Source organism: Salminus brasiliensis, chromosome 7, assembly GCF_030463535.1.
Source record: "Salminus brasiliensis chromosome 7, fSalBra1.hap2, whole genome shotgun sequence".
Classification (NCBI taxonomy): Eukaryota; Metazoa; Chordata; class Actinopteri; order Characiformes; family Bryconidae; genus Salminus; species Salminus brasiliensis.
In genome coordinates, this window is record NC_132884.1 from 28,687,948 (window position 1) to 28,952,303 (window position 264,356).

At 39.8% G+C, this 264,356-nt stretch overlaps 12 protein-coding genes across 21 annotated transcripts; 5 read left to right on the plus strand and 7 right to left on the minus strand.

The window, feature by feature from the left end:
- The first annotated feature begins 8,724 nt into the window (after positions 1 to 8,724).
- Positions 8,725 to 16,125, plus strand: krt18b (keratin 18b). The gene is made up of 7 exons (XM_072684443.1): positions 8,725 to 9,226; positions 11,251 to 11,333; positions 11,951 to 12,107; positions 12,892 to 13,056; positions 13,202 to 13,327; positions 15,511 to 15,731; positions 15,828 to 16,125. The coding sequence occupies exons 1-7, from the start codon at positions 8,795 to 8,797 to the stop codon at positions 15,850 to 15,852; spliced, it is 1,209 nt and encodes a 402-aa protein (XP_072540544.1). The 5' UTR covers positions 8,725 to 8,794; the 3' UTR covers positions 15,853 to 16,125.
- Positions 16,126 to 19,404: 3,279 nt separating this feature from the next.
- On the plus strand, positions 19,405 to 23,880 carry LOC140560187 (fidgetin-like protein 2). 2 transcript variants are annotated; one of them, XM_072684444.1, is made up of 2 exons: positions 19,405 to 19,528; positions 21,433 to 23,880. In XM_072684444.1, exon 2 carries the CDS (start codon positions 21,444 to 21,446, stop codon positions 22,293 to 22,295), a length of 852 nt encoding a protein of 283 aa, XP_072540545.1. In that variant the 5' UTR covers positions 19,405 to 19,528; positions 21,433 to 21,443; the 3' UTR covers positions 22,296 to 23,880. The 2 variants fall into 2 exon arrangements, with proteins under 2 accessions (XP_072540545.1, XP_072540546.1); XM_072684445.1 differs by lacking the exon at positions 19,405 to 19,528 and adding an exon at positions 19,732 to 20,640.
- A 6,331-nt stretch (positions 23,881 to 30,211) lies between these two features.
- Positions 30,212 to 97,266, minus strand: scn8ab (sodium channel, voltage gated, type VIII, alpha subunit b). Of its 3 annotated transcripts, none has more exons than XM_072684449.1 (27): positions 97,130 to 97,266; positions 87,219 to 87,556; positions 78,692 to 78,811; positions 77,958 to 78,046; positions 75,289 to 75,417; positions 71,724 to 71,815; positions 65,938 to 66,162; positions 65,474 to 65,537; positions 64,915 to 65,056; positions 64,563 to 64,769; positions 63,928 to 64,206; positions 59,564 to 59,917; positions 56,648 to 56,780; positions 56,283 to 56,521; positions 54,910 to 55,083; positions 54,116 to 54,472; positions 52,479 to 52,955; positions 45,274 to 45,391; positions 44,170 to 44,324; positions 43,236 to 43,409; positions 38,268 to 38,390; positions 34,961 to 35,245; positions 34,712 to 34,765; positions 34,218 to 34,355; positions 33,952 to 34,056; positions 33,580 to 33,850; positions 30,212 to 32,924 (listed from the first exon to the last, which is right to left on the minus strand). In XM_072684449.1, exons 2-27 carry the CDS (start codon positions 87,498 to 87,500, stop codon positions 31,768 to 31,770), a joined length of 5,943 nt encoding a protein of 1,980 aa, XP_072540550.1. In that variant the 5' UTR covers positions 87,501 to 87,556; positions 97,130 to 97,266; the 3' UTR covers positions 30,212 to 31,767. The 3 variants fall into 3 exon arrangements, with proteins under 3 accessions (XP_072540550.1, XP_072540548.1, XP_072540549.1); XM_072684447.1 differs by lacking the exon at positions 71,724 to 71,815 and adding an exon at positions 72,078 to 72,169 and having other exon boundaries at positions 59,597 to 59,917; XM_072684448.1 differs by lacking the exons at positions 71,724 to 71,815; positions 97,130 to 97,266 and adding exons at positions 72,078 to 72,169; positions 94,990 to 95,181 and having other exon boundaries at positions 59,597 to 59,917.
- Positions 97,267 to 102,834: 5,568 nt separating this feature from the next.
- LOC140560189 (thiol S-methyltransferase TMT1B-like) lies at positions 102,835 to 106,494 on the plus strand. Its single transcript, XM_072684450.1, has 3 exons — positions 102,835 to 103,397; positions 103,873 to 103,958; positions 105,657 to 106,494. The coding sequence occupies exons 1-3, from the start codon at positions 102,903 to 102,905 to the stop codon at positions 105,802 to 105,804; spliced, it is 729 nt and encodes a 242-aa protein (XP_072540551.1). The 5' UTR covers positions 102,835 to 102,902; the 3' UTR covers positions 105,805 to 106,494.
- A 3,268-nt stretch (positions 106,495 to 109,762) lies between these two features.
- LOC140560190 (thiol S-methyltransferase TMT1A-like) lies at positions 109,763 to 113,663 on the plus strand. Its single transcript, XM_072684451.1, has 3 exons — positions 109,763 to 110,318; positions 111,549 to 111,634; positions 112,508 to 113,663. The coding sequence occupies exons 1-3, from the start codon at positions 109,824 to 109,826 to the stop codon at positions 112,653 to 112,655; spliced, it is 729 nt and encodes a 242-aa protein (XP_072540552.1). The 5' UTR covers positions 109,763 to 109,823; the 3' UTR covers positions 112,656 to 113,663.
- A 1,942-nt stretch (positions 113,664 to 115,605) lies between these two features.
- On the plus strand, positions 115,606 to 120,569 carry LOC140560191 (thiol S-methyltransferase TMT1B-like). Its single transcript, XM_072684452.1, has 3 exons — positions 115,606 to 116,230; positions 118,492 to 118,577; positions 120,274 to 120,569. The coding sequence occupies exons 1-3, from the start codon at positions 115,706 to 115,708 to the stop codon at positions 120,419 to 120,421; spliced, it is 759 nt and encodes a 252-aa protein (XP_072540553.1). The 5' UTR covers positions 115,606 to 115,705; the 3' UTR covers positions 120,422 to 120,569.
- A 2,756-nt stretch (positions 120,570 to 123,325) lies between these two features.
- Positions 123,326 to 131,318, minus strand: atf1 (activating transcription factor 1). 2 transcript variants are annotated; one of them, XM_072684453.1, is made up of 8 exons: positions 131,148 to 131,318; positions 129,377 to 129,483; positions 127,797 to 127,916; positions 126,382 to 126,479; positions 125,655 to 125,788; positions 125,323 to 125,499; positions 124,906 to 125,053; positions 123,326 to 124,768 (listed from the first exon to the last, which is right to left on the minus strand). In XM_072684453.1, exons 2-8 carry the CDS (start codon positions 129,473 to 129,475, stop codon positions 124,624 to 124,626), a joined length of 921 nt encoding a protein of 306 aa, XP_072540554.1. In that variant the 5' UTR covers positions 129,476 to 129,483; positions 131,148 to 131,318; the 3' UTR covers positions 123,326 to 124,623. The 2 variants fall into 2 exon arrangements, with proteins under 2 accessions (XP_072540554.1, XP_072540555.1); XM_072684454.1 differs by lacking the exon at positions 131,148 to 131,318 and adding an exon at positions 129,725 to 130,608.
- An 847-nt stretch (positions 131,319 to 132,165) lies between these two features.
- dip2bb (disco-interacting protein 2 homolog Bb) lies at positions 132,166 to 176,611 on the minus strand. Of its 5 annotated transcripts, XM_072684456.1 has the most exons (40): positions 176,287 to 176,609; positions 153,498 to 153,569; positions 152,473 to 152,628; positions 151,997 to 152,122; positions 151,175 to 151,444; positions 149,284 to 149,430; positions 148,370 to 148,387; positions 147,844 to 147,963; positions 147,512 to 147,709; positions 147,138 to 147,229; positions 146,542 to 146,652; positions 146,178 to 146,301; positions 145,238 to 145,347; positions 145,035 to 145,137; positions 144,812 to 144,876; positions 144,274 to 144,367; positions 144,070 to 144,189; positions 143,822 to 143,936; positions 142,931 to 143,070; positions 142,453 to 142,589; positions 142,242 to 142,322; positions 142,016 to 142,143; positions 141,565 to 141,679; positions 141,194 to 141,395; positions 140,858 to 140,970; positions 140,701 to 140,724; positions 140,407 to 140,487; positions 139,776 to 139,899; positions 139,557 to 139,678; positions 139,312 to 139,423; positions 139,097 to 139,206; positions 138,797 to 138,927; positions 138,216 to 138,384; positions 137,319 to 137,489; positions 136,958 to 137,019; positions 136,514 to 136,571; positions 136,336 to 136,410; positions 136,066 to 136,240; positions 135,602 to 135,725; positions 132,166 to 135,488 (listed from the first exon to the last, which is right to left on the minus strand). In XM_072684456.1, exons 1-40 carry the CDS (start codon positions 176,369 to 176,371, stop codon positions 135,236 to 135,238), a joined length of 4,833 nt encoding a protein of 1,610 aa, XP_072540557.1. In that variant the 5' UTR covers positions 176,372 to 176,609; the 3' UTR covers positions 132,166 to 135,235. The 5 variants fall into 5 exon arrangements, with proteins under 5 accessions (XP_072540557.1, XP_072540558.1, XP_072540559.1 ...); XM_072684457.1 differs by lacking the exon at positions 148,370 to 148,387; XM_072684458.1 differs by lacking the exon at positions 140,701 to 140,724.
- A 1,430-nt stretch (positions 176,612 to 178,041) lies between these two features.
- On the minus strand, positions 178,042 to 185,801 carry atf7b (activating transcription factor 7b). 2 transcript variants are annotated; one of them, XM_072684462.1, is made up of 12 exons: positions 185,723 to 185,801; positions 184,750 to 184,825; positions 184,370 to 184,466; positions 184,031 to 184,170; positions 183,463 to 183,603; positions 182,348 to 182,502; positions 181,892 to 181,985; positions 181,691 to 181,810; positions 181,413 to 181,508; positions 180,415 to 180,603; positions 180,214 to 180,316; positions 178,042 to 180,016 (listed from the first exon to the last, which is right to left on the minus strand). In XM_072684462.1, the coding sequence occupies exons 2-12, from the start codon at positions 184,795 to 184,797 to the stop codon at positions 179,835 to 179,837; spliced, it is 1,365 nt and encodes a 454-aa protein (XP_072540563.1). In that variant the 5' UTR covers positions 184,798 to 184,825; positions 185,723 to 185,801; the 3' UTR covers positions 178,042 to 179,834. The 2 variants fall into 2 exon arrangements, with proteins under 2 accessions (XP_072540563.1, XP_072540562.1); XM_072684461.1 differs by having other exon boundaries at positions 183,463 to 183,618.
- Positions 185,802 to 187,832: 2,031 nt separating this feature from the next.
- Positions 187,833 to 205,204, minus strand: larp4ab (La ribonucleoprotein 4Ab). Its single transcript, XM_072683067.1, has 17 exons — positions 204,894 to 205,204; positions 199,867 to 200,008; positions 199,046 to 199,159; positions 198,844 to 198,934; positions 198,584 to 198,720; positions 197,747 to 197,850; positions 197,112 to 197,222; positions 196,813 to 196,866; positions 194,508 to 194,714; positions 193,856 to 193,959; positions 192,883 to 192,924; positions 192,126 to 192,317; positions 191,483 to 191,531; positions 191,212 to 191,391; positions 191,010 to 191,113; positions 190,342 to 190,516; positions 187,833 to 190,008 (listed from the first exon to the last, which is right to left on the minus strand). The coding sequence occupies exons 1-17, from the start codon at positions 205,005 to 205,007 to the stop codon at positions 189,619 to 189,621; spliced, it is 2,310 nt and encodes a 769-aa protein (XP_072539168.1). The 5' UTR covers positions 205,008 to 205,204; the 3' UTR covers positions 187,833 to 189,618.
- Positions 205,205 to 207,326: 2,122 nt separating this feature from the next.
- Positions 207,327 to 209,731, minus strand: pfdn5 (prefoldin 5). Its single transcript, XM_072683068.1, has 6 exons — positions 209,649 to 209,731; positions 208,841 to 208,943; positions 208,400 to 208,431; positions 208,120 to 208,194; positions 207,903 to 208,008; positions 207,327 to 207,660 (listed from the first exon to the last, which is right to left on the minus strand). Exons 1-6 carry the CDS (start codon positions 209,712 to 209,714, stop codon positions 207,581 to 207,583), a joined length of 462 nt encoding a protein of 153 aa, XP_072539169.1. The 5' UTR covers positions 209,715 to 209,731; the 3' UTR covers positions 207,327 to 207,580.
- A 1,126-nt stretch (positions 209,732 to 210,857) lies between these two features.
- On the minus strand, positions 210,858 to 224,885 carry espl1 (extra spindle pole bodies like 1, separase). Its single transcript, XM_072683069.1, has 31 exons — positions 224,805 to 224,885; positions 224,399 to 224,704; positions 223,430 to 224,149; positions 222,750 to 222,839; positions 222,488 to 222,599; positions 222,251 to 222,378; positions 221,970 to 222,163; positions 221,554 to 221,796; positions 221,317 to 221,461; positions 220,690 to 220,855; positions 220,344 to 220,483; positions 220,084 to 220,218; positions 219,802 to 219,918; positions 219,223 to 219,391; positions 218,977 to 219,105; positions 218,681 to 218,837; positions 218,493 to 218,602; positions 217,041 to 218,281; positions 216,226 to 216,625; positions 215,966 to 216,118; positions 215,356 to 215,569; positions 214,828 to 215,021; positions 214,546 to 214,673; positions 214,002 to 214,124; positions 213,732 to 213,875; positions 213,360 to 213,521; positions 212,253 to 212,357; positions 212,010 to 212,125; positions 211,838 to 211,921; positions 211,570 to 211,734; positions 210,858 to 211,354 (listed from the first exon to the last, which is right to left on the minus strand). The coding sequence occupies exons 1-31, from the start codon at positions 224,883 to 224,885 to the stop codon at positions 211,153 to 211,155; spliced, it is 6,573 nt and encodes a 2,190-aa protein (XP_072539170.1). The 3' UTR covers positions 210,858 to 211,152.
- Between the last annotated feature and the right edge of the window lie 39,471 nt (positions 224,886 to 264,356).

The following is a 264,356-nucleotide window of genomic DNA, read 5'->3' on the forward strand; positions in this document are numbered from 1 at the left end:
AAAGGCACTATCTTGGACCCTTCCAGCAGATCCCAGCAGATGGCAGTAATTTATTGGGTCAGGATTTGGTTGCGTTTCATGGATCAACAAAGCTCTAGTACATGAATCAGACAGGTTTATGTAAATCTCCTATTTGTGCATTGTTGTGTTTGGCAGATATGTTTACATTTCATGGTTTGATTACTTATTTTTAAAAACATATAAATGTTTTTTTTTTAATGCAGTTTAATTTGCCATTTGAAGCAGCACATTTTAAGCATTTAGTAAGCAGAGCATTTAAAGCCGGCTGCATAAACACTTTCTATTATACTATTATAGACGTTGTCATGGCAATGTCATGTCTGTTGCGAGGTTGTATCTCATAAACCCGAGGGAGTGTTAACAAAAAAGAGGTGTGACAGTTTTACAGCAATGAATTCACTGGTCAAAGCTCAGTTTAGGTGTGTCACCTAGTTTATGAGTATACTTTACTACACTCTGAACCTTATGTCTACCACTAGACATCCATGGTACAGTAAACCCTTACAGTATATTTATAATACTGTACAGATATAGTAATATTGTTTTTAATGAAGAATTTGAAAATGTATCACCATTGCAGTTTATTTACATACTTGCCATAATGTCCACATGCAGATAGCAGTTATGATCAAACACATTTATTTATTTATTTATTTTTGTATTATTTTGAAGTTATTAGAAAACCAAGCTTGGGCTATATAGAACCGTACACAAAATGTTTTCCACCCATTTGAAGAATTGAGGAATTGCTCTGTAAGTTGAATATTTAGCACCACTGACTCAGAAATCACAGAAAACTGACAAAACATTTGTACAAAAAATGGATTTCACATGTAAAACAAACAAGAATGGTGTGTTCATATCTGTAATGTAAAAACATAGACAGTGCAGTCCTGGTGTATTAGATGAGTGACATTGTTTGTAATACTATCACTATGTGGTTAAACTGCAGAACAAAATATGTATATTGAAGATTATTAAATGTATTATTAACAATGTATTACTAATTTATTATTATTATTATTATTATTATTATTATTGTTGTTGTTGTTGTTTTTCTTCTTCTTCTTCTTCTTCTTATTATTATTATTATTATTATTATTATTATTATACAGCTGTATTCATCTGGGCAGATTTGAGCTTTAGTGACTCAGTGGTTCATAGCTGTGGTCCCGCGCCTGCATAGCTAGTCAGCGCCTTACAAACTCTACCTTTAAAGTGTTGAGGTGGGTGTGTTAGAGCTGGAGAACACTAAAATGATCAGGGTAGAGGTCCTCCAGGACCAGGACTGAGAAGCACTGCCATGTGTTACCCGTACTGCCAGTGCCGGCATAAAACCAGTAGAGGTCAGCAAAGCTGAGCTGAGTCTCCAACACACCAGAGACGTCTTCACGTTTCAGTTGAAACAGTCTAGCACCTCTCTGTGGCCGGGAACAGTCCTACACAAGCCCACTTCATTCCACCCCACACTCTATTACAACACATCTGTACCTAAACCAGACAAATCTCTAACTTCCTTACTGAGCCCATTTCACCATGTATGAAGCTGTCACAATAAAGTCGAATGTTCAGTTACAGTGATGTGTTGACATTTCTAGATGGGCGTTCTTTCTTCTTCTTCTTTTTCTTTAATAAATGTTTGTTCTGTATTGGTGTCTTTATTTTTTGTGCTTGTTTCTTATTTGACTTCTGTTATATTGATTTACTAGATTACGTAACTATTACGTAACTAAGCTAACCATTTAAAGTAAAGAAGCACAGAATCTGTACAGACTATAGAGCCTCTTTCTGTATTTAAGGTAAAATAACATTTGGTGAGCATCAGATATCCAGTGCCAGGGGCATCGTATGGCGGGTTGGGGTGGTTAGGGCGATTCTAGGGGGCTGTGACTGATAGAGAATATATGTTTTTGGGGGTTGTGGGGCCCAGTGCAATAGATTTTCATGGGGCCCAAAATCTCAAAAAATATCATATCTGGTGCTCACTTACTATATTTTGGTGCTTGCTAAATAGCATCTAGTGCTCACCAAATTATATCTGGTGCACACAAAAAAACAACAACAACAAAAACTCAATGCACCCTATTTGGTGCACTTGTTTCCTAAAAAGAAATGATGGAATATCTTTTCAGATGCTCTGTTTAAAAAGGTTCTCTGGTATATTTCTGGCTCTTGTTAATGTTACTATAACCTCCTCAGTCCTAGCATCCACTATACAAGACATTTTTATCTGGGTTTTGTAGCTCACCAGCAGGTTTTACATTATCACACTCACTTTAAATGGTTCATTTACAACTATAGCTGTCTATTGATCAGTCAAGGACATTCAGGTTTTATTTATTAGCTTGTTTAAAAAGTCTGCCACTGAAAATGCCTAATGCCTCTGTGACTGAACAAAACCTTCAGGTTTTTCTCCATTATCCCACAAAAATCACTGAAATGTTTTAGCACATGTAAAACATTTTTACATGAAAAATAATTATATTAACAATGGAAAGTTGTTTGCACATTTTAAAATATTGAACAAAACCCCTCACAATCTTAAGTGTTCCCAAGCCAACTAACTTCAACGTCAAGACACTTTCCTCTCTCATAACAGAAGAGTATTGTATTATGCATGTGTTTACCAGTACCACATGTTTTTAATTGCTCCAGTACTTGCACTTAACATCACACTAGTGATCCACACCAAGAAACACTGAGCTAATTTAGAGAATGTCTGTAAATTGTGACTCCAGTTTTTCTTCCAGACTGCCAGACTTTCTTTTTACTGGCGCTCATTCAAGATTCAGATAATGCACTCACAATGCTGCAGCTAAATGGGTGGAGCTACAGCAAGAACTGGAGGCCCAGCAAAACCCCAATAAAAAGTTCCACTGAAAACAGCTGCCAAGGACACTGCCTGTCTCACGAAAGTCTGCATTATTAACCAGGCAGTTTGGGCTGGTTCCAGTGCTTTCTCTCATTTCAAAAGGCTCAGGCTGCTATGTGCTCTCACTTCCCCCCTTTCCTGCGTGTGTGCGTGCGCTGTTGGCTTGTGTAGTGGCATAGTGGTTCACATAACTTCACTCTAGAGTGTGACTAACTGTCCTGCCATTTCCCGTTTCTCTCTCATTCATTCTCTCTTCCCTCTCTCTCTTCCGTCTGTGTGGCTCTTGTGTCTACTTTTAATGTTGGTGAATCATTCTTCTGTCAGTGGGCTGGACTGGTATGGGCTGTGGTGTTCACACAAGGGCACTGTTCATATCTCACTTCTTCTATTTGGAAAAAAATATATATAGAAAAAGGCAACCAAATGAATCTCGCTGGCTATAACTAAATGAATCGTGTATCAAACGCTGGAATTAATATGCTGTCGGAAATCACTGCACATACTGTCATGTGGTACACACTGTGTCTTTAAAACAAGGACAAATTGTTGTACAGAAAAGAAAAAAGTAAGGATTTTTTTTTTGTTCTGACCACAGGCATCACCCTGCAGGGCAGCGGAGTGAATCAGCCTCTATTCTGAAAGCTTGCTGAAGTCATAAGATGAATGACTGGCTTGGTAACCAAAACATGCTGGATTGTTCCCAAAACACAAACGCTTGTTCCTTTACAAGTAACTGGGCGTTTTCCAACTGTTACCAATGAATGCTGGTTATTGCTGGTCTAATCTCTGTACTTTTGCACAGTTGAGATTTTGAATTGATTTCTACTTATGCCACACATTCTGTATGTGGATTTTACAGCTTTAAACGTTCAAGTTAAACAGCTTTTATTGTCAATACCATCTGAGTACAAGTACACTGTGGAGTGAAATTACATTCCTCCAGGAATGTGGTGCAACATGGAGCAGAAACTGTACAGTACAGAGACACAAAGTGCAAACATGAATCAGAACAATAGAATTAGACATTAGATATAATAAACAGACGGGAACTAAATGTGTATGGTGGGGATAGGGTCGAGTGGCATGTAACATGCTATGACATATTTATACGCAGTCAGCTTCTTATGTATGTGAGCACAGCAGTTACTGAGGTACAAGAAAGCGGTTCTTATGTACACAGTATTTAACAGCAAGTATCCTGATAGGTATGCAGGTAGGCACATGGTGGGAGCATCAATAGAAATGTGTATGTAAGCGCATATGAAGTATGTGTGTGAGAGTGTGCATTATGTGTGTGAGGTGAGCGGGGGTCTCAGCTCAGTCTTTGTGTGTTGAGACGTCTGAATCTTGCAGAATCTGGCAGTGATGGCTCAGATGCTCCGGTACCTTCTACCAGACAGCTGCAGTGAGAAGAGTCTGTGTAAGGGTGGGTGGGGTGTCCACAATGCTGGTGGACGCATTGCATGGTGTAAAGAGGAGAGAGACCCTGATTATCTTCTCTGCTGTCCTCACTACTCACTGCAGGGTCTTGCGCTTAGAGACATTGCAATTCCCAAACCAGACAGTGATCCTGCTGCACAGGATGCTCTCCACAGTCCCGGCACAGAACATGGTGAGGATGGGAGGAGGAAGATGATATGTCTCCTCAGGAAGAAGAGGCACTGCTGGGCTGTCAAATTGTCAAACTGTTTCCCACCGCAGCCAATTGTCTGCAGCCTAAACATGCCTGACATAAACACAAATCAGTTCAAGAAAACATTCCTGTGGTTTTGTCTTAGTGGAGTTTCAAATTAAAAATAAAATAAATGTCATGCACACAATTCATATCAGAGAAGCTCCATGCAACAAGATCAGATGGTTTGTCTTTGGCCCTAAGTCTTCTTGACTTCTCTGCTGCCTCTGCATGGAAGTGTTGGGAGTCCTACCTGGAGGGTGTTCCTATCAAGTAACATGGAGGGGTTCAACATCTGCTCCACACAAACTCTCCAGTGGTGTCCCATAGGGCTCAGAGCTGGGTCATCTTCTCTTCTCACTTTACACATGCTCACTAGAAAATGTAGTGTAGAAAATTTCATCACATTGTATTGTTGTGTTGATGACACTCTCCTCATGCTTTCTTTTCCTCCTTCTGACACACAGGTATCAGCTCAGTTCTCAGCACATCTAACCAACGGATGGCAGCCCATCACCTAAAGCTCAACCAAGTAAGACAGAACTGCTCTACATTCTAGGAGCTACAGGTCTTCACAATCTCTCAACTTTGAGAACTCCTTGATCACTCCACCTGCAGAAGCACATAGTTGCTGATGACCAGTTGTCCTTCATGTTGCATGAAATCTGCATGAACTTCATACGGTCATGCAGATTTCTCCTCTACAACAATTTAGAAAATTCAAACATTTCTCTCTGGAGAAGCCACCCGGGTGCTTGTTCTGCCTCTTGTCATCACGAGCCTTGACTACTGCAACTCACTTCTGGCTGGTCGTCCTATGCGCCCCATCCGGCCCCTGCAACTGTTCCAAAATGCAGCAGCTTGACTCCTCTTCAACCTTCCAAAGTTTAGCCAATGCCACCTTTGCTGCATACCCTTCATTGGCTTCCTGTAACAGCCCACATCAGATATAAAACCCTGACACTAGACTACAAGGCCAAAATGGTCCAGCTCCTCCCTATCTGATGGCAATGGTTAAAACCTGAAACTGATTGCTTCAAGTATGGTTTGGCTTGACCCACCATCTCTCAAACCTCAACTGAAGACTGATCTCTATTAAATAGCATTCACATGTCTTGTTCTTCTCCACAGGTTTTGAAAAGTTTAGTAATCTCCCCTTTCGGGTCCTAGGAATTGTGTTATGCTTGCAAATTGCTGTATTAGGGTTATTGGGTGCCTAATTTCTGGCAAGATTATGGCTCAAAAGTATCTTGAATTCAGGGTCATTTGACACTAGCTTTGTATATTCTGAGTGAATAAGTAAGCACTTTTGTAAGTTTCTCTGGATAAGAGCTTCTGCTAAATGCCGTAAATGTAAAGGTAATTATAGCCTGACCTTCCTGCAGGACTAAATAATGTCTAGTGAATTTGTAAAGTCTGGTCGATTTTTATGGCAAATTACTATTTTATTTATGTATTTTTATTTTTGGAATGAGAATACAAAAAAAGTTCTGTAAAAGGTGATTTTGAGAGGGAAGGAGCTGATTTTGTCATATAGGTAATTAAGACTTTTTATTAGACTGAGCGAATGTATATATATATATATATATATATATATATATATATATATATATGTGTGTGTGTGTGTGTGTGTGTGTGTGTGTTTGTGTGCATGTGTGTGTGTGTGTTTATTAATGTAGTTGTTGGTTTTAGACATATTTACTTTCTCCCACCCTCGCACACACACACATTACAACAGTTCTACAACTTCCCCAGTGTTTTTGTATGTTGAAAACCAAAACATGGTCACCCTTAGCAACTACTGTGCGGTTTGTCTAGCTTTACAAACAGTTGGCAAACAAATCCCCATCAGCCTAATAAGAAATGTTAGCAAACAACCTTTAGTCCTAAAGCTGTAATTATTGTGTTTATTAACTCAAGTTATATTTGTTCAAGTGTAAAAACCTGCCATTGATGTAATGCCTTTTGTAATGTAACTAACCTAACATTAGCATGGTGATAAACTTGTCACAGCCATTTGCAGTTAGTTTCCAGACTACTTACGTCCACAGAGTCCAGGTAAAGTAGTCTTTACAAACAGTCCAACATGAATACATTGTGTAGTTTGTTTTTCAGTAGTTTGGGTTGAACGTTGTGGAACCACGTTCAACCTCACAACAGATGGAAAGACAGAACATAGTGGTGCGTTCAACATTAATAGGTTAATTCCTGCTACAACTGCAAGATTAGTGAGTAACACTGACCTAAGGAATTCTGAGTAAAGAGAGGGGGGGTGGGGTGGGATGGGGCGTACAGGGCAGATCTGCTTTCAGAGATGCTTTATGTATGCTTCTCATATGTCCTCTGGCCTCAGGGTGTGTTAGACCCTTGACTATGCTGTTTAATAGATTACACAGATATTTGAACGGCTGCTCATTTATCACAACAATGGCCGGTTTTAAGATTAGTGCCGTATTGTTTTGTCCAACATTGAAAAGGTAAGCAAGGTACACACTGTGAAGCAAAAAAAGGTTCACACGGTCCAGATAAATGGCCAGATCATGTACTGGGAGAGATAACTGAGCCTTGTATGCCTGTGTTTGGAGAAACTAGGAGATAAATACAGAGCGTTTATCAATCTGAGGGTTTTTTTTAGACTATCCCAACACATAATTAGACAGTTATGTAAGTTTGGGGAGGAGACCTTAAAAGGCCAAAAACTAAGAGAGAGTGAAGGCCTCTGCTGTAGTAGTATAGAAAAGCTTAATCAGTCCTTTTGACCTGTGATATGCATGAAAATGAACCCGAAAGGCAAATTAATACTGTTCTCTGGGTTGTTAATATGAAAATCAATGCTACATGAAGTATCTAACACTGTTCTTTGTACTTCTGGTCATAACTTTAAGGCTGTCATGTTGGTTTGTTAGCAGTCACTTAGTATTTAATACAACTAATGTATTATTATTTGATTTATTAGGCACATGCCCACATAAAATGTTGCTGTGCCCCAATAAAATCATAGTGGTAAAAAAAGGCAAATTTGTTGAGCAGAACTACAGGACACCCCATGCAAATTCATCAAAAGCACTACATTTCCCATAATGCCCAAGCCAGCGTCTTACAAGTCTTAAAAGTCAGCTAATTTTCAGCTAATGCTAGCTCATAGCTATAGGTTTTGATTAAGGCCACTTATGACCTACCAAAAATACACATTAGACCACTAAAGCAAAGGCATTATTAAACGTCATCAGTTATATTATTACTTACATAATTATTAGCATTTTATTAATAACAATATTAATAATATGAACTAGTAATTACAGCTGTGCTAAATTGTGTATGTGTCCCAGTACAACAAGCAGTCTAGAAACACCCCTGCAACATCTTAAGACAAATAACTGCATTAAAAGCCTGGGACCAAAGGGGTTTAGACACCATTTAAAAGCAGAACTTTGCATATCAAATAAGTGTTCTGCTATAGAGCTGACAGTGCAGTTCTCTTGTGCCTTGGCACAATGGAAATGTTCACATTTTAGGGTGTTTTATTGGGTATGGTGATCAAGAACGATACATGGTTCTTTATATGGCTTTTTGCTCTTTAACTTGTGTCCTGTGGGACATGGAATTCCTGACATTCTTTGTCTCTGAGGACCACCATCCCCCGAAGTAGTGGTCATCTCATTTTATGGCACTAAGTCTTCCCTGATTGGGTGTAATATTGCCCCCTGCAGTGATGCTGCAAAGTGTTTTAAGTTGGCTTTCGTTTTATTGTCTATAACCCCCACCCCTTCTCTGAGCCACACTGTAAGAACATTCCTTATTAAACTAAATTCTTGGAAAACATCCAACTTTGTGGACTCGGGAGCAAACGTCTGTGTGTGACACTGTATGTGTGCAAGTGAAATGAAAAGGAGCCAGGTGGACAGAGGGAAAAAGAAAGAAAAAGAGAGAGGCTGCTGAAAGAGAGAGAGAAGAACAGAGAGGAAACCAGAACGAGAGAGGGTAAGAGAGCTGAGCAGAGGGGGGCGGGAGTTCTAAAGGATATGGGCAGGGCCATCAGAGGAGAGAAAGAAAAAAGTGGTGTGTGGGAAGGGTCCTAGCTGGCCAGACTGTGACACTGAGAAAAGGAGGGACACAAGTGGTGGGCAGAGTATAAAAGGCTTGCACTGCCCAACCCACAACTCTCGAGTCCTTCATTCCTCCAGAGCTCACTCGTTTTCGGTCTCTGTTTCCTGCATCCCTCCATCACCATGAGCTACTACATGCCCCAGGCCTCTCATGTCTCCTTCACCCGCTCCGTGCCCATGTCTTATCGTGCCGCAAGCACGTATGGGGGTGCAGGAGGCCAGGGAACCAGGATCTCTTCGGCTTCGTCCTACGGTAGCCTGCGCTCCGCTCCTCTGGGGTCCTCTATCTCCTCCACCTCGGCCTTCAAGGTAAGCTCTGCAGGCTCAGGGTCCAGCAGGGCTGCTGGGGCCACTACCGGGCATGTCCTGGGTGACGAGAAGGGCCAGATGCAGAACCTGAATGACCGTCTGGCCTCCTACCTGGCGACAGTGCACAAGCTGGAGAAGGAGAACAGCATTCTGGAGCAGAAGATCAGAGAGGCCATGGAGAAAGCCGGGCCGGACACACGAGACTACAGCAAGTACAATGCCGTCATAGATGACCTGAGGAAGAAGGTAAGAGATGCTGCAGAAGGCTGGCAGAGTTTGGCTCATCTGTCACACCAGCATCTGTGGAAATAAAATACACAGACAAAGATGAGCAAAAATAATGAAGACACTGATAACTCCATAAAAAAGTCTATATATAGAGTCTTATTATAGATAGAAACCTATAACATATGCAATATATACTTTTGAGGACAACAGGCCTCAATCAACCAATATCTTCCTCAGAATGTTCTTCAGTTTGTTCTTGAGAAGTCCTAACCAAAAGTCTTCATCAGATTCCTGTCCAGATGTCCACAGCTGTGCTCTTATAATGATGGATCCCACTGTCCTCAAAAATTGTACAAATCCCACATAAGAAAACACTGGCAAATGTCAGAAAACTGCATTAGAAGAAATTTTGTCTTAAAACAGTTGGTAAAAAAGGCCCAAAGATAGTAACAGACTTTGTGCCAAACGTGGAAACTTTTTCAATGTTTTTAGGAAGTCACTTTTAACTTTTTAGATGATCAAGCATTTTTTGTACTCATTTTTTTTAACAAAACCTACGACAAGTTTGTAGAAAATAGGTTATCAAATTTCCTCCCATTTGAATGGAGGGAGTGGCCCAAGGCCCTTCTACTCTTTGTCCTCTTCTCACTCTCTTTTTTCTCCCCTCTGTATATTCTATGCATTAATGGGGAACGTCCTCACTGATATCTATCATGGGTTTTGAAGTTGGGGTTACCATAGAGAAGGACTAAACAGTCCATATGTTTATGAACGTTTTGAGAGCATTTGCAGAACATTTCCACAGCCAGCAGCTCAAACAACACACTCACTCTCTGACTCAGAGTCATAATGCAAAGCAGATGTGGAGTGATCACGCGCTTTCTCGCACTCACACACACACACACACACACACAGCAATGAGCATGCAAAAGAGGAACTGCTGCGAATTCAAATCAGACTTGCCAAGTTGCAGAAGTCCACGTTCCCTTCCTACTGCTATGAGATCTGGACAAGTTTAGCACTTTAAACAAAGGCCCTGATTTGATTCCAATGGCTGATATCAGCAAGTTCTACTGGTAGATAATGTGAACTACTCAGCAGAGGCACACAATTAAGCAGCCTGTTTCCTTTAGTCTCATATCAGGAGGTTTCACATGGAAAATGCAACAGATGTTCTTTATGAGAGGAAACTCTGCTCACTGTACACCTCCCCCGACACAGATGTGCGCACACACACACAAAGAGACAAACTCATGGCCATGTCTCCCACACAAATGGCTCAACCACTTGGCCTAATGTTCTATCAGCCTCTCAGTATCTGCTGTGTTTTAGAGGCTCTTAACTTGAAATCTCACAACAATACATCTTACACAACAGCTTCACTGTAGTTGTGAATAATAGCTGTGGTTATGAATAAGATTAACAGCTGAATAATTAAACCTAGAGTTAAACCCTTAATAAAAGAAAACCATATAACACTAAAGAAATGAATTTGGGAGAGCCAAACAAGACAAACACAAGAGTAAATCATCCTGATGTCTAATAACCACTATGCAATTTGAGTCTGATTTAACCCTTTGTACTCTGTGAATTACTAGTCTGTAACTACATGCAAAGCAATGCAAACTGACTGAGTTGCTCCTTTGTAAGCAACAGTGAGGGAAAAGAAGTTGTAACAGTGAGGGGAAAACGCCAGGGACCACTGGTGGTTCTGAAGAGTTTAAGAGGATAATTAGACAATCTCATTGCCAACATTCCAGAAACAAATTATTAACTGCTGACTATGTTGTACAACGTCTCAACGTTCGTAGAATGCTCACTGTGATCCCTCGACAAAATGTGCACCACCTAGCAAGTGAAAGCATTTGACAACAGAAATTATATAACTGTATTAAAGAAATGAACAGATCCAAGTACCAATAAATTCTGTAGTTCAGAAATGTAGAGCCTGTAGAGCCAGATTACAAGTCACATATCTCAGTGATCAAAAGAGGAATTTTGTGTCATGGTTTAGTAAATTTTGCATACTGCTTTATCCTCAGATATTTGATGCCACTGTGGACAACGCCCGTCTGGTCCTGCAGATTGACAATGCTCGCCTGGCTGCAGATGATTTCAGAGTCAAGTGAGTACTCAGTCATCATCACTGCCTATTAATGTAACTCCACACAGAAAAGTTCTATTTGCATTTCATTAAATCATTTAATTATAACTGTCATTGTAGCTGCAGCTGCTGTTCTGCTGTAATCCTGTTCTGACCTCATACAACTGCTCAGACACTCGAGAACTTTTATCTTGTTTTGCTGGCTTTGCTTCAGTTGAGCATCTCCATGCATGTCTTGACTGCTCAGGACAGTTAGTCCTGATTCTGTTGGAAATATCAAGAAGCTAGAGAAGAAAGTGAAAAACACAAATAGCCCAATAGATCGAAAGGAATTTAAAAACACACTTGGATGATTTAAAAAAAAAATGAGTGCATCTATGGCCCCGTTCACACCTGGTATTAAAATGCGTCTTGGGTGATCTGATCACAAATGATTGCCCAGACACATAGTCGTTCACACCTGGCATTTTAAATGCATCTCCTGTGACTGCTGGTGATTGAATTTCTCACATCAGTCCTGCTGGAGGCGCATTGTACCCTGTTCACACCTGTACTTGTGCTGGCCACATATGATCTGATCACCTAGGACGCATGTTAAAGCCAAGCATGAATGGGGCATATACCTCTGTGTTTTGCAGGTTTGAGAATGAGCTGACCATTAGGCAGTCTGTGGAGGCTGACATCGCAGGGCTGAAGAAACTTATTGATGACACTAACATTGGCCGCATGAACGTGGAGAGTGAGATTGAGGCCTTGAAAGAGGAACTTCTCTTCCTCAATAAAAACCATGATAATGTGAGTTATCTTTAACTACTTTATATACAGAGAGACATTTAACACTGTAAACTTGAACATTGATATTTACACTCTTAAAATTTACCAAACAGATGCTTTAACTTCAGAAAGTCAGTTAACTTGTTTCCTTCGAAATTTTAAGTTAACTGGACTGAACAGGATCTTAACATTTAAAGTTCAGTTTAAGCAATTAAGGAATTTTACCTTTTGATGCTTCTCTGACTGTAACAGGGAGAATGGCATCTCTGTCATTGACACTATGAGCCAGAATGCTACTACTGCACTATGTCATGAGAACTGCATAACGCTGTATAACCCAAGTCATATTTATGTAATATATCTACTGCCTCAGTCCACATGTTTGTTTTAGTTTTTTTTATCACGTCTATATGTCAACAAATGCATGCATACAGCTGATGTGTCCATTAGGGGGTGCTCAAAGCACGATTTGTATTTAAGACAGTGGTGTCAAAGTGACTTACACTCCCCAACTGTAGGGGGAGCCCAGAAGTAAAAACACCAGTTCTTACATAGTGCTAATATACAACTTTATAACTTTTGAACGGAACAAGTTCAATAACTATATAAAGCGCCTGCTTTTTCTTAAAGTGTATTAATGCATGTAAAATCATAACATGTTTAAATAATCTTTATCTTTTGGAATAACATTGACAGCATTTTACTAACTGACTATAAGGCTCATATTAAAATCCTCCTGCATCGTTTTACTGTAAAATGCAATAGTGTGATACAACAGCTTCTCTCTCTCCTTTATCGTCTTTAGGAGGTTGCAGACTTGCGTATGCAGATTGCGCAGTCAGGTGTGCAGGTAGATATAGATGCTCCAAAGGGCCAGGACATGTCTCAGGTGATGGAGGAGATGAGAGAAAACTATGAGAAGCTGGCACTGAAGAACGCAGAGGAACTCAAAATATGGCACGAGAACCAGGTACAGTACAGATTGAGAAATATCTCTCACAATCACCCTCAAACAGGAAAAATGAGGCTGCTTGTATTATCAGAAGATCTGTTGGTTACAGCTTAACAAAAACAACATATCTACTCCACCTCTATTTCTCTCACTCTTTCTGTAGATGGCTGACGTTCAGGTGCAAGTGACACAGAACACAGAAGCTTTACAAGGAGCTCAGCTGGAGATGAACGACCTGCGCAGACAGATTCAGACTCTGGAGATAGAGCTGGCATCTCAACAAAGCCTGGTAACTCAACCTACACAAAACACACTGCTGTTCAAAGAGATAAAAACAGGAGATTATATCAAGTGGCAACACCCACATGCAGGACAAATAACAGGTTTCACACACATAGCAACGACTCTGATGCCCAGACGCACCCACGCTACTAACTACACATGCAAACTTAAAATCACCAAAATTGGTTCGAACTGCCAGTTAAACACACACCAGCACCACATCCACAGTGTTTAATAGCACAGGTTGACTCTAACTCAGGAGTTCTCAGTCCCAGTCCTGAGGTCTCTCACAACACTGTCATTAACTAATGTATATAATCGTCTTATGTACTGTGTTGTATATATTAGTAAAACAAAACAAAAAAAATATGGACTGGGATAGAGACCCCCAGCTCTTTCATTACTTTGTGTAGAATATCTCAGTAATTTGAATACTTAAAGCCATAGGTGATGATCAAAGAACAGCAATGCTACTCTCCTGTTTTATTGTATTGGGTTTGGTTTAAATACTGATAAATCCTGCTTTGTGAAATAATCTACTTCACATCTCTTCAAAAAACAAAAATAAGAATAACATAATGATGATGATTGTTATTATTATTATTATTATTATTAGTAGTAGTAGTAGTAGTAGTAGTACTAGATGTAATAGAAGTAGTAGTCCTATTTGTAGTTAGTAGTTTTTTGTAGTAATAGTTATAGTAGAAGAAGTAACAGTAGTAATAGTAGAAGTAGTAGTGGTATAGTAGTAGAAAAGTAGTAGTAGTAGCAGCAGTAGCAGTAGAAATAGTAGAAGTTAAGGTAGAAGCAGTAATAGTAGTAGTAGTCGCAGTAAAATAGTATAGCAGTAGCATTATAATAGTATAGTAGTAGAAGTAGTAGCAGTTTAATAGTATAGTAGTAGCAGCAGTATAGTAGTAGCAGCAGTACAATAATATAGTAGTAGTAGCAGTATATTAATATTCTAGTAGCAGTAAAATAGTATAGTAGCAGTAGTAGTAGCAGCAGTACAATAGTATAGTAGTAGTAGCAGTATAATAATATTCTAGCAGCAGTATAATAGTATAGTAGTAGTGGTAGCAGTATAATAGTATAGTAGTAGTAGCAGCAGTATAATTTTATAGTAGTAGTAGTAGCAGTATAATATTATAGTAGTAGCAGTATAATATTTTAGTAGTAGCAGTATAATATTATAGTAGTAGCAGTATAATAGTATAGTAGTAGTAATAGTAGTAGCAGTAGTATAATAGTATAGTAGTAGTAGTAGCAGTATAATAGTATAGTAGTAGCAGTAGCAGCAGTATAATAGTATAGTAGTAGTAGTAGTAGTAGCAGTATAATAATATTTTAGCAGTATAATAGTACAGTAGTAGTAGTAGCAGTAAAATAGTATAGTAGTAGTAGTAGCAGTAATATAATAGTATAGTAGTAGTAGTAGCAGTATAATAGTATAGTAGTAGCAGAAGCAGCAGTATAATAGTATAGTAGTAGTAGTAGTAGCAGTATAATAATATTCTAGCAGTATAATAGTACAGTAGTAGTAGTAACAGTAAAATAGTATAGTAGTAGTAGTAGTAGCAGCAGTATAATAATATTCTAGCAGCAGTATAATAGTATAGTAGTACTAGTAGCAGTGTAATAGTATAGTAGTAGTAGCAGAAGTATAATTTTATAGTAGTAGTAGCAGTATAATATTATAGAAGTAGTAGTAGCAGTATAATATTATAGTAGTAGTAGTAGCAGTATAATAGTATAGTAGTAGTAGCAGTAGTATAATAGTATAGTGGTAGTATTAGTATTAGTAGCAGTATAATAGTATAGTAGTAGTAGCAGTAGTATAATAGTATAGTAGTAGTATTAGTATTAGTAGCAGTATAATAGTATAGTAGTAGCAGTAGCAGTATAATATTATAGTAGTAGTAGTAGCAGTATAATAGTATAGTAGTAGTAGCAGTAGTATAATAGTATGGTAGTAGTAGTAGTAGTAGCAGTATAATAGTATAGTAGTAGCAGTAGCAGCAGTATAATAGTATAGTAGTAGTAGCAGTAGTAGTATAAACAGTAGTAGAAGTGAAGGTAGAAACAGTAATAGTGGTAGTAGTGGTACTGTTCACCAGAAAAGCAGACTTTTATTACCTACCATACACATTTGACTGTCTCCTCTAATGAATACATACAACCCCCTTTTAGAAAGCATCGCTGGAAGACACGCTCCGAACCACAGAGTTACGCACGAATGCAGAGATGGAGAAATATAACACCATCATCCTGCAGCTGGAGGCAGAACTGGCCCAGCTGAGGGCGAAGGTCACAGAGCAGGGTCAGGAGTATGAAGCTCTACTCAACATGAAAATGAAACTGGAGGCAGAAATCGCCACCTACAAGACCCTCCTGGATGGAGGAGACTTTAAGTAAGTCCCTTTTGACACACTTTCACAAAGCTGGATGCAGCTCATAACAGTAACTGTAATATCCTGATTCAATTTCTGCTTTCTTTTGTTCTCCAGGCTCCAAGATGCACTTGAAGCTTAAAGCTGAGATCTCAGATGCAGGCTGGAGAAGAGCTGGGGGAAGGGTCCAAACCACAACAACTTAAATTCATTTGAAAATGTGAAATTCTGTATGAAATCTGTGAGAAATGTTTAATTCCTTTTAAGCATGCCCACTTGTAGATGGTATGGGTAAACATGGACCATCTTTAGCACATCTGTGTAAAAGCTTTCATGCTGATGCTGAAGAACTGAAGCACTAAACGTGTGCATGTGAACGACTGAGACAAAATAAATCAACCCATGTTCTGAAAAATGACTCGGTTTTTGAGGGACATTACTGCACAAAACATTCAAATACATGTTTGTATTGTGTTAATTCTTAATAGCCAAAAAGACATACATACATACATACACTATATGGACAAAGGTATTGGGACACCTGCCCATTCATTTTTTTTTTCCAAAATCAAGGGTATTAAAATAGTTTAACCTGATTTGTTGGAGTAAATGCCTCTACTGTCCAGGAAATCCTTCTATTAGATTTTGGAGCATTGCTGTGATATAACTGCATTCAGCAAAAAGACCATTAATGAGGTCAGCATGCTAGATAATCACCACCCCACTTCATCCCCAAGTCATTCCACAGCTCAATGCTGGGGGGCTTTATACCCCTCTAGCCCACGCCTGACATTATACATGGTGTCAATAGTTTCATATTTATCTGCTCCATAAGCTAGATAAGCTGTGTGTGCACTTGCACATCTGTGTCAGAAAATGGTACAACCTAAAGTAGCTGAATGCATTCATTAAAAGGGGTGTCCACAAACATTTGAACAAGTGCACATACATACATGCATCTCCCTTGTTCCAACATTCTTTTTGTAGATATTGAATAAGAATTCTCAAGAAAGTCTGTTACTACCTAACATAATAAGCCCAGGGAATGCTGCACATTACAGTGATCTCACCACAGTTAATGGATGTTTACTTGCTTGTCTCATTCACTGGTTCCTCAGCTGGGCACAGGCAGCTGTGGGTGGAAGCTAGGAGACATTGGTGAAACTTCTGTCTAAATTCTGTTTGGTTGAATAGATTATTTGAATCTTATCCAACTAAACTCCAAATAGAGATAAAATAGAGGACAGACAAAAAGGTAAAAATCTTTTAATTGAATCTACACAGAATTTCAAAAGGCCCAATTGGCACACTTGTAGTCCAGCTCACAAGCGCCCTCTATGGATTCTTATTGTGGCCTTCGGTAAGCGCCACACTGCTGCATACTCAGCAGAGGGCTCTATTCCCCCAATTGCTTCAGATACAAGTAAGGATCAATCAGAGTGGACAGGTTTGTTTACAGTTTTCTGACCAACATGGAAGAGTAGAAGCTACTAAGATGTGAGTGAAAATGCCTTTATTAAGGTATTCAGTTATTAATTTAATTGAAACACACTGGCATACACACACACACACACAGCCCTTGAGGTGTTGCATTCTCAAAATCTGTATGTTACTGACGTGAGTGAAGATTTGGAGAAGAACTGCAAGATTTAGGGAGTCTTTTGGAACATGGCGGTATTATATACCACATAGGTATTAAAGTAATGACTCTTGCAGACCCAAAGGTGTTCCTACTTGTCATGTTGGTCTAGTAGGTCATGTTGGTCATGTTAGTCAACCAACTAGGTCATGTTGGTTGTCTAGCTTCGTCAGGTTGATCATCCTGCTAGACTAGCAAAACCATCAGACTCAAAAACATACCTGATGCTGGTCAAGAGCTAAGCTGGTCAACCAGTTTAGCCAGACTGACCAGCTTGAGCTTGTCATGCTGCTTTCTTTTCAGTAGGGTAGTCATCTTTTGTCAGACGGAAAATTTGGTTAGTCAGCCACTGTTTCACTTGTACACTTTAACCAAGAGCTTCAAGACCCTTTTTAAAACACATGGACAGTGTTGTGTTTTTTAATAAAAATCTGTCCTGCGCTTGACTTGTGCATAATATGGCCCATTACATCAAATGAGCTTGTCACCCCTGGTCTAGAGCATCATACACTATATTCATACACTATATCATTTCATGAAGTTAATTTTTCTTTATGTGTTAGGACTGAATACTTTGAGGTGTAGAACATGCATTGGATATCTGCCTCTATTAGGACTGGTTTGCAAGATGGGATCCAATAGTGCTGGAGTACGGCCAGCCTGTTTTCAAAGGGCTGTGTATGGAAACTCGACAGCACCCTCACCTGGTCACTAATGCAAACACTTCCAGCTTGCTAATATAGAAGGTCTTGTAATTAGAATAACTGCAAAAATGTGTCTGCAAATATACCCATACATGTCAAACACACACTATGCCCTTAAAAACTATTCTTGCCTAAGCTTAATTGTCTAGAAGTTCTGCAACTAGTGGTAGCGTAAAATTTACCTTCCAAAAATCACCTTTTTTGCAGAAATGGTTTAAACTGAATTGAAGAATGCTGATGTCCAGTAGTTGTGAAGCACATATGTTTCAAAACATTAAGGTTAGTATATTGACTGCACCATTGAAGGAAATCCATTGTCTATACTCTATAGGTTTTGAGCCAGCAATGCACGAAAATCTACATTGCTGAAAGCCTTCTGTTTGAGTTTTCTGGCAGGGGTACATACAGTCTAGAGTAACACTGCATCAGTACAGGCTAAAAACATATACCAAATCTTTGCAAATGTTTTTAGCAAATACTGATGCAGAGTTACTCTGTCTTTTATAACACAGAAAAAGTAATTAAATCATCTCATTTCAGTGTGGCCTGTCAAAGGCATGATGTTTTTTTTTTTGTTTAACAAATTAGGCCTGAGCCATGTCACCAACTGAAATTAGGAAGGGTTAATTAAATTCAATGCTTTATACATTCTCTCACTCTTCAAATCTTGTACTACCAATCATCAAACATGGGTTCCTCTAAGCAACCGTCTAAAACAAAAATAACCAATGCCCAGAAGGCAGGGGAAGGCTATTTAAAGACAGACAAACTTTTTCAGCTTGCAGGTTTAACAGTGCCCAATAGTTATAAAAATGTCTGTTAACTGTGGAGGTCAGGATGAGGTCTGCAATACCAAGAAAACATCTTGGAGAAAGCTGGTACGCAAATCAAAACCCCATATACCTGCCAAGAACCTGCATAAAAGCAGATTCAGAAGGGTGAGGCACCCTTCCAGTTATTTAAGCATATAATAACAACACAAATGTGTACAATGTGTTGTTTTTTTGCAATTAAATAAATAGATATGAACATTAAAGGCTGCCATAACACATAACACAGCAATTTTAGGACAGCTTTGTGTACTTATAGGTGCACGGACCATATATGCATTTAGGACACTCATCAGCAAGCAGTGTTTAAAACGATAGTGTAATGTAGGCTACCTAACTGAGATAACCAGTATCCTGCTGCTAAGACTTAGAAGTGAGACAACCACTCATTGTTGTGCTGCTGCTGCTGGGGGCATTCTCTTTCCAAGAGCTTAAATACTTTCAAGCCATAGAGAAGGCGGGGGAGGGGAGGAGTGGAGTGGGGGGAGGGTCTGGGTATGTGTGGCTGTTGTCACTGGAACCAGAGAAAGAGAATGAAAGAGAGAGAAGAGAGACCCAGCATGTTCTAGACTGAAGATACAGCACTGTCAGCCTGGAGTATTTGTGTACTGCTATGTTAAAGTGGACATGCAAGGCAATGAGGAGGTAAGATGTGTTCATGTTTGTGTGAGTGTGTGTGTGTGTGTGTGTGTGTGTGTGTGTGTGTGTGTGACTTATGCTCTTTTTCCTATTTCCCTTCTGCTTTTTTGCACTTACTATCCTGTCTAAAACAAAAGCAAGACGGAGAGAGAGATAGAGAGAGATGGCAAAAAAGGTCAATTCAATGTGTGTGTGTGTGTGTGTGTTTGCATGTGTGTGAGAACGAGAGACACTACTAGGTAAGTTTAATGGTTATCAGTTTTTTCACTCACTCAGTCATGAGCACAGATGGTAAATGGACCCATATTAACACTAAGACAAAGTCCAAGGCACAACAGCATGGTAAATCATTGCAGACTGTGTGTGTGTGTCCTGCAATACTAAAAGTGTGTGGAGTAGTTGTGGGGTCCAGATAATGACTTTAGCAGCTGAGACTTCTGTCTGCATTCGTCACATTAACCTTTAAGGCACAGTGCGAGGCAGAGGGGAGCACCTAGCAGGACAATTGTAGCGGTACTGGTTAGCATGGAAGTTGTTCTATCTCAGATCTAAATCCAGTCTTCGGAATTCTGATCAGAACTGTGTTTGGCCCAGCAAAGGACACTGGACAATGATGCCAGAAAATCCCCCCACTTACGTCACGGTAGCGTTAGTGACTGGGTCAGATATTCACACAAATATCTTCCTTCATGGGCACTGTCCTGTGTGTGTGTGTGTGTGTGTGTGTGTGTGTGTGTAGGGGACCTTTGTAAATAGATCCCAGGCCGAATTCTTGGCATTCCATGAGCAGCCATTTCTTCAGGGAACAGGACTCCCTCTCACTCTTCATTGTGTTACAGACAGTAATAAAGGCAGGGAAGACAGAAAGTGGACTGGAGATGCAAGCAGTAGAAGCATAGATTTTTAAGTGTTTTAGGTTTGCAGAATTTTCATTTTTCAGTTTTTCAGTCTGAAATCCTTCTATGTAAATGGACAGTAATATATAGGTGTACAATGATCTTATACAAGAAGTTAGAAACGGCTCTCAGTCTGGCAGTTATCTACCCTCTCTACAAGTCTTCTTTAATCTGGATTCTCTAATCTGGCTTTATCTGCTGAATATAGATGCCTTCGCACATGTAAGTGTACATGCATGCACACACACACACACACACACACACACACACTTTTCAGTTAAATTCAGTCTCATGGTTAATGTGTCTGCATGGAATGTTTAAGAACGGTGTGAATTATGCCACATTACTGAGATTGCTGTCTTGCTCAGTTTAAGATGCATACAATAGATTACCGCCTACCCAGATTTCTGAACAGCTCTTTATGATGGATAATGTCTGCAGGCCAGTTAATGTTTCTTTTTTAAAAAATGTATAATCACATAATTACATGCAATTTAAATCACTAAATATTCCAACATCATACAGTATTACAGTGATATCTTCCAATGCCGCCATACAGTTTAGGTGCTTTTTTTAAGTCTTTTATTCTCATTATCATATATGATCATACAACCTCATATCTCATAAATGCTACTTTTGTAGAAGGAAAATAGCTACTTTACATTAATGTGTGTTAATTAAGGATGCACAATAATATTGGCATCATATCAGTGTTGCCACAAAAAGACTGGCATCAGACAGGTGCTTAGATTTGACTGATATTTTAAACTGATTCTACTTATACTCTACTCTATTTCCTGTATGTTCATGTGTACATTTTTCTGTATTGTGACTTCAGTAGATTTCTCTGATTCTTGATGTGTACATGTCAGCATCTGCAAATATGTACATAAAAACCGATAATACCCCAAGATTTCAATATTTGTACTAAAGCACAGCCTTTATTATAATTTTTTTGCAGTTGTTTTTAAAATACACACACACATTCACAGTCTGTCTCTCTGTTTCTCCTAGATGTGGTAAAGATGCACTGGTCGTCTGAATGGGCAGAGCAACACTATGACGTCTCTTCTACCACGTCACCCCCTGCCCACCCTAAACCTCTTTCATACCCACAGCCTAGTCGTCCTGGCTTCTCTGGCTATTCTGATGACATTAGCGCCCTCAGTGCCTCCACCCTCCTGAAACGCTATGCCGAAAGATATTCTTTCAGTCCGGCCTACCCAGAGCCTGGGGCGTTCCGAAGAAGCGAGCCTAACCAGGATGCCTGGTCTGTGGGCTACAACTCGGAAGCGCTATCTGGGCTTGAGGGAGTAAAAGGGTCGTTGGCAAGTGCAGGTAACCTTTCGGAGCAGTTTAGCACTGGTGCCATATCTCAGGATTACGCTTCCACCTACACTGGCCCACACTTGTACCCTAAACCCACCTACCTGCCCCAGCCAGCGTTTACCTTGCCACCTGCCTACCCAGCTCCTGCACCAGGGTACACCTATCCCCCTAGTCTAACAGCCCCTAGTTCCCCTTCCCTGCTTCCCTCAGGCATACATACACCTACACCTCTGAGCAGCAGCCTTCCAAGCAACCATGGCATTCAATCCCTTAAACGGCCCGAAGAGTTCCAGGAACTTCCACGCAACAGGAAGTTTGGATTTGACCAGCCCAAAACAGCAAGAGTCTCACCTTATGCAATCAGGGATAACAACGATCACCCCATCAGCGATGGCATCGGGAATGGTAGCGCTGACCTCCAAAACTTCAGGCCAGATAGGCTTCTCTCACAGCCAGATTTGAAGGTAGACATGGTGAGGAAGGCCAGTCATCTACAGCCCTTGGATACACCCTCTTATGGAGGTGCAGACCAGTACACCTACCACTGAGTCTACTTGAGTTATGCAATAAACAAGACCTTTCAGATGAGTAAGGTCTTGTCGGATGTGGGTTTACTTGCTCTGTGTGAAACAGGGGAGAGGTAATGAGAAGAGATATTAGTAGTTCAATTACACTACCATTCAAACGTATGGAATCAATGTTTTCAAAACTATAAAAGCCATTCGGAGGACAATAAATGTATTATTTAATGCATTCTTTACTCAATACACTGAATAAAACATCCAATGATGCCTACAAGTACACAGTGAAAGCTAAATAAAAAGTACATAAAACAGGGAAAAACTGTATTAATATGACAAGTGATTCCAAACCTTTGAATGGTAGTGTAGGTTTTAGTAATATTTAGAATTTTCAGGATTCAGGTTTAGCGGTGCACATTATCCTAGTTTACAATGAGCAAAATACTACTATAAAGTGGGTTCCACCACAAACTGACATGGAAAATATATGTTTATATCTCTCCATTTTCTTTTCTTATGTATGTCTTTTGTTCTCTATCCTAGCTCATGCTGCCTCTCTAAGTAATCAATCAGTGTAGTGAAGCATAGCCTAAAACCATGGCAAGCACTGATCCACTGATCCAGGTCAATCAATAAATTCCAAAGGAAGGTGGAGATTGAGAGAGGATGGCTCAGTAGATTTTGATTGTACTAAAGGTCTACATAAATCTGGAATAGGAACGTTTACATGGTTCTTGTTTTGGCTTTGATGAGTTTACTTTCTGAAAATGTGCTGCAACCTTTTAATGACCACTGAATGAATATTACTGCTCATTTAAGAACATGCACAATCCCATATTACAAAACAAAACAAAAATATATATATATATATATATATGCAAACAGTGAACTTCTGTAGAGGTTTCTCTGCAAGCTTTGAATGTAATTAACTTTTCTCAGGAATTTTGAATGAAGCCATAGTTTTGCATCACTTTACAGTCTGCTCCTTTTGTCTTCTTTGTTTTCAAATGAATTACTGTTATTGTAAAAAAAAAAAAAAAAAAAAACATTTTTTGATAAAGCCTATCTTATGTCCTTGGAATGTTAACCCTCAGCTGTTTACACTCATCTGTTATTCTCCCAGACAGGAAAATGGCTTTAAACACATCCATACAGCATTTAAAACCATTGATATTTTAGATTTGCTGTTTAGTGAGGCTGCTTCTCTTTCTGCTCTGCTGCTCACATGCCCAACAAAGAAACACACATAGCGTCCTTAAACCTCCTGACATGCATCAGTGGCTGTGTTGTGAGATGTAACCCCACCCATTCTCTGTGCTAGTGGGATCTATGTAGAGCTACACTACTTGTGTGATGTGTGAAGGCAAATGGTTGCTAATTTTCAAGTAAATGAGATTCTGGCAGGTTTACAAATGGGTAACAAACTGTCTGAAGAGTGCTGACTACATGTGGTTATGCAACTGAGAAAACACAAACACTACCAGTTGTTAGAAACCACTACCTCATGTTTGTGTTTACATTGATTTATGCTGAACATAAAAGTGTGTACTTCTTTTTCTTTGTTTTTTTTTTTAAATCTACCTCAAGAAACCTTTATGCAAAATAAAAGCAACTGAACCAATGCAAATGTTCAAATCTTCTCATTTCTTAATCATATAAAAATATTTATTACTACTACAACTACTTAATAATAACAACAATAATTATTTAATAATTGATCTGACTTTTGGCTTTCATGTGCATATTACAAGCATGTGTATTGTTTTACTATATATATATATATATATATATATATATATATAGGATTTATATATAAAACAATTTTGAGTATAACAGCTTCTGTGCCTCTTTACAAAACCCCCTATCCAAGAAGGAAAGGAGTACAAATCATTCTTTGACTTTTACCCTCAGACCTCCCACTTTCACAGCCACTTTAGCTCTGCTTAGCTCTTTAAAAAAGAACCCCCACCCCCAAACCTCCTGTGCAACAGTATGCAGGGTGACAGATGCTCTATTATCTACAGACCCCTCCTCTGCCTCTAAATGCGCCTGCCACCTATACATTCTAGCACGCACGCACGCACACACACAGAGTCAGTCCTTATGTGTGTGTGAGAGAGTGTGTGCGCGCGCGCGGGTGTGCGTGCTAGAATGTGTGTGTGTGTGGTTAATATATAAGACATTTTCACTTACCAGTCGTAATATGTAATGTGCTGAAAAGAGAAGCATGGGCCTTGGAAAGATGATGGCAACTGGCAATACACCATCGCAATCCCGGTTCTCAGCCTGGTGCTGTAGCAGTGATCTGCCTGGTAGATGATTAGTTGAATTAGGTGTGTTGGACTATAGGGACAGCTTGGCTTGAGAAACGCTGATATAGCACATAAACTGCAAACGCAAGCTGGTTAGCTTTGTAGTTGGTCAGCTTGCAACAAAGCTAAGATAAAAGTGGATGCAGCTCTGCAGGCCTTTTTCAATGGATTCTGTCCCTGTTCAAAGCGTTTAATTAATGGCTAATGCCATCAAGAGCAAGTCTGGTAGCTACGTGCCCTAGGGTTGCCAAAATAGACTAGTGCTAATTATTTTACGCCTTCTTTACTGCTGGTGAATGCTCCTCTATTCATACTCTAAAGTGCTTCTCAGGCACTGGCTGAGTGAGGAGATATCTGGCCTGTACACACAGGTCCTAGTAACGACTAGCATAAAACACAATAGCAGCACTGTTTTAAAGGCTCTACTATGTGCTAATGAAACTGGTATGTTTCCAAGTCTGATGAGGAACAGGACTGAGTTGCGGAAATGTTCAGTAAATATGAGCTAATCTGTCTTAGCTAATTGAGGGACTTGAGCTAGTTTAGCAGTTGTTGTCAAAATGACAAATATACTGATGTAAAATATATCAGTAAAATATTCCACTCACTAGTTTTCTGTGTTAGATATTTCAGGGTTACCTGTGTTATCTGCTGTTGAAGGGGAACGTACTGTAACACCAGCGACGTAACGTTAACGTCAACACGGCATTTCTATAAAATAGTCAGCATTTATTACAGCATTAATATATAATAGTCCATTTCTGGAGTTCTGTATGGAATGATACAAGATTTGACTTCTCGGCCTTTTTGTGTTGCTCAAATACAAACGAAATACCAAAGCGTTTGCAGTTGCAACAGTGAGGAATGGATGCCAGTATTTTTTGGCAAGGATTTTATTTGGATTATTACATGTGTTTGTACTTTATAAATTATTTATAATAATAATAATAATAATAATAATAATACGAATAATAATACGAATAACAATACTACTACTACTAATACTACTACTACTACTAATAATAATAATAATACGAATTACAATACTACTACTACTACTACTACTACTACTACTAATAATAATAATAATAATAATAATAATTTTCCGCTTGTGAATATGGTGTTTAGCGCTACTCAAAGAATCGTTCACACTATATGGACAAAAGTATTGGGACACTAGTATTACAACCCTTTGCAACTGCAGTTCGGCAGCGACTTTGTTTGCACTCTGCGACCCTGCATTATCACTCACACCACTCAGATCACTGTGGAATATCTAGGAAGGAAGAAATTCCACGGACTGATTTGCAGTGGTGGCATCCTACTAGAGTACCAAGCCAGTAAGCTCATTAGAACCACCCATTATTTCCCTAATGTGTGTAAGGATTTAATGATTAGAGGTGTGTCCCAATACTTTTGTCCATATAGTGTAGATAGCTACTTTCCTATACAAACACTAGCTGCATGGTTCGCTACATTTCCCCTGCCCGACGGTTCAGTGACAAACCATCTCTGCAGATATTTTTTTTTTGAATAATTATTTTTCGTTGGCAGAAATGCAAACGTTCAGAACTTGTGCTTATGCCGATAAGGGATGGACTTGGTCATTTGGGAAACGGTCGTTTTCACTTCGTACTGGCAGGGGTGAGTGAGGGTGATTACTGATGCACTGTGCTTCTGAAGCAGGACATCAGTGTTCATGTATGAGCAGCATAGTGAGTCAGTAATCTGGGACCACTTCAGTCAAGGATTCACCTGGATCTATTACAGCAATATAAACAGAGAGTAGCTTTAATATGACCATATTATAGCACAAGAACTAGACAGATCTGAAGCCTCTCAGGCTAGGAGTGCCGATGTGTGATCTCCTTACTAAGGTCATGTTGGAATACATGACATGGGGAATTCCATTAGTTCTGCTATTACTTAAATAATAATGAGCAATTTTGGCTAATGAAATCCAACTGCTGTCAGTTCTCCAAGCACATGGTCTGATCCATGTAGATTTAAGACCCCTTCCACAGAAAATTTAGTGTGTTGACATTTTATGACTTGTTATGTCAATGTCACACAAAAACCTTGTATTGCCAGGGCCTTCTTAGCTTTAAATGGCATTTTATTCCAAGTCATTTTGGGGTATTTCTATTGGCCCATTAGTCATAAATGTAAAAAACAACTGGTAGATTCAAATGACATAAAAAAAACCAGAAAACAGCAACAATGGAGATAAAAGGTTTTTGTGTAACAGCGAGGATTGGTATTGTAAATGCTGTCCTTCACCTATACACACATTTCAGCTCTATACAAAACATGCCTCTAGTGCACATTCAAATAAAACACAAGCACTCGGCTGTAACTGGAAGGCTGCTTTATTGTTTGGAAAAAGGTTTCGTGCTCAAATGAAGACAATCTTTCACTGATTCTCACTAAGTCCAAGTGGTTGTGCAACACACCCTCTCCTTTCCAACATCAGTGGCAAGAGATAAGAACAACGTTGTCAACCGATAAGCACTTTTGAATTATTATTAGCAAATGAGAGAAATAGCATCTCAGTCATGCTACAAAAAGAAAACACACACAAATTAGTATCGATAGAAAAATAAAGAAATGGTCAGAAATGAACAGAAGCTGAGCACAGAAGGCAGACTGCTTATCTCTCCACAGGCGGAACCATTAAGAGATTCACAGAGCGAGCACTTGAGAGTGGACACTCGGTCACGTCAAGAGTGTTGCACTCCAGCCACCTGCCCCATGCTATACTACAACCTCTGAGGATGAAGTCAGGCTGATGCCAGTTAAGTTATTATTATTATTATTATTCTGATTATTATTATTATTACTATTATTATAATTCACAGATGTCTCAGACATCCTTTAGCACATTTTTCTTCCCCAGTGCTCATTTTAAACAAGCTCCACTTGTTTAGGAGAATTGTAATGCAACATCATCAAGATTTTCATCAAACAAAAGAGGCAGCAAAAGGCACCTGAAACAAACATACGCAGACAAGAAACGTCTGAAAGCATAATAATAGAAAGCCTAACTCAACTTGCAAATTGCATGGCTGTGTACCTAGGAGATGAGGAAGAAGCTACGCTCTACTTAAGCTGTGTCAGACACACTGAAAGTGACCAGGCTGTCACAAGTGATCGTCCACGCGCTCTCATCCAGACACACACACACACGTGTACATACACACACACACACACTCAGAAGATCATGACATGTGGTGTCTTTACCAGTAAATCCCAAAAGAATTATAGGGAGGATAATAGGTGAATTAATAGTTTATGTATGCAAGTATGCATGTGTGTGTGCATGTGTCTGTGTGGTGAAGGATAGCGCGATCGAGGGTACGTCATCTTCACACAGGACATAGGTAGAAAATGAGGTGCTGGTAAACGCATTCCCCTCCCAAATACAGGAGACATAAGACATAAGCAGCTAATACTTTACCATGCACTGAGCATTAGGCCCACAGACCCACACACACTCTCTCTTTCTCTCTCTCTCACACAACACACACACATACATACAAATGCCCCTGCAGACATGTGCTCATTCACACACATTCTCACTCTAACTCTCACACGTACACACACAGTGTGGGCCAGGCCAGAGTTTTGGTCGTTCACTGAACGTATTGCACAAAAGAAATAAGAATGTGAGCAAAAGACAGTCAGTGGTGCTTCCCCTCCACTCCAAGCAGAGGTCAACTCAGTGGAGGACAGTGTTCTAATGTCACATGTATGTATATATATATATATATATATATATATATATATATATATATATATATATACACACACACACATATATATATACATATATATACACACACATGCATACATACATATGTATATGTGTGCATATATATACACATATGTACATATACATGTATACATAGATACATATGTAGTATAGCTCTATATATGCCTAGATTTATATATAGATATATATACGTTTTGCATTTTAATATATATTTGTATTAGATTCCCCTCTTTAATGTGAAAAGTGTCTCAAAAATCTACTCCTTCTAACAAATATTTCACAGTCTACGAAGTGAGACCTGGGCAATGAGTGAAGCCATTCTATTCAGGTTATTATTATTCTTCAGGATTAGATTAATAGCAATAGTTTTTTAAGTATTTCTTTATTTACACAAAACTATGCATGCTGTTAAAATAAAATTATATATTACATTATTTATAGATTCTTAAAAAGTTCATTCTTAACTTTTCAGCATTTGTGCCGTTTGCAACATAGCCTGTACTGTACAATATTGTTTTTTTATTCATTTTTCATTTATTTCATTTTAAATGAATGTATGATCTGATGTATCATTATACAGTCTATCCTGGATGGCTGTGGAAGAGTGAATGGTGTTAGTTTTGCTGAGCAGAGTTTTCTTTTTTTTATTATTAATATTATTATATATCTATTTTTTTTTTGCTTCAGGTCAACACCCTCGCTGATCTCACACATGCTGCAACTGGACCAGGTCAATTCCAATTAGGGGCTTGGGGTAAAAGGTTTGTCACTACGCAACAGGAAACGCAACAGCTCTGCTCTGGTACATTGGCTGCCTTGCTCACTGGAAGTTGCCCTGATAGCTTTTTGGCATTACATTGGTGATGGTGGTCTACTGATGAGAAACATGGCTGACCAGGGGTTGGTTTACGGCACAAAGGCTGTATTCCTACCCTGCCCTCCCCCCCAACACTGGGACGTTGGTGAGAAGTGGTGGGTGGTGTTTGATTGACAGTCGGAACTAATCTCATCGCCTCACAGTGTTTTCCTCCCTGCAACGGCGTGCACCACATTTCTTACTGCAGTTACTGTTCGTGTTTAGTAGATGGTTGAAAACATTCAAAACTCCACACACGGATGGAAGCTGCTTTGGGTGGTGAGAGGAGCTCGGCTCTGTGTCTTTTAGCCCTGCATCTCCTGCTCTGCCAGTGTGAGCGTTAAGACAGCGCACCCAGGCCTGCTTGTCCACGAAACAAAACAAAACAAAAAAAACACATTCTCTGGGCCTTAGGCACGCCCTTCCTGATGACATCAGAGTCATTAGAATGATAAATCAGCGTTGTATCCTGAGAAAAATGGGGGAACTCAACAAGCATCAGTCTGTCTGAAAGCATAAAAAAACAGGAGAGTGGAGGAGCGTTTCCCATCCCACTCCCGGGACATTCTAGAAACTTTCAGACCAAACTAGCACACACTGAATAGCAAGACAGATCTCTTTGGCTTCTCCTTTTACAGCTGTGACTTCCCAATACACGCTCTCTCAGGTTCTCTCTCTGTTTGGCATTCATCCGTGCCCCAGCTACAATCATACAATTGCTAAAGATGTGATGGCTTTATACAGACATAAAAAACGCACAGTTGATGCCCATGGCACGAACTGCGCCAAGAACAGACGCAACAGACACACATTAGCCGAACTCTCTAAATACAATGCAACAGTTAAATAATATCATCAGAACGAGTTCTCTAAAATAAAAAAGCCACTTTCTCGAAAACAGTTATAGCCCATCTTAATCTTACCCCTGATGAGGATCAAAAATGCCAGCCAACGTGCTACACCCCTTATAGTGCCCCACCCTGCACCCACCCCTCCCTCCTAAACCAACCCTGCACTCACCTACCATGCGACCCGCGAAGAGGGCCAGCGCTGTAGGCAAGGTAAGCGATATTGCTGCATACAAATAAAATAAGAACCTATAGGATTTACAGTGTTCTTTTTTTTCCTAGCGTCATTCCCCATGTCATCTCCATACACACACATTCCAACATTCCATATTTCCATTCACATCTCATCTCCTGAGCAGCAAAAAAAAGGGGCGTTCCTCTTTAGTTTCGTTCACCTCAGACATGTGCCACGTTGCTATCAATCATTTCAACAAAAGCCACTGATTGTTTATAGGCTCTCTGTAGTTACTGAAGCCAGAAACCCAAAGCTGGTCTATTTTATAGTGTACTTAACAGAGACGAGTAAAGGACACAACGTAATTTAGCGTCTTCAGCCAATTCAGTTTCAACATCATCAGATTATATGTAATTTCCGGTAATAAATTTAGCCAGTGGACAGCCTTTAACGTATTGTCAAGCCACTGTGGTGGTCTGTATTAGTGTCTTGTGGACTATGATTACTCATGCAAGATTTCTGATCAAAACATGCCATCATGCAAGTCATTTCTATGCATTGAACAAGCACAATAATTTATTATTCATTTGGAGATGTGTATTGGAGGCCCCCGGCAATTGCCCCCTTATCCTATCAGTGTGAAAGCCCATGTAGAAAAAAGCCTTTTTGATGAAAGTATAACAAACATATGATGACTGTTACTGAGGGTGACATGGGCAAAATGTTGAATGTTGATTTTTTTTGTTGTTGTTGTTATTGTTGTTCCTCCCCTTTTCCTTTTTTGCCGCTCAAATAATGTAAAGACCATGTAAAGTATATTTAGTGCCGACAAACACAAAGATACCATTTGAATCAGCCAAGCTCTAAGTTTTGTGTATCACACTCCACTGATCCCTGCTCATTCTTACAATCATTTCTTGAGTTCTTCCACATGTTTGTGAAAAGAAGCGGCACAGACTCCTCCGCTGTCCGCTTCCGGAAGCTGATTCTTCCATAATAAGCAGTGTTCATTTCCATCACGGAAATTCCATAGACGCACTGCATAAGCACGGGATTCTCCGGATGTGGGGAACACCATGCTGTGAATCCCATGTTTTCGTTTTCCCTTGGTTTCTCATATTCCTGCTTAATGACAAGTTCTGTCCTGAAGCGCTGAGTAGCCCTCTAATACACAATATCAAGTATCAGTCCTTTGTTAAATTCCTATTTGATTTTCTTTAAATCAAGTGTTGATGCAACAGTGTCACACAGGAAGCTGATTATGTTTGGTTTAACTTTTAAGAGTCAAGCTTGAAGTAACCCCAATGCTTTCCGCTGCATCCATACAACCTGTGAAGTTTGTAAACAATTTTTTGTTTTGCTCCTTTATACTTGGATTTTTTTAAATATCATTTTCTTACTTGCAAATGAAATTAATCTGTACATCTGTGTAGTTTGATTCAGGGTTTCCATTTGTCTTGCTTGAAAGTACAGTTGTTATTGTTACACTATTGTCATGACCAGTGTTAGTGTTCATGTGTTTCACTGCTGCAGCTTTTAACATTTGGATTCCCTGACATCTTTTTGGTTTCGGCCCTTCTCCTTACGCCCTTTGCCTTCGTTGTTGTCGTCTTGCTTCTCTTTCTCTGGCTTAGTTACGCTGTCGTAGGACGGGAGGGATGCAGTAGAGGGCGTGCTCTCCTTCTTCTCCTGGTTTGTCCCTCCGTTTTCCAGCTTGTTGTTGGCGGGTCGGCGTTTGCACACGAAGCCTTTGCGAGCCAGGTGAGCCCGGTACGCCCTCTGGATGACCACGGCCGATACCTCCTCCTGCTTGCGGCGCAGCGTGGTGGTAATGGGCTCGTACGAAACTTTGGATGGGTTTGCCGCCACAAAGCGCTCCTCCATCTGCTGACGCATCATGTCCAGATCGCCGCTATCACCCAGCACACGTTTGGTGAAGGCAAACAGAATGTCCAGGCAGTGGATGCGGTCTCCACTGACCATGGGCAGATCCATGGCGATCAGCTCGATTATATTGGGCTTAGGCACTCGTAGTGGGTGCTCCAGCGTATCGGCAAAGTCTGGCAGCTTGGCAAAGGTGATAAACTGGGAGGCGTCTGGGTCAAATTTCTCCCAGATCTCATAGAAGGACTCAAAGTCGTCCTCACACAATGGGTCAGCACTCTCCTCTGTGGCAACGCTGAAGTTCTCCAAAATAATGGCAATGTACATGTTTACCACAATCAGGAAGGACACAATGATGTACATTACAAAGAAGAAGATTCCCACTGAAGGGTTACCGCAGTCGCCCTTTACAGTGGTTCCTGGGTTCTCCTTGTTAGGGTTGCAATCAGGCGGATAGTTGAGGATGGGTGCCAGCAAGCCGTCCCATCCTGCCGAGGTGGTGATCATAAACAAGATTATCATACTGTTACCAAACGTTTCAAAATTGTACATGTCGTCAATGCCGAGCTCCCGTTTCACATAGGCAAAGTTGGACATGCCGAAGATGGAGAAGATAAACATGACCAGGAAGAGCAGCAGGCCAATGTTAAATAGGGCAGGAAGTGACATCATCAAGGCAAACAGTAAAGTCCGGATGCCCTTGGCTCCTTTGATTAAACGCAGGATACGGCCAATTCGAGCCAGTCGGATCACCCTGAACAAGGTAGGTGACACAAAGTACTTCTCGATCAGATCCGCCAGGAACATACCTGTGATATGAGAAACAGACAGACCAACAGTGAGCAAATGCTGCCAAAGAAAAATGTGACTAAAAACTACTGAACACTTTGTAATTTCCCTTGCCCCAAATGTATCTGATCAGCAGAGATATATGTGGTGACCCATGTTACTGTTGCTTTAATACTGTAACAATACACAAAAGTCATGGTTGGTTCACACCACGGTTCTTGTACAACAGAAAAAAGCACTGCCTCGTACTCCCCCAAAAAAGACACTACAAATCCACTACACTTCCCACAATACAATGCAATTCCAACACCTTACAGCTGGTTTCTGGGTCACATGCACACTTAAACACAACTATCATGATGATTCTTTTAAATAAAAATGAATTTAAATTTTTAAAGTTAAGTAAAAGTTAAAATAAAGTTTTAAATTTTTTTTTTGAAAAATTTCAAAAATAATTCTTTTTTTCTCCAAATAACTGAGAAGAATATGCAATGGTAATTGTAATTGTAAAAGTCATTTAGACAAGATGGCTGCTACTACAGTTTTAGCTATGTGACTTTTTTTCAAATTTGTTTAAGCTATTCTTGTCAAGTAAAAAGAAATACTTGTGATCTCCACCCAATGGTTCAAAAGTACAATTTGTAGTCACAGACAGGATAGGCACACCTCACTCACCTACGATAGATAAAATCACCACAACGCAGTCGAAGATGTTCCACCCATTGGTGAAATAATAATGCCGTAGTGCAAAGAGCTTCAGTACAAACTCGCCCGTGAAAACCACGATGAAGACAAAGTTGACCCAATACAGGATGTTCTCTGTCTCGTCTGATTGGTCATCTGTTTCTACCATCATAGTGACCATGTTTAGACAAATGAGCATCATGATGGAGATGTCAAAGGCTTGCTGCATGACAAAGTCAAACACCACACCCTGGATGTTGTTCTGAAAGACAAAGATGTAGACAATGTAAAAATGTAAAACATATATATTTTTACTTATTTTTTTTCAAAATAAAAAGCTCCAGTTGTTGGCAGTTGTCATACCTGTGGTCTGGGGATGGGCTTTTGTGGTTTCTTTGAGCCCAGTTTCTTCATAGCATTGTAGTATTTCTTCTGTTCTTCTGTCATGAAGATGTCCTGGCCTCCAAAGTATAGGGAAAAAACAACATTGGTGACAACCTAACAATGATGTGCATGCATGCATGTGATGCTTTGTCAGATTTAACAAAGTTGACAATGGAATTTGAATATGAAAGTGTCAATAAGATACATAAAAACAAGTATAAAGGAACTGAGAGAAGAACACTTATCTTTTTCTTCTGTTGGTTGAAGTTATCAATGATGACACCAATGAAGAGATTAAGTGTAAAGAAGGAGCCAAAGATGATGAAGATGACAAAGTATATGTACATGTAGATATTGTCTTCATAGAGAGGCTGATCTTCAACCTGGAAAAACCAAACAGCCAATGATCACTGAAAGCTGGTATTGCCACATATTTTAGTCAGATTGTGAGCAAATTGTTTAACCGGGTATTAAGGATAAATACAATTAATGCTCAGCATTCTTGAGAAGAGCTCTGAAGCGGCTAAACGAACATGACTACTTTTTTGCATTAGTATTATTTAAATATTTAAAATAAAACAAAAAGAATTTAGCATTTATTCTAATGATTCTTTTTTGAGGAATAAATTACTATGCACATTACTATATCTTGACGTGGATGACCAGTTCTTATCAAATAACAGCAAAACCGCTATGACTATAACAGGCCAACAAGACAGAGCAATTGTTTTTTTTTTACCTTTCTGGAATCCACTGCTGCATACATGATGTCCATCCAACCTTTAAATGTGGCCTGGAAAAAGGGAAGGAACAGCAAAGTAAAGAGCTCAGAGTTAGACATTGTGTTAAAGCCTTTTTAATTTTTTTAGTCACAAGTAGTTAACTGGAAATTACAGTAAGTGTTACTGAATTGTAAACAATTTGGTCTAAACTGCAGTTATTTACATACATGTATTTAATAGCAGAGTATTAACAATGTAACACTTACCACTTGCAAAAGGGCCAGATATCCAGCACCCACATTGTCAAAGTTGATCTTAACGTTCTTCCAGCGAACCTCTGTGAAATTTTGCTCAATGAGTGCAAAACATTCCGTCTTGTTGTTCACTGTGTCCGGCAGGAAATATTCCTCTGATGTCTGATTAAAGCAGTAGTAGTACTTTCCGGCAAACAGGTTGACCCCCATAATACTGAAGATGAGCCAGAAGATCAAACACACCAACAGCACATTCATAATGGAGGGGATGGCTCCCACCAGAGCATTCACAACAACCTACAACAGAAAGAAAAAAAGAAGAGGAGAGGTGGAGGAAAGAGAGGAAAAGGTCTGAGAGCAACACACTGATGACAATTGAAAGAAAAAGATCAACCATTTCTGGTCCTCAAATCTCCATACTGTTTTCATACCCATACTACTGGGCTATAACTAACCAAAACATTCATCCTAAAAAGGTCATCTTTATTGTTTGATTTTGAACTTTTGAACTTTTTATGAATGATGCCTTGAAATGTGGAATATGTATATTTTGCTCCCTAACAGGGAGGCAAACTCAAAAGACTTTTGGGCTGAAATTTGGGGCAGCTTCATAGTTGGAGTGTGAAGCCAAGCAGTCTGAATATTGACACAAATACAGATTTAATGAACCAGAAATGAGTTCCCTTTTGTACTTAACTTTACTTAACTATCCACATATAATGTACAAGTCTCTAAAGCAGGCGCGCATGAAGCAATTTATATATTATATATATACACATCAGCTGCACACTGGAATGGCTTAAGTATTTCTGTTTTTGTCATTATGGACAGTTATCTATTAATTATCTTATTATTAAACGTTCTTCCAAATAGATGTCTACAAGTCAACAGTGGAATATTTCCAAAACACGTATTCTCTTTTATGAAAGCAAATCAAATTAAATAAATTAGTTTGTTGCATTTTTCCCTTTTTCTCCCAATTTGGTACTGCCAATTAATCCATCCATACATAGATAGCACTAGCAATGGTCCCGACACTAGGAGGGAGCACAGTCAATTGTGCTCTGTCAGACTCCAGCTGCTGGTGGCAGTGCATTAGGCCCGCTGAGCCAGTCAAAGCCCTATGTCCAGTATTCTTGGCACGTACAAACACTGGGGATGGGGTATTGTTACTAGATCTGCCATATGAAACAGTCGCTCTTCAAAGTGCTGAAACTCAGTACACTCAAACTGAACAACAGGCCACTGCTTAAATGAAGAGCACTTCAAAACTTTTTGACACAAAATAAGCCAAATCAGGTTGTACAAATCTGAGAAAGGATATTATCATGTACACAGGTCAAGTAAAGCAGGCAAGTTGCAATAACCATCATCCCAGTATTGTCCCTAAAATGTGTTGTTATTTAAAGGAAGTGGAAGAACCTCTGTCGACAGAAAGCTTCATTTGCTTAAACTCTTGCCATACCAGTATACTGCTGAGTTCTGAAAAAAGAAAATAAAAAGTCAGTCATTCAGAGAACAACCCCAGCCAAAGGAGGAGCCCAAGCTTCACCTCCCCAGACCACACTCTCATGGTACACAGAAAAGCGATGGTGCTACTGGCTGGCTGGATGATGCTCTGACATGGCAGGCTAGAAGCAGATCATGCAGAGCTGTCAGCAAGGTCTTAGTGCTAACCATGGTCATGTTCCCCTCTGGCCTACTAATGAAACTATCTGCTGGTTTGCTAGCCTGGTTATGTTTTGTGTGGCATTGGGATATGATGCATATCCATAATGCCAAACCCAACCAGGCTAATGAAAACGTCACACGTTCTAGACTAAAATCTGAAATCTTGAAAAAATGTCAAGAACTGCCCTTTTCTCTGAATGAGGTGATGAGGCTTGTTTTACTCACTCATTCAGACCTATTCACCACAGCTACTAAAACCCACATCATAGAGGGGAGCATGGATCTTTGCTTTAAGCCATGTGTGTTTGGAAAAGCATGCAAGTTACATGACATGTATACAGAGTCAAAATCGAGGTATGGACACCTAGGTACACAATAGCAGTGGTAATGAAATTATTCAATGCTACCAGGGCTGTTTTCAAAGTAACCAAGTTCATCAAACTACAAAGCCTTTATTAATACTTAATAACAGCACCCTTAATTAACATTAGTATCTCGAAAACCGACTCAACATTTTAAAGGCTTTAAAAAAGCCATAAGTTGTTTCTACACATGATGCTATTAGCGCTGAGAGGGTGAAGGCTAGCACATGTTTCCTTCGAGACACGTGAAGCATCACCACATCTTTTTAAACTGCTGCTAGGGTAAACTGAACTTAACACGCAAACATCACACTCTTTGATGGGGAAACAGGAGGGCCATCCTACCCATCCAAGGAGGACAGGGCCACAGTTACGCTCTCTTGGATGTCTAGTCGCAGATAGCATTTCTATGATCAGGGATCAAACTGCTGTCCTGTCGATCTATATGTTTAACAAGTACAAAGGACAGATGTACCATGTTTGTCTCATTTCATGCTTCTCTTTTGTTAAATCTGATCATAATAATCAGGTTTTCTTCATCAACTTTAAGAAAAGCTGCTTACGTCAGCCTTAGCCTTCTCACAAGTATTTAACAAATACTGTGTAAGATCAGGCTACATTATAAGCTGGGGTATGCCTCTACTGAGAGTGATAGAGATGGTTCTATGGTTGTAGGTAGGTGGATGAGTGGGTTTGGGGAGGTGGTAGAGTACGGCGGGACAGAGTATGGGTGTTGAAGTCAGGCTGGGAAGGGGTGTTGGTGGGGTGGAGGTACTACTAGAGCAGTGGACTGCTTAGGCAATTGGATGCTTGTAACACATCACAAGCAGGTCTTTAACTAATGCTGTAGCATGGATGACTACCAATGAGCTACATTTACTGCTGTCCATTGGTGATGAGGTAGCTTTAATGTCTCCTAGTTTTTAGTATGTACTAAAAATGATGTAATGATGCTTTGGCTAATAATTACTTAATTAATATTATGAAAGTATGTCACATATGTTAGCTGTAACCATACAATACGCTAATTTAGTTAGCTAGTAATTCATCAAATGGAACTATGTACATATTTCAGCTGCTAGAAAAGGTTTCATGTTAATGTTTTCAAAATGTCTGCATTTAAAATGAATCTAAGCTACAATGGTGTAGTATGGTCATCCTCCGCATTTACTGGTCTTGTTTTGTTTTTCTGGGTATGGTTATCGTTTTTGCGTAATGGTGGTTCTTAGCATGCGGTAGTGTTGTCACAGAGTGACGGGCATGCACTGGGCAGCTCTGGATCTTACCCTCATGCCCTCAAAGCGGGACAAAGCTCTCAGGGGCCTGAGGGCCCTCAAAGTCCTCAGGGACTTAATGGGGCCAAGGTCTGAGTACCCCAGCGCATTAGCTATAAGGCTGACTATAGACACCTACACAGAGAAAGGAAGGGAAGGAAAGAAAGAGAAAGAGAGGGCCAAAGTGTTAGCGTCAAGGAGGACGTCAGGGGTAGAGAGAGAAATAGAGCGAGTGAGAGAGAAAGAGAGAGAGGACCCTACGTTGATAATAAACTGGAGAGTTAGAGACATAACAGATATATGCATACATAGATAAGGGTGTGTTTATGTATGTATGTATATATGTGTACATAAACACACAAAGAGAGAGAGAGAGAGAGGTTAAATGTGGGGTTATCCGGTCAGAAGTATTATAGGGATGTGGACGCCCCCAAGCTTTTTCCCTGTTTTTTTTTTTTAAGTCTTAACATGATTTGCTTTGTTACTGCAGGCAGACGAAGCTTGGAAAGCAGCTTAACAGCAAACCTGGAAGGAAACATGTGGTTGAGATACTGGGAGAGAAAGAAGGAGAGAAAGAAAGAGAGTCCAGACGAAGAAAAGGTGGAGGGGGGAAACGTTAAGAGAAGAGGCATAGAGGTGTGCACAAACTTTACAAGCACATCCACTGTACTTCGAACAGACGAAAATACACACAATACATACAAACACACACCGCATACAGTACACAACGAGACTAGTAGAGAGTCGTTAGGGTGGGAGGGCGGTTTTGGGAGAGCAAGGAGGCAGAGAGAGAGAGGAGCGCCTGTCAGAGAGAGAGTCCTAACAGTGACCTTACCCTGGCCCCTTACTCCCCGGCCCACACAGGCCCCCTCAGTGCCACTGGATCCATCAGCGCTAAAGAAAGACAAGGTTACAGTCACCTGTCAGAGACATAAGCCATATCTGTCTGTATATACTGTAGCTTTCAGGAATGTCAACACACGCAAGCTCATTTTAGTCGGTCCACACTGTAAAAAAAAGAAAGCCAAGCCAACGTAAATTTGATATTATCATAAAGTAACTGATTACAGAGTGTTTTTGAGTTAACTCAATGTAGTTTAGTCAAAAATACCTATCTTCTTTAGACTTGATGAGGATGCACTTAGACAGTTGTGCCAATCTAGGGTTTCAACATAAACTTAACATCTACTTAAAAAACAGTCCTGAGTACATTTCCGCATTTTTTTGCATGCAGGATATGCATGGTATCACAGCTCTAGACCAGCTAGCTAAACATCTTACAAAATATTTCAGCTGCAACACCTTTTAATAATTATTTTGCAGGAAAAAGCAAAAATTTTAGGGTCAATAGATTTCATCCCCATCACACAATGTGTCCGTTTAATTAACGCTGTGGAGCTTCTCAATCTTGCACACCAGGGGCTTTGAACAGTGCTCCCATATGCAGTTCCTAAAACTTAGCCATTAACTCCTGTCATCATCTATTTGCATATTGGGCATGTCTCCGCACCCCTTTACTCACCTGCAGCGTGTAGTTGTTCCCCACAGCATACTTTAGTTTAGGTATAGAGCTGCATTTTATGTTATGGTTGACTGCCTGGCCTTAGTGTTGAAGGCTGTAAGAGCAAGTTTCCATTTTCTGAATTTGCTGTGTATGCCAGCTGAGTACTGAAGTGTTCACTCTTGCATTACTGCTAATCATACTCTCAATTTTGTTTTGGCAAATAGTTAACACTAAAACTGCAACTTTATGACTTTAGGACGACTATCAATGCAGCCAAGATAACTAAAAGGCACTTAATGGGGCCAAGGTCTGAGTACCCCAGCGCATTAGCTATAAGGCTGACACCTACACCGAGGAAGGGAAGAAAAGAAAAAGAAAGAGAGGGCCAATAGCGTCAAAAACTTCACTCTTGCATTACTCCTAATCATACTCTCAGCTTTTTTGGCAGATAGTTAACACTAAAAACTAAAAAATCTTAGTGCATCATGTTGTTTTCTCAATTTTTCTTTTTTTTTTTTGCAGTTTTATTTCATTTTAGGTATTGACTTGAGTTGATTTAACCCAGTTTAACTGCTTGTTGCCACATTTTCTTTTCTCTTTTTACAGTGTACTGTTGACCTAACTCAGATGCCTACTAAAGAGTGTTTCCGGAGAACTTGTGACTAAATTAAGTTAAGTTAACTCAAAACCTCCTATTATCATTTCCTTTATGAGTTTAAGTCAGACTCGTGAACACATTCAAATTTGTTACAGGGCAATTTTTGCAATTCTAATCTTACATAAACTACCTGTCAAAGGTAGTGTACGAAAGCCTATTTAATAAATGTGCAATTGCATTTATTACCAGATTTATTACTGTTGTCAGAGGAGAATAGTGGTGGAAATAACCTAAAAACAATCAAACATGCATAAAAATGTACTTTATATAGAGTGCTTTTAAAATATAATAAAAAAAGAGAACCCAACTAATCAAATGACAAAAATCATTATAAGTTACAAAGGAAGTCCGATGTTTTAATCAAAAGAATGGCAATCAGGTGTGAGTTTAGCAAGCCCTCCCATGTTTCAAGAACATAACATTAAAGTCTGGTCTTTACCGCCAGGTTTATGTTAATATGACACGCCTCAAACAGAGGCGATTCTTGAGGACCTCAGTAAAAAAAGGTTACTGAAGCCAACTGGACTAAACAAGAACAGTGTAGCCAAAAAGAAAACTGCAGTCCAACATAACAACAGCCCAGCTATTAAGCATGGGAGTTGGCCGTATCGAGATTTTGGGCTGCTTTGCTTGTCTTGGGTCCATTGCCTTTATTGACAATATTGATGGACCTATTACTTCTGGATTGTATCAGCCAATTCTACAAGAGAATGTTAGAGTATCTGTCTGTGAACGTAAGCTTATCTTTAAATGGGTCATGCAGCAGTGTACAAAAATCAACCGAAAATGGTTAAATCAGGAGAAATAGAAAAGCTGTCGAAGGACTTAAAAAGAGCAGCACATCTAAGGAAGCCACCTTCCATTTCCTTTCTCTTACATTCACAGAAAAGCTATTCATACTTTTGATCAAGAGTTTAAGATATGAGAAGAAAAGATGGAGCCTGTGCGGGGACAATGGAACACAGCCAATTATTCAGGTTGCTATTTGACCAAGGACAGGTAAAATCGTCCTTTCCAGAACATAACTCCTGACATGGTGTCCATTCAGCACCTGTCACTGTGTAGAACTCAACAGGGAGCGACTGACGTAATAGCAAACGTAGACTGATGACATAGCAGTTTCTATCCAACCCAACTTCAAAATGTCTGCTGGCAATGACATCACATGTCTGGAACAAAATATGCAAATATCTAGGATTTTATTTTTCCTTAGATTAGAGGAAAATTACTTTATTATTATTAAATATAATAATAATATATTAAAATAATATTACATTGTAAAGTATTATTATTATTATTATATTGTTTTATGGTTTAATATTATGAACTGCTTCAGATCATTTTCAGGTCATTTTGTAGCATTATGATCTAGCACTAATTCAGCTGTGAAGAATATTTTAGGACATTACTCTGTAAAACAAGATAGAATACAAGTAGACATGACAAGGCTGTGCCAGAGTGTGGCAGAGTTGAGTCTTCTAACTTGGAAAGCTGACTTTGGATTAACTAAAGATATTTCTGTTGACTTTTGACATTTTTATGATTACAGTTTAGGATGTTATAGAGGTCATTTATCCAAAAATATTTTGATTAATAGGCAATGATTAACAGGAGTAATTTCTGCCCTAATGTCTTACCTTTGATTGATTGAGTGAATTTTTTTTTCTTTTCAGTTCAAACCTTGCAAGCATAAGATACGTCAAAGATACTGAAAAATGCATGCTGTAGATTAATCCACATATATTGCCATCCTGAAGTCTTACTAAAACTCTGTTCAAAAGTATTGTTTGTTCAAACAAAACCCGACAAAAGTTGACTCACAATAAATAATTCATTAAGAACTAAAATATATCTATGTGACATATATACATGAATGATTGACATACGACTAAATACTGAGATTGTTAAGCAGAACATAGAAAGAGCTGAAACCCCTCTCATACACAATCCGTGATCTGGCAGGCTGAGCATGAGGCTACACTAAATAAAGCAGTATTTCTAATCAAAGGGACATGCTAACATGACTTATAATCAGCGGCTGGCTTAAGTGAATGTTCCTAAGTTAAGGTACATACTTTTCACTTCAAATTTAACTGTTAGCTTTTAAATCAAGCTATTCTTAAAGCTTTAAAGCACAAATGATTACACAATATCATATATATATACAATATCAATATATATTACACAATATCACATCACTGAACAGTTTTCAATATCACAATATCACATTCATTACAAAACTTTTCACAAAGGAGAAACACAGCAGAAGTTTGACACATCAGTTGATTTATAAGCAACAGAGCAAACACATGTGTTGTGTTCTACTTATTTTGTGCTCCAAAGATACTAAGTAAGAATAAATGTCTATAATAAATGTATCAGAAATAAAAATTCTTATTAATAAAACAAAGATATAATGATAAATCTGAGCAAAAGCATTTTACTCCTGTCCCGCAAACTCAAATCTCCAAAATGGATAGAAAACAAAAAATAACTTCTTAGCTTTCACTGGAAGTCAAGTAATTTCTGGACAATTCTGTGCTGTTAATCAGCACATTTCAACATAATGTAAAGAACAACTGCCTGATTCAAATCATGTTAAAAAAACGAGCTAAATGGAGATACAAGGTTTTACATGACAGTAATGATAAGCTCTGTTACTCAGGTTTCTCTATCATAGTGAGGAGTCACTGGCTTGCCAGGTGTCAGCTTATAAAGAGAGAGAGAGAGAGAGAGAGAGAGAGAGAGAGAGAGAGAAAGAGACACACAGTGAGTAATGAAAGTAGCGGGATAGAGAGTGAAGAATAGAGATACTTACATCCACAATGAAGAAGTCCAGCCAGCACCAAGCATTGGTGAAGTACTTGACGAAGCCATAGGCGACCCATTTCAGCAACATCTCTAGGATGAAAATGTAGGTGAAGACTCTGTCTGCATATTCTAGAATGACCTGGATGGTTTTCCTCTGTTCAATATACACGTCTTCAAAGGCCTTGAAAGAAAAGTGAGAGACTGTTATTAAATGTCTATGTTAGAAAAACAAATCACATAACTTCATGCAATGATTTCCAGGTGTTGCGTCATCTCATGGACAGCATATTGTCAATTCTGTCAATTCACAAAGTGAACACGAGACATGGGATGAGACAGAGTGCTCAGTTACCTTTGTCACACATTTTTAAACGTATCCCAAATGTATTTTGTGTGTATGTGCGTGTATATTTATCTGCTTGTGAATGTGTGCTTTATGAGGCTGAGCTAGACTGTAATCAACCATTTGGCTATGCTCCCTACATCACCACAGAGTGGCACTGCAGCCTCACCTACATTAACTCACTCTTCCACTAAGATGCTGAGTTTGGCCACGGCCCCTAAGTGTGGCTGCAAGAGATGCTGCAGAATCCTCTGCATGTTGGGCTTTTTCTACAGCGCTTGGCTACAGTCCCTTAGAGCAACCCAAAGATACTGCAGCCTGAAGACAGACTGCTGAGCTACAGGAGCCAGTACAGTGCACTACAGCAGCAGCCATTAGTCAACCACACATCACACACCACAAAGCACATCTGAGCTCAGTGTTACAGCACTGTTTCTGCAGTCCCTTAAAGCACTTGCATCACTAGATTACACTCATTAGCAGTACAGTGATTACTATTAGATAAGGACAGTCACTGCTTATACTACTAGTCTGACTGCTGACAGTCAAGATGTTTTGCTGTTTGTGTGATGGTGTGTGTACAATGGTCTATCCTCACCAGAGCCCCAGAGCTGAGCAGGATCATGAAGATAATGAGGGTCTCAAACCAGTTGTGTTCTACAATGAGGTAGCAGGTTTTTCTCAGGTACCACCAGTGCTTGCCCCAGCCCTCAGTGATGGATACGTCACAGCACTTATACCGTGCCACACAAGCTGGAGTGCACACACACAAACAATTTAGCTGGATGTACATACATGTACATATAAAACAATACACAGCATCCACGTGGGCACATACAATACATTCATACTGAACTATTATTAATAACACAGCTATCATTATCATTATTAAGATATTATTACAATTGATCCACCACACTTGCCTGAATAATAGTTCAGTTCACTGCAAAGACTAATAGAAAGCATTTGAAGAAGGATGTATACTGCTCCAAAAACTCTCTGTATAATACATTAACATTCGGTAGCTGCAGGGTTTGAGAGGTATTTCCAGCCTCACACATACATATTGCCACAGTCCAACAACACACATAACATTACACTACAATATTTATATACTTTGGTTACAGTCAGGAGTGGACACAGTACTTAAATGCTGTATTTGGCTAATATCTTTTACAAAATATTACCTGACTAATATTCTTTGTATATATTTTATATAGACTTAATTTCTACTTCTTAAGGCACAAAGTGTTTCCTTTTAAATGCAAAAAAACTAAAGCACCAAAAGTTACTGCATTGCAGTTTTTGTTAAACTATAAGTTTCTATTAAGAAAATTGTGTGGCAGCACAATTGAAAAATACACAATTGAAAAAAAAACAATACCGTATATATATAACTTAGATCTTTAATATTTTTAGAGCAACTAGATAGTTACTTTGTAATTTGCAATTGTTACTATGTGCTGCTGCAACAATTGGAAAATGAGTATTCAGGGGCAAGACTGAGAGAATGATGTGCTGTGATAGATTACTTCAAATTTAAACAAACAAAAGCACTGTTACTCTGTCATTCATAACATAACACAATCTAAACCATTAATGTGACATGTGTAAATGTTGGACACCCTGAGTATTGCAATGGACAAGTTTGTTTAACATCTCAGATCTTGATTACAATGTCTTTGACCCTCCTATAGCTTACCATCAGTCCAGCATGGCTCTGGATCAAGATATTCCTCCACAACTTCCACAGCTGCCACCTCCTCCTCATCAGGCTTTATGTCTATTGTGCTGCCCTCAGAAGAACTGGTGTCATCCAGCTGAGAGAAGTAGAAAAAGAAAGACAAACAGAGAAAGACACAGTGATTACAGGATCATTCTTGAACTGTCATTCGGTTTGCTACACTTCACCTTCCTCCCACCAAGCTTTAACTACAATGTAACTCCTTCAGTGACACAGGGTTTCTGTTTTGGTCTGACCAGATCACTTAAACACTTCACAAGCCCTGCGGTAGCGCCTTTGGAAGTGCTGCTGGTCTTGACATTGCAAAACCCGCTTACACCACAAGCCTTCTACTGTTGGACTTGTTCATTGATGTTCTTTCTGTTAGATACTCTGCCTGGTGTTCAAAACACATATGAGCAAAATACTACCTGAAATGCTTCAGGAAATCAGCAAACGTAACTCTACTGCGACTCCTTATCAGTCACCTTACTCTCTGTTAGTCACCTTCAGTTCTGCTTCTGGAGGGACGGTGTCCAATAGAGTGGTTATTCACCCTACCACCCAGGTTTGGTGAGTGTGTTTGAGCAGAGAAATAACCAACCAGCATGACAGTTCCAAACACGTCTGCCAAAGTATTGGGAAAGTGGACAGGATGAGCATTATATATATTTCTGCATCAAATAATATATATATATATATATATATATATATATATATATATATATATATATATATATATATATATATATATATATATATTGTACAGTCTTGTTTTATAGAAAGTTACTGTGTAATTTAATTAAAATAGTTTGTAATATATATATATATATATATACACATAATACAAACTATTTTAATTAAATTACACAGTAACTTTCTATAAAACAAGACTGTACATATTTCTATTATATATTTATATATACAGATTTATCTTTTATATAACTGTAACTCTGAATTATAAACCATATAGGTATATACAAGGGTGTATTTATACTGTCAAAGGGTGGATATATTAGGCATTAAATGAACAGTCAGTTTTTGACGGTAATGTGTTCAAAGCAGGAAAGCCACTTTGACAAGGGCCGAATTGTGATGGCTAGGCTAAACATCAGGCAGGTCTTGTGGGGTTTTCTGGTATGCAGTACCTACCCAAGGCGCTCCAAGAAAGTTAAACTGGTGAAAAGGGCTGTGGGCATCTAAGTCTCATTGAGGCAGCCCCACCTCACAACAGGACTTAAAAGATCTGCTGCTAACGTCTTGGTTCCAGATACCACAGGGCACCTTCAGAGGTCTTGTAGTTGTATACACTTCAGTGATCTACACTATTATCTGAGATGGCAGTACATACAATCATTATGCTATGACATTATTACTAATGATCCTCTATTGAGTGCACACTGATTCACCGCAGAGATCTAAAACATAGTTAAGGTTACTGGAAGAAATGGGAGAAGCAAGCTCCTAAATATCTTTATAACTTCATTTTAATGGATTATGTAACTGCATGGGTGAGGTCACTGTAAGAAGTGGAACCACAAGCACAGAATCCTAACCTCAGCAATTGCACACACACAAAGAGCAGTGCACTGTCCAGAACCCAGAAAGCACATATGGTAAATGGCCTGCCAAGCTCTAATCACAATGCACACACACACACACACACACACAAGCAAATACACATTCATGTACAAAGTCCATCACTCTCTAGTTTCCACTGGCAGGCCCCGACCCTGATCTTAGCAAGCCAGGATGACGTTGCAGTTTTCTAAAATCCCTGCTGTCAGCACACGCACACACACACACATACACACATACACACAGACAGACACACGCACAGGCACGCACAGAAGCAGTAATAGAATCAAAGAACACTCACACACCACCACTGCAGTCCTCACTGACCCTGCCCAGCCAATCAGAGGCTCAGATCCACCCACCTGTGCCCTGACTGGCTACACAGCGTTACCTGCTACAACATGATTGGATCTCTGTTCAGTACACTTGGCACGTGTAGTCCAGTGGTACTGGAGCTGTCCCTCTAAACTGGGTCAAGGTGACCTAGACATCACACAGACACCCGGACTATGACAGGAAACCCTGTGAATGTATGTATGTGTGTGTGTGTGTGTGAGGGTAAGAGAGAGAGAGAGCGAGAGTGAGAGATAGAGAAATAGAAAAAAAGAGAGAAAGAGAGAGAGAGATGTGAAGAATGCAGATGAGAAAGACAAATGGGTGCCATGGACGAGTGTAAGCCTCCTTTTGCACACCATTTCAGCCCTGGTTCTTATCCTTCACATGTCCATCTAACAGTCTTTCACAGGTTAGTTAGCTAGTCTGTTAGTCTGTTGTGCCTCTTTGCTAATTAGGGATGTAAGAAGATTTTGATATCTTGAAAGTATTGTGATATTATGTTCTGCAATCCTGTATTGACTCTCAAAAACACAGTATTGATTTTTCATTTTCACTTTACATCTAAAGATAAGTCAGACAGAGCACAATTGCCTTGCTCTCTCAGGGGTGGGTTAATAGCACTTCCCCCCACATCACTCCCAGTGTGATGTTGGTCAGCACAGTATCAGAGCAAGGAAGCTGCGCTTTCCTCTGGGCAGGCTGGCTACCTAGCAATGCTGCATCAGCAGCAGTTTAAACAGAGGCGGTGGCTGGCTTCATATGTATTGGAGGAGACATGTGCTAGGGGATATTGCTACTGATAAGGGAAGTTCACATTAATGAGAATTGGATAATTGGCCTTCCACAATCACAATTACCATTACAGAAAATTAGAAATATATTATTTTTAAAAAGACAGGGGTTAATTACGAGCTATGTTTGATCCCTTAGCACTAGATTGCAGTGTTATACTCTGTCTTTAGATTCCACTGTTCTGACTGCATAAAAAAGTAAACTTGACTTTCACTCAAATTTTCTGCATTGTTTTTATGGACAGTTTTCCATAGTTTGATAATTAAAAAATATAGCAAATCGTAACACCTCTATTGTGATGCATATCGTATCACCAGGTGCTTGCCAGTACACAGCCCTACTGCTCATGCTATCATTTTGGCAGCTGTATGATAATTCACACTGCAAGTGCTTCCTTCCTTCCTGTGTCACTACTGTACAAATACCATGTACAATAACTACACAGCAGTGGGTGAGCACACACACACTTGCACTCACACACACTCAAAAGAAATCAGACCAATAAGGCAAAACATTACATCATCTCCTGGACTGCATCTATTCTCTGGCTCAGTGGATAAGCACTCAGCAGTAGCAGGGAGGCAATAAATCACGGCAGTATCCCAGCTCAACACTATGGCCATATAGCCTACACAGCATGAATCTACCCATGCCACCTTAATCTACTCATACTGACTTCATCTACCCACACTCCCCAGATTCCCACTGCCTTCATTTGGTACCTTTAATTTACAGACACATATCACAGTGTGCATCATTTATGGGATATTTTATTTGGCTACATCTTTACTCCTGCCACACCATATATGCTGCATATTACAACTCATTAAATCCATACTGCTGAACCATTAAGGACTGGCCTCCATTACTTTACCCACAATGATTTGCAGCCGTTGGATGATCTAAATACCTTCATTCATTTAAACACCCTGAGCGTCCTGGCTGACCCTGAGATGTGCCAGGATCAGCCCAAATGCTTACACCACACAATAAAAAATTTACATATTGCACGCCTTGGTAATATCACTATTGTCATAATACTGAACAAGGATATACTGCAGACTTCACTAAAAGCATTCACTAAAAGTTAAGCAGACACTCTAGTGGCCACAGCAGTTTCAAGGCCCTACAATAAGCATTTCCATCCATTAAACAGCTCACAAGTTGTCCCACTGGACTGGTTAATATGGTTCAAAATATATACCTTGTTATACCTTGTTGATTTGAACCGTTTTGGAGATAAACAATAAATAGTCTTGAGCAATTAGTCAATCATGATAAAAGAGAACTGACCTACCAATTCAAATAAATATATTTCTCATATTTTAAACATGAATAAAGTGTTATGCAGTTACATACTCAGTATATCTAGGACAGTTACCGTTTGTGCCAGAGGGGGGCGATAAAACCTTAAGGCTTTTTCACCTTAATTGTGAGTTTTACTGAAAAAGAACAAGAAAAATCTGTAAAAAAAAAAAAAAAAAAAAAAGAAAGAAAAAAAAAACAGCTGCAAACGGTTCTCATAGGTGCACTTGTAGTTAGTTCGATTAATGTTCTGAGCTGCTGCAGACAAACCATACAGCAGACAAACACACACACACACACACACTGCTGCGGTTCCTGTCTGAGATGGTGAAAGTCCTCATAATGTTTGTGACGTTTTGCCAGAATGGGCAGGTACCCAGTGTCTGCGACGCTGAGTCACACTGGCTAAAAGAAACTGAACTTTGCTGCCGTCAAACCGTATCTTCTTCCTCAGCATCTTCCAGTGTTCTCATTGTTAGCTTTAAAAGTGAGTGAATTAAATCTGTAAACACTAATACACGTTTGAGAATGGATCAGACAGGACGCTTGTGCATACAAAATTGTAAAGAAATAAAAGATTCTACTTATCGATTTCATGGCCGCTACCAAATAATTAGTGATAAATTGATAATTGGTGCAATTCCTACTCAATATTCATGCTTCCTCTCTGAAACGGCTTAAAAGAGTGATTAATTCGTCACAGGGAAGTCACAGTTTGGGCCAAACAATCTTTATAAAATGCAATAAGATCTGGAAGTTTTTGCCAAGGAGATTTAAAATGCTGGCTGGATTAAGAACTATATATATATTAATAATAATAGCAATAATAAAAAAACTATTTAGAATAAATCACTAAATGGCCACAAGAGCAAAGATTATACAGCCCTATAAATGCTATTTGAGATGGTACACCGGTACCGGAACAGAGAACCAGGAGTTCTGACAATCGCTTCACTACAAATTGCAGTATCATTCAAGGTTTCCATTTCAGGTCTTCAAATAAAATAAAATAATTGCAAATCTATTGTAGAAATCACACCACAGTTTCACTCAAATGAAAAGCAGCCTCAATCATTAACGAATGGTGATTTGATTATATATCAAAGATTTTATGAGCCGCAACAATATCACATCCTTCTCACTGGTCTACTCCAGTCTCTACTAGCTCATCTACAATGATCCACTAATCTATACCATCTCATAAAATCTTACTCCACTTCTTAAACTATCACATCCCAAACCATCTCTTATTCTCCTAATGACACATATCTGTATCCTTAAATCCTTAGCTTACTCCTGAGGTCCAAAAGAGCTTCACTCTAATGCCTACACTGGCGCTTCCATGTTCCCCTCCCTGTCTTTTCACCTGAACACTCTTATACAGCCAGATTACAAAGACAAAGACCCTGAATCCCCTTCCTGACCACACTGCCAAAATTATATTATGTGTCGATCACTCTGCGTTTTTAAGTGTAACTGTGCTTGTGTGGACCTACAGGACAACCTTTCCCTCACAAATGTTGCTAAAAGCATTTTTAAGTGTAAAGTCCTGTGCAGTAAGCACCACTAAGCCCTTTTCAAATCCACAGAGAATACTGTACACACAGAATTTTCCACAAGCATAATTTTGGCTGATACAGAAATCAGTTCAGCAACTTATCAATTGTACTTCAGTTTTCCCGTTCAACAACCTCACCTTATAAAAACCTTGCAGGTTTGAATATACAAAGGCTGTGTGGACTGAAATTTACTCAGTCACTCGAACAATTGAAGATGTTCCAGTAACATTATTAAGCTGTTTGTTCATAAAAAGGAATTGCAGTCTAGAACGGGGAAAAGAACCCTTAAGACCTAAGCCTGGTTGTCTTCAACATTTTTGACACATCATGATAAACAAGTAAACTACCATCATGTTATCAAGATTTTCCACAATTAGAGCTTATTTGCTGATGAGGCATGTTCAAAGTTCATGGCACATTATATATGTTCTGTTTCAATTTCTTCTTATTTCCAACAAATAAACATAAACTATGCAATTTGGGGAATAATTCCATATTTTAAAAAATCAACAAAATGCGACTGAACATAAGGCAAGACGAGGCGAGACTAGCTTTGCTGGGCTATCAGATACATGGTATTTGTGTCCCACAATTGTCAAGCATTGAATTATGGGTCGGTGGAAATAAGCAAATAAGCAAAGACTGAGCTGGCTACAAAAACTATTACAAGCCGTGATCCTTACTAAATAGGGTGTTACTAAGTACTGTGCATGACGGGTGCCAATACTTTCTTCTTTTGTAAAGATAAAAGATGTAAAAAAAAAGCAATCTTGCTTAAAATATTAATGAAATGTGAAAGAACTGAAGACGTTTCATTTGAAGAACTTCATGCCTTTTGGAAATCAAACACAAACGTTACCCGAAATTCTGTGCAGATTCAAGTAAATTTACCACAAACATATGAGTGAATCTAGCTGATATTATGCTGGTTATCATTCTCAAAATGCTGGTGCACTTAGTGGCCATGCCTCATGGCTTATATTGCATTTACTGCAATTTTTAATTTTCTTGGCTTCTGCGGACATACTTATATTGTCGCTTTCAGACAAAAACCTTGTAACTCCATTTCTGGTGTTTTCCACTGTTTGACATAATGTAAATCTGACGGTTGTTCTTTATACAGTGGACGAATAGAAATGCACCAAAAGAATGTTTTTTCCTTCTCCTGTCAAATTTTGCATGACAGTGGCGATATTTAGCCGATATTTACGGCGATAATTGGCCGTACAAGAGTAAAGGATGAGTAATGGGGTGACGGCCTCACTTTACTATTTAGTTGTACAGTATGATGCTTACGCAAACGTATTTCAACAATAGGTGTCAGTTCAGGGACAGATCAGTCAGTCAGACAGTTTGTCAATAAGAGAGTGTTACCCTCATAGACTTTCCCAATGTAACATGGAATTATAAGCGAATGTGTTGATATCTTAAATGATTGGGATGTTTCTCCGATTTAAAGGCAGTGTATCAGCCGTCAGCAATGACACCTTCAATCTCATTCACTTAAACAAATCCCCCTTTTCCCTCTATAACATAATCCTCATCCTTATCACTTCATCGATATCTCATTCATGCTGTTCCCTCCCTCACCCCCTGACAACTCCTCCTACTCACGTCTTTGCTGTTCTCCACATCTGACTCACTGCTGAAGTCCTCAGTGTTCAGGTTCTCAAAGTCTGATTCTCCCACCGCGATGGGAACCCGCACGGTCAGGTTGGGGTTGTGGATGAAGGACATGCGGTCCTCGTCAATCATGTACTTTCCCACACTGCTGCCGATCCCGCTGGTCGTGCCGTTACCGTTCTTAGCAAAGTCAAGGTCACCGCATTTGATGTCTACTCCTGTGTGGTTGCCGATGATGGTGAGTTTCTTGTCGTACATGTCGTCCAAAGGCTTGTCTTCGTCCTCCAGAGGTGCTTTTTTCAAAACGTGTGCCACCAGGACTCGCACGTGGACTTTGAGCCATGCAATGCCCTTCTTGATGCGGATGACTGAGATCTGCAGGTTGTTCATCTCCCCGTCATCATCTGTGGCTGCCAGGTTATCAGCACTGAATGAGCTGAGCAGCAAGGCCAGGAACAGATTCAGCACCTACCAGAGAGGAGGAGAGATTTACCCACACTGAATGCGAAGTATCTTAACGTAATCTAGGTGTAGGATTTGAGAAATTGAACAGACAAGAGACAAAAAAAGTACAGGCACTCAGTAGGGTGGAACATATGTTGGAAAATATTGTGATAGCATTTAATGTAATAATAATAATAATAATAATAGTAATAATAAGGAAATAAAAAGGAAAAAAATAAATCCTATTAATTACAGTGACATTCATACAGTGAACAAATCTGTTACTGTAATACAGAATAAATGTTAAAAATGTGTAAATGCCAAGGATTCATTTTCAGACAAAATCAAACAACAGTCCATGATGTGCAGGACAGTACTGTTAACAAATATGCTATGTCTTGGAGCTACTTGACCCTTTTAACCTGTAATCTATAAGAAAATTATTACATGGTGCCAGAAAGTCTGCTAGTCTCTGGTCACCCTCAAGATACACTTAATGGTGAATTGCGTATACAATAGTAATAATAATATACAAATAAGAATATATGACAGCTGTTGGAACTATGATTCAATTAAAATGATACTTTAGATATACTCAATTTCATTGTCAAGTACAAGAGACAAAAGCATATACCAGAAATGCAAATAGCAGCATATTGCATAACAGAATAGGGTGCAGGTGCAAAATGTGCAATAATTATTAATGCAAGAAATACCAATGATAAATATGGTAAGTATAACAAGAAATAGGTCATGCAAGACAGACAGACAGACAGACAGACAGATAGATAGATAGATAGATAGATAGGTGTTTTAGGACACCTACTAATTCATTTATATTGTTAGTTTAACCTGCTGTTGTTAGAGTAACTGTCTCTACTGTCCAGGGAAGGCCTTTTACTAGATTTTGGAGCATTGCTGTGTGTTTGATTACATTCAGCAACTGTTAGTGAGGTCAGGATGTGGGATGATCACCACCCCACCTCATCCCCAACTCATCCCAAAAGTACTGGGTGAAGCACCATCATTCCAGATAACATGAGATGCTCTCTAGATGTTGTCAACATGAAAGTTTGAATTAGTGATACAGATATAATAAAAGGAAATGTGGATGAAAAATCACCCAGTTCTAGTACCAGTTCTAGTATTGAAAAAATACAGAGTAACTTCACCACAAAACTCACCACTAAGTTTCCGATGACCATGACCATCATGAAGACAGTCAGACACATGGTCTGGCCAGCCACTTCCATGCAGTCCCACATGGTCTCAATCCATTCGCCACACAGCACACGGAACACAATGAGGAAAGAGTGGAAGAAGTCGTTCATGTGCCAGCGGGGCAGTTCGCAGTCCTGAGCGATCTTACACACACAGTCCTTATAACTCTTTCCAAACAGCTGCATGCCCACCACAGCAAAGATGAAGACGATGATGGCCAGCACCAGAGTCAGGTTCCCCAGGGCACCCACTGAGTTTCCAATGATCTTAATCAGCATGTTTAGAGTGGGCCACGATTTAGCCAGTTTGAAGACCCTCAACTGTGTGAGAACAGAGCAGAAAAAGACTTATAGCGATTGAGGGAATGGGTGATAAAAGACTGAAATGGGAAGGGAATGTAAGAAAAGTAGAGAAAGAATTTGTTGATGAGACTGTAAGAGTACATGAAACTAATTTCCAAAAATAAAAATTAAAATCCAAATGAAAATTTAAAAATCAGTACATAAGTTTCACTTTAATTTGATTAATTTAATTATGGGCAGTATTTATGTAAAAATGAAAGAAAATTCTTGTTTGTTTGTTTTTTTTTTTTTTAACATATTCCAGCGTTCTCCAATTCTTTGAAATTGATTAAGCAGTAAATAATTCTCCTTTTGTACCTCTTAATGGAAATAGCCTGCAAACTCTACATGCTGCTCATGTAATGATGTTAAATTTGTACACATACACAAACACACACACACCCACACAGACTCACCAATCTGAAGGATCTCAGCACTGACAATCCTTCAACATCAGCTAACCCCAACTCCACTAAACTCAGGCTCACAATAAAGCCATCAAAGATGTTCCAGCCCTCCTGGAAGTAGTAGTATGGATCCATTGCAATAAGCTTTGCAAACATCTCAGCTGTGAAGATACCTGTAAACACCTGTTACAAGACATTAGGGACACAAAGAAAAAAGACACTGTATTATATAAGCTGACAAGGATCAGCTTTACCACACTGCTTGTCTGTTTCCTAAATTTGGTGGATAATTAAAAAATGAATTACTCACTAGAAAGCCCTTTATTTTTTATTGAATTAATCATGTTAGAATAATAGAATCAATAATGTGGGGTGACAAAAAGGTGGTACAAAAACCCAAAAAGTCAGGGGGAGGTAAAATGAAGGCATGATGCCTTTTTGATGCTAATCAGACGCAGAAACATTGGAGAAAGTGTGGTACTACTACTTTACTACAGAAACTACGTTAAAGTAAGACAGGAAAGAAAACAAGTAAGGAAGAGAAGTAAGGAAGAGAAGTGATGTGATACATAAGCAAATTACAAAAAATCCAATTAGTTGTATGTAAAGGCTGTATGACAAAGAATATCCACTAGTTTGGCTTTGCCCAGAGGACTGATAAACATTTATTTATGCAAATGTCTCCATTATGACCTGGTTCTTAGTATAAAACCCTAACCCACTACGCCACTGTCTCTCCTACACTCAAAATTAGTCAGTAGAAAAGTGGCAAAAACCTCAGCTTCACAAGTGCAGCGCTATTTCACAATCACCTCAAAAAAATCCCTGAGATAATGATGAGAATCCAACTAATTAGTAAGGCTTACTTGGCTGCTCTGTGAAGGACTATTTCTGGATACAGAAAAGGATGCAGTGACAACAATACACTAAGCCTGTCACTCTAACCCTGTAAGCTGTGCCCTATGAGCAGAAATCACCCAGCCCGGCAGCAAGCAAGGAGTAGAGCAACAAAGATGACAGAGTGACTGCTTGGATCTTGCCCCACCCCTGGATAAGAGAACGGTGGTGCTATTCAAATCTGTTGTGTTAGTCTTGTGTGCACAATAATCAGTGTGAGCCTATGTGTTCAACTTTAGAAGCTGTAGTTATCAACAGTAATAAAAGCATGCTAAAAATTCTAATTCATCACTCATTGAAACAAGTGGAAGCATTCTGTTAAAAGTGCAGATTGTATTTTGTATTTTGATGGATTCATATGCAATTTGATACTTGCATAGAGTCTTGTTTAGCCCCTTAAACCCTTGGTTAATGATTTAGTTATTAATCCATTTAAATCCATTCAAAAACATTTGAAAATGTGTCTGGCTAAGTCTAAATCTTACCAGGTTTCCTACACTCAGCACATTCTCAAATTGTTCCGTCATAGGGTAGTGTTCCATGGCCATGAAGACAGTGTTCAGCACAATACATATTGTTATGGCTAGATCCACAAATGGGTCCATCACTATCAGGTTCACTATCTCCTTAATTTTCAACCAGAGTGGACAACACTCCCAGATCAGAAACGTGTTGGCAAACTTGTACCAGCACGGCGGACACTTCCTCTGAGACTCCTCGAGCTCTGTAAGAAGAAAAAACAAAGAAACAAAGAAGAATCAACAGCCATTCCATCCATACTGTTCAAAATACCAGAATAATGACCAAGAGTAAACAGAACGACAACAGCTCAAAGATAAGGAAACAGTACCCTCCACCAGGGTGTTGGTGATGACAGTCATCACACTGTTGGCTCGTTCTTTACGTCCAAATGACGTATTGAGCTGATCCACTGAAACCATAAGAGACCCCGAGTGTTTCCTCTTCACGTCCACCTCGGTGGTCTGTGGAGCGAGGGAATGAGCAGGAGGAAGAAGAAGAAGACAGAGTTGTGTGAGAGGGCATAAAAAAAAGACACTCAAACACCGCTCAACGCACACACTCGCAACCACACTCTTTCACCAAGCCAAAATTTGCCTGCTCTAAGATTTGGTATTTTTTTCTCAGACACCTCCACTGGTTATTTTTACTGCTGTAATTGCCTTAACTCATTCCCCAAATTTATACTGATTCTGTTTTCCCACACAATACCTATTCATTTACAGGTTTAATATCAGTGATACTACTCTGAACTGTATATTTGTAAAAATATGTACTAATGTCATTAGAAAAGGTCATTACATGGAACCTTCAAATTTCCAGTTTGGAAAAAAAGGTTTAACATTATGCAAAGACAATGAGCCAGAATCACAAAAACACACCAGCAGATTTACCCAGATTTAGCACATCTGCTCATACGTAAATGTGGATTATAGGCAGTTTTCACATCTCTAAGAATTTGCAAGACTGCTCTTTTCACAGGGCATGCACTGTTACCAATTTCAAACTGATATAATCACAAGAAACAGTGTGAATGAACCTGATAAACATCTTGGAGCTGAGTAGATTTAATGATCTTTTCTATAAGTTTGCAATCATGCACATTCTTCATGTGCGTCCACACACTTAATTAACTCATACCTCATTCTGTTTGTTCTGGTCTGTCTGGATCAAACATCATAACATCAAAACTGCTGCTTAGAGGAACTTGACTTAGAGAAGATATCTAATTTAAGTATTTTACAACAATTTAATTCTGCTCAGTCCTTCAGAATAATGACAGATTGTTTTGCTCTGTCATCCTAAAAAAGTTTGTTAAAAAGTTGAGCAGTGGAAAACTGATGAGCATTTAATTTTTTTTCATTTTTGCGGGTGGAAGTTAATTGTGCGTCTTCTATAGACTCTGCTTCTGAGATATTCAGTCCAATGTGACACCTGAACAGGCACTGCCCATTGGTTGTCAATACATATAAGTATATATTTAATAAAAAAATATCACAAAATTAAACAGGAGCCACTGTGCTAAGCAATGACACAGTGACTTCACGAATAGGACTTAAACAGCATGCTGGACACAATTGCATACTGTAGCGCAGATATCACCAAGTTTTATGAATCTGGCCCATTATCTCTACAAATATGAAGATGAATGATGTGGGTCTTTAGTAGACCTTTAATCTTCATATTCAAATCAATCTCGATACGTGCACTAATTTTAAACCTGAATCTTAAACTGACCCCATTGTGCTAAATCATATGCATCACCTACTTTCTGGCTATTCTGTTTAACCACAACTTCAGCTGAACCCTTGTTCCTACATCATTTCTGGCCTAGTTGTCAAACTGTAAGAATCGAGTACTTACTTACAGTCAAGTGACTATGTCACACACCTGTCTCAATCACAACATCAGCATGCATGGACATGCGCACAGTAGGAAAAGAGGCAAAACTGCACAAGACGGTAAGGCCCAGACTCCACTGCAACAACTGTCTCCATCTACGATATAACGAGACCTTGTAAATCAGAGCCTTTTGTCTGCAATTTCTAGCAATGAAAAAGCCTCTTTTTCATATTTATGAAAAAGAGTTCATCCGTTTCTTCCTGCTATGTGTGACTGTTTGTTATCACTTTAAAGGACCTTAGCTTGATATAAAAATTGTTTTCCAATTTAAAGGTTCTTCACGCTCACATATGTTATGAACAGACTCTTTACGGAACCAAAAGTGGTTCTTCTATGGCATCGCTCAAAGAACCATTTGAAGCACCTTTAAGAGCATATTGTCCGAATTGGTCAGTTTACAAAAAAATGCTGACTTTCTTTGTTTGAGGCTCCTTCATTTTTGTGTATGTTGTACATTTGGCTTCAAATACACACAAAGCATGGACAGCTCACACTCAGAACGGAAACTGCTTTCCATACAGCTGTTGTCTAAACCCAATAAGCAACACTGTGCAAAGCAGATACAATCAGATTACACATTTATATGATTAGCTGTGTGTTGACAGTTCATAAGCGCTTTGGAAGCTGGGCCGAAGATCATGCGTCAACCAGAGAAGATAAAGGCAAAGCCTGGATAGAGAGTATAAGGATGTCAGTCTACCATGCTAACTAAGATGAGGAATAATGCTGTTACTGGAAAGGTTAGGAAAGGCTTCTCTTGCATCACACTTCATTGGGGGAGAGACAGAGTGAAAACTGGAAAAAGGTAGAAGGACTACAAACTGGTCCTGAGCTTGCAAGTCCATGGAAGAGGTGGATATGGTGAACAAAGAGCAGAAAAATAAATAAAATGGTTGTATGAGCGCTGGTAGTAAAGGGCAGATGAGCACTGGAAAGCTAACCGTAACCAAGAATGTCAGAAAAAAGGCCTTATAGGCTGTGAGAAGGTAGAACATTAAAGGATAGTTGTTTGGGATGGGGAGTATGAGCCAAAAGAGGTCTACTAAATTGTCTGTTTTCATTGGCCGTGCCATTCATAGCAGCACACTGTGGGTGGGGTTTGGTGACAGGTGGGACTGCTCAGAACTGCTGATACAGATCACAACTTGCATGGGGAGAAAAAAGTAGAGGAGAAGTTTCATAAATAGGAAACATAGGGGAAAATCAAGACCATAAATTCAGTGACCAGAAGGATAGGACGAATACAAGCCCAAAAGGCAGGAGGAAAAAAAAAGAATTCGGGGGTAAAGACCAGCTGCCACTGTCATGCCTATACTGTAAACCTGCCCCCTGTGGACGTCCTTACACTGTCGTCAGTAGCTGCCTTATCTATTTTCACCTCAGGCAGAAGCCGTCCGGGACCAGGCCCGATCAGAGACACCACGCCGTTGCAGTCCACTGTGCTGTTCCTCTTGCAGCCAGAGTGGGGCGCTAGTGGGTTGATGCGTGAGGAGCCCTGGCTGTAGCCACTGTAGCTGTTGCGTCGGTATGGGATGAAGAGGGAGCCACGGCGATCCTCGCTCTCTTCCACCGTGCTGTGCTCGTCGTCTGCAAACTCGTTCTCCGAGCCCACGTCCCGTGAGCGCCCTTTAAAGCTGAAAATGCTGCTGCGACTGTTATGACGCGACATGAAGGGGGAGCCAGGTATACTCAACAGTGACTAGGAGATGGAGAGAGAAAGAAGGGCAAACACAGTACTAATATTTCAACATCTTCGTATCTATTAATTTTTTTCCTCTCAGACGTTACTCTGTTATCAAATGCATTACACGTCATCATCGCTCATCACTCAAAAAGTTCCAAAATGCAAACTTTCAAATTCCAAAGTCTCCAAGATGGCAACTTTTAATGAAAGTCGATGAAAGAAATTTTATTTTGAAAATGAACATTTGAGGTCATATGTAATATAACGTGTCAGCAATGGGTGAAACCTAAAGTAGCTGAATGCATTCATTAGAAGGGGTGTCTATTTCAAGTTAAATCAGGTGTGCTGGTGAAATCGAAGAAATCTATGTTATGTTATCTTATATATATACACATGGATTACACTAAATGTTGGAAACATCTCCTTAAGATGCTGGGCCATAATTTTATCACTCAGATTGTATCAGCACATTTTTCAGGTGCACTTTCATGCTGCAAATCTCCTGTTCAACCACAGCCCAAAGACACTAGATTCAGATGTGGTGTCTGGGAAGGCCTCAGATGATGACTTTTGTGACATGGTGCATTATTGTTCTGGAAGTAGCCATTAGAAAAGGGCTAAATTGTGAGCAGGAAAGGATTGTGCATGGTCAGCAACTACTCAAATAGTCTGTGGCATTCAAAATGTGCCAAGAATGTGCCCTACACCATTATACCACCTCCACCTGCCTGGACTGTTGACACAGGTAGAGTCCATGGACTCATGCAATCCACTACAGCCTCAGCTTTCTGTTCTTGACTGACAGAAGTGGACCTCATTGTGGTCATCTGCCTCAAGGTTTTAAATGTTGTGCACCCTGAGATGCTTTTTTGCTCACCATAACTGTGCAGAGAGGTTAACTGAGTTACCACAGTGTTTTTGTCAGCTGACTCCTCTCATCAACAAGACATTTCCATCAGCAGAACATCTGCGCAATAGATGTTTTTTCTTTAATGTGCCATTCTGAGTGAACAATAGAGACGGCTGTGCAGGAACGTTACAGGAGACCAGCAGTTCTAGAAATACTTAAACCAGCCAGTCTGGCACCAACAATCACGCTATGCAGTTGGCTGATTAGATAATTCCATGAATGAATAGATGTGCCTAATACAGTGCTCGCCAAGTTTATATGTGACATATGAAATATGTAAAAGCCAACAATAGATTAAGAAAAGCTGACTATTACTAAAACACCATCTAGGCACCAGTTCTGATATCCAGCAGATATTTAGATACTTTCTATATTTTTTTATGATTATTGAAATACATTAGCAATGGGTTGACTGCACTGAAAAAACTGTAAAAACATTCTGTAAATTCAATGTTGTGTTAATGGTGTTAATACAGCGGGGTCATTTTTTCTTTTTGCTACAGTGTTGCTTTGTGTTGAGCATTGGTCTCAGTATCATAACTGCATACTGTTATTAGGGTTGATACAACTAGTAAACACTATTTGATGTATACCAGCTCCTGATAAAAATGCTGCTTCTTCCCAGCTGAAATTCACAGGTGACCCAGGGTGCTGGATGAAAATCTGTGATATTGCAGAGTGTTAGCGGCTGGCTGAAATTCACTGAGAGTGCAGAATGCTAGCTGCTAGCGCAGGCATTTTCACTGAGGTGGGTCTGAGTGGCCTCTCCCTAATGGAGCAGTTGACCACTGCAGACTAAGTACAGCAGAGACAGCCCAAGCGCCCTCTCAGCAGAGACTATTTCACTCAGTTCAAGAGTGGGATTGATCTGGTAAAGTGGTCAGGCCTGCACTGCTGCACTAGCAGATATGAGAGGATGAGGTCCCATGAAACAGCTTTTGCCAGTACATCAAGACACTGGATGTTTGTGTGTGAATGCTAAGTAATAGTTTGTGACTGAGGCCTGTCAATATAATATTTATACAGTCATATAAACACAGTATGGAAAATGTCTTTTAAAAAAATCACAGCTCCACTAATATCTATTTAACTGAAGTAGTTTCCTGTAGGTGGAGCTTAGGGTGTGGCCATAGACCACAGTTTTCCAGTAGCTCTGCCAATGCAAAGGCATATTACTGCTCTCAGCAGGAGATGAAAGATTTATAGAAGTGGGATGAATAATTCAGACAGGGCCAGCGGAGGCATGGCGTCCTGAGACCGCACCCGAATTTCCTCCACAATGGCACACACTCACAGGCTAGTGTTAGAAACAGGTGTCAATGTGGCCTCTAGTATTAGGGTAACAAATGATTTGAGACTGTAGAAGTGATTAGAAAGCTTTATGGACGTTCACCCACAAAACACGGCTAACTACTGCTCGACCAATGCTGGGCAGTGAAACCGAAAGACGAGAACAGAAAAGAAAGGGACAGATAAAGAAACAGGGCCCTTCTTCAATCTGTGCAATCTGTAATTTTTTGACCAGAACGGCATTAAAAGGAGAAAAAAACAGAGAGGATGATGGAGAGATAAAAAAAGAAATATAGATAGTGTAGATAGATGAATGGGCATAGGCACTTCCTCTGATCTCTGGGCCCAAGGCTGGTGCACTTTGTCTAATCACAGTGGTGAAATGGACGATGACTCAGCGAAAAGGGGCCGTAACTGCACAGCTCAGAAAGCAGGAAAAACAGGGTTGGGTCCAGCCTGGCTGGGAGTCACCTGATTTTACTACGAATAACTGACAACAGCAGCTATTAGTCATTATCAGCTCACAAAAAGCGGGGATTGCAAGAGGGACAAACCCTTTCCCACCATCAAAGCCACAGACAGGGACATTCTCTGTCAAAATTATCCTGTTTTGCACATTTCTGCTTATGAAGCTCAAAAGACACTCAATAATGATGCTGAATATTGTTGTCTAGCAGTACAGTTATATGATTGAGCTTGTCCATAGTTTGATTTTAGACTACTACGGTTTTTAGCTTGATTTAAGTCAAGAACAGAAAGCTGAGGCTGCAGTGAGGACATGCTTACGAAAACTGGACAATTAAAGATTTCTGTTAAAGAGACCAAAATAGTAGCTTCCGAATTTGGCGCAAACACCATGAATCCAAGGACTCGACCTGCCTTGTGACAACAGTCAAATTTGGAGCCCATTAATACCAATAAATCACTTCAATGCCACAGCCTATTTTAGTAGTGTTGCAGACAATGGGAATCCCTTCATGGCCACAATTTACCCATCTTCCAACGGCTACTTTCCTTATGATAATGCAGCATGTCACCAAGCAAAAGTCACCTCAAACTAGTTGCATTAACATAACAATAGAATGCATTTGGGATATGGTACAGCAGTAAATTTGAAACATGAAAGTGCTTCTAAAAAATCTACAGGAATCATGTCAACATGGACCAGATTCTTAAAGGAGTATTTCCTGTATCTTGTGGAATCCATCCAAATGCATGGCACCTGGATCAATTTAGTGCATTTTGGGCTCACTAGTAAACAGACTGTCTAATTCATAAGGGCTAAAAGGCTACATTAAAAAGGTCAGAGTAAAAGTATCCAAAAGCCTCTCTATTTATAGTCCAAAATTCCATTCAAGTTCACAGTATTCATAGTAACATTTCTGACAATATTCAGGTACTGCAGTCTGCATACAGTTCCAGATAGAAATTTGTTCATGTCTGATTTAATTAATGTTTTAAAAGGTAGTTTATAGAATCTGTTCATGTTAATACATAGCAGCAAATCCAGTGTGCTGTGATGAAGTATGTTGGGTCTAAATAGCCTAACTGGGTGGGAAGTCAATATATATACTTGCAGTAATTTCATATGCATCTGATAATTAAAATCAAAATCAATGAATCAATTTCACCAATGAACCAATAAAAATGCTCCAAAATGACTCCTATAAAGTTGCCATTTTGGGAATATAATGTTTTTGCATGACAGCAAGGATATGTAAACTCGTTTTATTTGGTTTTAACTTTTCTTTAATGCATGTGTGTTTATATGTGAGCAAATGCATATGATGAGTCTATGCATGAATCTGCATATCTCCGCTAATACCTGGTTCATGATGGAGGTCTTTCTTCCAAGCCTGTTGTCAGGAAAACGGAAACGGCTCCTCTTGCTGCCATCATCTGACTCTGATTTGACCACTTTCTCACTGTCCCCTTTCTCCTTCTCCTGTTCTTTCCTCATCTTTTTCTTTCTGTTCCGGCGCTCCTTGGCACTTTTGGAGCTCAGCTTGGATACCTCTGAGGAGCTTCGGGACAGTCTGCCTCCTCCATCATCCTCTACAGCATCCTCTGATACCGTCCCTGCTGAAGTGGCCATGGCATTGGCCTAATGTCCAAGAGATCAAGGATGAGAGAAAGAAGTAAAAGACGATTAGAAAGCTGGAAGTGGAGAAAAGAAAGGTGGACATAAGTATGTGTATTTACAGAAAGACCTTATTAAAGGCTTATTAATGGCTAAGTGCATGCGTATTTGTATGTGTGAATGTAACTGGTATGGTATATAAAGCATGAGGGTGGCTATTAAGTTGCACTGATGCTAGAATGTATTAATTGAGGACTGAATACAATATTATTCTATTCTAACAATGAAAAGAAGTCCTGAAGAACTGTAACTGAATCCAATGGCTGTGAGATCCAAGATTTATACCTATTGTAGGTATGTAATTGAGTGTGCATTTGTACCTGCGCCTCCTCTTGCTGTTTTTTGAGTTGTTCCAGCATAGCTTTAAACTCCGCCTCTTTCTGCTCTGCCTCCTCAATGGTAGCCTGGTTCTGCTCCTCATAGGCCATGGCAACCACAGCCAGGATCAGATTCACCAGGTAGAAGGAGCCCACGAAGATCACCAGCACAAAGAAGATCATGTACGTCTTTCCTGCCGCTCGCAGTGTCTGTTGGACAGAAAGTGTAAGACAGACAGTTATTGTGACTGAAGTCCATAAGTTTTGAGGTTAAGCTATCCATCAAAGCTAGTGAGTAACAGAAGATGAGGGGGGGAAAAACAGCTGAAATAAATGCCAGGAGGTGAACACACACCAGCTGATAGAGGTTTTCCCAGAAGTCCTGGGTCATGAGTCGAAAGAGAGCAAGAAAGGCCCAACCGAACGAGTCGAAGCTGGTGTACCCGTAGTTTGGATTACGGCCTGCTTTCATGCAGGTGTAGCCCTCTGGGCACCGCCTGTACACATACACATTCCAGAAATGTACAATATTAGATAATTAATTGGACTTTTTTAGTGCAATATTTAAACTCTTACAAAATTGAACTCACTAACCTTACAAATAAAGATGCTAAAGGGTTGCCATAGATGCCATAGAAGCAATTTTGGTTACATAAAGAAATGTGTAGGTGTGAACCAATTTACTCTCACACACTCACACATCTCTTTCACAAACATAATTCTTTATGGAAACAAAAGATTTTCTTCTTTGGCATCACTCAAGGAACCTTTTGTTGCACCTGATAAGTACACTACATACAAATACTGGGAGTCTTTGATTATTAAAAATAATTTGCATTTCAGTGTCTTGATTTAGCTGACGTGTTTATGTATTTATGGATGTATCTGTGTGTCTGTGTATAAGACAGCCTCACCCAGAATCAGAGCTGTTACCACACAGCAAAGCATCTAACATGCCTGGCAGGACGTAGAAGTTGGCTGAAACAGAAAAAAGAAAGTTTGACAATAACTGAGTTCATTTCAATTCATTTGATTTTAGCTATTTTCTAAATTGTGGTTCTTTTTGTTCATTGAAACAGACAAAATCTCTACAGTTTCAAATGATACTCCTTGATAATGAATAGGAGATATTTTCTTAAACTTAAAATATTCTGTAGTGTATACAGTTCTGCTAAAATGTCCATTTAAAATGTCAAAAGCACACTTGTAGCTGTCAGTTCAGAATGTATATGAAATGTGAACAACAATTTGTCATTCATAGTGCCATTTTAATTAATTGTTTAAAAAAATACAGAAATCTGCATAAACTGCACCACAAGCATGGCCAAACACTACTTGCTGCTTTAGTATTTCAAACCCAAGAGGTGCTCCCACTCACTCTCATTCATGATGTACTCATCAAAGTCAAAACCCCTGCTCCCATTGGCCAAGTAGGTGACGGTAAAGTTGCTGATTGGCCAGATCACACATTTTTGCCGGAGGTTGCCCATAAAGAGCTGGAGGCCAATGAGGGCGAACACACTCAGACAAAAGACAGTCAGAATCATCACATCAGACAGCTTCTTCACGGACTGGATCAAAGCCCCCACAATGGTCTTCAGTCCTGAGAGGAGATAGACACACACACATACAGTAGTGTTGTACTTGCTCAAAAAACATACCTGTCCCTACAATGATATGGACACGCACAGAAATGTACTGTACACACTCATATACTTACCTATGAAGGAGCACACACACACACACACACACACACACACACAAACCTGATCTATTCACGTCTATTCTTCTATATCTTCTATAATAACCACTAACCACTAAACAACAGGGTAGATTTTTTCCAGTATCAATAATTGTATATAATTTATATATGTAGTATATGCGTTAGTGTATATATATATATATATATATATATATATATATATATATATATATATATATATATATATATATATATTGTCACTGTCACGCTAATAAACCAACTCATCTCTAAAATGCCAACTTTACAGTAGAAAGAAAAAAATTAAATTTAAATAGAAGTTCATGTACAAAAATGACTTTGGTTCTGTTAATGAATACTGTAGTTTCTCAATCATTGGAGATTAACTAAGCAATTTCTTTACTTACTGAATCATTTATTGTAGTTACTAAATAATATATAGAAGTAACTGAATGACATATAAAAGCTATGAAATCACTTCTAGAAGTTACTGAATAATTTAATATAAATCATTAAGAACATAAATCATTTATAGAAATGACTAAATAATGTGTAGAAGTTACTGAATCATTTATTTTAGTAAACACTATTCCTACATTTTAGTAGAAAAGGAGTTAGGTTTTACTAAACACTCTATAGAAGTCATTCTAGCAGTTACTTTATAGGGGTTACTAAATAGTTTATATTACATACTTAAAAATTTGCAGTTTCTTAACAATTTATAGTAATGAAGGAATAATTAGTAGGTTCTGGATCCATTACAGTAGTTACTTATCAGTAGTGACTGAGTCATCAGTATTGCTTGAACTATTTTATTTTTAATTGTTTATTTATATACAATAAATACGTCTTGGCCTGCAATTTCTCACTTTCCAGCTCTCTCTCACACACGTGTGTGCACACATATACACTACATAAAGAGACACTCAGCATCTGTTCCAGTGTGTAACAGTGTAGTACACAGTTTAGTGTTTCACACAAAAAACACAACAATAAAAGTCTGGTCCCTCCTCACAGATTCTCCACACAAACTACTTTTGCTAAATGAGAATATTTAAACCTTAAAATCCAATAAAAATGATCCTCTCCTAGGTTTCTACAAACAGTTCTAACCACATGCAGCACTGCTGGGATCTTTACAGATCACTGCATGTCCTCAGTTGTCCTTAATTAGAGGATTTATTTTAAGTGCATGGGATATTCCATTCCCCATATCTTACTTATTCATTAATTAGCCAGAGATGAAGAAAGTCATCAATATCATTTTGCGCCCCTGTGAGTTATCTGAAATTATATTAGGTAGCAGGTATGTGGGGAGTAGGTAAAAAATATAATATATATATATATAGATATATACACTTTAAGGTTGTTTATATACATATTCTTATTAATATAGTTTCCACATCTAAAAAGTGTGAGAATTTAAGTAAAAATATTCTGCACTGAACCTAGCAGCATTTATATGGAGTCATGTAGGAAATCTGCATTCCTGTAACACTGGCACAGTGATGACTAGTCTATGTTGTATATCAGGGCTGGGCGATATGGTAAAAATATAGTACTACGATATTTAAAGACATTTTTCATTTTAAAATCACAATCGCTGTTGGTAATGAAATGTAAAGTTGATTACTAGTTATTAAGGACTGACAATATTCTCAATATGCTTAGAAAAGCATATTGTGTATAACGATAACAAAACTGATCACGATATGATAAAATATAGTCATATTGCCCAGCTCTACTGTACACTAACAAAAAGCAGGACACTAAAAATGCTTTTACTAACTACTAAACTAAACTAACCTATTTATATATATTTTTTCTGTCAGAAAGCAGAATATCTGGATTTTATCTATTTTGGTCTTTAACTTTTAGTCTTAACTTTTAGTTTTAACATCTGTCCTTTTTTTGTAAAAAATGTTTTTCCTTTTTAGTAAAACATATCATTTTTTATGCTTTTCCATATTAGCCAAAAAACATTGCTACTCCAAACCTAGGAATTAAATTTCTATTTTTAATTAAAATTTCTAGATTTAAATCTAGATCTCTTCAATTTCTGATGGACTGCTACTGTTGCTACTTCAGTGTATTTAAAATGTCACTGGTGCTTCCATTATTTTATTTGTAACCTTGGAGACATAATTATCATGACTTTAGGAGATTAATAAATTACAACTCATCAAATTCATAGAATCTCTTCTAATGTCTTAAGAACTGGGTGGTTAATACATTTATGGAATGTCATAAGATGTTCAGGCGAGAAATATAAAAAATGTTCTGTTTTTAAAAAGTCGGTCCAAATGTGTTTTTTGAATCTGTCTATAGTTTGGAGATGGGGGTGTTATTTAGTTGTCAATTACAGATCTTTCTTGTAAACTAAATCTTAGCAATGAAAAACAAACCAGTAATAGAGTGTTTAATTATTTGGTCCAGGATGTAATTTAACATTCTATATATGTGTGGAGACCCTGAGAAGACACCCTAAAATACACATAAATGACATTCAATACTTAACACATACCAGCAAAATAGATAACAGAGCAGCGCCACACACATAAATGCAGAGAGCCAACACAGAGAGAGGAAGAGGAAGAGGAGGACAGGCAAAGGGGAGGAAGGGTTGCATGCAGGTCATTTAAACGCCAAGGCTGAAGGCAGCAACATCATCATCACCTTATCTTCATGGTGACAATGCCTTTTTAACCAATCATTCATATCCAGAGAACGCTTAATATCGTCCTTTTCCAGGAGAACGTCCTGCTGTTCGAGAGACACCAGATCAACGAATAGCTCCAGCTTAAAAATGTCCAGTCAGGTGGAGCCCATAGACTACATTTACTGCGCTGTAGTGTGTGTGTGTGTGTGCACACGTCCATTTATTCTCCCTCACAATCATACACTCTCTCTCACACACACACACACAGACACACACTATAGAAACTGCAAATTCCTTCAAAGTAAGCCTGATACTCTGATGTCTCTCTTTTTTTCACGCTCCACTCCGAGTTCTTTAAAATAAGAAAAAGGAGGGATTTTAAAAAACTTTTTTGACAAAAATATCGAAGTAAAGGATGCAGAAATTTGAGGAGAGCCGGTCGTAAATAAATAAAAATATTAAAAGAAAGACAAACTAAAAAGCAGGTGTCTCAGAAAGCATCATGCAGCAGAAATGTGTCAAACTAGGCTTGGCAGTCTTGGTGAGTGAACTACATTACCCATAAGCACTTGCTACAGACATACGTTATCAGCTCCATTTGGAACCCAGGTGAAAGATTTGAATTTCTAGGAGTATGAAAGCTCACACATAACTATGGCACGCACATACAAATGCTGGTTGGCCTTGATGATTTCATTTTGTTGAGTTTTTGCCATTTTACTGAAACCGTATTTTACAAAAACTCAACACAGAGACACACTAAAGCTGAATAACACACAGCCATATAAATAGGACACATGTATGTGTGTTATTGCTCTTAGTATGCATTTAATTACTATGCTATGGTTCAATCCGCAGCAATAATGTTTATTTATAATCAGTGCCTCATCACAGTCAATAAACTACATGGACTATTGCAAAACTGCTACATTATTTTATATATTACATACAGTTGAGGGCAGAAGTTTGAATACACTCAAGGACAAGAATACCATGGCAATATTGGGCTTTCACAGATTTCTTTGAACAGCAGTTTTTCTGGGGTAGTGCATTTTGTTTATATTAATAATAATACATTTTCGATTTAATATAATAATAATAATAATAATTAACAATAATCAAAATACACATACATGTTCAAAAATATACATACAGGGGGCTCTGAGGGGCTCAGCAGACTAATGCACTACAACTATGAATCTTGAATCATGCCACCTTTCCATCAGTGGCCGAAACCTGAGAGAGCACAATTGGCCGTGCTCTCTCCCCTTTACATTCATTAAGCAATGAAGGTGTCTGTTAGCTGGAATGGTGGAGCTAGACAACCAGTGCTTTCCTCTAAGCGTGCTGGCTGACTGGTGTTGCGGCAGTTCTGAAAGGGGTATCGGAGAAGACATTTGTTAAGTCTTACCCTCCTAGTGTTAGGAACATTGCTAGTGCTAGGGGGAGTTACACATGGGTAAGTTTGTTGGCAGATCCAAACTGGGAAAAAAGTAAAAAAAAAATTCTTGACCAGACACTTTTGGTAGCCAACAACAGGCAGAATTCTGGTTGGAGATCACCCTATTTGGCAGAATTGGAGTTCAATTAAATTTGTTTTGCTTTCCTGGCACTACATTTTTGATCGGGCTGAGCTCAGGATGCTGGGAAGGCCATTCTCAAAGCTTAAGTCTTGCTTGGCCCACTATACCACCACTTTTGATGTACTTTTTTAGTTTGGAACTGTCCTATTGGAACACCCAGCTGTGCTACCACCACTATGCTTAACAGTTAGCATAGTGTCTTAAAGTTTATTGCCTCACCGTTATTCTTCCAAACATACATCTGCTAATTGTGGCCACACAACCACCTCATCTCAAGTCTCATCTGACCGTAAAACATCTTCAATGTGATCAACTACAAACTTGCAGGGGTTGATTTTGAAGCAGGGGCTTCTTTCTTCTGTGGCCTCCTCTCAGTCCATGGCAATGTAAAATTTGACTGTAGACAGTTACACTGGTGTTCCAGCAGCTTCCAGTTCATGACTGGCCTGTGCCTTGGTGGTTCTTCAAGGAGACGTTCCTGGCTTCATGATAATTCTTCTCAGATCGACACTGAGCTCCTTGGACTTTTTCACTGTACTGTGTGTTGGTCAATCCAATGATCATCCTATTTTTATGTAGGCACAGAGAAGCTATCAGCTGTAGTCAATCCTAATCCCTAACAGGAAGTGAAGAGGTCTAGGTGCTGTATATTCATTCTTGGTCAAAAAACAAAACAAAACAATAATCCTGCCACAGTTAATAATACTCAACCCTACCATGGCCTTCATGTCCATGGTGAGAGTATGTAAACTTTCGACCACAACTGTATAATGAGGCATATTATTATGCATATATCTTTCCTGCATTTAATGGATATACTGTATATATGAATTTCTTTTACTATAATTGGGGAAATGCAAGCAAAGCACACACTTCATGATTGAAATAGCTTTTCAGGCTCCTTTATTCACCTATCTGACTTCAGCGGTCTGACAGCAGACTGCAAAGCCTATCAAAAATGTATTGCCACCATTTTTGATTGTTTCGGTTTTAAAAAAAGAAAAAGAAACATAAGTCAAAATAAAATAAAGGTATTGTTTCTGCAGTGTCCTCTTTTGGAGAAAAAAAAACTCTCACGTACAAAATGAAGAATATCAAAAACTGAAACAAGAAGGGTAATAGTAATAATCATAGTAATCAAGAATAATTGTTTGCGTCAGCGTGAGAAGCAGCTCAGCCTTCGTGTTTAAACGCGTTCTCACCTGGTATGACAGAAATAGTTTTGAGAGCTCGTAGAACCCTGAAGGTTCTCAGGGCTGACACATTCCCCAGGTCCACAAACTCTGTTACATATCTGCAACAAGGGAGGATCACACACAGAACAAACACTATGACAACACACACACACACAAACACATTTACACAACACGACAACACGCACGACACGCCACTACCACCAGCACCACCACTGAACTGGGAGGAAGACATCACGGACAGCCTGTCCAACGAGAGGAGAAAGAAACGAACGGAGAAGAAAGGAAGAAGAAAGGAGGAGCGTGGAAGGAGAGACAGCGAGCGGCGCCCTCTGTTGGCCCCGAGGCCTGCTGGACTCTTACCTGGGATCACAGCAACAGTTTTCAAAGCCCTCAGCACCCTGAATGTGCGTAGAGCTGACACATTGCCTAGGTTTACAAACTCTGTTATATACCTGCAGAACGATCGCAACAGTTATCAGTTAGAGAGAGAGAGGGAGAGAGGGAGATAGAGGGAGAGAAATGAGGGAAGATAGAAAAGATGAAAGAGGAACAACAGCAGCAATAATGGAAATAGCACATAAAATCTTCTGTTACGTGGCACTGGCAGTCAAAACAATCGCTCATATGCACATTTCTCATACACTGATATTCAGCAGCTGTTTTAATATGTTTAAGGGAATCGTTTCGGTGGATAACCACAGGTAATATTACTTGCGGTGGGTTAATGAAGGCAGGCTGAGAAGGCTAAGGTGTCACAGGTGTCACAGATTAAAAAAAGCATTGAAATCAGGTGGGACTATGTTGGGGAAAGTCCAGCCACTAAAGGAGATCTATGGACAGCAGTGAATGTGTGGGCAGTTAGTGATTTAATATTAAGAAAACTGGGGATGTGCAAGCTAAATTTTGCAAATGGAATTGTCCAATTATTGCTCCAAACAAGCAAAAACATTTTGTGCTTGGTATATCTGTGTTTACTTTTACTTTCAACATAGCCATTTATTTGATTTCACATAAATTAAAGAAACCATATGCAGCAATTTTATCATAAGGATAATAAGTGCAAACTGCACTATGTAACTTTGTTGAAGCTGACAGGACAATGCTTGCAAGAACTATGTAATGCTACATAACCCAAATCAGATTTGTGTAAAATCATGTAATATTATATAATCAATTAATATTTATTTGAATAAAACGATTAATATTATTGTTATATGTTCAGTTCTGTATCTCAGAAATGAATGTGTAAAGCATGTCCTTTGGGGGTGGTTCAAAATGCTAAATACAGTTTCGGACTACAGGAGAAGCCCATGAGCAATTCTGACTTTCTGGCCTTAAATTGTCTGGATGTTTTGGTGTTTTTTTTTTTTTTCTTTTTCATTTTTTTAATTACATTTTGTGGTGTGGATCAATGTACAGTACAACAAAAACACATTTGAGCGATTCCTTTTGACTGTGAGTGTATGACAATCTACAATTAACTGCGCTTGTTTAAAACTGAAGTAATTTTCTTTATTAAAGATGAATAATCTCAGCTTTGTGCATATGTGCATACTGGACATATCTGAGAAGAACAAAATAGAACATACTTTAAAAAATGACTGACTGTGGCTTTAAGATACATACGCACAGCTTAAGACAGCTTAAGTGGTTTTAGAACTGATAAATATAGTTATTTATGAACAATTATGCAGTGTCACAATATGAATCAAAGACAATAAAACACTACACATTACATTCTGGACACGCCTCGACTTACACAACTTACTTAAGATGTCAGAAAAAGACCTTATTAAACGTGTTGAATGATGGAGGGAAATCAACACAAAGAGAGACAGAATAAAAAGAGGGAACACACAAGTAATGGTTACACTGGCATAAGGATGGACTTTTTTCTTGTTGTTACACTCCCACCTGTGAGGGATGGGACAGAAATCACATATACACACCCACTCACTCTCTTCCTCTCCCTACACATACACACAAATGTATACACATCCTCCTGTGTGCAATAGAGGACCTCAGGGCTTTGAATACCTCCAGTAACCTGTGCAGAGGTCAAAGTGTCAGTGTTGATTTTTGTATTGTATTTCAGGCTGCACAAAGTCTCCACAAAGACACTGCTCACATGTCCTTCACCTACTCCATCTGCAGATTCCTCTATCCTCACTGCCAAAAGCCCATCCCACTGTCTTAGCTTTTAATACATAGCACCCTGATATTATACTGTTTGTATCATTCAGTGGTGTAGGCTCATATAAAACTTTATTATCTGTGCAGCTGTGGTGTAATTTTACAGTCATGAACTCTTTTTACTACATTTTCTATTCATATGTTTTACCCTTAAACAGGTATGAATTACAAGGCTAGTTAAAAACGGGCTATTGTAAACATTTGCACATGAGGTTCCTCAAAATGAACATAAAATACTGTGCTTAACAGTGTCATGGAAACATTTTTCATTGGTGTGGTAATGAAAGAAGAAAGTTCAATAATAACCCTTTACAGCTTGGACCATCAAATAATTGCCAGAAGTCTAATTATTTTAAACTGGAATGTTTAAGTGACCCTCTGGCCCATTACTTAAATTAATTAAATTAAATATCATAATATATGACTTTGTTATGTATCACATTTGAAAAACATGAAGCTGAAGGATGGTTAAGTTAAAGAATATTGACTGACATGATTATTAGAGTAATATTACAGAACTTTACACAAATATGACTCAGGTTACACAGTGTTACACAGTCTATGTGAGAGGTTTGTATGCACTCCACCATAGTTACATATTCTTCCTATTACAAGTCAGTGTACCAATTAAATGATTTCAAAGCTAACTAACAGATATCAGCGAGCTAGGTTAGTCATGTTAGTCTACCTTAAAAACTTAAAAATGACCTTAACACATTGAATATATGACTTTTATTATGTATCATATCTGGTATGTAATAAACACAAACTTTTGCAATTTGAGTTTTTTTATTTTAATAAATTTTCAAATGATTTTAAACTTCAAGCTTCAAAATCTGTATGTATTTTTCTGGTGTATGTAGTGCACAGATACTCTACCAGTTAGCAGAAAACATGAACATACATTGATACATTATTCAATAATTATTTAAGATAATTAATTACTTAAATATTGCACTGAGGCTGCAGAGGTTGAAAAGGTGTGAATTATACTTGGCTTTAAAGGGTTAAAGTGGACATCAAAATGAAAAGCTCCAGTCATCCAGCCTGAAAACAAGTGTTTTCAGTAGTAATTCCTTTTGACACTCATGTGACTTGCATTTGTAAAGAAAGGATTAGTTTTCAGCGTATCATTCTTGGGTATTTAGAAACCCTGGAGGTAGTCTAGTGGGCCTTATTATGACCAAACCCAATGATGATTTAACTGGATACTCACAAAAAATTGCTTCTGGCTGACATCAGAACAACAGGAATTCTCTCTAAGGTGACCGTTGCACACAGGAGTGTTAGTCTTTGGTACCCATCACATGAACTACCTAATTTTTGTGTCAGGCTGCTGGAATGGCACCCGGGTGCGATGCAGTAGGCCTATACTTACGCCATAGAGATGACCATGAAGTCCAGCCAGTTCCAGGGGTCTCTGAGAAACGTGAAGCCGTCTATACAAAAACCTCGAGCCACAATCTTTGTGAGGGACTCGAAGGTGTAGATCCCTGTGAAGGTGTATCTGAGGAAAAAGGGGGAGGGGTCAGTAAATGTGAATGTGTCTAGGTTTCGTATGAAACATTTTTCAAACCAAAGATTTACTGGATTAATGAGTAAAATTGTAATAGAACAGAACAGAAAAAGGGGAACCAAATAGATCAGGACAGAACAGAGCACATTAGAATAGAATAGAATAGAATAGAATAGAATAGAATAGAGCAGGACAAAACAGAGCACATTAGAATAGAATAGAATAGAATAGAATAGAATAGAATAGAACAGAATAGAATAGAGCAGGACAGAACAGAGCACATCAGAATAGAATAGAATAGAACAGAATAGAATAGAGCAGGACAGAACACAGCACATCAGAATAGAATAGAATAGAACAGAATAGAATAGAGCAGGACAGAACAGAGCACATCAGAATAGAATAGAACAGAATAGAATAGAGCAGGACAGAACAGAGCACATCAGAATAGAATAGAATAGAATAGAACAGAACAGAATAGAGCAGGACAGAACAGAGCACATCAGAATAGAATAGAATAGAACAGAATAGAATAGAGCAGGACAGAAAAGAGCACATCAGAATAGAATAGAATAGAATAGAATAGATCAGGACAGAACAGAGCACATCAGAATAGAATAGAATAGAATAGAATAGATCAGGACAGAACAGAGCAGGGCAGAATAGAACACAACACAATAAAGCAGCACAGAATAGAAGAGAATAGAATAGAGCAGGGCAGAACAGAATACAACACAATAAAGCAGGACATAATAATATAATATAAAATAATAGAATAGAATAGAATAGAGCTGGGCATAACAGAATACAAAACAATAAGGCAGGACAGAATAGAATAGAATAGAGCAGGGCAGAACAGAATACAAAACAATAAAGCAGGACAGACTAAAATAGAATAGAATAGAATAGAATAGAATAGAATAGAATAGAATAGAATTAGGAATGTCCCAATCCAGTGACTTGGGATTGGGGGTCGATACAGGCAATTTTGAACCTGGTGGTTCTGATTCACTTCCGAGCATTAAGTTTGTCATAGCAGAGTGTCATCTGGTGTCCTCTAGGCTGCTAAGTGCGGAGACATTACTAGTTAACAGCCCAAACAAAAGTTGGATTCTGATTCTAACTCCTTTCCACCTTAAATAGTGGTGCAGTTACATTGTGTAAATTTCAGCAGCAGAACGACACTGCTGCATTATTTAAGGTGGAATGGAAAGTTCAGGTAAGTGTATAAAGTGGAAAACTTTAGCTTAGAGTTAGCTCAGAGCCTCAGTGTAAACACAACGCAGCGCACAGAACAGCCGTTAAAGAGTGTGTTAGTTAATATGTCAGAAGTGGAGGTTTAAAACCACTCTTCCCTAACATGTTTGTCTATTTTCTGACGTTTTTTTCCTGTGCCAAAACCACCCAGTCTGATTGTAGTTGTGCAATGACAAATATATTTTATTCCATTATCTCCATTTGGGAGTATATAATGCTACTCCCATCCCATCCCACTCTTGAGTCCACACAAGTGATTAGACTGCAGAGTTATACAAAAGCTGAATGGTCAGACAGGTCTTTAAAGTAAATCAGGTTAGAATGTCTTATTATAGAAACTGTTAGTAAAAATAGTGATTTTACTAGTTTTTACTATTGTGGATTACCACATTACCTAAGTTGAGGAGCTGTTTTAATTATAGAAACAGAAAGATCATATTGGATCAAATCATTATTGGCCAATAGTCTGCATTAGGAGACTCTGGTGGGGGGGGCCTTGATGAAGGAACATCCCTTAATAGAATAGAATAATAAAGTAGTAAAGCAGGGCAGAGAGCAACAGAACAGAATAGAATAGAATAAAAATAAAAAGATAAAGGCAGAGAAGAATAAGATAGAAAATAATAGAGCAGGACAGAGAACAATATAATATAATATAATAGCAGAATAGAATAGAATAGAATAGAATAGAATACAAAATAAAACAATAATAATATAATATAATATAATACAATGTAATAGAATAAGAGAGTAGAAAGTAGAGTAGAATAGAATAGAACAGAGCAGAGAAGAGAAGAACAGAACAGAACAGAACAGAACAGAACAGAACAGAATAGAACTGAATACAATTTAAAGGACAGAGAGAAACATAATATAATAGAGCAGGGAAGAGAAGAACAGAATAGAACAAAACAGAATAGAATAGAATAGAATTTGGCAGGGCAGAGAGCAATGGAATAGAATAGAATAGAATAGAATAGAATAGAATAGAATAGAATTCGGCAGGGCAGAGAGTAATAGAACAGGGCAGGAAAGAACAGAACAGAACAGAATAGAGCAGAGCAGAATGAAACAGAATAAAATCAAATTTTATAACATTTGGCAGGGCAGAGAGTAATAGAATAGAATAGAATAGAATAGAGCAGGGAATGGAATAATAGAAAAGAGCAGAGTAGAGCAGAGCAGAGCAGAGCAGAATGGAACAGAATAAAATTGTATTGAACAGAACAGAGCAGAATACAGTAGAATACATAAGAATAGACCAGAATACTCACTCTACTTGTTTGGACCATTCTGGGGGATTGCTGAATGTCATGAACACACAGTTGGTCAAAATTGTACACATAATGATCATGCTGAAAACTGTAGGAAACAGAGTTAAGGAAAGTTTGGAACAGCCAGAACAACTTAAATCTCTCTCTCTCTCTCACACACACACACACACACACACATACATCACATACTGAGCGCTCTCGCTGCGTACCTGACTGCACATGCCGTCATTAGCAGAACAGTACACACTGACTCAACACTAAATAAAATGTCATTACTGCAACAATTTCTGAGGTCAGGGGTCAACTGGAAAGGAAGCATACACTAAGGGCATTGATTGGTGCTTTTCCCATGAGCCATCATCAGTAAGTGAAATGGGCACACTTAGTGCCACATTTTTGAAACACGTCCTGGAAGCACTTTGCATGGTCAGAAGACTGACAAGACCACTAAGCAGAACTCTTCAGAAAAGTTTACACCATTAATCATCATCATCACGGATCAGAGGTGAACACTGGACTTCATATTCATACAGCCACATATAGACACTGATCAAGAATTTAATTTAACTTTAATTCGATTCAGTTTAAAGAAAAGGAAACAGATTTGAACAGATTTTATATAAACAAACAGCCTTCAAATAAAGTGAACACAGAGGAGATAGCAGAAAGACATCCACACCAATAATCATGACAATGTGGAAACAGTACTGTTGTATAAAGCGCAGAAAAGGATATGAATGTATCAAAATTTTAATAGCTATTTGCCTGAACAGGCTAAAAGGGCTAATGATATACAACGAGGGCGTGGCACTGAAACGGAAGAGCGTTTTCCCTTTGTTTAGCACTATAAAGGTCTGTGCAGGGAGAGAGAGAGAGAGAGAGAGAGACAGAGAGAGAGAGAGAGAGAGAGAGAGAGAGAGAGAGAGACAGAGAGAGAGAGAGAAATAGAAAGAAGAAAATTATTAGACACAACAACAATGCAGAAGAAAGTATAAACAGTCCACCAGACACTTATATATATATATATATATATATATATATATATATATATATATATAAATATATAAGTATATTATTTATATATATGCTATATATTTATATAGATATTTAAGGAGATTTGGAGAAGGCGTTTCACAGAATACACTTTGTCAAAGGCAATGTTCATTTATATTACAGAAAACACACAGGAACTGGAGAGCTGTGTTTGTGGGCATTCTGGCATTTTCTTTTAGAAAACAAGAGCGCTAGATTTTTGAACAATACAGCTACACTGAATTCACACAGAAAATGAATCACAGAACCAACACAGCATCAAACAATGGCTTTGTCGGCAAAGAGACAGCCTTTAAAAAGACTTCAAAATTACAATTCAATCCATGTGAAGATCATTCGCTTGACCAGAGCGTTTGAGCAGATGTTAACTATTGAGACGTTCCTTGTGTTAATAGCTGTGAAAGAGAGCCGCAGTGTGCTCTGGCAAAGGGACGCACCACTTACTGGAACTCAGACAGTAACACTAACGTTAACGCTAACCGCTAACATCACCATCCATCAGGAGCAGGAAATGCTGACTCGAGAGAGAGAGAGAGAGAGAGAGAGAGAGAGAGAGAGAGAGAGAGGGAGAGAGAGAGAGAGAGACAAAAGCACTGCAATGCTCCCTTGAGTCTACGTACTTCTACCTACTGTAGAAATATCCACTTGGACCACATCCTTTCCCTCCACTGTACCCTTATAGAAACTACCTGACATTAAGCAGCTTCACATCACACACACACACACACATTTCAGGGGTATACACACAGCCTGCAGATACACAGCAAGATTGTAGCACACATTGTTTTCACTATATCTGACACACTACACACACACACACACACACACACACACACAGGGAAACACCACAGAGACCCAGGTAGAACGAGAATCTTCCTGCAATCTAATTAGATTAAAAATAGAGGCCGCAGAGTGAGGGAGGACAGAACCAGCTCCTTCCTTCACCTCGGCCTCTCCCTCCTTCACTTCGCTCTCTCTCGGCCCATCCCTGCATTTCTGCTTCTCTCGCTTTCCTCTTTTTTTCCCCCTTTTTCCGCTCGGGTCTCGGTCTAGCTACGCATCTGTGTTTTTTTTTTGTCTCTTCGCCATGGTGTAATTAAAAAGCACCACACGTTTGAGTCAAATCTAAAATTACAAGACTCAAAAGCCAGACAGGACGCAATATGTCCTCCATTTAAAGACATCTGTCACTGAAATCACTGAAACACTGAATCCTAAAGGCTTGTCACATTTGTGGGGAAAAAAGCTGTGAACAGCCCAGCAGGCTCTGTGTGTTACTGAATACTGAGAGCTGGCTTCCCCAGAGTCTCTTCCCCACACACGCACACACACACACACACACTGCGACAGACTGTGGGCTTCCTCTGCTTGCTCAAGCTCCCACACTCACAATACTGCTTTACTCACGGAGGAGAAAGCTGCAGAGCCATCCATCCTTCCCTTCCTCTGCCCTACATACTGGAAAGCAACCTCAACTTCAGCATCAAATTACCCACCATTAGCATCCGTCCTGCCGGAAAATAACACCTTTAGGAATTTAGATACATGGAAAAAAAGATGTTTTATGATTCTACTTGAATTTAAACGTGTGCATCACTTCCATGTGAATAAAACAGGTTACACCATCCCCGCTTTGTCTTTTAGTTCCGTTTCTCTTGACAATAATTGTACTGATGCATATTTCACAGAAATGCACCAATATGGCAATTCTGGGACATTGCAAAAAAATCCATAAATTTTTTTAAATAAAATGTTTAAGTGTAAAGACATCCTTAGAGATGCACATACACACCAGTGTCTTTACACTTAAACATTTTCATTCCTTTTTTAATTTCTGTATTAATTAGGGATGCACAATTATATTTAAATAATATCAGTATCAAACCATCCTCAAATTACATATACCATATAGACAAAATTATTGGGACACCCACTTATTCAATGTTTCTTTCAAAATGTCCTGTGTTTGTTGGAGTAACTGTCTCTACTGTCCCGGGAAGACCTATTACTAGATTGTGATTGCATTCAGCGACAAGAGCGTTGGATCATCCCAAACCCCCAAGTCATCCCAAAAGTATTGGATGGAGCACCAACCATCATTTCAGAGAACACAGTTCCACTGTTCCATAGCTCAATGCTGGGGGGACTTTACACCAGTGGCGTTAGGCATGGTGCAAATAGGTTCATGTTTATCTGCTCTAGAGAGACCTATTTTATTGGCAGCACTTATCTAAAGATACTAGACAAGCTGTGTGTGTATGTTTGCACATCTGTGTCAGCAATGGGTGACAAAGTAGATGAATGCATTGATTAGAAGAAGGGGTGTCCACAGATATTTAACATATAGTGTAAGTTGCATTTTTTGTCATAGCAGTCACTGAAAGCTTTTTTTTTAGCTAAAATAATGAATGTGTTATACTTTATAGTAGCTTAAATAGAAAACATTTGAATTGTTACTGTAAAAAATTATATTGGACAGGTGTTTAGATAGAAATTAATATTACAATTTCTGTACAGTAGATGTACATTTAATTTTCTTTTTTATGTATTGGTATAGGCATTATTTTATAAAATATAAATACCAGATATCAGCCTAATGTCAGATATAATGTCTATAATGGTGCATTCCTAGGACAAATGTAAAAAAAAATGCATTACAGGTGATGAGCGATTTGTTTTTTGAGCGATTATGAAAATAAATTCAATTAATGGCCAACTTAACTTTATAACTTCCAAAAAATTTTAAAAACATTTGAATAAAATGGCAAACACCAAAGATTCCTGTGACCTGCCTAAGAAGGTCCTAAGGATGTTAACAATTAGCTTTCAGCAACAAACCAATGTTACACCAATTTTGCAGATACGGCTGAAGGTGTGTGAACACACACACACACACACACTCATACGGTTTGGCATTCAGAAGTCCACTCTGTTCACATGCACAGTTCACACGCAAGCACACAAACAATGACAGCCTATTCTGCCCTCCTTTTAAAACCATGAACAATTTGCTGCAGAGCTACTGAAAATTTCATCGTCTACAAAGAGGAGAGCCAGAGAGGGCAGAGCAATGAGGTGGAGGGGGGTGGTGGAGGGGGAGGGGGGGTTGAGAGAAAGAGAAAGAGAGAGGGGCATCTCTACATTACTGTGAGATATATTTTAATAATCTAACTAAAAACAACCTTTCTTAGTACTAGCAACCCACTGTACACACACACACACACACACATATATATATATATATATATATATATATATATATATATATATATATATATATAATTTGTTTTTTTTTACTTCTACACTATAAACTAAATAATACAAATAATATACAATTATAATTACGTTATTGTACTACCATTTATGGTAGTAATGATAGTGTTGTAGTACTATTTTTTACAGTACTACAGTGGCAATATGAGTAATACATTATGCTAAATATAGCAGTAATGATCAGTAGTACAGTAGTATGTAAACAGTAAGATTTATCATTTTGACTAAGTAATAGATTCATTTATGAATTATGATTAATTTCAGCACTCCTGTAAGGCTGAGTGGAGGCCTGTGAGCTGTCAGTACAGTCTGAGGTAAGTCAGTGCACTTACTGCACACACACTGCAACATCCTATGATTCACTTGCACATCATTTGTTAAGCAACAAACATGTGACCTTCAGAAGACACATTACAAAACTAAATAAATAAAATATTTCAGTCCAAACAAATATCTCTGAAAATTAAGATTAAAGAGCCATCATTTTTATTTATTTTTTAAATAAATGTGGTGCTTTTAAGACTTTAGTCAAAGAATTTTGAATCATTTAGAGGGTCTCCGTAGAGAAAGAGGAGAGAACTGCACCAACTACATTCCCCACTCCCTTCTTCACAATGGAGTGTTACACATTGCTACTGCAGATAAACCCACACATACAGAGAAGATATGAGAATAGAAAATAATAGAAGAGAAGAGAAGAGGAAAGAACAGAAGAGCAGAAGAGAAGAATAAAAGAGAAAAGATTAGAGAAAAAAAAAGAGTACAAAGAGAAAAGCAGAAGAGAAGAGAGAAGACAAAAGAAGAGAAGTTGAGAAGGAAAGAAGACAAAAGAAGAGAATAAATTATGAGAAGAGAAGATAAGAGATTAGACAAAGACAAGAATAGAGAAGACGGGATGAGAGGAAGACGGGAGAAGAGAAGACGAGAAGAGAGGAAGACAAAGGAAAAGAGAGGACGAGAAAGGAGAAGACGAGAAGAGAGGAAGACCAGAGAAGACTAGAAGAAAAGAAGAAAAAAGAAGAGAAGATGAGAAGAGAGGAAGACAAAAGAGAAGAAGAGAAGAGGAAAAAAGAAGAGAGGATGAGAAGACAAAGAAGAGAAGACAAAAAAAGAAGAGAGGATGAGAAGACAAAGAAGAGAAGACAAAAAAAGAAGAGAGGATGAGAAGACAAGAAGACAAAGAAGAGAAGACGAAAAAAAGAAGAGAGGATGAGAAAATAAGAGAACAAAACAAGAGAACAGAAGACAAGAAGAGAAGAGAACAAAAGAAGAGAACAGAAGACGAGAAGAGAAGAGAACAAAATAAGAGAAAAAAAGAGAAGAGAATATGAGAGAAGAAGAGAGGATGAGAAGAGAGGAAGACAAAAGAGAAGGAAGAGAAGACAGGAGAAAATAAAAAAGAGAAAAGTGTGTGCATACTAAGACAGCTCAGAGAAAAGAGACACATAGACAGAAAGAGTGAGAAAGAGTGAGAAAGAGTGAGAGAGGGACAATAAGGAAAAATCTGTGAAAATCTCTTATTTTGCTGAGTTCAGCCAGAGAGAGCTCATATTCTATTACAATCTCCACCACAAACTGTAGACTGGACCCCAGTTACCCAGTCACCTCTGAGACCACACAGCATGACAAACAATACATGTTACACACACACACACACACACACACACACACACAGCAAGTTCATTCATCATTCATGCTCTTTTCTTTCTATATACTTGCCTGTGAAATACTGATATTACAGAAGGCCCTGCAACAGACAAATATGCCCTCTAAACAATCACAAGTTGCTCTGAGCCCGGCGAACTATCACAGTTCCCTACAGTTTCTATGGGGTTCTGTTTCGATGGTATTGAAGTTTACATTTAAAGTAAAACAAGGGAAATTAAACAATGCCTTTGTCTTAATAATAAAGGAAATGCTACACACAAACATTTAGAATTTTCAAAAACTGAAAGAATATGCTCTTTTATTACTGCATGTCACAAAGTATTACAGCAGCCCAAAACCCATGCTTACAGTTGTTCACATAAATACTTACGAGGATTTATGAACCCAGCTATGTTTAGCCATGAGCAATGAACAGATCATTTTCTCCTCCTTTTAACAAATCCTACCTTACCTGTTCAGTCCTGTTCTGACTTTAAACTCAAGAAATAAATGCAGTATCATGCAAAGGGTTAAGACAACCTGAAACGTGCTATGCTAGCACCGCATACCAACGTATAAACTTCACAACACAGAAGAGAGAGAGAAATGGTCTGGAGTATAGAAGTAAAAATCAAGGTTGAAATAATATTTAGCAACTAAAATCCTTCCCTCAATTTAACAAATCGTTCCCGGTATTATTAAATAAATCGCTTCCTCTACTAAATAAATTGCTCCCTCTATTTAATAAACCATATCCTAGATTTAGCATTAACCCTCAATTTAATAAATCCATTTCTTTAATTGAATAAATTCTTGCCTCAATTTAATAAATCACACCTTAGATGTACCAATCCGTTCCCTCAATTGATTAAATTGTTCCTTCAGGTTAACTATAGTGTGAGGGAATTGAGGAACTGAGGAAACAATTTATTAAATTTAAAGACACAAAGAAAACAAATTGTTAAATTGAGGAAATGATTTATTCAATTGAGAGAACTGATTGTTTAATTGAGAGAGCATGATAAAATGAGAACACAAATAAATTGAGAGAATGATTCATTAAATTAAGGTCACACTTTATTAAGTTGAGGGAACAGATTGTTCAATAAGGGAAACAAGTTACTAATTTAAGGAAACAGACTGAGGGACTTAATTAAGGGCACAGATTATTTATTTATTAAACTATGAGAATTATTTATTAAATTGCTAGAACAATTTATTCAATTGAGGGAAAATATATGTTAAATTGATGGAACAGATTTATTAAATTGAAGGACCAAACTGTTAAATTAGGAGAACGGTTAATTAAATTGACAGAACAAATTTATTAAACTTAGGGAACAGACTGATAAATTTACAGAATAATTTATTAAACTAAGGGGAACAGGTTGTGTATTCAGAAAAGCATATCGCTGCTGTCCAATGAAAAAAATGTATCTCCATTTTTGACCGTTTTTTGTTTTCTCTGGCCTGTAACTGCTCTGTACACTGTGTGAATAATTCTGGATGAACAGACCAATAGAAATGCCTGAGGCTACAGCCAGTGGCTACAGTATACTATTAGCAAACACAATACCAGTGTACATCTGTAGTCCTTTTCATTGTTTCATTTAATGGCATTACTAAAAAAGATCTACACCTTGAATTAGGGATATCACAAAAACAGAAATTTGCCAAATTAGTATCTATACCACTAGGAGACCCTAGGCTACTCAAATCTTTATTTACGATGTACATATTAACATAAAATGGATATTTGCATAAATGTGACCATGTTTTGAACAAAAATGTACTTCTTTAAATGTTCTACTGCATTTCTGTTTCATTTGCCCCTCTCCCCTTGATCTTGTGTCTTCATTCATTAGAGACGGAAGCTTCTAAAGCATATTAAAACTTGAATATTCTGATATTCCGTGAGTGAACTTATATGTAAATTTTGGACACTTTTAGGACCGTGTCTGTTTGTATGTGTGTGTGTGTGACCCCAGTGGAACCCCTTTTTCAGTACATTTGGTCTCATTAGTATACTATGAAACACCAGTATCGAGATTCGAATTGTGGGCTGAGTGTATCATAACGACTCTAATAAATTATAAATTATACATTTATAAATACATTTCTATATCAGGTCAAAAATGGGTTTTTGAAATTTAAAACTGTGTCGCTAGTACATGCAATACACTCCTGTGGTAGTCAATGAAGCCATTTACACTGGACCCGTGTCACGAAACATGGCAGAATCAAGTGCAAATATATGCATCAGGATTTTTTATGTGTGCCGTGCACGGCATTGCTGCAGTTTGTAGGTGGAAACAGCACACAATGCAGAATTTGCAGTATTATATATGTAGCATTCTTGCTAAATGTACAATCTAGGCCAATAAACATCTTACAAACAGCTCCATTGGAGCTAAAAGTAGCAAGTGGCTGAAAGCTCCACAACAGAACGCTATTATTTTAAAAAAGCTAAGTCAAATTTAGTCTGCATAAAGTTTATGCAAGCAGAACACAGACAAAAAAGGCCTGTAGCATGTATACATCTCACGGGAAAAACTGAAACCACTAGCCTGTGTCGCGACCGTGTGTGAAATGACAAGTGTTCCGGCACAATGCCTGCGCCCCACTTCTTCTGGTGTAAAATGGGCTCGCATTTACTCTATTTTGTGGAAATTACTGTCAATTATTTAATATAGGCATTATGGGTGAATCCTTTATCATTTCAAAAGATTTTTTAACATTCTTTTGCTCTAACATAACTCATAAAACATTTTTTTAAATATGTTTTTTTACCCTAGAATCACATTGTGACCTTAAAATTGTATCAAAGTTGAAAAGATGTGCACTGTTACATCCTTAATATCACACAAATGCCTTACAATGTTTGGATTAGTCATAATTACAGATCCAGAGAATTGGTCAAAATCCAAACAGTGAAACACGATGTTCATTTCAGCACATACTCACAACAGCAGCCAATCAACATACAGAACTCTCTTCCAGGTTCTATTAAGCTCTTTTAAAAAAAAAAAACAACTATTGCCCTGCCCATCAGTCATGCAGCCATTTTTCCACACCTCTCTCTCTCTCTCTCTCTCTCTCTCTCTCTCTCTCTCTCTCTCACTCTCTCTCTCTCTCCTCCAGGATCTCAGAGCTGCATATTGGTCTTCTGTTCACTTTGCAGCAGACATGATGCGGTAAAACCCCCTCCACCTGTGGGGGGAGGGACGGAGGGAAGGAGGGAGGGAGAGGGATTGTGTCAGGACAGGCAAGCACTGATAGCTCACTCACTTTCTTGTTCAAATAGAAGGGGTCCAAGTCCTCCAGAGGCACTGCCAGCATTTCCGAAGGAACGTCCCCGTAGATGAAGGGCAGACTCTTCCCCGCCTCCAGATCGCTGTTGGGCTTAGGGCCACTGTCGTCGTCATCATCGCGGTGACTGCTGTCTGATCGGGGTTTGACAGGTTTCTTTTTCTTCTCCTCGGCGATGCGCTTCTCGATGTTGGCCAAAGTCTCCCGGGTGAACCTCTTGAAGCTGTCGGGGCCTGGGGGTGCGAGCAGCGGCGCAGCCATATTGTCATCCTGCAGCAGAGCCCTCTTTATTTAGAAGCCATCCAGGACAGCGAGCTCTGAGGATGGGGTGGGGGTTGCAGAGACAGAGAAACCATGGAAAAGAGAAGATCAAGGGTTATTTATTACTATTATGTTATATTTCATAAAACAACATCCATAGCCTAAACAAAAAGTGTCAAAGAAAAAAAGTCAAACTAACAGATTTTTGCTACTATAGAGAACCCTTTGTGAAAGGTTCTGAAAAAAAAAATGTTCCCAATATTAAAGGATAATAGGCTGGACACCTTTCCATTTGTCACATTTTGCTTAATGCCAATTTTCTCTCTTAATAAGGCTGTGTTCAGACAGCAGGGCATATTTCACATAATAATCTGCATCTGAACTGCAAGCAATCCACCTGTGACAAACTGACAAGGAGCAAAGGCTCTTCATGGGTGGTGTTAAGGGCAGGAACTTAAACAATACATTGTATTTCACGCTAAACTGCATGATAGTTTAGCTAAGACAAGAAGGTGGTGCACCATTCGACTGTGCAGCACTGCATGGACAAACAAAATTATAATGGAGGAGTCATAATTCGGAAACCTGAACTATAAACTCAACGCAAAGTTTAACGTTTGAAGTATAAAACAGAAAATCTAGTGAAGCCAGGTGAGTTTTGGAAGTCAAACTAGAAGTCTTGCCACAACCAGCGAAGTATGCTTGAAGAAAAAGGAAGTGCATTTCATGAATAGAATACCATCTGTGAAGCCTGGGGGTGGACATATCATGCTTTGTGGTTGTTTTGCCACCAGCGGCATTGGCAATATTGCACAGGTGGAGGGGGGAAAGTTTATGATATCATATGAAATCCAGAACAATGGTTTACAAATGGCTACATAAGAAACAATGTGAGCCTTAAGAATTTTTGGGAGTTGAAAACTACATCTTCTTTTTTTTTGGAGAATTCTGTCTTTTGAATGTTTTAAGATTGTCTTAAGAATCTACAAAAAAAAAGATTCTTCAAATGCAAAACGTTTCCATACATTTCACATCTTCTTTTACAAGTAAGAAATTTATTATGATTTTGAATATGTTTTTCTTTCGTTTTCCATTCCACTGAATTATAATGGAAATCATTTTAATAATAAATGTCTAAAGTTTGTTCTAACATATAAAATGCAGAACAATGGCTATATTACAAACGGCCACATAAGAAAATAGCATTAACATTAATTCTTAAAAACATTTCCATGTTTATCTTCTGATTATTTAAAAAAAAATATTTTAGAAATCTGTCTTTTTATGAACATCTTTCATGAACAATGACACTGGCCTGCTGTAAAATTAGAAAAATTAAAAACAACTCCTGTTTAAATAGCAAACATGCTAAAATCTACAAAAAACAATACAAAACTTCATTTCTAACCACTACTAAACAACAAAGGCACTATATGGAAAAAAGTATTGGGACGCCTGATCATGTACTGTTTCTTTCAAAATCAAGACTATTAACAAAGAGTTGATCTTACTTTTGCTGGAAGCATTGCTATGAGAATTTGATTGCATTCAGCGACAAGAATATTAGTAAGGTCAAGATGTAGGATGATTACCACCTCACCTCATCCTCAACTCCTCAAACCCATTCCAAAGGTACTGAATGGAGCACCATCATTCCAGAGAACACAGTTCCACTGCTTTACAGCTCAATGTTGGGGGGCTTTGTACCCCACTAGCTCACACCTGGCATTAGGCATGGTGCCAATAGGTTCCTGTTTATTTGTTTCAGAGAGAACTATTCTATTGACAATACGTTTCTACAGAGGCAACTGCATATCTGTGCGGGCAATGGGTGTGACTTAAAGTAGCTGAATGCTTTTATTAGAGTGTCCACAAACATTTGGACATACAGTGTAGCCATTTTCTACGGAAACATGTACAATAGCACAATAGCCGATAAAGATAAAAAAAAAGTAAAGAAGAGAAAGAAAACCTTCCCCTTTTGTGTGTTTATACCTTCACACACGTCCTAACAGATAAATTCACACATTCAGACCAATGTGCTCACTCTGTTCATATATGAGTCACAAACTGCAATACATTTTAACACTAGCCATTAATCTTACTTCCGAAGCCCCACCCCCAAACCCTTTCTGTCTCATGCGCTCGCACACACTTTCATTATATCCATTAAGAAGTGGATGACCAAGCAGAATGATACTCAACTCACTCTGTGTGTGCAAAAGAGAGAGAGAGGCAGAGACAGAAAGAGCAGACAGAGAGAGACAAAGGCACAGAAAGAAGGAGAGACAGAGAAAACGAAAGCGATAATGGCAGAGAGAGAGAGAGAGACAGAGACAGAAACAAAGAATAAGAGAGACAGAGACATATATCCGTTATATCAACAGTTGATCGCTTTTTTGTTTACAAATGATCCCCAAATCAACAAATTATCATTCCAACTTCAGATCTCCAGCACTGTCTAAAAAACTGGCTTTAAGCTGCATGTTTCGATGCGACAGCCACATGTTTTCACCGGACCAGACAAGAACAGTGAATGACCCTGACTGACTCAATGGCTAACTGATGAGGCACACATGAGCAAGAGTTTTAAGGCACGTCATGCAGTGTAGGTGGCTCCCTCAAAGTCACAAAGGACAAAGGTGTTCTGGTTTTTCAACAATGAATATAATAGAAATAAATGACATCCATAAATGACCCACTGTCATTCCACTAACCAAAGAGAGTTAGTTACCCAATAGTACAATAGAGAATACTAATACTAATAGAGACATAAATATTAGGACTCCTACTCATTAATTGATTCTTCCAAAATCAAGGTATCAAAAAAAGAGTTTATTTTGCTTTTGTTGAAGTAACTATCCCTACTCCACAGCTCAATACTGTGGAGCTATATACGCCTCTAGCACATGCATGGTGTTAGGCGTAGTGTCATTACATCCATGTTTACCTGCTCCAGAGAGTCCTATTCTATTGGCAGTACTTCTCTACAGAGACTAGACAAACTAGTGTGTGTTTTGCATTTCTGTGTCAGCAACTGATGCAAGTTAAAGTAGCTGGATGCATTCATTAGAAGGGGTGTCCACAAACATTGAAACATATAGCGTAAAATATGGCCATTGACACAAAAACCTTGTATCTCTATTTTTATATTTTTCCATAATTTGATTTGGTACTTTTTCTTTAAACTATGTCAAAATGTACCATGATGAGTAGACCAGTAGAAATGCTCAATGTTTCCATTTAAAATTCAGTAATAACTTAACAAGTTCACTATAAGTTAACAATCTGCTCACTACAAAACAAGAAAGCCTACTTATAAACGTTTAGGCAATAATGACTTTGATCAGGCGTCTGTTGTTGGATGGACAGAAAGCTGAATTTTGCTTGAAAGTTTTTAGCTTTAGGTTTAGTGTTGTACTGATACCAATACCGTATCGATATCAGCACCGATACTGGCACTTACACACTGTATCGCTATCAGAAATAGAGAGCCCCAATACCATGAAGCTGATGCCCTACTTTTTTTTTCTTTCTTGTTTGCATACTTTATGAAACCAAACACAACCAGTTTTCATGGAACATTTAATAGAACTTTTACATTTATAGCACTTTTGTCTCCATGTGGTGTTTTTTTTTTTTTTTTTTTTTTTTGGTTTTAAAACCAAAGGTTGAGATTAAGCAGCTTGTTTAAAGGCCACACATTAAAGTTTTACACAGAGACGATGTGGAATTTCTGCATAAGTACTTTGTTTTCAAATTGTAATTTTTTTCACTGCTCTGAAATGTAAATTTAAACACCAATTAAAAAGTTGTTTGTTCAAGCTTAGCAAGATTATGCTTCCCTACTTGCACGTGTTTCTCCACTGTGGCAATTTTAATTTTTTCATAGCTCTGAAACTTTTCAAATGTGCAGTTACTCAACCAGTAAATGCTGTTCTTTACATCTTATTGTATCTTATTTGGGATCAGATATAAAAAAAATACAACCTATAAAAAGTGGAAAACTATAAATATCAGAAAACTATAAATATCAGGATTTATATCCATCTATCCAGTATTTAGTTGGTCAGAGTTGGTATCAGATTTGATTGCATTTAGCAAAAAGAGTGTTAGTGAGGTCAAGATGTTGGATGATCACCACCCTACCATACTGGACAAGCTACTGAATGATCATTTCAGACAGCAACATTTCAGACAGGGGCGGAGCCAGACGTTTTAAACATCCAGGGTTTAGCCCAAATGTCTAGAACCATACATTCTTTAAAGCTTATTGTATGTTATTTGGGATAAGATATAAAAAGTACAAACTAGAAAAGGTGTTGGTCAGAGTTGGTATCGCTACTCAGCATCGGCAGATCATTGAAAACCTGGGATCATCATCGAAAGGAAAATATGAGTATCGGTGCATACTTAGTTTATTTCTGTGGTTTTGGATCTGTAGTCCACTCGCTAAGCTAGCCTCTGCTTAGCTAGCTAGCTCAGCTACAGATCCAACAACAGATCCTACAGATCCTGCTGAGCTACCGACCCGTGTCTGGTGTTGGAGTAACAGAAAGGCGAAATACATCCAATTCTGCCATGATTGGACTCGTAGCTGGCTTAGATACCTTAGCTAGCAGACTAAACACCCCAGCACAGACTACTACAGCTAACTGAGGAATCACCTTGACTATATCCAGATACGCTATGCACAGCTTAAAAGTGGATATACCTAATATAGGAGTTCCCAATCCTACTGCTTGGGACCCCATGCTCTGTACACTTTGGGTGTGTTTTCACTACTCTAACACAGCTAATGCCATACAAAATAAGTCTGTTCATTAATGCTAGCACAAAAATGTGTATAGTGATTTATTACATGGCAATTTCAGCACAGTTCTACAAATACACATGCTTTAGCATATGCAATTCTTTGGGTAGTTTGAGCTATAAATGTTAGTGTGTTGAAGCCAAACTGAGTTAAGTTAGCAGTAGTAGGATGGAATTAAATTTGCATGAGGTCTTGAAATCCTCTTTCACAGGTGCTCCTCTCTGACTTTATTTCCATCCAGCTCAGTGTTTTTGTCCCTCCTCCTCTGAGAAAATTACAGGCTGAATTACCAAAAGCTTTTTTGGAACACAGTTCCATTGCTCCACAGATCAGTGCTGGGGGGTCGTCCTCTAGCCCACACCTGACATTAGGCATAGTTGTAATAGATTGCTGTTTATCTGCTCCAGAGAGTCCTATTCTATTGGCAGTACTTCTCTAAAGGGACTAGGGACAGCTGTGTCAGCAAATGTTACAATGTAAAGCAGCTGAATGTATTAATTAGAAGAGGGTGTCTGCAAACATTTGGACATATAGTGTAGATACAGTCATTATGTTTCAATAAGACCTGTGTACTGCATTTTCAATTGCAGTTTCTAGCAAAATACACTCTGAAAAATGCTGTGCTTAGCAATGCAGTAGCCAAGCCATTTCAGGAAATAATTGAATTATACATGACACAAAGCATATGGCGCCTCTTCGGCCCAAACACCTTCCTATTGATCAGTAGATCAGTTGTATAGTCCAATGCTGCTTTTCAACCTTTGCAGTCATGCACTCTGCAGACCCTCCAATGCACTGACTCAACAAGCATTGCAAAACAGTGTCATACATCTCAACAATTCCCACTGTCCAGGTGTTCAGTCCACACCTACAAGCCTACAGTCAAACCCCCCAAACATCTTCTCTATAGTACACATAATACCTTGGATGCACAGTAGCTGCATTCCAAAAGCTAGGCTGCGGTCCAGACGGGCTGCATTTCTAGACCGCCACGTCATCAAAAGCTGTTCCAATCAGAAGGATCCTTGGATTACAGCCGAGAAACGCAGCCTACATTCTGACGATTTTTGAGGATGCTACCATGGCACCCTTCATTCTTCTGTCACTTATTATTATTGTGCACAAACCTGACCTGAAGAAAGCCCAAGGGTACTGCTACTGTTACTTTAGCCCATCAGACACTCAGTACTCACAGCCAACAAGCAATTCGAGTTGTACTACAGGTCAGTGAAACGCACAGTATTTAGGGGTGGGTGATATGGTGTAAATATAATATCACAATACTTCTAGAAAACGTTCATAATGTACAATATTGTTTGATGTTGGTTAAGCTGGACAAGACCAAAAAGAACCCCCCAAAAATGCCACAACTATAACTAACACACAGCGCTGTGATAAATGAAATTTATTACGATAACTGTAAATGTGGTCACAATGACCAGCCCTGACAGTAGACTACACTTAACAAAATGACACATGGTTGCAAATAAATAGCACATGTTACATCAGCACATCTGCTTTGCTTAAGTTCACTCGTTTTGAAAAGAATGGTGTTCATGTAACCCTTTTGATTCATTTGCAACTGTGTCACATTAAAACCATGAAAACTGACAGTGCCATTTTTTCAGTGCACGTCTTTAGTTGCGAATCTGTTCAAGTGGGTGTACACTGAATGCAGTGTTGTGAAATGCACTGGGTTAGGACAGCATTTCATTAGAAAAATAACACATTTATTGCCAGCTTACTATTATTAACGTTATCACAGTACTGCAATTGAAAACACACTTTATACCTCAATTCCTACCTTACCCTCATCACATATATATATATTTATAGAGAGAGAGAGCGAGAGAGAGTGAGAGAGATAGATAGATAGATAGATAGATAGTTTCCTACTCTTCCCATCTCATCTTTCTACCTTGTTTTTTCCCCATACGATCAGACAGTCATGAAAGCATTCCACTATTCCACTTTATTAGTATGTGACTAATAAACTTTCATTCGATTTAATCTGATTTGAACAGTATTTTCCCATCAAATGTCGCAATGATGACATGACTATAGCCTTGGTGAATGTTCCATTTTGAATAATGTAACACAAATAAGTGCCTGAGTGCATGCCTTTTTGGCTGCAGCCTAGACTAGAAGCCCTTATTTCATGACCTATGTAGTGATCTATATAAGGAGTAGGCAGGCTAGGAAATTCTCGCTAGCTTTTACAGGACCTAAATGATGTAACAAGCCATCAAGCCATCAAGTACACTATAGGCTACTACTCAGACAGTGTGGACCAGGCCTTTCAGACATAAGGATTACGTTACTGCAGATCAGTAACCTGTGGACCACTCGAGGACCACACAGCCATGCGAAACGGAAGAGACTATACTCGAGCAGTTTCAGGTTACAAACGGGCCAGTGCCAACCTCTAAATCTCCTTCCTCTGTATCCAGAAGGAACGGCGTGTTAAAGGAACCGCCGCTCAAGGTGATACATGAACGACACGCTGGGTCAGACAGACCCCGACTGCTCCTCCAGTCTCTGATTGCGACCGTAATCTTTACTGTAAGGTTTTTTTTTTGTTTTTTTTTACCAGGATCGTTTTTAACATGTATACAGCCTGTAGTTACAAAAGCAACCCCAACACAGAGCAGAAATTCAGGGCTACATGCTACTCACGTGTGCGCCCAAATGTTAATCCCGCGCGCCGTCGTGCCGGGGGCATCCAAAATGTGAAAACACTCCAGAATACTCCTAGAGTTTCTATCCTATCACGACCAACCTGAACAGGATGTGTGTGTGTGTTTGCGCTGAAATCAGTGCGCTAAACAGGTCCGGAGCTTTCTAGATGCCATCTAGTTGTCGCCTGACTCGCCTCCCGAGCGGCCAAAGACTGTATGAGTGAGTTACAGCAGCAGCATCGCAGCGCTTGTCCTGCAGAAGGAAAACGCTGTTGTTGGACCTTGGTAATCGTTGTGCTTCGTTGGCTATTGGAGTCCGTACACAGGCGGCAGTGGAGATGGAAAGTGAACGTTCAGCTTTAGAGCTTGAGGAGAGATGATGATGATGGTGGTGGTGGTGGTGGTGGTGATGGTGGAGGGAGGGGGGGGGGGGTGAATCGATTGAGAAGCAACGGAAAGGAAGGGGGGGGGGGTGAGTGGTAGAGTCAGCCTCTTATCCCGCGCAGAGAATAGCCTAAAGCACTCAGTATAGAGTTAATCACTCATCTAGCGCGCGTAACCCGTTCACCGTTACTCGTAACGAGCTGCTGCCAATGGAGACAACTGCTTTTTTTAAGTCTCTGCAAAATGTGAGCAGCTTTGCCACAGCGTGTGCAGCGCTCCAGTGCTCCAATGCTCATGAATGGGAGAGAATATGCAACCAGCAGCGCGCGCCTCCAGCCACGGGTCATTCAGGGAAACGCTCGTCATCACTGGCAGGAGAAATAGGGCTTTATATAACAGTACACGACTGCACAAGTTCCTGCCTGGCGTTCATAAACTTCACACCTCTGAAAACTGTCTGCAAACCCCCCGATTTCCTGAAGCACCCTCCTAATCCCATCCCATTCCCACATTCCCAGCCTGGTCATTTGCGTGTATCGTAACATTTCACGAGCTTCTACTTCTTAAGCATGTCGTTGGAAAGCGCTGACCCTAGCAGGTGTGTAGTTATTTGTGTGTATGTGTGTGTGTGTGTGTGTGTGTGTGTGTGGCTACAGGCTCCGGCGCGTGGGCCACAGCCTCTGGACTAAAATACTGCAGTGGAGCGGAGGGGAGGCACGAGCCCAGCCGGTGAAGCTGCGAGACATCTGCGACTAGCCAATCACAGAGAACACCCAACGCTACTGGAGGAGGAGGGAGGGAAGGAGGGAGGAAGAGGGGGAAGGGAGGGGGTGTCTCTGCCTGCTTGCCTGTCGCTTCTGCAAAGCTTCCATGTGCGCTTTGACATGAGCACACCAGAACAGCAACGACTTTATTTTGGCTTGAGAAAGCACCACACCCGTGCACTACCCGGCTCTCCCACGTTCACCCCGCAGTATGAAGCGGGTGGGGTTTGATGGTGCGGGGGAGGAGTGGGGGGGTGGGGGGGGGTAGCTCAGGCAGAAAGCCGCCCCCCCCTCACCTGCCTTAGTTTTCACAACACAAAACCCATCCCGAATAAGTATGGCGAGGGTGACTGGGAGGCTGAAAGGGAGGAGGGATGCAGGAGGCAGGAATGATTGTGTATGTGTACGTGTGTGCGTGTGTGTGTGTGTGTGTGTGTGTGTGCGTATGGGAGGGGGGTCTTAAAAGCGAGCTGCCACATTAGAGTTTTTGGGATACTGCGTTGCATAACAGTGTCATGCATCACACCAAAGCCAAAGTGATGCACGTCTTTCATTCCGTACCGGACACGTGCCCCACCCCTCAGCCCCCCACGCGCAAAGTGTTTTGACCAGCACCAAAGTTTGCGGCGTCCTGACTTTGCCTGTCCCACTGTATGACTTGCGTCTATGCGTATTGCACATTTCCACAGCACGCGCTAATGTCAGTCCTTTCTCCGGCGCCAAGGCCAACACCCTCCGTTCACCGGTATCCGCACTGCATCCCCCCTCTCTCCTAACCGGCACCGCAGCATGCACTACAGCACGACCGCGCTGCCCTCGCCGTCTTCCTGCGTTTCTCTGCGCTTCCCTGGCAGCGAGCCTGTGCACATCTCCGCGCGCTGAAAACATGCTGCTCTGCGGCAGAAGCGCACAGGCGGCTCGCGGCTCGCGGTCACCCCGCAACAACACGCATCCATCCGTTCCCGCAATTAATGGACAAAGTCTACTCACTTTTCCCGCATTAAGAGAGATCCATACAGGTTGTCGCGTCGCTAAGGATGTCGAAGGGACCCGGGAGAAACTGCGGATGTCGCCATATTGTTGCTGCTCTATCTTCCTGGCCAGTGCGCGCGGCGAGCCTGCATAATTGATGACTCTCAGCAGATTCTTAGGGAGCGTCTACAAACGCACCCCTTTCCGGAGCAACGGAAGGAAAAGCCAGGATACAGTACTCGTCTGAGTCAAATTACAGTAAGCTTCCGTCATTTGGAACGAACTGAAACGTACATGCCGTCCTAAAGGCCCAGGTTTTGGCGTTTAGTCCATTTTCAATATTTCCTTGCGATATGTTGGACTAACTAGCAACTGGAGTCAGCACCTGCAGGGAATTTTGAAGAACCCACAAGCATCCTTGAGCAAGAAGCTGTTGTCTTGTAACATTTCATAATGATCTGAAAAACATGAAGCTGACATGAGTGTGAAAAGATCTGCAAAAGTGTCAACGAGTTTCAAGCCGAAAACTTTCAGAAGGGCCTATAACACACACAACCGCATAAAAATTACTACCTATTCATATAATGTATTAGTAACTATTTAGAGTGCATTAGGAGGGATCTTATCATTCTGCATAATGGAATATGCTGAATAATAAGTCATACTGAGTCACATCACATCACTACAACATGAAGAATGCATGTATAGCCTACTATTTATGCAGTCAATATAAAGAAGGCCCAGTTTTCCAAAAGAATTGTAGGTGTAATCCTCCTTACTGGGAGAGAGTGTGTTTAGAGAAATTTATACTAAGATGTAAACAAGTTTTAAACTTTCATGAAAGAGTTAGGGGAGATGATGGCGATGGGGGTGTTTGAGAGTGCAGCAGTTTCTCCAATACAGTGCTGTACATAAATACATAATATGGTAGTTATGCAGCTATACAATGTTTAGGGAGATATTATATGATGGTAAGTTGAATATGGCTATTAAAATCAACAGTATGATCACACTTATTAGCATAACTGTGTTTGTATGCTATGTCTATGCAGTGTTTTGTACAATGTATGTGTTTGTATACGCTTCTAGTAAAAGACAGGTCTAGGTTGGGTGATATCTACTAAAATATTATTGAAGTATACAGTATTATGGAGTGGATTAATGATGTTCACATAACCCTATGAAAAAAAAGTAGCAATTATACTTGAGTGCAGATTGTAGTTGTAATGATTACAGCCCTAAACGCATATAATTTTTCTGGAAAACTAGTGCTGGTCTTTCTCAGCACACCTAACCAGTCAGTGAACTCCCACACTACTAATCAATAAGCTAATTTACTAGAGAGGTATGGAACAGAAATTTGATATGTCCCAAAATTGTAAATAATGTCATTTTTTTTTTGTTTGTTTTACACCATATTATTCAGTTTACCTGATTATGTTATCCGTAGCCATGGTGGCTGTTGTACTACAGACAGCAGAACAATCTGTCCATATTTGAGAACAGCAGTTCTAAGTTGATACAATAGTGGATATGCACAGGGGAGCTGAAATGCGATGTCCTCATATAAATGTCTGGAGGCCATCTAAGGTAAAGCTATTAAAATGCTTATCATGACCTTTCCACCACAATGTGCTCCCAGATTAAGCTTGTTATAGTCCTTATTACAGGGGTCTTGAACACTGGTTCTGGGGGGCCGGACTCCAGCGTATTTTTTTCTAAAACAATTACTAAGCATGGTAATAAGCAGATGAGTTGAACAAGGTGTATTTAAGCAGAGAGACCCCTGCCTTATTATAACCCTTGTGTCCTCATGACCCTTAATGTGCTGCCCAGAGATTTTAAAACAAAGGTGGGATACAGACCAACAGTTGTGCTTGAAATAATTCAACCCCCATTGCAAATTTGATTAGCAGAATTGACAAACATTCAGCTGTATGCACCAAACCAATCAAACAATTTAAAAAGCTCAAAACAACTAATAGAACAAGTGCTTTCTCCAAATCCAACACAAATGCCACGGTAATGACTTCTGCAGTTTCTGCCTTCTTCAAATCTGGGAAATCAGGAAATCCTAGGAGAATGTAATGCCTTTTGTGAGGAAGCTGAAGCTTGGGCATCATTGAACCTTTCAACAGGACAATGATCCCATAGCAAAGTCCAACAAGGCTTGGTTTCAGAAGAAGTCCTAGACGGTTCTGAAGTGGTCATCACAGTCGCCTGATTTTAACCTCACAGAAAATATTTGGTGGGTTTTTTGAAGAGGGCGGTTGCAGCACGCAAGCCCAAGAATATTAGTGAACTGGAGGCTATTGCCCATGAAGAATGGGCTAATATTCCTCAGGAATACTGCCAGAAGCTGGTGTCTGTCTATGCCTCACATTTCCAGCAGGTCTTAACAGCAAAATGGTGCTCTACTAAGTACAGAAGACACTTGTGATAAAAGAGTTCTTAGACTGCAGTCGTCATTATAAGTGACAATTTGTGCTGAATATGGAGAAAGCACTTAGCTGTGTTGAGCTATTTAAATGAGTCTTGTATGATTGGTTTATTGCAAACAGCTGAAATTATGCTTATTAACCTAATTTGCAATGGGGGTTAAACAATTTTAAGAGTAGCTGTTTCCCTTGGTTGGATGGTTCTTTTACAGTCAAGCAATTTATACGGTGTCTTGGGAATCTTGGGTGCTCAAAAACTTTTTCAAGGGAAAGTTAGCTCATTGGTTTATTTGCAAAGAACCAGAGGAATCTCAATCAGTTTGAAAAAGTTACACTTAAAGCAACATTATGTTGCAACCTAAAAGGAAGAATGGCGTCTCTGTCATTGTCAATGTGTGTCAGGTCCAGAATGCTGCTAATGCACTATGTAACTTTGGTGGAGATCCTCGAGACCTCTTGCAAGAACCGCGTACAGTTCTGGATTATACTTCCCACATCGAGTGTTGCACAAATGATGACGGACAGGCCACATGCTCCTCACAACGAAAACACAATTATACTCACTGTGTGCACAAACGTATCAAAAGTCTCCACTGCTTGTGGACTTTGGCAAAAACCAAGCTTAACACTGCGTTAAATCCTAGAATCCTGTACAACTACTCTACTGCCTCAGTCCACATGCTGCTTCCTCAGACGTCAGTTCTGTATTTCTCAGCATGCAAACATGATGTACAAGTGTACAGCTGTCCAGGAATGTTTTAACAGCAAGAGCATGTGTGATTAAGAATGGATATGAAGTGCATCAATGAATTGCATAGCTCTTATCTGAAGTTAGAGATGATTCACTGATATTTTATTGATATTTAGTCTGATAAAGTTAAGGGACTGTGTAATACAATTTGTAAGTGATGTTTCACATAACCATAAAACACATTTCATAAAACACATTTTAAAAAGTCTTAAGCTTAAGGACTGTTCTGCAATTGTGACACAAGTATTAATTAATATAAACACATGAATTTGTATTTTTTGCAGATAATAAAAATCTGCATATGTTGTGTGAATGAACTGTGTGGCAGGTGCAAAACATTCGCCTTGATCTTTTTGAAAAGGGTTCTATATAAAGGGTTCTAATAAGTGTTTCACGTTTGTTATGAGAAAAACTTTTTTTCAGTGCTATATAGAGCCCCTGCAGCTCTGATTATTTAAATTAGTAAATTATTCAAATGTTATCGCTGCCAGAAAAACATGTTTTGACATGATGTAAATCTGGCAGCTGTTCTCTATATTGTTTTGGAATATCATGATTAATGGACCAATAGAAATGCTCATACATGACTTGTAGTAAAATATCTTTACACTGACTTCCATTAACTTCCAAGTTAAGAAATATTTTGCCTTCTCATGTAAAGTTGCTATTTTGGACATACAAGGTTGTGATCTAACAGTGAAGATATAATACTAAGAGAATTTATACACCTTCCTCAAAATATAAATACATGCATTTTGTTCTTCCAGATATTCTTCATCTTTCATCCTGACTGGTCTGTCTTTCTTGTTCGTCACACCCCCACACGTCTGTCCAATCACCAATCAAAAGGAGGTCAGGGTTGACATGGTTGACATGGTTACTGCTGTTATAAATCCAACCAAAAAAAATTAGCTCTATGTGAGGCAGGTATGCTAATGTTTGTCAGGTTCTTTAGTGAACATTTTCTTAACCCCTTAGACCCTGCATGTAAGCCCACACATCAAGTCTCCACTCTCAGCAGTTTCATAGAGCCAACAACCGAACCCGTAGGGATTCCACAAGATATGTTCAAGCAAATGATTGCCAAATAGTCATTTCTGCATTAGGATTAACAACGGAACAATAATGGCTTCAGTGGGTTAAAGCAGCATTATGTAGCATTTGTACCTTAAAAAATACAAAAACAAAAAAGTCCAAAACCAAAATCATACAGTGTGTTTACATGCATAATTTTGTCAGTAATCACACAGAAATATGTGATGTGAACTTCCTGCCATGGCTTTTTGTAAACATGGACCCACTTTACTGGCAAATATAGATATGTTTTAATGTAATTGTAATTTAATGTAATATGTTTTTTATTGTTTCTAATAGTATGCAATGTTGCAGCTACTCCAATGCTGCATGCTAATGCATGCTCAATATGCATGCTCAATATCCCTGCAAAGACAGAGATGAGCTTTTGAACGACTGTCTCCGGTTATATTTACATGCATGTTCCAGAAGAAATCAGAGTAGGTGTATACATGCACTGAGAAATCTGATTACTGAGCTAAAATCCTCTGTTTAACAGATTTCTAGGACTCAATCTAAGAAATCAGAGTATGCTGTTTACATGACTAGATTACTGACAATAATTTCTTACCTTTTCTAATTTCTTTCAGTTTGCGTCTCATCAGTCAGCCTTTGTCACATGTTAACTGTTCATCATCAGGGCGTAATTTTGGAGGTACTGTTACAGTGAGCGGTCCAGTGAAAGTAGAAGCAATACTATATATTTATATATGCATTACTTATATATAGCCTATGTTGTTTGCGTTGAACAAAAATAAAACTGGAGAAGATACCCATAGAAAGACAAAATCAGCAAGGATGCCAGGGATTGTTATTTGGATACATTGTCATCTATCAGCAACACTGATCCATATGACCCAACTGTAAAAAGATCCAGTTTGTTTACAGCATAAGTGCTAAATGTATTCTTATTATTATTATTATAAGAAGAATACATTTAGGCTTTAACAGATACAAATACAGTTCTGGAATACAGTCATAAGTAAACCAGAAACATTGTAAGTAGTAATTAAATAAACAAGAGCTTGTCATCATCATGAAACTAAAGTCTGATATAGTAGAAGCAGTAAAGCAGAAAATTGACTGCATGACATTTTACAGTCTGAACAAGACCGGATTAACCCATCTCTGACGCCCTGTCTGAGTGTCTGTTCATTAGCGTGGCTAATCCTTAACAACACACGGATATAGCGTCAGTGTTATATACTTTAGGACACAGAAATCAGCCCTACACACAACTTAATCCAACCATTTCACCCATGAAAGGATGCGTACGATAAGAATCACGACAGTATCGGTGAAATAAAACACAAATATGTGTGTTAATACAGAAACATGTGAAAGTATGAACCACAAGCCAAACAGCACAGTGGGCGGAGCATTAGCGCCTTTTTTGCAGTGCTAGCCTGCTGATTGGTGGCATCCTCACGCTCCTCCTCCTCTTTCATTTGTACCCGGAAGTCTGCGTGTTTATTAGTGTTGGCAAAGTGGGCGCGTGTGTGTAGTTTTTCTCCTTTTGGAGAGCAAGATGTCGATTTTAATGCATGTCTGCACTTTGGTGCTGAAAATCCTCACCCTGCCTCTGCAGGTGGCGGAACTGCTGGGCCTGTACCGATTCTACAAACGCGTGTTCCCCGTCCTCATGTACAACATTAGCTTCTCGTACAACAGCAAGATGAACGAGAAGAAGCGCGAGCTGTTCCGCGAGCTGCCGCGCTTCTCCCCGCGTGGGGGGCCGCTGCGCCTGCTGGAGGTGGGCTGTGGCACCGGTGCCAATTTTCCGCACTACCCAACCGGTTGCAGGGTCACCTGCACCGACCCCAACCCTCACTTCAAGAGTTATCTGCAGAAGAGCATGGACAAGAACGACCACCTGGTGTACGAGAACTTCGTGGTGGCGCCCGGAGAGGACCTGAGGGTCGTGGAGGACAACTCTGTGGACGTGGTGGTGTGTACACTGGTCCTGTGCTCGGTTAAAAACACCCCCAAGGTTATCCAGGAGGCCAAAAGAGTCCTAAGACCGGTAAGCAGACTGTTGCGCATTATGTAAAAACTTGCTATTTAGAGGCTCAGTTTTCTGTGTACACTGTACTCCTATTAGGATGTTTGCAGAAATTTCGTGAGCAATGTAGGCTAATTTACATGCACTCAGATGCAGTTATAATATAAAAAAAACATACATCAATTGTATTACAAAAAAGCTTTATATATAAAGCTATATATATATATATATATATATATATATATATATATATACACACACGCATACATATATACACACATATATATATATATATATATATATATATATATATATATATATATATGTATATATACATGTATATGTGTGTGTATATGTATGCGTGTGTGTATATATGTATGCGTGTGTGTATATATATATATATATATATATATATATATATATATATATATATATAGTGGAGAGTAGGACCATGGCAATAAGGCACCCACAGTAACCTTACTGTTTTGTTTTACAGGGTGGAGCGTTCTTCTTCTTGGAGCATGTGGAAGCGGACCCCTCAACCTGGATATACTTCTTTCAGCATGTTTTTCAGCCTTTTGTGTACTGAACACATACATGCACAACTGCAATAAGTGTCATAATACACACAGTACCATTCAGGGCTGTAACTATACACACATACTTTAGTTTTGATGATTTTCATTGTGGTCAAGATTCGGTTCGATTTTTGAGAATGGGGTAAGCCTCCAAAATGGCATCCCTATAATTTGTAAGGTTGACTGTGTGCATAGTACAACCCCTTCAACTTTACCCTGATCAGATGCTCCTGGTTATCTAGTTGGTTGCTGACAGTGATTTCCACAAATATGACCTGTCTGAGACTCTCAAAAGAGCTTTAATCCTTAATCTTAACATTCAATATCTTTATGCACCCCATTATTAGACCTTTACTACTTGTCCATAGAAGAATATTAGCCATATAATTAACCCATATATAAATAATGTGCTAAAGTGTCTTATTCAGTTCAACAATACTGTACATTCTTCCTTTGCACCAAAGATCAGTTCTGTAGCTCCTTAAGGGGATTTTGCAACTCTAAAAATAGTCTGTAAGCAGGGCTTGTATTGGGTCAAAGTGGAGCTCAGCCACTTTTAGTTTACATTAAGATTATTAGGTACATTTATCCTGTACCTACACTTACTCTCCATTTTATCAGGTGAAAATGTAGAGACCCTTTGTAGGTATACAAGTTTAATACTAGCCAGCGAGTCTGTTGCTATAGACAATTTGCCGTAGCCGTTAAGTACACGCTTACTAATTACACTGCACTTACTACTTTACTTATTTTATTAGACACATCCTCTACTCAATTGATCACCAACCCTGCTCCTGGAAACCTACCTTGCTGCAAAATTTAGCCCCTAACCCAACCAATCCTACCTGATCCATCTAATTTCTACCTTGGAATATTTGAGTAACAGAATTAAGTGAGTTGATTAAGTCAGTTGATTTAAAGGTGAATACTATGGGGAAGATGGATCTCCAGGTGGAGGGTTGGTGAACACTAGGGATGTTTTTGATTAGTTGTTTCCTTCCTTACTGTAACATTAGGTAAGCCAGTTACGATGTCCTTTAATAAGGTAGTTAAATTAACCATGTCTTTATACCAGTTTTTATTAAATTTGATAGCCAATTAGTGTAATTCTGATGTTTCACACAAACATCACATTGTAATAACTAAAAATGCTTGGAACTGCATATTGCAACGGTCTTCTCCACAAACCTGGTTACAGGTTCTCGTTCCAACCAAGTGGGAGAACTCTTTGTAAATGTTTAACCACTTAAACTCACAGATTAAACAAGAGAATTAGGAGTGCTTCTGCTTAGCTTAAATGAACCTTAAATGATACCTGATTACATGCCACATGCAGCCCTCTGTGGAGAAGATTAGTGACTCAAATTAAACAATAAAATGCATTTAAGACCCCCCCCCCCCCACACACACACACACACACATCCACTAACCGCTAATTTAACAGAGTATAATAATACAAATTTTCAATAATACTACAAATAATACAAATGCTCTATAGTGTTCCTACACTATAAAAGTAGTGAGACTCCCTATCTTCCAAATCCCAGGTTAACCCCTGATTAGAGCGGTCATATCTCTGTGTAGGAAAAAACACACACACACACACTAGTCAAGTGTTTGTACAGGATGGCTTTGACTTTGATACTGTTGTTTCTGGGGATGCATGTATGGATGTGATGCATGGTCTGGTTGTGTGTTGTAGATACTACTTCGGTGATGGTTGTGAGACCACTCGTGCTACATGGAAGCACCTGGAAGAAGCTGGTTTCTCTGACTTGCAGCTACGCCACTTCCAGGCCCCACTTTTCTTTCTCATCAGACCACACATCGTTGGCTACGCTGTGAAGTAATGCCAGCACAACCAGTCAGACCTACGACATGAATTCAGATATATATTTTTATACATTTTGTTACTATAATCCAATTAGACTGTGTAATGTACTTCTTTGTTTGTAAATTGTAAGATTTTCTTTTTAAATGAAGGCGTTGGTGTGGCCGATATGTAAATCCACAGCTGAGGTATAATATTTCATGACATTTGTAAAAAATGTAGTGCCCTTATTAACCTTGCATGAAATATGCATTTATAATATCTTACATACTGCACCAGAGTTTACCATCACATTATCTCTGAAGTGACCAGTATGGGTGTTTGAGAGATGATGAAATGCTACACTGCCATCTAGTGCAGTGGAGGTGTAATGTGAGCTTTTCCAAACAAGTGCTGCAGCAAAGCACTAAACACAAATATGATCTTAATCAGAATGCTGTGCTTTGTTTGCTTTGCATAGTGCTGTGTTAGATGGTCACAAGAGATCACAGAGCATTTGTCAAAGGTAGCAAGGGTTCAAGCAGTAAATGTTTATGTTTAAATGTTTCATGTATAAATAAAATGAACTTTAATTTAAAATATATATATATACGTTATAAATGCAACATGTTAATAACAGTAAGAGCTAGCACAGTGAAATACTATTGTCTTTATTATAAGTCAAGTACTAGTTCTAAAATTACTGGCAATAAAAGGAGCATAAAATCAACCATTACTATTGCACACGTGTGAAATAATAAGGGCAATGAAATGAATAAAAGTCAGATTTTGTACCTGCACATTTCATAGTAGAAGTAGCTAAAAGGCCTATTAAACATTCACAAGAACAAGAATAATAGCATGCTAATACCACTTGCCAACGCATGCCAAGGATGGCCTTAGAAATGAAAAGAGGGCACCCATGGTTTAAAAAACAAATTAGCAATACATGGCACAAAGTAATAATATAGCCTTGTGAGCACCTGTTTATAGTAATGTATTGTGAATTATTGCTGATCTAGAAGATCTGAGAGATGTTTTACTTTACTTTTCATTTGAAAAATACAGGGAAATAAATCCAATGCACACATGTGTGTCCAATACTGTGAGTTCTGGGCTAAAACAATTATTTTTTGAGAGGTCCGTGTCCATGTGAAGGAAGTGTCATGAAAATATCTGAGCCACAATAAAGCTTTTGCTTTAAGTAACGCACATGTCAATGATATTCACATGTGATCTTATGTGATGAGTAAATTAATTTACCATGACCATAATGTGCAAAGACCTTGTATTGTCCAAATGGCTACGTTACATGAGAATCCATTCCTTCATTTCTGTTGGTTTATTCATAAACATCTGACACACTGTAAAGGGCAACTGCCAGATTAAAAGCAAAAAGTGGAAAACGACAACATGGAGATAACCCTAACCCACTTCAGACCGCAGGGCTGGAGCAATGTTGAGGAGCGGCTAAACCGTCATTGAATCCCACTTAAACAAAATCTAATGCTAATGTTTTTGTTAGATGTTCCTTCTCTTCATATTTGAAATAAGGTAGTTATCAATTGTGTTTATCAGAGTTTAAATTTTTCAGCAGTTTTATAATTTGTAACTAGCAGCAAATATGTTTTTTTGTTATTTGAGTTGCACTGTCTTTGACTGAGAAGAAAGCTAATATCTCCCCCTTGTGGTGAAACATCAGCCTTCTCAGAGGTGTATGAGTAAGATACAGACCAGGTCAAGCTAGGGGTTTAAGTAAAAATCGTAACTAAAACTCTGATCTCTCCTCTTTGTAAAGGCAAGAGTACATTAGTTCTTTCCATACATGTGTTCATTTATATCAGTCACATTGCTGAGACTTAGTTGTTGTCTTTAGGACTGTTACACTTGCAGATGTTTAGGGCTTTACAAACACATGAAGTAACTTGCTCTTTCTTTGTTTCTCTTACTCAAGTATTTTTAAATATCTACTTTTACTACTTCTATTAATAAATAGTAACGTACTGATTGGCTACTGTACTCACTGGTTTCTACAGTTAAAGTCCAGAACTTTCTTTATAATAAACAAATTCCAATTTGTAGTTAGTACTATAAATCATAGTACTTTCCAGAATGTGAATAATACAATGGCAGCTTCCCCCACAGTGATTGTATGAGAACCCAATGACACAATGTAACAGAAGTGTGCTGTGATGAACAGAAATAAAACTAAAATGCTTTAAAGATTATTGCTTTTTATTTATATTTATTTATTTGAATGATTTTTGGAAAAGCATTCAATGTCAGCACGTCACTGTCATTGGGTATGAGTATTTTCTTTCCTCTGCATCAGCAGATATCTAAACAGCATGTGCCTGAATCTGCCCCTTTCCATAATCATCACCTGTGTCTTCTCCTCTCACTCCTGATTCACAGCAGTACAACACAAAAAAATGCAAAATGTCCAGAACGTCTTAATATACTGTATTTCCGTAGTATTACTGCAATATCATACTATATGCACATATTTTCCTAATTACGTGCTCTACTATAGATCTTACTTGCTGTTTTGTTTGTTTGTTTGTTTGTTTGTTTTTGTTTCTTGCTAGCTAAGCATGTCATTACATTGCCTTTTAATTTGCTATGTGACTCATATTGATTGGTACTTGAGGTCACAACAATATGGACATTTTGCATTCAGGTAGACAAACACTGAAATTCTATCTCAAATATAATATATAATAAACATGCTTCCAGTTGCAGCGTTGGTGTACAAGTTAAAAAGGTTTGAGAGGCTTTTCTGAAAGCAACATCTCAATAACCTGCACATTTATACTTGCGTAATAGTTTGAACCATAATTTTGAAATTTTCAGTTGTGTGGAAATGGCACATGACTATGTTCATCCTCCTCAGATCTACAAAATGCTCTTTGGACTTTCCCTTTGTACACTGTGTATTGGTCAATCCGACGAGTGCTGTCAAACAAACCCTTTTATGTGGGCATGGAGAAACTGCCAGCTGTAATCAGCCATGATTGCTAACAGGAAGTTCTTGGCATTGACAAGTTAAAAAAACATTTAGTCATTTTCTGCTCCACTGAATTAATCAACCAATTTTTTTTCTATTTAAGATGTATGTTGTACACAAAAACAGTATCAGTAAAACATTGAAAACTGTATTGCTGTGACACTGATGTAAATGATGAGTGTATGTAAAGAATCAATAAAGCGGAGACTGAGATCTGCTCAGCTTCAGCATTGATTATTGTTGACTTCTGAGTGACCTGGTTAGCTTATAGTAAAAAGGCTAAAATATTACATATTATACAATGGAGGTTCAGTAAACAGTTAACAGCATCCATCAGTACTCTCACATTCCCCCTTTGGTAATACTGGATAAGCACAGATTGCTCATCTACATCTTGTAAGCAGAGCTAGTGCAACACTATCGTGTCAGTTTACCAGCATTAACTGTGTCGCTATGTGTAACACTAGCCATGTTACAAATGTTATGAATATTAAAATGATCTTACTTCAGCACTGTATTTAAGTATAAGCTCTTAAAGTAATATGATCCGTATTCAAATTTTACTGGAGGTCATATCGAGGGCAACGAGGTTTCGTCAATAAAGGAGCCAAGTGGAAAAGCCAAGTGTCACGTGATCCTGGTGGCAAATGAATAAAGTTTAGATTAATCCTGTTGTATAAAGATATACAAGGTGATGTCTAAAGAAATATATAAAGAAAGAAATCTGCTTTCTTTTTCCAGTGAAAGAATATGAGCCGTTATGCCGTTAAGGGTGGTGTTAATATGATTACGTGTGTAACTTCCTCCCATTCGCCTCTTTACCACTTTAAGGAGGTTAGTTTTCATAAACGTTTCCCAAACGCCCAAGTGCCTGGATAATAAACTGTAAGATTAAAACGTAAAAGTGCATAAACTACAGGTCAGCCCGCACAGTGGGCAGGTCACTTGTGGCCGCCTCACGCGCTCCTCCTCTTCCTACACCCCAAACTGAACCTCTGCGTGTCCATCAGTGTGAGCAAGGTGGGTGTGTGGAGTTTGCTTTAGTGGCCAAGATGTCGATTTTAATGCATGTCTGCACTTTAGTGGTGAAAATCCTCACCCTGCCTCTGCTGGTGGCGGATCTGCTGGGCCTCGGGCGATTTTACAAACGCGTGTTTCCAGCCCTAATGTACAGATTTAGCTTCTCATACAACAGCAAGATGAACGAGAAGAAGCGCGAGCTGTTCCGCGAGCTGCCGCGCTTCTCCCCGCGTGGGGGGCCGCTGCGCCTGCTGGAGGTGGGCTGTGGCAGCGGTGCCAACTTTCAGCACTACCCGAACGGCTGCAGGGTCACCTGCACCGACCCCAACCCTCACTTCAAGAGTTATCTGCAGAAGAGCATGGACACGAACGACCACCTGGTGTACGAGAACTTCGTGGTGGCGCCCGGAGAGGACCTGAGGGTCGTGGAGGACAACTCTGTGGACGTGGTGGTGTGTACACTGGTCCTGTGCTCGGTTAAAAACACCCCCAAGGTTATCCAGGAGGCCAAAAGAGTCCTAAGACCGGTAAGCAGACTGTTGTCAACTGGTAACCGTCTCAAACTGGCTACATAAGAACTTGCTATTTAGGTTTACGATTGTTTTTGAATTTAGGCTTATTCACATGCACGCAGGCGTTTTAATATGAAACTAAGACAACATAACATTCATCTAGACTAAAGCAGCGTAATGTGTGACTGTACATTTAGGCGACGTATGTAAATCACGATCAAATAAACATCATGTGTTATAGCCACTGACTAGCAGCACAGCGGAATTTAGTCTGCGCATTTAACTCATTCGTTGCCGTTAAATCACACACACGCACACTGGTGCATAGGGGCACACACACACACAAGCCGCCTCTTCAGCCATGAATGTTGAAGGAGAGAAAGGTGCTGTTTCTTCACTCCCCCGTCCCCACCTCCTGCCATTGCAGGAGCACAACGAGACGCACCCTCCTGCAGATTGCTGAACCGAGGCCCCTGTCTGTGTGGAAGTAATGTTCTTCAAAGTAAAAGCCCCTGGGTGCAGAGCCAGAGATTTTTAAAATTATTTTTAAAATGATCTTTAAAGTTAATTCAGTCAGTTTAATTCAATACAACATGCTATACTTAACAAAGATAACCCTAAATGGTGTATATGGCATTTTCTAAAAGAAGCCAGACAAATGCTGTGATCAAAATGAATGCAGGTGTGATCCTAATAGAAATACATTAAAACTGGTTTCTGACAGAATTACGGAAGTTCTGACAGTTGGTTTGTTTTGGACTGTTTCTCTACCCTTTTATATATTATTAGTACCAACTCATTCAGTGAAGGTTAATGTGAATTTAGTGTCTGGCATAAATCCAGATTCCGCTTTTTAGAGTTCGGATCAGTGTAGTTTTTTGCTCACAGATAATCCTACCAGATTCCAGAACCACAAGTAGCAGCATTAGTCAGATTATGTTCATTTGTTTACCAGTATGACTGAAATATGGTTTTCTAAAAATGCTAGCTAATTCTAAGCACTAACACTGTGATTTGTACATCTCCTCACCGTGCTGAGCTCAACTAGGTGTTGATAAACCCAGCCCAGGTTGAAGCTGAGAGAAGCTATGAGAGTGTGGCAGCTTATTGGTCATTGTACATGGACAGCTCTCTGTAATCCATTTCACAGTATTCCTCACAGTATTCCTCACAGTATGTTTCCCATATTACACTAAGAGCATAAGTACAACCCAGAGCACTGTAACTTTACTGTTTTCTTCACAGGGTGGAGCGTTCTTCTTCCTGGAGCATGTGGAAGCGGACCCCTCGACCTGGATATACTTCCTTCAGCATGTTTTTCAGCCTTTCATGTACTGAACAATCTCGCACACACACACAACAGAGTGCCACAGTACACACAGTAACCTATACAGTTATATACAATTTTGGGGGTTTAATAGATAGAGATAGATAGATAGATAGATAGATCACTTTATTTATCCCACAGGGAAAGTCAGTTTTTACAGCAGCAAAATCAAACAAGAGAGCAGCATGATAGAGGCATAAAAGCGTAAAAGTGTAAAAGTGATTGTAGTGCAGTAATAATTACATTAATATAATGTAATATACAGAATGAATTATGTGTAATGTAACAGTGCAGTAACAGTAACTACATTAATATAATGTAGTGATGTAAGGCATCCTGGGGTATCATTACAGTATAGAGTTTAAAGTGGCAGTGCAGATGACAGAGCTGTGTGGCAGTACATACTGATGAACAGAAAAAGTGTCCGATTGAGAAACAGCGGGACTGTTATTAATTTTATTGTGATCAAAATTCAGTTTGATTTTTGACAAAGTCAAAAGATACGGTAGCTTCTCCTCATCTCTTTATGTAAATTATAATTATATAATTTACATATGATATAATTATAAAATATAATTTATTGATGCTTAATTGGTATAAAAATGCTGCTATACAGGCGCTCTGTGGATAAGATTGGTGACCCATGCCTTATCACGCACAAATCAAAATATTCCACACGTTATTGGAATCCTTAAAGGGGTTTAATAATAATCAGTTTCACTATATTGATCCTAAATTGTTAGAAGCCTTAAAAGAACTGAGACTTTTTTTAAATCCCAGGTTAACCCTGACTAGATCTGTTATATCTCTGTGCAGAAAAAAGTACACCAGCCCAGTTGTTTTTGGATGTGATGCATGGTCTGGTTGTGTGTTGCAGGTACTATTTTTTGGACGGTTGTGATCCTACGCGTGCTACATGGAAGCACTTGGAGGCAGCTGGTTTCTCCGACTTGCAGCTTCGCCACTTCCAAGCACCGATTTCTGCCCTCGTCAGACCGCACATCGTTGGCTTTGCTGTGAAATAATTCCAGACCTTGATGTCAGACCTTCGACACATTGGATTCCTATTTTTTTATATGGATATTTGTTCCTGTAAGACAGTTAAACCACAAATACACTTCCCAGATTTTTTTTGTCATTTGACAAGATATGTGAGGCCAACATGTAAATACACGTGATGTATATTTTTTCATGAGATTTGTGTAAAAGTAATTCCCTTAGGGACCTTTATGCATTCGATTCTTTTGTATTGCTCAAAAGTTTACCACCACGTTATCTCGGAAGAGACCTCTGTGTTTAAGCAATAATGAAAGCACCACACTCCCGTCTACTGTCTAAGAGGCTCAATGTGAGCCTATCATATGCTGCAAAGCAGTGTACACAAGCCTTATTAACAGAAGACTGTTTGCTTTGTGTAGTGCTGTGTTAACTTTACAGATGTTCACTAGAGATCTCACAGCACTTTTCAGGAGTGGCAGGAGGCCATGCAGTCAACATGTAAACTGTTTTAAACCGTTTACAAAGATTTACAAAACATTTATTTTACAAGGTTACCCTTTAGATAAAAAAAAATCCAAAAGCAACTTTGCCAATCAGCATAATAAATTATAAACATGAAATAAGTTAGTAACAATCAGCTAGCACAGTAAAACACTCTATGTAGTAATAAAGCAATACATTTAAATTGTGAAAAATAAAATGCACATATACTTATACTTACTAAGGGTAATAAAACTGACAGAAGTGATAAGGTTGTGCACCTGTATTTTTTCAGCAAGAGAAGGGATTTTACAAAATTCTAGACAAAAATACAATAAAACACAATAGGGTACTAATATTATGTGGCAAGAGCAGAGATTGAAAGCACACCAATAATGGCCTTACAAGTAAAGGGCTCAAAGGTTTTAAAAGCCCACTTACACTAGAATACTAGATGGTTCAAAGTATCAATACAGTCTTTTTAGTCTGGCTTTTATTGTAAAAAATACTATGGAAACACTGAGGATTTGATTCCAATAAACACATGTCCTCTGTGTCTGGTACTGTGTGTTTTGTGCTGTGTGAATGGGGATGAACTGTTGTGAAAAGGTCAGAATGAAAAAAAAGAAACCCAAAACTTCCAAACAAATAAGGTACATGTTATATATCATAAGAATTCACACATGCTAACCCTAACCCATTTATTAAGATACATTACAGTGGTCTGAAAAGTCTGATGTACCGACTAATTGTTTTTTATATGAGTAATTAAATGGTGGGTTTAAAGGACACTCAAATGGCTAAATCTTACAGACATGCCACTTCTATGGAAGCGGAACCTTAATTATTAGCATTATTTCATGTGCAATATTGAGAACCAATACGGTTTCTGCATTTACTGATCAATTGCATAGAATTACAGAAAATAGCTTTTTTTAATTAAGGAATAAGTTTAGATTCATGTGTTGGCTCAAAAATCCACAAACAGCGTGGAGTGAGGAACATGGATCATTATTGATCACTATTGCCACATTGCCACACTACAGCCAAATAGCTATAATAGCCATAATGTATTAGTGCTCCAGTGAAAGGGCTCTACATACCAAATACCACAGCATTTTTTTGACTTTTTTTTCCAGTGAAATGCTTCAGTACTAATTGCTGGATCAAATCCGAATCTTTTTTAATTACCTCATTAAAAAAGATGAATGGTTAAATTTCTAGATGAGCAATCATGAGTCAGCAACAAAGTGGTTGGCAAGCCACTGAAACAAGTTTAGCTGGTAAAATCATTGGAGAAGCACAATCATACATTCAAGAAACACTTCACCTTCCACTTTTTTTTTACACAACAATTGTTTCCCCTACAGTAATGGATTAGCCAGAATTCAATAAATAAATGCTGCATATAAGCAATATATAAGTACTGTATAAAATGTTTTGCAAAAGCATTCAATGCCCCTGAATGAGTTTGTTATTGCGTATTTAAAAGACCAGCCCTGAATATCTCCCCCACAAGGACACAGTTGGCTTCAGTTGGAGTATCAGTGGTCAGACTGTGAATTGTGAAGTTGTGAAGTTGAAGTGTTAAAGTTCTACAATGCCAGTAGCAAAGCCCAAACTCAATCCAATTGAGAATCTGTGGTAGTATTTGAAAAGTACAGTCATCCATCCAAATAAATCTGTCAGGACGAATGGGTCAAAATCTGGAATTCTGAATATTAAATGAAAATTTTAAACATACCAACAATTTTAAACATACATGATTGTAGGTTATACAACAATTTGCACATCGCTTTTATATGAACAATATTGATCCAATATCTATGATGTTAAATCAAATCCAGGAATACCCGTGGTGTAATACACTGGTGTAGCACTCAGTTGTATATGACTCGTACAGTACTCATACAGTAGCAGCTGTGCTGTGTCTCTAATGTCTTTTGATTAATTATCTCTTAATTGTTTCCCACATCCAAGATACAAGTCATATTAAGTATAGTTCGTAAAACATCAGTCAATAGACACCTACTTGTCAATTTTCGAGACTCCTCTATCACACAGCTTTCAAAACGGCCACAAGCAAGTGTGAACACGTGGATATCCATATCGTAGTGTCCAGTTATTTGTGGCGCTATATTGAAAAAAATGCAGTCATCCAACCAGCCTGAACAACCTGGAGTAGATCTGCCATGGCCAATGGATTAAAATCATCACAGACAACAGCGCAATGTCGATTCAGCGCTATCTAAGAGACTCCAACAGACACAAAGCTCTTACTGCTGCAAAAGGTGATTCTACCGACCACTAGCCTGAAAGCCCGAATACTTGCGGGAGCGGCATCTGCTGACATATTTGATTTGTGCAGAATTAACTTTAGCAGTAGAAAAATGCGCACTGGAGGAAGGCAATGTTTGCGATGTCCAATAGGGCTTTGAGAGCGAGATAAGCACAGTGGGCCAATCAGCACAGTGGGCGGGTCATTTACGGAGTTTATTTTGCAGTGCCAGAGTGCTGATTGGTGGCCTCCTCACGCTCGTCCCGTTTCACCTATAACTGGACCGTTATTTGTTTATGATACTAGCAAGGTGGATGTATGGTGTGCATCTCCTGTTCGGTGACCAAGATGTCGATTTTAATGCATGTCTGCACTTTAGTGCTGAAAATCCTCACCCTGCCGCTGCACGTTGCGGAGCTGGTGGGCTTAAACCACTTATACAAACGCGTTTTCCCCACTCTGGTGTACAACATTAGCTTCTCATACAACAGCAAGATGAACGAGAAGAAGCGCGAGCTGTTCCGCGAGCTGCCGCGCTTCTCCCCGCGCAGTGGGCCGCTGCGCCTGCTGGAGGTGGGCTGTGGCAGCGGTGCCAACTTTCAGCACTACCCGAACGGCTGCAGGGTCACCTGCACCGACCCCAACCCTCACTTCAAGAATTACCTCCAAAAGAACATGGACAAGAACGACCACCTGGTGTACGAGAACTTCGTGGTGGCGCCCGGAGAGGACCTGAGGGTCGTGGAGGACAACTCTGTGGACGTGGTGGTGTGTACACTGGTCCTGTGCTCGGTTAAAAACACCCCCAAGGTTATCCAGGAGGCCAAAAGAGTCCTAAGACCGGTAAGCAGACTGTTGACTTCTCACAGCTGGTATGTGGTTTTGTAGCCTGGTGTGACATAGATGTTAGTCACAATTTGGCACCAACAGCATGAATTCATAAACCTTCATTGCCTTGTGAAGCCATTCGGGCTGGTGGAGGTGGTGTAATGAAGGGGTGGGGGCATGTTTTCTTGGCATGTTTTAGGCCCGTTAACACCAATCAACCAGTCCTTTAAATGCACAGCCTTTGGGAGTGTTGTTGCTGACTGTGTGCATCTCCACAGTTTGCCCATCTTATCAATTCTTGAATTTTTAAGTGATATCAGTGGTAATAGTCTAAGGGTGAAGGTGGATGTGAGCATGTATGCACTTATCTTTGCTGTCTAATAAAATCAAAAGGATTTTGGAAAAATAAATCATCTCCAAAAGAAGGCAAAATGGTTTTAACTTTGAATAAAAGTTAATGTGTGTTTATGAGTTTATTCCAAGTAATTTAGAGCATTTCTATTGGTCAGTTCATCAAGAATAATTAACACAGTGTACAGAGCATGCAACAGGGTTAAAAAAAAGGAGATACAGCAGTGATATACACTATATGGACAAATGTATTGGGACACACCACAGGTGTATAAAACCATGCATGTAACCATGCAGTCTGCCTTAACAAACATTAATAAAAAAGGGGGCAGTCTTAATGAATGCCTTTGGTTTTAGAAAGGGATGTCATAAAGCTCCTGTAGGTATAATGTGTTGGTGTTCCAATACTTTTGACCATATTGTGTATTTCAGTCCTTGAAATTGAGCGATCAGGGTGTTTGGTGATGATGCTGCAAGTCTTTTTCCTCGGTCAGCTAGTATAAATGGTGTCCAAATTTGGAAGCCTTCAATCAATTGTCTGTACTGCCCTCTGTGCCCCAGCAGCAGGCATACCACACATTTCTGCAGTTGGTTAGGATGCTTTTGATTGTGCTCCTGAAAATGTTTATCAAATGTTGCTTCTTGGAGCTTGAGCTTTCCCTTTTTTTGACCAGGTGCATGTTTTAACCCACATCCAAGGGACTTGGTTTTTTATTGTGTCTTCATGTATGTGGAGGGTGGTCCGTTTCCTTTGTTCTGAAGTCAGTGGAAATCATCTTTGTCTTTGAGATGTTGACCAGGTTGTCAATACAACACTCCACTACAAATGTTCAACTTCAAGCCTGAAGGCCATCTCATTGTCTGAAATCAGCCCAACTATTGTGGTATCGTCAGCGAATTTAATTATGGAGTTGGAGGTGTGAAAGGGGGGTGCAGTCATGTGTGAAGAGTGTGGAAAGCATAGGGCTCAGCACACAGCCCTGTTTTTCCCATTCTGACCTGCTGTGCGCCACCCATGAGGACCAAAGGTACTTCCGTTTTTTTAGCAGTTTGTTGTGGGGGGGGGGGGGTTGTGTCAAATGCAGAGCTGAAGTCCACGAATAACCTTCTCACATTACTGTCTGTCTGTTTTTTTCAGAGTGTGTCAGAGCAGTGTAGAGTGCTGCTATGCCATGCTCTATGGAGCGATTTAACCGGTAGGCAAACTGGTGCTTATCCAGATTAGGTGGGATGATGGTTCTGATGTATGAAAGCATAAGCTTCTCAAAGCATTTCATGACTGTTGTAATAGAGGCACTGTACAATTGTCATGCAAGTACCTTTGCAGCTGAAGTCTTAGGCACTGGGATTTAAGACATGTCGGAACAGCAGCTTGCCGTAATGAGAGGTTGAACACGCCTCTGTAAGATGGTTGACACATGCTTTCGGTACCCGACTGGGCATCTCCATCTGGTCCTGCCGCTTTGCTAATATTGACCTTCTTTGGGGGGCCTCACCTTGTGAGCTGGTAGAACATGTATTGGCTCTCCCAACAGGTGGGTTGATGAATGGGACCAATTTCGTCACTTAAAGTGTAAAGCGGGCATAGAAACAGTTTCAGGATAGCATGCTGTCTGTCATATTGGTGGGGTTGAAGTCAGTCAATGTATTGACGTGTCCCATCCTCTAACTCACTTAATACTGTTGAAAAACTGGAGATATTGATTGTTTACTTGAAGGCAGCTGTCAAAAGACAATTCATATCATTCAGATTTAAACATTATATATTACAATGTGGGCCAACTGACTCAATCTGACAATTCTGCAGATTCTGTTTTCAGGTGTGTACAGTATTCCTCTCCAAACATATGTTCCACATATTACATACATACACTAGGCTAATAAACACACACAGAGCACAGTAACTTTATTGTTTTGTTTTTCAGGGTGGAGCGTTGTTCTTCATGGAGCATGTGGAAGCGGACCCCTCGACCTGGATATACTTCTTTCAGCATGTTTTCCAGCCTTTCATGTACTGAACCCTCACATGCAGAACTTCACAACACAACACATACAGTCAAAGCTTTGGACCCTTTGGCCAAATGATACTCTTTTTTTTTTAAATCAAGAAATAGTAAACGCAGCCTCTGTAACTGATTTAACATAAAACCTCAGATCTGCAGATTTTCATCAGAAGCTCAGATGTTGTTTAGCAAATTAGACCCGAGGTATGTCACCAACTGCAATTAGTTGTATGAAATTGGTAAGCTTTATACATTCTCCCAATCATCACATCTTGTTCAGTGCCCTATAAACATGGGCTACAACTGTCTAAAGCTTATAAAAAAAATAATGGCACGTTGAGGCTATAAGAAGATACAGCTGGTGCTTTTTACAGTGCTGAATGTTGTTAAGAAATGGCAGTTCAGGGGAACTGTGGAGGATGAGAACTGAAAACTCAATAAAACTTGTCCAGAACTGCTCACATGCTGGTAAGAGAGGCAAATCAAAAACCCTGTAACCCGGCGGTGCACTGTTCCACTGTAAAGCGTTGCTTGGACAAACATAATCCTCATGCAGTGTTACCTGCAACATCATCCCAAACCACATGCGTTTTGGAAACAGGTGGTGTGGACTGATGAAGTCAAAATAGAACTATTTGGCCACATTCACCAAAGATATGTTTGGAGAAAATAAGGATCTGCATTTAATAAAAATACTTCACAAGCCACCCAAAAGTGGAATTATCATGTTTTGCCATGTTTTGAGTTGTATTGCCACCAGTGGCACTGGCAATATTGCACAGGTGGACGGAAGAATGGATTCCACAAAATAACAGCAAATCCTTAATGCTAATGTCAGACCATACGATACATGGTTCTGCTAATTTTGTTTGTGTCGGGACTGATATCCAATCCTAGTATCGGATTGGTGCATCCATAGCTTCTACAACAGGATCCTGAAAGTAAACCTCAGAATCCGCCATGGACTACCCGAAGAGACACAAACTGATGTTTTTGGAATGGCCCTCAAAATCTTTGGGGAAAAACGTCATTGTGAGTAGACGTTAAATAGATAAACGCGCTATAGGACCAGAAGGACTTTTAGCTGCTGATTCTGTAAGCTACCCATACTTTTACAAAGCCCACACTGATGAGTTAGATGTTCTAACTGTTATGTTCTAAAAGACAGAATAACTACATGAGGATTAGCTGAAATACTGATTTATGTTTGATTAGCTATTGAGGCTTTTTGCTTAACTATTGCTTATCAACAACAAAATGTCATTTGGCCAGGTGTGCACAAACATGTGCATAAGACTGTAATGTGATTTGATACTTGTTTTAAATTTATTGTCATGTTTTTGGCATAAAATATAATTTTGCATTAGTTATGCAGTCAATGTGCTCACCTCTGCATATTACTTTTGATGATGTAGCCAGTATCATCCATAATATCAGTGCTGAGAACAGAGTATAGTAATACATACATTGCAATCTATTTTTTCTACAATGTAAGAAGTCATAAAAAGTCTGATTCCCCACCTCCTCCATCCCAGTTTATTCCCTGGTTAACAAGTGAGAAAGTTATACCATGTCAATGTGAACAAACCGCACCCTTAGCCAGTGTCTGTACATTATATCGTTGTCTTCATTTAACCATGGCGATACACTTGTATTTAGGTATGCATGTACAAATGTAATGCATAGTCTGGTTGTGTGTTGTAGATACTACTTCGGGGATGGATGTGAGACCACTCGTGCTACATGGAAGCACTTTGAAGCAGCTGGTTTCTCTGACTTGCAGCTACGCCATTTCCAGGCCCCACTTTTCTTCCTTATCAGACCACACATTGCCGGCTACGCTGTGAAGTAATGTCCAAGCCAGTGCAACACTGGATTAATAGATATTTTTATCACGCTGATTCTAAGAGACTATTTGTATGCAAACGTTTGGTCACCTGGCCTACTTACATATTTTGTTTGTGAAGGGGAAGGAATTAAACACAAACCTGTTTCTCAAACTGTTACAAATATTATTTGCCTGCAAAAGTTAAGTCAGAACTTTTTTAGTAGGCCTCTGTATACTTTCAGCGGAAACAAAGTGTTAAAGGGTTGCACGAAATTAAATTCACCCACATACTCGCTGCAGTTTTGTTTTGGCCGTCGCATATAAGCTCTCCAGTACTGCAGGTGGCACTGTGACACTTTATGGTAATTTTCATGACTATTGGAAGAGGATTACAGGCTGTAAAGTACTGCCTCTTCAGCACCACCCAATGTCATGCTTTTGTGTGTGGAGTTCGCTCAGCTGTCATATGCACAACGCGGTGAACACGCAACATCTACAGTTGCTCCTTTGCTTGATAGTTTAGACAGTGGAAATTGCATCATTCATCGATCATTCAAATTCACAATAAATTCAAATCTTCCTAACCAGTCCAGACAGACCAATTAAGACCTAAGACCTTACTGATTACGAGACTTTGATCTTTTCATTTAAAAAAAATTAAACAAAAAAACAAAACTATATGTGATTTGGAAAGGGTTACCAAACTTTTGTATACAACTGTAATTAAGCATAAAACTGCTAAAGAAATGTTTGTAAATTGTATCCGTATAAATGTTTTGTACACCTTTTTATGATCCTACCAGATGGTTTTACCACAGTGGTGTAACCATGGCTGCCAGGACATTTAATAGCAGCTTTCAAGATACTGTGATGCTGCCCATAGAAAAATATTATATCAGTTTATAACTTTTTGTATAGCTCTCATTGACAGTTCACTGGCCTAAGGACTATAAGAATTGTGTAAAAATATTCCAAACTCACAAATGTTCAAAAACAGTGTTATAGGATCCTGTGGATTTGAGGGTTGTTTACTAGTCTAATGATACATTTTGCTACGTTTGTTCTACAAGAAAGTCAACACTCACACTAAGTTACATGAAGATAATCTGCAGTGAAAATCTTCCTGACGCCAGCTACCCCAACTGATGCCTGTTACTGCCAGTCTCATGCACTTGGCCAAGCTGGTTTGGTGTAGTGAGGTTGTCAGTTTTAGCATGTCAGTTTTTTTTTTTTTGAAAATGTCATTCGTTTAGATGCCTTAGATCTAGGCGTCATCAGGACTTTAGTGGTGAAAAACAAAAGGACAACACTGCTTTTATACAGTATTAAGCCCTGTCGAGATCGAGCTGTCTCTTAGCCAATGCAGCCATTAGAGAGCAACTGCAGCACCTTGATCTGGAAACAGAAGTGTTAAAACATTATTCTCTGTTGAGAAAAGAAAGACATTTAAACATATTTATATGCTCTCAGGTCTATTTATTCACTTTGGGAACTTTATTTTTGGCAAATCAGTCAATAATTTAAAGCTGCCACAGAATGCATCTTTTCAGTGTATAGATTTCTGATGCATATGTAATAAACATTTGACTTTGTTGGACATGAAACATGCACAGATGTGTTTTTACATGCTCATTAAAAACCCTGTGATTTTAGCTGGAACATACTTCTTCCATTTTTGGTGGATAAACTTACTGGTGGCACCACAACGGATTACAGTTGTAACACAGGCTAGCATATTGTAAAGCCTTTTTATTATTATTATTATTATTATTATTATTATCATCAATATCAAGACAAGACAACCATATTTACCATTTGTGATGGACAAAGCTTCTGCTTTGGACAGCTATTGCTGCAGCGCCTGGGGAGTAGAGAGGGTGAAGGGCCTTGCTCAAGGGCCCAACATTGCCAGCTTGCCAAGCCTGGGCATCGAACCCACAACCTGTCGTCAATAGCCCGGAGCTCTAACCACTGCCCCTAGTGTTGCTGTCCTCCACTGCGGTTCTGTTGGCCTGTTGATCCATTTGGTTTGGTTAACTAGCTGAAGAGATTGCAGTTTTACCAGCTTTTAGCCTAGTGCTTGCTCCAGTCAGCCCTTTTCAAAATCAAAAAGAATCAATACAGATAAAAATGGGTTTATTGGAAATCAGTGTTTGTGAGAGTAGAGTCTTCACTACCTTTAAATCAAAGTTCAAATAGAGATTCGTCAGTGTAGAACGAATTTTGGAGAATGTAATGGTTTTGGGAAATGTTTACACGTGTGGTCCATGAAGGTAGGATTCACAAAAGCATCTTTTCACAAAAGTCTTAGACATGCTTTCTTCATGACTTCATACTTCAATACAAAAAAATATTTTTGCTCAAATTTAAGGAAAAAAATAACTGATATTCTTTAAAAAATCCATTCTTACATTTTTAAACCTCATGATTGCTCCACACTTGTCTCAGACTGAAAGATTAGAAGGTAAACCCTTTAGAAGAATGACAAAGGGATTATAAGGATTCAAAAGGAATTTTTATTGTTGTCTGTTCCCTGCGGTCACTTCTAGTTCGTTTTTATATATATAAATACCCCACACAAGACAAATCAGCACACTAGGGAAGATGGGGGGAGACGGAAAAAATGGAGACTTTCACATTTTTCACGTTTTCTATTTTGCGCCACTGCGCAGATTTATCTTTTGTGATAAGCTGTAAAATGCAGCAAAAGGCTCAATTCCAAACGGTTTTAGGAAAGCTTTTGTGAATCCAGCCTCAGGAATCCTCAGTTTAGCCAGATAACTTTAAACAGAGTCAATCCTGTCAAACCATAGAAAAGATAAGGAACATTCCTTCTGAACTTTGGGCTTACGTTATCCCTTCTTGGTGAAAAGCTTGTATTTGCTACCAAAAATAAACAAACAACAAATAAATAACCTCCACAAGATATACAGAGGCTGAAAAAATATTTATTTAGATTTACTTAACAAAAACGACTTCTCATATTTTTCCATTTTCTTAATAAACAGTGTCACCTGCATTTTAAGTACAAGTGTGCTCCCTGATTCAACTGTCCCAGTAACAGCTTTAGCCAAAAAAACAAAACAAAAAACAAGAAAACAAAAAGAAAACAAAAAAACAAAAAGAAAAACACAACAACCAGCCCTGGGCTTTACTCCTGTTCTAAAAGGTGCACTTTGTAAGAGTAAACAAGTAGTGAGTCGTTCAATTCCATGGTCAATCACTGCTGTTAACTTCAGCTTAAATTATGCGTTACCATGTGGGCAGTGCATCTGTGATGTTGGAAACAATATAAAGACATAAGAATCGATACTTTCTCTTTTTGAAACTTATTTTTTTTAAAAGAAGCCACGGCTTCAAATGGAAGTAACTTTAATACACTGTAACCCATCTATGAGTCTCTCTGGCAAAGTTTTTAAATTCATACATAATGCACCTTAAAGCCATTATGATTCTTCATTAAAAGTCTGCTAGTCCCTACCTAGGCTTGATTGTGAGACTCGAAAAGAAACGTGAAAAAACCTCATTAGCCACTGATTTATGAAATCACTTCTGCGTTCATGACCAAAATCACGTTTTAGTTTTGCCTTGGCTTGTTGGTCTCTGACTCCTTGCAGTGTTGCCCAACCATGCCATAAAACCCAGTATGATAAACGTGGGAATACTGGAACATTTGGTCAAAGGGGGTAGGAAAGTAAATAATAAAAAGACAAAAAACAAAAACAAACAAAACAAAACAAAAAAAAAAATCAAACAATCACATGTCACAATATTCAAACAGTTCAGCTGCAACTGAGAGGCAGGGTATAAATGGCAGGCGCTTATATCTGCACTACTTTTCTTTTTTTTTTCCTTTTTTTTTTCCTTAGCAAGCACTTCTGGAAAAAACAGAAACACAGAAAAACCCTGGTAAATAAACGGGTCACTCACTGGTAAAGCAAAAACATTCCCGGTGTAGGTGTGCCTACATACACACAAGATACATACACAAATATACACATCTGCTCATCTTACTTGTTATTTAAAAATATATCAAGGAAAAGAATACACAATTCATTCATCTTTGTCCGCCCATGGTTCTCTCTCTTTGGCCTGCCATTCCTAATCTGCATGTTAAAAATTAGTATAAAAACAAGGAACTGACATATTCCTTGTGCCCCAGAACTGTGTGAAATTAGGCAGATCTGCAAGAACTGTCCACTTAGCACTGTATCAGTGCAGCTTTGTTAACCCGTTTTGACGCAGTAAAGGTCTTTTAACGTTTTGAGCTCCTCAATCAGGGTTTTGTTTTGATTCTCCAGCACAGCCACACGGTTCTCCAAGCACTTCACATACTCCTTCTTCTTCCTGCGGCACTCACGAGCTGCCTCCCTGCACACATCCAACGATGAGAGTCAATAAACAAATCACTTGGTGATCTCCATTCTGGATATCACAGACAGATAACCTGCTTACTTATCCACATCAAAACACCAATCATCACACAACACACATTCGTACATACACACCTGTTTTTAGCTAGGCGGATCTCCCTCTTTAATTGGGGGTCATCTGTCTTGCCCTGAGAGCTTATGACAGGCGACGTCATGACTACAGTCTGAGGCAGCGCTGAAGATGATGAGCGGATCTGGTAGGCCTGCATTTCACCCCCTGCACCTACACCACAACATTACGAAACAGGAGAGAGAAAGAGAGAGAATCTTCTGAATTGCCAGATTGTTGTTTAAATCTCTGCGCCTGCAAAACAACACTTCAGTTTAACTGATTTAGTACGGTAAACACCACCACCCCAACCTGACTGTAGAGATTTATGTGCTTGTTGATAATTTGCTATCAGAGAACACAACTGTGTATCCGAGCTTGCACCAGCTGGTTGCTAGGCAGCAGAATGTGTGTGTGTGCTCGTGTAATGTGTACACACTAACCTTGTAGCACCACCTGATTGCTGGGAAGTAGTATCTGCTGTCCGTCTGCAGTCTGAGCATACTGTAATATAGTAGGCTGGCTAGGATTGGAATTGGTCATGGTAAGTGTCTGCAGGCCCTGGACCCCCTCAGCACCAGCACCAGCCAACTGCAGAGAGCCGTTCGATGCAATCGCAACTGTACAAATAAGATACACATTTTATTACAGCCTCTTGTATAAATCTACATTTCTAAAAAAGTAACAAATACAGAGTGTGACATGCATGTATTAACAACTATATTATATATCATATAGTTGACTTTTCTAACTATACAACTAAAACCTATCTTACTGTACTGGCCGCTGCTGGTCTGATAGATTGGCGTGGGGAGTGACACTGTTGTCATAGTAGACGAAGCTGAGGTCTCCTCCTCTCCTTCATTACGGTTTACCATCTCTTCTGCTGAGAGGTCATTCAAAATCTTCCTGCAAGACAACCAGAAACAGAGGGGGTATAGGTTTATGCAGACTGGTCATTTTTGTCCAGTAGATGGAGCCAAATTAGTCACATGCTTTGTTCCAACATGTTTTGGGTCAATAAAAACAAATGCTGTTTGCTCATTCTTGGACAAAAGGTTATTTCTGGAAACCTGAAAGGCCAAACACAGTACGACCCAATGAGGCATTGTGCATGACTTCCTGGGAATACAGCTGTTTAGATGTTTTAGTGGGTGTGAAATGAAATGACCAGTTTCGAAAATGCAAGTCTTAACTGCACACTGGTCAATGGTTATATGGACAATGTCTGGACATGAATCAATTAGCATATTTAACAACTCACAAATAGAGAAAGACAATTATTGCAAAGTGTAGGAAAGATAATGCAAATAAACCACATGTAAAGAGAGAAAATTGTCCACTCAAGGCAACCAAACGAGATAGTCTTTCATTGCGCCAAGCTGGCCAATGTTGTCCTACAGTCTATAAATATCTGCCAATAAGTTAATCGTATATCACATTTGGGTACTGAATTATCCTGCCACAAGGGTGTAGGTGAGGGTGTGGATGTGTGTATAAACCTGTAAGATGGGCGCCGGGCTAGAATCTCCCTTGTTTTCTGGTTAGAAGATCCACTGTCTGTAGAGTCCTGAGAATCGTCACTGTCAGACTGATGACCCTGGAAAGATGAAAGCACACATGCATGTAAATAAAAAAAAAAAAGCAACAGAACGAGAAGTATTAGTGGAGATGTAAAAAGTGGAGAACGTAGTGCAAGACTAACCACATTAAATACCTTAATTACTGACTAGATCTAGCACACCATTATGGTTCAAACACAGAAATTACACAAGCTGACATGATGACATCACACTCCAAAACCCAACTATTATGTGCACAAACTAAGTATGTAGATAAGGTTGCACAAGGTTTGAACCCTCCTGGCATTTTCTTAATTCTTACAACACTAAACTTAAAAAGAATGTAGGATATATGAGCATAATACAGAAAATGAGGAGAGATCACTGGAGTGCTAGTCACTTACTGCCAATTTGTTAATTCTGATATTGCATCATATTGGGCTATTTTATCTGTCTGGTCTCTTGCTAACGCAATATGTAGCTCAACTCGGGTCAAGATATACTTTCAGTCGGGCCTCTGTTCTCTACCTTAATGGATTTGAAAGGAAAACTAATAAAACTTGACTGAAATATAGACCTTCAGCTATAATTCAAGGTTTTTAACAAAAATATTGCATTAACTGTTTAGGAACATTATGTTTTTTGTTGTTGTTGTTGTTGTTTTTTACATAGTTCCTCCATTTTCACAGGCTCAAAAGAAATGGGTCGCAAATCATAAACCTTTCCTTTCCAGCTCCATACTCACACAAGTTAGTCTTAGTTTCATTGTGAAAGGGCTTTTCTTTAACAATAAACACATTACCCAAAAAAAAAACATAACTGCTTCATTTTTTCAATTCTATTGAATCCACTTCAGAATTACTCCTCTTCTCTCATTTAAAGGTGCAATAGCTCTTCTCCAGTTCTTTTCTTAACATCATCAGGGTTATTGAATATTTAGATGCATGGTCTCAATAAAAAGTGCACATTGCTGTCAACTGGAAATTTGCAACAGAACCATGCAGATTTCCAGTTTCACACAGCAACATGCACTTTTAATGCCAGAATGATTAATCATGATTCATATGTACCATTAACACATACTGAAAGCAGTGTGGTTTCAGTTTGAATGCTAAGCTGTTCCAAGGCCATTTTCTTACATTTAGTTTTTTCCCCCCATTTAAAATCATTTTAAATAATTTTTTTACTAAATGAGCACTTCAAATAGCAATCTTTCGCTGTCCAAAGAAAGCGGTAAACAGCATCAGTAGTAAAAGTGGTTATTTAAAATGCTTCACAATGTGGTTTTGTAAGATGTTAGAAAATTAGACATTACATTTACGAGAACACTGTACACTTTCTCAGTTGTGTATTACCTGTATTTGTGTTGGTGGAGACTGAATAACTGATGACTGGGCAGATTGGATCACTCCTTGTACTTGAATCTGCCCACCTGGTAGCTGCACCACAGTGACTGGTGACCCTCCAATAGACATCTGTGCAGTGCAAAAGTCGTATGTGGAGATATTTTGAGTTGTTCAAAGACAAGCTATACAAACAAAAGTCAATACATACAAATGATGTCAAGTATTAAGAATCGAAAGGAGAAAGTCCCTCAAATACACAAAGATTTTAAAGTGAGTGATTTTCAGTAGTTAGCTTTTCACAGCTTTTTGTTCATATCCTGAAATGTTACCTTTATTGTTTCTGCATTGAGTGTAATGATGCTCCACACACACAAACCATACAAAAAGGCTATCGGCCATAATAATAATAATAATAATAATAATAATAATTTAAAATACATTTTCAGTTTTCTTTCTACTAAATCCTTGCTCATAGCGTAAGTAGTGTATGCAGCAACTCTTTGAGGTTGAGGTTTTCTTTGTGCTATTTTGGGGATCTCTGTGTACATAAAATTTCTACTCTAGCTGGTACATGGGGTTAAACTGATCCAGTTCAACTGTTCATTTGCTGGAATCCACACTGAACTGAAACCTTAAATCAGCACGAGGAGATGCCAAATAAGGAGACAGGTAGAAAGAAGTTTTTTTAAGGCAGAAAACACGACTTGCTACACTGTGGAGAGTGTGGATTCAAACAAATGCTTTAACAGTTCAACTGCATATATCAGCTACGAAGTAGAAGTTATTTCATGTACACAGAGCAGTGCTGCGAACCTTTTGCATGCTTGAAAAGTCACTAAATGACATAATGCATTAATTTGCATATTTGTGACATCATCATCATATTTACATCTTGTTGCTTCTCTCCTACTTTCCTTACTGAATAAACCAAACCAACTATGTGCATATTTACAAAAAAAGACAATATGCACATTTCAAAAGAACAACAAAATGTACATTCTGAATAATGTACTGACAATCACAAAATCATAAAATGGAGTTAAACTATGTGCAAATACTATATGAGAGAAATAAGTTAATAAGCTATATGCAATAATTTAACAGACACAAGTGCCACGAATAAGCTTAATGTCAGAGTTTAGAAATGAGAATGAACTGAGCGTGAAGGAGAAGCAAACAACATATTAGTGATTGGTCCCTGGCAACACTATTTGCACATGTGCAGCTTATGCAATTCTGCGAGAGAAAGCAGTGCCTCTCGCTCGTGGGCCGTTGTGGCGATTCTCTTCAATGGAAAGCAGCTATGATACAAATAGCTTGTACAGAAAGTCGGTATATTTGTCGCTACTCGCCTTTTGGGAATGACTGTTTAGAGTAGTCTGAAAAGTCACAATATCTAGCGATGGTATTACTAAGTTGGCAACACTGACACAGCAATCCCTAAAATTGACACTACAAGGTATTTTCAATTACTTGAAGAGAACACTTTATTGATTAAAGAGGCTCCATTCCACTCTTGTTGCTGGAAAAAAAAGTGACAACCCTATTTCTTACACACGTACACAGAGACACACACAAACAGACAATACCTGGGTTATCTGTGATAACTGAGAAGCTGTAAGAGTTGTAGGAATGGTAACAGTTTGTGACTCAGTGCCATTAGTGCTGTTCTGGTGAACCTCCTCCATTGCCACCACTGCAAATGTAAACAAAATCACAGTCCATTAGCAGTTTCACCAAACACTTTACAAGACTGCCTACAGATTCATGTTGAGGCACACAAAAGCAGGGAGCTTTATTTTCGGAAAGAGGACTCCTACAGCTGGCAAATAAACAGACAGCGGTCATAGGACAATCAGTGTGCGTGCATTCACAGTAGGATGGTAGCACAGTTATTCTGCCTTGAGAGCATAGTTTTACTCAGTATTTCCACTCACCCCCTCCGGCGCTGAATCTACTTCTCTCACATAGTGTCAGAGCCGACTGCACTCACACTCTGAGTCACACAGTGAGCTCATTGCTCACACACTCCTAAATCTCAATAGTGCACAGTGACCAGCCAGACCCTGTGTCAGTGCTGATGGAGATGCTAAATCTGTTGAGGGGATAAAATGTGGGCTGCCGAACACCTACAGTCATATCTCCAGTTAGAAACTAGAAGCAGTGTTTCCGTATTCTTCAGTGAATTTAGCAAAACATAAACACAAGGATTTTATTTGGGGCATGCACTTTTTTGGTGATTGCAACTTGTAAATGCTTTGCAAAGTCCAGTTAAAAATGTTGTGGAAGAACCCAAAGGTGTGCTCCATCTCTCTAGAGCTTTAGACCTGCTCTCTCCTGCTGTTATTATTCGCTTGAAAGCCTCCAGTGCCTCCAGTGTACAAGACAAGCGGAGTTCATACTAAACCACCATCATAGATTTATTATTTATTATGGGATTGTTTCCTATTTCTTAAAATATCTTAGAACTTCACTAATAACAAGCACTAAGAACCTGGGTTGCATTAAACCACACCAAACAGCAAGAACGAGAAGTGCCAACGTTCATCACTGAACAACTACTGAATGCTATTTTCATATTTTAGCATTTTACTTCACTTACTAAAAAACGTCAAAAGTTGGGTGTTAAAATAAAGCTATTTAAAGCTATTTAACCTTTATTATAAATATCATTAAAACACGTTTTCTAGCGGCGTCCGTTTCAATTAGGTGTGACAGTTAGTTAGCTAGCTAGCTAAGTCAAGTCAAATTTATGTGTATAGCTTTTTACAACTGTTGTTGTCACAAAGTAGCTTTACATAATCAGTAATTAGTAGAAGACAGAGAATAAGAAATAACATAAGAAGAAATGTTACAGCACCAACAAATGGCTGTTCTGCTAGTTAGCTATAGCTAACCAGCTAGCGAACAAGCTACGAATTCGTAAAGACAGCACAGTGTGCTTCTTATACTGTGGCGGATCTCCCTTCAATGCAAAGCTGTAGCCTCGACATGAGCAGCCCTTCCCGGTTGCTACTAGTACTGGATTGGCGCTCATTGGCGCTTATTGGCGCTTACGGGCGCTAACGCTAGCTATCTACCTAACTCCAGTTTGTGTTGTGAGACTGTACAGCGTTTATAAGTCAACGGGCGACTTATGCGACGCTCGACGAAAGTTTCTGGCTAGTCACTGGCACGCAAGTACCCGCGTCAACACACGTCAGCGATACGGGGAGCCATTGAACCACCTTCCCCTCCGACGACAACGACGACGAGGCGACCATAACCATAACCGAGCGGACGGGCGCCATGGCCGACAGCTCACACACACACACACACACACAGCAGCTACACAGGCGCTTAATCGGAGACACAACGTACCTTTAAACCGCTTTAACAGGTTCTCCAAACAACCGCGGATGCAACGTGGACGCTCGTTATTGAAATTTAACAGTTAAAATGCCAGTGAACGGTATAAATAAATCAGGGCGGTTTCCATTGAAAAAACGATAGCTTGTTTTTTATTTTTTTGCTGCTGGAACGCACCTCCCACTCGAAGGATGTATGACGACACAACGCAAGAGCTTGCTGATTGGTCAATTGGACACTGGGTCTAACACGACACAGGGCTTTACAGTAATGAATGAGTTTTAATAATCATAAATGTAGGCTGAACATTACGTCACGGTGCACAATGTTGTTTTTTAGGCCAACAAAAAATGAACTAATGTGACGGCGAGAGTCCTTTCTCTGTTTGGTGCTAGGAGCTACACAATTGTGCTCTGCATTTTACAATAATGTCATTGGTAGAGCACTTCTTAAGCAGCAATAAAGTGGATTACTGTCATCCAGGGGAAACCTGGAAGTTTGGTTCTTTAAACTAGTTCACATTACATCTACTTTATTACAAAGAATTAATTATGATTACTTTAATTGTCTTATGTTTACTTGAATCTGTTCTAATGTGTTTCAGGATTTGTACACCCAAAACACTTTTATTGCCGAGATTTTTATTTGATTTTTTTTTTTGTGAGTAGGCGCTTAAAACATTTGCACAGGATTATACACACATGCAGAAATGGGTGCAACTCACATCAGCCATAATATTAATACCACTTCCTTGTTTATTTTATCAGCTTTATCAGCTTATTTATATATATATATATATATATATATATATATATATATATATATATATATATATATATATATATATATATATATATATATATATATATAATTTACCATTCTGCTGGAATTTAAAATTCTGATTTTTAAAAGTTGGTCAGATATGATATTATACATCTATCTCTATATCTCATATAATATCATATCTGACCAACTTTTAAATTCCAGCAGAATGGAAAGAAACTTAACACTAAATCACTGAACATGTAAGTGCTGCAAAATAAAAGCCTTTTATTCTTTTTTTGCCATTTAAATATAAAACAGTAATTAACCAATGTACAAAATCAAACAGGTGTAAGTTAATGGGGGAAAGGGTTGCATAATCATGACGTTCATTAATATTCATACATGATGTTAAAGTATCACAAAATGAACCCCTTTTGTAGCTATAACATGACATTGCCATTATTACGGTCATCATTAGTAATTGAAACTTACCAAAAAGTATACATGTATATCAACACAAGAGATGAGTGCATTCTCTGGTCTCATGGGTATGAATGGTCCCAATCTAACTTAGACCTGCTTCCCGAATGGGTGTTTTTCCCTCTTGAGTGTTTCTGTCCGTGTGTGTGTGTGCACGCACTGTGGGATGTGACTGTGGAACAGCTGCTTGCTTGCATAGTGAGTAATGTGTATTCCTATCAGACTCAGTCCTCTACCAGGCTTTGCACTAAATCCCTTCTCTCATATTCTTGTCTTGTTCACGGCATGCAGACGCTATTTAGCATCCAAACGACAATCAAATAGTTTATTCTTAATAGTCAAGCGCTTACTGCAGCCTTAGTGAATCTAGTATCTTAGTGAATGTACAGTAAACCCATTTCCCTTATGGAAAGCATTGTTTCCCTGAATATTCCCTTGTAAAAGCTCGCTCTCAGGTTTGTGCTTGAACCAAAAACCACATATTCCCTCTCACATCAGGAATAGTGTTAATAATTTAACTGATGGAGGGTGGGGGGGTTAAAAACACAGGAAAAAAAAAAAAAACATCATAAGAAAAGTAATGCCATTCAGCGGTGTACTCACAGACGCATTAACCAAAACAATGACACGCATTAATATATGAACATCCACACACACACACACACACACATCCACCCACCCTACACATGCACACACACACACACCATAGATAATAAGATTTGAACAATATCCTGGTGGTTCAGTTCTACAAGGATAAATTATTATTACGTTGTTTCTCTCCATGTCCCACAGTGCTTGGCTTCATGTTTTCATGCTCACAAAGCAAAGACTGAAAATATCGTAATAAGAAGTTTCTGCTCTTAAACATCAAAAGAAGCTGTAACAGAAGGGAACTAAACTGAACACAGGTCTCACAAAGTGTAAATGAACGAACAGAAACAGAGCAAGCTTATTTACAAGGACTCGGTTACACTTCAAATGTGCATTCAACCAGCCGAGGTCATTTCAAAATCATGACCGACAGCAGTTTTTCATACTCATATCAAACCAAGAATATGACAGAACAGCAAAGGACGTTACAGTACAGCACATCGCTTCATCTGTACACAAACCTATAGTTTACAGGTGTCTTTTAGGAGTGCGGGACATCTGAACTGCATCCTACTACAAATCCCTGTATGGTACAGAAAGTGTGCACTGTTCTTCTGAAATGTCGCTCAAACATGTAAAATCTCGACCTTTGTACAGTTAGCTATTTTACAGTAATAGTAATTACATGTACAGATTCCTGGTTTCATTCCCGCTAGTTAGAAGTCAGAAAAAGTTTGTCCTGATGTTCCTAAGCACCTTAAGATAAGAGAGGAGAAGGAGCAGAATGTCCCAGAGGAACATGGCTGTTACGTCTGGCTGTGGGTTATTTGGTAAGTCTGTAGGTGTATGTGTGTGTGCACTTGTGTGATCAGGAAAGGTGTAATGTTGTTTTACCTCAGAAGGTGAAAGCATCAAATTGTCTTGAATGTGTATGTAATTATAGCGGATGGCAGATATGCAAATGTATATATTTACATACAAAAAGTACTCTGTCTATGCGGGACCTCCTTCAAAGCTGCTGAAATCGGAAAGAAATATAAACATAATGAAAACCCTTCTATAAGTAGGTGTGTCCAAACTTTGAACGGGTCCTGTATGCATTTATCTGCATGTACAACAGCTGCACATGCAAACACATGTCACAGATGCCAGTGTGTGAGTATCTACATTATGTCTTGTACATTATGGATCTGGTTTTAAGAGAATTTTACAGTATTGAGACAAAGAAATGCCCTTTTGATTTGCTGTGTTAATAGTCCTCATGCCTTTCATAAAGTGCATAAATGGGTCAAAAAGTAAACAAAGAATAAAACAGCTGTTCTCATCTTCCATTCGTTCCACTACATGACACCACCAAGTATATGACACAAAAGATTTCAGATCCTTACGCATCTTAAAAAGAGTCTGCGACTACCTAATCATCAACTTCCCCTACATATTATTAGCCCCTACGCCTACATTTAAGATCCCTTTGAGATTTGCAATGAAAAAAAAAAAAGGAAAGAAATGCATACGAAACAGCAATGTAAACGAGCTGCAGTTCTACACATTAGACTTAATATCATTCTAAATTAGAGTATATTATTTTAGTTCAGTGTTTGTAACAAAAAGCTGTGCTTTAAATTCAGATCAACCAACCACTTCAAGTTCAAATAATCTATGAGAAATAATCGGATAATAGAAAACATAATTCAAAAATGTAATACAAAAACCTGCATTCTAGCTATGGTAGATACAGTCCTTTAATTTATTAAAAGACTGTTTAGTGTTTGCAGAAAAAAATGTGAATACATAATTTCACCTGGTGGAATGGTATTGAGTTAATAGCTAAAAGATAAACAGGCAAAGAGGCGAATGAGCAAAAATCCAAGAGATCTTCAGTACCATCACTTACTAGATCACTCAAAACGTGTGCCAGAACATCACTCTTAACTGACCCTTCTTAAAAAAGTGCTTAAACTTGGAAGGGAGGTGAAGAGGGGTAAAACGAATTCATTAAAATGGCATTGTCACAGGGAATGCTGAAATTGGGAGAATAAAGAAATCTGTCTCTCTAAGGAAAAAAGCGGTTATATTGACCCTCTCCTACCCCCTTTTCTTCTACTAGAACCTCTGCCCCGTGGGGAAGAACAACGTGTTCAGCCCCACACCATGAAGACTCAAACACAGCATATGTGCCATGAGGCAGGCGATTCAGTCTCTGTGCAGACCTCCAGGCTGCTCTTCCAACAACATGCTCTTCCAAAGCCTGGATTTGGGCCAACTCACATGTTGTAGGCCACGTATATGGGGTCTAACTGATCAGCCAGGAAAGAGTCTCTCAGGTGCATCCTTTGTTTCTCCCCACGAGAGTTAATGGGGATAACCCCAGGGTCAACGATCACCACCACACCCACAATCAGGTGATGCTCCTCCAGCACCACGTTAGTTATCAGAGGGACCAGGTCCAGCGCATCCTGCTCTGATCCACACAGCTCCGACACCACCACCAGCAGATTTGTCCAGGTAAACACAGCACTGTGGAAGGATTGTGTTTGTGATAGTGAGTTTATGGCAGGTAAACAGCAACACAGATTAAAGTTATAAACAAAAATAATTTCTTTGGGAGTCTTCCAGACATGAACACATACCTCTCACCAATTCCGCGGTGAGCCCGACATACGCTGGTTTCTATGTCGATAGGGTGGTAGCGCAGACCCCTTAGCTCCAAAGTTTCATCCAGAGATCCCACCACAAACAAAGCGTCATGGCGGTCTGGAAAAAAAACATTCAGCTGACACTCTTATCCAGAAGTATTTCACTATTAACTTAGAAGAGATCCCAGATAGTGAACAGAGTGCGACGATACCGCTAAGCTTAGACACTACCAAATATGAAAGTCAGTATGAATATTTAGTTTAAAATCATGCATAATACTGGATAGTAATATATAAATAAAATGTGAAAATGTTGTTCAAACACATAGGGGAAGTTAGTCCACCTCCTTGGTGTTAAGTCCAGATGCTTATCTGCCATACCTATTAAGGCCTGTTGAGTCTATGGTAGAAGTGGAAGAATGGAAGTCTTTCTTTCTCCCTCTCACTCTCTCACCCACCTCCACTCGAGTCAGTAAGTTCAGTCCTTTTAACAAAGCCCAGGTATCCAGTCCTCGCCCAGAATGTCTGTGGATCTCCAAAGCTAAGTTTAGTGTTGAAGTGGTCAGCCTGCAGGCTCTCCTCCCCATAGATGGTGTAGTAACCCGTCGCTGTGTGGGGACTGTTCACCCAGATCTGAGACAGAGGGAGAGCTGTATTAACACAGCAAACAAACACTTTCTTAAAGCTTTCCGTATTCCAAGATGCGCAGTCTCACCACAGATACAAACCTCTCCCAGATGAGAATCCCCCAGTGGTCCTCTGGTCTCTGGATTCACTATTATCACCCTCACTCCAGGAAGGATCTGACAGGACAATAACATGAGAAAGAACAGATTTTTGAGGTTGTAATGCTTTGCTGTCATCTACTGATGTAGCTGTTTAAGGTAAAGAGGTAAATTTACTCACTGTTCCAGACTCCATTAGAGGAAGAGACTGAGGTGCTCCTCTTTCGACCAGTCTTACCCTGGCAAACACAAACAAGGTCAGCTAAACAAGTTCTGTCATGGCCAACAACTCCTTTCGGTTATGTCAAAGAAACTATTAATATAATCCATTCACTGTTAAGCGATTACTGTTAAAATCAGTGTCATTAAATCCAAATGACATCAGTGTTTACAAGGGCAACCGCTAGCCCCAGAACTGCACCAATGCATGCTTTTAAGAAACATTATATTGTTAAGTTACTAGAACATAAAAATAAGTCTGCTTTTAATGTAATAAATAAATAAAAAGCTGTAACAAACCTGGAAATGCAAACGAATAAGAGACTTAAACATAAACATTGACACAATTAAGCATATCTGTCTGTGATTGGATACATGTGTGTATATATATATATATATATCATACCTATCATGTCGAAGGGACTTCATGTCCACGTACACAGTAGAAGGGTCTGGGCCAGTGGTACCCTAAGAACAATTTACATACATTTCACATTTTAAATACTTAATTTAGTTACACAAAAAAATCTAATTAAGGGCAACATTTATATAAATTATTACACTTACACACACACACACACACACACACACACACACACACACACACACACACACATATATATATATTTCTGTTCACACATAGACTGCAATGCCCATAACCACAATTGCATACTCTAATTTTACACTCTCTTCCAAATTTTCATGATGACACACACACACACAGGGAACTCATACATGAACAGACTAGATTGGTCATGCTAGACTACCTGGAGACAGATGGCCAAGTTGACTCTAGATCCAAAAGCAGTGCTGACGGCTCGTGAGGAAAGTCCCAAGTCTTTAAAGAGTTTGGAGAAGGACTGTGTGAGAGCCAGACGTGGACGCTCCTCAGCTACTACTACACAACTCCTCACACATGACAAGTTTAATCCCCGAGTCTACAGAGAGAGACACAGAGACAGGGACAGGGGGAAAGAGAAAGGGACAGGAGTGAAGAACATATTCAGCAGTGTTCTCTTGAGGGGTATGTGTGGTTAAGTGGTTAACCAGTGTAAACAGTGGGCTGCTAATTCAAATCGTTGGTTGAGGAACCCTTTTTCGTGCCTGTGTGCCCTTCATCCTATGATGTGAGTGAACATTTTACAGATGCTAAGACAGTTGAGCCACTCGCAGCCCAGTGCAGCACATGAAGTCACTGAACTAATTATGAGGAAGTACTTGAATAGTAGCCTTCACTAGTGATGCATTTTGTCTGCAATCACATGTATCACAATAAATATTGCACATCATGAACGCCTTCAAATACCGTGCTCTAATATGTTTTACCACATCGTTCAGCCACAAGTGTGTGTGTGTGTGCGCGCATGTGTTCACTGAAGCTAAATAACAGCCATAAATGATTTTCTTAGTCTAAATATGTGTCTACATTCCGTAAACAATTACTGTTTCTCCATAAGCTCTTTAACAAAAGCACTTATATCTGTAATAAATGTCTTAAATAATTAATATATTTATAAATCAAGTTGGAAAAAAGTACAGTTGTAGATTTATCCATGTATTTAAGGGATCAAAATTCAAGAGTGTCCTAAAATGTCCCTGGAGTGATGTGTATGTTGATATGCGAGCATGTCTAGAAATGATTGTGTATGTGTGTGTGTGTGTACCTTCAGTATTTCAGTCTGTCCTCCAAGGCCCTTGGTGCAGAGCTCCATTACAGAGTAGGAACAGAAGGTGTCTCTGATGCGGTACTGACTGAGGGTGCTTAACCACAGAGACAATGAGCTCTCCAGCTCCAGAGGAGGAATCAGGATTGACTGATGACCTGAGTATACACTGCAAAACACGCATACACATTAAAATAACTACACTCCAGAAACTGTAAGGATTTGTTGAGTTCCACCAGCAGCTCACCTGATTTACTTTAATGAAGGATTGCTTAGATAAACTAGGTAGTGGATGGCAACTGAAAACACTCAAGTTTTCTCGACCAGAGCCCTGAAAATGGCTAAACGTAATGCACAAATAGATAAGTTTACATATCATTCCCCTTAGATGGGTTTTTCAAAAAGCACTCTTGAAAATGGAATATTTCATAATTGAAATGCTTTATTGTGTTCTTCTTTTGGGAGTGCCTTATTTGATACCCAGTCAAATTAATCAATACTGTAGGCAATGAGATTCTAAACAAAGGGAGGCTGAACACTTCTTCTTGCTACAGAGTGTGTGAGCATGTGTGTTGTGATACCTCGCAAGGCACCAGAGCACGAAGCCGAGTCCACAGTAAGGGTCGAGGCAGATGGCGATCTGGCGTGAGGAGTAGAGCTCACACTGCAGCTTTATGGAGCGGCACAGAGCGCTCACTGCCGCGTGGGAAATCTGACAAACAGCCAATCACAGCCTTAGACACACATGTCCAACCAGAAGCTTAGGTAATCAACTAGCACGATCTGACACAGATAATGACTACAATGCAATGCAGTTCTGTCTGCAGTCTTACACAATTAACACATTTTATTAAACATTTAATATAATTTCAGTGCCTTACCTTGACTCCTGTAAGCATGCCTGTGGTGGAGACGCTGAAGTCCAGGTAGGCAATCATCTCTGCAGATGGAGGCTTGTAGATGGTGGGGGGCCGCTTGCGTGGAAGGTCATCTGTTGAGGAGAAAGATTAATAATGTTCTAGCATGCAGACTCATTGTATTAAAATGTATTTTAAGTAATAAACTTTGATGCGTTTATTTGCCTCTGTGAGTGTACCTGTGTCTATTATGATGGGCCATGTTTTTATATTAACAGAAACAGCTGCTTCTTTCGATCTAAGGATCTTCATTAGAACCTGAGTAGTGAGTATGCAGGCAGCCTTACTGACCTGAAGAGCGAGAGAGAAAAGCAGACAGACAAAGAGAAGAAATGAGAAGAATGAAAATGAAAGAAAAGTTCATGATTGAGTAACGTTACTTAAAAAATCTTGTCCTCTGCTAATCAGACATGCACACACTTACGTCGATTATCATGCGGACCGTGGGTAGTGTGGCTGAGAGGTTCTGTGGGTGTGGTGGTCTCACGGTGACGGGAATACAACCAGCATACAAACAGCCATAAAATGCAGCAATTAGATCTATGCCTACATATGCACACAGACACATACACACACATTAATGCCATAGGAACTCCAGTTAGTATACATGATAATACAAAGTCATTTTGTTTGTATAAATGACCTGGTGGGTATAACAACACAACATTCTCTCCAGTGTTGATGCCACTTCTCTCCATGAGAGCAGCCGCAATCTTTTCTGCTCGTTTGTGAAGCTGCACGCATGTAGCTGTACATACTGCCACACCCTGAGAGAGCATGATGGAGAAAGGGGGGGGAAGAGAGGAAGAAAGTCAGAGGTAAGAGAGGCAAGTAAACAAAGGAATTACTTTGGGTAGAATGACTGAATTTTGCAATCTAGGTCTGAAACATCTAATGACCATGGACGTACACTGCATTGACAAAAGTATTTGGACACCTGCTCATTCATTGGTTTTCTTAAAATCAAGGGTATTAAAAAACAGTTCATAGTTAATGTTTTGTAAGGCCAGGATGTTGGATGTTCTAAAGAACACAGTTCCATTCTTCCACAGCTGGGGGGCTTTATACCCACCTAGTGCCAATAGTAGGTACAAATGGTGCCAATAGGTTCATCTTTATCTGCTCCAGAGAGTCCTATTACAAGCTATACAAGCTGTATGTGAATTTGTGTGTCAGCAATAGGTGCAAGTTAAAGTAGCTGAATGCACTCATTAGAAGGAGTGTCCTCAAACATTTGGAGATATAGTGTGTGGTAATTAATTGTATTCACCCACCTTTGCATTCAGTAGCACATAGAGCACATGGTCAGGGTCTGTCTGTGCTCTCCACTGCAAAGCCTCTGTGAGGAACTGATGCTAAAAGCAGAAAGTGAAACGAACGATTGAGATTAAGTCACAAATGTATACTGGACAGAAGTGCTGCACACAAAGTGGTAAAAAACTGGTCACTGAAGAGCCTGATAAACAAAGAACAGAAACATCACATTTAAAGAGACCGAGTCCAACATGTCCAGTCTAACATACTAAAACGGGAATCAACGCAACCTGTGCAGAATGTCAATGTCTTACCATCATAGTAGGCCACATGCACAGCTACATCCATATGAAGGCATTGAAACAAAACAAACAGCTCATTTACAATCACCAAATAGGCTTAATCACCAATAGGTATCAGATTCTGGATGTGTTAGCAGGTGAACTGTACCACTACCGAGTGTGTTCATACCTTTCGGACGAGGTCTTGATCCTCTATCATTCCCAGATCTCTGCCTGCTGCCTGAGCGATTCTCTTCCCAGCAACCAGGTTTCCCACCATGATAGAGGCGGGACCGACACCAACTGCAAACAAAAGCCATAACATTACATTCTACACATAATACATAATTTTTTACTGAACACTTTAAGATAGACCATCAAAGCAAGAACATCTCTATTACAAAAATGGTTCATGGTGAAACCAAGAGTGGTTGTTCTACAGCATCGAGAACCTTTTGTAGCAAAAGCAAAATACTATTAAAAGGCTACCATAACAGAATGAACACACACACAAACACACTCTCACCTGGCTGTTTCTGCCGAGGTTTGGGCATGTTGGTGACGCAGGTGTGGGGGCACATGAGGATGTTACAGGGGTGCAGTGAGCCCTCCAGGAAGAGTTGTTTGGTCTCAGAAATGTGAATGCCCCCAAGAGGAGTTTTAGGCAGAGTATTGGCAGGGACCAATGCCAAGCAGTACAAGCCCACCTGATGAATGCTGTCTATGGCCTAGAACACAGAGAATTCAAAAGGTTAAACACACGTTTTTCTTTTACCTACTGCAGAAATTGAAACCAAAATCAAACCAAGGACTAGGAATTGGAAGGTAATATTGCACACAATTGTGCCGGAGCATCCTTTCTACAGTGTAGTATATTTAGGAGTGTTAGAGGTATACCTGAAGCACTCTGCTCATCCACTGGAAGCTGTCCTCTTCACTGGCATCAGGCCGCTGCTCCGCCACAATTACTATCCTCTCATCATAGAACACTGTGACTGAGAATACAGCAATCCTACCACAGACACACACAAAGAAAGATTCACTTTAAAAAAAAAAAGGATTGGCGTTTAGATGATTTTAAGATTATCTCAAGATTATTTACTACACTCTAAGCAAAACGGACTCTATTTAGTATTAAAAAGAGTTCTTTCAACAAGAGCCAACCCTTTTTGGTGCTTTATTTAATTTTGTTGTAACAGTTCAATATATAACCATCTACAAAGGGTTTTCCACCATTCCTAAGACCCCTTTAACCAGGCAAACAACCATTTAAGCATCCAAATGTTTCTTTGTGTTGCATGATTTTATATAGAACCATTTCCTTTAATAAAGAACCTTCATCACGCACCTGCCTCTGTACACAGTCTTAACTGGCTCCACTGCTAGAGCTGTAGCCACCAGGTCATCAGCATTGTGACGACGGCCGCTGACCGTCAGTAAGCCCTCATTCTTTCCCACCACGAATATGAGGCTGCCCTGAGACACAGACATGTGGTACCAACAGTTAAACCACTATTGCAAATAAGTAAGATTCTCATGAAAATGAGCATCAGTAGGGAAGGTGTTGGTCTTACCGGTCCTACAAATCCCAGCAATCCTGAGCGGACAAATGGGATTTCTCCAATAGGTGCACCGCTAGCATTAACTGGAATAACCTGCAGGGTTAGCAAACAAATACTTTAAACAATGGGAAAGACAATGCACTAACATACAGGGCTTACAGTAGTGTACAACTGAATGACTGTGTCTATGCATGCATTAGTGAAGGTGTGCACATGGCCAGACCTCAAAGGTGTTCTTGGTGACTCCTGACAGGCCGTAGTACATGTTTCCCCCAGCACGAGAGTTCACCACAATCTCTCCTATCTCATCAGTCTTACATAGCATGGGCGGCCCATCCGGCTTCACAATGCACATTAAAGCTGAAAGAAAGGATGATAAGAGTCGCTGGTTGACATTTGTTGAGTTGAGTTACATGTAAAGAACAAACCAATCATTTTCATTATATTTTATTTTATTTGGTATTTATCTTCTAATCTAGGGCATAAAATGTCATTACCAAAACAAGAAACACCTACCATACATTTGGTGTTTCTACGGTAGTGTGACAACAACAGATGTAAGTTGTAATTGTAATTGTAAAAACTGTACTGCAAACTTCTCAAACCTAAACTGTATCTTCACACCTTTTTTGTAATATATTGTTACTGATGTGAGTACAGTTGATACAGCGGCAAAAAGCCTGCCAAAAGAAGCCACTCACCTCCAGGCATGACGTGGCCTACGTCTTGGACAGTGAGGGCAGAGTTTTTGTCCTCAGTGTTGACCCTGATCACTCCATGACTTAGGCCAGTCATGGAGAGGATGGCCCGGGCTGGAAGGGGAGCACCAGGAACTCCAGGCCTGCAGAAAGACAGAGTTTGTCATTACTAACCAATACAAATATTTAATTATCAGTAACATTAACACAAGGGTAGTGTTAATAAGGCAACAAAATACATACATTAGCCTTTCATTACAACTAACAAAAACTATATAAAGGTTTATTTACAAGTGTCAGTTGTCATAACACTTTCTACCAAGGTAGATTTGACAAAAGAAAAAGTGGATGACTGTTAAAGTAAGCCAATATAAATGTTTATGTATGTTGTCAAGTAGTCTTTTAACCCCCCCCCCCCCCCCCTTCTCTCCCCTCCAACTTCATCATTGCCAAATCCCTCAAACTAGATAGGACTCCTCTGGGAGGATGTGAGGGTAAAGGCTAGCATGGATTCAGATGTAGGTATTTGTTAATATGTTTCTTGGTCAAGGTTGTACTGATTTTTGTACTCTTCTCGTCTAGAAACCGGCAAATGTGTGCAGCAGATGTATGTGTTACTGCTGTGGTGCAATGTGTGGCTGGTTTGAAAGGCTTTATGGATTTAATATAAGCGTGGACTGCATGCTTCAAGGCACATCTGGTGGATAACAGTATTAGGAATGCTTAATTTTAAAATGGTAGTGTTCCTTACAGTAGCAATAACCACCAAATGCATGCATATTTCACAAACCATTTAGAAATACCTCAGGGTGTATGAATAACACTTACATCTAATACAAACTGATCTACAAACTGGCATGTCACTAGTGGTTGGTGTGCTTTTACACTCTATACCTGCGTATGGCCACGGTCATGGCCTCAGGAGAGGTAGCACATGGACAGATGACCTCAGGCTTTAGACCGTGAGCCTGGAACACGTTCAAAAACGCATCACAGGAAGACACTGACCCTAAGACAGACAGGCAGACAGATAGAGAAAGAAAGAAAAAAAATCAAATTAAAAACATCACAGGCTTCTGCAACTGTCCTATGATATGATTTTGCTATGAGAGTCAGTGGGCGGCCTAATTAGCATGTCTTACAAGGATTGGCTCCATCAGCAACGATCAGCATGCGCAGAGAGGCCAGGGTAATGTCTCTCTGCTCTCTGTGTGCCATCATGGCCCAGTGCAGGTCCCGACACTTCACCAAGGCAACACGCGCTGCAGAAACACAACATGGGGTGTTTTCCAGTTAAAGCTGTTTGAGTGTGTGAATATGCTCTAAAATTAGTGTTTCGGCTGTACCTTTGTGTATGTGAACCCGCTGGACCCAAGACAGGGGGCAGGCCTTCATTACTGCGTACGGAACACTGATGGTGTGAATTCTGTTCATCACACTCTGAAATACATGAACAATACACACATCTGAATACTCTGAATCCAAAAACAAGCTTTACATAAACTATATGTCCAAATATTTAAGGACACACCTTCTAATGATGCATTCAGCTAGTCTAAGTTGACACAGATGTGCAAATTCACACACATGCACACACTCTCTCTCTCTCACACACACACACACACACACACACACACACACACACATCTAGTCCCTGTAGCAAAGTACTGACAATAGAACAGGACTGTATGCAGCAGATAAATATAAACATGTTGGCACCATGCCTAATGGCAGGCCTGGGCTAGAGGGGTATAAGACTCTAGTAGAAAGCCTTCTTATTGAGCAGCTACTCTTTAATGTGCATGAACACAACAAAGGAAATCATTCAAACACACACACACACACATCCAAACACTTCCCCAACACACTCTCCCTGATACTCACTGTGAGAACACCATGCCATAGACCCATATCCTTCTTAAAGTCCAGAACATTCACCAGTGTTTCACCTGAGAGTGCACACAAATACACAGACAAATACACAAAAACAGTTTTAGCTGTTAAGGCCAAAGCAGAGAACTTTCAGAGAACACGAGTACAGCATGAAGTGTAAAGCTAATCCCAATGAAAAGTAGGGATGCTGCTTTTCCGTGGAAACAGAACTCACCCTCACAGTAGTTACAGGCCTGCGTGAGGGCCTGACAGTGTGTTAGCATGGCAACCTTTGACACAGCAACACCCATCACTGTCCCCTCCTTGCTCGCCTTGTACTAAGAGAGAAAGAGGGAGAGAGATGTAGTGACAGACAGACAGATTGACAAATATGTCGATAGAATTGTGGTGAGAGAAAGATGTGAAGCGCAGTCATACCTCTATATACGCAGTGTCTGTGTTAGCTGTCGGGATGTGTGGTTGCCAGTCTTTTGAAGGTTTTGTGAGGTATTTGGAGTCAGTAATTACCCATTTTAATCTTGGCCAGCCTTCAAAAAAACAAAATAATAACCACAACAAAGCCACAACTCTAACATCAGCAAATAGCAATGGACAGTTTACTACGTCTAATTAATCAAAACAATTGTGTAATTGTAATCAGAGATGAACCTATAATATACATGATTATCGGCTAATATAGATGCTAATACATGAACATTGATGAAATGCTGACAATCGGAACTACAACTACCTGGATTTTCATACAAAGAAACATAATGTGTATGTGCTGTCCTTGTATATTTCACTGGCAGTTGTTCTTTACATTGCATCTAAATTGACAAAAATTCTCTGAGTAAAAAAATGCTTAGAAGAAAATCTTTTTACACTCTGTCTTTACATTCTTCTTTACACTGAAGGTAAAAAAGTTTTATCCTTAAAAGTTGACATTCTGGTGTTCACTTCTATTGGGTTACAAACACAGTAAGAAATGAAATGAAATGCAGAAACTTTTATGCAGTTCTGCTCTTCTGAAGAACAATAAACTCATAATCATCAAAATCTAAACATCTACAAAATTATTAAAGCACTTATCTGTTGATACATGGATCATTCCACTATCACTGTGTAACCCAACTAGGAAGCCTTGATTTTGAATTTTTCATTCACTCTGGTCACTGAACAAATCAATGACATCAAAGATAAAAGGACTTTACCACACCATATGTTCAGCAAGATGTCAGGGTGATGTCTGATAACATTTCACTTTTGAACAGTGTTTAAAAGACAGTAATTATTGTCAAGTCAATTACAGTTCATTAAACCTAAAAGCAAAAATCTTTAGCGCAACCACAGTGAGCACTGTGGAAGAGGGTCTGACCTTTGAACTGCAGTATTTCTCCAGTGGGGGTTTTCGGTAAACCTTTCAGACAAATCTCACAAGTCAGGGCCAGACTAACCCCACAGCTGCCCAACAAAAAGCCAACCTGACTACTGCCTGCATCCTGTTGAAGCACACAAACATACCCAAATAAAAGTTAGGTGTTGAAAACAGCACACTGAAATGTATGGCATAGTCTGATAGGGAAAAATAAACTATTTGTGTGAAATCCATTTTCATAACCAGAAAACATGTCAGTGGTTTATCTGGAATGCTGTGATGTATGCAAAAAAGTCTTTAAAAGTGGGAAAGAAACTGTGGCTTGCAGAGGACTTTGAATGGGTTAGAGGGGTGGTGCAGTTACCTTGCGAGACAGTGGCACCTCTATGGGTACAGGAATGACCTCGGCAAGCAGACAGCCGTAAAACGCCACCCAGAACATCCCTGGGTCACTGTTGGGGTACACCAGCGCCACCTGGAACAGAGAGCAACTCGCTGTCAGCAACTTATGTTCTGCATTATGATCGTCTCTCTGTCTAGTATCCACGATATACACATTTACACATACACACACACACAATAATAACAATGTTTAATATGTGTTTCTAAGACCAATTTATTTTTGAAATAATTAAATAAAGACTTTGTTAAATGTCCCCCAACAAGCCATTAAGAACTTCAGAGCTAGAAAATATTGAACCACAATCATTATATCATCCTCATTAACTATTCATCAGCTTTAAAAGTTCATTAATGCAACATCTGGCTTTCCTTATACATTTCAACCAATCAGTGAAGAGATATATTAAGGTGTGCTTGGCTATTTTACACCTATGAGGTTTTCAGTAGTACTCTAAAATGTGGACAACAATAAAGAAAGAAAAATCTAAAAGGGGCTATCCAAACTTTAAATCGGTAGTTCTGTAAATGCCGCACAAGGTTACCAGGCTTTTTGCTCACCCGGTCTCCTGGTTTGAGGATCTGTTCATTCTTGGTTCCCAGTTTGTTGAGGAGTGTGTACGCCAGCTTAACACTACGACTCCACAGTTTCCCTGGCAACCACACACCAATTAATCACTTACAATCTGACAAAGCACACGGTCCACAGAGGGGAAAAACATGTCAGTCACAAAGAGCGAAGCACCCTAGGAAGCCCACGATCCCATCTGAGCCACTGTCCTCAATCTATGAGATTACTCTGTAAAAGACTATTGTTAAGCCTGCTAATGAAGATTAGGTCTAACCTACTCAAAAACCTTAAAGATGCATTCAAATATTATTGCTTTACATGCACTTATTGTTTATTAATGTATAAATAAATTATCTGTTTTTACCATATGTGAGTGTGTAGAGTGGTTTTCCTGTAATGTCAAGGGCTGTGAGCGCGGGGCTTTTGCCTTGAGTGGCTCCCCATCGTGCCAAGGCAGCCTGGAGTGCAGGAGGCCAATTACTGACCACACCCAGAGGCTCTCCTTTTACTGGAATTATCTGCCGACCCTCTGGCTTTGGGGTGTTAGGATCTGGCCGAGGAACTGCGACGTAAAGAGAGTCAGAGAAGATTAAGCCTGTGACACAGATGTAGAAGGGTATGCTGGTCCAAACTGGTCCAATACGGGTGAATAAGGGTGAACTGGTCTGGTAGTGTTGTATGGGTAAGAATAGTCACCTTCAACAATCTCCTCTTGGTCATCCATAAAGAACTCGCTGAGTGGGGGTCGTTTGGGCCTTTTCAGTGTGTTGAGCAGCTGCTGGATCTTGGTGGACACGCGGCTAGACACTGGAACACCTAGACCGGGACCGGGGCCAGGCAGGTGAGGGATGAGACAGACGAGCACAAACACATATATACAAACACACACGCACAATACTGACTCAACAGGGTATCAGCAAGGCACGACTGGAGAAAATATGTCCATCTCTTTTACAGTAGGCTTTCAGTCCTGGTCAAGAGAATCCCGGATATATATTTAATATCTCAAAGTTAAACAAGTCTCCAGAGAGCTGGAGACCAGGACTAAGAAATGGCCAACTGTAAGCAGAGATGAAGGGGAAATAAACTGCCTATGAGGACTGAGAGGAAGTGAGTGACTACAGGTGTGGAGGGTTTCATCATACAGCTCACACACACAAACACAAACAGCAGACCACGGGGTAAAGCCTAACTGCAGGGCATGGCTAGGGGTAATCATTACCTTTCCCCACTCTTCTCACTAACAGAGAAAAGCAATGAAAAGCAACACGACACACGTGGAGAAAGAGTGGAAAGAAAAAAAAAACAAAAGAAAAGAAAATGGATTTGATTAATAAAGCAAATAAAAATGAAAAACATTTTGTTTTAATTCAATTAAGCCATCATTAGTATAATTTTAAGACATGTGGAAATAATATGTCACTATGGTGTGGTTCTCAAATTGTTAAAACCACTTTCACACAATAATACACAAAAACATATTCAGATAGGTTCTCTCATACACACACTCCAGAATTATTAAAAAAACTAAAAAAAAGACTTAGAAAAATGATTTTATTTAACCTTTTTACCCACACACAGACTAGAGATGTAACGCAATGTTATCACCTCTTTGTGTGTTTAGATGTGAAATGTATATGTAGCTTATTAGTGATCTGCATGGGCTGTACGTAATGACTCAGCAGGAAAGCAGGCGGCAGGGAGACTGGTGGTGCTTCTTTACTGAAGAAATGTTAATATGTGAATAAAAACATTTTAGTGATTTTTCTAAGCCAAGTTTTTTTAAGCCAGTTTGTGTAGAAATATAGTTCTGTTGTGAAGTTCTGTAATGTAGGCGGCTTAGGACAGGCCTTTGGAGGTCATATCTGGTCTGCACACATTCCTTACTTAAACATATACACTCACACACGATCCAAAGCAATAAAAATACTTCATATAATATATTCATAACATACTTATAATATCAATTTTATTAAGTTATAATTCCAATAACGGATACCATCAATAATTATAATTTAATACGGCCAACATGTTAAGACTGCAGTAGTTCTGTGGAACCTACATATCTGTTCGCTGAAGTAGCTAAAATATATCGGTTTTCCCCAAACAACATACAAAAACTCTCTCTCTCAGTACCGTCAGCAGTCTCCATCATGCTGGATCTGCTCTGTCCGCGACTCATTCCTCTGACCACTACGTTGGAGGGCAGGTCCACACGAGATCCTCTTGAGCGGGCTTGAGCATGCGGAGCGCCATCAGGGCCCAGAGCACCTCCTGGAGGCTCTAATACACAAACAACATACTTAAATTTAGTTGTGTCCACCATAAACACTTCTGCACTGTTTGTGGACCCACATGTCTACTCCCCCCAGTTCCACAGTGATACACATATAGCTTTGTTCTATAGCAGCTAATAGCAGTGAATAATACCTGTGCGATTAATAACTGATTACTAACTGAATATCAGATCATCGAGTTTAGAGCAAATGTCTCAAGTAAAACTTTACAAACAAAAAAAACAAGAGAAACATGTGAACTGAAACTTAGTGTGACATTTGTAAACCCAAAAGGTACAGACATGTCATAGCTTTACGAAGTCTTGTTTTAAAGAGTTCACTCAGGGCACATAGTGAAGGAGTCAGAGGGTAGGGTAAAATGCACTGTTCCATCACAAACAGACTTGGAGCAAGTGTGTGTTAAAGCCCAATGAATGATCAGCTGAATAAGTGCAATATATTTTACTTTCACAAAGAAATCCTTTTAGTTGTCCTTGCCTAAGATTCTTTCACATTCTCAGACTGCCATTAAATATTGGTGCAATGACAATCCTATGTGAAAATGTGGCCCAATCATTCATGTGACTCTAGAAGAGTGTAGGGGGATTTTACCGATATATTCAATTCACTGTTCACATATCGTGTGAGGTTCAGACACAATACAACAAATCCTTACAAACAAACACACAACCTTAAATACACACATAGATATGCAAACTCCTGGCATTACCTCGTCCTGTTCTTGTCACTGAGAGTTAAACATTGATAAATGATAAAGAGGAGAGCAAAACATAAAGAAACAGGTACTTCATTAAAAAACAAAAGAAAAGCAACACTATGACATTCAGACAGGAAAATAAGTTGATGGTAAATGCACATAAAACACTGCAGAATATGTTAATTATGTGTATCAATTCATAAACAACATGAACCCCAAACATAGATATCAAATACATGAATAAATCTGAATAATGTGGAAATGAATGTGATATCTGATAAAGATGATGATTGAAGTGTCTCTCTGGGTGTGTAACAACAGACTTTTAATTAAGAAATTAAAGCATCCCATTCACAACTGTGTAAATAGTAGTAATTAAATAAATAATTTAAATTCTAATGAATCAATAGGTACTTTCAGCACAAGTTTAAGGTGTGAGGTGTGCACACAAGTCCTTTGTAACTGGCTCTGAAGAAAAGTGGTTAGGCATGTGCTCTCCACACAGAAGCTCACAGGAGCAGTCCACTGCTCTAAAATTAGGCAAGGCCCCTAATATTATATTCCCATCACAATGCATGTATGCAATATCATTTATAATGATGCAATAATTTAGTTATCACAGTTGTGTTTATTGTGGAAACACATATCATGAAAATATTTACAGGCAGTACTTGAGAAGTGAGCTTTGAATCGAAAAGTCATCGGTTTTATTCCTAGTACTGGCATGCATGGCTGAGGTGACCTTGAGCAAGAAACCTATCCCCCAATTGCCCCTTAGGTGCTGAGGTGGCTGCCCACCACTACAGGCATGTGCTCTTACTGCCCCACTTCATTAATGCGTCAAAGTCTCTTTAGTTGTACATACTCATGACCACCTAGATCATGGATAATGGGCCTGTTTGAAGAGGTTTAAGAAAATATATGGTACTGGGTAGAGCTGCATGATTAATTTGTTAAGCACTCTTTACTGTTTTTGTCAAGTTGTTTTTAAAAGATAACTATTTTGTATGTGTGATGTATTGCCTGCACTCACCGATGCGAGCGTGAGCGAAGGCCTCTGCGAGGGCAGAGGGCTGTGAGTGCGAGTGGGGAGGTGGGGGCTGTTGCGGGGGGAGCTGGTGCTGACTCTGGGGCTGCGGTGCCTGCGGAGGACGAGACTCGCCGTGGGACATTGTGGATGAAGCTGAGGATGAGGAGGTAGACGAGCCGTGGATAGAGCTGTTCATCCATGAGTCAGGAGACTGCTGCTGCTCACCACTTCCACCACTCACCCCACCTTCATCATCTGAGGACGAGGAGGAGTCTGAAAGGAACAGTGAGAGTAAGAGAGAGAGAGAGAGTGGGATAGAGAGAGAGAGTAAGAGAAAGAGAGATCAAGAAATAATAATAAAAAAAAAAACTGTTGCTGTCCTTCTGCTACCTTATTCTGGCCCTCAATAAAAATCACTAGAGGGTGTAATCATTCCTAATTGAGTGTCTGAACATGGTTAATTAAACAGTAATTACACGCTACAATGATGTAAAATAACTACAGGCACTTAGCCGCTGATGACAAGCAATCTTTAAAGAAAAGCTCCAGCTGAAGTAATTTCCAGATCTTTAGCCTGACACATTCTGGTGAGTTACAACACATTCACAGACACTCTGCACCACCAAAGTAGTGCACTTAGAGATAATAGAGTTCTATAAATGGGGGCTGGTCATACTGGTCTAGCCACATGCAACAACAAATTGAAATTATTATTAAAAAACCAAGAACCCTTAAACATGTCATTCAGCATTATGTCTCTAAATTTTTTTTTAAAGGGATTTGAACCCATGCCCTTGTGACTGCCCTCTGTCTGTATATGTGTACCTGGTGGAGTGCAGTTGTCGATGGGAGACTGCACATATGTAGAGCGTCGCTTAGTCGGCATAGGCAGTGCCATCTTTTCCTCTTTATGTTTGGCCAAGGCAGCCTGTACAGCCTCAGTATGGATATCTGAGAGGAGACGGGGGAAGAGTGACAAAGAGAGAGAGAGAGAGAGAGAGAGAGAGAGAGAGAGAGAGAGAGAGAGAGAGGAAACAGCAATATGATTTACAGTCATTAAGTTTCCTGTAAGCTTCATAGCTATTTTGCAGTCAAAGACAGTAAAATCATAAAAGTTAACATAATTAAAGCAGATATTGATATATGCATGAGAGCGTTGTGCCACACAATGGGTCACTGAGTAAGTGTAGATAACTGGTGTGGTTGGTGGCAGTGGAATGACTAGTTTGTGGAGCTGCAATTAGAAGTCAAGAAGTCAACACAGCAGTTAGGAAGCTGCTGATTCAGAGCAACATTAGCACCTGATCTGTAGCGTTCGTCCCTGGTCCCGCTGCTGCGGTGTTGTCGGTGAGTGCGGCGGTGGCGAGATGAGGAGGAGCTGGAGGAAGCATTGCTAGCTGCAGCGGCAGAGCTTGGGCCAGGGTCCTGTCCATCATACTGCGGAGGTGGAGCTAAATCTGTCCAAATGAATAAATGAATAAAAAAATTAATAAGAGTAAATGACAAAACAAACACAAAAAAGTAAGAATAAAGAATACTATGAGTAGCGTATTCTTGGCAGGGAAAGCATTACTCTATAATATGCTTAACAAGAGGGGTTACTGTGCATCTGTACAAAGGAATAAATCAGTTTTTTCAGAAAATACAGATTCAGTTTTCCTCTTAGTGTAAGGTTCATATGTTCGTATGTTCATTAGTGTATAGTTTTCCATTACTTGTTGGTTACATAGGGGGCAGCCATGGCCTACAAGTTAGAGAAGTGGGCTAGAGATTGGAAGATCACTGGTTTGTTCCCCTGAACCGGCTTAAAGGGGTGAAAGAACAGTTCTTAGGGTTCCCTAACCTCCCTCAATATTCATGGCTGAGGTGCCCTTGAGTAAAGCACCTAACCCCAAATTGTCTCCCTTACAAACTACTACATGTATGTTCATGTAGGTTGAATTCTGCTGTGCAATGGCTGTAAATCTAATTCCTCTCACAGAAATCTGGACTCAATTTCCGCTACACTAATGTTGTCAAATGTCAACTACATTTTGTGTAAAAAAGCAAAATGTTTGAGTCAATGTCAATGATCAATGCAGCACATATTCTGATCACTAGAGGGAAGTATGGAACAGGAAATTTGAAGTGGAACCCCAGATGAGTGTGAGAGGAGAGGAATATGCTAAAGGCATGTTTCATAACCATATCATCACATGAGTCAGGGGACAGTGGAGAAAAACACAAGCACAAAGCACAACCCAAAATAGGACAGGCCAGAGAGAAAAGACGAAGCAAGATGAGAGGATGGATGAAGAGGAGAGAGAAAATATCCTCGGTGTCGTACGTTGTGTTTGGATGATGTAGGGAGTGAGCAGCTTAGCCCTCTTCTTCTCATATCCTTTTTGCGTGATGTCACCTGCAAAAGGAACACTTACAATTAGCACATATATGCTTGTTGGCACTGAGAACATGCCAAATGTTCACACATGGACATGCTAAAAGGAATCAGTCTAGTCTCATGTAGTCTTTACAGTGTAAAACAGCTATAAGCAGGACCCACTTCAGCAGCTTCAGTACTGCCAAAATAAATAAACAAACAAATAAATAAATAATAAACTAGCAGCACAACAAGACAAGATTTTACTAAAATGGACAATGTGTACATCTACTGTGATCTATCAGAGCCAGCGCCAGACAGCCGCATTGCTATTTCAGCAATTACAGAAAGGTGTTACGCCTCGCTAGCACATGACTGCATTGCAAATGTATGCATTCACTTTGAACATGATGCATGGATAGAAACACACAGGACTACACACTCACACACACCATGGCATACAGTCCAGACATCTCTGTAGAGCCTTTGAGGTTGAGAGGACTGGAATGTTCTGTCTGAAAATTCATTAGAAATTCTGTGAAATATTCAAAACTGTAGGCCGGGTGCAGCACAGCAGCTCCTGTCCTTTTCTACATTTACACACTGATCTCACAGTTACACTCACTTTAATCATCCAGAAAACCATCATAATCACCAACAATAAACATCAGCAACACTGCAGAACAGTCAGTTAACCTTTTAGACCCTGTATGCAAGACCACACTTCATCTCTTTCATTAATGTCATAACTAACAGCAGTTTCAAAGGCACCAAAACAGAACCCTGTATATACACAACAGTCACACTGAGCCATCCAAATAAACAAATATGTACTATATTAGATCCATATGCAAATTTACACAATTACATTTTTTTTGTAATTTTGCCTTTCAGCTTTAAGTCAAGGGGTTTAACAGAAATATTACATTACTAACCATTTTTAAATAACAACAGACATTTTAACATAAGTAAATGGACAAACTAGCAAGTATAAATAAGTATTTTTCTATTTTTCTAGACTATTTCTAATACTTGAATGCAAATGACTGAAATCTGAACCCTGAGTCTTGAAATACTGAGCTTTCTCCCTTAAGATGCTTTGCCAGGCCTTTACTGCAACTGCCTTCAGTTGCTGCGTATTTGTGGGTTTCTGCCTTCAGTTTTGTCTTCAGTAAGTAAAAGTCATGCTTAATTGGGTTGAAGAAAGGGGACTGACTCAGTCATTTAAGAGCTATTAAGAAGCTCTTGGGTTGTCTTGCAGCATTTGACTGAACCTGAGCAGAACGAATAGCTCTATACACATCAGAATTCATCCTGCTACTTTCATCAGTAGTCGTTTTCCTGGCCTTTCTGTTCTGGAGTGTTACCAGTGGTTGGCATCTTAAAGTAAACCCTCTGTATTTACTTTGTTTTTACTTTTTCTTTTGCTTTGCTCTAGTATTATGCCTGGTAAGTAACAAAACTATCACAGCAATGCTCTGTCTTACTGACAGGAGTTCCTTTCTTTGTATTAAACCAGTACTAAACAGCTGAGCTATTTACACAAGTGTTGACAATTTAGATCTACAATCAGTACAATCTAGAAGCTTGCTAGCAGGCTAAACACCACAGCAGAGGATGGAGCATAGAGGTAAAGCCTCATATCTGAGAGCACAAAGTCATTGGAATGGTCTTAGGAGTGTTTTTGACTGTTTTCAGACACAATAGATTGTTTCATCCAGGTTTAGTTACTCTGCCCTTCAATCATGCCCTAAACTCACAACCTTATTTAATCTGTGTTATTTGGATTTACCACACAAGCTTGGATCGAGGGGGGAAAGGACGTCCCTACTGCTTTCGAAACACTAGCCCCAGCTTTGCTGTGTCAGCACTAGTAATGTTCAGAGTGTGCTGCATTTGGGTCTACTTGCAAGACACAAAGCACAGCTAGAATTCTTTTCACAAAACTGGAGCATTAAAACATCGTCTACCTGTCCATCTTCTCTTGCACACTCATTCTCCCACTCGGACACTCACGCTCTCTAAGAAAACAGAAAACTGTTTAAATGGTTCTACAAGCAAGCTTAGGCAGCCATGAATATACCCTGGCGGCCTGCCCAAACACAGCCCATATTCAGCGCATATTGAGAGTGTGGGAAACAGCGTTTTTGTTGCTGCCGTCACGTCTACCCTGAAGGCAAAGACGAGGACAGACGCAGAAACAATACTGAGAGCAAGTTCTTAAACCAGCTAAACTGCAATGCTGTCTATTCAAAAAGAGGTGAGTAATGTCTTCACATATAAACAGGTATATACACACTACATATGAATGTTGTTCTCTCTACAACACAAAGATACAAAGACTCCATATAGCTAATCTAGACACCAAGCAAATAAAATACAACTTGTAAATATCTATTTAAAGCTGCTTTTGAGCCTCGTCATCTATGCTTTTACAGGGCGGTGTTGTCTGTCAGAGTGCCAAAGAGAGAACAGTTTTTGGCCAGGACGACTGCAATGAACTTTACTGTTACCGAGGATGTTGTGAATCCTCCTGTTCAAAGGTTCTTGTATCCAACACACCCTACAATCATTTGCGCTACTGCCACAGTCTTCTGCAGCACTGCTAAACCACCCAGTGAAGTCACTCGTTTTTCTGGTACGACTGTAAAGGTTTACGAGGTTCCCCATGCCAGCTTTCTTAGTACACTGATGCTTGGATGCATGGATCACTCTCCCTAAGACAGTAACCTTAGCAAGGGGAAGTCTAGTATTATATATCACTTTGCCAGCTGTATCTGCCTATGATGAATCTCTCAAAGCAGCCGATATCCAGTTACAGAGGGAATTTCAGGAGATTTCCATCACATGAGGTACTTCTAGAGCCATGAACATCTGCCTTCGTTACAAAGAAATCCAACACAGGTGCCATCTGTGTTTAGATGCTCTGAGAAAATATAGAAAATACACATAAAAGGCGATGTGGTATGGCCTCCAGACCTATTAGTGCAGTAAACAACCTGAAGTAGGTCAATGGAGTCTAGTTTAGTTTATTTGACAGAAACAGGACTTCTTGTCAAGTTCAAGTTCACTTACTTATCTGGGTATTTATTTATATATTTATTTAATAAACACCTGACAGTGATCGAGAGAAACTGTCAGAATACTCAGGAAAAAGCAGATCTAAAAAAGTTGTGATGGCCCAAGAAAAGACACAAAGACCAATTTTTACTTTCTTAAAGGGACCCTAGAACAGAAACATGTATAGTCCTGGGCATAGTTAAATAATGAGTCTGTAACTTACATACTGTGAACCACAAACACTGTTGTGACCCAAACAAGGCTGTAAAACAGGCCAATTGCTTAACCCCAAAACTGTTACGCAACAACGCTCTGCACACACCAAGTCCACTAGCGAAAGCCTTTCACTGTCTAAAGCTGCAGTGCAGTAAACAGCAGAAGCTACTTGAGGAGAATATAGTGGTGTTTTTTTTAGATGTTTATAACACATCACCAACAGACTCTGCTATGGGAATAGGTGTTGCTAGGTGAACCAGGCCTTGTGAATGCAGCTTTTCCTGTGCTAGTGCCTGCAGAACGGGACCTTAAACTCAGCATGCAATCAATGTGGAAGTCGGCTCCCTCGAAAACAAACTAGACTACCTCAGCTGACTACCGTGCACTTTTGAACAGTAGCTACCATGATCAGACCTGTGCCGATAACAGAGTCCTCTTATTCAGATAGGTGTGCAGGATATAACCAGGGTTAAATGGTTTAACTGACTTTTATGCAATTACTGTTTGTTCCCTCTGCTGCTTCAGAGAAAAAGCACTGCGATTATTAATATCTCTGTAAGTACATCTGCTAATGCTTCCAGAAACATCACTGATGGGATAGCCAGCAAGGTATCTGACGAGAACCCAGTGAACCCTGCTAGGTCTAAACAAACACTAACACTGTCAATCAAAACATTTATTGGGACAAACATCAGACAAAGGCTGTATGTAATGCTAAGAGTTTATTTCAGTCAGTCAGTCAGTCGGTCAGTCAATAGCCTGCTTGCTTTTATCATACAGAAGTTTCATTTGTTGGTTAGTTTGTTGCCAGCCAAGGAAGAACTAGAACAGGTAGAAAGAGTGACAGGAGAATCAGAACAGGGAGAAGGACTGGCCCTTGCTTTGAAAACGCTTATATATAAATTAAATATGTACCCAAAGCAAATACGAGAACTTTTAATCATGATTGGTTAGACAACTCTTTCTGGTTTGAGTATGCTAATCAATCAAAAACCTTTTCCAAGTAACGAGGCTTGGCTCGGTCCACCTTAATTCTAATAGATCCAAGTACCACCAGCAGTTTAGAAAGGCCTGGTGAATTAGAGTTGACATCTATTAGCCACAACATTAAAACCAACAGAGAACAGCTCTTAGCCATTGAGGCATGGAATCCAAGAGATATTGCAGGCATGGACTTTTTCAGCTGGTTCATTGGTTGTCCTTTCTTAGAGCACTTTTGGTAGGTACTGATCACTGCATATCAGGAATCACCTGCCGTTTTGGAGATGCTCTGATACGGTCATCTGGCTCAGAACCATATGCTTCCAACACATGGAAGTTTCCAACACATCAACTTCTAGACTGTTAACTTGCTTGTATATTCCACCACTTAAACAATGCCTTTGTAACCTCACCTCAGTGGTTTTAATGTTATGGCTGATTTAGAGAACTTTGTGTTGAAAAATTACTGCCATTAAAGGTTGTCCTAAAATGTACACCATACCATACAGGCAATATATATATAAATTGCATCTCCACTTTAGCCATCTTTTTGAATTTGGCCGTTTTTATTTGTGTTGTATCACAATTTGCTTATGAATGGCCCATTAGAAATGCTCCAAAAAGACTCAAAAAATCTTTTTACATTGACTTGTACTGAAAAATAAAAGTTCTCTCGTCCACTTGTAAAGTTGCCATGTTGGAGAAACAACAACAAGTTCAGATGTTTAAGGGTTAAAAACACACAAAAAAAACTTCAGGCTTGGCATAAAGAGAGCCTTGATAAAACAGTGAGGGGAAAAGGTGCTTATCTCATCTAGTAAGGATGAATCAGTAGAGGAAATGCCACTGAAGTCTGTAAAGATAGTGATGGGGTGCAAGCTTGGCCACATGCACCTCAAGTGTCCTCACATATGTTTTTGCCATTCGTCTTTATCACAAAGCACAACAGCATACAGTACCACAGTCTCCAACACAGCAACACACAGCTGATCATTAAGCATCACACAAGATATTCTTCATAGTCACAAGAGCCAAAACAATACCAGAACAGAAGTAGGAATGCAACTGCAGCCCAAACACTGCCAGTGTCAAGCACAATCTCTACAGGTCTAGAGATACTTGTTGGGACCCGACTGCTAGAACCGAAGCAAGACAAGAACCGAGGCAGCATTTGTGCTTACTCATTCTTAATCTGTCAGGTTAGGGATTTATAATCTCCAGATCTCTCTCACACACAAACTATGCTTAGAAACACAGTCTCATAGAAACAGAACAAGGCACACCTGACAGGAGGGGCAGTGCTAAAAACAACTAACATGTGGTCAAGGTGGGACAGGGCCGAAGTCAAAGACCAACTACAAAGAGCGTAAGACAGAAGTAAACATAGGGATGAAAACAGAAAACAGGGCAGACATGAGGGCAAGCGGAGCTACATATTACAGCATTCTATGGCTTACATTTTCCTTGATGGTAATACAATCAACACATAATTATCAAACGGGTTAGCTTCTAATATGACTGAATTATTTACAATGATGACTATATACCACATTTACACACTTCTTTGGGTTTTTGGCTTGTCCGTTTGACTAGGCAGCAGATCTTGTACACTGGAGTTTTATTGTTCATTTGCATGCATGCTTGGAACCGTCAAAGTAAGTATTTGTAGTTAATCAGTTTGTGAAGTTCTGTTTGTATGGTCTGTCATTAAGTACATTCTTTTAAATTGTGTACATCATGCATACACTGACTTAATGGTTAAATAAAAGGACTGGAAAACACAATTTGTTCAAATGTGCCCTTTTTAAAATTACTGTGGGTATCAATTATAGGCTTAAGCATAATGCATCATACAAGAAGAAGTTTTTTTTAACAAGTTTAAAAGCTAAAACCTTTGTTATACCAGAGCCTTTTCAGAGATAACACCACCCCCTCCCACAAAAAGCCAAGTACAAACTTGTAGGTTGTGACGTAGGGCACAAAAGCACTGTCCCCAGAAGAAAGCGTGCATTCATCTGAGAAAGAAATGAATGCATGAAACATCCAGTCTTTCTCCTTTTAAAAAGGGTTAAAAAAAAGCAGCAGCACAGAGCAAACTCCCATAAGTAATGCATGAACACAAATCCAGCTGCACCACCGCATATTTTTACTCAGGAATGTACCATCACATACACATAAATAGGGGTCTCTCCTTGATCCTGGATCTGTTTATATGGTTTTTTTTAGCTGTGTATTTTTTCTGTTTCTAATTTCAGCACACACTGTAGAAATGTACATCACAGAAAAATACAGAACAGATAGATTAGCCTGGATTAACCTAGAAGAGGCCTGTAAACACAGCATTTACAGTCTTATGCAAACATGGGCACCCTGGTGAAATGTTTGGTTGATTGTCTAAGGGAAAATAAGTATAGTACAGATCATCTACCAGAAACAGGTCAGTTTTCTGAACATTTTAGACACAAAAGAATTACATGTACCAAACATTAGTAGAAGACAGTACATTTATGCCTCCTATCTGAGTGACGTACAGTTTAATCATGTTAATAAAGTAGATGAATGTACTGGGACTGCATGATGTACTGGACTGGAGGCTGAGGGATGATCAAACCCTGATTTGAGGCATGGAGTGTTTTCCACTGCAAGTATATCAGTGACCGTTGGCATCTGGGGGCATCCTAAAAGAGTAAGTGTGAGGAGAACCTTAATATAAATATAAAATTTTCATTAGTTCCACTGAGCCTCTCCACATGCCTTTGGGGAAATCCCAGGCACCATCTTAAGGGCAGCGCCAGTTAGCAATCCCAAGGTAATCCCAACCCAGAGCGAGTGCATTCCAACTGTAAATTACCCTCCTTGTTTTTCCCCCTCCCTCCTTTCACTGGGAGTGGTCACGTGTACATGCAACACAGGTATGACGCACATCTGTGAGGTGAGTCGAAGTCTGTGAGAGGGATCGAGGGCCCGATGTGGTACATGCAATGGTCAAGAGGAGAGCAGTGAGGGCCATCCGACGGCAGGGAGGGAGCGAATGGGTGCTAGCTGAGTGCTAGCTAAAAGCTAACCCTTCCCCAAGCTCTTCAGCTATCTAACCCCACACTGTGCCACTGGACACTAAGAGGACCCAGAAAGGACAGCAACACTATGACTAATTGGTGCCGTAAACCAGCCAATAAAAGCAGAGTCCACTAGAAAAGAAAAACAGTTGTAAAAAGGCTTGTAAATAGAATTTTTGCCCCAACCAAAAACATACAGTTAATTTTTATACATCAAAGAACAGCTTAAAACAACTTACTCAATAAATTCATTGTTTGGCACAGATTCTGAGTACATCATGTCCTGAAAGGAAATGTATGATGTCCATTTTGCCGTGTCTGCTGTTTCTCTTTCACTAACTCTTTCACTAACTAACTTCATTGCCCATTTTCTTCTCTTTTCTCCCTGTCATGCCTTTTATTTCTCCATTCCCTCCTCCCTTATTTCTCTGTCTGCACTATACCGCTATAGACAACACACGCACACACACACATGCACACACACACACACACACACAGAGCACATGGGGATAGGCCCTGTTCACAGACTGATATGATTTCGGAGGGACGGGGGAGGAAGAGAGAGGAGAGGAGATAGTAGAGAGGGGAAGAAAAAGAAGGAGGGGAGGGGTGAAAGTGTTTTAGCTCTGCAGAGAGATATGAAGGCACTGCCTTCCACACATTTACTGTAACTTAACTGACCTCCTGAACAGACCTGCACAACATATTGTTAAAGTATGCGTGTCATTACCACAGACTATATTTTTGAGATGTTAAATAGTTAAGTGTTTATCCATAGCAGCTCCCCAATGGCAATTACTAGCTTTGAGTTACCGGATTTTCAGGGGAACGTTTTGAAATGCCACTCAGACAGAAGTCATTTGCACATTCATTCAAACATTAAAAAAAAAATCATGAGAATATCTACAAGCAAATTTTAGTTCAGAGTCTGAACCTCTACATACACACACAAAGCAAGTAATTTAAAAAAATCAGCTATTAAAAAAAATTCATCCAGAATATCACTATATAAACTATATAATGTCGTTCATACTGAAGTACTGATGGCTTTAATAAGCAGAACATCTTGTTTTATTTACAGAAAACACAAAAATGGGATCAGTATTGACTGATACACAGCATTAAGAGACATTAAGAGATTCATCACTGGATCAGGACATCTCTCTTTTTTTTGCTGGAAATGCACTTAACTGAGACACCACTGTATTATATCAAACTGAATGATGAACTCCATGAACTGTTACACCCATCACATTTACAGTATATTGCAAGGTTTACTATAGTCACAGTATGTAGAAACAGAATAGCTTTGTCTGATTACTCGGCCATTAGCACTCCTGATTTTAATGATCACCTGCAGAATGCTGGTTCTAAATGATCCACTGCATGCTACAGAATTGCCTACAGCAGCTGATCAATGTGACCACTGCACCTAATTAGCAAAAGGCAAGTCATAAATAATTACCTCTATTAGGGTCCGGCTGTTGGATCAGCAAGACCAGGGCCTACAGACTGAATTCTAAAACTGACCCTATATCAGCACACACACACACACACACTCTGTGATACTGCAAGAGAAAGTTTTTGTATCATGACAATAAGTATCAGTACCAGATATTAATTAGCTGTGTATAATGTCCATCATCATAGTACTAGTTTAATCTAGTACAACTGTTCTAGTACTAGTTTAATCTAGTACACTAATTCTAGTACTAGTACTAGTTTAATCTAGTTTAATTATTCTAGTACAAGCTTAATCTAGTATACTTGTTCTTGTACCAGTTTAATCTGGTATAATTGCTCTCACCACGGGTAGAGAGAATGGCAATTTCACCGACATTCTGGCCTTTTCCGAGCTTATTTCAACTCGTGGAATCATGCAAAAGTCAAGTGATCCAAGGGCAGAGTTGTTGGCAGCGACTTTGTACTGTAGTCTCTAAATCTCTTTAGTTGTGCTCACTGAAGCACAAGTCTAACTTAACCAACACACTATGTTTGTTTTGTTGCTAGTCATAGACCCATTTACACCTGGTCACTTCAAGCATATTGAGTTTTCAGGATTATATCTGGATATGGCCAAGCCACTTTGCCACTTCAGAAAGTGGTCTCAGACACGTTAAAGCAGCATAAACGCATTTAACAAGCAAAACACAGCGAACCACCAGTAATGATTGACATGCAACAAGCAAATATGAAGATTTCGTCCCATACAGGATTTCAGTCTGACTCACTGGAGACACATTTGAATACAGAGTGTACATACATGTACACAAATCTTATCCAGACACTAGTCACATGAAGTGACCAGGTGTAAATGGGGGTCATAGCCAGTGTAACAGTGTAAGGATGATTTGACAGATTTCATCAGCACACTCACTACGGAGAGTACAGATTCAAGGTCCATCCTCTGAAAGAAAATAAAAGTCCTATGCCATGTTTTTTTTTATGTTACCGTGGCTACACTACTTTACATCACTGTGTGGTCTAACATGCCCACACAGTCTTGATCAAATTTCTCACTTTTCACTCAATCTGATGACTTTTTGCAGATTTTTCAAAGTCAAAACATTTAAAATCATTTTGAAAGTGACCAGCACCCTCCTACCTCTATCTCTGCGTGCATTCTCGCTCCCTTGGATAATACCCATTTTATACCACAGAAAAACAAATTACGGCTTCTCTCTCTCTCTCTCTCTCTCTCTCTCTCTGTTAGTCTCTGCAAAACAATGACTCATCATTCTGTAAGTCAACTGTTTCACTCTTTTCGAAACTCTTCTTTCATTCTTCTACCTCACCGCTTCTCCTTCAGTCCCCCTCCATGTAGTTTTTCTATATTTGCATCTATATGAATTAGAACAGAAGCCCAACCCTAAACTTTACCCTAACTTAACCAAAAAGAGGCTTTTACCCCTGAATGCCAGATCCAGGGTTTCTAGTTTTCTTGGGTATTTTTATTTTTGAGCTTCAAATATATGAAAAAACATGGGCGTGCGCGCGCGCACACACACACACACACACACACACACACAAAGACACACACACACAAAGACACACACACACACACAAAGACAGACCCACAGACACACTTCCTTTCCCTGTGAATGATGTCATTTTCTCCACTGCTTGGCCGTCTGTCCTTTGATACGGTTTCCTGTGCTGCTGAGAGAACATCACACTGTACCACTCAATGTGTGTGTGTGTGTATGTGTGTGTGTGTATGTGTGTGTGTGTGTCACATTCAGTTTCTGTGAGCACACACACCTCTAATGAGACCCTGCAGCCACAGAACACACTTGCCTTCAACACTCACTCGTCCCGGCAGTCCCACTGCGACCATGGTAACAGGAGTTTGAATAAAGACGCAGTGTGTGTTGGTGCAGGTGGCTACATGCAGCTCTGCCGCACACTGCTGCGACATGCTTTAGTCAACGGCACAAAAAACACACCTCAGTCAACGTTTAGGTGGAGGGAAAACAACTGTACTCTAATTATGGTCAATGACATCAAGTAGATGTTTCAGTTTAAAAGTGTCTATTTAAGATCAACTGAACAATCTGGACATAGTTTAACTAAGGCAAGCATTCCAGCAGCTCCAGTGCAAAAGTGAAGAACCAAACTGGTCTTGGAAAGTAGTTGGAGAGTGCAAATACAAGGATGGTGTTTCTAAAAAAGTGGCCAGTGAGCAGAAGCACAATGCAGATATGGCCAGTGAAAGGCAGCACAAGGACGGTGTTTCTAATAACGTGGCCAGTGAGTGGAAGCACAAGATGCTTTTCTTAATGAAGTGGAGGCTGAGTATATGCAGTGTGTGAATTATGCCGGCACTTTGTATTCAGCCGTTCAGTGAAAGCACTGTCGTTTGTCCTGGCCCACACACTCTAATGATCAGTCATCTTGATTAAGTCACACGGGATGTTGTGTCCGCTGCAATGCACTGTGGGACGGTTTATTTCTGGACAGACTGCAGTCCAAATGCACTTGCCAAATGTCCAATGAAGCTTACTCAGTAAAAGACATGAACGGTTTTATTATGGAGCAGCGGCAGTGCTATGATTGGGCCCAGTTAACCTAGACCCACCCACATTTATTACTGGCCCATCCCAAAATAAAGTCAAGTTGACTAATATTAAAACCGTATGAATAAATGAACTGATTGGTTAGTGAGTAGGACCGTTATGTGAATTGTGGTAATGAAAGAGTATATTCAGTAAAAATCTGATTGAGGCATAAATACCAACCAGCTCCTTAACACCAAAGTCATGTACTGATCAGCCATACCTTTAAAACCAATAAAAGGTCAAATGAATAACATTGATTATCTTATTCCAATGACATCTGGGGGGGGGGGGGTATACATAATAGGTCTGTAAGTAAGTGAACAGTCAGTTCTTGAAGGTAAAAATTAGTCAAGCTTAAGAATCTGAGCTCCTTTGACAAGGCTCAAAATGTGATGTCTAGATGACTGGATCAGAACATCTCAAAAACATCAGGCGCGTCTTGTTGGATGTTCTTAGTGTGCAGTGGTTAGTACCAACAAAAAGTAGTCCTAAAAAGGACAACCAATGAGACCGATGGCAGGGTCATGTGTGCCAAAAAGCTCATTGATGTGATCCATTAAGGCCCCACCTCATAACTTCAAGCACTTGACTTGACTGTGTCTTTGAAGTTAAGACAACTTCAGAGGTCTTGTGGAGTCCCTGTCTTGATGGATCAGAGCTGATCTGATGGCACGACAGAGACCTACACAATAATAGGCAGGTGGGGTTAATTTTAGGTCAATATTATGGCTGATTGGTATAAACTGAGTCATTACCAGCATATTACATTTGTTCTGGTCAATACTGCTTCTGAGTGTGAAGCAATTATTAGTGCTAGTCTATAACTATAAATATCAAAATTTTCCCTAACACAGTACAGCGTAACAAACAACGACCTCTCAGCTAGGGGAAATCTACCATCTATCCTATGTGGTGGTTTGTGCGCAATCAAGTGTGTTAGTGTAAAGTTTAGATTTTACTGCACATTGTCGCTTTACAATTGCTTAATGTAAACGCAGCACTGTGACTCAAATACTACTGCAGTGCATCCAACAATAAAGGTAGCATTCATTTTCTATTGAAGAAATTAGTAGATGTTACTACATACTGGACACACAGACATCACAAACTCCTTTGGTGGCATATTTGAACAGGCTGAAGAATACACAAACATGATTTCTTCATGCATTACTATCAATACAGTATGGCTTGAAAGAGTTAAAGAGACACTTTAGAAATGGAAAAACAGTGTTTATTTAAAGTTGCTTATGTAGTACAGAATTTTTGAGGCAAAGCCTCAGGTTTGGATTTTTGTTTCTCTCAGCTGTAATGTTTTAAGTGTTCCACTTTCTGCCAGTTTTGAGGCTTTCAATGAATCTTTGATGCTGTTGCTAGATGCGGCTGTATTTGTGACATGCATACAACCAACTTCAATAGAACGAACACACACTGTTTACTGAAACCTCGCCACACACGTCCCTGTGGGAATCACTGGATCTTTAAGAATAAATATTTCCATCACTGTAGCCTGTTGAGCGTGTTTCCAAATGTTAAGGGCTTCCTGTGGAACTCACGAGTCAGTGTGCTGGAAGAGCGCTACTCAGCTAAAGAGACACCTTCCCATGACAGGGCTACACCACTGCATTATTCAAAGCTATCCCCGGTCACCTGCACTGTCTTTCCTTGTGTGTGTGTGTGTGTGTGTGTGTGTGTGTGTGTGTGTGTGTGAGAGTGTGTGTGAGAGAGAGAGAGAGAGAGAGAGAGAGAGAGAGAGAGAGAGTAAATGAGTGAGTGAGAGGAAAGAAATAGACATTGAATTATTCACCTCTCTCGCTCTCTCTATTTCTGTCTCTGAGGCACCCATTCCCCACTGCAGGGGGCATTACTTATTCACATGTCCCACCCAGTGTGTGTGCGCGTGCATGTGTGCACATGTGAGCAATGGAGAGTGGGGTGGAAAGGCAAAAAGGATAAAAGTAAAATCAAGTGGTGGTGAGTGAGCAAAAAAGAGAGTGAGAGAGAGAGAGAGAGAGAGAGAGAGGTGAGGCATACCCTCTCTAAACGGACACAGAGAAAAGGCAAACAACAGAATAAGGGATGAATGTAAGGGAGAGAGAGTGAGAGAGAGAGAGAGAGAGAGAGAGAGAGAGAGAGAGAGAGAGAGAGAGAGACAGACAGAGAGAGAGAGAGAGAGAGAGAGAGAGAGAGAGAGAGACAGAGAGACAGACAGAGAGAGAGAGAGCCATGTCATAGCATGCTGAGAATTCTGGGTAAATGAGCATGTTGCTTCCTGATGCTCTGTGACCTAGATTAGAGTAATCTCTCCCTCTCTCTCCCTTTCTTTACCTCACTCTCACTGTTTCTCTCTTTCCCAATGCCCCCCCTCTCTGTAGAAACTTGCTTGTCCTCCCACAGACTCAATGAAGAAAACCAAACCACAGAGGATCTCCCTCCACACAAAATACTGAACGACACAATACCTCCCAGCCTCTCCAGTTACAAATTACACACACACACACACACACACACACACACACACACACACACACACACACACACACAGCTCATCTGATCAGCTTAAGTGCATAAAAGCAGCAGAGTCTGCGCTCTGAATTTCAGCAAAGATCACAACAGCTCGTTCCTGACACTTTCAATGGCACTCATTATGGATGAACACACACACCCTGAATGTGCTGATTGTGCAGTCCGCATGGGATGGGAACCCCCTCTTTAGGACAGGACAAAATGACAGTAATGTCTCAGAAAGGATGAACAGGATTCTGAGAATTGTAGCAGCAGCTGGCTATAGCACTCTCCGCTCTCTCAGGGTAATAGGAGGTCCCTTCATTAGGCTCAGTGTTAATTATCATTTCTATATTTAACCAGCGAGAGCCATATGATTGTGAGTGCACTGCCCTCTGACATTTCCTCTAAGAGCGCAGCTGCTAATAGCAACCGGGTCCCTTTGTCCCAGCGCAATGCCACCTCCGCCACTTCTCTGAACTGACCCTATCCTTTCTCTATAGCTGACAAAATCAATAGGCGCTTTTACACATCACCACTGTCCAACTGCATTTCTCATTTTTCAAGCATATGAAAACAGCAGCTGCTGCTTCTACTGTGTAATCATAGGGGTGGACAATATGCAAAAATGGCAAAATGGTGATACACATACAGTGGGGAGAACAAGTATTTGATACACTGCTGATTTTTCAGGTTTTCCCACTTGCAAAGCATGTAGAAGACTGTAATTTTTATCATAGGTACTCTTCAACTGTGAGTGATGGAATCTAAAACAAAAATCCAGAAAAATACATTGTATGATTTTTAAATAATTAATTTCCATTTTATTGTGGGAAATAAGTATTTGATACACCAGAAAAAGAAACTTAATATTTGGTACAGAAACCTTTGTTTGCAATTACAGAGATGAGACGTTTCCTGTAGTTCTTGACAAGGTTTGCACACACTGCAGCAGGGATTTTGGCCCACTCCTCCATACAGATCTCCTCCAGAGCCTTCAGGTTTCATGGCTGTCGCTGGGCCACACGGACTTTAAGCTCCCTCCAAAGATTTTCTATTGGATTCAGGTCTGGAGACTGGCTAGGCCACTCCAGGACCTTAAGATGTTTCCTACGGAGCCACTCTTTAGTTGCCCTGGCTGTGTGTTTTGGGTCGTTATCATGCTGGAAGACCCAGCCACGACCCATCTTCAGTGCTCTTACTGAGGGAAGGAGGTTGTTGGCCAAAATCTCACGATACATGGCCCCATCCATCCTTCCCACAATACGGTGCAGTCGTCCTGTCCCCTTTGCAGAAAAGCATCCCCAAAGAATGATGTTTCCACCGCCATGCTTCACGGTTGGGATGGTGTTCTTGGGGTTGTACTCATCATTCTTCTTCCTCCAAACATGACGAGTGGAGTTTAAACCAAAAAAGTTCTATTTTTGTCTCATCAGACCACATGACCTTCTCCCATTCCTCCTCTGGATCATTCAGATGGTCATTTGCAAACTTCAGACGGGCTTTGACATGCGTTGGCTTGAGGAAGGGCACCTTGCGTGCACTGCAGGATTTTAATCCTTGACGGCGTAGAGTGTTACTGATTGTTTTCTTTGAGACTGTGGTCCCAGCTCTATTCAGGTCATTGACCAGGTCCTGCCGTGTAATTCTGGGCTCATTCCTCACCTTCCTCAAGGTCATTGATGCTCCACGAGGTGAGATCTTGCATGGCGCCCCAGACCGAGGGAGATTATCCGTTATTTTGCATTTCTTCCATTTTCTAATAATTGCACCAACAGTTGTTGCCTTCTCACCAAGCTGCTTGCCTATTGTCCTGTAGCCCATCCCAGCCTTGTGCAGGTCTACAATTTTATCCCTGATGTCCTTACAAAGCTCTCTGGTCTTGGGCATTGTGGAGATGCTGGAGTCTGACTGATTGAGTGTGTGGACAGGTGTCTTTTATACAGGTAACGAGTTCAAACAGGTGCAGTTAATACAGGTAATGAGTGGAGAACAGGAGGGCTTCTTAAAGAAGAAGTAACATGTCTGTGAGAGCCAAAATTCTTACTGGTTGATAGATGATCAAATACTTATTTCCCACAATAAAATGGAAATTAATTATTTAAAAATCATACAATGTATTTTTCTGGATTTTTGTTTTAGATTCCATCACTCACAGTTGAAGAGCACCTATGATAAAAATTACAGTCTTCTACATGCTTTGCAAGTGGGAAAACCTGAAAAATCAGCAGTGTATCAAATACTTGTTCTCCCCACTGTATGGGTACCACGTTTCATTACAAAGGGTGTAATGAGTCCTGTTTAACTGTATTAAAAATTAAAATTGTAGCACACAGTATTGGAGAGTATATGAACAGTAGTTTCACTCACAATTCACTCACACCTAGGGGCAATTTAGCATGACCAACCATGTGTGTTTTTGGGAGGAGAGAGGAAACCGAAGTACCTGGACGAAACCCCACACGGACATGGCAAAAACACATCAAACACCACACAGACAGCAACCAGAGCGAGAATTGAACCCACCACTCCAGGCCCCTGGAGCTGTGAACAAAAGCACTACCTGCAGTGCTGCTGTGCCTCCCAATAAATATTGTGTATCGCAAAAATATTGTGATATGATCTTTTTACCATATTACCCAATGCCACCAATAAGTAAATGTTTCACACCATTTTCATTTGTTACACTAACAAACAATAAAGGACATAAGAATACACCACTATGAATCAACTTTGTGGATGCAAGCTTTTGTTATGGCAGCATGTTGACGTATGACTGTCTAGTGCAGAAAGTTTTTGTTCAGATCAATGATGGTCCACCAGTGTCTTAACGGTTCACTCAGTAATCTCCACAGCGTTTTACTGTGATCAGGATCTGATCGGATATCTGTGTTTTGGTGAGATGTCAACATAGTCATTATTTTACTCATGGGAAAAAAACTGATGAGCTCTGATTTCACTGGCTATAATACAGAGCTGAAAACTATAACATAGTTTAACACTGTCACTCCCCACTTTTCCAGCTTTTCATCAGCTATCAAGTCTGAGCTCCCCTTTGGCAAACACTAGGAAAGGAAAAGGCTCTCCAGTTTTATCAGTATCGACAACACCATATTCTCGTGAACACCACCAAATTCTTGACATTACATTTACATTACATTTACATTTACGGCATTTAGCAGATGCTCTTATCCAGAGCAACTTACAAAGTGCTTTGCTATTTACCCAAGAAAAGCCTTAGCTAGTTAGAATAGACTAATAATTCAAAGATATCTCTAAGCTTTAGACATTGCTAAACACAATACAATAAGGCGACCATAGAACTATTCGTCCAAGTACTCTCTGAAGAGGTGGGTCTTCAGTTTGCGTTTGAAGACAGCGAGCGACTCGGCCGTTCGGACACCCAGGGGCAGCTCGTTCCACCACTTTGGTGCCAGGACAAAAAAAAGCCTGGACGCTTGTCTTCCGCGGATTTTGAGGGATGGCAGGTCGAGCCGAGCCGTACTTGAAGCTCGAAGGGCTCTTGGTGCAGATCGGCTTTTGACCATTGCCATCAGATGCCATCAGCTGATTTTACATTATTCAAGAATGTCAAGGTAAATACAGGAACCAGAGTCCATGATATCTACAATATCATTATCCTATTTACCATTTAGGAGAACCAGTGAACCTACATGTGTCTTCTGAGGTTTATATGTAATGCCAATAATGGTATTATATAAAGATAATGGTATAATATAATACAACTGCATGTAAAAATAGCATGAATGATTGTACACTTCTAAACATTAATGGATTAATGGACTAATAGACCAGTACTGAGTAATGCTCTCACTACTGGAGGGAGAGTGCTGCAGTGTTACATCTCTAATTGATATGTTGGAGCATCTTCAGGGCAGACTGATAATCAGTCCAGTTGCATGAACAAAAACAAAACAAAAACAAACAAACAAACAAACAAACAAACAAAACACTTACAAAATCTAACCCACAACAACAACCAGTTACTGAAATTAAAGAACTGAGCAGACATTTACATTACATTTCAGGCACCTGGCAGATGCTCTTATTTAAAGTGACTTATATTTGAATCATGTTAGACAAATGGGCCAATGCAGCATTATGAGTCTTGCCTAAGCACTCTTAGGACTTGGTGTAGTGTGGTGTGCTTGCCCAGCCAGAGAATCAAACCCTAGTCTGTCAAAGGAAACGCAGTGTCATTACCCACATTAATACATCAACCATATTTAGAAACAGCATAATGTGAGAATTGGTGTCTTTTTGGGCTTCCCCCTACAGTTGGGCAGAGTAATTTTACCCCAATTGCATAAGCATAAAATCAAGCTATAGCAGACAGCTATACGTATATAGCTGATAGATACAGAACTGGCTTCTGAAGGAGGAAAAAAAAGCATGAAGACTAACATAGTACAGTAATATTACAGGATTTTACATAAACATGACTCACGAGAGGTTTAATGCACGCTTCACCAAAGTCACATAGTACAGTAACAGCATTTAGGCCTGAAGAGGCAATAATAGAGATACCATTCTCTAAATTACAGTGAACCATTAACATGACTTTGAAGCTGTTATTTTAAGATAACATTGAGTCAGATTGACATTTAGGTCTAAAGACTTGTAACTGCCAGACATTTACAGACCATACCCACTGCATTCACAGTGTTTCTTTAGAAGAATCACAATACGCATAGACATTTTCTCATTTTCCTGTTACCTACCATCAGTGCAAAGAAAAGGGGTTTCAAACCGCCTACCTAAACACACACACATAGAGCGACTGGGAAGACGAACACTCTTCTTAAGCAATCAAGGACACACATAAATGGTTTATGTATTTGAATGTGGGGGTGAGAGATGGCAGTGTTCTAAAGGCTGCAGGCTTCTGATTGAGGGCCATAAATATCATGGCTGGAGGTGGGGACTGAGGACAGTGCCAGGACTGCATTCTGAGCTCAGCAACACGACACACTAATGCTGACATATGGCAAGTGTGGCTAGTGGTGTACACACACTTATATTGTCCACCCAGGGGACAATACTTACACCAACACATATGGGGGAGATAGAGAAGGAGAAAAGAGGTTTCCATGTGATTTCAAAAAATACCCTTCACCAGACCATGCCTTGTTCTCAAACATAACTACATTTACATTTAAGGCTTTTAGCAGACACTCTTATCCAGAGTGACTTACAAAAGTGCTTTGCTATTTCCCCAAGAAAAACCTCAGCTAGTTTGAAAAAGCTAAAATATCAAAAATTACTCTAAGTTTAGACACTACTAAACACAAGTCAGTAATTCACCCAAGTTTTCTCGGAAGAGGAGAGTGACTGTGGACACTGCGACTATGCCATTCGGACACCCAGGGGAAGCTTGTTCCACCACTTTGGTGCCAGGACAGAAAAAGCCTGAATGCTTGTCTTCCGTGGATTTTGAGGGATGGCGGGTCGAGCCAAGCTCGAAGGGCTCTTGGTGCGGATCGGCTTTTGACCATTGCCATTAAGTACGGAGGGGCTGGTCATTTCTGGGTTTTGTAGGCCAGCGTCAAGGTTTTGAATCTGATGCGGACAGCTACAGGAAGCCAGTAAAGAGAATGCAGCAGTGTCATGTGTCATGGCCACTGGTATGTAACTATAGGAAGATCACGGCAAATAATTTATAATATATGATTGTATAAGCAGCCACCAAAGTGTTATCTAAGCAGCCACTGGGGATGCATCATCATGAGCGGAGTAGGACATTCAGCTTTTACCAAACTGTTCGCATCCCAGGCGCTCGGTTGATTGGGGGTGTGGCATGGAGGAAAACACAGAGGTATGTCTCCAATTCCAAGCATACAACTTACACAAACATGATCACACAGACACATGCACTCATAGACGTGCTTGATTTCGACAACTGAGGAGAGTTATATAACACAAGCACATGTCAAAACACACACACACACACACACACACACATTAAATGTGGTTAATACATACAGTATACCAATTAGTGCACTCTTGCTTTGGCCCAGCACAGCCTTCAGTCCATATACACCAGCACTGCACTAATTTATCCATGGTTGTTTAAATTCCTTTAAACTAAGTACTTTAATTTAGAAATATTAATCAAGCACATACACTGGCAGTCCATAAGCACATACAATCATACACACATGAAGTTCAGCATCTGTTTTCAGGTGTCTGATGGGATGTAACCCTTACTATGGAAAACATGGACGCTGTGGTTCTATTCCCTTCCATGTTATAGAAATTAGGCCAAATTTGTCCACCATGTTGCTATATTTGAGTCTGCGCAGTAGAGACTAGAGGTGTAGTCAGACTAGACTACTCGTCTGATAGACCCGTCCCCTTCTCCCAGTCCAAACGTGTCCTTCTTTGAGCTTACAGCACTGACGGAGAGGGGATTTGTACAGTTTGTACAGTAAGTGTAATGTGTAAAAAACAGATTTCTGAGGGGAAATGGAAAAATGAGACATATGGGAATGGGCGGAGCTACATGTTGTAATGCAACCAGCCAGCAGGGCGCTAAACCTGTGGTTGCTTTTGAGAGAGGTTGTACTCTACATGCTTTCTACAGTTATTGATGTAACCTTTTTTTGGAGGCTGACTACAAATGATGACTTGATATGCCAACACCACAATGCAAAATGCCACACCGCTCATCAAGTGATAGAGTGGGCTGAGAAGTGAGGATGTTCAGGCGTTTAGCAAAACATTAAGAATATGTGGGCATGTGGGCAAAACATGAAAACATAATAAAATTATCACCAATCAGTGTAAGGTGGCTATCAAGGGCAGTGTAAGGTGGCTATCAAGGGCAGATTTTAAAAATGCAAATATCTCATACTTGGCGTGATTTGTGTTTAACATTTTCTGCACTCTAATCAATAAAACAGGACTAATTACACTTACAAAATGTACACTAATGACATACACAATATGCTTAGAAACAGCCTCAAAATGTACCCTTTACTCCCCAGTCAATATAGTCCATGTGGGAAGTGAAGCCAGGAATACACTACACAAATAAATCCAAATGGATTTCAGCAAAAGACAGTCTGCACCAAATGACAGTCTTCTTGTTTTGTTTTTTTTACTAACAAAGATGCCAATAACTATTCCAATATAAAGCATGAATAAGCCATTTTATTTGCATCCTTACATGACACAAACAAACTAAACTGGGACCAGACGTATCTGTGCACTTTTGAACTCACTTATGTTTTTATTTATATTTGAAAAAGATCTGACCCGTCTAGGCATGGGCTCCACATGGCTCGCGGTTAGAGCGCCGGGATATCGATAACAGGGTTGTGGGTTCGATTCCCGGGCTCGGCAAGCTGCCACTGTTGGGCCCTTGAGCAAGGCCCTTTACCCTCTCTGCTCCCCGGGCGCTGGAGTTGGCTGCCCACCGCTCTGGGTGTGTGTGTGTACTCACTGCCCCTAACACGTGTGTGTGTGAGTGTGTGTTCACTACCAGATGGGTTAAATGCGGAGGACACATTTCGCTGTACAGTCCACACTGTACAGTGACGAATACGTGCACCTTTATCCTTTATCCTTAAAAAAACACATGACCTCTGAAGCCGTCCTGTGGTGTCCAGCACTCAGACGTTAGCAGCAGATCCTAGCCATCACAATTTAACTCCAAAACATTGTTTTTAATGCATGTTTTTTTATAGAAGTCCCAAAAAAAGCAATGCATTTCAACAGCCTAATTACGTCATTGTTATAAGGAGTGTTTAAGCCTAGACTCCTTTTTCAACCAGGCAGCTAATCACAACAGAGGTCATTTGTGCATTAAAGGAACAGCCACAGACACAGAATGTTTAAATGTACAAGATAAAGAGAGGATGGAATATGCTCATGATGTAATGAATTCTGCATATTCATGCTTCCAAAAGAAATAGTGAAATACAAGAAAAACATTGGATACGGGCCCTTTAACAGGCAGCCCAGCTCTGTGGAGTTTCACACGGGACAGCAGCTTTTCTAACTCAGGGAATATTATCTGTGTGTTTTTGTGTGTGTATGCATGTATGCATGTGTGTGTGTGTGTGTGTGTGTGTACATTGTCCACCAGTGAGAAACATCAGCCCCCATTGCTGATGGCTGGCGTACTGGTGAAGAACAGAACATTATCCTGCTCTTCACACATCTGTCAATGCCCCTGCTGCTTACGCCACCATGCTTTACATCCTTCACATCATTAAAACAGACGGAAAAAAGAATATTTTATATATAATAATTTATATACAGTCTAGCAAACATCTCTAAAACTCAATTTAGGCAGTTTTAACGTGCTTTATATCGAATTATACCAAATGTCTGGTAAAGAGAGTCTGACTGATTAACCAAATAAATAAATAAATAAATAAATCAACAAATAAATAAATAAATAAATCTCTCCTCCACTCAGCACACAGGCCTATAACGTTATCCTATCGACTCCACGGTCGTTTTCATAATGGCGCGTTAAAACCTGAGCTTTATCGAGGCGTGTGAGCGAACAGAGAGGGATGACACGCGAAAACAGGAGGTAAACAAGACAAAACCCACTCTCGGTGAAAAAGAGGTCAGTGTGTTTCGGCCCTCACCACAGCGTTAGCGTTAGCACTGTAGCATCTCTCCCTCTCTCTCTCCCTCTCTCTCTCCGTCTCTCTCTCTCTCTTGTGGGCGACTCAACACTCCACTGAGCCATTCTCTAAAATCTGCCCCAACACACTCACACCCGCACTCTCTCTCTCTCTCTCTCTCTCTCACACACACACACACACACACACACACACAAGCTACCTGTCCCTGTCCTCCACTCGCCTTTGCTCCGGAGGGGGGAGGTTAGTGTGATGAGCTTACCCTCGGACAGCTCCAGGTCTAGCTCGGCGAGCTGCTCCCGGACCTCTGCGGGCAGAGCCGATACCTCCACGCTTCGTTCCGCCATGCTTGAGCAGAGAGGCGGCTAAAGTGGAGCAGTTCCCCTAAAAAAAAACTACAGCAGCTTCCCCGCTTCCAGCGAGCAGTCGCAGCGGCTGTTACACGGCAGCAGGAGCTCCATCCGTGAAGCGCTCCATCTCCGCCATACCGAGAGAGACGGAGGTCCAGACCGATGGAGAGAGTCACGTGACCCGCAGCCCAGAGGAGAGCTGCTGAGGATCAGGAGCGTTTCTGCTCCCTCTGCTGTCATTGGGCTCCAGAGTTTGAGCATCCAGAGTCTGACATCCAGCTACCTCTTAACAGACCTCCTAATGATTCCCTTTATACATTCTTTATGAACTCGTATTATCATGAACTCCCCCCACTTTATGTACCAGTTTCTACACCGTCTCACAAATCTCTGATTTCGTTTACAAAACAATCTTTTTTTTAAACAATATTTAGAAATTCTTTATGAATTGCTTTAAAAAGCTATGTGCATATATTTAAGACATTTAAGATTTGCTGTGCGTTTAGAAACAAAAAACCCTACACAAACCTTTATGAATGCTATACAAATTATGTATGGATATCTAAATGTTAACAAACCCCTTTGTGAACACTTCATTAATGTATTATTTTATGAACGTACTAAATACTTCATAAACGTACTTTTATGAATCCCCTCATAAACAGATGATGGACCCTTTTTAATCCCAAACTGAGTGCTGGTGGTAATCAGCTAATATATAGGAACATGCAGTATATTCCAGGCCTGGGTTAAAACCTTTCCCACTCATATGCCAAGCTATAGCACAAAATTCAAACTCCAATTTGCATTTGCATTTCATATACTAGTATTTTTTATAAACAGATTAGCATACAATGCTTTTGAACTCAATATAAATCTCGCAATAAGTACATTTCTATCTGCTGTGTGGCTCAGACTAAACTAACCACAGCCATTTGAACAAAGGCAACTGCATAATCTGCAAGGTAACAAGACGTAGGCCGCCCTGAGGTACCTACTTACAGTCTGTTTTTTGACATCAACAGTCAACTATCATTGCTTGCAACCTTTCCGAAAATGTTTGCTCTGTGAGAGCTGCTCTGGTCAACTGCAAGTGCTATTATTGTAAAGAGTAAACATCTTACAGCAACTACAGATCAGACACAAACGAGTAGGCCACAAATCTTGGTTGCAGCTCCAAACTACCTCTGGAAGCAACATTAGCACAAGAAGCTTATTCTTATGATCGTCACAGACTGGGTTACCGTGGCAACCACTGTGGCTGAGGAGCTGCACACAAGGCCAAGATCCCAACGTAAAATGCCATCTGTTAGATGGAGGGGTGTTAACCAGTGAATTTCAGTCCAGGGGACACAGTATAACAACATATAGGTTCTATTACCTTCTGCCCCAAAACACCTGATCCAGCTATACACGATGGGGCAAGAACCTTGAACTGCAGAAGGTCCTCAAGACTGGAGCCGAAAACCACTGCTGTGAGGCACACCACAGCCAAACCCCAGAAAAGTGTAATCACCTCCATCACTGGATGGTTTCCAAGTACTCCTTGACTCAACATATCTGATTCCTGATTCAAGCCTTCATGAGCTGGATTCAGGTCAGGTGCATCTGTAAAAACTTGAATCTATACATTTATGACATTTATCTCAATATACCACACATATGAATTCCATTAATTTCGTTTAATTATTACAATATATCTTCAGGACCATCTCATTTAGTTATTATAGTACAGACAGCAATGCTTGGACATATATCAGCGCATTTTATATTTAGTGATATTTACAGCTCTAGTTAAAGGGTTCGTCTGACGAGTTGCACACTTTCGGATCAGTTAGTGATACACACTGAGAAAACGCTCCTCTTTCACAATGCACTGCTGCAGGTGAGAAAGCACATCACCAGACAGGAACAGGTAGGCCTCACAGAGACTGATATGACTGCCGAGGAGAAATAATCCTTAAACAGTAAACAAATTACAATAAAACAAACAAACAAACAAACAAACAAACAAAAAAAAAAAAACAGGGAAGAGGAGATGAACTTGAACGAAACAAAGCATTCAGGTTGGGATTATACCAAGGCAGTGAACATAACTTTACAGAAACAATGATAAGTAGTTTGAATGATACCATTAAAATATGACTGAAAAGAGATGTTGGGGTTGGGGGGGTTTGACACTGCATACTTGTGGGTTTTCAGTCACTACACAAGCCATATACAAACATTCAATAACAAAGGCTCAATGGAAAGGACTTGGCAACCCTTTCCATTTTTAGGAGATCAAATCCTGGTGTAATAAGCATCCTGACAATGACAGTATTCCCTTTCCCTTTAAAAGGAAACGTCACTTTGAACAATGAGCATCATAAACCCAAGGCCTCACATTCATACACCTGTACAACATCTCAAATGATACACATGATACACAGAATCCACTGATGAAATGCAAGCAGTGGAATAATGTTGGTGCATGGTGTATATGCACGAGTTCCCACTTTTGAGACCTGATATCCTAAAACATTTGGGTACAACTTCTAATGTAAAAGTACTTTTGTTGGCTTCTTAGGAACAAACAAAAAGTGATGCAACAGAAAACAAAATCACACACACACACTTGTTTATGGTTATGCTACCCGTACATCTCAAACATCGACCGCAAAATGCAGACTGATAAGGACATTCAAATATAAAAATATATTGCTCTTCATCTCCAGACAAGCCTATCCTGTGGCTTTCGGTCATTTTAATAAGAGGCAAAGCGTTTCCACACTGACAACCACAGCCACAGAGCAGGAGAGACCTGAGAGAAATGATTTTAGGTTTACCAAGACACTGAGAGAAAAGAAAGAAGGTGAAAGCATCAGAAAGAGAGCGAGACAGAAAGCAAAATGTGTCTGCATAATGTAGTACTCATCTGCCGTACATGGATTAAATCATGCAGTAAAATATTTAGAAAAACAATATTTCAGCAAGTCGGTTAAAACAAAACAAAAAAAAGAACAACATCTGCAAACAGCGAAATATCAAGTGAGCACAACACTGCTTGAGCGTGCTGAAGTACTCTAAATGTGTGTTCAAGGGAGTGAGATAACATAGTGAGTCTTTACAGGCTTTCTACTGCAGTGCGTCCTAGTCTGTATAGTCTGCCAGCGACATCCTGTGACAGGGCACACTCTCAGGCCACTTAGTCCAAGGAGGAGGGAAAAAAAAATTTAAAATACAAACGTCGCAATCTCTAGCTACAGTGGCCCATAGTAACAGGAGAAACTGTGATACGCTGAGGGTGAGGGCTTGGTGTGGTCAGGTCATAGTGATAATTGTTCCCATTTGCCACATACGAAGGGCATTTACAAACACACTGTGACTAACAGTTTCTGAGGGAAGAGATCTGACACTGGACTCCTTTAACAAGCCCACCTCCTCGAGACAGATGCCCAGTCCTCACAGGCTGAAGTCATCATCTGGAGGTGGGCTGCGACTGGGACGGCACATCTGGACTGCTCCACTGGCCAGAGCCCATTCCGGCTAAAACGGCCACGGCCTCTGCCGCCCTCACGCTCAATCCATTCACGGATACTGGAGCTGGAACAGAGACTGGCAACACCAGCGCTGACACTGCGCTCTCATCCACACCTGCGGCTGGGGGGTGGGAAGAGAGAGAGAGAGAGAGAAAGAGATAATGTTTTATACTTATTTAGGCAGACGATATAGAACGATTACGGGAACACAGTGAAGGGATAAATCACTGATGGATGAAGTTGAATTAATATATAACTATACGTTCAAGTCATTGGAGTGGTAGTATTAACTGGTAGATAAATAAATGGATAGATTACCTAGGTAAGCTTTTTTCTGCATGGCAGTGACAGGGCAGTCCTTGTGAGCCAGCAGCAATTCTTTCAAACGCGTCACCTCTCCTCTTAACAGAGACACTTCATTCTGTTGTGTGCACACACAAACATTTGGTAAAATACACAGTGTGTGTGTGTGTGTGGGGGGGCTTTGTATCAAAGTCTCTACGTATCTCGGAGTCTCACCGTGAGTGTGACGTTAGTTGTGGCGAGCTCCTCTGCACGCTTCTCTAGGGCATTGACCCACACTTTGCGTTTTTGCCGGCAGCGGTAGGCAGCAGCTCTGTTCCTCTCCAGGAAGCGGCGTCTACGCTCATCAGGCTCAGCCTCTGCCCCCCGACGTCTACGTCCACCTCTGGGTGGCGCTGGCGACACCTAAAGAGAGAGTAATGAGTCATAACACTAACCAGTAACAACATTTACCTGCAGTTCCCTCTACAAGGCTTGGAACAATGAAAACCTTTTTTGCTTCTATTTTCATTGTAACTGTGCTGCACGGTTTTTACCCCTTTACACACAAGTTCTGGCTGTGCACTCAGAACACTATGGTGAATCAGCAGAATAGGCATATAGGCAAGCTCACTGCGTGTGTGTGTGTGTGTGCTTTTTTTGTTAATTTATTTAATAACTTACTAACCAGAACTGACTACTACTACTACTATTTTTAAATTAACATTTAAGTTAACAGTGTGCCAACAGCATAGCATTGAGCTGAAATATTAATCAGTGTTAAATTCTGGTACCTGTAACTCCTGCACCACTTATAGTGAAGCAGGGGGAAAAAATAAAGCCAACTTTACCCTTGTGGGTGTACCCATGTTTGATTGCAGTTATAAATGAGTACACTCTGAATTTCAGAAAAGGCAGAAAGATTATACTGAGATTTGTGTGACGTGATTCGTAAATTACCAGAAGCAAAGTCTGCAAAGCGGAAAATTCAAAGACATCATGGGAGCCTATTTTCAGCAAGCTTCCTTAAAACACATGAAGCATAAACAAGCAGGGCAGCTGCACGCTGCCTATAGAAGAGGCAAACATACTTCAGTGATCACAGATAGCAGGTGTTGGTGCATTTTTGCTGTTTATGGGTCACAATTAATGCTGTACGAAGGCAAATGTGAATACATTTAGGCAACAGTGGGAGCACATTTGCATATCTATGTTCCTTGGACTGAACTGCTGACCTGTGGTTGAGCGGGTGAAGGTGTCTCGTTAGGTTCCGTTTTCTGAGCTGGCATTGGTCCACTAACACTCTGTGGCGACAGTGCTGCCTTGAGCCTCTAGAGGGAGACAAAACACAAACATTGGTGAAGAACACACCCACACATACAAACACTTGAATAAGCAGTACACCTTGTGCAATTATTTAAACCAATGTGTTCATTTAAAAGGTGTCTTAAAAAGCGGTCGTCTGCATTTTAGCTAGCCTGTCTGTGTGTGTGCATGCATGTGTTGTTCTCACCATCTTGGCATCATTATGCGAGCTGTATCCAGATGGAGAGGAGGAGCCACTGCTGCTTCCACCAATAGGAGGGCCTGGAATCCCAGGGATGTTGGGTACTGTATTTGATGACCTGGCCAACTACACATACACCTAAACTTACACAGATACCAAGCAAGCACACAAACCAAAATATGAATAGGCAGTTTTTGCATCTCTTACCGATATGACTGATGTTTGTCCAGGACTTGGAAGTAGGGGAACAGTCTGACCATTTGGAAGTTGCATCATTACAGGAAAGGAACCAGAAGGAGAGCTGCAGAAAGAGAGAGGGAGAGAGATAGAAACTCACATGCTTTGAAGATTCATTAAGCACTTTTACCTGTAGTTAATTAAATAAATGTATTAAAAAGTTGAAAAACACATCTTATTTCCAAATCTTATTAAAGGCATCACTGAAGAAAAAGACTATCAAGATATTCTGGGAAACGTGTCACTCTTTATTCCAAATAATGTTAATATTATCCCACTAATAATATGTTTACCACTCATCTCATTATCACTATGTCACAGTCCAACGTTCTGCAGAGAACAAATTAAATATTACACTCCCAAGCCCTCGCAGGTTCAACACCTCCCTTGAGAAGAAGTTTGCTAAAAATGTTGTATGAGCTGTACCTGAGTCTGTTGGAGGGAGGGGTCCTTGTAATGACGGAAGTAGGCGAGGGTTGAGTTGGGTTCATAGAGTCGTATCCTAGGTGAAGAGGGAGAGACCCTGGTCTCATTATCGTTGGTGTCGGCGCAGAGCTTGCTGTTGTCCGTGGAGGTATATCCTGTCCAAAACCAAGTTGTACATCATTCAGTTAAAAGTAAATGTATCTTTATCTACTTTAATATCCTTCAATTGTGTGCAGCTGTAGTCAGAGAGATGTAATTGTAACTGTTAAGACAATCAAAATATAACCTAATGATACTAAAAAACTTGTATCGTTTAGTGTACAAATACTACTTAATAACATATTTGCTACACAGTTCACAATCTTTTTTTTTCTTTTTTTTTTTAAATAAGCGAACAATGATCAATTATGACTTCTTTTGGGGGTTAGAAGGTCCGTCTTTAAAAAAAAAAAAACAAACAAACAAAAAAAAATACATTGTTGCAAATCTACGCGCAATTTGTGGCCAACAGCAAACCCCACTAGCACCACAACCCTTTACTTCAAAGTGCCACCTCTCAAACAGCTACACCCTTCTGCCCAATTTAACTCAGGACAATGAAACTTCAGATATCAGGTTCCTGCTAATGACCACTTTTATTCTTTGGGTTTAATACAACACCTAAATTATCTGCCATATTAAAACATCTGAAAACACTTGCATATTGCTTCCTCCTGAAACACAACACAGCAATGATTATTATTAGACGGTGAAGTCAGGGTGGGAACTTAACACCTGCCACCTGTTAGATGTTTGTTAAATGTTTCCAAGCGAAGCTCACAAGTGGCAGGTTTGTTTAGCACCCATGTTCAGGAGAGTTGTCATGTTGATGTGTAATGGGTTTTCTGTATATCACAGCTCTTTAAGGGACCATGTGAACACGTAAGAACCTTGCTGTTGATGCAGCCTAAATGTTTTAACGTCATTTAATATTTTTGTGGAAAACAGATGACGCACTGATTATATTTCATATTTCACATTTTTCTTTTAAAGGTTTTACCACATCTCTAGTAATATGTGTTTTATAAATACAAACATTTGTCCATATTTTGATATTCTTAACCATTCAGCCTAACCTTGCTCTTCCTCAAGGCAACAGGCTCTTTCGTCATAGTCACTGAGTCTTTGCTGTCCGTCATACTGGAAGTAGATGAGGGGCTGTCAGGAGGGGAGGAGTCGATCTCCAGCGGTCCATCCCTGTCCATCTCAGAGGGAATCTGCAGAGCAGAAAGCTATGAAGACAGAAAAATCCACCGGTAAAATTACTGAATCAAAATGTATGATCAAATATTGTATTCAGATCATAAGGAGGTCCACCATGGTGTGTCAGTAGAAAGAGGGGGGAAAATATCATATTGTAATAAATTGTATCAACATGATGCACAATAGGCTTTCCCGAGCATATTCAAAGTGTGTAATTATCCCTGCTTAATGGTATTAAGTACAGAAAGTGTTGAATTACCACATTTTTTTAAATTACTGCACTAAGCATGAGAAAGTATTTGAAAATCAGTTTTTGTGCAATTTATGTCTTTTGTCAACAAACCAAAATATCACAATATTGTGATAATATTTTTACCATATCGGCCAACCCTACAACGAACTATGCCCTCCCTGTGTTTTGTAAGTCTTCCTATGTCTCACCGTAGTACTTGTCTTGGCTCTCCTCTCCTCCTCCTCCTGCTGCGTTTTGCGGAGTTCCTGTTCAAAGGAGCCATCAAGCTCACTGAACAAACCCACTTCCTCACAGTTTTTCAGAAAACGGGTGGGAGTGGGTGTCTGATCTGTACCAAACACAAACACAATCAGTACCAGTAACGCCTCTACTGCTCTACACTGCTGATGAAGCAGTCACTGAGTGCCAGAATTCCAGTCAGTAAACAGTGTAATGTAACATAAACTGATGTGAAAGTCACATTAAAAGAGGTCTTCACAGACTACAAACTATATAGAAAAAAAAAATCAATGCAATGTCAGCCTAACCTGCAATTATAACCGTGTCAGTTCTTGTCTGTCCAAACTTCAGGGTCATCTCGTGCTTGTGTTTATGTACAGCCAGGTGATCTTCATTGGTAAATCGCTAATGCAGAAAAGCATGATATCCAATTAAATTTCCATAGCAATATCACTGCTACCTATAGCAATATCATATGTTTTTTTTAATGAAATGGGTACACTAGTTATAGAGTTTATACTACCTGTCTATTATGATGGCTCATGCAGAAAATAATTATGATTATAACTGGTTCTGATTGGTCACTGAATTGGTGGAACACTCCCAAGAGCTTCAGGACACTTCTTTCAAACAAAATAAACGTGCAGACACAGATAAGAAGGCAGCTGAGGACTCGGGTAGCTCTTACCTGTCCACATCCTGGGGCAGAGCACACGAAAGGTCGATCGTCCCCCATTTTTCCTCAAATAGCTCCTGTGTCACTTCTACAACACCATCCAGAAAACGAACAGTTACAGTATCGCCACAACAACCCAGGACTTGAGGAATAGTGATGCACTCCAGCGAAATGTCTCTAAAATAGCTACACATAATGAGAAACACCTTCAGAACAGAGGATGATCGTTTCAGATGTGGACTAGATGTTGATGAAATAAGTTTCGTAGGCCTTCAGACACAGTATTGATCTAAAAAGCAGAGGCGGCCACATGGTCAGAGGAGCTGTGTGGCGATTTTAGATCATATATGTGCGCACATCGCATTTCCGCTCGAGCCTGTACAGTAAGATGCTAACTGTGTCGTACTAACATTAGGAGGAGGAAAGGGATGAATTAGCCAATATGCTAACATATGATATCTTTAAAAATGGACCCGTTTGATTAAATATAACAACGCCTTCCTGGATTAAAAGAATATAAGCTCTTGGTTTGAGGTCGAGTTTATATCGAGGGAGAGGGTGCTGAGAGATAACGACATTTGTTAGCTAACGTTAGCAAGATGTTCTACACAGCGAGGGAATCAACATGACAGGCAGCCTGGCAGTTTGAGTACTACTACAGACAATCTGCCACGACGTAAATTAGCCAGAAAGTAGATAAGGGGCGGATTTAGTGCGGCGAGAAGAGTTTTATGAGTAGATATCCAGGACATAAACAGCGCCTGTCTGACGCTAACTAGCTGCTGCTGCTTACAGTGTTGGCTTCTGCTCCGCTGAGCTAACGGGCTAATGCTAGCTAACACACTGCTGCCGTTTGTGCTGACGCTCGGGATTTTCGCGAAACCTCGGATGTGGGGAAAAGCTCTTGAGAGACTGTATGTTAAAACGCTGCTGAGCACGGCAGCTGTTACCCCGCGCAAGTGGTGGTGTTTGCTAGCTAACTCACCCCGCCGCTCCTCCCTCTCTGCGACTCTCTCTCTCCCTCTCCGCTGCCGCCGCTGCTTTCACTGCTCCTTCATCCACTACAACACAAACCTCGCGATAGGTTGCGGTGATACAGCCACCGGATTACGTACGTTACGTAACAGATTTACAGTAGAGGATAAATCCCGAATCTCAGATTACGTTACTGTATGTTCATACCCTGCGTGTATAATGCAGATACAAGGAGAAACGCCAAACCTAATATTGGGAACTTTTTTTTTTGTTACAGCGTGGGTAAATGCACGGAGCCCCTAGTGTCAAGGTAGAAAACAAAATAAAAAAAAACTCAAAATGTATTAAATTGAGGGAACGGTTTATGCCTCTAAATATTTCTATACGTTGATACTTTAGGGCCTCCGTGCAAATGTTCTGCATATCCCCAAGCTTCTCGTCATGATTTTTTTTAATCGAAGAAAAGTTAATTATTAATATAATAGTTACTCACTATTATATTAATAACTATAGACTATAACAACTATAATAAATTAATAGGGAGTTTGTTGTTCCTTTTTGCTGCAGTAACAGCCTCTACTTTCCTGTGAGAATTGAACACATTCAGCCACAAGATCATTACTGAGTTTAGGTAGTAATGTAGGATATTTATTTCTGGATCACAAACACTACTTCAACTCATCCTAGAGGGATTGGATGAAGCTCAGTCACTCCAGAGAATGCAGGTTCCCTCCTCCACACTCCAATACTTGGCTTTATACGCCTCTGGCTGTTGCTTGACATTGGACATGGTGAGCACAGGCAAGCCAGAGTGTCCTTTTATATTAGCAGTGCCTTTCTATGGTTGTTATACAAGCTTTGTGTGCACAACTAAACAGCTACAAAGAGGACTGAGTATACAGTATGTGTTGTGAATTATCTGCAGTAATGTGTGAATATTCTGAAAGAACTGGGTGCATGTCCACGTATGGATAACGAAGAAAAGCTTTACAGAAAGTCAAAACTGCAAACAGAGCAGGAAAAAAAAGAAATCCTGCAATGAAGGAAATCTAAACCTCTGCAGATATTCCCATCAGTGCTGTGCAAGTGTTGTTCATATCCCCCTTCATAGCAAAAGCAGGCACTTGTTTCCTCCAACCTCTTACATAATGGCTGCATCCCACCTCACCACATTTACATAGATCACACACACACACACACACACACACACACACACACACATCCAGCACATTAGATGGCTGCAAAATCAAGCACTCATTGTAGCGGACATACTGCAAATGTAATCGGATATCAAGAGTAAAGAGTAAAAAGACAATATGCAGATAATTTTAGCATTTATTTTTTTTTTCTCCACCATTTTCCTTAAACAGTTCTCATTAAAACATCTACGACGCGGTGTCCAAAACATTTTACTGTCATGTACTATTTCACCTCTCCCTGACAAAACAAGCCTTGGGGGGGGAAAGGAAAGCCCAAAGAAGGGGGAGGAAAAAAACACAAAAGTAATTTACAAAAACAACCAAAAAACAGGAACAAAAAAAATATTCTAACAATATCCTTATTAGAAACAGCTTTAGGTTAATTTCTAAAAAGCTCACAGCATACAGGACAAGTAGAAACAAAGTTAGTGCATTTAAGTTTACAATGTCACAAGCTGCTTGTAAATAAAAAAAATTTAAAAAAAAGGATGAACAGGCTCATTAATTATTCTGATTGAGTGACACATACTCTACATAGTTTGTGTCCAAAAATATCCCATCCTTCTCTCTTCCAAAGGGGGGGAAAAAAAAAATATCATTCAAATACATCCACACCAAAGCGCCCCACACACACACACACACACATATATGATCTAATGCCAGCATTTGAAGCAAAACAGAAATGAACATTAAAGAAAGAAAATAAATAGGAAAAAAAAAAAAAAAGATATATACTAAAAATCTAGAGCTTTTCCCCCCTCAATTGCTTATTAAGTCTTACAAATCAGAGTGGAGAAAAACACAACTGTTAGGACACATTTAATGACCTTCATAAGGTTTACATATCGAATTCTTTAGTAACATTCAAAAAAAAAAAAAAAAAAAAAACAAAACAAAACAAAAAAAAAAAATTCACACAGCTACACACTTCATGATTCCGCCTACTCAATCTATCAAACATGTGATAAGCATCAACCACTTGAACAAACGGCTCTACCCTGGGGCTGAGGGTTAGGGCATGGGAGGAGTTACTGCAGTACAACAGCACTTCCTGAGATTGTCTCTCTGCTGATTCGACTTTGGTCTGGATTTGTGCACAAACCATTTACACTTTTGATTTACACTTGAAAGAAAAAACAAAAAAAGAAAAGATAATTGTACATCTGTTTATAAAGGCAGAGAAGAAGAGCAACACTTGTTACTGTTGAAACATTTGAACACATTCAAATACATTTGAGTAATTTAAACTTAAACTATGAATGTGTGAAATCAAAAGGCTATGATAAAAACTGCTTTACGCTCATGAACAAAATGATGAGACATGCATTCGAACTCTCATACCAAACAATAACGATTTCCTTTTCCAGTCCTGAGCTCAATCACCTAAGAAGAAATGAGACTGGCCGACAAACATACGATGTCGCATAGGTGCGCTACACTGTTACACAGGTAATCAGACACCTGAAATGTATACACATACTGTAATTTATACATTTTATATTAATAAGGAACACAAAAAGAAAGACACCACAACAATCCACACAGACTGACATACTGGACACATTTGCAATGATATGAAAACAGGCATTAAAAGTCACTATTCATCTCCATTCTCACCACTTTACAGCAGAGGACATTTCATACTATATATCGCTGTCACGCAAAACCCCATTTCTCAACTTTGCAGGACAAGAAAAAAAAACCCTTAGCTTTCAATGGAAGTCACTGTTAACAAAAAAAGGGGGAAAAAAACAAACAAAAAACAAACAAACACACAATTCTAAGTCACATCGAAGCATTTCTACTGGCTTATTTATTATGGAAATTTGACCCAGTGTAAAGAACACAAAGGTTTTTGTGTGACAGCAACTATATACATACATAGTCACAGCCCAGAATCAACACAGCAAACACCTGATTTCATAAAACAGAGATGCACACTCCACGGCTCAAAGCACAAGAGCAGGGAAGACGCTCCATCGCTGTCTTAACTGTGAAACCTCTTTTCAGCATCACCCTTTTCCACAGTCCAGTCTCTGAAAACACTTGACAGCACATGACGAAGCAGACACCAGAAAAGTACAAAGCAACACTTCACAAGCACTCGTCTTTTTTTTCCAGGTGGTTCATCAGTCTTCCAGTTCATCCTGTCCTGAGTCTTCAATTCTGTTCATCCCACTTCTTTGTTGCTTTTCTGTCAAACAATATAACCTGTTCAGTTTTCTGCTTTCCAGTTCTTGACACACAAAAACACAAACACTTGGGACAGGAAGGGGGAGCAGCAGTGTCGGACCATGGCCTCTTCTTGTTGCATATGAAGAAGCTGTGGCTTGTACATGATTCTTCATAAAGTACTTTCATCACAGGTATGGATAAGAACCATACAGCATTGTACACTGGTGCCCAGGACTGTAAACACCCAACAAGTGAGTTCATTCACACACAGACATACACAACCATGTGCCATGGCAAATTCATCTTTACAAGTCCTGAGGGTCCCTGCCCATCTTGGTTTCTTTTTGCTTCGTCAAAAACGCAGCTCATGCTTTTGGCGGCCAGAGCTGTCCGTCATTCGTCAACGTAGTGCAACTCTTCGTGCAGTTAATGTGTAGATTTATATATAGATTTATATACTCTCTTTACATATAATATATATTAAGATTTGTAAATCTGCATGTGTATGAGCATGAAGGCGTCCTACGTGATGTTACTTTGGCGATCTTGGAGGGATATTTTGCTCTTTTCCGCTGCGTCTGTTATATCCCACTTGGGGGGAGGGGCGTCTGCCCTGAGGGGGCCGCCTCTGCTGCTCTCTGAGTTTAAACCCTGCACCCCTGTTTCCACCGCCACGCTGATAGCTGGTCTGCTCCCGAGGAGGTCTGCTGTCACCTTTCTCCACCCTCTCGCCTCCTTTCTCCACCCTCTCGCTAGGACTGCTCTCAGGAGGGGCAGGGCCTTCTGCCTTGTTTACGCGAAGCTCTCGAAGTGGCTGGCTGGTAGTAGGTGAAGGGGTGGGGCTTGGAGATGGCACTGGGGCAGGGGGTGGGTCTTTAGGCGGCCTCTGACACACCTCTGCGTAGCTGAGCTTCCGAGGCTCCTGAGAAGAGGATATTCAACATCAAAAGGTGTAAATCCACAAATCTAATGCACTTATCCCTGCTTCTTCATACAGGATTATTGCCTGACCCTCAGATCTCATAATCTGGGACAGGGGTGGAAGTGATCAATATGAGAGCGAGAGAGGAAAAAGAGAAAAAAGGGTGGGGAGAAGTGAAATGCAAAAGAAAAAAAAAAAGAACAAGAACTCCCAAATCTATCCTTCCACCACCTGGTCTCCCTCAATGCGCTTTGGTCTCTCTCCACAAGGCCAGGCAAAGGTTTGTATAAACTACTGTATAGTTTCCATTTTAAAAACAAAAACTGAACTCACCTGTACAGGTGTGCTGGAGGGGGGAGATGGACTAGATGGAGCAGGTTTTGGGGCAAGAACAGGCGGAGCAGGTGCAGGAGCAGATTCAGGAACAGGAATTGTGGTGACTGGAGCAGGACTGAGGGAAGTCGAGATATGAATGTCGCTGTCTGGTCTCTTCACTTGATGTGCAACACTAAATGAAATGAGAGGGGACGTATGAAATGTGTCTAGTTAAGGCAGCACTACATTCTTACTGTCAGACTAATCGGTATAAAAGGGTATAAAAGTTCTGGATGTCCCAGTTGAGAAGCTTGACCTTCTAGAGAAGTATTACTGCATAAAAAGTGAAATTTAATAATAACATGTTTTTTAAAAATGGTTTTAGTGACCAGGTTGATTTACTCAGTTTGTGTCAAATACTGAAAAAACTGCATGTGACATTTAGATGCTTTTTCTTTGTTCTCTGTACTTTAGATACTTTACTAATACTATACTTTTTTTCTTTTAATCTGTTACTTGCATTTTAACAAACGATGCTACTTTTATTACAACCTGTGGCTCCTATATAAGTGTATGACTTTAAAAAGTAGTCCATGATAAGTGTTCAAATGGCAAACATTAATATTTCTGGACATGGCTGACCGACAGATCCATTCTTTGCAGCAGGCGCATTTAAGCATGCTTACCTGGGGCATGGTGTGTCAACTTTTGGCGTGGGAGGACGAGGGGTAGGCACTTCCCCCTGAGGAGACTGTGACTCCTTATTTCCGTCTTGTTTCGTGATTTCCGACTGCAAGACATCCACACAGTAACATGCCTGAAGTTATTAGCTGATGCTTATAATAACCCCTAAACAACTTAATAGAAAGAGCGAGCACGACTTTATACCTTGTCCTTGGTAATGCCCTTCACTACATCAGCCATGCGATTCTCCAGACCAGATTCAGTTGGTGGGATCAGGCCTCCTGGCAAACGGCCAGCTACTCCACCAGGCAGCGGTGGGAAGTTGGAGGCTGCGAGGTCAAATTTGGGAGGTGGGCTTTTGACCTCGGTTAATGGAAGGGGCCTCTAAAGGTGAAGCAAATAAACCACGATTTAAAAAGAAAGATTTAACCAAAAAAAAAGAAAATGATGAGCTTCGGCCTATAAATGTACTTACTGTTCGCTCATCTTCCCTCCTGCGTCTCATTCCACGGTAACTTCCTCTCCTAAAAACAAAACACAAAAGAGGTTTACACACTCATGCAAATACAGCTACATGTTTTCACTTCTATTTTAAATAGAAGCTCAAGTTACATCAAACATCTTTATAACTGCTCTCTATATCTGACCCTCAGATCTCATAATCTTACCGCTCACTGGGGCAGGAGAGAGAGTGACTTAAAGGAGAGAAAAGAAGAAGAAAAAAAAAAAAAAGGCGAAGGGTGGAAGGTGAAAGAAAAAGAATGCCAGGCTCTCAACACCCGTTCTCCCTCTATGCGCTCAATTCTATCGTCACTGGGCCAGGCAAAGCAATAAAAAATTTAATTCCTTTGAAGTTCAACTTGTTCAAGCACACATTATTTATTCAGCAGGTGCAGATACTCAGTCTGTAATAAAGCCTTGTCTGAATGGTCAAATACTTAAGACTTAAGGAAACCATGACTAATTCATGACAAAATCACCAAGTGCCTTAATTGTACATAGAGACTCACAACATTATTAAACTAAATTCTTTTTAAATATTTATTTAATTCTAGTTACCACTTTTTTTTTTTTAATCAACTCTAAAATACACCCATTCCTACAGCTTAGGGACAGACCTGGCTCGGCTGCTGCTGCCCAGTTCAGAGTGACTGTTCTCGTTGGGAGAGGGTGGAGTGTCACAAATAGTGAGCGTGGAGGCATCTGAGCTTGAGATTGTGGTGGGGTTTCGTGGGGTCTGAGGAGTACTTGTGCCTGAAAGAACCTCAGATTGAGTTCCATCAGCACGGGGCTGCGGTTTAACATGATTCCTAAAAACACACACACACACAAAGAAATGTGATCAGAAAACCGGAACACAAGACGCATGGAACATATAGGGCATTCTCTGAGAACTCAGATGACCAATTCCCAAAAGGGTAAGCATTTAATCCATACCGAGATACTTTCTGCATTTTAGTGTTTTAACTTGGTTCCTGAATAACCTTCAAATTCTTATTTAAGCCATAAGGACAGTAGGTTTTAATGCAGCTCAATGTAATGGATGGCGATTTATTCTTTTATCACAGGCTTGGTCTGGACAGCTGTAATAGTTGTCACCGACTATGAATGAACAAGGAGTAAAGGAAGAAACTAGGTCTCCAACCAGAATATGAACAAAGTTTTTGTTGTGTTTACAGGGCCATTTTTGAAGATGCCAGGACTAAACGTGCATTCTTTATTCCCAACTGTTAATCTACCAAGACATGCCGCTTTCAGGTCTGTTTCAGACCAAAACTATAAATCACATCTGAAAGGCAAATGCCTTGTGCAGTAGGAGTAATGAGATGATTAGGAAGATGGAGATTATGATGATATACACAACAAAATATCTACCTGAAGGTATTGATAACATTCTTTCTTGAATAAAGTGGAAGTCTGGAGAGCAAAAATAGCAAGGTCAGTAACACAAACATAACCTACAATTTACCTATGATATTAAGAGAGAGGTTTTGCCTCAATGTCTTATTTATGAGCCCTTGTTTAACAATTGTTTAATGAGTGTTCTGGCCTGTTTTTAAAAACACATTTATGGCATAGGGGTACATGAGAGAATGACAAATAGCATCGAAAACCAATCATAATCTTAATAAACTTTTAAAACTCTTAATGAACTTAATAAATTAAAGATTTTTGTAGTTCACTGGTCATTTTGGATAGTAAATAAAATGGTTACAATTGTGTTGGACATATATCTTTACCTCTGGTTTTAATGATTACCCCTGTAAAGAAATCTAAAAAAGTAGAAAAGTAGAAGCTGGAATTGTAAAATAAAATAATAAAAACCCAACAAAAACTAAATTAGATTTAGTGCTAAATTGATAAAACTGTTTCAAAGAAGAGGAGGGTAGCTGAATACAGATTACGGCCATAACCTAATGTGTCTGAAGCATGCAAGTTTTGCTGCATTTAAAAGGCAATATAAGACAAGACAACACTAACATTTTTGACTTTATGGGCCTGACATGTCCTGCTGTTAAGGGTCCTTCCCTCCAAGCCTCATTACTGAACTTAATCCACGTACATGCACTTTTTTGAATTTATAAACTACTTTTGAGTAGATCATGAATCTTTCAGTACTTAGTGTATATTAACCCTTTTACTTTCTATGTGTGCTTGAGGCACACTGACGTAGTATCTGCTGTAAATGTATTCAAATGTATTTAGCAAAGTACTAAGATCCAACCACAAACAATTTACCGCAGTGGGGCAGAACTGCTGAGTACTGCTATTGTCCTTCAAACATTGATGCATGGAGAGTCAGGAGTCAAACTAAATGGACTGTTGAGGGTTGTAGAGAAGTTCATACCGGTTGCGAGGGAAGTGGCGCGTAAGGCTGAGGGGAGATGAGCCAGTCTTGTAGCTTCCTGCCGTGCTGAAGCCATTAACAAATGTACTGTTGGGAAACGGAGCCTGCACAAAGGACACACACACACACACACACACACACACACACACACACACACACACACACACACACACACACACACACACACACACGTCATATTCACAGATGAAGCAAATGTAGAGCAGCTACATACTGAATTACACAGACCCTCAGATCTCATAATCTTAACGCTCACTGGGACAGAGAGGAGACAGAACTTTAGAGAGTAAGAGCAAGTAGGAGAATTGGAGCAAGAGTTAGAGCACATGAGAATATGCAAGTGAAAGAGAGACAGACAGAGCAAGAGGAAGAGAAACCCCCAAAAGCATGTTCTCCTTCCCACAGATCCCTCTAATGCGCTTCAGGTTTTAATCACTGGGTCTTACAAATGAAAGGAATCTTCTTGTTTTTTTTGGGGTTTTTGTTTTTTTAAACGTAGGTGACAAAACAGTAACATTTATAATTTATTTAATTCCTTAGCAATTCCCCCCAAACTTTTGAACCGGAGCATCGATGTCATACTCCAAATTAATCTATTCCGATACAATCTTTTCTGAAGCTCCTGGTTTCTCACCAGTGGTGTTTCAAAGTATGGCGTGGGTGAAGGGGTCCACGCCTGAGGAAGCAGGCTGTAGAGCGGGTACTGCTGAGGAGGCTGGTACATCTGCTGCAGGTAGACTGGAGACGAGTACTGAGACTGAGGGCTTCCGGCATACACAGCAGAGTCCACAGCACCGTAGCCATTTTTAGCAAAGAAGGTGTTTATGGCCTTGATGCGAGCCTTACAAAAATACATAAATAAAGGTTAATTCACAGTGTAAATAACATGGGTAAATACATTTATGCAGATGGTTGTAACTTCAAAATGAAAAACCCTAAAGCTCGCCAGAAATGTCCTAAAATCCCCTCAGATCTCATAATCTCACGGTCATTAGGGCAAAACCACCTGTACTGAGGAGGGGGACAGCTTGAGAGAGAGAGGGGAAACATAAGAAACAGGGGTGAACTAGGAAAGATGAGATAGTAGTGGAAGAGGAGGAATGAGGGATGAAGTGAGATCTCCACAGCAGCAGGCATTCTGGATCCTTCCAAGCGCGATACTGATCATCACTGGGGAGTAATGAAACTTAAACATCTGAAAGTGCATAAAAAATATCTTGCTAATAAGTGTCAACTTATTAGTTGAATGGAAAAAAAGTTTAAGCAGTGTGCCACAAATAGAGACGCATTTACTAATGTAGTTTGTATGGCTTTGAAGTCTATTTGAAGACCTATAAATTTGTTTTTGGGCTGAGCACTAAAGCCACCTGGTAGAGTATGAAGGGTCAGCACCTGAATCTTTAAAGCCGTGATGATGCTCAGACCAATAAGTCACTAAAATTTACACAGAAAATACAATCTCAAGTAAACCTGCAAGTTTTAAAAAACAGCAGCTACATTTTAAAAAGTATTGCAGTACATCTTATGGAGCATCAGTACATTCATATTCTTAGATATGGTACAGTTACAGTCAACGTTCATATGATTCAAGGAAATGCTTACAAAAGGGAGGCATATTAAAAAAAATCCATGCTATGACACCTCATTTCTATGTATGAACTACATAAGACTGGTCTGTAAGGAGTTCCTTATTTGTTACATAATGATAGTGTACTACTTTCTCAGATCTGATTTTAAGTCAAGTTGTTAACGAGGCCAATCAGTATTTACACCAACTTAATATCACCTACTTTCATTCACTGCAGTATGGCTTCAAAATACTTTCAGGTAACTTGTCGTGAAAGGCACTTTATTTATTTTTTTAAACAAACCTGCATATCCCATATACATTAAAAAAAACAATGCAAATTCATACAACCAAAAACTCAAGTTAGCAATAATTGAAGACGCTGCTATAGCTGAAAAACATCTGACCTGACCTGAATATAATTCCACCTCCATTTTGTGATATTCGAACACACTAATTCAGTCCCACAGCTGCCACAGGCTTTGTAAAAACTAGTTGATGGCACACATGGCCGCATGTCTCTCTTGGTTGCCACAGAATAAAGTGTGCAGCAGCCTATTCACACATTCTCTTTATGGTCCTGTAGACTGGAGCCTGGTGTGTAATGCAAAAAATTAATTTGTCCTTAAATCTCCACAGTAGCAAAAGAGAAGGAATATTGGGCCTACGTTTTTGATCCTAATAGGAAAGACTATGAAATAACAAAAGGATAAAAAGGATAAAAAAAGGTGCACGTATTCGTCACTGTACAGTGTGGACTGTACAGCGAAATGTGTCCTCCGCATTTAACCCATCTGGTAGTGAACACACACTCACACACACACACGTGTTAGGGGCAGTGAGTACACACACACACCCAGAGCGGTGGGCAGCCAACTCCAGCGCCCGGGGAGCAGAGAGGGTAAAGGGCCTTGCTCAAGGGCCCAACAGTGGCAGCTTGCCGAGCCCGGGAATCGAACCCACAACCCTGTTATCGATATCCCGGCGCTCTAACCGCTGAGCCACCACTGCCCACAAGCAAAAGCCCTCTCACTTTTGATCTGTCAATAATGTTTTAGCCTAAGCAGCTAGTGGTGTCATCTCCCCAGTATTCAGCTAATAACTTAACTTGATCATGCAGTTTACTTTCTGTACCAAATATGGCTTATATAAGAGGAAGAATAGTCTAGAGGGGTTTTCCTAACTGTTACATAATGGCTGTATGCTACATTCTCTGATATGCTGAAGTGTTATATTGTTATGGATCGGAAATACTTTCACCCAAGAAAGCAATTGTTTATAGTGAAGGATAAACCTTTCATTTGCTTGAACTTACACTTAATACAATACACAGCCTTTACCAAACCCTCTCTGTACCAAAGTAAAAACTCACCATGATTGGCTTTCCCTGAAAGGTTTTCACCTCTTCACGCAAGTACTTGTAGGCCTGGAGAAAATTGAGAAATTATAAATTACAGTAAAATGCTTAAAACAGGGGTGGTTCATATGCTGGTTCTGTAGGGCTAGATTCTTGCATAGTTTGGTGACTTTCCTTCCCAAACTGAGTTGTTCTCCAGCCCTTAGTTCACCCCCCCTTAACTCAACAAATGATTATTAAATGTCGATAAGTTGTCGATAACATGCGATTCTCACACACATGCACACGTGGCCTGTAGTGAATTTGTACTACACCTGTTGGGCATCAGTATCTGACTGAAACGTGATGTACCAGTTGTTGTTGTGAGCAAATTCAACACTGATGACCTGTGGACATTTCTCACTCTTAAACAGTGACTCCACCTCCTGAAAAAGACAAACAGTTTCAGAGTGTAAAGCAGGTAAATATGTTCATACCAGCAGATTTAACTGCAAAATGAATGAGGGGAAAAGAAAGATAGCTTGTATGAAATTCTCTAAAATCCCCTCAGATCTCATAATCTCACGGTCATTAGGGCAGAACCACCTGTACTGAGGAGGGGGACAGCGAGCAAGAGCGAGAAAGAGACGAGAGACAGGGGTGAGCAAGAAAAGAGGAGATTTGGAAGAGAAGAAGAAAGTGATGAAGAATGAAATCTACACAGCAGCAGGTGCTCTGGATCCTTCCAAGCGCGATACTGATCATCACTGGGGAATAATAATTTATTTTTTTATATACATTTAAAAGTCAATACGAATCTTGCACAATATAAATCTGACATTTCTTTACATCATGTCAATCGACTAAAATAATTTTTTATGCTGACCACACACTCAAATATACATTTGTAGCTGTGCTTAAACAGTAACTTAAAACTATGGATTTGTAGTTAAGACTCAAGCGTTCTCACTTCTATAGGTGTTGTCTCCGGTACTTCCCGAAGAATAATGATGCAACGTTTATGATTGGGCCGAACCTTCTCGCCCTTCTCGTCTACTTGCACCATGGGTGATGCTGCGAAGACCATCAGGAAGCAGGGAGGGTTAATATAGGAAACACAGACTACATTTCAGACAAGGAATAGGAACTACACTACTCGACCATACACATTCTGATAAACAAAGCTGCCCAAAATAGTGCCTCAATAAACAGGTTTCGTATCCAAAATCAGCCCCAACCCTGGTTCTTCCAAAAGTTGGAGGTAGTGAGTAAATATCCACCAAAATGTGCAGGGCAGATGGCGCCAATGAAGAAAGGATGGGAACCACTGTTGGAAAAAGATGAGTGTAAAGAACCTTTAATGATCAATTCAAATTTTATACCCCAAACGTTTATGAATAAATGTTTGATGTATAGAATTTTAATTCATCATATGAAGGTTCTTTACAGTCACATTTCAAAATGGGTCTCTACAGAGTCAACCACTGTTTTTTTTTTTTTTTAAAGAAGAAAAAGTCATTCAACGCCAGTGCACAAATATCCCTTTCAGGCTCTTCGTCTTCTAAAAGTAGATAAAACTGACTTAGAGCTTCACACACCTCTTTTCACTAAAACCTAATTACACTTATAGCATTTGGCTGATGCTCTTGTCCAGCCAGAGAATGGAATCCCAGTCCATCAGAGGGCGGTGGTGTTACCCACCATGCTCCTCCAACGTCTGAGAGCGTGAGGAATATTAATATTAGGGCTACGCCTATAATGCAGGAATGTGGGCAGATTAAGTAAATTCCATATCTGCATGTTTCACCTCGAAGCACCTCCAGTATAAGGTCCATATCAGTGGTCAGTAGTTTAATACCCTCCATGCTAGCAATGGTCCAGATTGGCACAAACTGATCACTATCCATCTGAGACATCAGGTACAGGTCCTTAGAAAGGTTTTCCCTAAACACACAAAAAGGTTATGTATTAGTTATCTTAGATTCACTAAACAAACAGACTAAAAATGCTACACAACCTGTGAAAGTAAAGAAGAAAAGTGAAGCTCATTAGGTGAGTGTTTATTACCTGGAGAAGCAGAACTCTAGCTGTTTCTTCAGCGACTCCCTCAGATTCTCCTCAGACAATGGCTGCATCTCCTCTGCCACCTCTCCCTCCACTGCGCACAAGCACACACACACTTCGGTCATGTTTAGAATGTTCACTTGTGCAGACATGTAAAAATCTGAAGTTAGCAGGCAACAATCCAAATGAGGGGGCGAGAACTGACCTGGTTCATACATTGGGTAAGTGGCATCAGCTGCGTCTATGCCATTTAACAGACCACCCTCTACAGGAGGACCTGATTCAGAGTCCCCAAATCCAATATTGTAACCTTTACAGCCTATACATGAGAAACATTATTAGAAATGAGAAGGTGAGACAATTTAACATTACTAGGACACCTGCAAGTGTTTTCCACACATCAGAGCACCTCTGTGGTAACACTGCATAGACATGTTTTCTTAGCATGCATTCACCAGAGACCAGGCCTCTCTACGGACTAATTCCAATATAGAAAACGAGTCTCTTGTGAAAATCTAAGAGTGAACAAACATCTTTGTAGAAAGTGCAGTGTATTTCTAAATGCCACCTGCATTTTTTATTATACTAAAAGGAGGAAATCCATAATTAATAGTTTGGTACTCTGAATCAAACTTATCTAATTTAATTATATAAACCAGACGTGATGTTGTATAATACCAGCCCATTAAATGCATTATACACACTTAATGAAGTGTGTTTTTATTAAGCATAAGTTTAACCTTTCAGGAGAGCAGCAAACGATCAAAAAATGAACCCATTTTCATGACAACTATCCAGTCCTACCTAATTAACTTTTCTAAAGTGAAGTGGCCAGCCTACATGAAGAGTATGAGTTTTTTTTTTTTTATTTGGATCACACCTCTAAACAGCTGCTTACCACTTTAAACCTACTTCCTCCCACCCCCTCCCAGAATAAGAATAGTGAGATTCCAACTTGCTCACACCCACACTTCACTTCATTTCAATGTCTATGCCACAGACACCTAGGCCAGTCGTCTGTCTCACCTTCTGGCTGATCAGCAGGGGTGTGGTCTGTCTGTGGCCAATCAGGGCTCTCATTTCCCTCCTCCGGGTTGTGGGTGGGAGGAGCGGACACTTCCTGCCAGACTTTGGCATTGGGATTCAGACCGGCCCCCTTAGTGGTCACCTTGAAAACAAGATAAAGAAGTGTGGGTTATACAGGTGGCCTAACAGAAGCTGATTGTGCCAAGAAGTTTAACTCCATAACATAGGAGCTAAAGTTGATGCTTATCTCACTGAATGAGCTGCCACATGTGAAAGCAGCTGATTTTTATAAAAGCATGATTGCTTGATACTGGAAATTCCTGGTCATGTGAGTTAGGAAGTTGAAGAGATGTGAACTTCTGTCCTTGGCCAAATGCTGTGCAAGTTTCATTAAGGAAGAAGCAGGCTTCACCTTAAATGGTATATTCTGCAGCATTTAAGGTGGAATGGAAACACGTACACTGCCAGGACTCCTTAAAACTTTTCACGCTTGATCACTGATATCGGACTGACCCTTGGCAAGGACTGCGTGTGCAAATTCATTCTCGTTTATTTAGCTAACTGCTCAGAGTTCACCTTTGACCGCAGCCACGCAGCTCGGGCTCATTCACAGGCCAGATTATGTGAGCCTGCCACTCCACCAGTTTTAAATAGCCTTTCACACGCTTAATCTGATCAGCCCCCAGCAGCTATTATAATGAGGGTTGAGAGCGACGGCCAACGCGCTACAGACCCGCATCTAAAACAGTCACCTGGCTGACTGACCACAACCTTATTGGATTCAAACAGATCGACGGCTTTTCCAAACCACGGGGGAGGAAGGATTCGTTTAGGCAGAGTTAAATCGTGAATACCAACCTAACATTTCCGTCACCCAAGGGTGGCAAATTCAGGTCGAGAGAGTCAAAATCCACCCCGGGAATCTGTTCCAACTGCATTGGCGTCTCCGCCGCCGCTCGGCTCGCCAAAGCAGTTGGAACAAAATCCTGGGGTGGATTTTGACTTTCTCGACCTCAAATTGCCAACCCCGCCATCCGCCTAGCTAAACATAAGCCAGACATGCCGGCCTCCAAGGCCAGTGTGTTCACGTGGCCTTGCCGTTTTGCACACAAGCAGAAGTAATCGCTTTAAAACACTTTTTGCGTTTGCAACATTTCTGCTGCACATGTTTAACGTAACTTCACGAATAGACAAGCCAAAGCATGATCAGAATCCAGCCACGCTACTAAGCCCGAAGCTAGCTAAGTCAGCGCCCCATCGCCTGAAACTAAAAGCCACGCCGCGTCGCTAGTACACCCCCCCCACTAAACTCACCTCAACGAACAACAGCATGATCCTTCTCCCGGTGAAGCGCTCACTCACCGCACACTCCGTCGATGAATAATCCTAGCTCTCCAGCAGAAGTCTCCAGATTTGACTTTATTTTCCTCTCAATCGAAACCGCGCTCTAGTTTTAACCGAGTTCACAGACAGCAACTCCTGCACCAGCATGGCCCAGTCAAGCCAACGCTGAAGCCCGTTCCGTGCCTCTGATTGGCTTCGACGCGGGCAGTCACCCCGCCCCTTTTCCAGTCACATGCGCCGGCACGCTCTGAATATCCCCGCCTTCCATTCATAGATTCGTCCACACAAAGCTGACGCGTGTACGTCACCACCAAAGCGCTCCCCCATTGGAGCTCGACCATGTCCATCATCTCCAATACAACCGGAACCGGGACGGGACACCATGATTCACCGCCGAGCACATGGCGAGAAGAAAAATAGCTACATAACATAGCATCGTCGAGATAAGGGACACGAAGGAATTTACAAAGTGAAAAAACAAAACATGCACTAAGCAGAGCTTTGCAATAAAGCACCAGCACGTGTTCATAGGGGAAAGCTGTTTACCGTACAGTACAAGGCGTATGATAATACGACTGCTGACCCGCTACCGAACTGTTACACAGCAAGAAACAGGGAAGACATCTTTGGGTGGACGGTTCAGGTTTTATCATTGGATTTTAATAGGCGGTGTCCCCAGTGAACAAGATTGAAACGGATTAGCTCCTTCCCCTCAACTCACAGTATTCAAGCCATTACTCACTGTCCACGCAGGACCCTATACCACAACTGTAAATATAGCAAATGAAATATAGGTCATTTACTTGGAAAGTCCAATCTGCAGAAAACCGCACAAGCCCCGACTTTGGAAAATGTGAGGATGTGTAGCTTGGACTAAAGAGGTTTGTCAAGTACCAAACTAAACAAAAACTAAATTATTCCAGCTGCTCGACTGATTAGCTGGAAAACAAGAAAAGAGACTACTGAACAGCATCTCTTCCAAGGCCTACAGCAATGATTTTAATATTTCAGGTTCCAAATGGTGCAGTTAAGCCATATAAGTAATACAGTCAAGCCAAAACAGTGTAACCTGAAGTTACTCAAGATTAAAGATGCTTATTTATTTATCCATCAGTCAAAAGTACCTCACTGCCAGCTGAACAAAACCTAGCAGAACAAATGTTGTGCAAATCTACACAGTATAAATAATTTATTTGAAATGACAATTAAGGGTTTTTTCTAAACTGAATCTGTTTTGAAATTAATATCCATAATTAGTATCTTCACTTTGTAGCTGTGCTAATGAAATGCCTATTTCGGTTTAACACAGTAACTCTGAATTTGACATTACTTGAAGGTAATAAAAAACAAACATAAAATGCATTGCTTACTGCTTATGCTATTCAGCCTTCCTACTTACTGTTCTTACAAATGCACTCAGACACAGACATGTTGCCAACTATGAAACAAAGATGTAACAAAATTCAAAAGCAGAATCTTTAACATATGTTCAGTACACTTACTGCTGTGATGGACCATTTTAAAATCTGTGATTTCTGATTTATTAACCCAAAACTAAGAAACGCTGCTCAATCACATTCAATTCATCATCATCTTCATAATTAGATCAGTAGTTCTCAATTACTGCCAGCTTCTGGCAACCCAGCCACCAAAGAGCTTGATAAATTATATTTCCAATATCTAGAGCAACTACGCACTTGTTTATCCAACATTTCGTACATAATCAAAGGTAACTTAGTTACTTAGTTAGCCTTAGTTATGTTGCTTCACATCCCAATGCTGTTTTACACCCCTCTAGCTGACACTTGGTATTGGGCATGGTGAACTTATTTGCTGCTACCCTAGAGCATTCTTTTCTATAAGCTCTGTTTGTTTGTTTGTTGTTGTTGTTTTTTACAGATATTATCCAAGTGGTGAAATGTTTGTACATAATTAGCCAGAACTACAACATATTTAGTAATTTTAACCCATAATACACTGTAATTTTTCTAGTCTGATTACAGACGCAACATAGACGTTAAGCATATTAACAATAAAAATCATTTTAGCACCATTGTTATTTCATTGTAAGTTAAAGCTGCTTTGCTTTGTTTGATTTTATTATAAATACATGTTCATTATCCAGGGTTTCTCAAATCCAGTGCCAGTGTCCAGCACAGTTTGTTGATTTCCCTTCAAGTTCAGCAATACACCAACAGTTTCTCACCATTGTACCAACACCTTAGCAGCACCTGGAAACAACTGATGCTCAGTGGGGATTTAATCACAACGTAAACAAGAGGAATTCATAATGTTGTCTAAATGATGCATTATCCAAAACCACCTCATCTACTTACTAATGACCATTTTTGACAACACAAGTACACAATAATTGGACGTTTGGCTATTCAAACATGCTGCACAAACAGTTTTGTTTATTAAAACATAAAAAAAAAAACTAAACCCCTCTACACTGCTGGTCTGGAATTACATCATGTGGCTGGACTCAGTCCTTTAGAAAAGAAGGTCATCAGTAAAGTTGGTCTATTGGGAACACCACTCTCTAGCTAAAGCTGCACATGCTGAATGATATATCTGAGGTCAGTTAGTTAATAAGCTCAATTTCACTGGACAAATCATTTGATACACTACAAAAGGGATTTTGTCTGTTTTTATTGTATGTGTTTCTGCTTGTTTTATACAGCATTTAGTTCACCAAGTTGAGGCGCCCCCATCTTTACTTTAATGCTAGACTTATTCATAAATCTATTCAAAAGTCTCTTAGTCATATTCTATTAAAATAAAAAAAGACATACTTGAATTACATTTTAAATGCTAATAAAACCCCACACCCTGCAAAACGAAGTAAAATGTCTTCCGTCACTACTTTCAACAGGTTCCTCTCAGTGGGGGAAGAACAGCGACCACATGGCTGAGTTCAGCTGAACACAGGAGCCTAACGACGACTTCCAGAGGCGATAAGGCGACTTGTCAGTCCGGGCCATATGTTAATCCATGACAACTAATCTCGCTATTAAGCAAACAAGTCACATCAAACTTCGGGATCAGGGAAATGAAATCAGACCTCCCCTGCTGAAGATCTTCTCTTACTTCGGTATTAAAGGCAGAAACACGGTCTTTAAACTAACGTTACATGTGCCGTCTAGCGGCGGGCTTATCTCGAGTTTACAAGGTCAATAAGCCAAACATGGTATCTGAGACAAACGCTTCTTTTCTTTTGCAGGAAGGCTTTCATGCGGCGAACTAGTTGCTTGCTTGAGCGAACTGATCAAAATCACATAAACGTGAGATATAAATGAATGGCACAAATTTGGTGAACGTCTGGCGCTGCCGGCTAGCTAAAGTGGTTTGTTGCGGTAGCTAAGCGAGCTAACCAGCACCTGAACCACCAGTCAGTGTGTCGGTTGGTGGCTAACTGTTAGCTAGCCAGATCATGTAACATCAGTTTCTACATTACGCCACACTTAAGTTATCTCTGTGTGTCTTTAACCTCGTACAGGTTTGCATGCACTAACGACTTTAGCCCAATGGTCCTTCCAAAACGCATTTCTTGTTAGCGCTAGCAACCTAGCCATACGCATGTCGCGGCAGTCACACAGCCATGGGTGTGGGGGAGGGGGTGGGGGTCAGTGGTGATGGTGGGTCCATAGTGCCGATTCAGCACACACCAGGCCCAGACTCACCATGCTGCCTCGGTACTTCCCGCCTTCAGTTGTTCTGTTCTCGTTGTCTCGGATGAACGGTGTCGACTCGACCTCCTCCGTCTTCTGTGATGAACCGCTGTACTCTGAAGTCATCAGCCGCCGCTGCTTCGGCCGGTCCGGTCCGGTCCGGTCTTGCTCTCCCGCACCTTCCTCCCTCCCTCCGCCTCTCCCCGCCGGCCGAATGCAACAAGCACTTGCTCTGACTAGTTTGAGTCGGTTTGTTTTTACCTTTTAAAAACGGACCAAACACAAAGCTGCTGACCGAAAGGTTACGCCTGATTCTGTACGTGCAGCGTTCTTCCTCGACACATAGCCGACACGAGCTGAAAATAGCCGCAACGCTGAGCACCTCGAGATCACCGGGCGTCTCTGACAGAAATTCGCACTCCGCCACCGTCCCGACAGACAATGCGACTAGCGATGAGGTGAACGAATTGCTCCTCTGAACCGAGTCTTTTTTTAATGAATCACTAGAACCGACTCTTTTCAGTGAAGCACTGGAACATTTGCAACATAACCTTGCAAAACTTCACATTATGGCCAGGGTAAGCTTACAAGTTTAATCATATCTTTCCGTGGTGCCACCGTGATATGTAATTACTGTTCAAGTGTGACTTCAATAACAAATGCGCATAGGGGAACCTGCCTCATTGGCACTGATAAAACCAAAATGCGATTGTTGTCTTTCTATTATTTGCTTGTGTTCACATACTACTAGTACATGTATCCAGTTTTACTGATACAGTCTCTTTTTCTTTTTGTAATTGCTATTGTTGTATTATTTGGAAATTAATTAATGCCAATCAAGTACAGACGTGAATTAATTTGAAGTCCGCTTGACTGTGTGAATTAATCGGATGTCTCAAAAAAAAGAGTTAGTAAGAGTCGGTTCGTTAAACTGACTCGAACTTTCCATCACTAAACGACCGCCCCTCCTCCAGCGTCAAATCGCTCTCCTCCCCGGCAACAGTGTGCAACACGCCGCATAGCAACCGGTGTGCGCGCCCTCCGCATAGTGACGGACGCGCTGCAACAACTGCAGCCGGGCAACCGCCAATCATGACACAGCGAATAACGAAACTTAGCATTAAACGGCTAAGCCTTAAAAGTTCCTCCAAACTGTTTGTTTAATATTTCGTTTTTTTTTCGTAGCGAATCAAATATTTCAATCGATTATTCTTTAGATATACACACCTGTCTCAATACAAGGGGGTTATAGGTGGGGACCCAAACTAGCTGAATTGCATCCCCTGATACAACGTGCCAAAATAAAAGTTCCAGAAACGTTTCTTTGTGTTCCCCTCCCCCCCAACAGCCAGGGGGTGCTGCTGCTTTCCAAACAGGTGCTGACCAGCACTTATCAGTTTTGGCATCTGGACACAAAAGCTGGCCACTCCTCGACTGCTTGCTTCCGTTTCACATCAACAGCTGGGACGATACTAGCTAGTTTTATAAAATAAATAAATAAATGTTACAGTTATTGAAGTTTTAGAAACGCGAGCCAATAACATGAGCACAGCAGTGTATACAAGCTTCATCTGTCCAGGGGTGTTTCACAAAACAGGATTTCCCATTAGACAGAAAACCTCAGAACAGAGACAATCCATTACAAGAGAAGTGCTGTGGACCAGTCCTGAACACTTGGGTTATTAAGCTTTCTGGATAACTGTGAAATCATGCTTTGTGAAATACCCACTAGTTCCAGGCTCACTCAAAGTGTTTCCAAAAACAGACATTTTCATGCATGTAGTTGTAGCTGAATATCTCACACTAATGTGTAAAACAGTGTTTTCAAAACAAGAGTAAACAGTTGAACCCATACTCAGTGTTCTTGCAGATGAGCTGGTCCTTAATTGGCTTCAACTCTAAACAGCAACTTTGCTGAAGAGCAGAATGGTGTGTGGATGTTCATGTTTTGTGCTGAATCATCATGACACTTCCCCTTGTTTAGAGTCTTTGTATGTAGCTAATCCCATGCTGGTATTAGCAATACAGCATGGAAACAGCCCAAAGTCCTTGTAGGCCTACTAATAACATATCTAGCAGCACTAGGAAGACATACAAGTAGTAGGACTGATTTAAAGTTTGATCATGCTGCAATACAAAATATCTCTATAAACTATGTGATAAAGTTATGTTTCTGCATGTAACCCCCCCTTCATTTCTCATATTTAATGGAAAATTAGAGATATTCAATAACTACAGCTTGTGGTGGATCATGTTTGAGAAGCAATTTCTATACAATACTCATCAGTAAGCAGTATTTGTTTTCAAAACCAAATAAATAATTTATTAAGCTGTAAGCCATGTTTTAGGCAAGCCTCATATTTAATAACTTCACAGCAGCTGGAACTACAGATCTAGAATCTTACCTCAAAATTAAAGCCATTAAAGCCAGAGAGCACACAGAGAGAACATTAGCATTAATTTATTTATATCAACGTCAATACGCAGACAATAGTTTCCTTACCATACTATTGACCAGTGCTTAACTGCCATGTTACCAATACTCATTTCACAATCACTGTGAATTTCACTCCAAAATGACAATGTGTTCACATCTCAGTAGTGGCCTGCAGGATGATCTGCCTGAAAACCGATTCCCCCGAATAATATTACAGACTAGTCGAATGTGTATGTTTGTATGCATGCATGAGAGAGAGCTTTTAAGCCTTGGTTGTGCCGGACTGTGACGACTGTTGACTGTGCAGCTGCTGTAGCTTCATGTTCATGACTTCAACCACCGCTGTAAGAGAAAGAAATGACAAAATGTGAATAAATGTGAGGCACTGAAAGCGGTGTTATAGTGAATGCATCTCTCAAATAAATGTTGATCAGATGTTGTAACATTTTTTTGTTTTTATTTAAACATATATTCTTAATAATTTTTTTATTTACTTCTGATCAAGGTATGATGATTTTTGTGTTTCTAATAGTATTTGGACTTTCAGAAGAGCAAATAGCAATAGCAGATAGCAGTAGCATCACCTTGCTTCATTGCATGTTTTTCTTGAAGAGCAGGCTGAATCTTCTCAATCTGTTTTGTGAGGAAGTCGATTTTGCGCTTAAAGAATTCTTTACCGTCCTCTACATTCTGGGAAAAAAAAAACAAATAGCTTAATTTATGTCTTCATACAAATTTGACATTTAAACAAAATGTTAATTTTATATATATATATATATATATATATAAACTCCTACTCACTTTCTCTACAAAGTAACCTGTTCCCACATCTACCAATACATGTTCCACATCATTCAGGGTTCCTGGAACATACATCTAAGTAAGATGGTTAAGGAGAATGCCACTTAACTGCACTTTAAAACATAGTTCAGTTTCAGTTTCAGTCTCTCTCTCTCTCTCTCTCTCTCTCTCTCTCTCTCACAAACACACACACACACTATAGTAAATATCTGATAAAACACAAGAATCTACCAATCAGTCAGTGACTTTTGACAGGGACAGTAAGTTGGTGAAAGGATACAGAGCTGGTAAGAGGGACAAGTAACTCTTTTCCTAAGAGAAAAGAAATAAAGGAACATTATTTAATGGATTAAAACCTAGGGCCTGAAGCCCTCCATTTACCTTATTTTACATTTTCTGTTCCAACACCCCTGATACTTTTTCGAGCTGAAGTGGGTGTGTTAGAGCAGGAAACACTAAACTGTGAATCACAAAGGTACTCAAAGTCCAAAAACATAGGGCTCAGTGACAAGGAATGAAAATTACATAAATTCTAAATAAACAAAAAGTCTAGACTGGGGTTCATTTACTCTAGCTATAGAAGGCCAGTCAGTTTGGTGAGTTTCCTGCTCAAACACATCTACTATCCAATTGAAGATGGGCTCCTGCTCCTTACTCTAATGTGCACTAGCCTGCCTGGACTGGAGCTAATTAACCATGGTCTAGATTATACGTGCCTTACCTTCATTACTCTTCTTGAGAACATTCAGACTGTCCTTGGCTTCTACATATTTAGTTTGGACCACTTTTAACTGAGCTATGGATGATGACAGAAACTCTGTTTCCTAGAAGCATAATAAAAAAAAAAACAGCAATGATTACAAATAGTGTGGAGTCGGGTGAAACACAGGAATACACTGGCACTGGAAAACACTGAAAAGAACTAAACCATTATTCACTTCTACACATTGCCTGATGGTTTTCCCTTATCACATTATGTGCCAAACAAGCTCCCACATACCCTCAGGACTGTTCACGTACTATATGTAACATTTGTTAAACGTTTTTTTTAACAAATGTTTTTTTTTTAAGGTAAACAATTTGCTGTATGAATTATTAGGAATGCACCAGTGAATACAGACTACCTAATGTCTCTGTTTTTTTTACTCCATACTTTACTGATTTGGGATTTGAGCTCACACAAGCGAAGACAACATTTGGACATTAGTAGTAGTGATTTATGGCCACGCCGTACAGTCCTGCAGGCTGCCCTGCAAATGTAGCTAATTATCCACCATATTAACGCTGCATTTGAGTCGCATGTGTCAACAACGGCTAAATATAAGGTTATGAGTATTATGTTTTACAGCACATGCGGGGGTCTGCGTCTCCCTCTCGCCCAGCCTGAGTGAGCAGCTAGCCGGGAGCTACCAGCAGCGTGACAGCGCTTTAGCCAAGACATAACCCACGCAGAGCCGCTCTGTGACTGAAGCCGCAAAAACGTTTCTACACATCATTCTGCAACCGTTTAATGGACGCCACGACTTTACCTGCTCCAGCTGGGTCTTTAATCCTTCCAGCTGAGAAAGGGACAATTCAGTTAGATTGACCGCCATGTTGGGAAAAAGACAATAAAGAAAGCTTCCGGATAAAAGCGGAAACTGGGTAAGACTTTCTCTAAGCTAAACCGCTGCTACCAGAAATTACATTTACAAGATAAAAATGAATAATAATAAATGAAATGAAATTTAAAACGTAAAATGTTAAGATTAGTGCTTTGCTGTTAAATTATATTGAGGGCTCGATAATTACTAAAAATGTAAATATATATTTATTTATTTATTTTAAGTATTATTTATACTGTGTAAATATATAGCTACCTAGTATCGTTAAGTTATTAAAAAGGTTTGATTTACTTTTTGTACGAAACAATTTGATTTTCAGTAATACAAAGACAGATTCTAACATTAACATTGTAACATGTTCTTACGTAGCTATAAATATCACGGTAATTCATACTGGTAAAAAACGTTTCTTCCATTTAACAGATTAAAGGTTTTACCAGACGTAATTTCAGTCACAACCATAATCTTTTTCATGACAAAATGGGTATATGAAAAGAAAAAAAAAAAAAAAAAAAAAAAAAAAAAGATATATAACCATATATTGTGGTGTCTTACATGCAGTGATGAACACTCCTATCTTTGTTCCCTTTTTCCTGCGCCAGAAAACTTGGCACAGCTTATCAGGTAATCAAGTCTGACCAGAACTCAAACTACGCTTTGTGTAGGAGACTGAGGAACGGATAAGAGTAGTGGGTTTAAGAAGCCTTCCCACAGCCCTCCTCCTGCACACCAGGTGATTAGATCAAGCGCTCCTGAGTATCACTACTGAGTATCACTACTGAGTACTGGATTTGGAAGTCTCCCATTAGCTATCTGGAGAATGACACTGATCTACAAAAAAAAAAAAAAGTATTAAAATAACCGACTGGTGTTATTTTAAGGAAGAGGTTCAATTTTAAGGTTATCAGTCCAGTTTAGTTCCACTTCATGCCTTAAAATGAAGAACTTTGATGAAAGTAAATTCATGATCTCTGAAGCAGAGCAAAACAAAGCCAAAACACAAAAACCAAGGCATTTTATAGGCTGTATTTATAGCAATAAAAAAAATAAAATAAAATGAAAAAAATCCACACAATTTTTTCTTCAAGAATTTAATAACTTATGCATTTGTTGCACAATTTAAAACAGCCTGAGAGTTAAAAGCAGAGATCCACACATTTCCAATATAATTACAAATTAAAATAAGGCTTATACCAGATTAAATATAAGAGATCTAAAACTTAAAACAGTTAAGTAATCACACCAGCATACATTAACATGGAAGAAATCCCACATAAAGCTAAAGCACTCTTTAAATGGCTCAGCTATTGAGAGTATGCTTTAGCAATACCGCACTTGACATTATGAAGTCATGCAGAATGGGATATACAGTTCACTGCAAATTGTGATATGACCTTGTAAACTGGAAATGGCTACTATGACTTTAGTTCTAGCGCAAGTGTACAGGTAAGCCATATGCAATTGGTGCAGCTCCAATCATATGTTTGAGGTGTGTGGCATCACGTGACTGGCTGAGGTGCTGAAGTAGGGAAGAGCCTGAGCCACTGGAGAGCCAGGAATGTAACAGGGCGGAAGTGAACCTATCAATGTCACGGTCCGTCACATCCCACAGGTTCCCCAACACTAACGGGCTAAAAACGGAGAGAACAAAAGAAATTTAGAGGGGGGGTAGAACACAACTACACCAATGGTTCGTGTTTAGCAGGAGAAATGTACATATTAGATCATTAACAAGGTAACCATCATTTATTACATGTTTTATTTAAAATCTAAATGGAAGTCAGAATTTGAATTAAGTACATTCGTACAGTAAATAATCTACATGTACATAAAAATAAAAAGTTACCATCCAGCAATGAGGTAGCTAAGGATGATGCCAGTTCCCTCGAGGCAGCCCTGCACACTGAGTGCAGCACTACTGCAGCCAAAGAGGAGAGCCACTGCTTGCACACGGCCCTTCATTACCCTTTGAGCATCCAGAAACCGTGCCCCTGCTCCATGCCCTACATAACTGCAGATCAAACAAACAAAACCCAAAAACAAAGAAAAAAGGTTTAGTCACTTTGTTGACTTTGCGATAATGAAAATACATCAGATCTGGGAAGCTTACTTACATATACAAGTCTTTGGTGGTTACTGCTTCCTGTAGTTTATCAGGATCAGGAGAAACTCCGCACACTCCCTGCCATGCCTGCTCACTGAACAGCCAGAGACAATATTAAACCAATTAGACAGAGAGATTTGACCAGCCAAACAGCAAGGTGTGTATATGCATGTTCAACTAACCTAGTAAACCAATCTCTGAAGCGATTTTCAGTCTCTGGCAGGTTTCCGTCTGGGTTCAGCACAAAATAAACTTGCTGGGGATCTACACCACGTGACAGTACACAGTCGGAATTCATCTGAGGGCAGAAAAGAAAACAGACTCAAGTTAAACAATCATAAAAGAAAGGGGAAAACAACAAAGCCATTCAGAAGTTTATATAAGAGACTACTTCTAAATAAATAGAGATTTAGAGGTGTCCACACCTTTTGGAGATAACTGTGTCCCAGTACAGCATGTAGAGAAGGCATACGGGAAACAGAGCGAGGCTTCAAACAAGAAATGTTCTCCCATGGCAACTTTTGAAGGTACTGCAGACACACACAACTTCCTTAAGAATACCACATAAATCTAAAACATTCCAGATCAGATACGCATCCAATCAGTGGTCAAGTGACCAATGTGAATGGTCAGATCAGATTTCATGCATCGTCTTTTTTGCCTGTACACATGTGCTTAGTGTTTTAATCAGCCAGTACTGACGGCATGCAAAACAACAGAGGAGAGATACATAAATGTATCAGTGTGTACAGCATTTCAGGGACTGACTTACTCACATAACAAAAAGACACACAGGTCACTTAGAAGTATATGTGGGGGAAAAAAAAGAAGGGAGGAAAAAAAAAACAAAAAAAAAAAAACGTAACGTTAAAGTAGCCATAAGCCACCGTCACACTGGGTTTTTGTCCACAACTTTTTTTCATGTGCAAAATGCATTTCTATCCACAGTGAAAGGTGAATTGTGCATACCTTACTTCTGGGCAAATGCATTTAGGCAGCAAACCTTCACACAGAGTTTAACTTTGGTGAACTCTTACACAGGAATTAAATGTCCCTGACCAATAGTGCTGATGCTCTGGCTGAGAGACCCATGATGTGCTCTGTATTGTCTTTGCTCGGTCTGAGCCAACATAGTGGAAGTGCTGAGTTTAAGACAGGAGATATTCTAAAACTCTTCAGCCAAATTACAAAAATACAACAAGCTGGAGGTCCACAGTAAGTCGACAGGTGAGATTAGATGGTAACATTCTATTCTTCGGGGGTTTCCAGCACCACTTGCAGCCACACCCATTTCACAAGGCGACACGAAATGCAAAAACCCTGTGAGATCGGGGCTATAGTCTCCTTATAGTAATGACCGTACTAAAGTATTGTTGTAATCAGACATAAAAATAATAAGATCACTCAAACATTCTCCATTATGTCTTGGATTAAAAGATATTTAGGCCATCAGCACACTCTACACAAGACTTCATTATTTAATACAGATACATTAAGAAGGACGGGTGAGCAAAATAAAATAAAGATCCCACCTTGTCTAAGATTAGCACTGTGTGTCCCTGAGGCTCCTCTCTCCCCTGCAGTTCAGACACACTTTTCTGTAGCAGCTTCAGGAAATCACCCTCCAGACATGTACCCTCAGCCAAAGAACGCAGGTCTGAGAGCGAGAGCAGAGGTGCTGCGGAAAGAACCACCTGGAGGAAGAGGGAGGAAAACAATTTGCTACAAAAACAGCTCTGGATCTTTTGAACAGTTGTTATTGGATTTTTATGAATTGCTGTAGGACAAAAGCAGAAAGAGTCATAAAGGAAGCCATTGTTTAACATCTGTCCATAGACTAAACACAGACCATGTCATCATGACACATCAATGTAATATGACTATGCAATACTGCAAACACTGACCTTAAGCATGTCCGAAGAGATCTTTGTTCCCTTTATTGAGGATTTGAGACATTTCAGTTGAACTGTGAGCTCAGAGTCAGAAGACAAGGGAAGTAGTAAAGCTCGCCATACTCCTAAAGCCTCCTCCATCTCCTCAAGCAGTTTCTGACAAGAACAGAGAGAAAGTTTAGTCTTCTTTGCTCAGACCTCTAATCAAAGGCGTCACTGTTCTCCCCTAAAGCCACAGAGGCCACACTGATCCAGTGACTGCTTCTCTCTCTCTCGCTTCACCTGCACTCGAGCATCCAGAGCTTTCCTGCAATCCCACCACTGCACTTTATCTGCCACGCCGCTCACTTCCTTCTGCTCCTGGAGCACTCCCTCCATCTCCTCTAGCAGCGCAGGCATGGAGCGCTATGGACAGAGAAAGAGCATGAACTAGGGCTAAGCAATATGGCCAAAATGCTTATCAAAATATTTTAAATATTTAAAGGACTTTCCTACTGCTCAAGCCTGAACATTATTATATACTCTAAATATATCAAAAATGTTGCAATCATTCAGAAACTCAAATGTCCAAAATGGCAACTTGACCACAGAAGCATTTATATCAACCCAATCATCATAAAATTGACAATGTAAAGAACAACTGCCAGATTCAAAAAGTGAAAACAGCAATAATGTGCCATGAACACATTAGACCAGAATATGCCTAATGTTTTATCCAGGCAAATTGTAGTCAAATATACAAAATGCATTTTGTGGTGCATTAACTGCAGGGAAAAAACAAAAACAAAAAAAAAACACAACAACATAGTCAGAAAGCCGCTCATACAGGTCTATGTGCAGTTGGGATCCTTATGGTGATGGGAGCGCAGTCACGTTCCAGCCGTGTCAGAAGAATTGTACTGCCAATTTCACCAGGGCACACAGCCACAAGAGAGAGTAAACACACAGTTACACCTGCAGAACAAAAGTGAATTTATTCTAGCATCACATCTCAGACTAAATTAAAAGTGAATAAATAGTAATAGTAAATAGTAAGTGCTACCAAGTGTTTTTATATCACTGGTAGATCTAGACTTGCTTGTCCTTGATTGTGCAAGTCTGTTTTTACCTGCTGGCAGGTCTTTGAGCTGCTGTGTGAACTCCTGACAGTGTGTTTGCGGGAACTGTGTAGACTGTGTTAAGTTGAAAGAGTAGATGCTCTCAAGTGCTGAGAGGGTTTTCGTCTGTGACCGTGAGGAAGACTCCTCCAGGCTCAAAGCATTTAGACTCTCCGCTACATCACTACTGGACTTCTTCAGTTTCCTGAGAAAGGGGAGAGGTTTTACTGCAAAGCTAATGTTGATACCAAGCAATAACTTTCATATCCTGTACATTAAGCAATCGGCGATGGAGCCGCCAATTACATTTTATAGTGCTGTGTGGAACAGTAATAGAAACAGTGTTTTAAGGGCTTACTGTGTTAAGTAACGCAACTGAATTAGTGGACCAGATATTTAAGTTAATGTAAGAATAGACTAGAATCAACTGTGTAAAACAGCATTTCAAGCCATTTGTAAAGTAGTGAAAAATCATTAGCATCAAAACAAAGAAGCTTAAATGCCAAAGTTAACATCCAAGGGTCCCTTGTTAGACATACCTAAGCCGATTAGCCAGGTAACGAGTCATATGATGGCGGGTGGACACTCCCAGTGACTGAGCATGAAGCATAGCTGTGGTGACTGGATCAGACAAGCCCAACAATTGGGCCAGCAGTGAGCACAGGTGAGGGTAGAGGGAAGGGTTTGGAAAATGATGCAGGAGGAGCCAAGAGGAGCACAGGAGGGACTGGACCACCTCTATAGAGAGTTCAGCTATAGATAGACACAAATGTTCATTTTACTACATTAAGGAAAACCACAATTGATTTTTGTATTATTAGACAACAGTAATGCTACCCCTAAAGCCAACTCCAATCATGCTAACTCTAAACCTAACTATTAACATAAATGGAATTTGAGAGCCAATCTTCCTGTTCTTGCAGTTTTTGTTAAAAGGTTTCAGAGGTTTCAACATTTGTTGAAATGAGGACTGTAAATGTAAATACATTTGGTTCTCAGTGTTAATATGGCTAAATTCATATTGGAGTGTGAAGCCTCAGCAGGATATATATTTAAACAAGTCGACAGATTGCTACTTTATGCCCAACAAAACATGCAATGTGTGAGGTGGCATCTTATTTTCTTAGCAAGTAAAAGAGTGTGTCTTACCTGGTGCTACATGTGTGTGTGGTAGTGATGCAGGAGTTCCTACTCCTGTCTGTCCAATGCTGCGGAGCTCATTCACACAATCTCGGTTCAAATCTGCTCCCAGGTCTCTCCTCAATACCTCAAAGTCAGTGTCAGGACCATCCGCAGTAATTTCTTCAGAAAAAGCAAAACATTTCCTGTTAGGATTATAAAATCAACCAATACATGTACATGTAATTGAAACAGGAATCGTATCCACACACACACACACACACACACACCTGTGTTCAGTATCTCAGAGTCAGATTCTTGAAGATTCTCTAGGCTGACGTCCAGAGCATCTTCATCTTCGTCTTCTTTGATCATCCGCATCCTCTCTGGTTGCTCCACATCATTTGAACTTTGAGCTTTCCTGGAGCGCCCCCGTCGTGGCAGCGTTTGAGAGGAAACACTAATTTCATCTTCAGAGGAGGGGCCGCTGGCACAAACAGCAGTACTTTTCTTACCAGCCCTTGACTTTCGAGGCGCATCCTTTGGTGCTGCTGGATTCAGAGAGACTTTGGCAGCTGGTTTTGGTGCAGAAGGGGTTTTAGATGTAGAGGAAACAGAACGCTTTTTCTCTGACTTTATCTCTACAGCAGGGGGGGCTGTCTCAGCATCACTCTCATCGCTAAACTCAACCTAAATGGAAAAAGAAAAGACAGAATTTAAAATGGTCTGTTCAAAGAAATCATTGGGCAAATAAACACCACACACTTTTTTCACCTAAATTGTTCTAAAATGTAGTCAACCAGGCCAAGTGACATTAGTTTCAGGGCTAAGGGTCTCTAATTTTATTGGCAAAAGGTTCAGTATGTCCACAAATAAGTAATCATTCAAATTAAGCAAAACCACACCAGATTCCACTTCTTTAAATACGTTGATCTCCAAGTAGTGGTGATGAGCGCTTGTACTTTGTTGTAATGCAAACCTGCAGCCACACCCACTCTTTATCCATAAACATATACATAAAAAAAGGCTTAGGAAAATTACATTAATATATAGGGCAAAAGAAAAAAAAAGAAAAGAAAGAAAGAAGGAACAACAGTGTCCAAACCTTAAAGCGTGAGCGTTTCGTCCGTTTGGGTGCAGCGGGAACAGTTACAGGTTTCTCTTGTTGAGGAGAAGAATCTTCAAAAACCTGGAACGATCCCTTTGGCGCAGCCTTTGACTTCGTGACCCCAGAACGGCTAGAAGCTGCGGCCTTGGCTGTGGTCAGTGGAGTGGAGCTTACTGTAATATCAGGAACTTCACTGGTAAAGTCAAAAGCACTCATGTCACCAGTTTTACCAGTGACCGATTTGGCACTGGGCATCCTGGTTGCTCTGGGTGTTTTGAAGACCATGCTAGGTTTTGCAATGCTAACTTTTGACACCGGGTCCTTGGATTTTTTTGACAACGCTGAAGATGACTCCATTTTGTTAGACACTTGCTCTACAGAGGCGTTTCGCTCACTTGCTGGGCAGGACTTAGCAGCTGCTGGACAAGGTTGGTCACTGGAGGTAGAGTTCTTCGGTCTGTTCTTCTGTTTGAGCTGCGTTTTGATCTTAGAAGCCACTGGAGTGAGCGGTGGATTCCATCCCCATACAGCTGAGAACAGATCATCAGGACGACATTGCTTTTTTCCTGCCAGGGCCAAGCAACAGACCACAGCCTTGGCCCCCAACAAAGCAGCCCTAAGAGGTCCCAGCTCAGGACACAGGGCCCCTTTAGCCTCTACAGCCTGCAACCCTGCCTCTATCTCTTCCCATAGGGAAGCAGCCTTCCCCTTTTCTCCAGCGCCACAGTGGAGTTGAGTCAGCACAGTGCCCAAATGCACCCTACCAACCTCCACCTGCAGCATGGAAGGGACCAGAGACTGGCGGGAGCGGACTTTAGAGGAAATTAGTGCTGTCAGGTGAGATTGTATTTTAGCAGTGATGCTTCTGCAGCGCAGCTTAGCAAAGTGGCGTAATCTACAAGAGTACTGTAAATCTTTTTGAAGATCGGCCTGCACAAGGGCCCAGTGGACACTGACACGAACCAGGCTGGGTTCACTACAGCACGAACAGGAGCAGCTCTCTCCGTGAGTCAGGGAAGAGAGCATGCGCTGCCGCTTGGGCTTCAGAGGGGGTGAAGCGTCCTGGCTTAACTCCGACAGCCTCTCCACAGGCTCCCGGCCTAGTGACCGAGAGCTTAAGAGGCCACCGATATCCTCGTCTTCCTCAGAGATTTGAGGGGCAGTAGTTGGCACAGCTGGACGCCCCTTACGAGGTTTTATTTTCACCTCAGACTTTTGCTGTTGATGCGGGCCAAAATCTATAAATCAGCCAGAGAGCAAAAATGAAAATCTGGCATTGACACAAATACAAAAACAAAATGAAAAGTACTACAATTCAAAGTAGCTCTACCAACACCCATTTTTTCCATAAATCATATAATGAAACAATGTAATATGAGGTCCAGTCCCAGCCCAACTCATGTCAATTATGTGCTTCTAATTTGAGTTGAGGTAAGCTGTACGAGTTACCTGTGCCAACATCCAGTAAGTGTCTGACCTGCTCCAGATCTAAAGCACTGGCATCACTCGATCCTTTCATCAGCTCCAGCTCAGCCTTCAGCACCAGCAGTTCAGCACAGCTACACAAAGTTATAAGGCCCAGAATGAGGTCTCTCTCACGCATGCATGTTTGCACACAAAAATAATAAATTACTTACTGGCTAAGAGTGTGTAGTTTGGTGGCGAGTTTAAGGGCTTCCAGGCACTGAGCTTTGGCTTCATGAGCTGCTCCACCACTGCTCCTGATGCACACCATTCTCTCAGAGCAGAGTAACACTTCACACAGTAAAAGCCACTTAAACACCACACTGTCTCCTACAGAAACAAAGACAAACAAAACTGTGTGTGAAAACCAATGTCCTTCAAGTGTGGTTCAACGCATGAATTACACTTCCTAACTGTAGGGGATGCCCAGCAGCAAGAAACAGGGATTTTTTTTTTTTTTCGTTTTTACCTCGATCTACAAAGCGAGTATCCACGTTGGGAGCAGGTGCTCCATAGAAGCCATTGCCCAGCAAACTCATTACCAGACTACACAACAGCTTCAAACCTTCATACTGGGCTGTGTCTGGAGTCTTCAGACCTGTAACACACATTTACCAGTTCACAGATTTAAGACAAATTCAAGGAATAATAAAGAACAGTTTGAACATGTTCAAATGTGTGTATGTACTAAAAGTTGTTTGTAGACTTATTGTACCATGCTGTATGATGGTCTGCCGGATATGTGCTTGGAGCTTGTTTGTGTCCAGACTGAGGTAGGAACTGGCTGTCTGTAAGGCTCGAGCTTTAAGCATATACCAACTCTTGGAGTGATGCTGTGCTGTCAGCTTTAACACCTCACTTAGACTGCACACACCTCGCTCCACCTGAAATGAAAGATAGAACGATTTAGCGAGACGGAGACGGTTGACATGCACTGTCCAGCCTCTTTGCTTAAAATACCAGAAGTTGAATCAAATTGGTGCAAGAAGACCGAGAGCCTATCGTAGGAATGGGTTTGCACACTTTCCCAAGCATGTTCAGTTGTTTTATGATGCCTGGTTTGGTAAAATCTGTGCTTCATGATGTTAATCAGGTGAGCTGATGATGGAATTGAAGTCCACGCGCTGGCTGAGGGCGTCCAAGAGGAATATGGAACAGTTTTTCTTCTACAAACTAGCTCACACAATGTCTACTACTTCCTTCAAAATGAGAAATTACTTACAAATACTGCATTTGTGTTTACTTGGATCCACAAAAGCACACGTAAACTTTTAGGGAGGTGCATTGTAATTACCTCGCCTAAAGAATAGTAGAGTTGGGCTCTCAGCAGTGTGGCTGTGACCGAGATAACAGTCAAAGCCTCAGAGCCAGATTCTGCAGCCAAACACTGCTCTGCCTGCTCAAGCTGCGTCTGAAAAACACAGATACAAACGTAAAAATGTATTTTATAACTAATATAATCCAAGTTTGTTTGACGATAGTCCAAACTACAGTCACCTCACATTGTAGTAAATTAATATCCAAAAACAGACCCATCTCTGCCTAACTTTGATATAGCAGTTTATTCAACACTTACCTGGGCAAGCTGAGGAGAACCTAGGTCCAGTAAGAGTCTAGCAGAGTGGCAAAAGGCACCAGCACTATTCTGCCCATCACCAAGGAGCCGGAACAGACTTGCAGAGAGCTGATAACCCTCGAGAGCCTGCAGTGGCTGCAAGAGACATTAAGACATTAATTTAAAAACAAACAAACAACAAAAAAAAAACACCTCTTTACTTTTGCCCTGAAGGAGGCTAACCAGCCTTCCTTCTCAAGAAGTAGAGCAGATATATTTACCTTGCCCATGAGTGAGTGGAGTGAAGCCATGAGAGAAAGAGAGTAAGCAGTGTGGGTGGGGTCTCTCACTGCCGGCACTCGTCCTTCCTTCAGCAGACTCCCCCAGAGTGTTAAACTCCTATCCAAAGGTTCACTACGCTCTAACAAAACACAAATAGTGCTGTGTTTTAATACACCATATTCTGACTTGGACTATGATCAGAATATGCATTAGTAAGGAGAAATAGGAGGTCAACACTGCTACGGACTTCTCTGTTCTTCTAGTGTTCTCATTTAGGATGCTTAACATTAAAATAATGTTTAGTTAATCACAACTCTGGTGTTCTGCAAGCAAGATTTTTCTCACTGTTGTGCGCTGCCAGATTGAAACGGAGGCCATCATACACCAGCTGGCTCTCCTGTAGCTTCTGTTTGTCTTCATACTCCAGATCATTAGTGGGAACAGGATCCAAATTCCCAGTTGTCTTACTGCCCTCCTGCACGTCACGCAAACGCTGCTCTGTATCCAATGCCTGACCCAAACACACATTAAGGGAAATCCATAAATATAATTAGTGTTGCATCTGCAGCTCTAGGCTAATATTCTTTAAAAACAACAAAATATCTAAAAGCCAGCCAGACAAATGATATTCCAGTTACCTTCATGCAAAAACTATACAGGAAATGCTTTAAAATGAATTTAAGGAGCTTCAAGATATCCTCACTGTTGGATAAAAATTCTCCAGGAAAATAAATAAATAAAGTTCACTGAAAGTCAATAGGAGCATTTCTATTGGTCCACTAATCATGAAGTTGTTACACATTGTAAGGAACAGGTGCCATATTCAAATTGGGCCAAAAAGTAGTGAATAAATAAAAGAATCAATAAAAACACAAACAGGTTTTACCTCAGATATACCAGGACTGCATTTAATCAACTCCTTTTAGCTCTAAGCAGTAATAGCCTGGAAAACAGAGCCATTGGACAACTTACCTCCTGAAGGTTTGCCTCAAGTGTGCAGATGTAAAGCCACAAAGAGGCGTACGCCTTTTCATCCTTTAGCTTATCAGCATTCTCGGCTGTCTCTTGCTCCTCGTCCAACAATCTTAGTGCCTCATGAGTAAAATCAACTGCAGAGCTGAACAAGCCCATTTAAAAGTTGTATTAAAAACATCTTAATGACATCTGTTGATGTACACACATTAATCTGTGTATCACATGTGGATTTACCAGTCTGTCTGTTGGCTGAAATCCTGGTAGCACACCACCTGTGCCATCTCACACAGGTAAGAGGCACGCCTAAGAGTGTGTGTAGTGTCTTCATGGCAGATATCAAGGAGGTCACACAGGGTGTTATAGCGTTCCTGTGCCGTGTCCCCAGTCTGGTCCTTATACATACGCAACTCCTCTTCCAGCAGACGCAACAGTACCTCCTCATCTACTGAAGCTGTTCCTAAGCCATCCCTCAAAGTCCTGACAAAGGAGAAAAGACACTTCAGAATTTACTCCAAACACTCCACATTCCAGTCCATACACTTTCCATATTCCAAAATCCACCTTGCTCACAGTTAAACTGAGTTCAACCCCTGCATCCCGATACATATTGTATGGACAGGTTCTTCCCAAAACAAAATCTTACTCCTTACCTTAGGCGTGTGTCTTCCTCTCCTGCACGGGCAGCATCGCATTTTGTCTTGACCCACAAGGAAACTGGTTCCACAAGGTAATCAAGAACCCGAGCACCCAGAACCTGAATCCAGCAAACCACCCAGTCCAGAGCTTTCTCCATCTGAGCCACACGCCGACTGCACTGCACCACCAGCATAAAGCAGCGGTTCACCTAAACATAACACACACTCAGAACTCCGCAACTGACCAAGACAAAAAACGAAAACGCGGCAGGAGCTGATTTGAGAACATGACTTACTCTGTCCACAGGCAGAGAGGCAGGGCAGTCCTTTTTTAACTCCTGACACATAATCTCAGCTAGGCCAAACGCTTCTTCATATAACTTTCTATTAAATAACTCATATACCACATTATTCACCGCACAAACTACACACACACACAAAGAGAGAGAAAGAGAGAGATTAGTTACAACTAGTTTTCCTCACTTTTAAGCTTAAATAAATACAAAAGTTCAGTTTAAACAGTTCTAATTTACCTGCTTTTAGTAAGAAGTTGTCGTTAGACAGCTTGCGTAGTTCGGTCATCATGCGCCCTGCTGTCGCTTGGCAATACAACAGGACCCTGTCCAGAGATTCAATAACTGACTCCTAAACACACACAGATACAAATACTGATATTCAGTACATTCAGAAATCCTAGATTGTAGAAGAAAAGGAGTCACTGAGCAGAGCATAGTGGCACATGATGGCTCATATACTGACAAAAGCACCGTCCTGTATGTGATAAGTTAGCATTACCTGTGAGCAATGCAGACTGTCGTAGGTGCTGATGAAACCCTGATACAGACTGAAGCACAGTGAATACTGCAGCTGTTGTGAGAAGGAGCTCTGAAACAGATACAGAAGTTTCTAAATGCATCCATCAGATTAGAATCAGGTGTCTTAAAGAAATAAATTACACAAGCAATTTATATTTTTTCCCATATAATATATTCAAAACTCAGGAGCAGACTTACAGAACTGTGCAAAAGCTTGATTAGAATAAAAAAAGTACCTTCCCTGAGCAGTAAGTGTTTATTCTAATATTAGCACCAAAATATAAATAACCAACACGAAAAGTAGCAGTTTTACATCACAGTGCTCATCAAACCATTTCCAAAACTCACTAACTATTAATAAAACAAAACTCCCATGTAGTGTTGCACCGATACCAAACTACTATCAGCACTGATCCTGGCACTTACACGCAGCATCAGTATCGGCAGTATTGCGCCGATCGTGGTGCTTTTGGAAGCAAAAAATTGCTAAAACATTACATAGGGCCCATTAGTCTGCATTTAGAGAGCGAGCGCACAGAGAAAGCAGACTGATAACTTAACCCAGGCAAATCCAGTGTGTGACATTGTTCAGTTCAATCACAAACTCTGTTCCCTGTAGTAGTGAATGGGGTATAGTTTTAGACATAGCAAAAAGCTTACCTTTTGCTGATTGAGCAGAATCTCCTGATATTCTTCCAAAAAGGAAAAACAGGCCAGCAGCGTAGTCCTGTCCATTCCTTTTGCCTGTCCTGCCTCTACTGCCCAGACGACCAGCTGACACGCCTCTAGTAGGGTGCGAGTTTCTGCGTCTCTCATAGCAGAAGGTAGCCCTCTAAGGATGCGTGCACAGTCTGTGAAAGCTTTGCTGAATTCCCCTCTAGAGGTAAGGGCACAATGCAGCTGCACTGCATGAGCTGCAAGGCGTACAGGTGGGCACAAAGTGTCACAAAGGTACCGGACCCTCTCCGCAGCTCTGTCTAGCAGACATGAGGCCTCAGTCCAGAACCTGCTCTTACACAGGAGCTTACACACCTTAAAGATCACCTCACATCTCACAGTCAGCATCAACACACAGTCCCCACCCACATCATCACCAAGAGAGGGGCTGAGAAAACGCTTCTGTAGTTCTGAGAGCAAAAATGCTGCATCGTCCTGAGACAAGCCGCCACACGATCGCTCATACTCGCCCACCACCTCCTCCACAAAAAGAGGTACTTTAGATGAGCTAGACGACCCCTCCAGTAGCCGGAAGACCAGAGCCTGCAGCTGCCAGCGGAGTCTGTCTCTGGGAGGGATGTTGGATGCCCGAGAGCCTGAGGTCAGGAGACCGTTCCATAGCACTGCAAAGCAGTTCCGCACGAGAACACTCAAGGCTTCAGCCTGTGGCCAAAAACAACAGATACATATCATGAAGATGTGTGATTTCAGGGTAGGAATTTATACAATTCCCACTGTCAAGACATTTAATTTCTTTATTATTGCACTGAACCTACAAGGCTAACATAACAGCTAATGGAAATATACACCAACAGGGGAATTTGCTGTTGAAGCCACTGTGCCATTAGCAGCCAGAGCCCAAGATTGATGCTAGCCAATCACATCTCTGGAATTACAAACTATTTTACATACCTCTGTAGAGCATTCCTGCAGTCTGCAATACATAATCTCCCCAAGTCTACTGGCTGGGCCATGAGCTCCTTGAGCAACTAACTTCTGCAAGATGTGAAAGATTATTTTCTCAAGATAAAGTGGGCATCCCGAAACAGTAGGGTCCGCGATCAACTCGTAGCCCTTCACGGCCAGCTCTACCAAATCCACCAAATGCTCTTGGTGATCTGGCTGCAGAGCTCCATTGCCAAGCTTCTGGTTGCATGCTCGAATAATCCGGTCACATATTGTTCGCCCCCAAGGCCCAAGATCATTGTTCACACGCTTCTGTAGAAAAACACAAGCAAGGTGGAATGTATCTGAGAAATTCAGGGTAGAGTCCATGCATTAAGCTATTAATTACATATTAGAGTTATTTATAACTTACCTTCAGCTCATCATGAAGAAGAACAGTGTCCTTTATAGATGATAACTGTTGTACGTACTCATCTGTTTTTAGACATTTCATTCTTCCTTTGCTGCTCTTTCTACAAAATCACATAATTCAGTGAGTGGAATAAGTCTATCCAAGGTCACATAGAAATATACATGATCAGAGGTTGAAGTATTATAATAATAATAACTGAATTCTCCCAAACTCAAAAACTGTAGTCGGTGTATCATTAGTAGTGAGTAACAGTGGAAAGTACACCATGCAACAAGACTCCCAATACCACAGATGTCGACTTATGTAACATGCTTTAAAGGGAAGTTACTCTGTATAAGAGTGTCAGCCACATGCCATAAACATGCCGTGTGAATGAGTACAGGCTTTTCAAAGACTGGGCCATCTAGGTACCAACACCCCATGAGAAATCAAGCCTATTTAGAGATTATTTACAATAAATGTAAGAATTTAAATAACATAGGCAATATAAACACATGCTAATAATATTTTATATGTCCACAAAAGGTAGCTAGCTACACAAATAGTTGTGCTATACATGCTATAGAAAGGTGGCACAATAAACCACCATCAGCCAAACATGAGCAGAAAAACTCGCTAATGGAAACAACAGCTAGCTAGATTTCCTGACAGGAGGTGGGGAACCCTTGGAAGGTACCGTTATGTAGGGTAAGGTAATGAATGGTGCTCTTTTTCTTTAGGCAAAACGTTTCCAGGTACAAACTCTTTGTGTACAGGGAGGCAGCTGTGTGTACACCGGGTAATAGGCAAATACAGACTGATGCATGAAATACAGACGCTTGCTTGATTGATGATCACTAACTTTTCTGAGCTGTCAGATCAGTTCAAAACAAATCAGCTCATGATGAAATGACGTCAGCTACCTGACCTGTTAGTGAAACGTAAGAACAGACTGTGTTTGGATTTACGAGTAATTCTGATTAAAGTAGCTTAACTAGCTACATTACAGCTTTAACTAGCTAGCTAGCTGTATTGGGAGGCCCTGCACTGACACACAAGAAGCGACAGCTAACGCTAACGAACCGAGCCAGCTCAACCCATGACGAGCAGCGAGGCGGTGTCGGGAACCCATCACTTACCGCCCTCCGAAGAAATCAGCTTCGTTGTGCGAAAACTGTCGCTAAAAATGTGTGTTTCTCTATAAGCAAACTCTACAATGATGCTGCTGTAATTTAGACATAAGTCCGTGAACCGAGCGATCGAGTCGACGCGCACTTATTCAAAATAGCGCACAGCCTGTCGGGAAATGTAGGCTTTGCATTATGGGTATTGTAGTATGAAAGCGGAAGTCCTCTTACTTGACACTTTTGGCAAACATCAAAACCACCCTCCTTAACTCACGTGATAATAAGTTGTATTTATTTAGTTGTATTTATCACTTGTGACTTTTAGATTGAGTGGACAGCTCAGAGATAAAGTGACGCTGATTGCATTTGAATAGTTTCGCAATATCACGTTATCAGATCAAATAAATATTACATTCATATTAAGATTATTTCATATTATTATAAAGGACCAGGGTGAACACTTCCCATTAAAAAGGGAAATGCTGGCAAAACTACAGACATAACTTTCTGAAAAAAAGTTCATTAAAAGTTCAACTTATCATGGGCTTAAATGCTGTGAAACTATGCAGTGATTGTGTCTTCAGTTCGTTTTAATTATTACAATGATTTAATAAATACTGTATTACAAAAGAACTGTTCTCTTCCAACCCCATGAAACTGCTGTGCTGTACATTATAATCTGGCTGTCATAGCATGTTATATACCTCTGCACCTTATTCCCCTTAATACACATTCAGAACTGAGTGCTGTGTCGGTGCTGCACTGTCCTTTATAGGTTTATCACTGTGTCTAATTTCTGTTGTATTTATTGTATTGATCTGAGTCCATGTGTGAACATTTATGCTGTATCTGTACTGTACTGTTGCTTTTCCATGTTGCACCACAGTCCTGGAGGAACGTTATTTTGCTCCACTGTGTGCCTGTAACAGCCTCTTGACCCTGAATTAAATAAATCCAATTGATTCTAATATCTTGGGTTTTAATCAAGCTTTTGGGAATTTTACATGTACATTTGAGGCATTAAGCAGACGCTCTTATCCGTGTGTCACCGTTTTCTCAGAAAGCATCATTTCAAAAGATACCTCTAAGCTTAGATACAAGTCAAAAGTCAGCATGGAGACCAACATACACTACACTTTGTCTAAAGACAGCGAGCGACTCTGCTGTTCAGACACCCAGGGGAAGTTTGTTCCACCACTTCGATGCCAGGACAGAAAAAAGCCTGGACGCTTGTCCTCCGTGGATCTTAAAGGATGGCGAGTCAAGCCGAGCTGTACTTGAAACTCGAAGGCTTGTTGGCTTTGTAGGCCAGCGTCAGGGTTTTGAGTCTGATATGGGCAGCAGCTACAGGAAGCCAGTGAGGAGAGCACAGCAGAGGAGTTACATGGCTGAACTTAGGAACACTGAAGTAAGCCGTGCTGCTGCATTCTGGATCAGTTGCAGGGGTCTGATTTTATGCATGATTTGCTGTTCACAAAAAATACATCTAAGGTATATTTCTATATATAGTTTATAATAATACACTGTATGACTGTTACTGATTATAAATTAATAACAGACTCTCAAACAGTATTGGAACTATTTATCTGAAGAGGTGATGTTTTCATGAGCAGCTGGGGCTTTTAGCTGTATCAAGGGGTTTCACAAAATTATTATTACAGGAAATATGGACCCATTGTTTAGGAAATTACAGCCAATTACTCCCATAAAGTAACATTTGGGAGGTGAGGAAACTCTCATTTCTGCCACAGTTTCTTTTGGGTTTTATTGATTAGTTTAGTATACTTCGCTTTGTTTTGATTTCTAGCTAGAATAAAACTAAAATTTCAACTAAAAAATGTTAAAAAGTTAAAACTTAATTAAAAACTCATTTGAATCTTTTATGTAGAGTATATTGTAGAGTTTTATGTAAAGTCATTTGAAAGTATGTAGAAAGTGTGGTGATACATGTCATTATCAACTCCGATATCCTGAATGTGTGATTAACACTAATGGCACTGAACAATATTTTTTTGAATCACTGCTTAATTTTTTAAAGCAGTTTCTTTACTAACTTATGTGCAATATGTGTGATCATTAACTTTCTTATAACAAAGCTTCGGCATTTGAATGCAGGCATAGCCCGGCAGCTTCAGGTAATCTGTGGTCAGAAATCGATGTTCGTGGTTATTTATACCGGTGTTGTCATCTTTGTTATATAATGTCATTTTGTGAATTCTGTAAACTTGCCAATACTTTAACTGTAGGTGAGCAACACTGTGTTCAGTTGAGAAATCAGTGTAAAATATAAAGTGGGTCCAACTAGTTGATGTTGATCTTTAAGTTCATGCAGTAATTGATCAAGATTGATTAAAATAACTGCAACAATTGTCTATTTTTTTACAGAGTATATTTAGTAACATCTAATAATGTAACAAATCAAACAGTGTAAAGATCAAGCGTATTCCTTTGATGTTGCTCACATTTTAATAAACTACACTGCTGAAAGTCTTCCATAAATTTCGTGGTAATCCTCTGCCAAGGATGGCATACACAAACACTTTTTCATTTCATACATTTTATTCAAAAGCAGATCTAAACAGCCCTTTTCAACCAAAAGCATTTCTAGATATCTGATCAAATCAGTACATTATAACAATAAGTAGAGGTACATATAATCTCTTTCCGTATATAATTGACAAACTTTAATTTGTGTTATTATAGTCATGATTTGCTTTTCTGTCATGGTAAATATGATCATTTTGTATCAAATCAACTGACAATTTGTTTTGCCTGAAAGCAAATATGCCCAATATGCGCTGACTTCTGACCTCTACTGGCGAAATATTGCAACTGCAGGTTTTTAAGGTGGACTGGAAGTCGAGTAAGAACCTGGCGAATAAAAACTTCAGCATTGTTTGGAATAGTGACTGTAGAACAGACATATAACCCTGTCTTTTGCCGTTTTCTCAAGGTGATCTGTCCCTAAAGGCAGCGAGAAACGAATCATCTGTTTTGGTGCAGCTGAATTAACGTTAATCATAGAAGAGTTCAGCGAGCGATAATTCATCTTGACTGAGGCGTGCTCACACTCACACACGACAACAATACATAAAACACAATAATAAAAACTATAAATAAATAAAGCTATATTAAGTCATCATAAAGAGTGGAATGAAAAATGAAAAATCTGGAAATCCATTGACCTTTGCATGTGGATTTGCATGTTTGCTCTAGAATAATCGCAGTTAAAATAGCTGACCGGCTGAGGTTGCACATTTATAAATAAAATAATGATATCTCATAAAAAGCTTACAAAAGCTTTAAGGAACGGGCTAATATTACATTACCATTAAATCACAATACTAAATTAAAACAGGAATGTTTCATTAAAGAAAATAAACCTACTCTAAATAAACTCTATAAAATCAGCCCTGTTACAAAGGACATTATGATATAAAAATATGACCATTTGAAAAGAAAATTAATGAATGAATCCCTCTAAATGTGCAGGTGATAAAAGTGGGGGTGTATATCCACTATTACATGTTTGTCAAAATGTTGATATTTTTTATTTTTATTTTTTTTTTAATTAATTAATTAATCCATTAATTATTTTCACAGTTACACCAAAACATTTTGATGGAAGACTTCACTGACAGATATGCGAGAACAGAGAAACACAAGAGAGGGCAAATACTGTTGGGCAGCACTGTGTGTACATACAGTCATATGCAGCCAATAAAATCAATGGAACGGCTGTGCGCCTCAGCCGCTCTGTGCGATTGTGACGTCATGGGCCCTATTAAAACGAGTGCCTCCGCCCCCATTGGCTCAGTTAGGATTCAGCAGCTTTTGAGACAGTAGTTTTGCAGTGTTATGCTGCTGATGATGTCATTTGGCTGACGCTCTCTTTAGATGCAGTAGAGCCACTTTCTTTAGAAGCAGAGATCAGGTTCTACATCGCTCCTCCTGTCACACCAGACAAGGTAAGCACCATTTATTGATTTCTGATCACAACACCACCAAACCATTCCAGTCAATAGAGGTGTGAAACACACACAGTCTGTTGTCACATAAAGTGGGTGTGAGTTGGTTCAATCACAATTGGCTTTAAAGTGCGAGGCTTTCGCGGTCACTCTCAACATGAAACACTTTTCTGTTAAGTGAGCATAGAGCTCCTTCATCAGTTTTATACTCGGATTTTGATGTTTCTACTGTTTATCAAACTATGTAAAACCGAAGTGCAGTTTGAATTAAGAGCCATTTTGGACCTATTCTGTGGTCAAAACTGTTCTGTTTGATTCAGATTACACAGAATGTTATATCCATCTTTTATTCTGGATTAGCAATTCTAGAAACACACAGCTAGACAGTGTATCATCAGAATCGGGTTAATCTGGTCTTGTTCATACTGTAAAATGTCCTGCAGTCCTCTTCCGGATTTACTTTAGGACTATGTAATATATCTGTAATCTTGTGGATGTGTGTCATGAGCCTGAACTGGGCCCATGAAAGAACATTGTTAGAACTCACCAATAGATGTAATTTAGCAGACCTCCACGACACAAGCAGCAGATAGGATTAAGCGACTCTATGACCCTATAGAGTTTCTTGAGATTTGGCCCCTGAAAGGTGCTGTTTATTAAAATCACATATATTGTAGATATTTTCTCTTACAGAGATGTGATTCATTGCAAAATGGCCTAATGGCTCAATATCCCACAAACATTTACTTACATGCTTGAACCCTGTCAAAAATAAAAACAGTAAATTGCTGCTTTTGCGCTCCCTCCAACTTACTAACTGACACTGCTGATTAGCTGACTAAAACGTTCCAACAGTCATCAATCAGAGAAAAGCAAATATGTAAGCTCAGGAACTTTTATCTGTTAAAAAAACTCAAGCCTAATTAACAGCTAGAAGTGCTTTAAGATCTAAATGTAATCAAGGCAAGACTTAACCCTCTACTTTTTGTTTTACCATCTGCCTACAGAGAAAAAATGGAAACCAATGGAGTCCTAAGAAGCCTGGGCTACACAATAGTAGACGAGATCAATAAAGGGTCTTTTGGTGAGGTTAAACTGGCCAAATCTGAAAGGCACCCCAACAAGGTGGCCATTAAAATAATTAACTACAGTGGAAAAACACTTGATTTCCTTACCAAATATCTGCCCAGAGAACTTGCCATCCTCAGAAGAGTGAGGCACCCTCACATTATTCAGGTTCATGAAATTTTTGAGATGCCCTACGGAAAGGTGTACATTGTGATGGAGGCTGCTGCAACAGATCTCCTTAGGAAGATCCAGGAGCTCCACCACATCCCCAACAATCAGGCCAAAATATGGTTTTCCCAGCTCCTTAGTGCTGTACTCTATTTGCACCAGCAGAACATTGCCCATCGTGACCTCAAATGTGAAAATGTGCTGCTGACAGCTACTGACCAAGTCAAATTGGCCGACTTTGGTTGCGGACACTTTTCCAGAGGCTTCCTTAATCTAAGTTGTAAATTTTGTTGCACTCCTTCCTACGCTGCACCCGAAATTCTTATGGGTAGACTCTATAATCCAAAAAAGAGTGATGTGTGGAGTCTGGGTGTAATTCTGTACACCATGGTCACTGGGCGCAGACCCTTCAATGACTCCAATTGGAAAAATCTCCCAAATCTTCAACGCCAGCCCAGGAAGTATCCAGATGAGCTCACCGTGGAGGAGCCCTGTCGGGCCTTAATCTCCTATATGCTGCGCTTCCATCCTTTCACCCGGCCTTCAGTGGCAAAGGTGGCACAGCACCCTTGGTTGCAGTTGAGCCAAGAGAGGTAATTTAACCATTTTGCTGGAACTCTCTCTCTCTCTTTCATTTTATACATATTTTACATTTTGTTTTTCTGAAACTCTATATATGGAAGATTGTGTTATTTTATTATAGTTTCATTATTTAATGAATAAGTAATATATGGTATTAGTTCACTAATATGTTTATTTCCACACTGCTTCCAGGTTTGTCGTGGTAGCTACTGGAGATCAGGATGGGGGTTCTCATAAAGATATCAACCCACTCCAGCCGATAGAGGAAAAGTCTTCTTCCTCCTTGAGCGGAGAGGTAGACAGTACATCATCTACCTCTGAGGATGACCTGGCATTCTGTAGCTCTCAACATTCTATTGAGGAAGAGTGTCAGTATTCTCCCTCTTTGAGCAGAGAGGTAGACAGTACATCATCTACCTCTGAGGATAACCTGGCATTCTGTAGCTCTCAACATTCTATTGAGGAAGAGTGTCAGTATTCTCCCTCTTTGAGCAGAGAGGTAGACAGTACATCATCTACCTCTGAGGATAACCTGGCATTCTGTAGCTCTCAACATTCTATTGAGGAAGAGTGCCAGTCTTCTCCCTCTTTGAGCAGAGAGATAGATATGCTCTCATCTCAAGGCATCAGATGCGAGTCTCTGATGCCTGAGTCAGAAGACGACAGCAGTAGAGCTGGAGCAAGTTCAACTTGCCGTAGTGTAGAGGTTGAGGACGAGGAGTATGGCTGCTTCGGCGGTATTCCATTTTGTGCTGCTGTTAAAAGGGCAGCTAAGGATTATGTTGTAGCACCGATTCTCAGAACCTCTCGGTCTCTTCGAGAGAAAATGAGGAAATTTATCAGAGTTAACTCTGTGGTGCTCGACTCCTCTTTTGCTTTCCAGCAGAGTCATTCTGCTACCTCTACAGAAGCTCCTGCTTGTGCGAATTCTGAGCAGAGACGCAAGAATGCGATCCCAGACATCCTGCTCTGTGGGCCGGTAGTGGAGGCCGAAACTGTGGAGGCACCATCCACAGTGAGGCAGAGGACCAAAAGGGTGAGATTCCCCAAGTTTAAGGTATGTGAGTTGAGTTATTGTGACAGCTTCCAGATTTTGTACTGTAAAAACACTTGAAATATTTGGCAGAAATGGTTCAGTTGGTCAATATTTGTCATTTTGTCCATCTAACAGATCCTGATGAAACTAAAAAGGATACACCCCCAGTAGACCTCTAGCACGGCTCCCGGTACTGGCTGGATCGAATCTGAAGGAAATTCCCGCTCCATGGGCTGGTGGTTGAGCCTGTACTCCCACAGCCCACAGTGTTGCAGGAAAACAGGAAGCCGAGGCCGAGGCTCGCCTTCAGTTTATTCAAACTGGAGTTCAGCTTGAAGGTACGTGAGATTTTTCCTCTTATTGACCATTAGTGTGACCTTTAGTTTAATAATGCAGACGCTACACTCTTGGTGGTCAAACACTTATGGTACTTTTTAATCATTGCTGCAATATTTTAATTTCTGCTACAAAATTTCTTCAGCTCAAGTTCAAAAGGTGTACATAATGCCCTGCTATTAGATGATATTTACAATAGTGCCACCTTTAACTGAACTGTTAAGTTTCTTCCCCACATGTTTCAGTTGGTCAGTCTTTGTCATTTTGGCCTTTTTACAGATCCGGATGGAAACAAAAAAGGGTCCACTCCTTTAAACATCTAGGACATCTCACTAACATACTGGCTGGTTTGATCCTGAAGGAAAATTCCCGCTCCATGAGCTGGTGGTTGATGCAGTTCCTGTGCTCCCTCAGCCCACAGTGATGCAGGAATTCGGAGGCAAAGGTTAAGGCCAATTCTCCCCTTCAGGTTATTCAACCAGAAGTTCAACTTTAAGGTACGTGAGATTTTCAGTTTTATTGGCCATCGATGTGACCTTTAGTTTAATAATGCAGTACAGCAATATTTTCAATCTGCTACAATTCTTCAGCTTAAAAAGTGTACATAAAGCACTGCTATTGGGTGATATTTGCAATAGTGCCACCTATAGCCGAACTGTTAAGTTCTTCCCCACATACATTTGTATGCAAAAATGTGGGCAAAATGACAGCTATTCACAGCAGGATGGTGCTGCATAGTTGTGCATGTAACGGTTTAGCCTACAAGGATTCGCTCTTACATTAGTCACAGTTCTCCGGTGTCGACCAGAGGAGGATGGGTTCCTCTTTTGAGTCTTGGTTCCTCTCAAGGTTTCTTCCTCTTGATCCGAGGAAGTTTTTCCTTGCCACTGTCGCCATTAGCTTGCTCAAAAGAGGCTCGGACCCGGATCTTGTTAAGCTGCTTTGTGAGAATGTCTGTTGTGAAAAGTGCTATATAAATAAAACTGAAGTTCAGAATGAACAGTTAGGAGAGAAATCTGACATTGCTAAGAAATAAAGGTTTTATTGAGCAGCTTCACCACCAAGAGACGTTTATTCATTGTACAATACAAACTATTAAAGTGTAGATTTGTTCTGTGATGAGTGATTATAGAATGTATAACAACATATTGTGCAGGTGAGAAACCAGTGTGACACATTAGGTTAGTTTATCTAGGATGTTTAATCCAGCTAAAGAATTTAGAGTCAGCTTAACTAACTAAGTTGGGGACGTATTTAATTGGCCAACTGTTTGTTGGTCTATAAAAATGTTGATCTATAATGCAACAATTGATCAAGTTGGAAGATTAAAAATACCAATTCACTAATGCTAAAATACTAAAATACAACATGTTTACTGTGTGTATTTAACTATATGTAATATAATTAAATATGTAATATTTAAATGTTACAAATCATGACCATACATGTATTATCAAATGCAAAAAATTAAATTAGTCCCCAACAAAACCATTGCAAAGCAAAGACATTTTTTCAAATAAATAGATGTATATACATCTTCAAAATTTAGAGATAATCAGATTACATTAGTGTACTGTACTCAGGGCCCAAATAATAATAATAATAGCTTAAGAAGAAGGAGGAGGAGAAGGAGAAGGAGGAAAAGGAGAAGGAGAAGAAGAAGAAGAAGCAAGAAAGAAAATGTAGGTAAAACATGGGGGGGAAGGCTTGTATATATATTTTTTATGAATATTTTTTACACACACGTTTGACATGTAGGTTCTAAAATAGTTTCAGTGCTCACACCTGAAACTGAATCATTACTCACCCTGCAAAAACTCTTCATGTAAAACAGATTAACATTCAACTTATTTAACTCGTTTCAAATTGCAGCCATAAAAATATCATAACTGTAATAGTTTGTTTCTGGTTATGGCAATATGGAGCCCATATACTACTCTGACATGTAAAGAAAACTTCATATATAATTTATTGCTGAAACACTGAACACTACAACATATTTTATGATTATAATAGCCAAAGTTCAGCGCTCTCACAAACATTTTAAGTACACTGACACGCTCATCAGTTCCTTCTTTTCAGTCGTGATGCTTTAACAGTCTTGTGTATGCAGAGGGTTTAGCACTGTTGTTGTGGCTCCTTGGAACAGTGGATTTTGAGTCTGAACGGCAGTGAACGTTAAGGGTTAAGTACTAATTCTGAACTAAACTGAATTTAGGTTTAGAGTAGTTGAGACTTCTGAATGGCGGGGCTAACAATTACATCCTTCTATCTTAGCAAGGAAGGATAAAAAAAATTAAATCAATGTAGATACCATTGTGCAATGCACCTTCAGCAGTATGCATATTGTCCTGCCAGTAGCCTTTTGAGTGTGAGTGAGAGACAAACCTCTTTCCAGTCAGTTTGCTCCTGTGTCTTGAGGAAGCTGCGATATTCCCGCAGATCGTACAGCTCCAGTAATACTTTGTAGATGATGATGATGATGATGAAGGCAATTCCAATGAAAACAATGGTTAATACTGACGTACCAATGATGACCACAGTTTTAGCACAATCAGCCAAACATGAGCAGAAAAACTCGCTAATGGAAACAACAGCTAGCTAGATTTCCTGACAGGAGGTGGGGAACCCTTGGAAGGTACCGTTATGTAGGGTAAGGTAATGAATGGTGCTCTTTTTCTTTAGGCAAAACGTTTCCAGGTACAAACTCTTTGTGTACAGGGAGGCAGCTGTGTGTACACCGGGTAATAGGCAAATACAGACTGATGCATGAAATACAGACGCTTGCTTGATTGATGATCACTAACTTTTCTGAGCTGTCAGATCAGTTCAAAACAAATCAGCTCATGATGAAATGACGTCAGCTACCTGACCTGTTAGTGAAACGTAAGAACAGACTGTGTTTGGATTTACGAGTAATTCTGATTAAAGTAGCTTAACTAGCTACATTACAGCTTTAACTAGCTAGCTAGCTGTATTGGGAGGCCCTGCACTGACACACAAGAAGCGACAGCTAACGCTAACGAACCGAGCCAGCTCAACCCATGACGAGCAGCGAGGCGGTGTCGGGAACCCATCACTTACCGCCCTCCGAAGAAATCAGCTTCGTTGTGCGAAAACTGTCGCTAAAAATGTGTGTTTCTCTATAAGCAAACTCTACAATGATGCTGCTGTAATTTAGACATAAGTCCGTGAACCGAGCGATCGAGTCGACGCGCACTTATTCAAAATAGCGCACAGCCTGTCGGGAAATGTAGGCTTTGCATTATGGGTATTGTAGTATGAAAGCGGAAGTCCTCTTACTTGACACTTTTGGCAAACATCAAAACCACCCTCCTTAACTCACGTGATAATAAGTTGTATTTATTTAGTTGTATTTATCACTTGTGACTTTTAGATTGAGTGGACAGCAGAGATAAAGTGACGCTGATTGCATTTGAATAGTTTCGCAATATCACGTTATCAGATCAATTAAATATTACATTCATATTAAGATTATTTCATATTGTTATAAAGGACCAGGGTGAACACTTCCCATTAAAAAGGGAAATGCTGGCAAAACTACAGACATAACTTTCTGAAAAAAAGTTCATTAAAAGTTCAACTTATTATGGGCTTAAATGCTGTGAAACTATGCAGTGATTGTGTCTTCAGTTCGTTTTAATTATTACAATGATTTAATAAATACTGTATTACAAAAGAACTGTTCTCTTCCAACCCCATGAAACTGCTGTGCTGTACATTATAATCTGGCTGTCATAGCATGTTATATACCTCTGCACCTTATTCCCCTTAATACACATTCAGAACTGAGTGCTGTGTCGGTGCTGCACTGTCCTTTATAGGTTTATCACTGTGTCTAATTTCTGTTGTATTTATTGTATTGATCTGAGTCCATGTGTGAACATTTATGCTGTATCTGTACTGTACTGTTACTTTTCCATGTTGCACCACAGTCCTGGAGGAACGTTATTTTGCTCCACTGTGTGCCTGTAACAGCCTCTTGACCCTGAATTAAATAAATCCAATTGATTCTAATATCTTGGGTTTTAATCAAGCTTTTGGGAATTTTACATGTACATTTGAGGCATTAAGCAGACGCTCTTATCCGTGTGTCACCGTTTTCTCAGAAAGCATCATTTCAAAAGATACCTCTAAGCTTAGATACAAGTCAAGAGTCAGCATGGAGACCAACATACACTACACTTTGTCTAAAGACCCCGAGCGACTCTGCTGTTCAGACACCCAGGGGAAGTTTGTTCCACCACTTCGATGCCAGGACAGAAAAAAGCCTGGACGCTTGTCCTCCGTGGATCTTAAAGGATGGCGAGTCAAGCCAAGCTGTACTTGAAACTCGAAGGCTTGTTGGCTTTGTAGGCCAGCGTCAGGGTTTTGAGTCTGATGTGGGCAGCAGCTACAGGAAGCCAGTGAGGAGAGCACAGCAGAGGAGTTACATGGCTGAACTTAGGAACACTGAAGAAACTGAGAAAGTTCATTTGAGTTATTTCACTATTTCGGAAATGGCTGATCACAGAATCCCTCACAACATCTTACCAAGTCAAGGATGTAGTTTATAATCAAGAGCCGCCTTCATGAAAGCAAAGGTTTAGTTCAAGCTGCGAACCACCTGTAACAGATTAGACTGCTATAGAAACCACCTAAAACCTGCCCAGTTCTAGAACAAAGTTTCTTTGGACAGATGAAACTAGGGCATAAAGTAACATTTGGGAGGTGAGGAAACTCTCATTTCTGCCACAGTTTCTTTTGGGTTTTATTGATTAGTTTAGTGTACTTCGCTTTGTTTTGAGTTCTAGCTAGATTAAAACTAAAATTTCAAATAAAAATTTTTTAAAAGTTAAAACTTAATTAAAAATCATTTGAATCTTTTATGTAAAGTATATTGTAGAGTTTTATGTAATGTCATTTGAAAGTATGTAGAAAGTGTGGTGATACATGTCATTATCAACTCTGATATCCTGAATGTGTGATTAACACTAATGGCACTGAACAATATTTTTTTGAATCACTGCTTAATTTTTTAAAGCAGTTTCTTTACTAACTTATGTGCAATATGTGTGATCATTAACTTTCTTATAACAAAGCTTCGGCATTTGAATGCAGGCATAGCCCGGCGGCTTCAGGTAATCTGTGGTCAGAAATCGATGTTCGTGGTTATTTATACCGGTGTTGTCATCTTTGTTATATAATGTCATTTTGTGAATTCTGTAAACTTGCCAATACTTTAACTGTAGGTGAGCAACACTGTGTTCAGTTGAGAAATCAGTGTAAAATATAAAGTGGGTCCAACTAGTTGATGTTGATCTTTAAGTTCATGCAGTAATTGATCAAGATTGATTAAAATAACTGCAACAATTGTCTGTTTTTTTTACAGAGTATATTTAGTAACATCTAATAATGTAACAAATCAAACAGTGTAAAGATCAGGCATATTCCTTTGATGTTGCTTACATTTTAATAAACTTCACTGCTGAAAGTCTTCCATAAATTTTGTGGTAATCCTCTGCCAAGGATGGCATACACAAACATACTTTTTCATTTCATTCATTTTATTCAAAAGCAGATCTAAACAGCCCTTTTCAACCAAAAGCATTTCTAGATATCTGATCAAATCAGTACATTATAACAATAAGTAGAGGTACATATAATCTCTTTCCGTATATAATTGACAAACTTTAATTTGTGTTATTATAGTCATGATTTGCTTTTCTGTCATGGTAAATATGATCATTTTGTATCAAATCAACTGACAATTTGTTTTGCCTGAAAGCAAATATGCCCAATATGCGCTGACTTCTGACCTCTACTGGCGAAATATTGCAACTGCAGGTTTTTAAGGTGGACTGGAAGTCGAGTAAGAACCTGGCGAATAAAAACTTCAGCATTGTTTGGAATAGTGACTGTAGAACAGACATATAACCCTGTCTTTTGCCGTTTTCTCAAGGTGATCTGTCCCTAAAGGCAGCGAGAAACGAATCATCTGTTTTGGTGCAGCTGAATTAACGTTAATCATAGAAGAGTTCAGCGAGCGATAATTCATCTTGACTGAGGCGTGCTCACACTCACACACGACAACAATACATAAAACACAATAATAAAAACTATAAATAAATAAAGCTATATTAAGTCATCATAAAGAGTGGAATGAAAAATGAAAAATCTGGAAATCCATTGACCTTTGCATGTGGATTTGCATGTTTGCTCTAGAATAATCGCAGTTAAAATAGCTGACCGGCTGAGGTTGCACATTTATAAATAAAATAATGATATCTCATAAAAAGCTTACAAAAGCTTTAAGGAACGGGCTAATATTACATTACCATTAAATCACAATACTAAATTAAAACAGGAATGTTTCATTAAAGAAAATAAACCTACTCTAAATAAACTCTATAAAATCAGCCCTGTTACAAAGGACATTATGATATAAAAATATGACCATTTGAGAGAGAAAATAAATGAATTAATCCCTCTAAATGTGCAGGTGATAAAAGTGGGGGTGTATATCCACTATTACATGTTTGTCAAAATGTTGATATATATATATATATATATTTTTTTTTAATTAATTAATTAATCCATTAATTATTTTCACAGTTACACCAAAACATTTTGATGGAAGACTTCACTGACAGATATGCGAGAACAGAGAAACACAAGAGAGGGCAAATACTGTTGGGCAGCACTGTGTGTACATACAGTCATATGCAGCCAATGAAATCAATGGAACGGCTGTGCGCCTCAGCCGCTCTGTGCGATTGTGACGTCATGGGCCCTATTAAAACGAGTGCCTCCGCCCCCATTGGCTCAGTTAGGATTCAGCAGCTTTTGAGACAGTAGTTTTGCTGTGTTATGCTGCTGATGATGTCATTTGGCTGACGCTCTCTTTAGACGCAGTAGAGCCACTTTCTTTAGAAGCAGAGATCAGGTTCTACATCGCTCCTCCTGTCACACCAGACAAGGTAAGCACCATTTATTGATTTCTGATCACAACACCACCAAACCATTCCAGTCAATAGAGGTGTGAAACACACACAGTCTGTTGTCACATAAAGTGGGTGTGAGTTGGTTCAATCACAATTGGCTTTAAAGTACGAGTCTTTCGCGGTCACTCTCAACATGAAACACTTCTGTTAAGTGAGCATAGAGCTCCTTCATCAGTTTTATACTCGGATTTTGATGTTTCTACTGTTTATCAAACTATGTAAAACCGAAGTGCAGTTTGAATTAAGAGCCATTTTGGACCTATTCTGTGGTCAAAACTGTTCTGTTTGATTCAGATTACAGAATGACACAGAATGTTATATCCATCTTTTATTCTGGATTAGCAATTCTAGAAACACACAGCTAGACAGTGTATCATCAGAATCGGGTTAATCTGGTCTTGTTCATACTGTAAAATGTCCTGCAGTCCTCTTCCGGATTTACTTTAGGACTATGTAATATATCTGTAATCTTGTGGATGTGTGTCATGAGCCTGAACTGGGCCCATGAAAGAACATTGTTAGAATTAATACGAATTACCTTGTAAGTCGCTCTGGATAAGAGCGTCAGCTATACCTTGTAAGTCGCTCTGGATAAGAGCGTCAGCTAAATACCATAAATGTAAATGTAAATGTAGAACTCACCAATAGATGTAATTTAGCAGACCTCCACGACACAAGCAGCAGATAGGATTAAGCGACTCTATGACCCTATAGAGTTTCTTGAGATTTGGCCCCTGAAAGGTGCTGTTTATTAAAATCACATATATTGTAGATATTTTCTCTTACAGAGATGTGATTCATTGCAAAATGGCCTAATGGCTCAATATCCCACAAACATTTACTTACATGCTTGAACCCTGTCAAAAATAAAAACAGTAAATTGCTGCTTTTGCGCTCCCTCCAACTTACTGACACTGCTGATTAGCTGACTAAAACGTTCCAACAGTCATCAATCAGAGAAAAGCAAATATGTAATCTCAGGAACTTTTATCTGTTAAAAAAACTCAAGCCTAATTAACAGCTAGAAGTGCTTTAAGATCTAAATGTAATCAAGGCAAGACTTAACCCTCTACTTTTTGTTTTACCATCTGCCTACAGAGAAAAAATGGAAACCAATGGAGTCCTAAGAAGCCTGGGCTACACAATAGTAGACGAGATCAATAAAGGGTCTTTTGGTGAGGTTAAACTGGCCAAATCTGAAAGGCACCCCAACAAGGTGGCCATTAAAATAATTAACTACAGTGGAAAAACACTTGATTTCCTTACCAAATATCTGCCCAGAGAACTTGCCATCCTCAGAAGAGTGAGGCACCCTCACATTATTCAGGTTCATGAAATTTTTGAGATGCCCTACGGAAAGGTGTACATTGTGATGGAGGCTGCTGCAACAGATCTCCTTAGGAAGATCCAGGAGCTCCACCACATCCCCAACAATCAGGCCAAAATATGGTTTTCCCAGCTCCTTAGTGCTGTACTCTATTTGCACCAGCAGAACATTGCCCATCGTGACCTCAAATGTGAAAATGTGCTGCTGACAGCTACTGACCAAGTCAAATTGGCCGACTTTGGTTGCGGACACTTTTCCAGAGGCTTCCTTAATCTAAGTTGTAAATTTTGTTGCACTCCTTCCTACGCTGCACCCGAAATTCTTATGGGTAGACTCTATAATCCAAAAAAGAGTGATGTGTGGAGTCTGGGTGTAATTCTGTACACCATGGTCACTGGGCGCAGACCCTTCAATGACTCCAATTGGAAAAATCTCCCAAATCTTCAACGCCAGCCCTTGAAGTATCCAGATGAGATCACCGTGGAGGAGCCCTGTCGGGCCTTAATCTCCTATATGCTGCGCTTCCATCCTTTCACCCGGCCTTCAGTGGCAAAGGTGGCACAGCACCCTTGGTTGCAGTTGAGCCAAGAGAGGTAATTTAACCATTTTGCTGGAACTCTCTCTCTCTCTTTCATTTTATACATATTTTACATTTTGTTTTTCTGAAACTCTATATATGGAAGATTGTGTTATTTTATTATAGTTTCATTATTTAATGAATAAGTAATATATGGTATTAGTTCACTAATATGTTTATTTCCACACTGCTTCCAGGTTTGTCGTGGTAGCTACTGGAGATCAGGATGGGGGTTCTCATAAAGATATCAACCCACTCCAGCTGATAGAGGAAAAGTCTTCTTCCTCCTTGAGCAGAGAGGTAGACAGTACATCATCTACCTCTGAGGATGACCTGGCATTCTGTAGCTCTCAACATTCTATTGAGGAAGAGTGTCAGTATTCTCCCTCCTTGAGCAGAGAGGTAGACAGTACATCATCTACCTCTGAGGATAACCTGGCATTCTGTAGCTCTCAACATTCTATTGAGGAAGAGTGCCAGTATTCTCCCTCTTTGAGCAGAGAGGTAGACAGTACATCATCTACCTCTGAGGATAACCTGGCATTCTGTAGCTCTCAACATTCTATTGAGGAAGAGTGCCAGTATTCTCCCTCTTTGAGCAGAGAGGTAGACAGTACATCATCTACCTCTGAGGATAACCTGGCATTCTGTAGCTCTCAACATTCAATTGAGGAAGAGTGCCAGTCTTCTCCCTCTTTGAGCAGAGAGATAGATATGCTCTCATCTCAAGGCATCAGATGCGAGTCTCTGATGCCTGAGTCAGAAGACGACAGCAGTAGAGCTGGAGCAAGTTCAACTTGCCGTAGTGTAGAGGTTGAGGACGAGGAGTATGGCTGCTTCGGCGGTATTCCATTTTGTGCTGCTGTTAAAAGGGCAGCTAAGGATTATGTTGTAGCACCGATTCTCAGAACCTCTCGGTCTCTTCGAGAGAAAATGAGGAAATTTATCAGAGTTAACTCTGTGGTGCTCGACTCCTCTTTTGCTTTCCAGCAGAGCCATTCTGCTACCTCTACAGAAGCTCCTGCTTGTGCGAATTCTGAGCAGAGACGCAAGAATGCGATCCCAGACATCCTGCTCTGTGGGCCGGTAGTGGAGGCCGAAACTGTGGAGGCACCATCCACAGTGAGGCAGAGGACCAAAAGGGTGAGATTCCCCAAGTTTAAGGTATGTGAGTTGAGTTATTGTGACGGCTTCCAGATTGTGTACTGTAAAACCACTTGAAATATTTGGCAGAAATGGTTCAGTTGGTCAATATTTGTCATTTTGTCCATCTAACAGATCCTGATGAAACTAAAAAGGATACACCCCCAGTAGACCTCTAGCACGGCTCCCGGTACTGGCTGGATCGAATCTGAAGGAAATTCCCGCTCCATGGGCTGGTGGTTGAGCCTGTGCTCCCACAGCCCACAGTGTTGCAGGAAAACAGGAAGCCAAGGCCGAGGCTCGCCTTCAGTTTATTTAAACTGGAGTTCAGCTTGAAGGTACGTGAGATTTTTCCTCTTATTGACCATTAGTGTGACCTTTAGTTTAATAATGCAGACGCTACACTCTTGGTGGTCAAACACTTATGGTACTTTTTAATCATTGCTGCAATATTTTAATTTCTGCTACTAAATTTCTCCAGCTCAAGTTCAAAAGGTGTACATAATGCCCTGCTATTAGATGATATTTACAATAGTGCCACCTTTAACTGAACTGTTAAGTTTCTTCCCCACATGTTTCAGTTGGTCAGTCTTTGTCATTTTGGCCTTTTTACAGATCCGGATGGAAACAAAAAAGGGTCCACTCCTTTAAACATCTAGGACATCTCACTAACATAGTGGCTGGTTTGATTCTGAAGGAAAATTCCCGCTCCATGAGCTGGTGGTTGATGCAGTTCCTGTGCTCCCTCAGCCCACAGTGATGCAGGAATTCGGAGGCAAAGGTTAAAGCCAATTCTCCCCTTCAGGTTATTCAACCAGAAGTTCAACTTTAAGGTACGTGAGATTTTCAGTCTTATTGGCCATCGATGTGACCTTTAGTTTAATAATGCAGTACAGCAATATTTTCAAACTGCTACAATACTTTAGCTTAAAAAGTGTACATAAAGCACTGCTATTGGGTGATATTTGCAATAGTGCCACCTATAGCCGAACTGTTAAGTTTCTTCCCCACATACATTTGTATGCAAAAATGTGGGCAAAATGACAGCTATTCACAGCAGGATGGTGCTGCATAGTTGTGCGTGTAACGGTTTAGCCTACAAGGATTCGCTCTTACATTAGTCACAGTTCTCCGGTGTCGACCAGAGGAGGATGGGTTCCTCTTTTGAGTCTTGGTTCCTCTCAAGGTTTCTTCCTCTTGATCCGAGGCAGTTTTTCCTTGCCACTGTCGCCATCAGCTTGCTCAAAAGAGGCTCGGACCCGGATCTTGTTAAGCTGCTTTGTGAGAATGTCTGTTGTGAAAAGTGCTATATAAATAAAACTGAAGTTCAGAATGAACAGTTAGGAGAGAAATCTGACATTGCTAAGAAATAAAGGTTTTATTGAGCAGCTTCACCACCATGAGACGTTTATTCATTGTACAATACAAACTATTAAAGTGTAGATTTGTTCTGTGATGAGTGATTATAGAATGTATAACACAACATATTGTGCAGGTGAGAAACCAGTGTGACACATTAGGTTAGTTCATCTAGGATGTTTAATCCAGCTAAAGAATTTAGAGTCAGCTTAACTAACTAAGTTGGGGACATATTTAATTGGCCAACTGTTTGTTGGTCTATAAAAATGTTGATCTATAATGCAACAATTGATCAATTTGGAAGATTAAAAATACCAATTCACTAATGCTAAAATACTAAAATACAACATGTTTACTGTGTGTATTTAACTATATGTAATATAATTAAATATGTAATATTTAAATGTTACAAATCATGACCATACATGTATTATCAAAAAATTAAATTAGTCCCCAACAAAACCATTGCAAAGCAAAGACATTTTTTCAAATAAATAGATGTATATACATCTTCAAAATTTAGAGATAATCAGATTACATTAGTGTACTGTACTCAGGGCCCAAATAATAATAATAATAATAATAATAACTTAAGAAGAAGGAGGAGGAGAAAGAGAAGGAGAAGAAGAAGCAAGAAAGAAAAAGTAGGTAAAACATGAGGGGGAAAAGGCTTGTATATATTTTTTTATGAATATTTTTTACACACACGTTTGACATGTAGGTTCTAAAATAGTTTCAGTGCTCACACCTAAAACTGAATCATTACTCACCCTGCAAAAACTCTTCATGTAAAACAGATTAACATTCAACTTATTTATCTCGTTTCAAATTGCAGCCATAAAAATATCATAACTGTAATAGTTTGTTTCTGGTTATGGCAATATGGAGCCCATATACTACTCTGACATGTAAAAAAACTTCATATATAATTTATTGCTGAAATACTGAACACTACAACATATTTTATGATTATAATAGCCAAAGTTCAGCGCTCTCACAAACATTTTAAGTACACTGACACGCTCATCAGTTCCTTCTTTTCAGTCGTGATGCTTTAACAGTCTTGTGTATGCAGAGGGTTTAGCACTGTTGCTGTGGCTCCTTGGAACAGTGGATTTTGAGTCTGAACGGCAGTGAACGTTAAGGGTTAAGTACTAATTCTGAACTAAACTGAATTTAGGTTTAGAGTAGTTGAGACTTCTGAATGGCGGGGCTAACAATTACATCCTTCTATCTTAGCAAGGAAGGATAAAAAAAATTAAATCAATGTAGATACCATTGTGCAATGCACCTTCAGCAGTATGCATATTGTCCTGCCAGTAGCCTTTTGAGTGTGAGTGAGAGACAAACCTCTTTCCAGTCAGTTTGCTCCTGTGTCTTGAGGAAGCTGCGATATTCCCGCAGATCGTACAGCTCCAGTAATACTTTGTAGATGATGATGATGATGATGATGATGAAGGCAATTCCAATGAAAACAATGGTTAATACTGACGTACCAATGATGACCACAGTTTTAGCACAATCAGCCAAACATGAGCAGAAAAACTCGCTAATGGAAACAACAGCTAGCTAGATTTCCTGACAGGAGGTGGGGAACCCTTGGAAGGTACCGTTATGTAGGGTAAGGTAATGAATGGTGCTCTTTTTCTTTAGGTAAAACGTTTCCAGGTACAAACTCTGTGGAGGAGGCAGCTGTGTGTACACCGGGTAATAGGCAAATACAGACTGATGCATGAAATACAGACGCTTGCTTGATTGATGATCACTAACTTTTCTGAGCTGTCAGATCAGTTCAAAACAAATCAGCTCATGATGAAATGACGTCAGCTACCTGACCTGTTAGTGAAACGTAAGAACAGACTGTGTTTGGATTTACGAGTAATTCTGATTAAAGTAGCTTAACTAGCTACATTACAGCTTTAACTAGCTAGCTAGCTGTATTGGGAGGCCCTGCACTGACACACAAGAAGCGACAGCTAACGCTAACGAACCGAGCCAGCTCAACCCATGACGAGCAGCGAGGCGGTGTCGGGAACCCATCACTTACCGCCCTCCGAAGAAATCAGCTTCGTTGTGCGAAAACTGTCGCTAAAAATGTGTGTTTCTCTATAAGCAAACTCTACAATGATGCTGCTGTAATTTAGACATAAGTCCGTGAACCGAGCGATCGAGTCGACGCGCACTTATTCAAAATAGCGCACAGCCTGTCGGGAAATGTAGGCTTTGCATTATGGGTATTGTAGTATGAAAGCGGAAGTCCTCTTACTTGACACTTTTGGCAAACATCAAAACCACCCTCCTTAACTCACGTGATAATAAGTTGTATTTATTTAGTTGTATTTATCACTTGTGACTTTTAGATTGAGTGGACAGCAGAGATAAAGTGACGCTGATTGCATTTGAATAGTTTCGCAATATCACGTTATCAGATCAATAAATATTACATTCATATTAAGATTATTTCATATTATTATAAAGGACCAGGATGAACACTTCCCATTAAAAAGGGAAATGCTGGCAAAACTACAGACATAACTTTCTGAAAAAAAGTTCATTAAAAGTTCAACTTATCATGGGCTTAAATGCTGTGAAACTATGCAGTGATTGTGTCTTTAGTTCGTTTTAATTATTACAATGATTTAATAAATACTGTATTACAAAAGAACTGTTCTCTTCCAACCCCATGAAACTGCTGTGCTGTACATTATAATCTGGCTGTCATAGCATGTTATATACCTCTGCACCTTATTCCCCTTAATACACATTCAGAACTGAGTGCTGTGTCGGTGCTGCACTGTCCTTTATAGGTTTATCACTGTGTCTAATTTCTGTTGTATTTATTGTATTGATCTGAGTCCATGTGTGAACATTTATGCTGTATCTGTACTGTACTGTTGCTTTTCCATGTTGCACCACAGTCCTGGAGGAACGTTATTTTGCTCCACTGTGTGCCTGTAACAGCCTCTTGACCCTGAATTAAATAAATCCAATTGATTCTAATATCTTGGGTTTTAATCAAGCTTTTGGGAATTTTACATGTACATTTGAGGCATTAAGCAGACGCTCTTATCCGTGTGTCACCGTTTTCTCAGAAAGCATCATTTCAAAAGATACCTTTAAGCTTAGATACAAGTCAAAAGTCAGCATGGAGACCAACATACACTACACTTTGTCTAAAGACAGCGAGCGACTCAGCGAGCTGTTCAGACACCCAGGGGAAGTTTGTTCCACCACTTCGATGCCAGGACAGAAAAAAGCCTGGACGCTTGTCCTCCGTGGATCTTAAAGGATGGCGAGTCAAGCCGAGCTGTACTTGAAACTCGAAGGCTTGTTGGCTTTGTAGGCCAGCGTCAGGGTTTTGAGTCTGATGTGGGCAGCAGCTACAGGAAGCCAGTGAGGAGAGCACAGCAGAGGAGTTACATGGCTGAACTTAGGAACACTAAAGAAACTGAGAAAGTTCATTTGAGTTATTTCACTATTTCGGAAATGGCTGATCACAGAATCCCTCACAACATCTTATCAAGTCAAGGAACTCTCACAGATGTAGTTTATAATCAAGAGCCGCCTTCATGAAAGCAAAGGTTTAGTTCAAGCTGCGAACCACCTGTAACAGATTAGACTGCTATAGAAACCACCTAAAACCTGCCCAGTTCTAGAACAAAGTTTCTTTGGACAGATGAAACTAGGGCATAAAGTAACATTTGGGAGATGAGGAAACTCTCATTTCTGCCACAGTTTCTTTTGGGTTTTATTGATTAGTTTAGTATACTTCGCTTTGTTTTGAGTTCTAGCTAGATTAAAACTAAAATTTCAAAAAAAAATGTTAAACAGTTAAAACTTAATTAAAAACTCATTTGAATCTTTTATGTAGAGTATATTGTAGAGTTTTATGTAAAGTCATTTGAAAGTATGTAGAAAGTGTGGTGATACATGTCATTATCAACTCCGATATCCTGAATGTGTGATTAACACTAATGGCACTGAACAATATTTTTTTGAATCACTGCTTAGTTTTTTAAAGCGGTTTCTTTACTAACTTATGTGCAATATGTGTGATCATTAACTTTCTTATAACAAAGCTTCGGCATTTGAATGCAGGCATAGCCCGGCGGCTTCAGGTAATCTGTGGTCAGAAATCGATGTTCGTGGTTATTTATACCGGTGTTGTCATCTTTGTTATATAATGTCATTTTGTGAATTCTGTAAACTTGCCAATACTTTAACTGTAGGTGAGCAACACTGTGTTCAGTTGAGAAATCAGTGTAAAATATAAAGTGGGTCCAACTAGTTGATGTTGATCTTTAAGTTCATGCAGTAATTGATCAAGATTGATTAAAATAACTGCAACAATTGTCTATTTTTTTTACAGAGTATATTTAGTAACATCTAATAATGTAACAAATCAAACAGTGTAAAGATCAGGCATATTCCTTTGATGTTGCTCACATTTTAATAAACTACACTGCTGAAAGTCTTCCATAAATTTCGTGGTAATCCTCTGCCAAGGATGGCATACACAAACACTTTTTCATTTCATACATTTTATTCAAAAGCAGATCTAAACAGCCCTTTTCAACCAAAAGCATTTCTAGATATCTGATCAAATCAGTACATTATAACAATAAGTAGAGGTACATATAATCTCTTTCCGTATATAATTGACAAACTTTAATTTGTGTTATTATAGTCATGATTTGCTTTTCTGTCATGGTAAATATGATCATTTTGTATCAAATCAACTGACAATTTGTTTTGCCTGAAAGCAAATATGCCCAATATGCGCTGACTTCTGACCTCTACTGGCGAAATATTGCAACTGCAGGTTTTTAAGGTGGACTGGAAGTCGAGTAAGAACCTGGCGAATAAAAACTTCAGCATTGTTTGGAACAGTGACTGTAGTTTGAACAGACATATAACCCTGTCTTTTGCCGTTTCCTCAAGGTGATCTGTCCCTAAAGGCAGCGAGAAACGAATCATCTGTTTTGGTGCAGCTGAATTAACGTTAATCATAGAAGAGTTCAGCGAGCGATAATTCATCTTGACTGAGGCGTGCTCACACTCACACACGACAACAATACATAAAACACAATAATAAAAACTATAAATAAATAAAGCTATATTAAGTCATCATAAAGAGTGGAATGAAAAATGAAAAATCTGGAAATCCATTGACCTTTGCATGTGGATTTGCATGTTTGCTCTAGAATAATCGCAGTTAAAATAGCTGACCGGCTGAGGTTGCACATTTATAAATAAAATAATGATATCTCATAAAAAAGCTTACAAAAGCTTTAAGGAACGGGCTAATATTACATTACCATTAAATCACAATACTAAATTAAAACAGGAATGTTTCATTGAAGAAAATAAACCTACTCTAAATAAACTCTATAAAATCAGCCCTGTTACAAAGGACATTATGATATAAAAATATGACCATTTGAGAGAGAAAATAAATGAATTAATCCCTCTAAATGTGCAGGTGATAAAAGTGGGAGTGTATATCAACTATTGCATGTTTGTCAAAATATTGATATTTTTTATTTTATTTTATATTTAATTAATTAATTAATTAATCCATTAATTATTTTCACAGTTACACCAAAACATTTTGATGGAAGACTTCACTGACAGATATGCGAGAACAGAGAAACACAAGAGAGGGCAAATACTGTTGGGCAGCACTGTGTGTACATACAGTCATATGCAGCCAATGAAATCAATGGAACGGCTGTGCGCCTCAGCCGCTCTGTGCGATTGTGACGTCATGGGCCCTATAAAAACGAGTGCCTCCGCCCCCATTGGCTCAGTTAGGATTCAGCAGCTTTTGAGACAGTAGTTTTGCTGTGTTATGCTGCTGATGATGTCATTTGGCTGACGCTCTCTTTAGACGCAGTAGAGCCACTTTCTTTAGAAGCAGAGATCAGGTTCTACATCGCTCCTCCTGTCACACCAGACAAGGTAAGCACCATTTATTGATTTCTGATCACAACACCACCAAATCATTCCAGTCAATAGAGGTGTGAAACACACACAGTCTGTTGTCACATAAAGTGGGTGTGAGTTGGTTCAATCACAATTGGCTTTAAAGTACGAGTCTTTCGCGGTCACTCTCAACATGAAACACTTCTGTTAAGTGAGCATAGAGCTCCTTCATCAGTTTTATACTCGGATTTTGATGTTTCTACTGTTTATCAAACTATGTAAAACCGAAGTGCAGTTTGAATTAAGAGCCATTTTGGACCTATTCTGTGGTCAAAACTGTTCTGTTTGATTCAGATTACACAGAATGTTATATCCATCTTTTATTCTGGATTAGCAATTCTAGAAACACACAGATAGACAGTGTATCATCAGAATCGGGTTAATCTGGTCTTGTTCATACTGTAAAATGTCCTGCAGTCCTCTTCCGGATTTACTTTAGGACTATGTAATATATCTGTAATCTTGTGGATGTGTGTCATGAGCCTGAACTGGGCCCATGAAAGAACATTGTTAGAACTCACCAATAGATGTAATTTAGCAGACCTCCACGACACAAGCAGCAGATAGGATTAAGCGACTCTATGACCCTATAGAGTTTCTTGAGATTTGGCCCCTGAAAGGTGCTGTTTATTAAAATCACATATATTGTAGATATTTTCTCTTACAGAGATGTGATTCATTGCAAAATGGCCTAATGGCTCAATATCCCACAAACATTTACTTACATGCTTGAACCCTGTCAAAAATAAAAACAGTAAATTGCTGCTTTTGCGCTCCCTCCAACTTACTAACTGACACTGCTGATTAGCTGACTAAAACGTTCCAACAGTCATCAATCAGAGAAAAGCAAATATGTAATCTCAGGAACTTTTATCTGTTAAAAAAACTCAAGCCTAATTAACAGCTAGAAGTGCTTTAAGATCTAAATGTAATCAAGGCAAGACTTAACCCTCTACTTTTTGTTTTACCATCTGCCTACAGAGAAAAAATGGAAACCAATGGAGTCCTAAGAAGCCTGGGCTACACAATAGTAGACGAGATCAATAAAGGGTCTTTTGGTGAGGTTAAACTGGCCAAATCTGAAAGGCACCCCAACAAGGTGGCCATTAAAATAATTAACTACAGTGGAAAAACACTTGATTTCCTTACCAAATATCTGCCCAGAGAACTTGCCATCCTCAGAAGAGTGAGGCACCCTCACATTATTCAGGTTCATGAAATTTTTGAGATGCCCTACGGAAAGGTGTACATTGTGATGGAGGCTGCTGCAACAGATCTCCTTAGGAAGATCCAGGAGCTCCACCACATCCCCAACAATCAGGCCAAAATATGGTTTTCCCAGCTCCTTAGTGCTGTACTCTATTTGCACCAGCAGAACATTGCCCATCGTGACCTCAAATGTGAAAATGTGCTGCTGACAGCTACTGACCAAGTCAAATTGGCCGACTTTGGTTGCGGACACTTTTCCAGAGGCTTCCTTAATCTAAGTTGTAAATTTTGTTGCACTCCTTCCTACGCTGCACCCGAAATTCTTATGGGTAGACTCTATAATCCAAAAAAGAGTGATGTGTGGAGTCTGGGTGTAATTCTGTACACCATGGTCACTGGGCGCAGACCCTTCAATGACTCCAATTGGAAAAATCTCCCAAATCTTCAACGCCAGCCCTTGAAGTATCCAGATGAGATCACCGTGGAGGAGCCCTGTCGGGCCTTAATCTCCTATATGCTGCGCTTCCATCCTTTCACCCGGCCTTCAGTGGCAAAGGTGGCACAGCACCCTTGGTTGCAGTTGAGCCAAGAGAGGTAATTTAACCATTTTGCTGGAACTCTCTCTCTCTCTTTCATTTTATACATATTTTACATTTTGTTTTTCTGAAACTCTATATATGGAAGATTGTGTTATTTTATTATAGTTTCATTATTTAATGAATAAGTAATATATGGTATTAGTTCACTAATATGTTTATTTCCACACTGCTTCCAGGTTTGTCGTGGTAGCTACTGGAGATCAGGATGGGGGTTCTCATAAAGATATCAACCCACTCCAGCCGATAGAGGAAAAGTCTTCTTCCTCCTTGAGCGGAGAGGTAGACAGTACATCATCTACCTCTGAGGATGACCTGGCATTCTGTAGCTCTCAACATTCTATTGAGGAAGAGTGTCAGTATTCTCCCTCTTTGAGCAGAGAGGTAGACAGTACATCATCTACCTCTGAGGATAACCTGGCATTCTGTAGCTCTCAACATTCTATTGAGGAAGAGTGTCAGTATTCTCCCTCTTTGAGCAGAGAGGTAGACAGTACATCATCTACCTCTGAGGATAACCTGGCATTCTGTAGCTCTCAACATTCTATTGAGGAAGAGTGCCAGTCTTCTCCCTCTTTGAGCAGAGAGATAGATATGCTCTCATCTCAAGGCATCAGATGCGAGTCTCTGATGCCTGAGTCAGAAGACGACAGCAGTAGAGCTGGAGCAAGTTCAACTTGCCGTAGTGTAGAGGTTGAGGACGAGGAGTATGGCTGCTTCGGCGGTATTCCATTTTGTGCTGCTGTTAAAAGGGCAGCTAAGGATTATGTTGTAGCACCGATTCTCAGAACCTCTCGGTCTCTTCGAGGGAAAATGAGGAAATTTATCAGAGTTAACTCTGTGGTGCTCGACTCCTCTTTTGCTTTCCAGCAGAGTCATTCTGCTACCTCTACAGAAGCTCCTGCTTGTGCGAATTCTGAGCAGAGACGCAAGAATGCGATCCCAGACATCCTGCTCTGTGGGCCGGTAGTGGAGGCCGAAACTGTGGAGGCACCATCCACAGTGAGGCAGAGGACCAAAAGGGTGAGATTCCCCAAGTTTAAGGTATGTGAGTTGAGTTATTGTGACAGCTTCCAGATTTTGTACTGTAAAAACACTTGAAATATTTGGCAGAAATGGTTCAGTTGGTCAATATTTGTCATTTTGTCCATCTAACAGATCCTGATGAAACTAAAAAGGATACACCCCCGGTAGACCTCTAGCACGGCTCCCGGTACTGGCTGGATCGAATCTGAAGGAAATTCCCGCTCCATGGGCTGGTGGTTGAGCCTGTACTCCCACAGCGTTGCAGGAAAACAGGAAGCCGAGGCCGAGGCTCGCCTTCAGTTTATTCAAACTGGAGTTCAGCTTGAAGGTACGTGAGATTTTTCCTCTTATTGACCATTAGTGTGACCTTTAGTTTAATAATGCAGACGCTACACTCTTGGTGGTCAAACACTTATGGTACTTTTTAATCATTGCTGCAATATTTTAATTTCTGCTACAAAATTTCTTCAGCTCAAGTTCAAAAGGTGTACATAATGCCCTGCTATTAGATGATATTTACAATAGTGCCACCTTTAACTGAACTGTTAAGTTTCTTCCCCACATGTTTCAGTTGGTCAGTCTTTGTCATTTTGGCCTTTTTACAGATCCAGATGGAAACAAAAAAGGGTCCACTCCTTTAAACATCTAGGACATCTCACTAACATACTGGCTGGTTTGATCCTGAAGGAAAATTCCCGCTCCATGAGCTGGTGGTTGATGCAGTTCCTGTGCTCCCTCAGCCCACAGTGATGCAGGAATTCGGAGGCAAAGGTTAAGGCCAATTCTCCCCTTCAGGTTATTCAACCAGAAGTTCAACTTTAAGGTACGTGAGATTTTCAGTTTTATTGGCCATCGATGTGACCTTTAGTTTAATAATGCAGTACAGCAATATTTTCAATCTGCTACAATTCTTCAGCTTAAAAAGTGTACATAAAGCACTGCTATTGGGTGATATTTGCAATAGTGCCACCTATAGCCGAACTGTTAAGTTCTTCCCCACATACATTTGTATGCAAAAATGTGGGCAAAATGACAGCTATTCACAGCAGGATGGTGCTGCATAGTTGTGCATGTAACGGTTTAGCCTACAAGGATTCGCTCTTACATTAGTCACAGTTCTCCGGTGTCGACCAGAGGAGGATGGGTTCCTCTTTTGAGTCTTGGTTCCTCTCAAGGTTTCTTCCTCTTGATCCGAGGCAGTTTTTCCTTGCCACTGTCGCCATTAGCTTGCTCAAAAGAGGCTCGGACCCGGATCTTGTTAAGCTGCTTTGTGAGAATGTCTGTTGTGAAAAGTGCTATATAAATAAAACTGAAGTTCAGAATGAACAGTTAGGAGAGAAATCTGACATTGCTAAGAAATAAAGGTTTTATTGAGCAGCTTCACCACCATGAGACGTTTATTCATTGTACAATACAAACTATTAAAGTGTAGATTTGTTCTGTGATGAGTGATTATAGAATGTATAACAACATATTGTGCAGGTGAGAAACCAGTGTGACACATTAGGTTAGTTTATCTAGGATGTTTAATCCAGCTAAAGAATTTAGAGTCAGCTTAACTAACTAAGTTGGGGACGTATTTAATTGGCCAACTGTTTGTTGGTCTATAAAAATGTTGATCTATAATGCAACAATTGATCAAGTTGGAAGATTAAAAATACCAATTCACTAATGCTAAAATACTAAAATACAACATGTTTACTGTGTGTATTTAACTATATGTAATATAATTAAATATGTAATATTTAAATGTTACAAATCATGACCATACATGTATTATCAAATGCAAAAAATTAAATTAGTCCCCAACAAAACCATTGCAAAGCAAAGACATTTTTTCAAATAAATAGATGTATATACATCTTCAAAATTTAGAGATAATCAGATTACATTAGTGTACTGTACTCAGGGCCCAAATAATAATAATAATAGCTTAAGAAGAAGGAGGAGGAGAAGGAGAAGGAGGAAAAGGAGAAGGAGAAGAAGAAGAAGAAGCAAGAAAGAAAATGTAGGTAAAACATGGGGGGGAAGGCTTGTATATATATTTTTTATGAATATTTTTTACACACACGTTTGACATGTAGGTTCTAAAATAGTTTCAGTGCTCACACCTGAAACTGAATCATTACTCACCCTGCAAAAACTCTTCATGTAAAACAGATTAACATTCAACTTATTTAACTCGTTTCAAATTGCAGCCATAAAAATATCATAACTGTAATAGTTTGTTTCTGGTTATGGCAATATGGAGCCCATATACTACTCTGACATGTAAAGAAAACTTCATATATAATTTATTGCTGAAACACTGAACACTACAACATATTTTATGATTATAATAGCCAAAGTTCAGCGCTCTCACAAACATTTTAAGTACACTGACACGCTCATCAGTTCCTTCTTTTCAGTCGTGATGCTTTAACAGTCTTGTGTATGCAGAGGGTTTAGCACTGTTGCTGTGGCTCCTTGGAACAGTGGATTTTGAGTCTGAACGGCAGTGAACGTTAAGGGTTAAGTACTAATTCTGAACTAAACTGAATTTAGGTTTAGAGTAGTTCAGATTTCTGAATGGCGGGGCTAACAATTACATCCTTCTATCTTAGCAAGGAAGGATAAAAAAAAAATTAAATCCATGTAGATACCATTGTGCAATGCACCTTCAGCAGTATGCATATTGTCCTGCCAGTAGCCTTTTGAGTGTGAGTGAGAGACAAACCTCTTTCCAGTCAGTTTGCTCCTGTGTCTTGAGGAAGCTGCAATATTCCCGCAGATCGTACAGCTCCAGTAATACTTTGTAGATGATGATGATGATGATGATGAAGGCAATTCCAATGAAAACAATGGTTAATACTCACGTACCAATGATGACCACAGTTTTAGCACAATCAGCCAAACATGAGCAGAAAAACTCGCTAATGGAAACAACAGCTAGCTAGATTTCCTGACAGGAGGTGGGGAACCCTTGGAAGGTACCGTTATGTAGGGTAAGGTAATGAATGGTGCTCTTTTTCTTTAGGCAAAACGTTTCCAGGTACAAACTCTTTGTGTACAGGGAGGCAGCTGTGTGTACACCGGGTAATAGGCAAATACAGACTGATGCATGAAATACAGACGCTTGCTTGATTGATGATCACTAACTTTTCTGAGCTGTCAGATCAGTTCAAAACAAATCAGCTCATGATGAAATGACGTCAGCTACCTGACCTGTTAGTGAAACGTAAGAACAGACTGTGTTTGGATTTACGAGTAATTCTGATTAAAGTAGCTTAACTAGCTACATTACAGCTTTAACTAGCTAGCTAGCTGTATTGGGAGGCCCTGCACTGACACACAAGAAGCGACAGCTAACGCTAACGAACCGAGCCAGCTCAACCCATGACGAGCAGCGAGGCGGTGTCGGGAACCCATCACTTACCGCCCTCCGAAGAAATCAGCTTCGTTGTGCGAAAACTGTGGCTAAAAATGTGTGTTTCTCTATAAGCAAACTCTACAATGATGCTGCTGTAATTTAGACATAAGTCCGTGAACCGAGCGATCGAGTCGACGCGCACTTATTCAAAATAGCGCACAGCCTGTCGGGAAATGTAGGCTTTGCATTATGGGTATTGTAGTATGAAAGCGGAAGTCCTCTTACTTGACACTTTTGGCAAACATCAAAACCACCCTCCTTAACTCACGTGATAATAAGTTGTATTTATTTAGTTGTATTTATCACTTGTGACTTTTAGATTGAGTGGACAGCAGAGATAAAGTGACGCTGATTGCATTTGAATAGTTTCGCAATATCACGTTATCAGATCAATAAATATTACATTCATATTAAGATTATTTCATATTATTATAAAGGACCAGGATGAACACTTCCCATTAAAAAGGGAAATGCTGGCAAAACTACAGACATAACTTTCTGAAAAAAAGTTCATTAAAAGTTCAACTTATCATGGGCTTAAATGCTGTGAAACTATGCAGTGATTGTGTCTTTAGTTCGTTTTAATTATTACAATGATTTAATAAATACTGTATTACAAAAGAACTGTTCTCTTCCAACCCCATGAAACTGCTGTGCTGTACATTATAATCTGGCTGTCATAGCATGTTATATACCTCTGCACCTTATTCCCCTTAATACACATTCAGAACTGAGTGCTGTGTCGGTGCTGCACTGTCCTTTATAGGTTTATCACTGTGTCTAATTTCTGTTGTATTTATTGTATTGATCTGAGTCCATGTGTGAACATTTATGCTGTATCTGTACTGTACTGTTGCTTTTCCATGTTGCACCACAGTCCTGGAGGAACGTTATTTTGCTCCACTGTGTGCCTGTAACAGCCTCTTGACCCTGAATTAAATAAATCCAATTGATTCTAATATCTTGGGTTTTAATCAAGCTTTTGGGAATTTTACATGTACATTTGAGGCATTAAGCAGACGCTCTTATCCGTGTGTCACCGTTTTCTCAGAAAGCATCATTTCAAAAGATACCTCTAAGCTTAGATACAAGTCAAGAGTCAGCATGGAGACCAACATACACTACACTTTGTCTAAAGACCCCGAGCGACTCTGCTGTTCAGACACCCAGGGGAAGTTTGTTCCACCACTTCGATGCCAGGACAGAAAAAAGCCTGGACGCTTGTCCTCCGTGGATCTTAAAGGATGGCGAGTCAAGCCGAGCTGTACTTGAAACTCTAAGGCTTGTTGGCTTTGTAGGCCAGCGTCAGGGTTTTGAGTCTGATGTGGGCAGCAGCTACAGGAAGCCAGTGAGGAGAGCACAGCAGAGGAGTTACATGGCTGAACTTAGGAACACTGAAGTAAGCCGTGCTGCTGCATTCTGGATCAGTTGCAGGGGTCTGATTTTATGCATGATTTGCTGTTCACAAAAAATACATCTAAGGTATATTTCTATATATAGTTTATAATAATACACTGTATGACTGTTACTGATTATAAATTAATAACATATATGTGGACATAATATGGACCCATTGTTTAGGAAATTACAGCCATTTCAGCCTTAAATCCCTTTCCTTCCATCATTCTGGTACAAGTTCATTTGAGTTATTTCACTATTTCGGAAATGGCTGATCACAGAATCCCTCACAACATCTTATCAAGTCAAGGAACTCTCACAGATGTAGTTTATAATCAAGAGCCGCCTTCATGAAAGCAAAGGTTTAGTTCAAGCTGCGAACCACCTGTAACAGATTAGACTGCTATAGAAACCACCTAAAACCTGCCCAGTTCTAGAACAAAGTTTCTTTGGACAGATGAAACTATGGCATATAGTAACATTTGGGAGGTGAGGAAACTCTCATTTCTGCCACAGTTTCTTTTGGGTTTTATTGATTAGTTTAGTGTACTTCGCTTTGTTTTGATTTCTAGCTAGATTAAAACTAAAATTTCAAATAAAAAATGTTAAACAGTTAAAACTTAATTAAAAACTCATTTGAATCTTTTATGTAGAGTATATTGTAGAGTTTTATGTAAAGTCATTTGAAAGTATGTAGAAAGTGTGGTGATACATGTCATTATCAACTCTGATATCCTGAATGTGTGATTAACACTAATGGCACTGAACAATATTTTTTTGAATCACTGCTTAATTTTTTAAAGCAGTTTCTTTACTAACTTATGTGCAATATGTGTGATCATTAACTTTCTTATAACAAAGCTTCAACTGGACCCTCACTCACTACAATACACAACCATGGCTCACGGAAAACACACTACGGACAACAATGGAAATATTTCTTTTAACTCACACATACACTCACATACAGATAAATATGTACATATGTATATGTATGTATATATATACACACACACACACACACACAGACACGCACTATTTCATCTCTGTATATATATTTGTATATTTGTATTCTGTACTTTTTTTTTGCTTATATTTCTATATTTTCATTTTTATATTCTATTCTTTAACTTAAATGTAACTTATTCTATTTTTATTTTCTTCATTTTTATTTTATTTTTTCTTTTGCACTTTTGCACTTTACTTCATTAAGTTAAGGTTTAGTTAAGTTTAAATGTAGATTTTTATTGTATAGCTTGATGTGAGCAGACTGTCAAAAAAGCATTTCACTGCAAGTTATACTGTGTATGACTATGTACGTGACAAATAAAATTTGATTTGATTTGATTTGATTTGAACATTTGAATGCAGGCATAGCCCGGCGGCTTCAGGTAATCTGTGGTCAGAAATCGATGTTTGTGGTTATTTATACTGGTGTTGTCATCTTTGTTATATAATGTCATTTTGTGAATTCTGTAAACTTGCCAATACTTTAACTGTAGGTGAGCAACACTGTGTTCAGTTGAGAAATCAGTGTAAAATATAAAGTGGGTCCAACTAGTTGATGTTGATCTTTAAGTTCATGCAGTAATTGATCAAGATTGATTAAAATAACTGCAACAATTGTCTATTTTTTTACAGAGTATATTTAGTAACATCTAATAATGTAACAAATCAAACAGTGTAAAGATCAAGCGTATTCCTTTGATGTTGCTCACATTTTAATAAACTACACTGCTGAAAGTCTTCCATAAATTTCGTGGTAATCCTCTGCCAAGGATGGCATACACAAACATACTTTTTTCATTTCATTCATTTTATTCAAAAGCAGATCTAAACAGCCCTTTTCAACCAAAAGCATTTCTAGATATCTGATCAAATCAGTACATTATAACAATAAGTAGAGGTACATATAATCTCTTTCCGTATATAATTGACAAACTTTAATTTGTGTTATTATAGTCATGATTTGCTTTTCTGTCATGGTAAATATGATCATTTTGTATCAAATCAACTGACAATTTGTTTTGCCTGAAAGCAAATATGCCCAATATGCGCTGACTTCTGACCTCTACTGGCGAAATATTGCAACTGCAGGTTTTTAAGGTGGACTGGAAGTCGAGTAAGAACCTGGCGAATAAAAACTTCAGCATTGTTTGGAACAGTGACTGTAGTTTGAACAGACATATAACCCTGTCTTTTGCCGTTTCCTCAAGGTGATCTGTCCCTAAAGGCAGCGAGAAACGAATCATCTGTTTTGGTGCAGCTGAATTAACGTTAATCATAGAAGAGTTCAGCGAGCGATAATTCATCTTGACTGAGGCGTGCTCACACTCACACACGACAACAATACATAAAACACAATAATAAAAACTATAAATAAATAAAGCTATATTAAGTCATCATAAAGAGTGGAATGAAAAATGAAAAATCTGGAAATCCATTGACCTTTGCATGTGGATTTGCATGTTTGCTCTAGAATAATCGCAGTTAAAATGGCTGACCGGCTGAGGTTGCACATTTATAAATAAAATAATGATATCTCATAAAAAGCTTACAAAAGCTTTAAGAAACGGGCTAATATTACATTACCATTAAATCACAATACTAAATTAAAACAGGAATGTTTCATTAAAGAAAATAAACCTACTCTAAATTAACTCTATAAAATCAGCCCTGTTACAAAGGACATTATGATATAAAAATATGACCATTTGAAAAGAAAATTAATGAATGAATCCCTCTAAATGTGCAGGTGATAAAAGTGGGGGTGTATATCCACTATTACATGTTTGTCAAAATGTTGATATATATATATATATATATATATTTTTTTTTTTTATTAATTAATTAATCCATTAATTATTTTCACAGTTACACCAAAACATTTTGATGGAAGACTTCACTGACAGATATGCGAGAACAGAGAAACACAAGAGAGGGCAAATACTGTTGGGCAGCACTGTGTGTACATACAGTCATATGCAGCCAATAAAATCAATGGAACGGCTGTGCGCCTCAGCCGCTCTGTGCGATTGTGACGTCATGGGCCCTATAAAAACGAGTGCCTCCGCCCCCATTGGCTCAGTTAGGATTCAGCAGCTTTTGAGACAGTAGTTTTGCTGTGTTATGCTGCTGATGATGTCATTTGGCTGACGCTCTCTTTAGACGCAGTAGAGCCACTTTCTTTAGAAGCAGAGATCAGGTTCTACATCGCTCCTCCTGTCACACCAGACAAGGTAAGCACCATTTATTGATTTCTGATCACAACACCACCAAATCATTCCAGTCAATAGAGGTGTGAAACACACACAGTCTGTTGTCACATAAAGTGGGTGTGAGTTGGTTCAATCACAATTGGCTTTAAAGTGCGAGGCTTTCGCGGTCACTCTCAACATGAAACACTTCTGTTAAGTGAGCATAGAGCTCCTTCATCAGTTTTATACTCGGATTTTGATGTTTCTACTGTTTATCAAACTATGTAAAACCGAAGTGCAGTTTGAATTAAGAGCCATTTTGGACCTATTCTGTGGTCAAAACTGTTCTGTTTGATTCAGATTACACAGAATGTTATATCCATCTTTTATTCTGGATTAGCAATTCTAGAAACACTGCTAAAACGTTCCAACAGTCATCAATCAGAGAAAAGCAAATATGTAATCTAAGGAACTTTTATCTGTTAAAAAAACTCAAGTCTAATTAACAGCTAGAAGTGCTTTAAGATCTAAATGTAATCAAGGCAAGACTTAACCCTCTATTTTTTGTTTTACCATCTGTCTACAGAGAAAAAATGGAAACCAATGGAGTCCTAAGAAGCCTGGGCTACACAATAGTAGACGAGATCAATAAAGGGTCTTTTGGTGAGGTTAAACTGGCCAAATCTGAAAGGCACCCCAACAAGGTGGCCATTAAAATAATTAACTACAGTGGAAAAACACTTGATTTCCTTACCAAATATCTGCCCAGAGAACTTGCCATCCTCAGAAGAGTGAGGCACCCTCACATTATTCAGGTTCATGAAATTTTTGAGATGCCCTACGGAAAGGTGTACATTGTGATGGAGGCTGCTGCAACAGATCTCCTTAGGAAGATCCAGGAGCTCCACCACATCCCCAACAATCAGGCCAAAATATGGTTTTCCCAGCTCCTTAGTGCTGTACTCTATTTGCACCAGCAGAACATTGCCCATCGTGACCTCAAATGTGAAAATGTGCTGCTGACAGCTACTGACCAAGTCAAATTGGCCGACTTTGGTTGCGGACACTTTTCCAGAGGCTTCCTTAATCTAAGTTGTAAATTTTGCTGCACTCCTTCCTACGCTGCACCCGAAATTCTTATGGGTAGACTCTATAATCCAAAAAAGAGTGATGTGTGGAGTCTGGGTGTAATTCTGTACACCATGGTCACTGGGCGCAGACCCTTCAATGACTCCAATTGGAAAAATCTCCCAAATCTTCAACGCCAGCCCTTGAAGTATCCAGATGAGATCACCGTGGAGGAGCCCTGTCGGGCCTTAATCTCCTATATGCTGCGCTTCCATCCTTTCACCCGGCCTTCAGTGGCAAAGATGGCACAGCACCCTTGGTTGCAGTTGAGCCAAGAGAGGTAATTTAACTATTTTGCTGGAACTCTCTCTCTCTCTCTCTTTCATTTTATACATATTTTACATTTTGTTTTTCTGAAACTCTATATATGGAAGATTGTGTTATTTTATTATAGTTTCATTATTTATTACATTATTTAATGAATAAGTAATATATGGTATTAGTTCACTAATATGTTTATTTCCACACTTCTTTCAGGTTTGTCGTGGTAGCTACTGGAGATCAGGATGGGGGTTCTCATAAAGATATCAACCCACTCCAGCCGATAGAGGAAAAGTCTTCTTCCTCCTTGAGCAGAGAGGTAGACAGTACATCATCTACCTCTGAGGATGACCTGGCATTCTGTAGCTCTCAACATTCTATTGAGGAAGAGTGTCAGTATTCTCCCTCTTTGAGCAGAGAGGTAGACAGTACATCATCTACCTCTGAGGATGACCTGGCATTCTGTAGCTCTCAACATTCTATTGAGGAAGAGTGTCAGTATTCTCCCTCTTTGAGCAGAGAGGTAGACAGTACATCATCTACCTCTGAGGATGACCTGGCATTCTGTAGCTCTCAACATTCTATTGAGGAAGAGTGTCAGTATTCTCCCTCTTTGAGCAGAGAGGTAGACAGTACATCATCTACCTCTGAGGATAACCTGGCATTCTGTAGCTCTCAACATTCTATTGAGGAAGAGTGCCAGTCTTCTTCCTCTTTGAGCAGAGAGATAGATATGCTCTCATCTCAAAGCATGAGATGCGAGTCTCTGATGCCTGAGTCAGAAGACGACAGCAGTAGAGCTGGAGCAAGTTCAACTTGCCGTAGTGTAGAGGTTGAGGACGAGGAGTATGGCTGCTTCGGCGGTATTCCATTTTGTGCTGCTGTTAAAAGGGCAGCTAAGGATTATGTTGTAGCACCGATTCTCAGAACCTCTCGGTCTCTTCGAGGGAAAATGAGGAAATTTATCAGAGTTAACTCTGTGGTGCTCGACTCCTCTTCTGCTTTCCAGCAGAGTCATTCCGCTACCTCTACAGAAGCTCCTGCTTGTGCGAATTCTGAGCAGAGACGCAAGAATGCGATCCCAGACATCCTGCTCTGTGGGCCGGTAGTGGAGGCCGAAACTGTGGAGGCACCATCCACAGTGAGGCAGAGAACCAAAAGGGTGAGATTCCCCAAGTTTAAGGTATGTGAGTTGAGTTATTGTGACAGCTTCCAGATTTTGTACTGTAAAAACACTTAAAATATTTGGCAGAAATGGTTTAGTTGGTCAATATTTGTCATTTTGTCCATCTAACAGATCCTGATGAAACTAAAAAGGATACACCCCCAGTAGACCTCGAGGATGGCTCCCGGTACTGGCTGGATCGAATCTGAAGGAAATTCCCGCTCCATGGGCTGGTGGTTGAGCCTGTGCTCCCACAGCCCACAGTGTTGCAGGAAAACAGGAAGCCGAGGCCGAGGCTCGCCTTCAGTTTATTTAAACTGGAGTTCAGCTTGAAGGTACGTGAGATTTTTCCTCTTATTGACCATTAGTGTGACCTTTAGTTTAATAATGCAGACGCTACACTCTTGGTGGTCAAACACTTATGGTACTTTTTAATCATTGCTGCAATATTTTAATTTCTGCTACTAAATTTCTCCAGCTCAAGTTCAAAAGGTGTACATAATG

Excerpts from the sequence above, each read along its gene's own strand:
- krt18b (XM_072684443.1), top strand. The coding sequence starts at position 8,795 with ATGAGCTACTACATGCCCCAGGCCTCTCATGTCTCCTTCACCCGCTCC. Across the intron at positions 12,108-12,891 it reads TCAATAAAAACCATGATAAT|GAGGTTGCAGACTTGCGTAT; the intron begins GTGAGTTATCTT and ends TATCGTCTTTAG. Across the intron at positions 13,057-13,201 it reads AAATATGGCACGAGAACCAG|ATGGCTGACGTTCAGGTGCA; the intron begins GTACAGTACAGA and ends CTCTTTCTGTAG.
- LOC140560187 (XM_072684444.1), top strand. The coding sequence starts at position 21,444 with ATGCACTGGTCGTCTGAATGGGCAGAGCAACACTATGACGTCTCTTCT.
- scn8ab (XM_072684449.1), bottom strand. The coding sequence starts at position 87,500 with ATGGCTGCGCCGCTGCTCGCACCCCCAGGCCCCGACAGCTTCAAGAGG. Across the intron at positions 64,770-64,914 it reads GGGAAAACCTCTATCAGCTG|ACACTGCGAGCGGCAGGAAA; the intron begins GTGTGTGTTCAC and ends TCTGTCCAACAG. Across the intron at positions 44,325-45,273 it reads AGAGCCATGCTGGACTGATG|CTTGTGTGGCACGGTATAAG; the intron begins GTAAGCTATAGG and ends TGTGCACTCCAG.
- LOC140560189 (XM_072684450.1), top strand. The coding sequence starts at position 102,903 with ATGTCGATTTTAATGCATGTCTGCACTTTGGTGCTGAAAATCCTCACC. Across the intron at positions 103,398-103,872 it reads CCAAAAGAGTCCTAAGACCG|GGTGGAGCGTTCTTCTTCTT; the intron begins GTAAGCAGACTG and ends TTTGTTTTACAG. Across the intron at positions 103,959-105,656 it reads CATGTTTTTCAGCCTTTTGT|ATACTACTTCGGTGATGGTT; the intron begins GTACTGAACACA and ends TGTGTGTTGTAG.
- LOC140560190 (XM_072684451.1), top strand. The coding sequence starts at position 109,824 with ATGTCGATTTTAATGCATGTCTGCACTTTAGTGGTGAAAATCCTCACC. Across the intron at positions 110,319-111,548 it reads CCAAAAGAGTCCTAAGACCG|GGTGGAGCGTTCTTCTTCCT; the intron begins GTAAGCAGACTG and ends TTTTCTTCACAG. Across the intron at positions 111,635-112,507 it reads CATGTTTTTCAGCCTTTCAT|GTACTATTTTTTGGACGGTT; the intron begins GTACTGAACAAT and ends TGTGTGTTGCAG.
- LOC140560191 (XM_072684452.1), top strand. The coding sequence starts at position 115,706 with ATGGTGTGCATCTCCTGTTCGGTGACCAAGATGTCGATTTTAATGCAT. Across the intron at positions 116,231-118,491 it reads CCAAAAGAGTCCTAAGACCG|GGTGGAGCGTTGTTCTTCAT; the intron begins GTAAGCAGACTG and ends TTTGTTTTTCAG. Across the intron at positions 118,578-120,273 it reads CATGTTTTCCAGCCTTTCAT|ATACTACTTCGGGGATGGAT; the intron begins GTACTGAACCCT and ends TGTGTGTTGTAG.
- atf1 (XM_072684453.1), bottom strand. The coding sequence starts at position 129,475 with ATGGAGGAGGTTCACCAGAACAGCACTAATGGCACTGAGTCACAAACT. Across the intron at positions 127,917-129,376 it reads AGTTATCACAGATAACCCAG|ATGTCTATTGGAGGGTCACC; the intron begins GTATTGTCTGTT and ends TGCACTGCACAG. Across the intron at positions 125,789-126,381 it reads GCCCGGCGCCCATCTTACAG|GAAGATTTTGAATGACCTCT; the intron begins GTTTATACACAC and ends GTTGTCTTGCAG.
- dip2bb (XM_072684456.1), bottom strand. The coding sequence starts at position 176,371 with ATGGCGGAACGAAGCGTGGAGGTATCGGCTCTGCCCGCAGAGGTCCGG. Across the intron at positions 151,445-151,996 it reads CGACAACTGCACTCCACCAG|ACTCCTCCTCGTCCTCAGAT; the intron begins GTACACATATAC and ends TGTTCCTTTCAG. Across the intron at positions 143,071-143,821 it reads ATGACCGTGGCCATACGCAG|GCCTGGAGTTCCTGGTGCTC; the intron begins GTATAGAGTGTA and ends GTCTTTCTGCAG.
- atf7b (XM_072684461.1), bottom strand. The coding sequence starts at position 184,797 with ATGGGGGACGATCGACCTTTCGTGTGCTCTGCCCCAGGATGTGGACAG. Across the intron at positions 183,619-184,030 it reads GAGCCAAGACAAGTACTACG|CTTTCTGCTCTGCAGATTCC; the intron begins GTGAGACATAGG and ends CTGTCTTCATAG. Across the intron at positions 180,317-180,414 it reads CAACTAACGTCACACTCACG|AATGAAGTGTCTCTGTTAAG; the intron begins GTGAGACTCCGA and ends TGCACACAACAG.
- larp4ab (XM_072683067.1), bottom strand. The coding sequence starts at position 205,007 with ATGACTTCAGAGTACAGCGGTTCATCACAGAAGACGGAGGAGGTCGAG. Across the intron at positions 198,935-199,045 it reads TTACCCAATGTATGAACCAG|TGGAGGGAGAGGTGGCAGAG; the intron begins GTCAGTTCTCGC and ends GCTTGTGCGCAG. Across the intron at positions 190,009-190,341 it reads CCTCCAGCACACCTGTACAG|GAGCCTCGGAAGCTCAGCTA; the intron begins GTGAGTTCAGTT and ends TCCTCTTCTCAG.
- pfdn5 (XM_072683068.1), bottom strand. The coding sequence starts at position 209,714 with ATGGCGGTCAATCTAACTGAATTGTCCCTTTCTCAGCTGGAAGGATTA. Across the intron at positions 208,944-209,648 it reads TAAAGACCCAGCTGGAGCAG|GAAACAGAGTTTCTGTCATC; the intron begins GTAAAGTCGTGG and ends TTATGCTTCTAG. Across the intron at positions 208,009-208,119 it reads CAGGTTACTTTGTAGAGAAA|AATGTAGAGGACGGTAAAGA; the intron begins GTGAGTAGGAGT and ends TTTTTTTCCCAG.
- espl1 (XM_072683069.1), bottom strand. The coding sequence starts at position 224,885 with ATGAAATGTCTAAAAACAGATGAGTACGTACAACAGTTATCATCTATA. Across the intron at positions 222,164-222,250 it reads CCTCTCTGCCTGTGGACAGA|GTGAACCGCTGCTTTATGCT; the intron begins GTAAGTCATGTT and ends TGTTATGTTTAG. Across the intron at positions 212,358-213,359 it reads CAGTGCTAATCTTAGACAAG|TACCTTCAAAAGTTGCCATG; the intron begins GTGGGATCTTTA and ends GTGTGTCTGCAG.